The following is a 280,533-nucleotide window of genomic DNA, read 5'->3' as shown; positions in this document are numbered from 1 at the left end:
TGTTACATGGAGAAACCCTGTCTCAAAAAACAAATAAAATGAAAAGATTCACACCCTCCATGGATGACTGAGGGAAACACCAGTGGGGAGAGCCACATCACGGCTCTCATAGGTCGTTTGTGAGACGTAGCTGCTCTGATAAGAGGATGCTCACAGGGCTGCAGAGATGGTCCAGTGATTAAGGGTACTTCTGCTCTTGCAGAGGATCTCAGCTCAAGTCCCAGCACCCATGTGGTGGTCCTAAGCTATTCATGACTCCAGTTCTCTGGGATCTGATGCCCCCTCCTGACCTCCACAGGTACCAGGCAGGCATGTGATGTACAGACACACATGCAGACAAAACATTCACCCCCAAAAATAAGATGAATAAACCTAATTTTTAAAGTTTATATATAATTATGTATATAAAATTATATAGAGTTAAAATATATATTTAAAGTTCATATATATATACATATATATATAGTAGTGGTTAATGTGGACCTGTGTATATATATATTTTTTTAAAGACTTATTTATTTATTACATATACAGTGTTCTGCTTGCATGTATGCTTGCAGGCCAGAAGAGGGCACCAGATCTCATTACAGATGATTGTGAGCCACCATGTGGTTTGCTGGGAATTGAACTCAGAACCTCTGGAAGAGCAGTCAGTGCTCTTAACCTCTGAGCCATCTCTCCAGCCCTATGTGTTCACAGTACAGTAGTCCCCCAGACCCCATGCCCCAGGTCTCAGATGTCTTGAGTCCAGGAAGGACCTGTCACGAGCTATAGGACCACAGCAGCCACATTATAAGTAGTCAGTCCATCAGATCACTACCCCAATATGGAGAGCAGACTGCTGTGACATTTGGGGAACAGCTCCCAGAGGCTAGGGTGCCAGGCTAGTTATGACCCTATGGAAGGAAACTCATGAGAAACCTACCAAGACCTAAAACCTCAGTTTCTCTCTAAGGCCAAGTCCAGAGTATAGGATCCTGTACTGTGAGGCTGAGCTTCTGGTCCTTGAAAGTGCACCTCACCTCATCCTGCCTCTTGGGGGTATGTGCTCTCTCTCTCTAGCAGCCCAAGCTGTTATACCTCCCCTCCAGGCCTGGTGTCTATACCAGGAGCCTCGGCTATCTGGGATACCCTCCACTCCCTACAGAACACTAAGTACCATAAGACCCTCGATCTGCTCACCTGTCCTAACAGCCCCACCACCATCATGGGGGTGGGACTCTCTGCTCTGCTTGAACTTTGGGCCCAGCCATCCTTCCTGCATCCTTCAGGCCCAGAGGTCACCCTGATCTCTCCCAGGAATGACCTGAAGGCAGGGCTTCCTCTGGGGACTGAGGGACTCAAGTCCACAGAGGTGAATTTGCCTGGTGGGAAGTGGACATCTTCTCCCTTCCTCAGAGGTCACCAAACTTGCTTGGGGAGAAGGAAGCCAGCCTAAGGCCACATCAGGAAGATATAGCAACACACAATGATAAAAGATAAGATCCAGGCTGAAACAAGGATACAGTAGTTCCTGAATTCCCTGAGGAAGGAGCCAGCACAATGGAGTGTGCAAGGGGACTTGGGTCTCTTGTTTCCTTCCTTCTCTGGTCTGAGACTTTGCAGAGGATTTGGTCTAGCCACCTTGTGCCAGCCTGAACACACCTCACGTGCCCCAACAAGGTCTGGGACTCCACTTGCCACAGGTACCACATCCCCTAGCAGAGCCTCTGTTTATGCCCCCAGGTATAAAATGGATCTGCCATCTCATGGTGACCAACTTCATCCCTCTTAAGAGGGACGAGGGACCCCAGAAGCTAGGTCCACCTTGCACCTCTGTGAGCCTGTGATAGCTCCCAAGTTAAAGCACAAAGTCCTCCAGAGACCACCGAGAAAAACACAAGATAAAACTGGGTGGAAGGGCTACATCTTGGCTCTCATAAATCACTAGTGAGGGAGGGGGTAGCTGGCAAGTGCTGAGCCCCCCATACAAGGGTCCCCCAGGCTCAGCAACCATTTTAGCCCCACCTATCAGTGTGTCAGAGATCACAGACTCACAGCAAGTGACCAGGCCAAGGACCCACCAAGAGCTGAGTGGTTACCAGCCCCCATTTCCAGGGCCATGGTCCCTGTCTCTGAACCTGAACCATGAAGAGAAAGCCAGTCCCTTCAAGCCCTAAACTAGACAGAATTCAAGGGGTGGGGGTGCCTACAAGTCTTGGGCACCTTGCCCAGTCGCTTGAGTCAGATGTGGGAGCAGAGCGAGGCCCAGGCTTCCACCATTATTCCACAGGAAGATTCCAGAAACCCAGGACAGGGATAGCTCACCCTCTGTCCACCAGTGTATACACCAGACCTGCCAGAAGGCCACACTCGCTTCCACCGCCCACTCTATTCCAGTCTGCTCCACAGCTGGGAGTTCATGTGGAGTCAACCTAATGTCTGTGCCCACGCTATGCCAGGTAGCTAGGTAGCTCTCAGGTAGAGAGCAAGCAGAAAACATGATAGCAACTCCCTGCCCACTATAGGAGAGATGGGGACAAAAGGGACCCCCAGGTAACCCTGTTAATCTGATCCAAGAGTTTGGGGGCACCGAGAGGAGGCCCTGGCAAGACCCCTCCAAGGTCCTACTACAGCCCTGTAAGACCCATGAGAAAGCGCAGTCCTGTTCTCTCTCTCACTCTGGGCCCGGCTGGTCACCCTCAGCTCTGCCTCTGGCATGGAGTATACATCATATCCAGAGAGAGGGCCCCCAGGGGAACACAGAGCTATACCAGAGTACAGGACGTTGGATAACCCACATTCTCACCCAGGCCTGAGGAACAGTGAGAAGGGGCCACAGCTAACATCGCCTGAAATGACCTTTGCCTGCAGAACCCTCTGCACCTCCTTGCTCCATCCCTTCTCTCTATGCAGAGACCACAGACCTCAGGCGGTTGCTGCACAGGAGCTCAAAGACCATCTCAGCCTTTCACACCTGGGGTGAGGGCGTCATGAGCGACCAGGCTAAGTCATGAGCAACCAGGCTAAGTCTGGGTAGGCCCTCAGCCATCTTTCCACTCCCTGGCTCTGTATCTGCTGCCAAGAGGCAATCCACCACTTGTAGGGCTGGGAGGCTGGGGAAAAGGACGTCAAGAGCAGGAGTGTGCCTGAAAGGTGCCTGTGATCCTGCACCTGCCACCACCGGCCATGGAACTCCAGGGATATACACCGACTATCCTTCTGGTCGCTGAGATTGGGTGGGAAGTCTATGACATGGTCCCAGTTAGGTCATCCCCCCAAGACAACAGAAAAAGATGGGCTCTTTGGGACTGGGTCGTCTCCTTCATCCTGCTCCCCAGGATGTCATGTGTATCCTGGGACAGCTCACAAACATTGATACCTTCCCAGGAGTTTCTTCCAGTATCGGTTCCAGGTCCAGATCAGAGGTCCCGTTTCCCCTGGGCTTGTCTGTTTCAGCTGTTCCTGATAGCTACATTGTAAAGCTTTCTCCCTCCCCTAGGGAGTCTGCCTAAATCCCGCCCCTGCTCAGTACCCTGCTGCTACCCATCTCAGCCTGGGGCTGAGACTGAGTTCTAGTTCTAGGAGACTGGGAAAAAAGTGTTTCCCAGGGCAGCATGGTCCACCACTCCCCGTGAACCCTCCTTCCACAGAGCTCCAGGCTCCAGCATGCCTGCTGCGTCTCTCTCTCTCTCTCTCTCTCTCTCTCTCTCTCTCTCTCTCTCTCTCTCTCTCTCTCTCTCTCTCGCACGCGCCACAGAAAGAGAACTGGAATCCTCCATATCTGCCACCACCTGTCCTTATCCAGGGTCAGCCCTGCCTCTGAGGCCTTTGCTGTCCTTGGACAAGCTCTTGGAGGGTTTCCCAAAGTGGTCACTGAACGGTCCCATCACCCTGGAGACACTGGGGCCATCTCGTCTCAATGCCAAGATAGCACTCTCTAGAAACCATCTAGAAACTTAGCCCTGAAGGCAGGTGGATCCTGGGCAGGGCTGGCACTGGGATCTGGGCAGGGGCAGGGCAGAGGATGCTACCACAGAGAGGCAGAGTTCAAGGCCTGTTGCAGCGCTAAGAAGGGCTGACTGCCCTCTGGTGGCAAGACAGGGAGGGCAGAAGTGGGGAGAGCACGTTCAGATGCGTCTGTGCTCTGAAAGTTTACATGTTTATTGAAGGGGGATGAGCCCTGCCCACCCCCACCAACACAGACACAGTGGTCCTCTCCTGCACATCTGATTTGCCCCATTAGGGGAAAAGAGCAGGAGTCTGAGTGGTTGAGTAAGTGTCAAGCAAGAGTGAACTGGCCATCATCTGGGTCCATTGAGGCAAAAATGGATAAAGATGTCCCATGAAGGAAGGACACTCATCTATGCTTGTCTCCAGGCAGCATTGTCTCTAAGAGGCCCAGGAGGAACCGTTATTTCAGAAGGGAAAACATGGCTGGGAGGAGCCAGGTGGGCTTCCCTTGTCCCATCTGCCCCTGTCTGCTACCTGAGTATCTATAGTAAGCCTATAGGACATCCTCTGTGTGTGTGTGTGTGCGCGCGCGCGCACATGAGTGTGCACACATGCATGTGTCTCTGTGTGTGTGCATGTACGTGTGTGTCTATGTGTATGTGTGTGTGTGTGTGTGTGTGTTTTCTTTACCTACTCTAAAAGACTGGCTAAAATTTGGAGATTCTCTCCATCTCTTCACAGAATTCTTTGCAACAGTTTGAGCCCAACCTGGCCCAGACTCTGGTGTTGGGAGTGCCCTCCACCACTGATGGACGCTTATAAGCTCTGGGATTGACCTGGAGGACAGGAATTTCTATAGCCTCTGTGCTCCTGGGCCACGTATGGAAACTTCCACTTCTTCCACAAGCCTCCACCTGCTCCTGCCCGTTACTACCTGGTGTCCTGACTGCCTGGTGACTCCAGGTACAGCACCACACGGTAGGGAACATCCCGCAAGACTACTAAGCCGGTCCTTGAGACAATGTTTCATTTCTCATGAGTCTTAAAATACCCCACCATGACCTGGTCACCATGTTCCACTCCAGTCGATAAACACTGTCTCAAACAGCTTGTGCAGGACTTTTTGGCATCCCAATTTTCCTTGAACTTTAGATAATAACCCTGCAGCATTTTCTACTCAGATAAGGAGTATGGCCTTTCCCCCCACTAGAGAGCCTGGTGTAAACAGTTTTACATTTACAGGACTGTGTGTGGTGACAATGCCTATCTGTTTAAACAGGTGGTTCTACTGATCTTGTGGGGGAACTGGAAGGCACCCGGTGCTGCAATACAAGGTTTCTTTTGAGGGCTATTACTAAACTTGATCTTCACAGCTGGTAGTGCAGGTGCAGGCGGAGCTGGCAACATAGTGTCGGGAGTGGGGGGGAGTGTCTGTGGGGGGGTGAGGGTTGCAGTAGTGAGAGGGAACACTGGAAAGCTCAAAAAAAAATGCTGAGGGGCTGGAGAAATGGCTCAGCGGTTAAGAGCACTGGCTGCTCTTCCAGAAGTCCTGAGCTCAGTTCCAAGTACCCACATGGTGGCTCACAACCATCTGTAATAAGATCTGGCACCCTCTTCTGGCCTGCAGGTATACATGTAGACAGAACACTGTATACATAATAAATAAATAATCTAAAAAAAATAAAAAAAGAAAGATGCTGGGGCAGAAACTATGGAACACAAGTCAAGAGAAGATTGGGGCCGGGCGGTGGTGGCGCACGCCTTTAATCCCAGCACTCGGGAGGCAGAGGCAGGCAGATCTCTGTGAGTTCGAGGCCAGCCTGGTCTACAAGAGCTAGTTCCAGGACAGGAACCAAAAGCTACGGAGAAACCCTGTCTCAAAAAATCAAAAAAAAAAAAAAGAGAGAGAGAGAGAAGATTGGGTCCTCATCAGAGGACCTGGCAGGCCACCCAACAGGGAAGCCTCTTCCTTGTGTTGTAGGTGCACAGAGTCCGGGTCTGAGATTGGAAGGGACAGTGAGAAACTCTTGCATCTGTGGTTGTGGGAGTATGCACGTGTGAGCATGGAACACAGAGGAAGCAGGATGAGGCCTGGGCATTATGGAGACAGCACTGGGCTGCAGTGGCCAGCAGCAAAGGCTAGTGGCTGAGGACAGGCAGTCAGAGGGGAGAGGAACAGGTTCCTGAGGCAGCTCTATGGTCTTACAGCTTTGTCAAGCAGTCCAGGGATCATTATAGCTGCCTGTTTCTCTGACCATCCTTGTCTCAAAATATTCTGGGTGTAACAACTGTCAATCATGGAGTCAGAAGACCACACCTCCAGTGTCTTAGTTTATTTTTTCAATTAGCATTGAAAGGTGTGCTTACAGTAAGGAGTCATCATCAACATTAAGTGTTTCCACGGAGATTCACTTCTGCCCCACGGGGAGATGGAGCTTTCTAATCACACACACACACACACACACATAAGTAGGAGACATCTTAGAGAAAGCACTGGAGGAACCAGAAGTATTAAACATGCAGGCCTAGTTTCTTCAAGGAAATGAAATGTTGCCTTTTCAGCCAGGAGGCTAGAATGGATGTTTTTTATGACCTGGTGATCTTTTCACTAGTCTATAGAGCCAGGCTCCACCTGACTCCCCCCAAATCCTGGGCATTGTTTAGGCCCTCATTCTGAGCTTTGTCTCTCAGTGAACAGAACCCATCCTTATAAAAGCTGTCTCGTGTACTTTATATCCTCCATCAATAGCATCTATCCTTATGCCTGTTACAAATCCTTCCTCCTTAGTCTCATACCCTGAACTCTGTTTGTCAGTCAACAGAACTCAATCTGATTGTAAAGGTCTCAGGTGCTGTGCTATAGAGACGTAGTCATTCTGTCTCAGGTGCTATGCTATAGAGATGTAATCATCCTGTCTCAGGTGCTGTTCTATAGAGATTATAGCCTTCCAACAATGTAATTTAGAAAGCTACAGAATCAACTAGAGGTGGTAGGGTACAATTGTAAGTCTAGCACTTGGAAGGCAGAGGCAGGCAGATAAGTCTGTGGCGAGTCTAGTCTATACAGAGTGAGTTCCAAGATAGCTTGGCTACATGGTGAGATCCTGCCTCGAAACAATAACAACAAAAACAAGACACAAAATTGTGTTTGTCCATTGCAAAGACACCTACGTATAACTCTCTCTAGAGACATCTAACACCTACGTCTTGGTAGGGATGTTGTTCTGTCCTTTCAAGGTTCTTTCTCACCAATGTTCATCCTTAAATATAAATAAACATTTACCGTCTGTTAGGTTTTCCTTAATAGCTTGTCCCAAAGTCTTTCCTAAGATGTAGTTAAGGATCAGCCTTACCCAAGTGGAGGTCACCAGTGGGGACCTCCTCCCGCTGACCGCAGCAGTATCCCTGCTGCCTCACAGTCAGAGGGGATCCCCTTGGGCTGCCCTCAGTAACGCTGGGCTCTCCAGCTCCCTGCTGCCTCTGTCCATCAGGGAGGATCAGAAGAGTTTAGTGGAAGATGTCCGTGGTGCTTTACGCCTATAATCCCAGCACTGGGTAGGTAGAAGCAGAAAGATAAGAAACGCAAGGTCATCCTCAGCTACCCAGTAAGTTTAAGGCCAGCCTGCATTCTCTGAGACTTCTGTCTCATAAAACAAAACAAAAATAAAGAGCAAAGGGAGGAAGAGGAGGCAAGGATAACCTAGCACCGAGTGGAACGTCTGTACGCTGAAGAATGTGCTCCCTAGTAGATGACCTTGTCCCACTGAGCACTTATTCGCCTGGGTGAGACTGAGCTGCCCGGCTCTGCAGGACCTCAGTTACTTTCTAAGCTGTTCCCACCTTCCCTGCCTCTACTCACTCTCTGACAGTTAAGGGCTTCTGGAGAGGGAGCTGGAGAGACCGAGACAAACCTATGCCATGTCCACCCTGGTTTCTGACAGCTGTCCTCAATTCCGTGAGCCGGGAGATGGTTAACAGTGCCCAATGGTTTTGTATTGTTAGGTTTTTGTTTTGTTTTGTTTTCTGTTCTAAGACAAGACTATGGATATTTTACAAAAGTAAAAACAGAAGCACGGTGAAAACGTTTATTAGGGATTTGGATGAAAATTTAAACATAGAAAATGCCTCCGCATTTGTGTGCGGTAATTTTGGAAGCACAGACGTCATGAAAGATGAAAGAAGATTGGTTAGGTCTTGTCAGTTAGCAGGGACGGTTCAGGTGCTGTTGGCAAGCGCTGCCTGCTGACGTTGTTCCCTCGGAGGATGACAGGCGAATTGCTCACTGCTGAGGCAGGCATTCGTTCCGTTGGGACTTCGTCCTGTGGAGGAGGCTCTTCCTGGTGGTGGGGGCCTAGACTCTCTTCTGAATTCAGCTCCCTGTGATCCATCTACTTCGCCACTAGAGGCGGCAAATGCAAGGCTCGGGGCTCCGCTCTGCAAACAGTCCAGGCAGTGCGGTGGGAAGACAGCCGGTCGCGGTGGCCAGAATGTGGTGGCGTCACGCTTCCGGGGGACGCGCGCACTTCCTCAGTTTCATGCAGTTACAGTCATGATGAACACAGTTGGGAACAAGCGAAAGAGATGCTGCAATACTCTCCGAGTAGACAGAATAGCAAAAGTCCCGTGTGGGTTGGACCGCTTAGATCCGGTCTGCAGATCCGGTCTGCAGTCTGTACTGGCACGCTAGGGCGTTTTCTTCCACTTAAGAGTGACCCGAGATTCTCTTTGTGACTTTGCGCTGTGGAAGACCTGTAAGGATTAAAATCATGAGACACCAATCCCCACAGCAGAACTGCCCCGAAAAAGACACGGAGTTAGAATAAAGGAGGCTAAGGGAGGGGAGGGAGAGCGTGGGGGAGGTCTTGACATCCGTGACTAGGAGGAGGAAAATCGGAAATGCAAGTATGGGGTAAAGACAAGCCTTACACACACTACTGTTTACATATCCAGAAAGAAGCCAGAATTTAAGATTTTCATGTAACATATCATTTGTTCTGGGTTCCTGGGTATGGAACTCAGGCCTCCAGTATCCTGGGGATATCTGTGTTCCCTTCCACTGAGCTGTATGCTCCAGCCCCCTCAGACCTAACATTTTAATTGGCCTACCTGAAATAAGGTTCCATTAGACATACACAAAACTGTATTTCTAGTCAAGCTTCAGCTACCCCTCTCTACAACTTGACCTAAACTATTTGGGTGAAAGATGGACCCAAAGTTACTAGGATCAAATGCTATCTTTCGTTTTGTAGTTTGTTTGTATTTGATCGTAGCCCAGGCTGGTTTGGGTTTCCACTATATAGACAGTGGTAACTTTGAAATTGAGATCCTCCTGCCTGTACCTCAGAAGTACCGGGGTAATAGGTCTGTGTCACTATCCCCGCCTTTGCTGAATCTTCTTTAATGTCATCCTCAGTAACTCAGGCTGGCCTTTAACTTGATGTGTATCCAGCTGGTGTTGAATTCCTGATCTGAGCTCAGGCCTTAGCCTCCCATGGGCTGTGGGTGTAGGCATGTGCCACCACGCTCAGCTCCCACGTTAACCTGGCCACCAAAGATGGAAGATGCTGTCGGATGTAAGAAGATGCGGAGCCAGGGGTCACACAGGTTTAGCAAGAATTCACAGGCAGAAGACCATCTTGACGAAACAGGATGCTCCCTGTACCCCAAAGCAGAAGCAAGGGATTTATATGTTTAGTTAGACGACGGTGGGAGGCAGCCCCCTGAATGCACTTGGTCTTTCTCACTATTAACATGTCCCCTTCCATTAAGAAACAACCCAGCATCGGTGGCTGGCACACCACACTTGAACATCTCAAAGATTTCATTTGTCTGAGAGGCTCTGGGATGTGTGCCAGAGTTGCTTGGAGCACAAGACTGCAATTGTGCCCAAGATGGTTATAATCATGCCAAGTGGATCCCTACAGCAATTCTATTTACAATACAGAATTCTAGAAGATTTCATCATACTAACTAGACTTCTGCTATTTTAATCAAAGGCTTGAAATATAGTGCTGTGTGTTTGAAAAGCCTTTTCCCATGTCATAATCCATTACATGGACATGCTCTCTGAGAGGTTGCTCATGGTTGCTGTAAAACACTGTGTCCTCAGGCGACAACCATAGCTAGTGTTTTTTGTTTGTTTGTTTTTGGTCTTTTGAGACAGTGTTTCTCTGTGTAGCTTTGGAGCCTGTCCTGGAACTCGCTCTATGGCCCAGGCTGGCCTGGAATCTACAGAGATCCGCCTGCCTCTGCCTCCCAAGTGCTGGGGTTAAAGTCGTGTGTCACCACCACCTGGCTCATAACTAGGTTTTATGTGGGTGCTGGGGCTCTAAACTGAGGCCCTCAAGATTTTAGTGCAAGTACTTTATGACCAAGCAACTTCTTAAGCCCACCATTACCAGTAGAGAGGTTATGAATTGCACAAGAGATTCTCACAAGATAGGGCCTATGAATGGTCCCTTGAAGGATTGGTCAGCCAGTGTCTCCTATGTCCCCTGCCCTGGATGCATATCATCTGGGTGGCGTAGGCAGGGGGCAGAAGTTACATGCGATAGTTGTGAGACACTGTCTGATAGGCAGCATAGCCATTTTCCTCTGTGCATGTGTGTGTGGCATGTGTATATGTGTGAGTGTGTGTATGGTTGTGTGTATGAGTTTGTGTGTGGTATATGTATGAGTGTGTGTGGTATGTGTATGTGTGTATATGGCTGTGTGTGTATGTTTGCAAGTGTGTGTATGTATATGTGTGTGTGGTTGTGTGTATGTGTGTGGTGTATATATGTGTGCAGTGTGTGTATGGGTGTATGGATGTATCTGTGTGTGTATGTGTGCAGTGTGTGTATGTGGTTGTGTATGGTGTATATGTGCAGTGTGTATGGTTGTGGTTTATGTGCACACACACACGTGTGTGTGTGTGTGGTGTGTGTGTGTATGCAGTGTGTGCGGTTGCTCTGGGGTCATCCACACCCCTGCAACCCTCACCATCCCCGACACACTCTTTGGCTCACTAAGCTAGACTTGAGAAGAGCGCCGTTTATTTCATGTTGTTGGTACCCTGTCTAGGGTAGATGTTTGTACGTATCCTCCAAGGGAAAGTTAGTGATCTTGCTTCCCCTCCTCATCTTTTATTTTTTCATTCAGTCATTCATTCATTCATTCGTTTGTTTGTTTTGAGACAGGATTTCTCTGTGTAGCCCTGCCTGTCCTGGAACTCACTCAGTAGAACAAGCTGGCCTTGAACTCACAGAGATCCACCTGGCTCTGTCTCCTGAGTGTGAACCACAATTGCCCGGCCCTACTCCCCTTCTTTTATGATAGCCATGCTGGTTAGTTTTCTCGGTGAGACAGAAACTCAAGTCACCAGGGAAGAGGGAATCTCTCTTGAGAAATTGCCTCCGTCAGGTTGATCTGTGGGCATGTCTGTCAGGGTGTTTTCTTGGTTAATGATTAACAAGGAAGGCCCAGTTCACTGTGGGCATGGCAGGTGTCCTGAACAGTATGACAAAGCAGGTTGGAGCCAGGCACAGTGGAGCACGCTGCCTTTAATCCCAGCACTCGGGAGGCAGAGGCTGGCTCATCTCTGAGTTCAAGGCCAGCCCCTGCTCTACAGAGGGAGCTCCAGGCCAGCCATGGCTACATAGCAAGACCCTGTCTCAAAAAACAAAGTCCACAGCAACTTTACTCATGAAAGGCCAAAATGGAAGGAGCCAAGTATCAGTAAGGAGAAGGTAATGGTATAAACACATTACGGTGTGCTTGCAACAGTGCTACTCAGTGAGCAAAAGCACAGCCTACTGAGGCTAGAATGATGGTATGCACACCCGGTGGTATGCACACCCAGTGGTATGCACACCTGGTCGTATGCACACTCGGTGGTATGTACACCCGGTGGAATGCACACTCAGTGATATGCACACTGACTACTCTTGCAGAGGACTGGAATTCCATTCCCAGTGCGCACACTATGGCTTACAATGGTCCATATAAGTTCCAGGAGATCCAACTCTTTCTTCTGGGCCTCCTCTGGCACCAGGCACACACTAAGTGCACACCCATACACGCAGGCAAAACATTCATGCAGATAAAATAAAAATAAGTCTTTAAAATAAAAGAACGGATTTTTGATGCATTGAGCTACATGAGCAAGTTACAGACACATTATAGAAGGAAGTCTCTCTCACAAGTGTGTACTGGTGATCTTCTTACGGGAACTACAAGAATCGAACTAGAGGGAGAAACCAGAGTGGCCGATGCTTCCATGGATAGGGTGACTAGAATGGCATGGATGTTCTGGGCTGCTAGAACATTCTATGCATCTGCAAAGGCTCTCGGGAAACAAGGTTGTGTGTGTTTGCAAGAACTCAACAGATGTGTGGTTACTGCCACTTTAATATTAATAGAAAAAAATTACAAGCAAAAATTCTTTGGGAGACAAGGTCTCAGTATGTAGCCCCAACTAAACTGAAACTCACATGTAGATCTAATTGGTCTCAAACTACAGAGATCTGCAGCCTCTGCCTCCAGAGTGCTGGGATTAAATAAAAGTGTGTGTGTGTGTGTGTGTGTGTGTGACCATAGGCGACATACAAGCAAATTGTCTGTAATGGTGTGTATGCTCAAGTGTTCAGGGTGAAGCTGTGGGCGTTTACATTCTAATGTCGAAACCATCTACCCTAGATGCACCACAGACAGCAGGTGGTGCTTTGGAATTCGACGATGTTTGGGCAGACAGAGATCTGACAGATGAGGGTCTCTGTAGGCCCAGCCTTTCCTCTCCTCTTCAGGGGCAGCCTCAGTCTGCAAACCTGCAAAGATTCGGGGTCCTTAGGCCTTCTCAGAAGCGTGCAGCAAGGCCTTCTGCACAGTGCCTCTCCTTTTCTCCAAGAACACCAAGAGGACATGGGTGTCCCAAGGAAACACACTAAGAGGCCTGGAAACTTCCATCCAGTCAAAGCTCCCTGTCACATGAGGCCTGGTTAAGAATGGTGAATGACATCAGCTCTGAGATCAGCAATGACTCCCAGTTCCCAAAAGTCCTCCAGGTTTGTGGGCCTGAATCCTGACTTGGAGGAACAATAGGTGACCCCAGCTGCCAGTAACTGGAGGTTGAACTGTGTGGCCCTGGACAGCCGTCTGAGTGTACTCCAGCCACTAGACTCCAGGGACGCAGGAACTCGCCCCAGAGACAAGCAAGGGGACTTCTGGAAACTTTATAGAAACAGGGATGTGAAGGCAGTTGAGTATGGCCGGAGAGAACACACTGTTTATAGCACATCAGATAGATCTGTTGTATGGCCATGCATGACCACAAAGTACACATGTTTAACATGAGGCGCAGAGCTGTGCAGCTGATCCCCCTGCCAAACTGTGCTTTCATGCCTCAGGAAAAAAAAAAAATATATATATATATATATATATCACATACACACACACACACACACACACACACACACTATTAGCAGCCACTCTGCCCTTCTCCGGCCCAAGGAATCCAATACAGGTTCATCAAAATCACAGAGACAATACTAAGCTTGTATTGCTTATCTGAAGCACAAGCTCATCCAGACATTCCGTGGGATGTTTTTATTTTTATTTATTTATTATGTATACAATATCCTGTCTGCTTGTATGCCTGCAGGCCAGAAGAGGGCACCAGATCTCATTACAGATGGCTGTGAGCCACCGTGTGGTTGCTGGGAATTGAATTCAGGACCTTTGGAAAAGCAGGCAATGCTCTTATCCACTGAGCCATCTCTCCAGCCCCATTCCGTGTTTTTACTTATTAAATCTGGCTACCCGTACGTAGGTCTCCAGGGACCTCATTTGGGGAGGTGACCAGAGCCTGGGACTGTCTGCCCGTGAGATGTCTTCTCTTATAGTCTCACCTCTCACCTCCAAATTTCCAAGAAAACAGCCTCAAGAAAGCAGGCAGCACCCGAGTCTACCCTGGGCCGTATGATTCCTCTGGATGTCCTAGATACAGCTCTCCACAGGAAGTCCAGGCCCAGACACAGGGCTGAACGGGTAGTCAGTGAGTGTGGTTTTCGGGGTTAGTAGGACCTAAAGGTCTTCCATGAATAGATTCTTGCCTGAACTTCTGCTTCTCTACTTCTAGTTGGTGGCACATACTCGGATATCAACACTCGAGAAGGAGAACCAAGAGTTGAAAGTCGTCGTTGGCTACTTAGTGAGCTTAAACCCAGCCTGGGTTACATGAAACTCTATCACAATCTCCCTTCATATCTCTCTCTCTCTCTCTCTCTCTCTCTCTCTCTCTCTCTCTCTCTCTCTCTCTCTCTCTCCCTCCCTCCCTCCCTCCCTCCCTCCCCCCCCTCTCTCTCTCACACACACACACACACACACACTCAGTAGTTTCAGAGCAGGTTCTATTTTACTTTCTTTTGTTCTTTGAGACGGACATGGTGCCACAGAGGACCCACTAGCCTTCTGGTAGCATAGCCACCTTCCTTCTCTCTGCTGACAGACCTACTTCAAACCATCTCCAGGTCTTGTAATATAATCTCGTTACTAAGAACCAGGACTCTGGCTTCCTGTACCTACACCCCACAGAGCCACTCCTTGCCCTCCTCCTCTGACCTTCAGGCAGCTTTCCTGCCATGTTTTAGACGATGGGTTTTCATCATCTCGAGACACTAAATATAAATATTCATTCTTGCTGAAACTGTTAGTGCCAGATGCAATATGGTAACCATGTATTTCTAGCATTCTGAGGCTAAGGCAGGAAGAACATTTGGATGCAAAATTTTGAGACTAGCCTGGGCAACATAAGAGACCCTCACCTCAAAAATACAACACAAAATACAATTATTAGCAAGCTAGAAACAAAAGATGCAAAGTGTGGTACCATTCTGAAACTTAAAGTAATTTTTAAAAAAATTTCTGTATCAACATTAATTTTAGATTAGTGCAGAATTCCCATATAGATGTTTCCCGCTGTTAACATCCTCAGTAGCATGGTACTCTGGGGCTTGTTCTGTTTTATTGGTGTACATTAAGTGTGCAAAGTTGTGGGTTACTTGATGCCATTTTCACAGTGTGATGCATCCATTATTCCTATGAGCCCAGTGCTGGACCGTGAGCGTTGTCCTTCAGGGGCTGGGGCTGCGGTTCTGTTGTTAAAGCATGTTCCTAGCATGTTCAAAACCCTGGGTTCAGTTCCCAGCACTGTAAACCCCAGCGTGGAGGCACCCTGTCATTTTAGTCCATAAGAGGTGGAGGTAAGCCAGGCAGTGGTGGCGCACGCCTGTAATCCCAGCACTTGGGAGGCAGGGACAGGCGGATCTCAGGGAGTTCAAGGCAAGCCTGGTCTAGAGCGAGTTCTAAGACAATCAAGGCTATAATGAGAAACCCTGTCTCGAAAAACTGAAAAAAAAAAAGGAAGAAAAATAAAAATAAAGAGGCCATATACCTCAGTCCCTTCTTATTTTTCTCAAAGTTACTCAAGATCCCTCTTCTGTCCAGGATCCCACACATCATTTGTGGTCTCTCTCCTTAGGCGTCTCCTGGCTGCGAGTATCTCAGACTTTGTAGCCTGCATTGGCTCACAACTGTCCTCCTGCCTCAGCCTCCCAAATGCTGGGAACACAGGACACCATGGCTGACTAGAGACTCCTTTTCTCCCTGATGGTCTTCGGGCTTGTTAGGAGCACTGGACAGGTAGGCTGCAAAGGATTACTCTACTGGGATTTGTAGATTTTTTTTTCCCTCACCATGACAAGACTGGGGCTTGGGATCTGAGGGCAGGAAACTCAGTCAGATGAAGTGCCCACTATAGTTTAAATAGAAGCTACTCCCCCTAATCCTTGGCATTTGGGTACTTGGTCTCCAGTTGGTAGCACTGTTTGAGCAGACTAAGGACTGTGGTCTTGTCCCTGGAGGTGGCCTCTCCCCATTCCCAGTTAGCTCTCTCTGCCCCCTGCTTGTGGTTTAATAAGTGAACCCTCAGCATGCAGTCTGGCACCAACCATGATGGTGATGGACTCTCTTTATGATGTGGGATTTACCACTGTATGCTGTGCTTACCATTAATGAATAAAGAAACTGCTTTGGACCTATAGCAGGGCAGAACTTAGATAGGCAGGGAAGACAAAACTGAATGCTGGGAGAAAGAAGGGTGGAGTCAGAGAGAAACCATGTAGCCCTGCCAGAGACAGACGCTGGAACTTTAGCCAGAGAAAGATGTTGGTAAGCCACAGCCACGTGGCGATACACAGATTAATGGAGATGGGTTAAATTTATATGTAAGAGTTAGCCAATAAGAAGCTAGAGCTAGCCGGGCGATGGTGGCGCACGCCTTTAATCCCAGCACTCGGGAGGCAGAGGCAGGCGGATCTCTGTGAGTTCGAGACCAGCCTGGTCTACAGAGCTAGTTCCAGGACAGGCTCCAAAGCCACAGAGAAACCCTGTCTCGAAAAACCAAAAAAAAAAAAAAAAAAGAAGCTAGAGCTAATGGGCCAAGCAGTGATTTAAATAATACGGTTTCTGTATGATTATTTTGGTTTTGGGCAGCCGGGATGAACAAGCAGCCACCTTACAACATTGCTGTTTTGTTTTTGTTTTCTGTTTTCTGGATAACAGTCTTGGCTGTCCTGGAACTCACTCTGTAGATCAGGCTGGCCTCAAACACACAGAAATCACCTGCGTCTGCCTCCTTAAAGGCGTGATGGTTTGGTGATGGGTGTCGTAAACCCAAATTAACCCTTTCTTCTGTGAGCTGCCTTAGCCACGGCGTTCTACTCTATCGCAGCAGTAGAAGCATAACTAATTCAGGGCCCTTCTTGCCGTGTGTTCTCTCGCTCCTTGTTATCCCCTATCTCACCATCGACTACCACCCAGTTGTTATATTTCCCCTTCTCTCTTCACACTGCACGCCCTGTGGAAAGCAGTCACTGTAGTGTGCCACCCTCCTCTCCATTGCTGGGAGATAGCACTCTGACCAAAAGCAATTTGGGGAGGAAAGAGTTTGTTTTGTATTTCCAGGTAACAGCCAATTATTTAGGAAAGTCGGGGCAGGAACCACAGAGCAACTTTGTTTCCTAGTTCAGTTACTCCCAGGTTCATGCTTAGTTTTCTTTCTCTTTTTTCTTTGTTCTGCGTGCATGTATGCCTGCAGGCCAGAAGAGGGCACCAGATCTCATTATAAATGATTGTGATCCACTATATCTTTGCTGGGAATTGAACTCAGGACCTCTGGAGGAGCAGCCCATGCTCTTAACCTCTGAGGTACTATCTAGCCCCCTTAGCTGGTTCTTGTACACCCAGGACCTAGCCCAGGTCTACCTGCCTCAGGATGGTGCCACCAATGGACTAGGTCCTTCTGCAATAACAGTCAAGATAATCATCCCCAGATATGCCCATAGGCCAGTGTGAGCTAGGTAATTCCTCAGTCGAGATTTCCCTCCCAGATAACTCTAGGCTGTGTCAAGTAGACAAGGCTAACTGTGACAGGGAAGAGAGGCTCTCTCCCCGAATCTACTATATAGAATGTTCTATTGGGACATTTATTTCTTTTCCCCTGTTATGTATTCCGCCATTTTTATTTGGGAACCCATGTGGACTTGTTTATATTTGGCTCACAGCCCAGCATTATGTTACCAGTGTTACTGTTTAGCGTCTGGATCATTCCAGGATTAGCCATTAGAAACACCTTTGTGTCTCCGGTCTAATCCCACCATTGTGGGTCGGTAGTTTTGTCTGATGCTTTCTTCACTTCCTGGGTGTATTAATCTGCTTGTGTTGCCGTAACTAAATACCACAAAGTAGTTTAAAGTTCTGGAGCTAAACATTGGCAGTCAGGATGCCAGCAGGGCTGGTTTCCTCTGAGGCTTCTCTCTTAGGACTTCAGATGTTCCCTTCTGCCCATGTCCTCACCTGACTTTCTCCGTGTGCCCCAGGAGTCTCTTCCTCTTACGTGAGACAAGGACCCCACCAACCTCATGATCTCATTTCACTGTTTGGCCCCAAACACAATCACATAGGGGCTGCAGTATACGATTGGAGGGGAGCACAATTTGATCCATAGCAGTGGCACTCAAAGACACATGGGTGTTTGCTGAAGCTAGTCCATCATCCTCCATTTCACTAAGTGTTGCAGGTCCCTTATCAAAGAATGATGTTAGAAGCCATGCTCTGGGTGATACCTGTGTTCACTGCAGTGGCTTTGCTTCTTGACTAGCCAAAGGTAGAATCATATGTGTGCTATACTCTCCACATACATATGAGTAGTGCATGTATCCGTGACCATCTGTCTTAGGAGGGAGCCCAACTGATGTCTCTAATCCTAATTTAACACCACCTGGATCATTCAAGCCAAGTCTCTGGTTTGTCTGTGGCAGAACCCCCCACTCCACAGTGAGAAACCTAGCCTTGCTGCCTGGCCTCCATCAACCTCATTCCTTGGCTCTAGGACAGAAGCTCAGAATCCGTTGCCAATCAACTTTACCAAATGGAGATTTGTATCTATGTGCAGTTCTTTCTGCCTCTTGTCCTCCACAGTTCACTCAATTCTAAAATCACTGAGGCCAGCACCAAACCTCCGGTAATGCTCCTGTTTGTGGTGCAGTCATATTCCTCCTTACGTCTGAATTCCCATTCGGGGACTCCCCACCTCCTAAGCGACTAAATTTGCATACACGAAGGTCGGTCGGGTTTCAGGTTCTACAATTACAAAGGAGTTCTGCTGTCTTGGAAATCCCCTGTGTTCTATTTTCCATCTTCTCTTCCTCCCCTCCTTCACCACACACCCCCACACCCCAACGCCTTGATCTTCCCAGAGCATCTGCACAGCCTTCTTGAATGACTTCTTCCACTAAGTCAGAGCACTATGACGCATCTGTGTCTCTACACGCCTGAGCAACGTATTCCTTCTGTCTGCGATTGGATGTAGGGAATGGTTTGTTTACTGCTATCATTTGAATATGACTCCTCGTTCACAGGCATCTGTGGGGGCATGAGGTTGCCAGCTGAGGACTTTGGAACCATGACTGGATCCTGAGAGCTCTGACCTCATGGTGAATTAATCTCTTGATGGGGTCATAATACGATGACATTATTGAGAGGTGGTAAAAAAAAAAGTAGAAGATGGGACCTGGTCTAAGGAAGTAAGCCATCCTGAAAGGCAGTTTTGTACCCTGCTTCCTCTCCTCTTTGTTCCTGTTTCAGTCCTCCATGAGGAAAGCTACTTGGTTCCGCTATGACCCACCCTCATGATGGTCCGACAGGCTGCTGAGGGGCCGTGAGCCAAAGGGGATCATCCCTGACTTTTGTTTTCCTCGGATATTTTATCGCAGCGATGAAAAAGCTAACGCAATTATCTACTCACTACTGGAGGAAGTCCATGCTTGTTCTAGTTTGGGACAGTTATGACGACAGATGCTACAAATCTTTCCCCTTGCTCCCACCAAGGTGCTCAGAGGTGGAGGCCTGCGCCTCTATCTGTGAGTTGGCATTCAATCGTGGGGAACCTCTGTATGTCAAGTTGGTGGAGGCTCTTTGAGCCTAGCACCAAGCAACCTAATTAAGTGATACCAATAAGAAACTAAGGGAAATGGGTGAATGAAAAAGATGAACTTTGCACCCTGGCAATGCTGAGGCATGCGTGGCAGCCTGTATATGGCAGTTCTATTGAACTCGTCCATATTGGGTTTCATGGTCTAAGTTGATGAGGACAACTGACAGGTCTCTTCCTCAAGAGGGCACCAGACCTCATTACAGATGGTTGTGAGCCACCATGTGGTTGCTGGGAATTGAACTCAGGACCACTGAGCCATCTCTCCAGGGGATACAGGTAAGCCTCTGTAATTCTGATCATGAGGGGAAGCCACACAAAGGGGTTGATTGCCGTTGTGCAGTGGTTAAGGATTGTGGCAAAGAACCTCAGACCAAGGGTGTCATCACTGAGTACTTCAAATGAAAGAAATAAACAAATAATTTGGCTCATTTTAAAAAAATGATACAAATGTTCATATGAACATTTTTATGGCAAACAAACAAAAGTGAAAGCCACACCTATAACCCCAGTACTCTGGAAAATGAGGAAGGGAAGTTGTAAATTCAGAGCCAACCTGCCTGGACTTCAAAGTGAGTTCAAGCCTTGGGCTTTACAGTGAGGCCTTTTCTCAAGGGCGAAAAAGAAAAATAAAGAAGAAAAGGTTTGTGTTGGGGCTAGTTCTCTTTTTTTATTTTATAATAAGTTTTATAATAAATAAATTTTATAATAAATTTCATTTATTATCATCACGTGTGTGTGATTTATGTGTGTACACTTTCCCATGATGCAGGTGTGAGGCCAGAGAACAACCCTGCGGAGCAGATTCTCTCCAGCCACCTCTACGTAAGTTCCGGGGATGGAACTCAAGTTGCCAGACTTACACAGCAAGCACCTTTTCTAGCTGAGCCCTCTGTCCTGCTGAATCCAAGTTTTCAATTCAGTTAGGCATGAAGGTTGACGACTAGATTGATTTATCTCAAAGGCTGTGTGGAGCAGGGCCCTCCTTGGACCTCTTGGTTGGGCCACGACCTTGACCATTGGCGTTTTTCTATCACACACTCTACTATACTGTGTGTGTGTATACATATATATGTTATTATATATTATATTGCTTGTATTATATATGTATGTATTGATTGCAGTAGACATGGGACCACTCTCTTTTCTATTGCACTGTGAGCTCTTTAATTATAAGCCAAGGAGAGAAAATCTACCCTATCCCATCAAACAATGTCTGTGTCTGTTAATGACAGACATGGTCTCCTTCATCTCCTTAAGGATGGATGGTGTCCACACTGTCTGATAACTAAGCCAGAGAAACCAAGATCATGTGGCCCATTTACCATGTACGATTTGGACACAGTTCCTAATATTTTTTTTTTTTTTTTTTTTTTTTGGTTTTTCGAGACAGGGTTTCTCTGTGGCTTTGGAGCCTGTCCTGGAACTAGCTCTGTAGACCAGGCTGGTCTCGAACTCACAGAGATCCGCCTGCCTCTGCCTCCCGAGTGCTGGGATTAAAGGCGTGCGCCACCATCGCCCGGCCACAGTTCCTAATATTGCATTGTGGTTTTTTAAAGTAATTTCATTTCATTTTTGTGTGTATGTTGGTATTTGGCCTGCATGCACGTTTGTACGAAGGAGTCAGATCCACTGGAACTGGGGTTACAGACACCTGTGAGCTGCCATGTAGGTACTGGGAACTGAACCGGGGGCCTTGGGAAGAGTAGTCAGAGCTCTTAACCACTGAGTCATCTCTCCAGCCCCTGCATTTTATTTTTAAATTTGTATGTGTTACATTTACTTATTTGGGGGGAGTACCTATGCTATAGCGTGTAGGTGGAGGAGAGAGGACACTTTGCAGGAGCAGAGTCTCTTCTGTCACCATGTGGATCCCACGGATTGATCTCAGGTTGTCAGGCCTGGTTTACCCACTGAGCCATCCTGACAGAACCCCTATTATTTACTTATTTGCATTTAAACTCCTAGTGAAGTGGGCTCTCACCCCATCCCTTTTTAAAAACAATTTATTTTTATGTGCATTGGTGTTTTGCCTACATGTATGTCTTTGTGAGGGTGTTGGATCCTGGAGTTACAGACAGTTGTGAGCTGCCCTGTGGGTGCTGTGAATTGAACCCAGGTCCTCTGGAAGAGCAGTCAGTGCTCTTAACTGCTGAGCCATCTCTCCAGCCCCTCACCCCATCCTTTGTTTGTCCTTTCTGGTTTGGTTTCCACACAGTCCTGACTTTGTAAAACGAGCTGCCCTGCCGCCTCCCTCTTTTTCACCTCTGGAACATCTTGTCCAAAGCAAGAATTTGCTGGTCTCTGGAAGCTGCCCACACTAGGCTGTGGAAAGGAAGGCTCCCACGGTTACTTCCTAGTCTCTCTGGAGTTGTTTTTCTCTTTGGTGTGAGTGGTTTTTGTTTGTTTGTTTGGATTTTACAGTTCTCTGGGACATTTTCCTCCTTTATTTAGACGTCCATCTTTATCAGGGTATTGGCGTTCCTAACCCTGTTCTTCTAAACTCCACCCCTGTGTGTTGGTTCACTAAGGCACTTTCTTGGCATAGTTCCCGCGGGAAGCCTGCCTTGCTAGTGTTCTTCCAGGAATCAGCTTTCAGTTTTGTTGATCCTTGTTCTACCCTTTCCTGCTGACTTCTTTCTTCTTCCTGGTTTCTTCAGTTTGCTCTCAATTGATTATTTATAGTTCCAGAACTGAGGCTTAGCTGGGGAAGAGCTGATCTTGTATCCACTCCCTCTGGTACTCACACCTTCCCTAGCAATTTTATTCATTCTCTTGTGCATGTGGGGGGTGGGGGGAGCACGTGTGCTGGTGTGCATGCATATGTATGCACATGCGTGTGGAGGCCAAGAGTCAACCTTGGGTATCGCTCCTCAGACATCATTGACTTTGTTTTTGTTTTTAGCTTTATTTTTATTTTATTATTATTTTTTTTTTTTTTTTTTTTTTTGGTTTTTCGAGACAGGGTTTCTCTGTGGTTTTTTGGAGCCTGTCCTGCAACTAGCTCTGTAGACCAGCCTCTGCCTCCCGAGTGCTGGGATTAAAGGCGTGCGCCACCACCGCCCGGCCGTTTTTAGCTTTATTTATATTTATTGTTATTATTTTGGTTTTTCGAGATGGGGTTTCTCTGTGTATCTCTGGCTGTCCTGGAACTCACTCTGTAGACCAATCTGACCTCGACCTCACAGAGCTCCACCTGCCTCTGCCTCCCTGAATGCTGGGATTAAAGGCGTGTGCCATCACTGCCCAGTTTAGCTTTATTTTTATAAGTGTTTTGCCTGCATGTGCACCGTGTGTGTCTAGCCCCAAGGGAACCTGAAGAGGGCATCAGATCCCCCGGAACTGGAGTTATAGATGATTGTGAGCCACTGTGTGGGTGCTAGGAATGGAACCTGGATCCTTGGTAAGATCAGCAAGTGTTCTCAACGGTGGAGCTGTTTCTCCAGTCCTGACACCTTGTTTTTCGAGAACAGGTCTCTCACTGCCCTGAGCTATGCTGATGTCACTCAATTTCCTTCCTAGGGGGATACATAAGCATTATCTATCCCCTCCCCCAAATGCTGATGACAAACCCAGGCATGATTTTGCCAAAGCTTACTCTGAGGAACCAGCAAGTTTCCTTACAGAGCATTGGTGAGGGCTTACTTATAGGGGTCTGGGTGCTATTCCCCCACAACAAGCCAAACTCAGGAAACTTTTATCCAGAACAGCTGAGGGCTTGCCCACATCTCCATAGATGGAGTCTCCTCTAGTTCCCACTCTCCTATATACTCTAACCCGGTGGTTCCCATCCTGTGGGTCGAAACCCCATCGGGGCTCAAAGGACCCTTCAGCAGGTGTCACCTATGACCGCAGGAAAACACAGAAATCTACATTACAATTCATAACATTACCGACCTGACAGTTATGAAACAGCAATGAAAATAACGTTATGGTTGGCGATCACTACAACAAGGTCATGGCATTAGGAAGGTTGAGAACCACTGTTCTAGGCCCTACCCTAATGTGCAATTAAGGCAGAGTTGCAGGCTTTTAACAGGTGGCAGGGAGCTGCTGCGCACGACCCTCCCTGGCCCTCCGCGAAGGAATTTAAACAGTCAACAATCCCAGTTGGAACAACCCTTTTGCAAGGGGATGCAGATGGATTCAAGATGCCAGTTGCTTAATTCAGAGGGCAGTAACAACAGCTGGCTGATCACCGTCTCTATCTTTTTAGAACCACGGTTGAGTGTAGGCTACCACAGCTATTCTTTTATTTTTGTTGCTGTTTGCTTGCTTGCTTGTTTTTGACGGTATCCCCAAGCAGCACTGGATGTCCCAGAACTCTACATAGACTAGGCCAGCCTGTGCCTGCTGGATGCTAAAGGGACTAAAGGCATGTGCCACTATGCCTGACATGTCTGTCTTTTGTTTTGTTTTAAATTTGGGCCTGGGGATCAAATTCAGGTTCTTATGCTTGTACAGCAAGCATATTACTTACTGTATCTCCCCAAAGATGTTTTTTTCTCTGGGTAGTCCAGGATGACTTTGAATGTCTGACCCTCTTCCCTCCACCTTCTGAGTGCTGGGATTACGGGTTTGTGCCCCCTTGCCTGGCCCAGCAATTATTTCTTTACCAGCACCTGTGTGTGGCCATCTCCCCAATACCATATGTCCATTTTGCCCTCCCAATCAGGGCTTGTGAACCCCCTTTGAGAGTTTACAATCTTACTCTGACCTCACCCAGCACTCCCTCGGCACTAGGGCACCCTTCCTTTGGCCTCCAATGAGCAAGCTCGAGGTTGAGCAGAGCCACACTTGGCTCCCTGGCCTGGAGAGCTCTGCCAGCTGAGCTGGGTGTGATATCGTGCCTGGAGGGTGAGCACTGACATCAGAGGCTGCCGCGCCCACCCCTTCGTGTATTGCTCCGCTGGGACCCAAGCTTGTTGGGGTGGGTAGGTCTCCGGGAGGAGGTGCCAAGGATGTTCTTTCGACTGCCAGCTCACTGGGTGCTCACCTTGAGGCACCAAGAGAAACTAGGCTGTGACTCACTGCCCAGTCAGTGCCCCCACAGGCTCGAGATGCAGATAAGCGGGGATAAGGGGGGCGTCTGAGCTCGCAAGTCAAAGTCTGTGCATCAGCTCTCGCGCTGGCCTGGCTGGTGCCTAGACACAGCGCTGTTCCAGATGGGCCTCTGGGCTGCCTCCACGCCCACGAGAGAGGAGGAAGATCCCGGGCTAGAGGCAACCATGACCCTCCTAGTCTTGCAGGGACTGAGGCATAACCCGAGCGGGGAGGGAACATCTGGAGACTGCTGTGACTTCCTTCAAACCAGGCAGGTGTTCCCTATCACTGCTCTGCCACTGGCAGCCACGAGGTCTATGAAAGAGGTTTCTTGGGGGACAGAACTTGTACGTGGTAGGAAGGCCTAGGAATCAGGATAGGAAGAGATGTGGAGGAAGGGTGGTAGGTTAAGACAGACCCAAACCACACAGCTAGCTCTAGAGCTGTGGGCCCAGAGCGGCTGCGATACCCCACTTCACACCTCATACAAACCCCTGTCTTTGTCTGAGTGATATTCTACAGAGACTGTGTCAGGCCAGGAGTCAAGATTAAGAGGCGCGGCCTGAGTCCTGACTTTCTCAGAGCAGTGTTACCCAGCTCCTAAGTGTGGAACGCAGTGGTACCCACTGCAGAGCTCCGCTGTGAGATTTAGCGTAACGCTTATGTCCAGCCAGGAGTACACTCGGTGTCCAGCTTGTCTCCCAGGCCCCAGGCGGGTGGCCGTCACCAGGTGTCTGAATCACGTACCTAGCAGATTTTTTTTTTTTTTTTTTAATGGTTTTTCGAGACAGGGTTTCTCTGTGGCTTTGGAGCCTGTCCTGGAAATAGTGCTTGTAGACCAGACCAGGCTGGTCTCGAACTCACAGAGATTCACCTGCCTCTGCCTCCCAAGTGCTGGGATTAAAGGCGTGCGCCACCACCGCCCGGCCTAGCAGATGTTTTATTACCTTTACTTAGTCTAACTTAAGTAGCCGCGTGTGTCTGGCGCCTTCCACACGGAACCTCCGGAGCCAACTCTCAATGGTCCTGGCCTCTGCCAGGCCTTGCCGCTGTGGGGCTGAGTGGGTCGGGGATTCCCACCTCTGCCTGATGAGTCGTTAGGGCCGGCACGGAACCTGAAGTGCTCTTACGGGTGCCCGTGTCTCACCTGAGCGCAACAAGCCCGGAACTTCCCGGAATTACCTTCAGCATGCGACATACATACATACACACATACATACATACCCAACATACATACACACCCGTGTGTACATGCACGCTGTTGGCCGCTCATGCAGTAACCCCATGTTCCACGGTGGATCCTCCACAGGGTCTGTTCTCCTTCAGGCCAAGGTCACTCCCCATCTTTCAGACCCAAGAGGCCACCAATGGTCAATGTGATGGCTACTCATGGTTGCCAACTACATCTGGAATGAACTATCTCCTAAGCGGCTGGGTATACCTGTGAGGGACGCTTTTCTTAATTAAATCACTTCAAGTGGGAAGATCCACTTTTTTCTTCTTTATTTGTTCATTTATTTTACAACCAGGCTTCAGCCTCCCCCTGCCCTCTCCCCCTTCTGCCCCTTCCACTGGAAAGACCTACTTTCAATCCATATCTTTTGAGGTTGGGAAGATAAACCTTTAATCTGAGCCACACTTTCTTTTTTTTTAAATATTTATTTATTTATTATGTATACAATATTCTTTCTGTGTGTATTTCTGAAGGGCACCAGACCTCATTGCAGATGGTTGTGAGCCACCATGTGGTTGCTGGGAATTGAACTCAGGACCTTTGGAAGAACAGGCAATGCTCTTAACTGCTGAGCCATCTCTCCAGCCCTGAGCCACACTTTCTGCCGGCAGCCTATATAAAGGAGATGGAAGAAGGAAGCTTTTGCGTTTTTGCCTGCTTGCTCTCATTCTTGCTGGCAAATCATTCCTTCACTGATACTGGAGTCTACTCTTTCTTTCAGGATTACAGCGTTCACCAAAGACCAGTTAAGATATCCAGCCTCGTGAGCTGAACAGCTACTGGAACTTCTGTTGGTAGATAGTCATCATTGGACTAGCTAGACCACAGCCTACAAGCCATTCTAATAAATACCCTGTGTGTGTGTGTGTGTGTGTGCGTGAGCGTGTGTACGCATGCGTGCGTGCATGTGTGTGTGTTCATCCTATCAGTTCTGTTCCTCTAGAGAACATTGACTAACATAGTCATCTACCCTAGACACTGAAGCCAGAGCAAACCCTGTGTTGCCGTATGCTTTCATGAGATCTTACAACTTTTGTTAAGTTGGCAATTTCTGTTCATTTGAGAACTGGTTTATCCATCTTCCCCCACCCCACCAGCAATGACAGGCTTGAACCACCTTGGGCGGAGTGCAGCAACATTCCTGTGGTTCTGCAGGGATAATAGGAGCTGCAAAAGAGGACCCTTGCCGGGTGGTGGTGGCGCACGCCTTTAATCCCAGCACTCGGGAGGCAGAGGCAGGCGGATCTCTGTGAGTTCGAGACCAGCCTGGTCTACAGAGCTAGTTCCAGGACAGGCTCCAAAACCACAGAGAAACCCTGTCTCGAAAAACCCAAAAAAAAAAAAAAGGACCATTGACCTTTGACCTTCGCCGCTCACCAGGGAGCCAGCCAGTGTGAGCTGAACTGGTGGCTTTCTCTTCAAGGACAAAGCCTTATCAGTGACCCCAAGAGCCCCAGGGACTAGCACAAAAGAATCCAGAAGTGGCCACAATTTCTGTGAATGGCCCAGTACCCTCCTACTGTCTCCAAAGTGACAGTTTGGGGTTAGCCAGTCATCTATGACCTATGATCTGATGCAAAAAAAAAAAAAAAAAAAAAAAAAAGAATTGGCTACCTTCCAGGTATCATCTCTTAACAAGCTGAATGGACTGGCTGTTGGGAGACCAGGAAAGCTCATAACAGCGCAGAAACTTCTGGAAGCCACAGCAGTTGGCTGACCGATGAAGAAAAAGAGTCTAGCGGCCAGGAAGTGTTGTGGAATATTAGTTTAAGATGTGTTACATTTTTTTTTATATTTATTTATTTATTATGTATACAATATTCTGTCTGTGTGTATGCCTGAAGGCCAGAAGAGGGCGCCAGACCTCTTTACAGATGGTTGTGAGCCACCATGTGGTTGCTGGGAATTGAACTCAGGACCTTTGGAAGAGCAGGCAATGCTCTTAACCACTGAGCCATCTCTCCAGCCCGTTACATTTTTTTAAGCTGTGGAATATTTGTTTAATGATGCAAGAATGTGCTGCATTCTTTTATACTGCATTTATTTAACTCTGTAAAGCTGTGTTACTTTGCCTGTCTAAAACACCTGATTGGTCTAATAAAGAGCTGAACGGCCAATAGCTAGGCAGGAGAAAGGGGCCCCCCAAAAGAGTCAAAGCAACAACAACATTTTGGTGGTCCAGCATGAGGCTAGAATTTCCATAAGACCTGAGAAACTTTAAAACAAACAAAAAAGAAAAACCAAGGCCGGGCAGTGGTGGCGCACGCCTTTAATCCTAGCACTCGGGAGGCAGAGGCAGGCGGATCTCTGTGAGTTCGAGGCCAGCCTGGTCTACAAAGGGAGTTCCAGGACAGGCTCCAAAGCTACAGAGAAACCCTGTCTCAAAAAACCAAAAAAAAAAAAAAAAAAAAGAAAAACCAAATGATGTAGCTCCTTTAAGAAGTTCTGCTGAACAGAAGAACACTTGAACAGCCTTTCACATTAAATAGAAACAAAAAGCCAAGTAAAAAACATCTTCCACAGTGCAGGCATTGGCATTCTAGATCTGGGGACTTGAACGCAATTCTTGGTCACCTACTTCCTGGGCTGGGAGCTTTAGGATCGGTTTTCAGGACCCAAGAAGCAGGGCAGAACCAGCCATCAAAGCTGCTGCAGCAGAGGCCCTAGACAATGCCACTTAGCAGTTTAAAGGCTCCTGCGGTCAGGAAACAAGAGATAAGCAGTAAAGACAGGTCCAGATTGAGGAGGGGGAGGGATAACTCTAAACAAGTTCCAGTGTTTTAAAATGTTCGTAGGCTTAAGGACGAAAGACAAAGGATATAGACAGCCACAGAAAAGAAGTAGTTTAAAAATAATAAAGTAGCCAAGTGGTGGTGGTGCACAACTTTAATCCCAGCACTTGGGAGGCAGAGGCAGGCAGATCTCTGCAAGTTCGAGGCCAGCCTGGTCTATAGAGCGAGTGACAGGATAGGCTCCAAAGCCATAAGAGAGACCCTTCTCAAAAAACTAAAAATAAAGTCTTTAAAGAGAGAAGTAAAAAACCGTGTGTGTGTGTGTGTGTGTGTGTATGTGTATCTGGATCCTATATGGTGTGTGTGTGTGTGTGTAAGTCTGGATCCTATATGTGTATGTGTGTGTGTAAGTCTGGATCCTATATGGTACTGTGTTGATTTTTAACTTTTTTGATGCTGATGAGCAAATGACAGCCGCCAAGAGACAAGGGGTTGTGAACAGGACCGCTAAATTGAACAAACCTAGATATCTTATGAATGCCCTAACTTTAAAATGGAGCTCAAAAGATGCCTTGCTTTGGAGAACAGGCTTTCCCTTTTATTTCCACAGGAAATGAGAGGCTATGGATTCCTTCAGGGTTGATCAGTGGGGAGAAGACCTGAATGTTAGGACTTGACAATTATCTCCATTTTCTCAGGGACCCCTAAAGATGCCTCTACCCACAGGAAGCAGCCTGGAGAACATGATACCCACATTTCAAAGAGATGGGTGGGTGATTGTTGGTTATTTGGTAGATTGTGGGTGTTTGCTATCATTTAAGGGACTACAGGAAAATAGGATAAAAAGACAACTATTAATCTCAGATATTTTGCATTGACATGGATTTGGTATATTGATACAACTTTAAATTTATTATTGTTATAATGTATATATGCTTCTACTCTTGTTTGGAGTGTTGTGCTTATACAGCTCATTTGAAAATGCAAAGTATAACTAAAAATGAGGTTAGTAGTTAATCTATAATAAACTTGTACTCACATTAGGTATGTTTTCAAGGTTAAACAGGAATATTTTAGACTGATAGGTGATCTTCATACACTTCAAAGACCTACAGAATATGCATTTAAGATGTCTAGTAACCTAAGGTTTTTCATGACAATGAGACACATCTGCTCCTGGCAGCACCAATTTACTTCATAAAAAGATGATGGGAATTGAAGAATCGCCATTTGGAGTTTTCATTCAATGTGGCAAGGATAGTCCTTTGGGCAAGAAACTGTTCTTGCCTTGACTGCTGATAACATGCTGTACCAACTGCACAAGTGTGACACAGGAAAAAAGACTGCTGAACTTGGCCAAGTCAAGTAGGACAGTCCTTCAAGATTCCTGCTTCACAGAAGAGTTCGCCAGACATTCTGCAGGACACAGAGGAAAGCAACCGACAAACTTCGTCAATACAAGGTAGGATAGTCCTTCAAATTTCCTCCTTCACTGAAAAGTCTACCAAATAGTCTAGGCCAGTAGGGTGAAGATGCATTTGCCCCCATGTTGCAGAGGAACTTTGGGTGGCTGTCCAGGCAGTCAGATGTCTCTGTTGTTAGGTAATATTATATCCTTCAGGGCTCTTTGATACAGTTAAAGACTAAATAGAGTTATAGTTTTCTTTAGTTACGATACAAAGTAAATTAGGTATGTAACTTTGGAATCACGAAGATGAGATAGGTAATGGAGTATCTTCTCTGAATTTGTTAAATACACACGGACTGCATTATTTTTAAATGTAATTCTTACTTGATAACTATTTTGTTGTTTATAGTTTTACTATGTTAAAGTTAAAACCTTTCATTTTTATTTAGACCAAAAGGGGGAAATGTGGAATATTAGTTTAAGATGTGTTACATTTGTTTATGCTATGGAATATTTGCAAAGATGTGTTGCATTCCTTTATGTTACATTTATTTAACTCTGTAAAGCATGGAGGTCAGGCTATGCTCAGCAAAGCCATGAATCTACGCTCCAGGTTCTGTTGGGACTGGCAGGAAGTTCTCTAGCTCCCCAACCCCAACAGAGGCCACACAAACCTTCCTGAGAAAATTATGCTTCTGGGGAGGTTTGGGGTTAAAATAGACTTTGCTTGGGGAGGCGTGCCTTGTTCTAGACATACCTAGGAAGTCCAGGTATGAGTTTTGAAGGAGGAGAGGCCCCAGATCAGCACCCTTGTTGGTAAGTGAGGCTAAGAGAGGGGTATCCAGGATCCCACAGAGGTCACCCCAGGTCCTCAAGGCAGTATCTGTACCTTGCTGTCTTGTTTTGGGCTGGCCTGACTTTTCACCCTACACTGGGTTGGACATCCATTCACAGGAGTTATTCACAAAACTGAAGTTTATTGAACGCTTAATTTGGTTTATCTCTTAGAATCACTGTGAGCCAGGAAACTAACAAAGCCGTTTCTGAAAGAACACAGCATGCTTGCTAAGCACCCACGTGGGCCTTTGTGTGGCCATTGTCATTGTATGAGGAGGGTCTGTAGGTCTGATATTTGGCCCCCTCCACAAGGGTGTTCAAATGAAGAGCAGTGAGGGGGTGGTGCGTGGGTCCAGAAAGGACCGGAGCTTCAGAGGTGCGGGTGTGAGCACCAGTCGTGAGCTGAGCCTTTGCAAGCCCTGGATGCTCAGGGCTTTGGCAGCATGGTAAGGTTGCAATCCCTGTGTCAATGTGATGGGAAGCCAAGGACCCAGCACAAGCCACTTGTAAATGACCTTCAAAAGCAAGAGATTGCTCCTGCCTGTAATGATATTTTACTTGTATTTTAATAAATAAAGCTTGCCTGAAGTTCAGAGAGTAAAACAGCCGCACTGGTCAGCCTTACAGATCAGGCAGTGGTGACACACACCTTTAATCTCAGTAGCCACACTAGTTTGTTGTAGAAAACCGGGTGGTGCACACCTTTAATCCCAGCCCTAGAGAGGAATATAAAACAGGAGGAGACAGCTCCCAGACACAGTCTCAATTCTGAGATTCCCGGAGGCAGGATCGCCATTTTGGACTTAACTAGAGATAAGAGCCAATGGCTGGCTGTTTTACTTTTCGGACCTTCAGGTTGAACCCCAATTTCTCTCTTGAGTTTTTATTAATTGTGCTTAACTCTTAACCTGTCTGGGGCCCTTTTCGTATATTGCCTCCTTTTGGCCATCAAAAGCTAAATATAGCAAAAAAATTGGTCACAACCAACATGGTGGTTTCCAACCATCTGGAGCTCCAGTTCTAGTGATCTGATGCCCTCTTCTGAGCTCCCAGGGCACTAAGCTGCACGTGGTACACAGACATACAGTCAAAACACTCACACATAAAATAAATCCAAAAAAATGAATAAAGGACTAGAGAGATGGCTCAAGGGTTAAGAGCACTTGTTGCTCTTCCAGAAGACCTGGGTTCAATTCCCAGCACCTACATGGCAGCTCACCACTGTCTGTAACTCAAGTTCCAAAGGACCTGACGTCCATGGCAAAACACCAATGCACAGAAAAAAAAAAAATGAATAAAAAGTGGCAAAATCTGCAGAGGTTTGGTGGGATACAGGTGAGGATACAGGTGAGCCTCGTGGAAGGTGAGCTCTATTTAAATGAGGCTACACACCTCATACAGGTTGTTCATCAGGAGACATCCTTCATACTGTCAGGAGGAAGAACATAGTCATTCTGTTTGGGGCATAAGCTAGCCAGGTGACCATGAGCTGGGGCGGCAGGAACACAGCCCACAGCTCCTACTACAGTCTTCTGTGTATCTGGAGGCTCACAACTGGGGGTGGAGGAATCTGCAGACACACACAACCTTGGCAGTGAATCCTGTCGCATGGAGATCAGAAAGGAAGAGATACGAGCTCTGTGTGTTCCTGCCGGGCAATTACATGACAGCTTTGCTTGCCCACAGCGCCAGGAGTCACTCTGAGGTGTCATGAAGCTCTCTACACGTTGTATACAGCGTGATATGGGTGCTAGCTGTTCAAATAAAAAGCATTAAGTTGACCCATGGCTCTGTGTTCCTAGCTGGGTGGGGTGTAGGGTATACCTCCTGTGTGGTGGCTTCCCCGAAGGCCCTCCTCAGTGGTTGGAACAGACAGCCAAGCCTTGGAATCTGGCCATCGGCCTGGACTTCCATTTTCCAGGAAGAACCTTCAGATCCAATATAGACCAGAAAAAAAAAAAATGTTGATGTGGTCTCCAGGCAGATGGCACTGGAGAGAGACCAGGGTCTGGGTCATACCCTCTATACCCTCAGTGAATTCAACGTTTACCTTACTGTCCCAGGACCACCTCCTTCCATCTTTGATGAGCAAGAAGGTGCCACAACTGCAGCATTCAAAGCCTACAACTGTTGATTCCTACAAAACAAATTGCCTATCTGTGACCCCCATAGGCGGGCCTGGAGCCTCCTCTCTACCCCGTTCCCCCCATTTGCAAAGAGCAGCTCTTCAGGGCCTCTCCTGGGCTTTGCAGAAAGAACTGCTGCTTGGCTTCTCCAACATGTTATCTTGGTACATGTGGTGTGTTTAGAAGAAGCTTAGGATGGTCTAGAACTCATGATCCTCCTGACTTGTCCTCCCGAGAGCTGGGACTACCCTTTCCCTACAGGCCATTCCCTACCACGCACGGTTTAGCTTTCTCAGATTCCTGTTGGAGACAAATGGAAAGCCCAGAGAGACCAGCCGTAGCCGGCCTGCGGGAGCGCAGTGGCTAAGGGGACAGAGAAACAAGCCCGGTTGCGGCTGCGCAATCCATTAAGTAGCCAAGCCCCGCCCCCGAGCGCCGTGGCCCCGCCCCTCCGGGTTGCTAGGGGAAGTGACGTCACAGCGCGATGGCGGCGGCTCCTTTAGGCAGCTGAAGGAGGATTTAGGCCCGGAAGATCCGAGTCCATCCGCGGCGGGGAGAGCGTGAGCGGGGCCGGCAGGGACCGGAGCAGCGGCGGCGGCGCTCGGACTGTCCCATCCGCCCCGTATTGAGGCGCTGAGAGCGACGGGGCAACCGGAAAGCGATGGTGAAAGCGGGGCCGTGAGGGGGGCGGAGCCGGACCGGACCCGCAGTAGCGGCAGCAGCGGCGCCGCCTCCCGGAGCGCAGACCCAGGAAGCGGCCGGGCGGTCGGGCAGCAGCGAGCCGCACCGCCGCCATGGAGCTGAGGGTCGGGAACAGGTACCGGCTGGGCCGCAAGATCGGCAGCGGCTCCTTCGGAGACATCTATCTCGGTGAGGCCCGGCACCTCGAGCGCCCGGGAGCCGGGCGGGCCGTGCGAGCCGGCGGGCGGGCGGGCGGGCGGGGTTCCCGGCGGGGCCGAGGCCTCCGCCAGGGCCGGAGGGGACGCTCGGCCGCTCTGCATCCCCGCAGTCCGAGGGCCCGGACCACCGGCCGCGGCCGACACCAACGGCCGCCGTGCGAGCGCGGTCGGGGGGCTGGGCGCGGCGGGCTGCGGGGGGCTCCGGAGGGGGGCGGGGAAGGGTCGGGAGAGTGAGTCGAGGGCACCCGGGGCCGTGGGGGTAGAGCGCGGAGAGAGCCTGGGGAGTGGTCGGGGGCCAGGGAGGTGGGGAGCAGGCTCCGGAGGCGGGGGCAGCGGGGCTCGGAGACCGGTTGTGGGGTGGCGGAGGGCGTGGGAAAAGAACGGCGGGTCCCGGCGGGGGGCTGTGCTGGAGCTCGGCCGGGGGCAGCAGGACCGTGGGGCGGGGGAGGGGAGAGCGGGCGTGGGGGGGGCTGGGGGTGGGGCCCCGAAGGAGGCCTGGGCTGCGGGGCCCCGGCGTCAGCAGCCTCCCCCCACCTAAGGTCACCGCAGTAAACAAAGGCCACGCTCTCTGTGCTCCTCCGAGGCTCCGGTCCTGCCCCTCACCCCTGCAGGGTCATCCTGGGTGTTTGGGTGTGTGTGTGGGGGGGGAGACATATCAGAACAATCAGAAGGGTAGCGTGGAGGTGGGGAGTGTCCCGGCCCCAAAATGGGGAGGTGACGGGCCGGTGCCTGCGGATTCGTGTGGTGTCTCCAGTGAACTGACCTACCGGAGGGATCGTCTGTGCTCTCATGGCTGCCACCTTACTCCAGCCCAGGGCTGGGAAGGTCTGAGCTAGAGCAGTTCCTGTCCCTTGGGTTGGTGGGGGTCTGTAGTGTAGGGTGAGCATCTTAAGTTGACTGCTGAACTCCTGGACATCAACAGGAATGAAATTGTGACCGATGCGGGCCCAGTTGGTGTGAAGAGGTTGGCAGAAGAGAGGGGAGGAAGTGACCTGGAAGTTCTCATGACTTGACTCTCAGAATTGTCAAGGCAGACTTGAGAATCCTACCCTGAGGATTAGACTATCCGGGCTTACGTCAGACTTGACAGTGAAAGAATATGCACATACATCCATGTAATTACGTGTTTGCTTAAACCCTCTTGTTGGGCATTTTAAAATGAGTGGGATTGTAGATCATTGCAAAGCCCCTGAACTTGAGGTCCGCCCCCCTTCTGGGTTGTTGCCTGCCAGAGGCAAGTGTGCTCTGTTGAGTAGCCCAGCTTCTGCATTCCTTTGGCTGTTGTACCTGTAATAGAGTCAGGTAGAAGCGGAGCTTTGGGCCTTGCCTCTCAGGCTACCCAAGTCCAAGAACTTCCTACTCTGACTCCTAGGACCTTGACAGCTGGTGGTGTGGGGTGAACAACTGACCCACATAGGATATAGGTAGTTCTTAGCTCTTTTTGTGGTGCCTGGCAACCCTGCTATGTGCCACATCAGTACTGTACATTAGAAGTAGTTAGTGCCTGTACTTCTTACCATCGTGGCCTGATTAGTAAAACATGCTTTAGAGATACTTGGGGTTTGCGTATTTAAATATTTATAACCAAGTAGTCCGCCAGATGCCTTATCGGCAGTGTTTGGGGGTCAGAGTGCTGGGTAAATGGAGATGTTTGGCTTATTTATAGAACAATAGATTTTGGCAGAAGTTTAACCTCAGGATATAGGAGCTACACTGAAGCCAATCCATTAGCCACCCTTTCATGGGCATCAGAAAATAGGTATTCTGAAACTTTTTGTTCCCTGAGATTTTGCCAAGCAGTTTTGTGCTTTCTGAAGATGGTTGCTAACGACCAAATTGTGATGTGGTGTCACATGCCACTCAGAGACGTAAACTCTTCTCTGAGAGTGTTCAGGCTCTGTCTGGGGGTGTGGCTTACCCATCACAGCCCTTCAGCACCCCCCTAGTTCCTGCAGCCTCTTTCCATCCAAAGCAGTGGTGCACAGGGAAAGGAGAAGGTTGAGAGACTGTCTTGAACCAGCACACATACACACATCCTGCCCAGGGTCTTCCACAGGCGTGTGGGTGGTGGGACTTCTCCATCTGACTAGCTTAGACAGAGGACTGGGCCCACAGCATTGGATCACATGAGCTAACCTTTTCCAGGGAGTTCCATTTTGATTATTCCTCTGATGTGTTCTAAAATGGATCACTGGGATTCTAGGGTTAGAGTCCCTGGCTTACCTGTATGTCATAGTTTGTGGGGTTTTTCGTTGCTGTTGTTTGTTTTAAGACAGGGTCTCACCATGTAGTCCTAGCTAGCCTTAAACTCAGAGATTTGCCTGCTTCTGTCTCTTGAGTGCTGTGTGCGGTCCCTTTTCACTTTATATACTGAGGCAAGTTAACCAAACTTGCTCCAGAAACCCAGTCTGCTTCCTGGATAGGGATAACAAGTGGGGTGTCATACCTACCTAGCATTTACATAGGTGCTGGGGATCCAAACTCGGACCCTCATGCTTGCATAGTACGTATTTTATCTATTGAGCCAGACATCAAGGAATTAAAATTACCCATGTTGGAGGAAAGTCAAGGCTGAAGTCCTTGTGCTACCCCCAAAGTTGATGTTCAGAAAGATTCCATATAGTTCTGACAGCTTATGTATATACCTTCCAGGACAGATAGGAACTGAGACAGTAATGGTGGGACCATGCCTTGACCAGGTCTGCTTAAGTATACCTACTTTAGCCCTTTGTTTGAAGTTCCAGGAGGGTCCGACCTGGGCTTGGCATGCATGTTAGTATAGCAGCCCAGCATGTTTAGATGTCGTATGATCAAAAACGAGGACACCTGAGTGACAGCCTGGTGGTTCTTCCTAGTGTGATTATGTTGAATAAATCTCTGTTGTGCTTTGTTACTGTTCGTTCTAACTGACGTATTGGAGGTGGGTGACTGAACCTGGATATTTGAGGGTACTATGATCTAGGCTTAGTCCCTAAAGTTGTGGTAGCACCATTGTAATTATAGAGTCCCCATCCTGCAGTGCCGGTGGGCCATGGCTGGCTTCTGCCTTGGACTAGTGTTATTCCGAGGATAGTGACACTGCATGCTACTCTGCCGACATCGCCCTGTGGGTGACCTTTGCCTTGCTGTTGGGAGGTGCCTCCCCACTTCGCTATTAACAGGATTGTTTCTTGGGTTTTGGTTGTTTTGTTTTTCTCTTTCTCTTTTTCTCAAGAGAGGACTTCACAGGGTTTCCTTGACTGTCCTGGAACTCGGATTGTAGACTAGGCTGCCTCAAACTCACAGAGAGGCCTGCTTCTGCCTCCTGAGTGCTGGGATTAAAGGTGTCCACCACCATTACCACCCACCTGTATGTTTTGTTTTATTTTTGAGATGTATTTTTATATGATGTGTTTTGCCTGCTCTCATGTATGCAGTTCCTAAGGAGACCTGAAGAGAATGTCCAATCCCCTGCACCTAGTGTTGCGGGACAGTTGTTAGCTGTCATGTGGAAACTGGGAAATAAACCCAGGTCCTCCAGAAACCTTGAGGGGACCGGCATCTGGGCTTGTCCCTCAGAGTTCCTTTCCTGTCCCTAGACAGGTTTGTGTGATTCATCAACCTTTGTGGACTGTTCAACCTGAGGGCATAACTTTGTTTTTCTTTCTTTCTTTTTTTTTAAATTATTTTTGTGTCGTGTCCCCTGGAACTGGAGTTACAGATGGCTGTGAGCCATCACCTAACGTTATTGTACATCTACACACAGTCCAGCCTCTGCCTAGCGGGGATCCCTATCTTCAGCCTTCCAGCATTGTTCAACTGCATATAGATATTGATGCTGTTCAGGTAGTACAGACAATAAATGTTTCAGTGTGGTTGATTTTGGCTTTTAATTTTTTTTATTAGATTTGTGTGTGAATGTGGGGCATGTGTATACATGTAGAAGTCAGGAAGGCAGCTTGTGGAGGTTCTCTCGCTTTACCATGTTGATTGTAGGAGCTGAAATCACTTTGTCAATCATGTCAGCAACTGTCTTGCTGGCCCCTGATGACAGTGGCATCTTTTAGGTACTAGTGTCCTTCCTGGTGGCATTTATCAGACTTCTGTATAGTAGAGAACCAATTAGTAAAAATTCCAATCTTTGTAGTAGTATTAAATCACTACCAGAGCTCCTAGGTCCGTCCTTCCTGTGTAAAGTCTGGACTAGATGAACATGCTAGTGGGGCTCAGGAGATGTAGTCTGCTGGGATGGTGGGCCAGAGCTACAGGACTCAAACCAGTGAGTCTGCATTGGCACTCATAAGACAGAAGCTGGAGCTGCTTGGTCCTTCTACCCAGGTGAGGAAGTCCATGGAGGAGGCCTTGTGCTGTCCTCATATGTTTGGGTGTCCTCTGTCCAGCTACTCCTCTCCTGCTAATTAATTACCAGACTCAGTGCAACCCTCTTTATGGTTCTACAGACTCTTGTCTTGACACAGTACATGGCATTGGCTCCTTGAGAAGCTGTAATTCACAGTTGTCAGTGGTCATTTGTTCCCAAGACCGAGAGTATTCCAGGGGTGATTGTGAAGACACGAACTATAGTGGCCACAGAAGAGTAAAGCTAGAGGCACTTTCTACCTTCCTGAAGGTCCTGATTCAGCCCCAGTCTGTCTTGTCCCTGTGAAGGGTGGTATGCTGTCCCCAGAGACTACTGCTTTGAGGTGCAGGGAGTCACTGACGTCACTGGTGGAATGAATCACCATTCCTCCTGGCTGGCAAGTTCAGCTCAAAGTCCAGGTCCTTAAAAGAACTCAGAGGTCATTTTTCATCTGTAGGTACTTTCTAGATGAAGTCACATTTTGTGTAAATGGATAGGCTGCCCTGCTGCAGGCAAGAAGAGTAAGATAAGTTGCTTATTACTAGTGTTCCAAAGAGTTTTTGTGGGATAAATAGTGAAGTTCTTAAGCCCAGAACGAATGGTTACTGGCAGCTATTGGGATCCAGTTACTCTTACAGAACTGCAGCGTTGGAAATTAGCTCTGGGAGCTCCCATCTGAGAGACAAAATGACTTGTCTCTGGTTCTTTGGTGGCACTGGACACAGCTGTTAGCATTGTCCCTGTGCTTTCAGGTCTTGCTCCACCTTCTCTCTGAGTGACTCATTAACCATTTGTTTCCTCAGCTCCCTGTGAAACTCTTGCTGACCCCTCCCATCTCAGTTGACAAGAGAAATTGAGTCACCAAGAAAAGTAGCTAGGCTGTTCAGTCCACAACTTGTCTACCCAGCACAGACCCTGGTCATGTGTGGTTGGTTCTGGCTGGCTCTGTGGAAGGCCATGTTATCTTTTTCAGATAACCAAATTCCTGGAAGTACATTCTATTCAGAAGCAACCTGTCAGACAGGAGGGCGCGTGAGGTGCAGTAGGCTGGATGGTCCATGCTGGAGCAGAGGAAAATCCCCAGCAGCTGGGGGCAGGGAGCCTGGAAGGGAGGGAGGTGGTGGAGTGAGGCACAAGAGGGACACTTACACGGGAAACTGTCTTTGCCTCCAAGCTCCTGGGCTCTAGTCATCACAGTGTCTGTCACAAACTGACAAAAGCTACGTGCCGTTTGTAGTGCAAAGGCAGAGCTGGCCAGTTCTAGTCTCCTAGCCCTAAGAGTGGCACCTGCCTTCAATCGCAGCAGTTGAGAGACACAGATAGGCAGATCTCTGAGTTCAAGGCCAGTCTGGTCTACAAACAAAGTTGGGACACCCGGGAGCGTATCCCTCGGTTTAGTTGAGGCCTTTGCTGGCCTTGGATGGTTTTGTTAGAGATGACTCCTGCAGCCATGAGGGGACTGAGCCCACTTGAGAACTGCTGGTGAGAAACCGTTGGGATGTGTGGGTGGATGCCAAGCCTGTCTGGCCTCTGGCTGCAGGATGAATAGAGTAAAAGCCATCTGCTCTTCTCGGGAGACCGGGCAGCACAGAAGCATCCTGTTACTCTGCTTTGAGGTGCCTGAGTGGGCAAGAAGACTGGGGCCTCCAACTCCGGTGACTGACTTGTGCAGTGGGTACAGGTAGAGATAGATTTCCCTGTGCAGTACAGTGCAGTCTCTGATAGGAAGTGAAGCGCATCTGTCATTTGTCCATCTCTGGGAGCTTAGCTCAGTTAAGAGCAAGGGTGTGGTTCGGTGGCAGGTTTTGGCCTAGCCATGTCCAAGGGTGCTGGATTCCATCCCCAGCACCGTTCCTGCCTCAGAAAGATGTAAAGGGTAGACGTAGCGCTTGTCCTTTCTGTAGTCAGCTCTGGGTTATCTGGTAATGAATGTGATTTTCTCTCTTTACCAAGGTACGGATATTGCTGCAGGAGAAGAAGTTGCCATCAAGCTTGAATGTGTCAAAACCAAACATCCTCAGCTCCACATTGAGAGCAAGATCTACAAAATGATGCAGGGAGGAGGTAAGGTTCATTGTGGTCAGATTCTGCCCACAGCCTGACTTACAGGTACCCTACCAAGAAAAAGAAGCATAGTCGTACTTGTTTTGCTTAAGAACTACTTTTCTTAGCTTCCCATTCGATGATAATGTCTTTGAAATCTGGGTTTTGTGAAAGGTTCGAAGTAAACATTTTCTCTCTGGTGCCCCCAGTGGTGCTGCTTGTCACACCACGGTGCTTCCTGCCAGTTGGCCTCTTCTGGGCCATGCTTTCCTTAGAACTTGACTCTGTGACGCTCACTTTCTCTTGGATAGGAGTTCTGAACATGACTTCTCTGACTTTCCTAGCTCAGCCACTCACTGTTCTCAGTTCTGTAAAACCTCACCCCAACACCTTGGAGTACTGAAGCCAGTGATAGGCCAGTCTCACTTCTAGAATTCTGGGAACTTGGAAATAGTTTGACTGATGGAGCAGGTGTTCTTATTCAAGGCTTTGGAGACACAGCAGCGTTGTGAGCGCTCCTTCCTAGATGATAGAGCTGACTTGCGGGGTCGGGGTCAGGGTTAGGGTTCTGAAGAATAGGAGCCTGCTTGTGGCCATACCTCATGATCTCTTTAGCAGAAGCCTCCATGGTGCCATGGTAGTTAGAGCAGGGAGGAGAGACAGCACCCCTCCACACCCCCAACCAACCCCCATGACGGAACTTTTATGGCCTATTGTCAGCAGGAAAAGGGAAACTGCCTCATAATGCTTTGTCTGGTCGTTAAATTTTTTTCTTTTGTGTTTTCTTTCAGATATTTTGCGTGTGTGTTATGGTTTCTGATGTTAAAACATTTTTATGGGATTTCTGTTTGGTCTCTGTATATGTGTTTGAGGTGCTCTTTCTTTGACTCTTTTCCTTCTGTTTCATCCTATCCATTTTTTTATTTTTATCTTGTTGTCTCAGGTCAGCAGAGACCCAATCCTGCACACCTGCCCTTTGGCGTCATCCTCAGTAAGGCGGCCTTCTTGGGAGCATTAGGGACTGGCTGCATAACTTTGTAACAAGTAGAGAGTAGAACAAAGTGACATGGGGTTGGTCTTTTCTAGGAGTTTTCAGCATTTGAGATTAGTATATTAAGGGTTGTAGTTCTGAGACTGTGCTAGCCTAGAGTGCCTAAGTGGAAAGGCAGCCAGATAGTGATGAGAAACAAGTACAGTGTGCCCCAAACTGCCCTGTGCTGTGGAGCGTCCTAGATGCTGGCTGGGTACCTGCTGGTGAAGAGCATTATTTCTTCCTGTGCTGGGCCCTCGGTCATCATTGCCCACATCCCCAGACAAGATTTAGAAATGGGTATTTTCCTCTCTTGGTGTTTGAAGGCTGTTCCTCAGGCTTTGGTAAGGTTTTACTCTGTTGACTACTGGGTGCCCTACAGGTCTTTGTTTTAGGAAGCGTAATGTGTCCAGGCAAAGACTGCTCAGTTTTGGCAGTGTTTGCTATCTGAGACTAAACGGAGGTTGGCAGGTGCGGATGGGAGATACACTTTGCTCTCCGGAGAAACCTTGTCATGTCATGTTCTCGGTATGTAGATGAACATGGAGTGCTTTGCTACTTTCTGAAAGGAACAAACACCTCTTTCGTTGTCCTGATCTTGTTTATGTTGGTTCTGGCATAGAGTTGAGTGGCTGGCAGCACCGTGACCCATCTGGAAGACTTGCAGGCGCTGGTATTGTCATGGTGCCTGGTTATGAGCTCCGTGCTGAGGGAGAAGCAGCTTTGGGGCTCTGAGCAGTGGATGCAGACTGGAACCCGAGCTCTCAGGCCAGGACGTGCTCTCATCGGGCTTTCTTGGGACACCAGCCCACAAATAACTACACAGAGACTTCTTATTAATTATAAAAGCTTGGCCATTAGCTCTTATAACTCAAATTACCCTGTTTCTATTAATCCACATTCTGCCACAAGGCTCAGTTGTTACTTCTGCTCTGTACCGTATGGCTGACTTCTTTAGAGTCCCCCGGCAGCTCTCTGGCCTAATCTGGACACGCCTAGATTCTTCCTCTTCCTCTCTTTCACCAGAAATCCCGCGTATCTATTCTACCTACTCTTTATTAAACCAATCACAGTGACACATCTTCATACAGTGTAAACAAATATCCCGCAACAGTGTGCCCTGAGCACTTCACCAGCCCAAAATCTGGTCAGCACAATAGGTTAAAGGTGAAATACTAGAAATAAACTAGAATTCAGTGTTAGTAAAAGTCTTGAGTAGTGACTTTCAACAACAGCTGGTGCTGCCAGATAAGACCTCGTAGCTTTTTTAACTGTTTATTGCATTCCTGATACATCCCAAAGTAGATTCAGACCGCACCCTCCTTCAGTAGCTCCTCAGCAGAAAGCATTAGTGCATTTACAGATGCTTCTGGTAAATGTTACCAGGACATTTTGTGGGATGGAAGAATGGCTCTTTGTGATAGGATCTGGGTAGGAAAATACACACCACTGTAAAATTTTTTTCACTTTTTATATTTATTTATTTATTTATTTTAAAGAAAATGGCCCCCAAAGTGTGTAGCCTGTTGGAGGAAGCCTGTCACTGTGAGGACTCTTCCTGCTCACACTTCTCTCGGTGTGACAGTCGACTACCTGTTGCCTACGAGATATCGGATGTAAAGAGTTGCTGTGGTCATTGTGTCTCTTCACAGCAATAAAAAACAAACAAGACAGTCTGTGTTGCCATAACTGAACTGGAACTCACTTTGTAGACCAGGCTGGTGAACTTCCTTCCTCTGCCTCCCAAGTGCTCAGATAAACCAGCTTGTCTGGCAGTATTTGTATCTTCCGTCTTTGGCTTTTTGTCAAGATCTCACATTCACAGTCTTGCAGCTCTCCTCCCGAGTGTTAGAGCTAATGTTGTGGACCACCGTGCCTGGCACGTATTAGCATGAGCTAGAGAGCATGCCGTGTGTAGTGAAGGAGATGCTGGAGTAACAGTGCTGTGAGCCCTCTCTCCCCTATGAAGTCACACGCCTGCCGAGGCTCTCTAGTCTATCTCCACTGGCCTTTGCATCTCCGTTCTGTTTGCCATGATTTGGGGCGTGTTGGGGTTGTTTTGGGGTGCTAGGATGAAGCTGGGACTTTGCTGGGCTAGATAAGCACTGTATCGCTGAACTGCAGCCCAGCCCTGCTGTTTCTCTTTCTTGTCCTCTCATGAGAAATTTGGTTTTCAAAATCTAAATAACATCATTTAGAAATATTTGGCAGGTTTAATTATTCTTAACTGAATTACTGAAAATATAATGAATTCTTCTGTTTGAATTAATTCTGAGTGCCCAGATTTACATTGACATATTTGTCAAATCACAGTGGAAAGCAGTTGTGAAGACTTGTGTATTCTAGTGTCCGGCCCCAGTTACTTATTTTGGCATCTTAGACCAAGTCATGGCACAGACAGCGCTCAGGTTTTTTCTTTAAACCACTAGCATCATTTGTTCCTGGCAATACAAACAAACAAAAGATTAGTAGCACACTTTCCAGGCATTGGCTTCTGGATTTTGCTAGTATGAATGTCTGACTCCAGAGTAACAAAGAGCCTGTAACTGGAAGGTTCTTCATTACACTTTATCAGGAACCTTCTCCTAATTAGTTTATAATCACTTGCTTCCTAGGCTTCACCACTAGTTTCTGGCAGTTTGCTGAGGTAAAGTGTGCCACAAAAGATATTCTTCATCTTTTCCAGCCAGGGATCTGTGAGCTCAGGAATCTTTGCAGTGACTGTATTTTATCCCGTCTCTGATGCTGTGGTTTAACAAATAGCACTATTCCCCATTGAAAAGGAAGATGCTGCCTCCTGTCACTTACCCCGCCCCCCAGCTGTTAAGTACATCAGGAAGCCATGGATACATCCCTCCTAAATAGCAGTTTGCTGTTATGTGTGTAAAGCATTCGTGCTATCTGCATCTCACAGCCTTTTTACTATATATTCCTAGAACTTGTTTGCATATGATAGACTCTCCTAGAATAGACATAGAAGAAATTAAAGAGTTTTGTTAGCTTAAGATCAAAATATCAGCAGTTGAGCTAGGGAGAGGGCTCAGTGGGTTAAAGTGCAAGCAGGATGTAGTAGTGTGTTTCTGTGATCCCAGCACGCCTATATAGTATGGAAAGTCAAACAAGATCAACAATAATTAGTTATAAAATACAATTTTAATACCATTTATGACCAGGCAGTGGTGGCACACAACCTTGAATCCCAGCACTTGGGGGGTAGAGGCAGTTGGATCTCAAAAGTTCAAGGTTAGCCTGGTCTACAGAGTGAATTCCAGGACAGCCAGGGGAGAGAAACCTTGTCTTGAAACACCTCCCTCCCCCAAATGCCATTTATGGTAGCGTACACCTTAAATATTGTCACAGTGTAATTTTTAAAACTTTTTTTTTTTTAATGTTAAATGAAATTCCACTCAACCATCTCCTTTTCTTTTTTGAGGCAGGGTCTGTCTGTGTAGCTCTGGCTGTCTTTGAACTCAGAGATCCACCTGTCTTCTGACAGCTGGGATTAAAAGTGTGTACCACTATTCCCGTCTTTTTTGTTTGTTTGTTTGTTTTTTGATTTTTCGAGACAGGGTTTCTCTGTAGCTTTTGGTTCCTGTCCTGGAACTAGCTCTTATAGACCAGGCTGGTCTCGAACTCACAGAGATCCGCCTGCCTCTGCCTCCCGAGTGCTGGGATTAAAGGCGTGCGCCACCACTGCCCGGCTATTCCCGTCTTTTTTATTCTTAATCTTTACGTATGGATATTTGCCTGTGTGTGTGTGCGCGTGCGCGCTTGCGCGCATGTGCTGTATGCTTGCATGCATCACATTTGTTCCTGCTGCCTGCAGAGGGCGGAAGAGGTTGTGGACCCTGGAGCTGCAGTCATTTTTACGTGGCTGTGAGCTGCTCTGTGACTGTTGGGAATCAAACCTGGATCTCCTACAGGAGCAACCAAGTGCTCTACCTGCTGAGCCATCTCTCCAACTTCCTCTGTACCACTGGCAGCTTTTTCCAATTTTGTTTTCATATATTTTGCTTGTATTGTTTGCCTTTCTTGATCTCCTCCCAGATCTTTCTCACCTCCCTACCAACACAATTTCATATTCTTTTTCTCTGTCTCTCAAAGAACAAAAGCTTAATTTTAAGAGAGAGAGAGAGAGAGACAGACAGACAAAAAGCACACGGGGGAAGAAGTGTGTATTTTGTGTTGACTGGTTAGGTTACATGGCCTGCCCTTGGACAGTGTGGTTGATAGACCTCGTGACACTGCGTAGGAGAAAACTGGTTTTGCCTTTCCCAGCAGGTACTGGATAGGGATGGGAATTTGTGTTAGCTTCCCTTCTCATTGCTGGGACTTCATAGGATTTGAACCTGTTTAGGTCTTGTCCAAAGGCTTAGAGAACAGGATGACTAGAATTGAGAGAGGAGAGGGAATGGCCAAGATTAATGGCAGTGCTCTGAGGAAGAGGGGCAATTGCCTGGGAATGTCACTGCTTGCCCTGGAGCTGTGTTGGAGGACCAAGGAAGTGGATAGAGAGGTACAGGGAGGGGAGGTTGGAGAGGTTTCCAGGGCTTTTTCTGATTTGGAAGTGTGGAGAGGCAGGGTCATCTGCTCTTTCCTCCATTGCTCTTTGGATCCGTCAGGTTTTAAACCCAGTATCTGACTCCCAAGTTTTATTTAGTGATAGGACAATATAAGTAATTGCTTCATCTGGTGCCTGATGTTGAATGCCATATGTAATCAGACTCTTTTGGCTGCCAACCCCAAATAAAAACACAGAGACTTACTAATTATGAAAGTTTAACCTAGCTTAGACTTGTCCCACTAGTTCTTATAACTTAACCTATTTTATTCTACATTCTGCCATGTAGCTGTACTGTATGTCTGACTTCTTAAGTGTCTTACTGGGGTCTCTAGTGCCCCTAGATTCATCCCAAGTTCCCCTCTTCTGCCTGTCTTTTAGCCATTTAGCTCTTTATTAAACCATTCACAGTGACACATCTTCATACAGTGTAAACAAATATTCTGCAACAGTTGAGTCCACTGCTCCTGAATCTAGCCGTGTTTCTCTCCAAAGAATATTGCAACTAAGAAGTGCTGCTGATTGCTTTGTGTAGATATGGATCTCACTTGGTCATATCTTTGTGTAGATAAGGATCTCACTCTTCAGGAAGGAGCTTTTATGCAGGACTACTGGGGATGGAACACCATTTGTGTGGGCAGTTTGTTGTGCACTAATGTAGTTGTCTTCATGATTCTTACACCTGACTTCTTTGAACTGAGTCTGGATTTGTTTTCAGATGTCTGACCGCTTCAGCTGGGCCTGCTGCACGGTCTGTATACTAAGTCTCCGTTTTACTTCCGCTCTTCTTCAGTAGCTTCTACTTCGTGGTTTTTCAATATTAGACATTATAATTTTCAACCTTTAGTATTAGGGTGTGTGTGCATGCATCTTTAGCTTTCTTAACATGAAATTCATTTACATTTATTGCAGTTTTTTTTTAACAGGGACTGCTCGTTCATTTTCTGACTGCCCATACAGAAATCACACAGAAACTTTATTACAACACTGCTTGGCAAATAGCTTAGGCTTCTTTTTAACTAACTCTTACATCTTAACCCATTTCTGTTCATGTATATATCACCACAAGGCTGTGGCCTACCGGCTTTGTCTTTCTCCTATGGCAGCTACATGGCGTCTCCTTAATTCTGACTACACTCGTATATCTCTCCCAACCTGACTATATTCTGCCCTGCCGTAGGCCAAAGCAGCCTTATTCATTAACCAATAAAAGTAACACATACACAGAAGGACATCATTTTTTCTTCTGCATTACTGGGCTTTGATCTCAGAGTCCCTCACGTGCCAAGCAGGCACTCCACTATTGTGCTACATCCCTTAACACTTTTTGTTTTTGTATTGACACAGGATCTCAGTTATGCAGACTGGCCTAGAACTCTTGCTCTGTAGCTCTGGCAAGTCTTGAACTTGTAATTGTCATCTTCTTGTCTCCGTTTCCTAAGCAGCTGGAATTGCAGTCCCTTGGCATACTTTAGTTTTTAATGCCCTTCTCTACCAGTTTTAATTTATGGACCCACATGCCCTGCTACGTCTCATAACTTGAATGCTAGACATTGAGAATCTTATCCCCTGTGTTCAGTGTTTCTGTTGTACACATTCTTCCGCCTCGCCTTTGTTTTGGTTTTTGGGACAAGGTTTCTCTGTGTAGCTGTGGAACTCACTCTGTAGACCAGGCTGGCTTCAAACTCAGAGAGATGCTCCTGCCTCTGCCTCCCAAGAGCTGAGATTAAAGGCGTGGACCACCACCGCCCAGCTTGGTTCTGTCTTTTATGGTGACACTGGGGCATGTGATGGGGGTCTTTCAGGCTTCAGCATTGTCTTCCTGGGGTTCATGCTTTTTATCTTACCCCTCCTTAGTTATTTCAGTACAGAGGTCATTGGGTCTCTTTATCACTGCTAGAAGCAAAAGTGATTTCTGCACATAAGCATTTGTTATTATTAAGACAAGGTCTCAATATGTAGCATTGCACTTTGGCACTTTTACAAGGTGATAATAGGATCTCTTTATGACTCTGGGGTCAGGACTACTTTCATAGACAAAAAAATACTGAGAGCAGGCTGGGCAGGCATGATGCCGTGTCCCTGTAATCCTAGCACTTGAGAGGTAGCAGAAAAACCTGGAACTCAAGCCCAGACTGGGGTACATAGTGAGACCCTATTTCAGAAACAAAACAAAAACCTGAAAGCATTGCTCACTGTAAGAGACTTGTCTCACGTAAAACCGTTAAATCTCTCTCTCTCTCCTTTTGCCACAAAGTATGCTTGAGTGTGTCAGAAAAGAGAAACAGATTTAGTAGTTGTGTTCATAAAAGACACAGTGGTCAGAGAGATTGATTTCACACCCTCGGTACACGTAGGGAATAGACAGTGCTGGGCAGTAGATGATGTCCAGCGTCTCGTGGGTCTGTGAGTATACGTTCAGAGATAAAAGGAATTGCATGTGTTACAGTGGGCATACATAAGAAATAATCCACAGTGCCATTTATAATAGGAAAGGCAAACCTAAACTATCTGTCCTAGGGTTTCTGTTGCTGTGAAGAGACAACAGGTGGCAAATCTTACTAGGGAAAGCGTTTAATTTGACTGGCTTACGGTTGTCGTGATGGGGAGCATGGGGGCACATGGGCAGAGGCAGACAGGGTGCTGAGAGGTCCATCTAGGATTGGCAGGCAGCAGGAAGACGGGGAGACACTGGGCCTGGAATCATCTAAGACCTCAAAGCCCACCACCCCTAGGGGCAGATTTCCTCCAGCAAAGCCTTACCTAATAGTGCCATTCCCTGTGGGCCTGTGAGAGCCATTTTCATTCAAACCACCATCCAGATGACAGGTAGGTAGAGATTGTGGGAACCTGGTGTGAGATGTTACACAGCACATGTGAGAGAGGGCTGAACCGTGATCGCCTGCAGAGCACGGGTGACAAAAGGTGGCAGGGATGCAGGAGCTGCTGCTAGGAATAACTAGGTCTGGTCTGTCTCAGGTCCAAGTCTGTTAGTTTTATATTTAGTTATTTGTTGTATGGGTTTTCAAGTAAGATGTGAAATACTTTGAGATATTGAAGCTTTTTTCCCCCCAAATGGTAGGATCTCCCTGCAAACATTTAAACTCACATTGAAGCTCCACTAAATGGTTCTTCGCATGGAAGCAAAGAGAGGCCTTGAGTTCATGGCAGAGACCAGTGAGTGTGTGCAGCTCCCTAGACCACGTGCTCTGGTAGGCAGAGGGGAGTATGGGCATCTGGTAAAGCTCGCCTCTCTGCAGTGCTTGCTCTTTGACCTGAGCAAAGCAGTCTTCATGAGCAAGAGTCCTCAGCTTTTTCTGAGCATCTTTGTCAGTCATATATGTTTTTAGGTGAGATACTTGGTCTTTGACCCATTTCTCAAAAGTAGAGAGTCTGCTTTAGTGTTAACTTCTGTTTTCAGATCTGGCATCTTGGAGGCATCATTAAGTTCCTTCCCCCTTTGGCATTCTAGATTGTTTAGTTTTGTAGTTGTTGTTTTCTTTAGACAGGGTCTCATTGTGTAGTCCAAGGTGCAAAACTCCTGACCCTATAGCTCCAACACACAAGCACCTCACCCTACTGGTTTTTTTATGTTGAGGTTGTCCTGTTCTTATTCTCTCTTCTGCTGGTTGCTGTGTTTAAAGTCTATGTGAATCTCTAAGACGTTTTCATTGTGTTTGCTTTTCTCTTATCAGTATTATAAAAAATGGAAACTTTTTTTCTTTCTTCTACAACCGGCGGTAGTCTGTTCTCAACGTTAGGTTCTAGTCTCACTGGTGCAGCTGTGACTTCCAGCTGGCTCTCTGGACCTGTCTACCTCACGTGCTTTTTCTTTCCATGGATGCTGACTGGTGTTATGAGATCATCTCATTTGCTTCTACTGCTTGCTTCACTTAGCAGAGTTTGCTCCGTGTCATGTGTTACTACTGTATGTGACTTAAGCACAAGTGAGCATATGTAAAGGAGACATTGCCAGGATCATCTGAACTGGAACACCTACAGACTCAGTCCACTGAACGCCTGTCGTGTTGAAAGAGGTGATCTGATGACCTGATGCAGTACCCAGGCTGAAGGGCTGTGTCTGGTTTCTCTTCCAGTGGGCATCCCCACCATCAGATGGTGTGGGGCTGAGGGGGACTACAATGTCATGGTGATGGAGCTCCTGGGACCGAGCCTAGAAGACCTCTTCAACTTCTGTTCAAGGAAGTTTAGTCTGAAAACTGTCCTGTTGCTTGCTGACCAAATGGTAAGCACCCTTTTCCTGAACTGCACAGGCAGTGTAGGTACTTGGCATGTGCTTGCTGGCTTGACAGAATAAATTAGTGGGTTATGATGGGCATGGTGGTACATGATTTAATCCCAGTACTCGAGTCAGAGACAGGCAGATCTTTGTGAGTTCCAGGCCAGCAGGGGCTACATAGTAAAACCCTGTCTCAAAAAAAATAGCTATTTGGGTGCCAGTTCTCCATTATTACACCTATTTGTGCATAGAAAGGGGAATTTATTTAACCCTGACCTCAAGATTAGAGACCAGTTTTTAGCTTTCCAAGTGTATCCATATTGAATGGACTTCCCAGTTCTCTCAGGAAGCCCACATTTGACTGGTAGCAACTTTTGGGTGGTTTCCATGAAAACTCTTGGTTATAGCTCATGCAGAGTCTAGCTGATGCAGACCGTTGTTAGTGGTGCGTGGTCTCTTCAGCCTGCTCTCTTTTCTACTTCATGGGAACCAAGGAAAAGAGATGTTTGGGCCAGTGTGCCCGAGGGGGTGGGTAGAGAGCTGAGAGCTGAAGATACCTTGAGAGGTGACCGCCCTATTGTGATCTCCAGAAAGCAGAGCCTGTGTGCTTTCCCAGCATATGAACCACTGTGGGGTTCATATCACCTTTTTCTCCGTTTCTAGATAAGTCGTATTGAGTACATTCATTCGAAGAATTTCATTCATCGAGATGTGAAGCCAGATAACTTCCTCATGGGGCTGGGAAAGAAAGGCAACCTGGTCTACATCATTGACTTTGGTCTGGCCAAGAAGTACCGGGATGCCCGCACCCACCAGCATATCCCCTATCGAGAGAACAAGAATCTCACAGGGACGGCACGCTATGCCTCCATCAACACACATCTTGGCATTGGTGAGCCCTGACATAGGGGTGGAACCCTTGACTTAGTGTGCCTTTAACATGCCCGTCCTTAGCTTAGGGAAAGTCCAGTTTGTTCAACAGCCTGGGGTTATGAGCCAGTTTGGTGATGAGAGAAGTCTGGAGTCTGTCAGCCAACTTGTATAGCAGACAAGCAGGTTTGCACAACCGCTGGGAGTCTTTATGTTGCCAGGTGCAGTGGGGTAGGCAGAAGCTGGCTTCTCCAGCACATCTCCAAAGTGATGATATTACATGCCTGAAGTGTTAGGGAGGTTTCTTTAATATCATGTTAGGGACAACTTCTGGTGACATATTTCTGCAAGTATATTTTTACGTTATTCTTGAAGTTGTATTTCCATTTTCTTGTTTGCCGGGTGTTGCTTTTATGCACACACAGATAGATGTGCCATTCTTGACATAGTTCCCTTTTCTTTCCAGAACAATCTCGAAGGGATGACTTGGAGTCTCTGGGGTACGTGCTGATGTACTTCAACCTGGGCTCTCTCCCCTGGCAGGGGCTGAAGGCCGCCACCAAGAGGCAGAAGTATGAGAGGATCAGTGAGAAGAAGATGTCCACCCCCATTGAAGTGCTGTGCAAGGGCTATCCTTGTGAGTCCCCTCCCACCCTTACTGCGCCCCCCACCCCAGTGTTAACAGACTCCTGCGTCGGGCGCTTATGCCACATATGAAGGTGGCAGTTGGACCTGGTTTGTTTTTCCATCCCTGAGCTCTTTTGTCTAAAATGTGTTCTTTGAGACCCAGGAGAGACTGAAATGATGTAAGACTGAGCCCTGAGAGGTGACCTCCATGAATAGGAAAGGAAGAAAGTAGGGGAGACCTAACTACTCCTTAAACTGACCACCCTTTACCCTGTTTGGTGACATTGCTCCTCAAATAAAAATGCCCTCAGTGACGAGTTTTGCTCTCTAGTGTTGACCTCTGGGATGTGTAGAGGGGCCTGATACGGAACCCAAGGCCTCACACTGCTAGCTGTGCGAGCTTTCTACCACTGAACCAAACCACACACCTCCAGTTTCTAGATGGTGATTTTTTTTTTCAAGCAGTCTCCCAAGGCCTGATTTCTTAAATAATATGACTGGTTTTCAAATTTCATCTTTGATGTCTTTGGTATATAGCACTATAGAAGGTGAGCTGGGTGAATGAATATCAGTCTGGGCCACCGTTGGTAGATCCTTGCTAGCTCTGAGTTTTTTGGGTTTTGTTTTTAGCTGAATTTGCCACGTACCTGAATTTCTGCCGTTCCTTACGTTTTGATGACAAACCTGACTACTCCTACTTGAGACAGCTCTTCAGAAATCTGTTCCATCGCCAGGGCTTCTCCTACGACTATGTGTTCGACTGGAACATGCTCAAATTTGTAAGTGGCGTTGCTAGAGCATTGGATGACAGGAGCCTGGTCCTTAGGAGGCTGGGTTGGGCTTCTTTATGTAAAGCTATGCTGTCTGCAAGGCACAGTGGTAAGGCATGGTGGAAATGGTGAAAGCCAAGCCCACCTGGTAGAACTGGGGGCCTAGAGACCACTTTGCCTGTGGGTTCAGAGTACTGAGGGGGGAGATGCTGAGTGAGGCAAAAACCTCTCTAGCATATGGTGCTGGAGAGATTGATTGTACAGTGGTTTAGAGAGCACTTGTTGCTTTTTCTACAGTTTTTAGGGCCATCTAGAACTCCAGTTCCCCTTATGCCCTCTTCTGACTGCTGTGGGTACTGCATGCACATGGTTCATTTACTTACATGCAGACACTAAATAAAAACCTCGGGCATTTATGAATATGTATAATAAACCCAGTAAACTGTGGTGAAGGTCTGCACAGAGTCAGCTTCTTATGGATTGGTAAGTCTTCCTTAGTTGAAAGGCCTGTCTGCTGTCCTTCTTATTTCCCTCCCCTCCCTTCCTTTCTCTTTTTCCTTAAATTTTAGGGAGTAAAGCTACTTCTTGAGAGAATATGTTTTTTAAGGTAGGTGTGGGTGTGTATATGTGTGTACGTACATGCACACCTGTACATGCATCATATGTGTTCCTGGTGCTCAGAAGAGGTGGGCGCATCCCCTGAAATGAGTTAGAAGCTAATGTAAGCTTCTGTGTGGATGGCTGGGAGCCAAACCCAGGTGGTCCTCAAGAGCAGCAAGTGCTCTGAATCCCTGAACTATTGCTCCAACCCTGAAGATTTTATTTTTGAAGTTTGTTGTTGCCTAGGCCAGTCTTGAACCACAGTTAAGCTGTCCTCATGTTTTGTTTGGCTTTCTGAGTGCTGTGTGTACTGCTGCCCCATCCCATTGTAGAACATCATTTTATTATGATTTCTATCACCAGTTCTATGAGCTCTGTGGTTTCAGCTGCCTGTGGTGGCATGGCATGATAGTCTGGACTGCTAGGAAGCCTGGTGGTCTCCTTAAACCCTGCCTCTCCCTGTCATCTAGTCCTCCTCTGTCTCCAATCCAGTATGCATCTCATAGGCCTCAGAAGAGCCTCTGGGGTACAGTGCCTGGTATTCAGTCTGAATTTGATGCAGACATTTGCTGCTACCATTCAAGGCTTTGTGAAACTTTTATGTCTATTTTCATTGAGAGTTTGCTCATACTTTTAAGCATTCAGAAGGCAAAGGCAAGCAGGTCTCTTGTTGAGTTTGAGACCAGCCCAGAATACATAGTTCCAATCCACTCAGGTCTACAAAGTGAGACAGAATAAACAGACAAAAATAAAAAAAATGGGATTTTATTCCTTGAGCCAAGCATGGTTGTTCACCTTTGTCATTAACTCCAGCACTTGGGAGGCTGGTGATGAACTTGAGGCCAGCCTTGGGCTACAAAGCAAGACCCTGTCTCAAACAATCAAGAAATTTTTTGTAATTTGAACTAGAAATTGGAACCTTTATAGGTAATATGTCTAGTGAAGAAGTAGCAAGAACTGCTTCTTTAGGGTGTATACCAAGAGCTTTGCCAGCTGCCCTGTCCCAACTCACAGGGAGTACCTGCCTGGGCCTAGCACTGTTTATATCTCTGTAGACCAGCCAGAGCCAGAAGGAGACTTACCCTATGGGGTGAGCTGGCTCAGGAGAGGCCTGGTCCTGCTGGGGACCGCTAGTTTCATGAAGTTGCCTAAGCTTGCAGACTCCTGCTGACAGTGATTAGAATGACTTGGACTCTGATTTCTGATCCAGCAGAAACCTGACTCCCTTTCTTGCTGTTGGCCTGTGCATAGGACTGGCGTTGCTATGGCACAGAATTGTCACAGAGTCTGGACTCTGCTTAGCCCCTCCCTTCTGACTCAGTGCTTGCTTAGGCCTCTACTTTGTTCTCCTTCCTGTCTCAGGCAGTCTCTCTTTCCTTCCCTAATATGCCAGCACACCAACATTGATAGGTAGAGATTAAGTGACAGGTTGTACTTGTGACTTCCAATATGGTGGGGTGTGAAGAGAGACTGACCTTTGTGGATACTCTGCAGGTGTCATCTTTCTGATTTCGCTTTCGGTGTGGGTGGTTTCAAGGGAGGGGTAGGTTTGTTCCAAGTGCCCTTTGGTGTTTTTTCAAGGGGCAAAACCAGTCAAAAGCCTTGGGAGATTTTGCTTTTTTATTTTTATTTTTTTAAACCAAGGCCACTTCCTTCCATTTATCCTGCTCTTTCCGCCTTAGGGTGCCAGCCGAGCTGCGGACGATGCTGAGCGGGAACGCCGGGACCGAGAGGAGCGATTAAGACACTCCCGGAATCCAGCCACCCGTGGCCTCCCTTCTACAGCTTCCGGCCGTCTGCGGGGAACCCAGGAAGTGGCTCCCCCAACGCCCCTTACCCCTACCTCACACACGGGTGAGCACACCTCTTAGCATGCTCCACCAGGCTGGGGCCTCTGTTTTATGTTCGATGACTTGGCCGGCCACCCCAGTATGTGTCCTCTCAAGGATTTGGGGCCAGTCAGTTGAGGGTTGTGTCCCCATTTCAGTCAGTCCTCATTCTGAAGTATGGATAGGACTGGGGCACAACCTATAATGTCACCTTAGAAATGGCGCGGTGATGGTGACACACGCCTTTAACCCCAGAACTTAGGAAGCAAGAGGCAAGGTGACCTTTTGTTAATTTAAAGCCAGTTTAGTCTACATAGTGAGATCTTCTCTTTAAGAAAAGAAAGAAATCTCCCTCTCACAAGATTGGATCTAAAGATTGAGTTCCCTGAAATTGTTGGCTGTTTCCTGTATAAAGTTTTACTCTCATGGGGCTGGAGAAATGGCTCAGTGGTTAAGAGCCCTGTTTGGTGTTCAGAGGACTTGGGTTCATTTCCCAGCACCCACATAACAGCTTTTACACTGTCTGTAACTAGTTCTAGGGGAACAAGCACCATCTTCCTGTCTCCTTGGGCACTGCGGGCACATGGTACACAGACGTGATTAGGCAACACACACATACGAGTTTTTAAAAACTTCTTGCTGTGCTGGGTATAGCAGTATACACCTTTAATCCTAGACCTTGGGAGGCAGAGGCCAGCGTGGTCTACAAAGCGAGTTCCAGCCCTGTGTCAAAAAAAAAATTTTATTTTGCTTTTATGAGACAGATTGTCTCAAATCCTTAACTACGCAGGTCTGACGTGTATTGCTGAGGTCTTAGAATGCATTCCCACTACCAGCAAGGATCTTGGGGTTGCTGAGCATTTGAGTTGGTTGTGTGTGTAGCCTTGAGCCAGTTAGTTGATGATTTCAGGTTCCGCTCTGAAAACCTCCACCTAGAGCCTTAACTGGGGCCTTTACTTGTTCACTTATTAGATTGTATGTGTGTGAATGCTCTGCATGTGTGTATATGCACTGCATGTGTACCTAGTGCCTGTGAAGGGAGGAGGCGTCAGATCTGGAACTAAAGTCGTGGATGGTTGTGAGCTGCCGCATGGGTGCTGGAACCCAAACTGGTTCCTTTGTAAGAGCGAGTGCTCTTGACCTCCGAGCTGTCTCTCCAACTTCAGCTACTGAGATGTTAAGGAGCCCAGGGTACTCAGTGGTTGTGGCTTCTCTTCCTCTCTTCCAGCCAACACCTCTCCTAGGCCCGTCTCTGGCATGGAACGAGAACGGAAAGTGAGCATGCGGCTGCACCGTGGGGCACCAGTCAACGTTTCCTCGTCTGATCTCACGGGCCGACAAGATACCTCTCGCATGTCCACCTCACAGGTATGCATGTAGAGCTCACTGAGGCCTGGTTGCGCCAGATCCCAGGGTGGGGATGCGTGTCCTTGTCACTGTGTACAGGCACTGGCTCTCTCCCTTACCTTGCCTTAAAGCCCGACTTTACGGTTCACACTCAGGAGTGGGTAGCACTTGTGAAGAGTGTCTTCCTTCCTTCTCCTCTCTTCCTCATTTTTGAGGGTGTTTAACCAGCTAGGCTTCTAGTTATGTTTTGCTTCTTGGTTGGAGCCTGTGACTAGCCGAATTTCTAAAGGGTTTATTTCCTGGTTGGGACTATAATGGGCTGTGAACTATGTGTAAAACTTTTTTACTTCTGCTGCTGGATTTCGAAGGGACATCCCTATTCCTACCCCACTGCCTTCCCCACCAGGGGAGGCACCGTATGCCCGCTTGCCCATTCCTCCTGTTGTGGAGAGGTCTGTTATAGGCACACCCAGCCTTTTTACAACTCCACTGTGTTTGCTAGCAAGGATCTCCTTAGCAAAAAACCAGGTAAGGCAGTGGCTGCATAAGAAGGGTCCCTGGGGGGAATCCTTGGAGGTGCAGACTTGAAGGTGTCCTCTTCTGTCGTCTTGTCTGTCCCTACTGAGGGAGGTGCTCAGGGAAGGCAATGTAGTTTGGACTAGTTTCCAGGCCCTTCCTCATAGCTACTCCGCCATCCGCATCCAGTTCTCCTTCTTAATGTGCTTTTGCTTCTGTTTTTCATTCAAAACTGCTTTATTCAACAGATTAGAATAACTTCAGTCTGCATTAGGCTTCTTTTTCTGACGTGAGTTTTAGAGTTTCCCTCTTAGAGCGGGTAGGGCCAAGGTTGTATTTGAGGAGGCTCTTACCAGCCAGTGCTGCTGTTCACCAAGAGCTCATTTTAACCTCTCTCTGGTTACATACAGTAGGGCCTGGCATGGTGTTTGAATGAGTGAGGACTGAATGTGTGTTGAGTCAGTACAAGGTCCCTGGGGCTTCCTGGGCTGGGGCCACCCTAGGACTGGTCTGGTGGAAATCAAGACTGTTGAAACATGTTCCTGTGTGAAATGACTGCTTTTGTTTGTATGATCATTTTCTCCTGAAGAGACAACAGATGTAGGGAGTTTGACAAGGGATAACTTAAGTTGTGGGCCTTGAGGTTTGACATCATGAGGAGATTGAGTCCCTCAGTTTGTACACTCTGAGCTCAGCTCCCTCATGGAAGATGTTTTGTTGTTTTTTTTTGTTGTTGTTGTTGTTGTTTGTTTTGTTTTGTTTTTTGAGGGGGAGGAGGGAATGCATTCTACATAAAACATTGTGTTGACGCTAGGAAGTGGCCCGTGCCTGTTGCCTCTACAACCCATGATGTCGTGGACCCTGGCTGGTTTGGACATTTTCATGCCAGTAGCTGGGCAGAGACGAAGGAAGGGATGGCAAAGTGGTCTTTTTTGTTTTGTGTTTGATTTAGTTCAATACAAAAACGAAGCATCTGGTAGTTTTGGATCTAGGAGGGAAATGAGAGTCAGGAAGTTCTGTGGCTACCAAGAGGACACGGGGTACAGCCCAGCTGTGGCAGAGAATAGCATTTTTCTCCACATGGTGATTTGGGCCTCAGTCGGTCTCTGGTTGCTTGGTCTCTCGTGTTTCTGCATGGAAAACTATTAACAGGCTTGAACATGGTTCGGAGGCTCCCTTCCTAGAGTTCCTTAGTTTTTCCTTGGGCTACCTTGGAGGTTTCCTAGAGACTGCCTGTGTTCTGGTCGTCTGTCTCCACAGCTGCACCTTTGAGGGAGTTGTGCTCCTTAAGAGCCTCCCTTCACTGTGTAGTAAGTTCCACCAGCACCAGTGCGCTGTCCTTTGTGTGATGGCCTTCCCTTTCCAAGCTTGGCAGGACAATAGTAACTTGTCCCTAGAGAGTTGGGGTCCAGATAGGAGTGGTGGCATCTGCTTAGCATAGTGAGCTAGAGGACACCATGCGTGTGTGTAAGCCCTGGAGCAAGAGCACATAGTCTTTTGCTGAGCTTCCTCATAACTGGTGCATCCTGTGAGGTACGGTGTGATACCCACAAGTCCTTGCACCCAGTTAAAGCCCTTGTTCATATCTTCTGATGATAAGGCATGGTGCAGGTCCCTGAGGCGGCCTGTTTTCTGCAGGACCTCAGCCTTGCTCTGGCTTTGCCCACAAGCAGCTGCTTCTTCCTCAGCGTCTTCCCTTCCCTAAAGGGCACTTGAATTAGGCATGTCTTCTGGGGAGACCATGTTTCTTGGTGTCTGTGCATTTGTTCTCATTAGCCAAAAGAACATAGACTTTGCAGGGCATCTGATCTTTGGATCTCTGTTTGTTTTTCCTTTGTTGAAAAGAAAGGTCTCCTGTCTAGCACAGTTCAAAATGTGTTAAGTTATTGCTTTTGATACTTTACTTACTCCGTGCCTGCATTAAAATAAGATCATTCTGCTGTTCTCATTAGTAGAGAGTTTGTCCCGTTGGTGTATCCTGGGAGGTGCTCTCCCTTCCACCTACTGCATAGTGCTACGGAACCGATTTGTAGGGCTTCCTCAGCCCCGCCGTCCGCTAGATTTCAGTTTCTCCAGAGCATGAAAGTAGAAGGTTTCTGCTGGAACAGCAGTGGCCACTTTTATCAAGGGTCGTGAGAGACTGATGAGTTCGTGCCCTATGTGAAGGGGGACTTGCCATTAGCTAGTGTCTCTTGGTGTCTTGACCTGGTGGAAAGCAAGGGGCACATCAAGACTCAGGCTCAACACAGGCAGCCAGGGGACCAGGATCTCATGTGCTGGTCTGACCAGCACGACACTTACCAACAGCTGTCTTTTCCCCACCTCAGAATAGCATTCCTTTCGAACACCACGGCAAGTAGCTGCTCGTCTCCATCGGAAGGCAGCACTGGGTGAGTGTGCTCATGGTGGGCTCTGCAGGTAGCAGGTGCCAGGCAAGGGGGGAGCCACTCCCCACCCGTCGTCTGGGCTCGCTGGTGGGCTGGGCTTGCATGCCAAGTGCTGGAGGTAGAGTGAGACTTCTTCTGCTTGGTTTTCTTCACGTGTGGGCTATGGAGTAGCTGTGGTGAGCTGCCCAGTCTGGGGGGTTAGTGGCATTCTTAGCATCTCTGGACCAAGTGACCTTAGGGAGCCATCCTGCTGTGCCTTTGTCCTGCCTCCCTGTGACTGCATTTGGTGTGCTGAGCTGCCCTCAGGCCTGTGGCTCTGGGCAGAGTGCTGGCACCTGTGTCTGTTGTACTCGGCTGAGTGGTGCCGCGCTTGGTGTTGGGTTTCCTTGAGCTCATGCAGACTCTGGGTCTGCTGTGCCCGTCCTGGCTTTTTCAGTCATTCCTCTTCCTCTCTCTCATTTATCTCTGTCCTCATTTTATGTTTCTTTCCAAACTTGGTACCTGCCCGGCCATCTTGTCCATGCAGCTGTTGTCTGTATTAATCCAGCCACAGCCACCTGCTACCCTGCCGTCAGTGCATGGCTGGGTGTCCACGCTGAGCTCCTTTCTTGTTGGCCACATGGCACTTGGTGGTTCCTTCCATCAGAGGCTTGAGCTTTGGTGGGGTTGTGCTGCTGGGAGATCTGCTCTGTTTAACACATATGTGCATTCTTGGAAATGTGTTGATAAGAATTGCTTTCCTATCTTCCCTAAGGGATATGCCTGTTTCAGAACTCCGAGTTCTTTCCAGGAAGGGAGGCTGGGAGCAAGTGTCACTGCTCCCCTGGGATCCACAGGAGCACAGCTCTGCAGTTTCCTTGCTTGCATGCCTCCTCTTCCCCATCTTCCTGTCCTGTGTTCTGCTCAGCACCTGCCCTGGCTACCGAGGCCTTTCTGTGCAGCCAGGGGTGAAGGTGTTTAGATTGAAGCCAGGTGGCAGTATGTCCCTTCCCTCCCAGGCTCTACTGTGTTATGTGCACCCAACTGCCTGGCTGGCCTGTTCCTCTGGCCCCATGCTGACCTTGTCCTGTGCTTTGGCTCCGACAGATTCCCGGTCGGGTGGCTTCCAGTGGTCTTCAGTCTGTCGTGCACCGATGAGAACTCTCCTTTTTGCTGTGAAGGGCAGACAATGCATGGCTGATCTACTCTGTTACCAATGGCTTTACTAGTGACACGCCCCCCGGTCTAAACCCGAAATGTTAACGCCGGGAGCTCTCCAGGCCACTCACCCAGCGACGCTCATGGGGAATCAAACACAAACTAAATGGACAGGCTCCAAGAGCTGCCACCGCCAGGGGCTGCCACCACCAGGGGCTGCCACCACGGCCCCATGGGAGCTCAGTTATCATGGGGCTGGAATGAAGAGCAGAGGCTGGGAGACCATTGCAGAGAGAACCCGACTCCCTGTGAAGAGCCTCTCCGCTCCCTCCAGTGGTGGAGGACCCGCACTCCCTGACGATCCCACCGCAGCTACCAGTCTTCTACTTGGTTAAGACAGTTTTGTATCATTTTGCTAAAAATTACTGGCTTAAATCTGTGTAAAGAAATCTGTCTTTTTATTGTTTCTTTCTTGTCTGTTTTTGCGGTCTTAACAACAACAAAAAAGATGTTGACCTTAAAGAATCCTAAGACATGCTGGCTTGGAGCTTCTGTGTAAAATGGAGGCAGGCAAGAGAGGGGCACATGTGAGTGTCAAGGATGTGTGTTTTGTTTGTTTTGTTTTCTCGTGTTGTGCTGTTCACTTTAGGAAGGAATACTCATCAGTTGTGTGTGTGTGTCTTGTGGGCTCCCATCAGCCTCCTTTGGGCATCTTGCTGACCCCTCCCCACTGTAAGCTGATCCACCTGCAGTCATCAGAGCAGGGAGGGTGCAGAGCACAGTGGCTGTGGCGTGACGGTCTTCCCAAAGGAGGCAAGAAGGAAGTCAAACTGAAGAACTCACGTGGAGAGACCTTGATCCGATCCATACAGGCTGCTGGAGAGTTCCAAGATTCAAAGCTGAGCTTGGGTTTCTGGTTTCTGGGAAGAAGATTGCGGTTTTGGTAGTGCTGGTCGCCTCTCTGCCTTTGAACTTGGGAAGTTGTTGAACAGACCGAGTCCTACCATGCAGATGCCCCTTGGGTCTATCGTCGCCTCTGCTGGGAGCCCAGGATTTGCCCAGAAGGACCAGTGGCCAAAGGGAATCAACCCTGAAGTGCCAAGAAGCAGGCAACTGCCTACCTGAATCAAGACTTGGTGGTCTGGACACATCTGAGGGCTGGGCTGCTCTGCCGCTGGCGGTCAGGATGCCAACATGTTTGTCCCCACCATGTGCACCAGATATGAAGAGACAGCAGGCCCTGAGCTCCCCATCTGAGGAATGGGGTGCAGTACGTGTGTCTGGGTGTCAGCCTGTGGAGAGAGTTATGCTGACTACCTGGTTCCCTGTTTAGGTTTGGGCTCTAATGGTGCCACCGTGGCTTCTTCCCAGAGTTCCCTGGTACCGAGCACTGGTCTGAGATCAGGGAACACATGATGTGCGATAGCCTCTCAGAATGTGGCCATTAGTTGTACCAGCCAGGGTGCAGGGACTTGACTGGGTGTGAGACTGTCTGGGCCTGCAGAGGGAGGTTGGGGGGTTGGGCAAGTTTGAGATTTTTGTTGCAAATCCTTTATTAGAGTTGGGCCTCCTCTCTCCAGCGGCAGGCCTGCCTGGCGAGTGTTCTTTGTAGATACCTGTGGTGCCGAATAGGGTATCGGGGTGGCCTTGAGACTGATCCAGGTTCAGCCAAGCCCATTGAAAGTCCTCCAGGGGGTGGCTCTGACGGTTCTTGCCTAATATTTAATCCCATCATCACTCGCAGGAAGCGTAGTTAGAATGTGTGTATCAACCTGTGTCTTGGTGACCAGTCTCTGAGCTGTGCGTTTGTACTACCACTGTATTTGTGTACTTTAACAATTGTGTAAATAATAAATTCATAATGACTTCTACCTTTCTTCCCTTCCCCTTTGTGTGGTTTTTCTTTCAGCAACTTCAGTTTTCAGAATGTGTAAGCCACATGAAAGTTAACTTGGTGTGGGTGACAGCTGAGATTAAGACAGTCTCTTTCTGTAGTCCAGGCTGTCCTGGAACAGTCCTGCCTCAACCTTCTATTGGTGTTAGAGACCCAGGAAAGCTAGCTCGTCCAGCGTGACGTCCTCGTTCTTTCTCAGCCTGTGGGTATTGGAAAACTAGTTGGAGTAGGTATCAAAAAGATGGCTCCCACTTGGATTCTGGTATGCAGTTCAGGGATACCGTGACAGTTCTGTGAGCCCTTCTCCTCTCACCTACCCTACATAGCCCTCTGAGTTGGTGCCCCTTTTGAGGGGCAAGGAAAAGCCATCAGACTACTATAAGTAGGTCTGTTGCTGCTGTGGAGACTTGTCCTCTTGGGAATTCTTATCTGTGTCCTACTTGGAGGCTCAGTTTTAACAATCAAGTGCTACCAGGATTTATGGCCAAAACCCACTTGGTATTTCTCTGTATGTGACAGGTGTTGACTTGCTAGAGAGGGGAACTCCCCCAATCATGCCTGAGTTCTTGCTCCTCTACCCCTCCCCCCCCATATCCTCATCCAAGTTACTCTTCAGCCTTTCTGTCTGTACCCTGAGCATCCCAAATTGGCTTCTGGCCTGCTTGGTGGATTCCAGGACTGTTTGATTCTGTCCCTCATTAGCTAGGGCAGTGGTTCTCAACCTGTGGGTCATGACCCCACTGCCAACCCTCTCTCCAAAAATACATAACAGTAGCAAAATTAGTTATGAAGTAGCTGGGACATAGGAGCTATATTTAAGGGTTGTGGCACTAAGAGCCACTGAAATGGGAGGTGAAGCATTAGTGCCAGCTCTGCCTAGCGCCCCCTCCTGTTGCAGCCTGGCATGGGTCCCTATGAACAATCCACTGTTAGATACTTCCTGCCTCTCCTGGAAAGGTCTTGTGCTAGAAGTGAAGTCTGGGTAGGTAGGCTGCACTGGAGACTGGGGTCCCACAAACTGCCTAACTTCCTCAGATGGCACAGGGTCAGTAGCCACTGGCCACGAGGCTCCTACTCTGATTCACACCCTGACCTCTATTCTCTGCCAGGAGTAGGGTACGGGATTGAGGGGACGCACCCAGTAAGGTTGGCAGTGCTGGCCCATGAGCCTAGCTCATTTGGCTCTGAGTTGGGGGTGATGGGATATCCGTTTCCCTTACTGCAAGCCCAGTCATGGGTGGGCCTGGATGGATCACGGGATGCTAGATACAGCCTTCCCTTGGCTCCCATTCAACCCCGCAGGGCAGTGTGTGTCCTTCGGTGTCTCCAGCTGCATTCAGAGGCCTCACGCATCACCTGCTTGGGCTGGGCACCGCTCTAGGTTCCCCAGCAGCAATGCTTTGAGGACTGTGTTCCCTTTTGTCCAGTTGGAAAATATTTCAGTGCAGAAACGCAGATAGATAAAACTACCTGCTCATTACAGGGCCCAGAAGCTGCCACCTTCTAGTTTCTAGGGGCAGCTGCTAATGGCCACAGTCGGAGCTTAGCCTGTTTGGAAGCCTGAGGTCCTGCCATTCCCACTTGCTCTGGTGGTTGGCAAATCAGAGACTCCAGAATGCATGTGCCCACAGCTGACCTCCTAGAGGGAACAGAAACACCAAATGGGAGAGGCAACCCAGAGTGTTGAGACTGGGTCAGAGCTGCAAGGCCTTGACCTCCATGTGGGGCTTAGCAGGACCAGACCCACCAAGGGGGTATGGGATGCTAGGCCCAGATATGAGCACTCGCCTCCTTTTCCTTGCAGAGGAGCAGGGACGTGGCATCTCTCCGGCTGCATGCAGCCCGCCAAGGTGCCCGCTGCCGTCCCCAGCGCCCACGACGAACCACCTACTGAGGCGGCCCCAGCGGCCTCTGACCGGGCTTCCAGCCACGCAGGCCGCCACTGGCCACAGGGCAGGTGGGTGCGAGGTGCCCAGGGCGAACCCGAGTGCTGAGCATGGGCTGGACAGAGGAGGACGGGGAACAGAGATCAGCAGGCGCTGACCACAGAGAGAGATTTACCAGCCCTCCAGAGGGGTGAATAAATGGGAAGGCAGGAAACTCACCCTGGAAGCCCACACACAGTGAACGCAGCTTGTGCCACATCTCAGCTCAGCCTCCTCAGCCCAGCCTGGGGGTTCCCCATGGCCTCCAAGTGCCACCCAGGCACCCCTCTCTAGCATGGGGCTCTCCCTCCCTCGGTATTCCCCTGGCCGCTTTTCTTCCTGCCATACGAATGCTGTGGCTGCTGAACAAACCCCAGAGGCAGCAGAGGTGACAGCAGGCAGAACTGGGAGAGCTAATGAAGATGTCAGAACCACTTTTTAAGAATCAGCAACTTGTTATTTAACAAAGGTGGGACTTAGGGTGAACAAACCACTGCCCAGAAACAGCTCCTGGAGACAAGCCCTCTGGCGCTCCTCCTGCACACAGGCCTATTTCCACCGTGTCAGACAGGAGCTCTTGGCTAGACAACAGAGGGCTGGAGATGGGGATAGGATCAGGGAGGACCCTGCCGGCAGCACCCACCTGCCGGCACCCACCTGTCCCAGCCCTGCCATCTGATTAAAGTCATGTTGTCTCCTAAGTGTGGGTTTCTAGGTCCTTGGCCACAGTGGGGGCGGGGGAGGCACAGGCCGCTTGGGCTCAGCAGGCTGGGTCCCTCGTCCCTGGCGTAGGCGGCTGGTAACCGTGGGACTCCCTTGGCTTCACCGCAGATCCACTTTGGAATGACACGGTTCCCACCCCGCCACCTCTCCCCGCAAAACACTGACCCGCTGACCAGGCAGCCAGAGCTGAGCCGATGGCCCCGCCTCAGCTGGTCCTGTTTGTGAAATAAATATGAGCGTTGCCAGTCTCTGGACCTCTTCCCTGCTCCCTGCCCGCCTGGCCAGGCCACTCACACACTGGTTTCTGGGGTGTGAACCACCTCCCCATTTTTCTCAGGCTGTTCCTTCAGGAAGTGCTCCACCTCCCTCGAGTCCACCCCCACGTCCACAGGGGGCTTATGGAGCGTGTCCTCTGAGGCCGCCACCTCAGGCTGTGTCACCTCAGGCCTCTTCCTGATGCAGAAGAAATTGCCCAGCAGCAGCACAAGGGAGGAGGTGAGCACCTCAGCCCCGGCCAGGATGAACACATACTTGTAAACTTTGGTTGCATCCAGCAGCTTGCCTGCAAAGAAGACTCAGGTCACCAGAAGCTCCTGGGAGTACCCTGCTTCCACCCCGGGCCAGGGCTCCCTCTCCCGGCATTGAGGAAATGCCTCGCACTCCTCCATCCCCAGCAGCATCTGCTCAGCCCTCTCTAGCCTCCTCTTCCTTTTCCTCCTCCCCATGAAAGGATAGAAGTGGCCTTGAGGTCTATACCCCCCTTCCCAGTCACAGACCCCTTAGGAAGAAACATGCCTTAGCTGCCTAGTGACTGAGGACCCCAAGACCATTCTTGGAGAAAGAAGGAGCCAGAGGCTATAAGAGGATCAGAAAGGGCTGTGGAGTAAAAGACCCAGGTCCAGGATGGCTAGGCTGTCCTCACCAGCCAAAACCATTCTCAATTTCAATGGAGTGTTTTTCGGCTGGCCTTCAGAAAGTAAAAGGACCAAAGTAACAAATCTTGCCCCATTCCCTTGAAAGCTGCCCCCACGTAGTATACAGACGCCTAAAGAAGCTGCCAGACCCTACTGAGTAGGGCTGTCAAGTTTATGCATGTCTTGGCTCAGAGCCAGCAGCTCACTGCTGACCTCTGCTGGCCCTAGATCGTATCCATTTCCAGTCTCCTAAAGCAGGGAGGCCAGCCCTTGCTCGCTCTGTCCTGGTGTCCCCGGCCAGCAGCACTCACCTCCTGATGGGGGTCCGATGAGCACAGCCACAGCCTCTAACAGCAACACGAGACCGATGGCACTGGAGAACTTGTGAGTGCCGACGATGGCCATGAGCACCTCAAACTGTAGAGCCCCTACCATGCCATACGAAATGCCAAAGAAGATGCAGAAGACCACCAGGCCACCGTAGTCGCTGGCCGTGGAGCCTGTGAGGTCCGTGAAGCCGTTGAAAAACATGGCAAAGCTGAAGAGGTAGACAGAGTAGGGCCGCACCTTCTTGAGGCCCGTGATGAAACCGGCCGTGGGCCTGGCGAAGATGTCGATGAAGCCCAGGATGGTGAGGAGGAAGGCGGCCTTCGTGTCGGGCACACCCAGATCCTTGGCGTAGCTCACCACGAACACCGGAGGCACGAAGAGCCCCAGCACCATGATGGAGGCGGCCACAGCATAGATGAGGAAGCCACGGTCTCGGAAGACACTCAAGTCCAGAAGGCGCCTGGATGGCCGCTGGGGTGCTTGGGACTCGGTCCCTCTACTCGCCTTGGGCGCCACCAGCGGCCGCATGAGTGCAGCACACACGCAGCAGTTGAGCAACAGGCCCCCCAGGATGAGGAAGCCACCCCGCCAGCCATAGTGGTCCTGCAGCAGCTGCCCCAGTGGAGACAGCGCACAGAGGAACACCGGGCTGCCTGCTGCGGCCAGCCCGTTGGCTATAGGGCGCCGTTTGTTGAAGTACCGGTTGAGCATGATGAGGGAAGGCTGGAAGTTGAGAGCCAGACCCAGGCCTGTAAGAGAGGGCAGTGTAAGACCTCAAACGCAGGACGTCCAAGGAGGGCGGTGTGGGGCCCTGTGCCTCCCCAGATCTTCATCCATGCCCCCGCTTCCCTGGACACAGACTCCATTGCAAATGGTGGTGAGCATCTAGTGGGCCAGAGTAGAACCTTAGACACTGGCCACTCATCTCAGCAAACTCTTAGGACGGGAGGAAAGGGCCCAGCCAAGACGCCCCACAGTGCTCAGATGAGCAGGTCTTCAGGTCCCCCCCCCCCCCACCGACCCCGACTCACCTGTGATGACCCCTGTGGTGAGGTAGATCTGGATAATGCTTTGGCAGAAGGACGCGGCCACCATTCCCAGGGATGCAAAGAGGCCGCCCACGAGCATGACAGGCCGGCAGCCAAAGCGGTTCACACACACGCTGCAGAGGGGGCCTGTGGAGAGATGGGAGTGCTAAGGGAGCAGCCAGGCCTCCAGCTGGGCTCTGCCCTCTCCCCGCCCTAGGCAGGTCTCCAGGCACCACCCCCTCAAGGATTCGCCCCATCCCTCGGCGCTCCCTCACCTGTGCCGTACAGCATAGCCAGCAGGATGGAGGAGATCCAGGCCGTGTCGCTGTAGCCAATCCCAAACTCATGCATGAGCTCCTTGAAAAACACGCTGACCGCTTTGGGGAAGGCGTAGGAGAAACCCGTGATGATGAAACAGCCGAAGAGGACGGCCCAGCCCCAGCCCCCATCGGGGGCCTTGATGCCAGTGGGACCATCGTCCACCACAGCACCTCCCATAGCCTGGAGGGCTGGTTTCGCCTCGCCCTGAGAGAAAAGAAACAGAGCTGACTCGGGTTGCCAGGGTGATCACCTCGACGGCAGCCCAGCAGAGGAGGGTGGGGACACCTGGAGGGCCCCAGCATTGGTAGCAGGCCATGGACAGCCGGGTATTGCTGACTGGAGCCCTACCCCCCCCCCCCCCCGGGCTACCCTGAGCTGGTCGGTACTTTGGGAAGCTGTCTGTTCCCACACAGGTGGCTATAAAGTACAATGACCTTTTTAGGGTTGGATCAGGATTCACGTTACCTCCTAGGAAGGGCAGACCCAAGAAATCAGCCTGGCTGGTGTTTTCTGAACTTGTGCTGGGCAGAGGCTGTGCCCATCCCTTTGAGGAGGCACACTCTTGAGTCCTCCCTCAGGATATCTGGGGTGGGTGCCCAGCCCTGTTCTCCTACCCGCGAGGAGCTATGCTTCGTCCTTTCCCCACTCTGGAGTCCCCTTTCTGACTGCGGGGGAGGACGTGGGTCTGGAACAGAGGCAGATGGAAACATAGACCATGGTATTGGGGGGTTGGTGGGGGGCTTCCTACTTCCCCTGGGAAGAGCTCAGTCGTTATAACTGCCTAGAACCATCCATAAAGGAGAGGCTGAAGATCCTGATGGGTTCCCCCAGGAAGGCCTGGGGGTTAAGGGAAAACATCAGCCACAGCAGCAGCTCATAACAAACTTACTGGAACAAGGACCAATCTTCTGGCCCCTAGCCATAAGCAAGCAGGGAGTGTCCCAAAACCCACACCTACCACACACACACACACTAACTTCCCTTTTCATGAATTTCAGGGGCTTAGCTGATGAGAGACAGAACAAGTCTAGGACCAGGTTTCTGTTTGGCTGTCGACCCCACAATCACTATTCCCCTAATCCCAGAGGTTGCTCGGCCTCACCACCACCCCCCCCCTCCCCGTCTCACCAAGAATTGAGCTGCAGCAGGGGGCAGCCTCTGACCTGAGTTTTCAGTCCAGTCTCCTCAAATGCTGTGCTGCCAACCAGTACTCTGGGGAGAAAGATAATCCACGGTGTTTAAGGGTAGCTTGCGCTGGAATGTAAACCCCTGACCATGAGAGCTTCCCACCTTGGCTGCTCACCCTGGGTCCCTAGACTCCATCCCTGCCCCTTTGCTGCCTTCTTCCTGTGAGCACAGTCCCGTGATTGGGACACAGACATGTTAAACTAGACTGTCCGAGGAAGTCCAAGCTTGGCGGGACTCTACCGAGGCTTTCCTAAGGCTCAGAGACAAGACACAGCTCTGATAAGAAGGCACACCAACCTTCGAAGACTTCACCCTGCTTCTGACCATCTGGCCATGGCCCAGCCTGAGACCCTCCGCACTCAGACCCAAAGGAGAAGTATCATGGCCACAATCAGGACATGCTCAGTGGGAGCCCCAGGTGCCAGGCATCTCTTATTCATCAGCCCTGAGTTTGAAAGGGAAACTTAGTACCGGGAGTAGGGGAGTACAATTTAGGGCTGTACCATTTAGAGATGAAGCTAAGACAGAAAGCATGAGGAGGATCCCAGGCCCAGTTTGTTACGTGTGTGTGTGTGTGTGTGTGTGTGTGTGAGAGAGAGAGAGAGAGAGAGAGAGAGAGAGAGACTATCTCAATGTATCCCAGGATAGCAAACTCTCCTGCCTCTAACCCCTGAGTGCTGGGGCTACTGGCATGCATCACCATGCCAAGCTTTCTGTTGCTCTTTTAAAAATAAATCCAGGGTGGGCAGGGTGGCTCAGTGGGTAAAGGCACCTGCCGCCGAAGCTGACAGCCTGGGCTCGATCCCCATGACTTACATGACGGGAGGAGAGAACCCGACTCCTACAGGTTGTGCTGACCTCCACAAGCAATGGCCCACACAGGCACACAGACGCCTATGCCCCCACCCCTTGTTCACAAAATGTAAAAAAATAAAGACCAGTTTCCATACAAAGCAAAGAGGAGAACATGCCCAGAACCAACAGTGAACACGAACCTAACTCTGGACACCTGAGCACCTGGGCTATTTCGGGTCTGCCCAGCACTTGTCAAGGTACTAACAAGGATTCCAGCCTTTTGAAGCTTCTCCACCTTTGTTTATTATAAAGGCTGGGCCCTCACTGGAGCTCTCAGAGTCCAAGGAGGAGAGAAATGGGAACATAATTCCCAGCTGTAGACGAGGCGCCCTCTAAACTGGGCAAGCAAGGTCAGAAGGGTCCATGTTCTGGAGCTTTTCGGGTCCATGGCCGCCATGTAAGGCTGATAATACAGGGAGGGCCACCTTCAGTGCCAAGGATGACAGCACCAAGACAAGCTCTCCACCAAGGCCCAGCACCAGCGTCGTCCTTACTCAGTCTGGCACTAACCACCCTAATGGAGCCTCACCAGCGCCCCCCAGCTGGTCACCAGAGACCCGACAGAAAAAGACTTCTCAAGGAGATCAAATGTCCCAACCAGGGGCAGAGTTTAAGCCTGCCCTTTAGACTGCATTTGGTCGCCCAGGCCTCAACACATCCCAGTTGCGTAAAAGGTTGGGATTTCCAGCCTGCTTTGAGGTTGAGATCTGCGGGGGTAACAGCACGGATGGGCCAAAATGCAGGCCAGTGCTCTAACCCTAGGGCTTCCCCACCTCCAACAGGATAGCCTCAGGCACACCCTAGCCATCTGGCCTTTCGGTGACATTTTACCCTCCCAGGGAAGCATTTGAAGCAGCCCAGAAATAACTCAGCCTCCAGGTCACAGAAAACCGATCTGGGGGTGGGGACTGGGTCAGGAAAGCCTCCAGGGTGCTCCCAAAAGTTGGTCCCTAGAGGCCCTTGGAAGGTCTAACACCACTGGCCGCTGCCTACGGCATAGGTACATGGGAGTCCCTTGTAACATCCCTCTGGGTTCAAGGGCCTGGACTATCAGTCCAAAGAAGGCGTACCGGGTACCCATGGTGGTCTAAGCCCCGAGTTCTGGTCTGTGGTCCATTCAGGGCCCCTTAAGTGCATCCAAGGAGGGACCAGCCTTGGCCCTGCCTTTGTGGTCTAAGTAGGTGAAGGAACTAAGGCAACTATCTTCCTTGGTTAACATTCCAGATTTCCTCCCAAAACAAGTAAGCAGCTAGTTAAGGCTAGCACCCAGTATGTGGTGGCAGGGTAGAAGTTGCTGAAAGACCTCCTTCCAAGTTCGTTCCCTCTCTCCCTTACCATCATACAAACAGGGATAGCAGTGTGCTCTCCTTCCTGGGCCCTCAGCCCTGAGCCACCAGCGTGTAAAGAATGCCATGGAAAGAAAGGCTTTTTCTGGAGAGGCGTCTATGGTGCCACAGAGGTTGGGCCACGGGCTTGCCCAGCCCTCTGCCCCATCTCTGCTGGCTTGCCCGGCCCTCTGCCCCATCTCTGCTGGCTTGCCCGGCCCTCCGCCCCATCTCTGCTGGCTTGCCCGGCCCTCCGCCCCATCTCTGCTGGCCTGCCCGGCCCTCTGCCCCATCTCTGCTGGCCTGCCCGGCCCTCTGCCCCATCTCTGCTGGCCTGCCCGGCCCTCCGCCCCATCTCTGCTGGCCTGCCCGGCCCTCCGCCCCATCTCTGCTGGCCTGCCCGGCCCTCTGCCCCATCTCTGCTGGCTTGCCCGGCCCTCCGCCCCATCTCCCTGCCCAGCCTCCAGGTTGTCCCGTCAGCTCACATCAACTCTGCAGGGACCAGTAGTGCAGAAACACTGGTCTTGTTAGCCAATCACCACCCCACCCCACCTCAGGCCCGAGATCCCTGCAGGGCTGTCCTAGGACAGTTGGGCTCAGGTTCCCACATCGTGTGAGGAACCTTCCACGCTTGACTGTCACAAAATGGGGCAGCCCTAGGGACCTGCTCCATCTTGCTGTGGGAGCCCCTTCTCTGCAAGGTTAGGATCAGTGTGTGGGGCTCTCTCTGGGCCACTTTCCAACAAAGTTCCACCTAGGCCTGCTGGGCATTGCAATGGCCACTCCTCCGCAAAGCCATCTATGGAACCCTCGATTCCCCTGCAGGCTTCCTTCCTAAAGCCAGGATTTAAGGCTAACGGGAGGCTCAGAAGTCATAAGTGTCCCCGCAACTCCCATCATTGTCTGGCAAGGAGGTAGGTGGGGGTGGGGCTTGGGTTAGTGGCGGCAACCGACCAGACCCGCCTCACTCCATCTGCCGACTGGAGGTAAAGGTCCAGCAAACCTAGGCGGGGCTCAGTGGGTCGGGCTAGGGTCGGGAAGGGAAGGAAGCTCCGCCCAAGCGGCCTCGGGACGTGGGGGACGTGACAGCGCCAAGGGAGGAGCCGCCACCGTATCGCCTGGAGTAGGCGGTCCTTCTCCACTCCTACCGTACTTTCAGAGTGCGGCGCCACATGCCCTAAGGGGGGGGGGATCCTACGACTCACCCACAGATTCGCTTTCCAGGCGCGCCATTTCCCTCTGCCCTTTGCAAAGCGAGCCGGGACGCGCGGCCGAGCCTCTGGGATGCTGACCGATGAACTGCGGTTCATTAAGGGCATCTGCCCCTCATGGCCCATTCCGCTAATGGAAACTGAGGCCGGAGGCCTACTCTTGCCACTAGGGCGGTCTCCATTCCTGCCCTGCTCCTGTGCCAGTGCCCAGTGCCAGGTGGACCAAGGCCTGGTCCAGAGGGATCTCCATTTGCTAAGCACCACCATCCAGAAGGTCCGATTGGGGTGGGGGGCAAGGTGCCCTCCTGCACGTGGCTCCTCACCAGCCACTTCGCCCCCCGCCCTTTCTGGCCAGTTCACAGCAGAACTGGCCCTAGAGTCAGAAATCCTGGCATACCAGCATACTGTGGAGTCCCACAAACTGACCCCTTCCATATCGGTCCTTGATGGCTCTTAAGTTCAACAATGCTTTCTCCTTGCTACCCCTCCAAATTTAGACTTCCAGGCAGGCCCTGCCCCAAGGTCACTGGTGGTGTGGGCAAGTCCATCTTGGAACCAAACTAATGGTTGTTCAAGACTTTGTCGACACCACAACGTCCCTGCCAAGAAGGCTCCACACATACTTAGGTAGTGCCCCCAGTGCCCCTTGAGGGGCAGTAGACCTATCCTTTGCACCACATCCTAGCTGTGTGTTAGTCCCTGCCCATCCTGAGGGAGCCCCCACATTTTCGGGTCTGTCCCCATTTCTCACAGACAGACCCAACACCCACTGGACACCAGCCAACTCTCAGGACTGTGGAATGAAGCTGAGAGCCCCGGGAGATAATCTCCTGCCCCCTGCAGAATCCACCCCCAGGACTGGACAAGCTATTGTGTTGTATGAGGGAGCCTTGCCATTACGGCTCTGACCATCACAGAAAGCGTTCCTGTCGGCCTGGACATGCAGCCCTGTACGTCGGGTAGAGCAGACTCGATTCTGCTGCCACCCAAACTCCAAGGATCATCAGTCCAGAGTTAGCGGCTTCCCTTGCACTTAAAGCTGGACCAGCATCCAGAAAACCCACTTTTCAGGTAAGAAAACCAAGGCTGTGCACCTGGTTTTCCCACGGAATGAGGATAGGGCAAATTATGCGATTATGAGGGGAAACCACATTTTCATGTGCCTAGTTTGGGCTAGTAGTGGTGGCTGGGTGAGGGTTAGCGACTTTAAGGTGATAGTAAAATGTAAAGAGACGGGAGGAAGAAATCCGAGGGCATTCCTTCTCCCAACCATTCCGAAGCGCACGTGCTCCTCTCTCACTTGGCGGCCTGCTGATGCCCGCTGGAGGTTCAGGGTTCCAAGAAGTCTATATCATTCCCACCAAATATAGCCCAGGCTCTCCAGCCGCCCGGCCACCCTCCAAACCCTCTTGGGCCGAGCTATTTATACTGTGGACCTTTGGTCGTCCAGGGCAGCTGCCTCCTGGATGAAGCCCAGCCCCCGAGGGCTGCCGGATGGATAGGCTTCTGCGAAGGTAGGGAGGCAGGATGCAAAGGCGCAACTGGCTGCTCCGGGCAATTTGGTGGAGCAGCAGTGGTGAGAGGATTCTCCAAGTCAGGAGAAACACAGGGCTGGAGAACCAAGAACGGAGAGGACCAGGAGCCAGGAGCTCCAGGCCCGGATCCGGCACCTGATGAACGAAGGCCCAACCCCTAGGTGACTGGAAGGTTCTTGCCTGGCTCCGCGCGCCAAGCATCCCACCGCGCATCCCGCCGCGCCTACCTGCCACCACCACCACCGCCAGCTACAGCGTCCGCCTCTGCCCGCCTCGGCTGCTCGGCGCCGAGCCGGGGGCGACTTTAAGTGCTCTCATCCCTCGCGCGGCACGTCCCCCGCGCACGTCACCGCTTCCTGGCGCCGCCCCTGCCCTCCCCGTCCGGACCCCACGCTGCTGCCAGAGGGGGCGCCCCAGCCCCTGCGCCCCGACGGCTCGGTCACTGCCATTCTCCACTTACCAGGGAGCCCGGGTCTGATCCCGTTCTATAGGCGCCCAGGGCGCGGACCCCACCCAACACGGACCTTCTTACTGGTCTCTTCCGCGCCCTCAGACCCGGGCTGACCGCCTCACTTCCCCCTCGGCACCTCTTTCTGCCCCTCCATTTATTCCTTTCCAAGGCTGTGGGATCCTTCAATGATTCTGGCAAGAGAGTGGCTACCTCCGAGACCCGGACATTTTTGCCCTCCATACCCAGGCCCGCGGCTTCTACCAGGTCGGCACACGCCCCACCACACCCCATTTACCATAGGCTCCCACCACTTTCCTCAGCTCTCGATCTTTAGGTTTCCTTCGAATCTTCGCTCCATCCAGACCTTCACATCCTGCCGGTGCCTGAGCCTGGGCTATCGCATGGCGGTGGCGGGGCTGTCTCCCCTGCTTGAGAAGCAAGACCCGCGTACCTTGGATTACAGGGGTATCTTGGGCAAGGCTGTCAGCCTCTCTGAACTTCCGCTTTCCCCTGTGGTTGGGGCCTTGCAAAGCCAGGCACTGACACCACAGCCCTGCTTTGTCACCCAGCCCAGCCCAGTGCGGGTGATGAGAACCTTTCCATCCTACGCCACAAATGCTGTTTGCCTGGAAAGAATCAGGGCTGAGAGAAAGCAGAGCCTCTGACCCGGTTCTTCCCAGTCCCCCGAGTGGGGCAGGCACCTTCAGCCCTTTTTTTCTCTTCCATACGATGGAAATAACTGACATTTTGGGTGCTAGGTTTGAGGAGGCACCAGGGAGCATGACCTTTGATGGACAGGGCCAGGACGGTTATTCCCGGGCACCCAGCCTTGGCTAAAGAAGCACTCCATCCACTTCTAATGAGGCTCCTAAACAACCCCAGAGTCCCTGAGGCTAGGAAGTTTAGAGCATACATCCAGAATGGGAAAGGGTGACCCCCAAGTCCAGAAGGTCACAGCTGTCCACTCTTTTGGTCATGGTAACAGGAGGTTACCGTGGCATTAGCTTTGGCCCCATAGTCCACTATACTGAGTCCTTACCTACTGAGATGCCCCCACTGCTCTGATGGGCCCTCTGCGAAAAGATGCTCCAGAGACCATGAGCTTTCACGGTAAGAGTGTCAGGGCCACCAACAAGTGGCATATGAGACCTCGGTCCTAAGGATGAAATGTATAGTTATAGGCGACTAACTTTTGGGAGGCAGAGCCGCCAAATTTCCAACCTCCGTCACTGAATACGTTACAGATACCCAGACACCATCCCACAGATGCAGGGACTCATCACGTACTCTTCTTGGGCTAATAGTTCAGTGTGGCAGGAGCTTGCCACGCCTCACCCTTCCTTCAGCCCAAATAACGAAGGGCTGCCAGCAAGGAAACAGAAACCAAGCCAGTGCATCCAAGGTCTTGCTGCCTTCTCCTGTCTCCCAAAGGCCAGGAACTGCACCCTCCACAGCCAGATTTCTACAGACTCTGAGACCTAGTTGCTCTAGAGGACCCAATACTCCATTTTCTTAGTGAATCTAGGAGCATTCAGGACCTAGAGCGCAAGAGCAAAATTCCCACAGCACAGCCACTACTGTTGTAGCAATGATGTGGGAGCCGTCTCCGTACCAGCGTCCAGTCTGCCCACCGTGGGCTGCACCAGCTCAGGATGCCCTGTTCTGAAGGAAAGGTACCTGGGAAGATGTAGCACTGCCCAGTGATCCAGCCAGATCCGGCCCTGCCTTCCATGTCCCTCCAGGTGCCCTACCCGTCTGTCCCACCTCCTCCCATTCCAGTCTACAGCTTCAGGTCCCATCAGGCCCTGGAATGTGCTCTGAGGAGACTTAGTGGCTGGAACCCTGGAGGACATGGACTTTCCCAAGATCCCTGCCCTTAGGAACCATGGGACGTGAAGGACTTATCGCCAATGTTGAGCAAGCGTCCAGTCTCCCAGACAGGTTGGAAGCCAGGCTTCTCCCCTGTCTCCAAAATGATCTTAGAAACAGGGAAAGAGTTTTGTGAAGGTTCTCCTGGCAGCTGCCCCATGGACGATGGGTGAAAGATCAAATATGTCCAGTGAGGAGTCGGGAATCGTCTAGGTTCTGCAGAGCTGTACAGACGTGGAGATTTTTCATGATCCTTCAGATTATAGCCTAGTCGCCGTGCCTAGCCAAGTCCACATAAACCATCCAGCGCTGGTTGCTACCCCATGATGGACTGAGGCCAGGACGAGATGGGTCAGGTGAAGAAGGTCAAGTTGCTGGAACATTCTGTCCCAACCACAGCTCCCATTCCTGGGGTCCCCAGCTGCCTGGCTCCTGCCCCTGCTCCCTGAGTGTTCCCTGTCCAGGGGATCTAGTGACACACTGCTGAAACCTGTTACTCCACACCTAGGGCCCTCTTCCTCCAGGCCCTGCCGGTGTAGTGGGATGCAGCCTTCCCAGGCCCAGACTGGAAAGGAGGACGGCTGTGTGAGGCTCACAGAAGCAGAGCGCTCACAGGACATAGCCTAGACCCAAGACCATGGGTTTGGGACCAACCCATTCCTTCATTCTACACTTTCCCCAGGGTTTTTTCCTTCCCAAATCCTCTGGAGAAAATAAAAACAAAAAAACAGATTAGCCTGGCGGTTGCCAAACTTTCCCCAGAGAGTGGGCAGTTGGAAGAAATGAAACCTCAGCCCACCCCGCCACACACACACCTGTGCTCTGTTGTTGCTGGGTGTTTGCTCTTGGGTGATGAGTGAGTGTGGTGTGTGGGTGTTGTGTGCGTGTGCATGCGTGTGTGTGTGTGCGCGCGCGTGTGTATGCATGTGTGCGTGAGTGTGTGTGCGTGCATGTGTGTGTGTGCGTGCATGCATGCGTGCATGTGAGGGTGTGTGTTTGGTAAGGAGTTTGGCACTGCACTGTGGATGGGTGTTGATGTTGAATGAGTTTGTGTGTGCTATGTTGTGCATGAGTGTTGGGTGGGTATTGGGGTTGAGTGGTAGAGGTAGGGGCATTAACTGGGCATAGGTGTTGGATATGTTTGTATAGGTGTGGGCATTGAAGTAGGAGTGTTGGCTGGGTATTGGGGGTGTTGGGTAGGTGTTACTCCTGGGCATTGGAGGTGTTGTTGTGTTTGTGTGCTGTGAGTAGGTATTTGCACGGGGCTGTGCCTGCGTGTTGAGTATATGGTGTACGTTTGTTGTATGTGTTTGTATGGAGGTGGCTGTGGGTAAGCATGGGTCTTGGGTGTTTGTCAGTGTCTGTGTAGGTGTATGGGTGTTGGAGGTGTGGGGTGGAGTGTTGGGTGTTGGTGTGTTGATATGTGTGCATGTGATATGTGATGTGTGGTGGGAGAGGATGTTGGGCATTGGATGTTGTGGTGTGTCTGTTTTATGTGTGTAGTTTGGATGGGAGTTAGGTGTGTTTATTTGTATGTGCATTCATGGTCCAGTGTGAATGTTGGGTTGTGGATGTGTGGGACGGTTGGATGTGTGTAGTCTGACAGGAACAACCAACTGCTGCTCAGACCTTCCCGTCAGTAGCAAAAACAACCCACATCTTCTAGAGCCAGAACTGGACAAGAACAGGCACTTCTGGAACTCATTAGGGCCATTAGGACCCCAGGCAGTGATTGCAGGGTCATGGGGACACGGAAGCAGAGAAGACAGAAGAGCAAGGTCCCTCTGCTCCTCGGGCCCCTGGTCTGTGATGTGGACCTGGCAGAACCATCTGAAGCTCCTTAGGGGTTAACTTCCGGGGTCCCTTCACTTGACTGTCCCACAGGACCTCCATGGGCCATCCGGCACCCTGTAGGAAAGTCTCCATTTCCTTCTTAGCCACCCCACTTCACCTTCATCTGACGCTATTCGGACCCAGGTGGGTAACCCTGATCTGGATTTCAAATACAACAATTTTCCCCTCCTCCCACTTCTGCCCATCTGGGACTGACCTCTCCCCAGCCAGCTTCTGATGCTCTCCGGGGCTCTCTGCTAAGTGTCCCTCGGACATCCACGAACAGGCAGCAGCAAGGGTGAGGGAAGGAACAACAGTCGCACAGGCTGTGGCCTCAGGAAGCAGCTGGGTGTGGATCGTTTGGGACAGTCAAGTGTTTGAATACATGAGCAGGATGTGCTCCGCAGCTGAGCAGGCCATCCAGGACAAAGCAAGATGCAGACTTGAGGGCAGAGGGAAGCCTTGTTTTTCTGTTAGGATTGCTCATGTACAGAAGGATGTGGTAGCACTCATAACAGTCTCAGAACCCAGGGGCTGAGGCAAGAGGATTTGGAGTGTGAGGCCAGTCTGGACTACGCGCACACAGACACACACACACACGAGTTCCTGTCTTGAAAGTATAATCAGATCAAGAGAGATGGCTTTGTGGGTAAAATGCTTCCTGCGCAAGCACAAGTGTAAATGAAGTGTGCTGCCTTCGCTATCGAAGGGTTAAATGAGATCATGCAAGTTCCATCTATAAAGAACTTAGCCAAGACATGACCAGGAAAGACGGCTTGGGGACTAAGAGCAGTTGCTCTTGCAGAGGACCCAGGTTAGATTCCCAGCAGCTATATGTTAGCTCACATTCCTGTCCCTGGAGACCAATGACCTCTTCTGACCTCCAAGGGCACCAGGCACGTGCTTGATGCAAATAGCGCATGTAGGCAAAGCATTCACAGACATAAAATAATAAAATATAGTCTGTAAAGGGTTTAATTGGTTTGTTTTTATTTTGTGTGTGTTGGTACTTTGCCTGCAAGCGTGTCTGTGTTAAGGTGTCAGATCCCCTGGAACTGTAGCTACAGACAGTTGTGAGCTGCCATGTAGGTTCATGGGAATTGAACCCAGGTCCTCTGGAAGGGTAGTCAGTGCTCTTAACCACTAAGCTGTCTCTCGAGCCCCTAAAAAGAGATTTGTAAAGACACCATCTGGCAAGTCTCCCTCTCCAACTCAGCATCTTTCTAAGATAAAAATATATGCTCAGGGTTGCAGCTCGCTGCCAAAGGTTACACTTTGCTTATCAGCTGCAGCTGTGCCATTTGAAGTGAGCCCACCCTTTAAAGAATGTGAGGCTGCTTTAAAGAATGTGAGGCTGCCGGGCAGTGGTGGTGCACGCCTTTAATCCCAGCACTCGGGTGGCAGAGGCAGGCGGATCTCTGTGAGTTCGAGGCCAGTCTGGTCTACAAGAGCTAGTTCCAGGACAGGCTCCAAAACTACAGAGAAACCCTGTCTCAAAAAACCAAAAATATTTAAAAAAAAAAAAAAAAAAAGAAGAAGAAGAAGAATGTGGGGCTGAGCTGTGACCACTCAGAGTGAGGTGCATGGCCCCTTTGCATTGGGAATAAAAACCTGGTGGAAACTCCTAAACACACTGCATTGCTGGATTCGCATGACTTTGCATCCTTCTGCACAAGTAAAAATTTTTGCATCGCTGAACTTCTTTGTAACAGCCCTAGCTGTCCTGGAACTAGCTCTGTAGACCAGTTGGCTTCAGACTCATAGAGATCCACCTGCCTCTGCCTCCCGAGTGCTGGGATTAAAGGCGTGCACCGCCACTGCCCAGCTTGGGACCCATTTCTAACATCAGGATTCCCAGGACCAATGTAAAAGCTAGGACTGACAGCTTATGTCTATAACCCCAGCAAGGGAGTGGTGGCAGACAGAGACAGGTAGAGCCCTGGCTACATAGCCTATGCAAACCAGAATGCTCCACATTCAGTGAGAGATCTCATCCCAAAACACAACGGGGAGGCTGGAGAGATGGCTCTGTGGGTAAAGGCGCGATCCACACAAACCTGACCACCTCAGTTTTATCCCCACAACCCACACAAAAAGATGCAAAGGGGAGTACCTGCAATCCCAGCATTCCAGTGGGAGGGTGGGGCCTGACTGAAGAATTACAGAAACCCTCAGGGCAGTTAGCCTGAAGCCTGTGGTACAACAGCAGAAACAAGAGGAGACCTTCCGTCTCAACGAAGTGGACGGTGGCTTCTAGGAGCTGTCCCCTGACCTCTGTGCATTTGTCATGGCACCCTCGAACTCCAAACTCTCTCTCCCACATGCACAATAACTTGCTTTTTAAAAAGGCAGAGTGATTGAGGGAGACATCCTGGTGTTGAACTTAACCCCATACACATCGGAATGGGTGAGTGCATCCAAGTAGAACGTCCACATGCAAAGCCCAAGTGGCCAGAAGGACCCCCGAGTGTGGCTCCTCTCACACGTCTTTCTTCCTTCTTCCCCAGTAGGATATTTTGCTACTCGTATGTGATTCACTCATGTTTAAAATCAAAATGAAATCTGCGTAACGTGCACTTATCACACAGAAATGTGGCATCCAGTGTCCCCCAAGTGTTATGTAACCGCCAGTCTTCTCCGGTTTCAAAATCTTTCCATCGCCATTGCAGCACCCACTGGTAGTCACTCTGCACCCACTGGCAGCTGTTTCTGTATTTTCTGCCTCTTCCTCTGTGGACATTTGATGTTCATGGAAACTGTGTGTGTGTGTGTGTGTGTGTGTGTGTGTGTGTGTGTGTGTGTGTAACGTAGGGCCTTGTACCAGGCAAGTGAACCGCCTTTGGGCTACACTTCCAGCCATTTTTCTTCCTTTTTATTTTAAGACAAGGTCTCACTAAGTTTCCTAGGCAGGCCTTGAACTTGCAATCCTCCTGCCTCAGCCTCCCAAAGCAGCTAGGATTGCAGGCCTGGCTCAGTAAGTGGCCTTATGTGCCTGATTTCTTTCACTGACCGTAAAGTACTTCCGCTCTTTTATACTGAATTCTACCCCATTATTCAGACAGGACATATTCTGTGCATCTGTTCACCTGTTGATGGACATTTGGGCCATTACGATCTCTTGTACGTAAATGTCCATAAGAGTGTTAGTCATGACAGCCGAGTCTTTGTATAGACATATGTCTCCATCTCTCCCAGAGATACACGTGGGAGTGAAATTGCTGGCTCACACAGAACAGGAATTGCGTGTTTAGCTTCAGGAGGAACTATCAAGCAGCTTTCCACACCACCTGCCCCATGTCACACTCCCACCACAGAGCAGAAGACTTCCAACTTCTCCATGCTCTTGCCAACACCCATTTTCTCTGGTTGTAGGTTTTCTGTTTTAACTTTTATTAAAAATCATCCGTATGAGTACGGAGCAGCAGCTCACGTAGTTTTGATTTGCATTTCTCAAGTGACTAGTAATTTGAACATCATGACTTTGCTTTATTTATTTATTTACTTTTATTTGAGTGCTGAGAATCGAACCCAAGACTGCAAGAACAAGTGCTCATAACTCTGAACTATCTCTCCAGTCCCATTTGTTTGCTTTTCTATCATGTAGTGTGTGTGTGTGTGTGTGTGTGTGTGTGTGTGTGTGTGTGTGTAGTATGTGTGGGGAGTGCTTCAGCACATATGTGCATGTGTCTGCGGAGGCCCAACATTGACAGATGTCAGATGTCTCTATTGGCTGCTCTCCACCATATTTACTGAGGCAGAATTTCTCATTGAACCCAGAGCTCACCATTTGGCTAGTCTGCCTACCTAGTTTGCCAGAGAGATTCCCTGTCTCCACTTCTGATGATGTAAGTCACAAAACAATTCCACACCAGTTCAGAATTATGAATAATAAAAGGGTTATTTATTTAAGGAGAAAACTCACAGATCACTGTCCTAGATAACAGTCCTCTGTGCAAACAGGAACAGAGTCTGGCAGCTGGAAGCCGGAAGCGGGAACTGGAAGCAAGGGGGGGGGGGCACGGTTACCGCTGCTTTTACAATATGAAAGACCACACCCAAGTGGGCTGGTATCTTAAAGGCTATTGGCTGAAGGAGCAGAATGTGCTCCCACAGCACCTCCCCCTTTTGTTTAAATAACAGAGTTCCAAACCCAATATAAAACTATATACATTAGGAACAGATATCAAGTATATTTAGAATTACAACCAGTATAAACAATATTAAGCAAGGAACATGTGCTAACTGTTTTAATAAACATTCTATCCTATGGAGTCTAAGTCTTCTTTAGGAAATGGCTTGGCTAGATCATAAGAGTACAGTAACTATGACTGTCTAATCTCCAATCCCATCAAGGGCCTGAGCAGGGAGATAATGTTACTTGAGCAGGCAGGAAGTATGATCAAGTAGCTTCCAAAGTGAGCAATATATGATGAAGACAATTAGCTACCTGAGTAATCACACAAAGTCTCATTTTGCAATGTTGAAGCAACCAATTTTGGCTAAGGCCTAGCATAACTGACAGATCATTTTCAGAGGCAGGAAATTTTTCAAAACCGTCTTACCCTGCCTTGGCAAGATTTGACAGTCCTGCTTACTCATTTCTGGATACCATGTAACTTGTCAGTGGTTGAGGCATTGTCAGTTCCTAGCCCAAAGGCCAGTTTTGCCAAGAAGAAAACAAGCTCCAAGTGGAGTGTCTTCTGTGTTGAACATTCTCTAGAATAGATTGGGAATAGATTGGTGCTGTCAGAAGCAATCGTGTCTCATGTCAACACAACCATAAGTTATTTAAATGCCATGTTCCACAGATCCTTGAAGTGGTTGAAGATTCCCTATATAGGCAGAATACAATCTCTAGGTATCCAAAGAACCTAATCAATCTGACTATATGTATAACAAACATAAACAACTATTGACCTATAATAATTAATACCTGTATAACTTAAAGACTAAAACTTCATGTCAGAATATTAAATAATCTGTAAACAAATGTGCAACAAATGAGGACAATGACCTCAAAATATAAACAATCTATAAGTATCTTGATCAGAGGTAGGAGTAATATATAATGCAATATGAAAATATATCCTAAAAGTTGCATCAATATACAAAATGTCCTAAACAAAGATAAAAAAACATGCATCTATACAATTCGACAGAATAACTTTGCATAGGTATACAAATAATGTAAACAAAAATAACAAATATAATTTGAACTTGTATCAATATACAAAACTATACCAATGTAAATTACCCATGAATAACAGCTCACAAGTGTTCACTCTATTACCCACTATTATTAACCCCTTTTTTTTTGAACAAACATAGTTTCCACCCCAACCCTCTATCTAGTACAAGTAATAATCAACAACCCCTAAACAGTGTTCCCAACCCTAAGGACAAACATTTTTGGGATAGGGAGCATTGTCTTCTAGAATTGCTTCCCGCTGTCATGGGGACGATGTTCTCTTAATGGGATCCTGCAAAAATTAAGTTGTGGTTAAGTTCCACAATTACTGTCTAGTATAATTGCGAACAATTTCCGAGCAGTCAATTGGGTTTTGTTTTGTTTTGTTTGTTTGTTTTTTTTTTTCAACGTTCTTATTTGGAGTTCTGGTCAGAATGTCAGGAGAAGGTGCACCATTTCAGCAGCTGGTACTCCCCCCCCCCAAAAAAAGTCTTATATTAGCGCTATCAGCATCACGATGTCAACTCAAGTAGTTGGGGTTGTTGCTGTGGGGCTCCATCTTCTTCCTGGAAACTTCAAAGATTACTGCAGGAAAAAGATCTGTAGGAAAATCTTCTTGGCTTTCATCATGGAAGAATAAAGAGCTCCAAAAGAAAAGCCAGACACGATAAGGGGACAGGGAACTTAGGGGTAGACAACCTTTATGCTAGATTCATGCATCGGACCAAGGAGGGGGAGAGGCTGTGCATCAGGAACCAGGAACACCTCTCCCTGTGAGTCAGCACTGAGATCTCAAAGGCCAACTACACAGAGAAGCAGAAGACCAAGAGTTTCTGATGGGGAGGCCAGCGACTGAGCTAGCATTTCCCCTTGTACAAGGCCAGTGCGACCAGTCCCTTCCCAGACACATGTCCTTCTTCTTTTTTTTTTAAATATTTATTTATTTATTTATTTATTTATTTATTATACAATATTCTGTCTGTGTGTATGTCTGCAGGCCAGAAGAGGGCGCCAGACATCATTACAGATGGTTGTGAGCCACCATGTGGTTGCCGGGAATTGAACTCAGGACCTTTGGAAGAGCAGGCAATGCTCTTAACCACTGAGCCATCTCTCCAGCCCCACACATGCCCTTCTTTCAGCAAAACCTCATCTTTTACATCCTCAGCCCCTAGCCAGTCCACTTATCCTGGTAGCCTTATTCAATTCTCTGGTTCTTAGGGAACAAGGACCATTTGTACAGGTCCTGCCATACTGTGGGGGTGGGTGATAGACATTCCCCTAATATTGAATATTACCTATGCTTCTGTATCTCTGTCCTTATCTGTGGACTTCAGGTGACAATAGTCATTCCCAGGGTGCTCCAGGCTGAGAGGATGACTCCCTACTTAGGGACCTTGTAGGGAACATGGCCAAATAGCTGTACCCACTGTCACCATGACAGAGGTCCAAGAAACAGGTGACTTCCATCTCCTTCATTTCTCAGCTCATCTCCTGCCCTCTGGCAAATGGGGAAGTTGCCTCAGCAAGCTTGACACAGCCATTTCCTGAACCTAAGGGAAGTGGCTTGCTCAAGGCCATACAGGTCTGTGCCCAGGCAGGGCCCTACATTACTTCCGGTTCCAGATCCCTGTGCAGTTGTGGCCCCCAAAAGGCCTAGAGTCCTAAGGCAGACAGCTCTGTGTGTGCTTGTGTGCGTGTGTGTGTGCATGTGTGTGTGTGTGTGTGCATGTGTGCGTGCATGCGTGCATGTGTGTGTATGTTGGGGGTAGGTGCCATGACAAGGTTGACCTACGCCCGAAAGTCAAAGGAAGGGCTCCCAAGTTGCCAGTGGCCACGACCAAGAGTCCTTGGGCAGCTCTGGTGCTGCTTTTGTCCCAAGGGTATTGTCCTAGGAGGCTGCCAGCTAACGAGTTAGGCTGCTCACTCAGTGATCAGTAAGTGTCCACCAAGTCAGCCTGTGCTCTGGCATCCCAGAGTTCTGGCTCAACTCTAGCCTTTCAGCCTTCCTACCCGTCCCTATTCATCCCACCCTGGACCCCATACATCTGCCACTCAGAGACGGTGCTGACATCTGCGCAGGGCGGTGGCGTCAATGCCAGGTGGTCTGAGAGGACAGCTGGCTTCTGTCCATACCTGGACAGGGGCTCGGGCTGTGCACAGGAGCACGGGCAGCGTGCAATTGCACCGCTCACAATGGCACAAGGCAGTCTCTGCATCTGCGGGAATAGTCACTGGAGCCCAGCACAGGCCCAGTCACAACGGCCTATATTGTGATACATGCTAGCTCCCCAAAAGACAGGCACTGGACACCTGTGCCTCAAAGCAGTTTTGCTTGGAAACAAGATCCCTGAAGATGCAATTGGTTAGGATGAGGTTACACTGTACCGAGTACACCCTGATCCAATGTGACTTCCATCCCAAGCAGAGCAGTCAGTGAAGAGAGTCATAGTGTAGAAAGTCATATGACCACTGCTGAACCTGCAGTCAAGGATGTCAAGGATGGCTGCCACCTGTAGCAGCTAAAAGACCCAAGGAGGATCGTCCCTCTGAGCCTCTGGTGTGGGTGTGTCCCTGACAGCACCCTGGTTTCTCCAGAATAGTGAGAGGAAAGTTTAGTATCATTTGCTGGGCGGTGGTGGCACATGTCTTTAATCCCGGCACTTGGGAGACAGAGGCAGGTGGATCTCTGTGAGTTTGAGGCCAGCCTGGTCTACAAAGTGTGTTCTAGGACAGCTAGAGCTGTTACACAGAGAAATTCTGTCTCGAAAAACAACAACAAAAAGTTTAGAATTGGGCTGGAGAGACGGCTCAGAGGTTAAGAGCACTGGCTGCTCTTCCAGAGGTCCTGAGTTCAATTCCCAGCGACCACATGGTGGCTCACAACCATCTATGAGACCTGGTGCCCTCTTCTGGTGGGCAGGCATACATGCAGACAGAACATAATAAAAAATGTTGAAAATTAAAGATATTGCAAAAAAATTTTTTTTAGTATCTTTTCATACATCTATCGGTCTGTCTTTCACCCATGAGCCCCAGCTGCATTGTCCTCCAAGGGAGTGGGGTAAATGTCATATCCTTAGCCATCTCCTGGATAGTGATACTAAGAAGGGTTTGACAGGGAAAGTGGTATGTGAGGTGCAAGAGGGCTCAGGGGATAGCCTTCCTCAGCCTGGAGGTGCCAAGGGCTCCAGCACATCCTCTGCCTTGAAGAAAATGCCGAAACACTGGGATGTAGCCATCTGGGAGACTGCAGGGTGTGACAATATGAGCCAGGACCATCATGAGGTATTGAAAGGAATCTCAGGGTGCAAGGAGTATCTGGTGGGGCAGAATTGTTGAAAGGGATACAGCCTTAGTCCTAGCCATTGGGGGAGTTATCAGCCAGGGCACCTCAGTTTAGAATGAAGGCTGTGGGTCATTGCCACAACTTCTAGACCTGGATGGCACCCCTGCTTCTGTTCTTAGATACCAGGGCTTGTGGCTGAGCTGCAAGAATGACCGTAGTCACTATAACGTCTGGGTTACCCAGCCACTGTTCCAAGCACATTTCCTGTGATGTGGTGTTTTCGCTCTGGCTGCCAGAGCCATACGCCAAGGATTGGGGCCTCACAGACTCTCCTTTCTCTCATTTCTGGAGAGGAAAGTCTGAGGTCGGAAGCCAGCAGGGCTGGTTTCTTCTGGCCTCTCTTCTCAGCCTGCAGATGGCCACTTCTTCCTATGTCCTCACTTGGCCTTTCACTGTGTTCCTTGTGTCTCTTTCTCTTTTTATAAGGGATGTCTGTCCTATGGGACGGGGGTCCCACCCTGATGACCTCATTTTTTCAGTAATTATCTCCTTAAAGCCCTAACTTCCAAATGCAGTCAGTTTGGGGAATAGGAATTTAAAATATGGATTCCAGGGAATCCACTTCCATCCATAACATGAAGGGCTTTACAGACCCCCACTTCGCAGATAAGGGAACCAAGGCTCGGAGAACTCAAGTGCTACATGTTCTGGCTCCCCTGTGGGTACCCAGCTTAGGCTGGGTCCTCCCAGCCTTCTCTGGACATTTGCATGTATGTGGGGACCCAGTTCCCCCATCACCTTGGGAAGCTCCCAGGAATATGACCGGGTGAGGCAGAGACAAGGGTGTGAGCATATTTGTGGAGACATCTGGCTTGGGGTTGACTCTTGGGCCCCTTGGCTAAGGCAGGGGCTCTGCATTAGATACCAAAGAACTGACAGCTGGGCCTGCGTCACATTCGCATAGAACAAAAGGCCCTTGGGGATCCAGGAGATCCAGATGTGACTGAGAAGACAGCAGCAGGACTAAGGGTAGACAAGCTGTCTGGGTGAGGGGTCAGGTCAAGCACCAAGTGTATGCTGTCAGGAAGTAGGAACAGAAAGTACAAGGCAAAGACTGAGCGGGGTGGAGGGAGACGACAGAATGTAGGACAGGGACGCAGGAATGATGCTAGACCTCTGGGTGCTGCCCTCCTGGAGCAGGGGATTCCCAGACACTCCCCATGCCCTAGGAATTGTGCTGGTTGAGGTGTGTGAGCCAATGCTGGCTTCTGACCCAGGGCCAGACCACAGTTCACCTCTTTAGGAAAAGGAGATCAGAATACCATTCTTTTTGTTATTTATTTATTTCGTGTGTTTGTGATTGTATGAACATGCATACCACAATATGTGGGGGTCGGAGGAAAAACTCATGGGAGTTGGATCTCTCCTTCCACTATGTGGGTCACTCACCCACTGAACCATCTTCCTGGCCCTCAGATAAACTGAAGATTTAAACGACTAGGTAAGAAAGAGACAGAGGTGAGCCTGACGTGGGGCCCATGCAGGCTCTTCCCAGTAACCAGCTTCTCTCCATCCAACTCTTCTTAGTACAACCGGACAAGCTCCATGAAAGCTGGGGTTCCTGGGGAAACGTTCGCCCTTTGATGCCTGAGATATAAAGGGAAACCCTAGGGAGGATTTCTTGTGGCCCCGCCTTACCAGGGCTCTGAAGTAGGACCAACTTAGCCCCCTCTGCCTGGTGACCGGCCCCGGTTGCAATCTCCCTCCGACCTTCCCATGTGCAGTTCAGCGCATCCTTGCTACAGTCCCATGTGCAGTCTATACCAATGCAATGCAGGAAAGATCAGCATCCCTGGAATAACCCTCCATGCCCGACTTCCAGGCTCTCCACCTAAGCTCCTAGTCACTCTGTCACTCTTTGAGGCCACAAGATGGGCACCCTGGGAACCCTCAGGCCACCTGGGGGGGGGGGGTGCACAGGACGCCACGGGTGCGGAACTTGCTCACTGGCTTTTGCACTAGTCAGGGAGTCCCATAGGTCACCAAGCGGAACACATCTCTTTCTTCAGTGCCAGCATGTACAGAGTCGGAACTCTGTGTTGGGGTTCCTGTTTCTGCCCGGAGGGACCGGAGCGCCGCTCAGAGTGCACCCGGACCCAGGTCGCGGACTCCAGTCGCTATGGCAACGGGGCCCGCGCTCTAAGTGTGGCGGGCGAATATTGGCGCTCGGAATCCGGGGGACCCCAGTGCGAGCTGGCCGGATTCTCGGTCGCGCGCCGGGAGGCGAAGCGGGTTTCCCTGGGTCCTGTCGGGTGGCGCACGCGGTAAGTGCCATGGCCTTCGCATCAGGTTCCTGCTCCCAGGTCGCTTCCCCAGGCGACAGTCGTGAGGCAGCGGCTGGCAGCAGCAGTGCGTGCAGGGTTCCCTCAAATCAGCACAGAACCGCAGCCAGGAACAGCGCCTCGGTCCCTCGTTGACTTCATGAGTCCGTTATTTTGTAGATTGCATCGCATCCTGGGCTGGCCCGATATTTAACGTGATTAAGTTACTCACTTTTAGCATTCCGCCCTGTGCCTCCCAGAAGACAGTGATGTCTGCCAAGTGCCTATCATTAAAGTTACTATTTTCTGCTGGGCATGGTGGCCCACGCCTTTAATCCCCGGCAAGGCAGGCAGATTTCTGAGTTCGAGGTCAACCTGGTCTGCACAGTTCCGTTCCTGAATAGCCAAGTCTAAGTAGAGACGCTGTTTCAAAAACACATACAAAAACGAACAAGCAAACCTAAATAAATAAAGTTATGCCAATATTTTCCCATTGTAAATGATAAATACCTTGTGGATGAGTGCTTGACTGTGTAAATGTCTTGCTTCTAACCATATTTTCAGTTATTAATTTTAGGATACATTAGTGAAAACGTCCTGATTTCGTGCTTTATTTTTTTTTTGCTTGTTTTTGGGGGTTTTCTTTTTTTCTTTCTTTCTTTTTTTTTTTTTTTTTGTCTTTTGAGACAGGGTTTCTCTGTGTAATAGTCCTGGCTGTCCTAGAACTCACTTTGTAGACCAGATTACTGGCTTCGAACTCACAGAGATCCTCGTGCCTCTGCCTCCCAAGTGCTGGGATTAAAGGCATGTGCCACCATCACTCGGCTGTTTTTTGGTTTTTCAAGACAGGTTTTGTGTGTGTGTGTGTGTGTGTGTGTGTAGCCCTGGCTGTCCTGGAACTCACTCTGTGGACCGGACTGGCCTCGAACTCAGAGATCTGCCTGCCTCTGCCTCCTGATTGTTGGGTTTAAAGGAGTGTGCCACCACCATCCAGCCACGTTTTATTCTTGCTGTGTTGGGTGGAGAACAGGAATCACAAGTTAGCTGAGTCAAACCATCCAGACCTTTCAGACTAACCTGGGATCCAGTTTCCAAGTCTTTATTTAGAATCTGGACCAGAGTAGGTTTTAAGTACTGCTCTGGCAGCTGCAGCCCTGGGAGAGCTGCAGAAAACAGGCTGCTTCTGGGGACAGGCCAGTCCTCCATGAGGATGACAGGTGAAGGAGACGCAGCAGCTCCTTAAGGGGTTGGGGATGGCCCAGGCCTGGGGCTGTTCATGAAGAGATGAGATTGTTGATGTCCCCACAGGTCAGACCTCAGAGGTCCCTGTCCTTCCACCTGTATCCTAGAATCTGTCACGAAACTCCTCCTTGAGGATCAGGCAGGGATTTACTCCTTGGCTTCTGGAATAGTCCAGCGTAAACCCATTGTCTTAGTCACTGCTCTCTTGCTGTGAAGAGACATATAAAAGAAAGCATGTAACTGGGGGCTTGTTTACAGTTTCAGAGGCTTAAGGTCATTACCATCATGGCAGCAAGCATGATGTTGGAGCAGAAGCTGAGAGTTACTTCCCGATCCACACAGAGAGAGAGAGAGAGAGAGAGAGAGAGAGAGAGAGAGAGAGAGAGAGAGAGGAGAAGAGCGACAAAGCAAGCCAGGCTGGTAGTGACACATTGCTTCCAACAAGGCCACACCTCCTAGTCCTTGTAATCCTTCCAAACATCCCCACTCCCGGTGCCAACTAAGCCTTCAGATGAGTGTGCCTCTGGAGGCCATTCTTATTCAGACCAGTGCACGCATGTGTAGCAGCTTTTGGAAATAGTTTTGCTTTTTTTCTCTGTGATCCTTGGCTTGCAGAGGCTGGTTTGTGCTGTTTTTCTTTCTCACCCTGATATGCTTTACCTTCAAGACTTCCAATTTCTTTCTAGAACAGGCTCCGAAGCTACACAGTGAAACCCTGTCTGGAGGGAGGGGGGAGAATTCTACTTTCTGCAGAAAGCTGCAGATTTCCCAGTCACATCACACATTTTCTAAATAATTTTATTTATTTGTTTGTTTGTTTATTTTACATCCTGGCCACAGTTTCCCCTCCCTCCTCCCCTCCCAACCCCTCCCCCCAACCTCACCCCTATTCCCATTTTACTATCTACTCCCCCTCTATTTCTGTTTAGGAAGTGTCAGGTCTCCCGTGAGTATCAATAAAACACAGCCTATCAAGTTGCAGTAAGACTAAGCACCTCCCTGTGTATTGAGGCTGGGCATGCAACCTAACAGGAAGAGTAGAGTCCCAAAAGCCAATAAAAGAGTTGGAGACAGCCCCTGTTCCCACTGTTAGGAGTCCCACAAGAGGACTAAGCTACACAACTGTAACATGCAGAGGGCCTAGCTCAGTCCCATGCAGACTCCCTGGTTGTCAGTTCAGTCTCTTGGAGCTTCTGTGAGCCCTGGTGAGTTGATTCTGTGGGTTTTCTTGTGGTGTCCTTGACCCCTCTGGCTCCTATAACCCTTTCTCCCTCTCTTTTGTGGGATTTCTCAAGCTCCACCTAATATTCGGCTGTGGGTGAGTCTGCATCTGTTTCTTTTTTTAAAAAAATATTTATTAGCCGGGCGGTGGTGGCGCACGCCTTTAATCCCAGCACTCGGGAGGCAGAGGCAGGCGGATCTCTGGGAGTTCGAGGCCAGCCTGGTCTACAAGAGCTAGTTCCGGGACGGGCACCAAAGCTACACAGAAACCCTGTCTCAAAAAATCAAAAAAAAAAATTATTTATTATGTATACAATATTCTGTCTGTGTGTATGACTGCAGTCCAGAAGAGGGACCAGACCTCATTACAGTTGGTTGTGAGCCGCCATGTGGTTGCTGGGAATTGAACTCAGGACCTTTGGAAGAGCAGGCAATGCTCTTAACCTCTGAGCCATCTCTCCAGCCCCCTCTGCATCTGTTTCTATCAGTTTCAGGATGAAGCTCTCTGATGACCATTGGGCTAGGCACCAATCTAATTAAGTGATCCGGTGGCTTTTCTGGTACCGTGTCTCTTGTCCCTCCTTAGGCACCCTGGTATTTCTAGTTATTTCACTTAAGATTCTTTTTTCTGAAGTCACAAGGAGTTGGCACTTATATTGACCTCCTGTGGAGTCAGAGCACCTGTGTGTTAAGACATGGTGACTTCTGCCCCTGGCAGCCTCAGACCTGAAATAATTATGTGATATTTGCCAAATATTTTTCTCTTTCCATTACTCCTCCATTTCTTAGCTGGGGGCTACATCATTTGTTCTGTTGCTGTCTATGCAGGGAGACCCCATTTTACTGTAGAGCACAGGGCACCACGCTATCTACCTGGTCAGGAGAACAAAGAAGAAATGGCAGGGGTGAATACCACCTGGCTTGGTGGACAGAAGCTTCATAGATGGTGACCTGCTGAGTTTTGAAGACCTAGCAGTAATAAAATGCCCCAGCAAAGAATAGCATGTACACCCAGGGACAAAAGGATCAGCCCTCTGGCCTTCTGGCAGCAGCTAGAAGTCCAGAGTGCTGCAGCAGGCCATCAGAGAGTGCTGCAGCAGGCCGTCAGAGAGTGCTGCAGCAGGCCGTCAGAGAGTGCTGCAGCAGGCCGTCAGAGAGTGCTGCAGCAGGCCGTCAGAGAGTGCTGCAGCAGGCCGTCAGAGAGTGCTGCAGCAGGCCGTCAGAGAGTGCTGCAGCAGGCCGTCAGAGAGTGCTGCAGCAGGCTGTGCCAACTGCTCCCAACCACAGGTGTGTGCAGCCCCAAGAAATGAAACTTATTTTTGAAAATGTCCAGGTACCACAGCAGATGTTAAATAGAATAGTATCACACAACCAGGTTCCCATGTTGGAAGAGTAGCAACCTGAAGTTCTGTAGCCCGTGACCGGAAGAGGCAAACGGCAGCTGGTTGCCTTGGGGCATCCCTGTGCTCTAGTGGAGCAAGCAACCCTACTTAGGCATTTTAAAGTGATTTTTCTGGTGTTCAAAGGGGCATGTTAGTTGCTTTTCTCATTACTCTGGCATAAGCAGTTTAAGGAAAGGGGGGTTGTTTGGCTCACAGTTTGAAGGTGCAGTCTGTTGTGGCAGGGACGGCATGGTGGCCGGACCGTGAGGCAGCTGAGGTGAGGAGTCAGGCCTGTTGGTGAGAGGGCTGCAGGAGCCAGCAGAGCTGTGGAGTGGATAACACTCAGCCAGGCAGAGGGATCTACTGAGCTCTGGAGAAGGATGCTGCGTGGCAGCTCCAAGAGGCCAGGCTGCTGTGATCTGATGGGAAGCTGGGTCTCGTGCACTAGGGTGAGTTAGGCTGCCTGTTTGTCATCGGCTCCAAAAACCCCAGTCCAGACACTTGGAGCTCTGGGACCCACAGTAACAGTCACCTGGGGAGCACTAGGACCAGGGACTTTGCACAGCCAGTGTACAGCTCATGCTTGGACCCCTAAAGAGTTGGGGTTCCCCATGACCAGCCTTGAGAGGCTATGCCATGCTTGTCACCTAGGCGCTGATAGGAGCCTCTGTGTGGAGCAGCAGGATGGGGCTGAAGTTGTAGAGTTGCTGTGTGGCCAAAGCTCCTGGCAGGCCCCGCTCTACGTGTTTGAAACTTACAGGAAGACCTTCCACAAAGCTGCGGCCACCAGCCGACGCAACACCCATTCTCTCCTGTGAAATGCACTCTCGGTTCTTTAGTCCAGATGATTTTGACCATACTTGAAATCTTTATTTAATTTTATTTCTGTGTGTGTTCTTGTGGAACCATGGATAACAAAGGAGCCTGTAGACTCCAGAGGAACACATCAAAGCCCCTGGACCTGGAGTTACAGGAGCTTGTGAGCTGCCGTGTGGGTGCTGGGAAAGCAGTTAAGCCCTCCGCAAGAGCAGCAAATCCTCTTCACCACTGAACATCTCTCCAGCCCAACTGTAACTAGTTTCTGCTATCAGTAACTTGTGAATGAAATTTTCTCCAAGTAGTATTCTTTTTTTTTTTTTTTTTTTTTTGGTTTTTCGAGACAGGGTTTCTCTGTGGCTTTGGAGCCTGTCCTGGAACTAGCTCTTGTAGACCAGGCTGGTCTCGAACTCACAGAGATCCGCCTGCCTCTGCCTCCCGAGTGCTGGGATTAAAGGCGTGCGCCACCACCGCCCGGCTCCAAGTAGTATTCTTGTTTAAATAAAGAGAAGCTGCTGGCTTAGGGGCTCTAGGGAGTTGATGTAAACAGGTAACACAGCACCACACCCTCCACACATACCCCATGCCATCCCCTCCACCCACACACACGGCACAACACAAAAGCAAACCCCTGTGGTCCCCCGTCCCTGTTTTTTGAGTTTTATGTGGTTGCTTGCTTGTTGTTGATTTGAGTAGAGGTGAAGCAACCTACATCTTCTCTTTGGGCACTCTCTCAGTGTGTTGACTGTCATTTTTCACCTTCTGTGTAAATATATAGAAGACAGTGAGTTGAGGTGACCTGGGGCAGCGTGTTTTCTCCTCCTAAAGAAGACCCACTTGCAGAGAGTCAGACAGCTGTCTTCTTTGGGGTGACAGCGATACACAAATATAACTGCTAGACGCCTCCATGCTCCCCGGAAAGCACCACTGGAAGAGGGCGACAGCCGGACATCATTGCCCCCCAAAGGTGACAAGGCCTCTCCTGCCGCTGCTTTCACACCCTTGCACGTGGGGCCGAGGTGATGATGCCCGGTGTTGTTGGCCTTACGTACTTCCCTGTGAGTAGCCTCAGACTGACCGTGTCCAGAGAAGAACCCTCCTCTGCTGCGTGCTGACGGCAGGGCATTAGACCAGGAACAGTCTGCACTGTGCCTCAATAAGAAACAGGCTTTTCCGGTCCCTGCCCTCTGGGGCCAGTCCCCGGTCCTCAGTCCTCAGTCCCCAGCAGGAGGTGTTTAAAGACGTACCAGCTATTTGAAAAAGTAGTTTTATGTTTTTAAAAATTAAGACTTTATCCAGGCATGGTGGCACTCACCCTTGCTGTTCAGGAGGCTAACGCAGAGGATTGAGAGTTCAAAGCCAAGGTGGGCAATCTAGTAAAACTCCATCTCAAAATCCATTGCACTTGTATATTGTGTTTTGTTTTCTAATTTTTATTTTTATAACATCTGATTTCTTTTATTTACAAAAATATCAGTTCATGATAGCTTGGCAGTAAAAGAATGAACTTCTCATGAGGTAACTCTTCCAGGAGGCTGAGTCCTGGCTGCAGAGGTAGAATGGTGCCAGCCTCAGGCCTGGCTTGGCTACTTACCCATTTCATTTTTTTTAAATTTTATTGATTTTTATTGAGCTCTACATTTTTCTCTACTCCCCTCCCTGCCTCTCCCCTTTCCTTCAACCTTCCCACAAGGTCCCCATGCTCCCAATTTACTCAGGACATCATGTCTTTTTCTACTTCCCATGTAGATTATATCTATTTAAGTCTCTCTTGGTGTCCTCATTGTTGTCTAAATTCTCTGGGATTGTGAATTGTTGGATGGTTTTCTTTGCTCTATGTTTATTTTATTTTATTTTTTTGTTTTTTTTCGAGACAGGGTTTCTCTGTGGCTTTGAAGCCTGTCCTGGAACTAGCTCTTGTAGACCAGGCTGGTCTCGAACTCACAGAGATCCGCCTGCCTCTGCCTCCCAAGTGCTGGGATTAAAGGCGTGCGCCACCACCGCCCGGCTTTGCTCTATGTTTAAAAACCACCTATGAGTGAGTACGTGTGATAATTGTCTTTCTGTGTCTGGGTTACCTCACTCAAAATGATGTTTTCTAGCTCCATCCATTTTCCTGCAAAACTCAAGATGTCGTTATTTTTTTTCTGCTGTGTAGTATTCCATTGTGTAAATGTACCACATTTTCCTTATCCATTCTTTGGTCGAGGGGCATTTAGGTTGTTTCCAGGTTCTGGCTATGACAAACAAAGCTGCTATGAACCTAGTTGAGCATATATCCTTGTGGCATGATTGAGCATCCTTTGTATATTTACCCAAAAGTGGTATTACTGGGTCTTGACGAAGGTTGTTTCCTAATTTTCTGAGAAATCGCCACACTGACATCCAAAGGGGTTGTACCAGCTTGCATTCCCACCAGCAATGCAGAAGTGTTCCCTTTTCCCCACAACCTCTACAGCATAAGTTGTCATCAGTGTTTTTGATCTTGGCCATTCTTACAGGTGTAAGATGGAATCTCAGAGTTGTTTTGATTTGCATTTCTCTGATGACTCAGGATGTTGAGCATTTCCTTAAGTGTCTTTCAGCCATTTTAGATTTCTCTGTTGAGAGTTCTCTGTTTAGGTCTGTACCCCATTTTTTTTATTGGATTATTTGTTCTTTTTTTTTTTTTTTTTTTTTTTTTTTTTTTTTTTTGGTTTTTCGAGACAGGGGTTTCTCTGTGGCTTTGGAGCCTGTCCTGGAACTAGCTCTGTAGACCAGGCTGGTCTCGAACTCACAGAGATCCGCCTGCCTTTGCCTCCCGAGTGCTGGGATTAAAGGCGTGAGCCACCATCGCCCGGCTGGATTATTTGTTCTTTTGATGACCAATTTCTTTTCTTTTTTTTTTTTTAAATATTTATTTATTTATCATGTATACAATATTCTGTCTGTGTGTATGCCCACAGGTCAGAAGAGGGTACCAGACCTCATTACAGATGGTTGTGAACCACCATGTGGTTGCTGGAAATTGAACTCAGGACCTTTGGAAGAACAGGCAATGCTCTTAACCTCTGAGCCATCTCTCCAGCCCCCTGATGACCAATTTCTTGAGTTCTTTGTATATTTTGGAGATCAGACCTCTGACTGATATGGGGTTGGTGAAGATCTTTTACTATTCTGTAGGTTTTCGTTTTGTCTTGTTGACCGTGTCCTTTGATTTACAGAAGCTTTTCACTTTCAGGAGGTCCCATTTATTGTTTCTCTGTGTCTGTGGGGTTAAATTTAGGAAATGGTCTCCTGTGCCAATTTTCTCTTCTATGAAATTCAGTTTGGCTGGTTTTATGTTGAGGTCTTTGATCCATTTGGACTTGAGTTTTGTGCATGGTGATAGACATGGATCTATTTTCATTCTTCTACATGTTGATATCCAATTATGCCAGCACCATTTGTTAAATATGCTTTCTTTTTTTCCATTTTATATGTTTTGCTTCTTTGTCAAAAATCAGGTGTTTAGGGGCTAGAGAGATGGCTCAGAGGTTAAGAGCACTGACTGCTCTTCCAGAGGTCCTGAGTTCAATTCCCAGCAACCACATGATGGCTCACAACCATCTGTAATGAGACCTGGTGCCCTCTTCTGGTGTGTGGGCATACATGGAAGAAGAATGTTGTACACATAATAATAAAATTTTTTTAAAAAATCAGGTGTTCATAGGTATCTGTACTAATATTCAGGTCTTCTATTCGGTTCCATTGGTCCTCCTGTCTGTTCTTATACCAATACCAGGCTGTTTTCAGTACTGTAGCTCTGTAGTAGAGTTTGAAGTCAGGGATTGTGATGCCTCCTAAGTTCTTTTATTGTACAGGATTGTTTTGGCTATCCTGGGTTTTTTGCTTTTCCACATGAAGTTGAGTACTGTTCTTTCAAGGTCTGTGAGAAATTTTGCTGGGATTTTGATGGGCATTGCATTGAATCTGTAGATTGCTTTTGGTAAGATTGCCGTTTTTACTATGTTATTTCTACCTACCCAAGAGCATGGGAGATCTTTCCATTTCCTGGTGCCTTTTTCAATTTCTTTCTTCAAAGATTTAAAGTTCTGGTCACACAGGTTAGAATTACTCCGAGATGTTTTGTGCTATTTGTGTGTAGTAGCAGGCCGCTTGTTCGTCCCAGCTGCCCAGAACCAAAATAACCACACAGAAACTGCATTAATTAAATCACTGCTTGGCCCATTAGCTCTAACTTCTTATTGGCTAACTCTTACATCTTAGTATAACCCATCTCCATTAATCTGTGTATCGACACATGGCAGTGGCTTACCGGCAAAGTTTCAGCGTGTCTCGGCTCCATGGTGTCTCTCTGACTCTGTCCTTCTTCCTCCCAGCATTTAGCTTAGTCCTCCCTCCCGCCTCACTAGTTCTGTTCTTCCCTGCCATAGGCTCAAAGCAGTTCTTTATTCATTAACCAATAAAAGTAACACATAGAGGACCTCCCACACCATTTGCTGCTATTGTGAAGGGTGCTATTTCTCTGATTTCTTTCTCATTCCATTTATCATCTGTGTACAGGAGGGCTCTTGATTTTTTTTTTTTTTGAGTTAATCTTGTATCCTGCTACATTACTGAAAGTGTTTATGAGTTGTATAAGTTCCTTGGTAGAATTTTTGGAATCGCTTATGTAAACTATCATAGCATCAGCAAATAGTGAGTGTTTGACTTCTTCTTTCCCGATTTGTATTCCCTTGATCTCCCTTTGGTGTCTTATTGTTCTAGCTAGGACCTCAAGAACTATATTGAATAGATATGGAGATAGTGGACAACCTTGTCTTATTCCTGAGTTCAGTGGGGTCGCTGGGAGTTTCTCTCCATTTAGTTTGATATTGGCTGTTGGCTTGCTGTATATTGCCTTTATTATGTTAGGTTTGTTCCTTGTATCCCTGCTCTCTCCAAGACCTTTTTGTTTATATGGCCACCTCAATGTCTAATGTGCAGATGGAGTAAGAGCTACACAAAGCTGCTTGACAGAACATAGCTCCTGGAGGTGTTCAAGTCATGGTTCCCCTTTTTCCTTCTTCTGCCTTCCCTGGTTCTCCTGCTGTAGAGTGAGCTTCAGGAAGGAGCAGTCCATAATGAGGGACATGTGAACCCTGGAGGCCTCGGGCTTGGTGCTGCCTCATGGTTCTGAACCTCCCTGACATTAGAGCCAGGGGGTGGCCATGCCCTACATGGTAGAGAACCTGAGGTGGCACCGGGGAAGGAAGTTTCAGCCCCTGATGGTGGCTCCTTGTTGCTGTCTTCTGCTGCAGCCACCACCATGCTGCCACCGTGTTCGGAGCGGGAACTGAGTGAGCTGCTGGCTCGCAAGGAGGAGGAGTGGCGAGCTCTACAGGCCCATCGCGCCCAGCTGCAGGAGACAGCTCTACAGACGACGAAGAAACATCTGGAGGAGACACGAGGGCAGCTGCAGCGCCTGCAGGAGGATTTCGTGTACAACCTTCAAGTGCTGGAGGAGCGGGACCGTGAGCTGGAGCGCTACGACGTTGAATTCACCCAGGCCCGCAGGCGGGAGGAGGCCCAGCAAGCAGAGACCAGTGAGCTAAAGATAGAGGTGGCCAAGCTGAAGCAGGCACTCTCCAGGGAGGCCAGGCACGTGGAGGAGTTGCAGCATCAGCATGAGCGGACGTTGCAGGAACATCACTTGGAGCTGGAGCGTGTCCGCAGGTGAGCATCACATGTCAGGGTACTGGAGTCTTCTCCTGCCAGGCTGGCAGCCACCCACTCCCACTGTGCCCTCACCCTGGGCCTGTTCAGTAAAACGAAAGAAATGTCCCTGTGGTCCATGAAGCAGTTTTCCAGGATTATGTGTGGGACAAATAAGATACTTTGAATATAATTTTTGAGCTACTATTGGGGAGTTTTGCTATTGTTATTTTTTTAAAAAGAAAACAAACTATCTTTTTCATTTTATACACCAATCTCAGTTCCCACTCCCTCCCCTCCTCCAATCCCCTCTACCTTCGCCCCCCATCCCCACCCACATCCACTCCTCAGAGAGGGTAAGGCATTCTGCTTTGAGGAAGGTCCAAGGCCCTCCCTACTATATCTAGGCTGAACAAGGTGTGTTGCATGGCTGTGGCAGACTGCAGGGCCAGTGGCAGTGGCACCAGGATTTACCCCTACTGCTTGTATGGAGGAGGTTTTTACAACTAGTTTACCCCTACGATGATTTTTCTGGTGCCCAGTGAGTGATGCATGTTCCACTCGACACTTGGTGATATTATGATTTTTTTTCCTTAGATCTCAGTCCAAGATTTCTTTGTATTTTAGACAAGATCTCACTGGCTGTCCTGGAACTCACTCAGTAGACCAAGGTGGCTACAAACTCACAACGATCCACCTTCCTCTGCCTCCTGAGTGTCCAGCATGTCAGATGCTGTCTGTGACATTCTTAGCTTTAGAGTTGGTGGAGGCTACTGGTCTGCTAAATTTCAGCAATACATTCCTCAAGTTCCACCTGCTAGTGGCAGAGATGTTGTGTCAGCCGTGGAGGCCGGCAGCACCTGCCATCCGCAGTCAGGAAGGGCTCCTGAGGATGTCACCGACCTCCGCCCACAGTCTAAAGCTACTTTGTGTCTTTTTGTGACTCTTTGTCTTTTCCCTTCTTCTACAAACCTGAGACTTTTGTGTGCAGATACTTTGTCAGGCCCCTGCCCTTTCCTCCTGTCCTGAAACCCGGGGGCTCAACAAGTATCAGTTGTTACTACTCCACACACAAATCCTTGGGGCTCCCTTAGGTGTTGCTTTTAGTTTGTTTTCTCTGTGTTCAGTTGTGTAGTGTCTAATGTCTGTGTCAAATTATTGTGATATCATGCCCAAATTTGAGCCTTTTGTTTAGGTTATTCTTAAATCTTTTTTGTTATTTTGAAATCAGGCCTCACTAGGTAGACCAGGCTGGCCTTGAAATCACAAAGGTCTCCTTCTTTCTATGCCTTCCAAATGCTGGGATCCTGATTAAAGGCTCCAGGGGCGGTGACCTGGGAGTCATTGTACTTTTTAGTTATCAAGTTTCTATTTGATTCTTTGTTGCATCTTTCTTTGCTGAGATTTTCTGTTTCTATTTGATTTTCTAAATGTGGTGCAGTTTGACGCTGAACTCTCGCCCTCCCCTCACTACTTAGCTCTGGCTGTCCTGGAATTCACCAGGGTTGGCCTTGAACTCACAGAGCTCTTCCTGAACTTCCTCCTAAGGGTTAGGATTAAAGGTGTGTATCACCACGCCTGGCCCTTTTTCTGGTTCTTGTTAGTCCATCAGTTTGGGGTTCTCTGCTGTGTTTTCTGCTGCACAATTGGACACTCCATTTAGGGGCGGCAGCAGATTCAGGTCAGGAGAAGCTCTACTTCTTGGAGGCCTGTTACAAGCCCCTGCTGCAGCTCCGTGTGTAGCACACCCGGCAGGGTATACTTTCAGAGTATAAGCGTGCTTGCGTATGAACACCCAGTATGGCTCTCTGAATACCATGTCTGATCGCCACAGTGGCAGGAGGAGTGAAATGGACCAGCAGCAGGAGCAGTATGAGAATCTGAAGTGGAAGCTGGAGAGAAAACTGAGGGAACTCGACGGTGAACTTGCTCTTCAAAGACAGGTAGAACATTGTTGGGGGGGTGGTTCTTTTTTAGGGGCATGCCTTGCCAGCTAGTGTGAAATCTGGGTGCTGAGGTGTTCATTGAGTGTATTATCCTAGGAGACGTAGAAGCATAGGGTCTGCTGGATGCTGTGAGCCATGTCTGAATTCCCTGGAAGTCACTGATGTGTACTCTTCTCTCACGCACCGGTCAGAAGTCTCCAGGGAAATGGAGATACATAAACATTTATTATGTGACTTGACCTTGGAGGTCTTGGAGGCCACCCCACAATTTACCACGTAGGCTAGAGAACCTGGAACTTGGTTATGTCTGAACCCAAAGGCCTAAGAAACTGGGAACACACCCTGTAAGGGCAAGAGAAGATGAAGTTAGGACTCAAGCAGAAAGAAAGAGCATTCCTGTTTTTTGGGTTTTCATCGGATTGGCTCACACCACCTGCACTGGGGAGACTGAGTCTTCTTTAGTTGGTCCGGTGATTCAGATGCCCTGCTTTTTTGGAAATTGCTCACAGACATACTAAGGAACGATGTTTACAACTAGCTGGAAAGCCTTTAGGCCAGTAAAGCCGACCGGTAAAGCCGGCCGTCACAAGCCACCCTCGTCAGTGTCCTCCATTACTCTAAAGCACCAAAGATGTCAGGAGGGTTGTCCTGGCGCTGAGCGTGAGACAGCCGTACTCAGTGTAACAGCAGCTGTGCCCCTCTTCCCAAGTACGGAAGGAAACAAATATTGATCTGTTTTCAAGACAAGGGGCCAGCCTGGTCTACAGAGTGAGTTCTAGGCTGTTACACAGAGAAACCCTGTCTGAAGAAAACCAAAAACCAAACGAGAAGACAAGGCCTCGTTCTGCAGCCCACTCTTACCTCAAATTCGCAATTGCGATTCTGCCTCAGCCTTCCCAGTGCCTGCACCACCTCGCCCAGGTGACATTTTAATTGGTGCTCATTCTTCTGATGTCCATAACTTTAGCACTTTAATCTGGATTTGGTGATACATAGCCAATGTTATGTTACCTGACAAAAGAGTAGAAGACAAAATAAGGAGCCTTTTCTTTTTGTTTGTTTGTTTTGGGGTTTTGGTTTTTCGCTCAGGGTTTCTCTGTAGCTTTGGAGTCCTGGAACTTACTCTTGTAGACCAGGCTGTCCTGGAACTTGCTCTTGTAGACCAGGCTGGCCTCAAACTCACAGAGATTCATCTACCTCTGCATCCCGAGTGCTGGGATTAAAGGCATGCGCCGTCGCCACCTGGCTTCTTTTTCTTTTTAAAAAATCTTATGTGTATAAGTGTTTTGGACTACTTGTGTGCCCTCAGAGGCCAGAAGAGGGCATCGGGCCTTCAACCGCCATTGCAGATGTTTGTGAACCACCGCGTGGTTGCAGGGAATCAAACCCCAGTCCCCTGGAAGAGCAGCCAGTGCTCGCAACTACTGAGCCATCTCTGAAGCTCAAGGTGCCTTATTTCAACACTTCTGTTTATGTAGAAAACAAAGGACAAATGGAAAAAACTCTGATTTCTTTTTCAGTTAAACTGTTAGAAAACTTAAAGATAGCTTACTTTTTAAAAATGACAGCGGTTTTGTATAGACCCCTAAAAGTTGGTGCCACTGCAGAGATTTCCATCTCATCCTCCAGGTGAGAAAGGCCCTGCTAGAGGCAGTGGCAGGTGGAGTCCAGGAAGAGGAGGGGAGGTAAAGTGGTGGCTTTGGAGAGAGAAGAGGAAGTGGTGACTTTAGAAACAACAATGACGGACTTCAGCTTCACTGAGACAGCTCTCCCACGGTTTGAAATCTGTGTCCTGAGCGACCTTGAAGATGTCATTGTCAGTTTCCCGCGAAAACAAGTGGGGCCTGGGGCAACCCCAGCACTCAGGAGGCAGAGGCAGGAGGATTCTGTGAGTTAGAGGCCAGCCTAGTCTACAGAATGAGTTCCAGGACAGCCAGGGCTACACAATGAGACTTTGTCTCAGAAAATCACAACCAAAACAACCAAAATCCAAAACAAGTGGAGAACAGCAGTAGATTCTGCTCTAGAAGAGCATAAACAACTTTTCGAGACAGTTTTTCAGTTTAGTTCTAGCTGTCTGAGAACTTGCTTTGTAGACCAGGCTGGCCTCAAATTTATAGAGATCTGCCTGCTTCTGCCTCCTGAGTGCTGGGATTAAAGGTGTGTACCACCACCTCCTGGCTAAACTTTTGGCATTTTATACAGAGTCTAACAATCTGTAAGTGCTCAGTAAAGGGACATGTGTTTTCACTAAAAATATATTTGAATTTAAAAATAAAATGTCATTTTGTATTTTTTAAAAAAGGAAATTAATACTTAATATTCTACCATATCTGGCTCCACTGACTGTAATCAGAGAATGTTACTAGAGATGTCCCTAGATCTTCCTAACCTCCATTGTGGTTAGAGATGCCCTGGATCTTCCTAACCTCCACTGTGGTTAGAGATGCCCTGTATCTTCCTAACCTCCACTGTGGTTAGAGATGCCCTGTATCTTCCTAACCTCCACTGTGGTTAGAAATGCCCCCGGATCTTCCTAACCTCCACTGTGGTTAGAGATGCCCTGGATCTTCCTAACCTCCACTGTGGTTAGAGATGCCCTGTATCTTCCTAACCTCCACTGTGGTTAGAGATGCCCTGGATCTTCCTAACCTCCACTGTGGTTAGAGATGCCCTGTATCTTCCTAACCTCCACTGTGGTTAGAAATGCCCCCGGATCTTCCTAACCTCCACTGTGGTTAGAGATGCCCTGGATCTTCCTAACCTCCACTGTGGTTAGAGATGCCCTGTATCTTCCTAACCTCCACTGTGGTTAGAGATGCCCTGATCTTCCTAACCTCCACTGTGGTTAGAGATGCCCTGATCTTCCTAACCTCTACTGTGGTTAGAGATGCCCCGGATCTTCCTAACCTCCACTGTGGCGTGATCATCCATAGTCCTCCTTAGTAGTGTAGGGTGCTCACCTCAGTCAACACCATAGCTCCTTCCTTCACCTGTTGACCTGCAGGCTTGAGGGCCCCAAATGTTAGACAGTGTCTGAGCTGCCCAGTGGGGCCACTGTAGTGTTCCTGATGGAAGAGTTCCCCTCCCCCAGTGGGGCCACTGTAGTGTTCCGATGGAAGAGTTCCCCTCCCCGAAATCAAGGCTTCTAGGACAGCAGAGCATCCTGGAAACTAGAAGTGATAGTAATGCAACTCTTAATTCCACCCCTCAATTCCTGGGCCCATGACTGGTCTCCATGGTTTTTGAATTCCAATTCAGAGTAGACTCAACTTTCTAGACAACCTTGTTTCAGCCCAGAAACAATGCTACCCAACTGGTACTGTGATTTAATCTCAAAAGACCATTTCACTGCTTAGTCAAGCCACCTGCTCATGATGATGAGACCATGGTAAGACCCATTAATCTAAGAGTCATAAGCCCACTGAGTGAGTCCTTGCTCAAAAGCCATGCTCTGTGGAATACCCTTCCTGTAGATGAGGCATGCTCTGGTCCATACAGCGCAGTACTGATGGGCGCATTCCATGCTCTGGTTCATACAGCGCAGTACTGATGGACGCATTCCATCCTGTGGTCTATACAGCGCAGTACTGATGGACGCATTCCATGCTCTGGTTCATACAGCGCAGTACTGATGGACGCATTCCATGCTCTGGTCCATACAGCACAGTACTGATGGACGCATTCCATCCTGTGGTCCATACAGCGCAGTACTGATGGACGCATTCCATCCTGTGGTCTATACAGCGCAGTACTGATGGACGCATTCCATCCTGTGGTCCATACAGCGCAGTACTGATAGATGCAGTCCATGCTGTGGTCCATACAGCGCAGTACTGGTAGACGCAATGCATGCTGGGAAAGCCACACTCAGAACAAGTGTCTGTTCTCATAAGGATGTGATGATGCAGCGATTTGGTGTCACCAACCTGCCCCCAGGCCTCAGGCTGGTCATCCAGGGACTGCTGCCATATTGTAGCTCAGTCTTGGTTTTGTTGCTGGCAGATGGCCACAGCCAGATCAGCCTTGCTAAGTGAGAAGCCTGTGTTCCTGAAGCCTTGCATAACCTCCATCCCTGCCACCATGGCCACATTGTTCATGAGTCCATTGGGCAATTACAGGGGTAACTGAGGAAGAAAGAGATTGGGGTTGTTTACTGTCTACAGAGCAGATCACTGAACTCCTCTGCTGATGTCATGAGAGAGCCGTCCACACACTTCCTCAGTTGTCTTTCTCACCAGTATTCAAGTCCTTCCAAGGAGACAAGCCATTGGCTACAGCACAGGAATCAGTATATAATTGCATATTTGCCCATTTTTGTTTCTTCCAAACAAAATGTACCATTGGGTTCATCGCCCGAAGTTCTGCCTGCTAAGGAGAGCAATTGACCTTCAGGAATGTTCTGGGGCGGGTCTTTGTGTTACAGCCTTGCACCCTCAGGTGGTACCTGTCTTATCTTCCTCTGTGAACTGTTTGTTCAGGGCCCTGAGGCCATGGAGGCTGCGAGGAGAAGGCCCAGCTGCAGGAGTGAGAGCGGGAGCCTTTGTGACGCTGTGATCTTGGGTCTGCTTATGGTCCAGTCCTGCAGATAACAGTTTTCCTTACAGTGTATTGCAGCAAATACCAAAGGATAGCTTAGTGGATCAGATGATGAACCAGCTGGAGTCACATGGTAAATTGAGGGCTTATGGCCAAGTGTTCAGTTTATTCCAAGACCCAGTGGCTGACCAAAAGTTTTCTCACAAAAAGGATCTAGAAGCCAGGCTTAGTGGTGCACAACTTTAATGTCAGCAGAGGTACATGAATCTCTGTGATTCCAGGCCAGCCTGTACCACCCAGAGCCTCAACGAGCTGGGATGCAGGGAGAACATAGCCTGAGGATTTACACACAGAGTCCACGTTCAGTGACGCTGCTGCTACTGTGTCCATGATGGTGGACAGGGTCTCCTTCACTTCTGTTAGAAGCTGGGCCCTTCACGTAATAGCATCGTCCACAGTGTGCAGAACACAGACTCGTGTGCTCCCCTAGAATTGTGTTTAAGACACTGGAGAAGCCGAAGCCAGAAATCGGCCTTGCTGCCTCCACATCTGCCCTTTCCAAGAGTGTGGGACTGTGAAAGCCGTTTTGATCTGTTTGCTTCTGGCCTTCGTTACATTTCTGTTGTGAAAAGACACTGACCAAGGCAATTTACAAAAGAAAGCATTTCGTTGGGGCCCTGCTTACATTTTCAGAGGGTGAGACCATGATCATCATGGTGGGAAGCACAGTGAGAAGCAGGCAGGCATGGTGCTGGAGCAGTGGCTGAGAGCTCACATTTAATCCACAAGCACTAGGCAGAGAAAGAAAGACTGGGATCAAAACCCACTCCCAGTGACACCTCCTCCAACAATGCCACACCTCCCAACCCTTCCCAAACAGTTGCATCAACTAGGTAAGAACTAAACACTCAAATATAAGAGCCTATGGGGGCCATTTTCATTCAAACCACCACATTTCTTAACCCCTGGCTAAGGGTGCCTTTGGCAAGATATGTAGAGGTATATGGGCACCTGCAGAGAACCAGCTGTGTCCTGGGCACTGAGAAGAGCAATTCTCAAGACCTTCAGCCTGGAAGTAGAGTCCACTGTCACTCTTCACTGCCTCTGGGGATGAATGCTCAGGATGCTGCCACAACTCAGGACTTCCTTGTGATCTACTAGGAATGCCCTCAGTGCACTTCTTTTAGGGACCAAGAACTTTGTCCATTGTGGGAGGGTTTGACTTCCGAAACAGCCAGGAGTCTTACACATTAAGTCAGAGCCAGAAATATGTGGCCAAGAAAAGACTAATTGGCTGGGCGGTGGTGATGCATCCCTGTAATCCCTGTACTCAGGAGGCAGAGGCAGGAGGATCTCTGTGAGCTCAAAGCCAGCCTAGTCTACAGAGTGAGTTCTAGGACAGCCAGGGATACACAGAGAAACTGTCTGAAAAAAACAACAAGAAAAAAAAGAAAAGACTAATTGTACCAGATGTGATGTTTCAAGCTGGCAGTCTTAATTCTTGGGAGACAGGCAGAAGGGTCACCATGAGTTCCTGGACCAACTTGGGCTACAGAATGAGACTCTGACTCAGAAAGTCAACAACCACCAAAAATAGCTGAACAGCTATGATGTGCAAAAAATGACCCGTTTTTTGATGGTACCAGAGCCACAAAAGCAGTATGAGAGGGGCTTTAGTCAAGAAGGGCTTCAGCAGGAAAGTCTGGTAAGTAGTTGGTTTGCGTAGACTCAGCAGAATGCACGCGGGGTCCTTTTGACATCAGGGAGCATGGGTTCTGTTGTCTCCAGTGGCATCCCTATCTCAGGAAGAAGAAACCGGCATATCTCCTGCAGGAGGGTTGGGAAGGTCTGCCCGGTGTGGGCTGGAATAGTCGGCCCAGCCTGGTGTGGCCCGGAGCAGTCTTGGCACTGGGGGTAGCTGTGAGGAGAGGTCAGGCCACAGTCTCACGTGTTGGGGAGCCTTGTCAGTAGAACTGATTCAGTAAAACAGTGGTTTTTCTCTGCTGGCTGGCATAACTGGATATCAACATGTAGAAGAATGAAAATAGACCCATATCTATCACCATGCACAAAACTCAAGTCCAAATGGATCAAAGACCTCAACATAAAGCCAGTCACACTGAACCTTATAGAAGATAAAGTGGGAAGTACACTTGAACACATTGGCACAGGGAACCACTTCCTAATATAACCCCAGCAGCATAGACACTGAGAGAAACAATTAAAAAATGGGACCTCCTGAAACTGAAAAGCTTCTGTAAATCAAAGGACACAGTCAACAAGACAAAACAATAGCCTACAGAATGGGAAAAGATCTTCACTAACCCCACATCAGACAGAGGTCTGATCTCCAAAATATACAAAGAACTCAAGAAATTGGACACCAAAAGAACAAATAATCCAGTTTTTTTAAAAAAAGTGGAGTACAGACCTAAACAGAGAACTCTCAACAGAGAAATCTAAAATGGCTGAAAGACACTTAAGGAAATGCTCAACATCCTTAGTCATCAGAGAAATGCAAATCAAAACAACTCTGAGATTCCATCTTACACCTGTAAGAATGGCCATGATCAAAAACACTGATGACAACTTATGCTGGAGAGGTTGTGGGGGAAAGGGAACACTCCTGCATTGCTGGTGGGAATGCAAGCTGGTACAACCCCTTTGGATGTCAGTGTGGTGATTTCTCAGAAAATTAGGAAATAGCTTTCCTCAAGACCCAGTAATACTACTTTTGGGTATATATTCAAAGGATAATCGTGCCACAAGGACATGTGCTCAGCTATGTTCATAGCAGCTTTGTTTGTCATAGCCAGAACCTAGAAACAACCTAAATGCCCCTCGACCAAAGAATGGATAAGGAAAATGTGGTACATTTACACAATGACTACACAGCAGAAAGAAATAATGACATCTTGAATTTTGCAGGAAAATGGATGGAGCTAGAAAACATTTTGAGTGAGGTAACCCAGACACAGAAAGACAGTTATCTCATGTACTCACTCATAGGTGGTTTTTAAACATAAAGCAAAGAAAGGCAGCCTACAAACCACAATCCCAGAGAACTTGAACAACAATGCGGACACTAAGAGAGACTTACATAGATCTACATGGGAGGTAGAAAAAGACAAGATCTCCTGAGTAAATTGGGAGCATGGGAACCTTGGGGGAGGATTAGAGTGGGGAGGGGAAAGGTAGAGAGGGGAGCAGAGAAAAATATAGAGCTCAATAAATATCAATTAAAAATGGTTTTTCTCTGGGCTGGAGAGATGGCTCAGTGGTTAAGAGCACTGTCTGCTCTTCCAGAGGTCCTGAGTTCAATTCCCAGCAACCACATGGTGGCTCACAACCATCTGTAATGAGATCTGGTGTCCTCCTCTGGCGTGTTGGCATACATGGAGCCAGAATGTTGTATACATAATAAATAAATAAATAAATCTTTTTTTTTTTTTTTTTTTTTTTTTGGTTTTTCGAGACAGGGTTTCTCTGTGGTTTTGGAGCCTGTCCTGGAACTAGCTCTTGTAGACCAGGCTGGACTTGAACTCACAGAGATTCGCCTGCCTCTGCCTCCCGAGTGCTGGGATTAAAGGCGTGCGCCACCAACGCCCAGCAATAAATAAATCTTTAAAAAAAATGGTTTTTCTCTTATAAAGTGAAACAAACTGATGGCTGGGAACTGGCCTGCTCACATACCATGTGCAAAGAAAATCTTCCTTCTTGTGGGTTAGTCACAGGATCACAGGACATTGAAGGAAATGTTTCTTTTTTTTTTTTTTTTTGGTATTTCGAGACAGGGTTTCTCTGTGGTTTTGGAGCCTGTCCTGGAACTAGCTTTTGTAGACCAGGCTGGTCTCGAACTCACAGAGATCCACCTGCCTCTGCCTCCCAAGTGCTGGGATTAAAGGTGTGCACCACCACCGCCCGGCTGAAGGAAATGTTTCTGAATGCATGCTACATGCTGGTAGCTCTCTAGACTCTGGGTTGGGCATGAATACCTGACATACCTAGATTGCCTGCCCTCACAGAGCAAAGAACATCCTTGAAGCAGTTAACCTGAGCAAGATCCTAGCCTTCAGCCGGGCGGTGGTGGCGCACGCCTTTAATCCCAGCACTCGGGAGGCAGAGGCAGGTGGATCTCTGTGAGTTCGAGACCATCCTGGTCTACAAGAGCTAGTTCCAGGACAGGCTCCAAAACCACAGAGAAACCCTGTCTCGAAAAACCAAAAAAAAAAAAAAGATCCTAGCCTTCCTAGCATGGACATGGTGAAACAGGAGGGTCAGGTGTGGGGTGTGGTTGGATTCGCTTTCAGGTAGAGTGAGCGGTCAAGAAGGGCCATTAGGCATTGGGGGCAGGGTGGGGGAGTCAGCAGGGGGAGGACAAGCACCTGCCTTTGTGCACAGGGATACCTAGAAACTAGAGTTCATGTTCATGTGAGGAATGAATGTTGGCCTGCAGGGCCTTACAGGAACCAGAGCAGCATGGGGAGCCCTGGGCTTTTGTGCAGAGCACTGACAAGATTGAGGATCTCTGGTCCAGAAGTGGGAGAAGTCGTCAGAAGGCTGATAGGACATGCCTGGGCAGTAGGCCCGAGCGGATGAGAACAGGCCAGCTTTCGATATGCTTAGAGGGGAGCCTGTGGGATTTCTGACACGCTGATGAAGAGGCGGTTGACACGGACACCTCAGTTTGGTCTGAGCACACAGGGTGACCGCTAGTTGTTGAGAGAAGGGCACAAGGAGGACAGTGAGAGGCCGGACAAGTCTGCTTGTCATGTTGACTGACCAGCAGGACCAGAAGGTGGCGGCACTGACTCGATGTTGTAGTATGGATCCCTGTTCTCTGGTAGCCACAGCCTGCAGAACTTCCCTTGTGGGTTTTGTTCAGAAAAAAACAATGTTTCATGATTTGTGGGTTTGCTGCCATTGATTAGTTGGCTGGTTTTGGTGTGGATCATTTGAGAGAGGTTCCTACCATGTAGCCGAGGCTGACTAGAACTTGTCTGTCTTTGCCTCCCAAGTTCCGTGGTTACGGGTATATTCCACCAACTCACCTCCCACCTTTCCCTCCCTCTCTCCCTCTGCCCCCTCTCTCACCCCCTTTCTCTCCCTTCCTTCCTTCCTTCCTTCCTTCCTTCCTTCCTTCCTTCCTTTTTTTGTTTGTCTCTATGCTTGGAACAGAATCCAGGGCATCACACATAACAGGCAAGCATCCTACCACTAAGCTATTACCCCATGATTCTGTAATTTATAATAATGATTGTAGTATTCTGATTCCAGTAAGGTCACTCAGGTGACTGTTCATATTTCACATTTACCTTTCAAGGGACTGAAAACCTGAAATGTGATTTTTCAGTCATGCTTTCTACAGCTTCCTAAGCAGGTACGTGAGCAGCAGGGGCAGAATTCATGGTGCACACATTTGTATGGGGCCTGTCTGCCCAGGCTGGACGGTGTGCTCCACAGGCAAGGGATGGGGGCAGCTCCCTCACAGCTGCATCTGTGCCCCCTCAGCCCTGCTTTCAGGGCCAGAGTCTGGTGGTGGGCAGGGCAGGGCCCAGATCAACAGGGGCTCACACGCTCCTGAGCGCTCAGTCCTCCCAGGGGCTCCCAGAATGAGGTGAAGGACAACTGACACGAGGTAGTAGGGAAATTAGGGCGGTGTGGGTCACTGGAGCATGGAACACTCTACTAGGTAGCAGAGAAATTAGGCCGCTGTGGATTACTGGTAGCTGGAGCATCCGAACACTCTCATCAGCCAAGGACCCCATGGCTGACCTCACCATGTCAGAGAAACGAGGAGATGTGCGTAATGTGTGTGCTGCCCTGATGGCGGTGACTGTGCAGCCCGCATGCTGACCCAACTGAGGGAGCCACACCAGCCCTTTTGAGGGCAGCACCCATGAGCCGCTGCTCCCTTAGAGAGAGGTTCCTTTTTGTTTTGTTTTGTTTTGTTTTTTGAGATGGGTTTAGAGCCTGTCCTGGAACTAGCTTTTGTAGACCAGGCTGGCCTCAAACTCACAGAGATCCACCTGCTTCTGCCTCCTGAGTACTGGGATTAAAGGTGTGCCCCACCACCTTCTGGCTGAGAGAGGCTTCTTAAAATGGTTTTGTTTATTGCCCCATTTTACCTGAGAATTTTTATTTGTTTGTTTTTTGAGACAGAGTTTCTCTCTGTAGCCCTGGCTGTCCTGGAACTCACTCTGTAGACCAGGCTGGCCTCAAAATCATAGAGATCTGTCTGTCTCTGCCTCTCAAGTGTTGGGATTAAAGGCGTGCATCACCACTGCCCCACTTACCTGAGAAATTTTTATGTAGCTTGATATATATTAGTATATAAAACAGAAACGTAAATCACACAGTTACTGGTAATAAATCATAGATAAAGTTAATTTAAAATCTTTCTTGGCTGGCAAGATGGTTCATTGAGTAAAAGCACTTGCTGCCAAGCCTGCCAACCTGATTTCTGTCCCTAGAACTCACGTGGTAGAAGCAGAGAGCTGACTCCAGCAAGTTGTCCTCTGACCTCTCCACAGTGTGCACATGTGCAGACATACACACCTGCAAGTGGATAAATGTGAAGAAATAAAACAGTCTTTGGGTGCCAGGCTTGGTGGTGCACACCTTTAGCCCTAGCACCTGAGAGCACAGGAAGGTGGATCTCTAAATCCAAGGCCAGCCTGGTCTAAACAGCAAGTTATTGGGGCTGGAGAGATGGCTCAGTGATGAAGAGCTCTGGCTGCTCTTCCAGAGGAGCTGGGTCCAATTCTCAGCACCCACTTGGGGGCTAAAAACTGTAACTCCAGTTCCATTGGATCTGATGCAAGCAAGCCCTAGACACTCATGCAGTGCGCAGACATACATGCAGGCAAAACACTGGTACATATTTTAAAAAATTTACATAGTACATAGTAAGTTCCAGGCCAGGCAGTGCTACATAGTAAGACCCTATCAAAAACAAAAACAAAGAAAACTTTAGTTTACATTTAATTTGACCATTTATTAACAAAGAAAGCAAATTTGCCTACTAATGAATTGGATGTGCTTGTTTATTTTTCACAAATGATGAAATCTTGGCTGACTACTTGATACTTAGAACATCAAGCATCTTCAAGCTTTTTTCAGAGCTGGTTGATATTTTGATATCAATGATGAGAAGATTGCTTTACATAAAAATAGTACAAAGTGATAGAAGTTTGTCCGTGGTCTGGAGAGATGTTTCGGTGGTTTAAAGCAGAAGTCCCAGGTTCAATTCCCAGCATCCATGTGGCAGCTCATAACCAACTGTAACTCCAGTTCTAGGGAATCTGATGCCGTCTTCTGGCCTCCAAGGGCACCAGGCACACTTGTAGTGCAGACATACATGCAGGCAAATGACAACGTATATGTGAAACAGCTCTGACTATCCCGGCCTCAAACTCACAGAGATCCGCCTGCCGCTGCCTTCCAAGTACTAGGACTAAAGACGTGCACCACTACTACCCGGACAGACAGAAAACTTTTAAAATTTAGCATTCTTCCGTAATAAAAACCAAAGGTCTATAAAGATACATATTGAAGAATGGTGGTAGGAAAACACGAAGCCTTTGTTTTCTGTAGGTAACTATCATGCGTGCAGAACAAACTTTGTATGTGCTATAAAGACATTGCGGTTCACAACAGACCGTGGTCTCAAGCCTGACCCGAGGTTTCTGAGGTCGCTGCCCTCCTTCACCCCCCACTCGCTTGTTCCAGGAGCTGCTGCTGGAGTTTGAATCTGAGATGCAGAGACGGGAGCACGAGTTCCAGCTGAGGGCAGATGACATGAGCAATGTGGTCTTGGCCCATGAGCTCAAGGTAACCGTCCCTGCTGGGGCTTTCGCGGGCTTTCTAGCTCTCCAGTTCACTGTTGCCAGCTTTGATCTGCGCTGCGAGCACCTCAGCACCTCCCACAGCTGCTCCCCCGGACTTTCCTAGGTGAAGCTACTGAACAAAGAGCTGCAGGCTCTGAGAGAAGCTGGGACACAGGCCACAGAGAGTCTGCAGAAGGCAGAGGCAGAGCATATCGAGTTGGAGAGGAGGCTACAGGGCCATGCCCTGGAGTTCCAGAATCTGGAGGCCATGAAGGATGCTCGGTGTGTGGGTTCTCCTCCCGGGCACTGTGGCCATCAGGGCTAGATCCTGGTGGCCCTGCCTTCCTAGCTATGCCAGCTCTTGGCTTCGGCCTCTTCTGTAACTGCTCCTACTGATACAATTTTTGTTCAGGATAAAGGACTTGGAGGAGAAGCTTCACTCTGTACAGCTGGCAAGTAAGAGAGCCGAGGACACTGTCAGGAGGAAGTGAGTATTTGTGCCTGGATGGGGGCTCTGGGAGAGAGTCTGGGTTGTAGTCGCTGGCAACAAGGGCCCTGTGACGGGTAGCCTGTGCTCACGTGATGCTTTGGCTCCAGGCTCTACTTCCTCAGAGAGGATTAGACTTTCAACATCTCAAAACTTAAAATGCTTTAAGGGCCAGGACTCCCGGTCATTGGTAAAGCACAAGCTTAGCATGCCTGAAATTCTGGATCTAATCTTCAGTGCCCAAACAGGCTTTTAAATAGTATAGCCTTAGTTAAAAGTTAACTTTTACGGGTGAGTGAGCTTGCTCTGTACATAAAATCTTTGCCACCATAGCAAGCGAGGGCCAGAGTTCCCTCTCTGGAATCCATGCGGTTAAAGAAGAGAACTGACTTCACACACGTGACTTCACACAATGCCCACCACTAAATAAATATTTAAAAAGTTGAAAGTTAACATTTAAAACTTGAATTTTTTTTTTTTTTTTTTTTTGATTTCCGAGACAGGGTTTCTCTGTAGCTCTTTGGTTCCTGTCCTGGAACTAGCTCTTCTAGACCAGGCTGGCCTCAAACTTACAGAGATCCGCCTGCCTCTGCCTCCCGAGTGCTGGGACTAAAGGCGTGCGCCACCACCGCCTGGCATTGAATGTTTTATTAACTATAAATTTTAGACTGTAGCCCCACACTTTACCATGTTGATGCAGCCACCTCTTATTCTCATGGCTGTAGATTCTCTGAGCTCCCTTTTTCCTGCTGACATAGCCTGTGACCAGAGTAGCCTGGGACCCAGCCAACCGCAGCAGCTGCTTCTTGTTGCCAAGGTGTCTGGGACACCCAGGAAGTAGGTGGTGTGTTGGCTCAAGGTGGGGACTTCAGCAGGGCCATTGAAGCATTGCCCCTCCCCCAGGCTATCGTGGGGTTCAGGAGGTGCTGGAACAGCACAGTCAACAAGGAGTGGGTTGGGGATGGGGTGAGAGGCCCCATGAGTGAGCTCGGCTAGAAGCTCCAGCTCTAGGGTTTTAGCCCCCAGGGCAAGAATCATTTACTTTCTCTTCCAAAGGAAACACAGTAACTGTAGCGATAACACACCATCCTAATGGTGAGCTAAGAGTGCTCCTGTGCCCTCCATGGGCTGGTCACGGTCTCGGTGGTGAGCTAAGAGTGCTTTGTGAACTGTTTTGGTGTCTGTCTTGTCAGCTTTGGGGGCCATCCAGGACCCTGGCATCTAAGAATAGCTGCTTACATAGGAAGAGCAAGCTCACCCCCAAGTCACTCCTGTAAAGCCGGCATCCTGTCAGGGGATCCTGTAGTGTGAGAATAGATGGCAGACACTTTGGAGACTCCAGGGCACTGAGTGAACCCCGGTGGGGCCCTTCCCTTTGTTCCAGACACGAAGAGCTTGACCGTGAAGCCAGGGAGAAAGATGCAGTGCTGGCAGCAGTGAAGAGAGCTCATGCAGAGCAGCTGCGAGCGCTGGAGGCCAGGGTGCTGCAGCTGCAAGCCCACTGTGAAACCCTGGAGGGGCAACTGCGCAGGGCCGAGTGGACGCGAGCTGATGATGCCAAAGAAAAGAATGCCCTTATTGACAAGTGAGCCACTCCCTCTGGCCTGCCTGGCCCAACAGCCCTGTGTGCCTGTGCCCTGGCCAGGCATGGGCCATTTTAGACCAACGGAAATTGTATACAGTAGGTGGGAGGGACTTTGGGACTTTCTGGCCATTTTTTTCTAACCATTTCTCTTAATGTTTTCTTTTTAATTATGTAGTTTTTATATTTATGATTATTTGTGGTAAAGTATACATAACAAAGTTTGTCTTTAGTTTTTGCTTTTTCTAAGACAAGGTCTCATTTGACCAAAGTTAGTCCAGAACTTGCCCTATAACCTTAGTTGACCTTGAATTTATAATCCTTGTGTGTCCACCTCCCAAGTGCTGGGACTGCAAGTGTGTGCCACCATGTCGGATGCCAGCCATTGGCCAGACTGTTCCCATGCAGCGCTGGCTTCCCCCCTTCCCTAGCCTCCCAGCGGCTTTCTCTGTGAATCTGCTACCCTAGGAACAGCACATGTTGTAATTGTATGGCACTGGCTCTTCTGTGACTGGCCTGTCACAGAGACTCGAGTCCCCAAGGTGCGTTCACCCATGTTTGTAGATTGCCACTCTCTTTTAAATCACTGTGATTGTGAAACCATCCATTATCTCCAGAAGCCGTGGGGGACTCGTGGTCCAGCTAGCCTCATAATATTGAGCCACAGGTCCCATTGAGAGACCTCCTGGGGGGGCGTCACCCAGGGTCGACCTCTGGCCTGTTGAGCGTGGACAGCGCTGCTGTCTGCACGGGCAGGCTGACCTTCCTTATAGACTTTGCTTTCAACTCTTGTGGATATGAACAGAATTGGAATTTGAGGACCACACAGCTCTGGGTTTTACATTTGTTTTGTCTATATTGTGTGGGAGACCTCTGCTCTCCTCCCTCGGGCTTCCCAGTGCTCCAGTATCCAATCCAGGCCAGAGTGTTTGGGCAATCTGCTCCACCTGTGCCTCGTCAGCCGGGAGACTGTCGTAACAGCGCTGGGCGTGCAGCCCTGCGCCCCCATCCTGGGTGGTGAGGAAATGGCTGTGGGGACACTGTGTTCAGTAGAAACACTGACGCCATGCTCTCAGACTTGCAGCTGGGTGTGTCTTTGGGATGGGGGTATTTCAATCTTTTTTTTTCTAACAGAAAATAACTGCCGAATTACATTTCTGTTAGGGGAAGAAGTAGATCTTAGAACTATGATGTTTCAGGAAATTAAAGTTTATTCCACATGGGCTAGCGAGATGGCTCAGTGGTTAAGAGTGCTAACCACTCCTCCAGGGGATCCGAGTTCAACCCTCAGCACTCACATGCAGACAAAATACCCATACACATAACAGAAAAATAAGAAATTATAAATTGGCCAGATGATAGTGGCACACACCTGTAATCCTAACACGCAGGGAGCAGAGGCAGGTGGATCTCTGTGAGTTCAAGGTCAGCCTAGTCCACAGAGTTCCAGGATGCCCAGGGCTACATAGAGAAGCCCTATCTCAAAAACAAAACGAAAACAAAAACAAAAAACAAATTTATATTGTACTTTAAAACGCTCGTTCCACGTTACTTGGTTAAGTCCAGCATGCTCTTGATCGATCAGTGAGGTAAGAGCCAAGGCAGCCACCTTGATGAGCCAGCGATGCCCCAGCGCGCTGTGGGTGTGGGATGCTGGGTCATTGCTGTTGCCTTTCCCCCTATCAGTGTAGCTGCAATGCTGGGACCTCATGGAGCCTGGCTGCTTCCTGCCTCCTCTTGAAGCCTAAAACTACATGTGATTGTCTTTGTTTGGAGAGAGGGTCTCACTATATATATAGTACTGGATAGCCTGGAATTCACAATCCTCCTGCCTTAGCCTCCCAAGTGCTGGAATTATATGCCACACCCAGTTTTAACTATCTTTTAGTTTCTATCTCTAAGTATTTTTTGCTTATTAAGAGTTATTACTAGCTGGGCGGTGGTGGCGCACGCCTTTAATCCCAGCACTCGGGAGGCAGAGGCAGGCGGATCTCTCTGAGTTCGAGGCCAGCCTGGTCTACAAGAGCTAGTTCCAGGACAGGAACCAAAAGCTACAGAGAAACCCTGTCTCTAAAGATCAAAATAAAATAAAATAAAAGAGTTATTACTACGCTGACAGGGCACTGTTCTTACTTCTGGGAGTTCAGATACCATTCTTGTCTCTGTCCGGAGCACGCACTGGCGTTCAGTGACAACCTCAGTGCTTAGCAGATTTCCCGCTCAGTGGGTTTGTTTGAGGACCCCTGGGTAAACACGTAGGATTAGGATAAAAACGGGTTTAGTGGTGACCCGCCTGCTTCACTTGGAATGGTCAGTGTCTACTGGTCTCCATGTAAGGGTGCGGCAGTCATAGCCTGGCACCCAATCTGGGCCGAATGCTTGGGGAGTGAGGTAGAGTGTGAAGAGGAGGCTACAGTGGACACAGGTCACTGGCCAGCTGTTTCTGTGCTGGTGCTGGGGATGTTGGCGAGATGTGACGAGGTATGCGTTTCTAGGTCTGTCTGCTCGGTACCAGATAACCAGCACAGACGGCCAGACTCCCAAAACGTGTAGAGATGTTGGCACAGACCAGGTTTGAAGCACCGATGCTGGGTTCCGTGATCGAGGGCAGCCTCACTTGAGTAGCTGCATGACAAGCAGCTGCTACTCACAGTCTGCTTGGCTCAAGAGGTCTGTGCTCAGGGATGTGATCCCTGGTGAATCCTGTGACAGGAACAGAGTTGTCCCTCTGAGGAGGGATGGTCTTGCTTAGATCAGCACAATGCCTTCCCTAAAGAGGGCCTGTGTTCCTGGGGAAAATGTCCCAGCAGCACTTACTGCCAAGCTAATTAGCAGACTCTGGAATCCTCTTGTACTTGTCACTGAAATGTGTTAGGGGCTGTGCTGGGACTTCCTCATAGGCTGTGGGTGCCGATCAGCTCTCCACTCTGCGTAATTTAACCCTTTATAGTCAATGTGTTAACGTTCGCATGGTTGACTGTTAGATGTTTCTTACTGAGTAGAACCATGCTGTGGCTTTTCTGCGCGGACCGGGCAGTTATGTGTGCATTCCTCCAAGTCTATATAGAAGCTGAGGGAGTGTAAGGGAACCTAGCTGGATTCACACACTTCTTCCCGTGCAGACTTCATGAAGACGCGGCAGCTTTGAAAGCTGCCTGGGATGCCCAGATCACTCAGATGTCCAAGGAGGCTGTCTCCAAAGACCTTCAGGTCCAGATGCTACAGGAAGAAGAGGGGAAGCTCAAGGCACAGGTGGCCAGGTTCCAGAAGGACATAGACAGGTACTGTCCCAAGGCAGGTCCTTGGGATTGGAACTGCAGGGAAGGAGACTTGGGAGGATCAGTAAGAGAGACATAAGCAGATGGTGGTGGTCAAGAGAGCAGACGTCCTAGCAAGAGGGCATGCCCAGACACCTTTGAGATGAAGAATCTCAGGCTTCAAGGAAAGCAGCCAAAGGGCTGGTGGGTGTTGAGGAGTGGCCACTTCCTCTGCCTTCAACACGCTTGTGTTTTAGCTTTAACCCTAGCACTCTGGAAGCAGAGGCAGGGGCAGACTTTCATGAGTTCAATGACAGCACAGCATTCTGGGACATCCAAGGCTACATAGAGAGACCCTGCCTCAAAAAAAAAAAAAAAAAGAAAGAGAGAGAGAGAGAAAGAAAATAAATTTAAATTTAAAAATGTGTTCCCTGTTCATTGTAAGGACTCGGGCATATGTAAAGCCCTGTCCACAAGACAAATCTGGGTAACCACAGACACGTGCACCCTACCCTCTAACCCAGACCCCGGCAAGTCTGCAGCCCCCACTGCCGCCACTCCCATCTGCTGGCTGCCCGGACTGGGCGTCTGAGTGTGACTTTTGACTCTGGTGTCTTCATCACTGAGGTTAGGATGCTGCGGATTCTTTTTGATACTCAGTAGTCTTGTGATGCTTGAGTTCGTAGTTGCCTTTTATTTTCTGGAAGGGGGACAGGTTTCAAGGCAGGGTTTCTCTATGTGACAGCAGTTCCAGATGTCAGAAACTCGCTCTCGAGACCAGGCTAGCCTCGAACTCACAGAGATCTGCCTGCATCTGCCTCCTGAGTACTGGGATTAAAGGCGTGTGCCACCACCCAACTAGCCGCCTTTTTTCTTTCTTTTCTTTCCTTCTTTCTTTTCTTTCTTTCCTTTTTTTTTTAAAAGATTTTTTTCCTCTCTGATATTTTTCCATTCATTTGGTTCTTTGTGTCTGTCCACTTTGTCCACTTCATCTCACTGTTGCACATCCCTGGCTCCTGTTACCTCGCTGCGTGTGCCCCTCTTGCTCACACACTGGGCATTTTAGGGCCTCCCCTTTACTCCCGACCAGCCTCACTACGGGCTTATCGGGTCTATCGATCTTCAAATCTTTGTGAAGAACCAGCTTTTCTATTTGATTTTTTTTCAACTGTTTTTGTTGTTGTTGTTGTTGTTTTCAGTTTTACTACTGCTTTCTTCTATTTCCTTTGGATTTGGTTATTTGTTCTGATTGATCCTGACAGTGGAGCCAAGATGATTTACTCTGAGACATCCATTCTTCCATCAGATACGATTTGTGGTATAAGGTTTTTTTCAAACACAGCTTAGCCACACCCAATAAATCCTGGTCTGCTCAGCTGAAATAGAGTCTCCTTGTATGTTCTTCTCTGGCCAGGAGATGATCTAGTCCCAGGTTCCATTTGTCCACGATTCTGACCTAACCCGGCCGTGCATGTGGAATGCATCTTGTACAACTTATTTCTTCTGTGATCTGTTTTGTGGCTTTGGAATGTGCTCTGCCCTGATGGCTGGCTAAGTAGCCCTAAAGGATAAAGCATGCTCTTGTTGCAGTCTGGGCTCTGAAAATGTCACCTGTACCACTCTGGTGGCTAACAATGTTCTTGTCTCCCATGTCCTTGTGATCTGCCCACTGGTTCTGTCAGTTAGAGAACAGAATAACCGTGCTTAGGTGTGGCTCCCTCTCGGCTCTGTCTGTAGCCCTAATGTCGAGTACGTCTGCATTTAGAGTTGTGCCGGCTGCTTACTGGTCATGCTGGGTTCTGTACCAGTATAGACTGGCTGCTCGCTGGTCGTGCTGGGTTCTGTACCAGTATAGCCAGGCCCTTTTGCCCCCTTTGTCCTCACTGCTGTCTGACATGGACCCTCGGCTCCTCCTGCTCTTCCAGCTTTCGTGTTCCAGTGGCACATGCTCCAATTTTCTCTCTGTTCAGGGGATTTTTACAGTACAGCCCTGGTTTAGCTGTGACACCTTCAATTCCCTGTTCGCACACTGGTTCTCTCTACTGACTGTGGCCATCTCCCTCCAGCACCGTTTTCTCCAGCATTTGGAGAATTTTGATATCTGTCCGTTATGTTCACCTGTCCCCAGGTGCTAGTGTTCCTCAAGGTCTCCCGTAGGGGAGCTTCTCCCCGTACCTCAGCACAAGCTACGCTTGAGATGGGAAGGACACGGAAGAGCATCATGTCAGCCCCTCATCCTGCTCTTCATGTTGAAGGGACCTCAGGAAAGAAAGTTAACATGGTGTAGTTTGATTTTTTTTTTTTTTTTTTTTTTTTTTTTTTTTTGGTTTTTTGAGACAGGGTTTATCTGTAGCTTTGGTGCCCGTTCCGGAACTAGCTCTTGTAGACCAGGCTGGCCTCGAACTCCCAGAGATCCGCCTGCCTCTGCCTCCCGAGTGCTGGGATTAAAGGTGTGCGCCACCACCGCCCGGCTGTAGTTTGATTTTTTTGCTCTTTGTTTTTTGCTCTTTGAGGGACCTGCCTCCCAGCTCCCAGATAAATACACATAGAAGTTTATTCTTTTTTATGAATGCCCAGCCTTAACTTATTTCTAACCAGCTTTCCGTAACTTAAATTATCCCATCTACCTTTTGCCTCTGGACTTTCACCTTTCTCTAATTCTGCATCTTTCTTTCTTTTTTAAAAATATTTTATTTATTTATTATGTATACAATATTCTGTCTGTGTGTCTGCCTCCAGGCCAGAAGAGGGCATCAGATCTCATTTCAGATGGTTGTGAGCCACCATGTGGTTGCTGGGAATTGAACTCAGGACCTTTGGAAGAGCAGGCAATGCTCTTAACCACTGAGCCATCTCTTTCTTCACTTCTTACTTCATGGCTTGCTGGTAGCGGGGTGGCCAGCCCCAGGAGTCCTCCTCCTTTTCTTGATCCTCCATCTCCTTTTCCCAGATTTTTCCTCCTCTTTATCTTCTCTGCCTGTCAGCCCCACCTATCCTTTCTCCTGCCTAGCTACTGACCATTCAGCTTTTTATTAGACCAATCAGGTGTTTTAGACAGGCAGAGTAACACAGATTCACAGAGTTAAACAAATGCAACATAAAATAATGCAACACATCTTTGCATCATTAAAACAAATGTTCCACAGCATAAACAAATGTAACACATCTTAAAATATTTCACAACGTGGGACATTGAACTGTGTCTATAGGTACAAGCAGCAACTGTCCCTGGCAGTGGAAAGGGAACAGAGCCTAGAGCGCGACCAGGTGCAGCTGGGCCTAGACTGGCAGCGCCGTTGCGATGATGTTGAGCGAGACCAGATCCAGAAATCAGAGACTTTGATCCAAGGGCTGACCAAGGCCAGAGACCAGGTGCGTTGGCTAGTTCTGGGTGTGGCGTCCATGCAGTACTGCAGAAGATGGTGTGGCGTCTATGCAGTACTGTAGAAGATGGGTGTGGCCCTTGCCATATTATTTTTTAACTCAGAAAACACAAAGCCTTAAATACCAATTAATTTATAGCAGTGAGTCACAGCCACACTGGTGCAGTGATAGGGCCCTGTAATCCCAGCTGCTGGGGAGGGGGGAGGAAAAGGGAGGATCCCAAGTTCAAGGCCAATCTGAATACAAATAAGTCTCTGCCCTATCCCCAAATGTATTCACTGTTTCCCTTAGCTGTGGCATGGTTTTGAGAGTGCTGAGCCGGCCCCTCCCTGACCAGGGCAAACTCGGTACCATAGCTGAACAGAAAGTCCTGCCCCACCACTAGGTGACCCTGGCGCTCTGAGTGCTGCTTGTAAATCTTGTCTTGTGGCTGTGCGTTTGCTCCTGCTGTCCACTCTCTAGCAGGAGGGTGCTGGTCTCCGCCCACTGATAGACGTTTCCCCAGGTTGCTGCTAAGCTCCAGGAGACAGAGAAGGTGCTGTGTCAGCAGGAGACATTGCTAAAGGCTGTGTCACTGGAACGAGACCAGGCTGTGGAGACTCTGCGGACACACGGGCTAGTCCCCGGACAGGAGGCACAGGTGAGCCCCCTGCTGGCTTGAAGAGCCGTCCTTCCCTCCGTCCACAGCTGCGGAAGAGACTTCCGTGTCCACTAGGTCGTCTTGGACTTTCTCGGTCCAGTCCCTCTCAACAGCAGTTGCCCCAACGAGGGCAAGTCCAGAGCTTTACAGCCTTAGAGTGGGCGTTCCAGTGCGAGGAGTTCTCTGCTCTTTAGCCCTACAGTCTACAGCCAAAGGCGCCACTCGACACTAGGGGGCAGTGTCAAGTCACTGTTGAGTCTTCCAAACCGCTCATCGTTAAATGCTGAGACTTTACCTCCTGAGACCATTAATTTGCTAACTCCGTCTCTTAACTTTATCTTTATTTATTATTGTTGTTGGAGAAGCCACGACAAGCATCCGAAGGTCAGAGGGCAACTTGTGGAGTTGTTTCTTGCCTTCCACTTTTTTTTTTTTTTTTTTTTGGTTTTTTCGAGACAGGGTTTCTCTGTAGCTTTGGAACCTGTCCTGGAACTCCCTTTGTAGACCAGGCTGGTCTCGAACTCACAGAGATCCACCTGCCTCTGCCTCCCGAGTGCTGGGACTAAAGGCGTGCGCCACCAACGCCCGGCCTTGCCTTCCACTTTTATGTGGGTTTTGAGGACCTCAGACTTCTGGGCTTGCAGCAAGCGTCTTTACCTATAAAGCCATTGCACTGGCCCCAAGTCTCTTCCTCATAGAGGTGGATACTACCGCAATGGAGACCAATCTGCCTAAGCTGTTGCAGTTGTTAGCAGGACTAAATTCCTAGGCAGGGGGCTGGGAGGGCTCAGGGCGGGGGCTCAGGGGGACGGGGGGGGGGGGGGGCTAGAGGCAGCCTTAGATGGAGAGAGGCAGGAAATAGCATTATCCCAGACCTGCAAATGATTTTGTTTCCCTTGCTGGTTTTTTTTTTTTTTTGAGGTGTACTCTCCCCTCAGTGTGGTGAAGTGAAGGTCCTAGCACTCTGAGCAGTGAGATTGATGAGAGACTGTACCATGTCCATTTCCGACAAGCATTTTCCACCCTATAAAGTCCCTACACACTTCCCTTGGTTCTACCTCCCTACCCAATCAGTCCTCATTGATTCATTTCTCTGCCTATTGCGTCTGTTGCCATGGAGGACCAGGTGGGCAGGATTCCCTCTGTCGCATGCAATGGGGCTTGGTCATAGTTACAGATATTTCAAGGGCCGGCATGGTAAAGAATTAAAGTTCCTCCCTTTAATCCCAGAAGAACTGTGAGTTTGGGACCAGCCTGGTCTACAAAGTGAGTTCCAGGACAACCAGAGTTATATATTGAGACCCTGCCTCAAACCCCATCCACCCCCAACATAAGGATATTTGAAGGGATAGGGTTACGGTTCGACTGACAAAGTGCTTGCCGTGTGACCACAGGAACCTAAATCTACAGAGTCATCCAGTGCTGCTCCTGGACTCCACACGATGACACATGGGCACAGCTGTACACACCAGCATGTAATACACATGAGCACACTTGTACACACCAGCATGTAATACACATGAGCACACCTGTACACACCAGCATGTAATACACATGGGCACAGCTGTACACACCAGCATGTAATACACATGGGCACAGCTGTACACACCAGCATGTAATACACATGGACACACCTGTACACACAAGCATGTAATACACATGGACACATGGACACACCTGTATACACCAGCATGCAATACACATGGACACACCTGTATACACCAACATGTAATGCACATGGACACACCTGTACACACCAGCATGTAATACACGTGGGCACACCTGTACACACCAACATGTAATACACATGAACACACCTGTATACACCAACATGTAATACACATGGACACACCTGTACACACCAGCATGTAATACACATGGACACACTTGTACACTCCAGCATGTAATACACATGGACACACCTGTACACACCAGCATGTAATACACATGGACACACACAGTATTTAAAATTTAGGCAGGTGTGTGGCACGTGCTGTGATTTCAGCACTCAGGCAGCTGAGGGAAGAAAATCGTGAGTTCAAGGCCAGCATGGACTACATAGGCTCTCTATCGAAAACAAATGAAAATGTTACTAGCCAAGGACACAGAGAGCACTTTCCTCGCATGATCCAGGTCCCAGATTTGATTCCCAGTGCCACAAATAATGGTAATCCGTCCCTGCACACACTCATCCCCACAGAAGGACTGCTACTGTGGTCGTATGCCCTCGTGTGACCACAGTTGTCGTCCCATGGTTCTGACATCTCCAAACTCCTGGAACCTTCTGCTGCACCTGGGCTGCAGTCTTTGTGGCGTGACCCCTTTAGTCTTGGGCCATTGACTGATGCTGGGGCCTCACCTTCAGCCTCGCCTCAGCTGCTCTCCGTCCCTCCATGCCTGCCAGCCAGTCCCACCTCGGTGACACACATGACCACATCAGGCCGCCAGCAGGAGGTACAACCTTGGCTGACTCTGGAACACAGCTTCTCTGTGCCCTCAGGAAACCCTTCCCAGGTTTCACCTCAGCGATGCTGGTCTCTTCTTAACCACTCAATTCTCAGCGTCAGGTGACCAGCATCAATTTTCCCATCAATTGTGAAGCAAAGGTGCTGGTCTCCTCTTAATGATCCCTAATTCTTCAACCCCAGCTGACCAGAAACACGGCCTCTTAATTAGAATAACAAATGGCCCAGCAGAGTCTTTAAACTCCCCTCTGGAACCTCACAGGCCAGGCCCCCATCTTCTGCACTGCTCTCGACATTCTCGTCTTCCCAGCTCCTACAGAACAGCCACTGAGCTCTCAACACTCAATGACTTTTCTAGCCCAAAGTTCCAAAGTCCTTCCACAACCCTCCCCAAAACACAATGTCAGGTCTGTCACAGTGATACCTCATTATCCTGGTACCGGTTTCTGTCCTAGGTAAGGTTACTATTGCTGTGATCAAACACCATGGCCAGACCCAAGTTGGGGGAAAAAGGGTTTGTTTGGCTTATGCTTCTATATCGTAGTCCATCACTGGCTTATGCTTCTATATCGTAGTCCATCACTGAAGGAAGTCAGGGCAGGAACTCAAACAGGGCAGGACCTGGAGGCAGGAGCTGATGCAGAGGCCATGGAGGGTTGCAACTGAACTGGCTTACTCCCTCTAGCTTGCTCAGTCTGCTTTCTTATAGAACCCAGGACCACCAGCCCAGACGTGTCCCCACCCATAATGGGCTAAGCCCTCCCCTCTCAATCGCTAATTAAGAGAATGCCATTCAAAGCGGTGCCGAGGTGGCACACGCCTTTAATCCCAGCACTTGGGAGGCAGAGGCAGGTGGATCTCTGTGAGTTTGGGGCTAGCCTGGTCTACAAAGCAAGTTCCAGGACAGCTAGAGCTGTTACGCAGAGAAACCCTGTCTTGGAAAAAGGAGGAGGAAGGAGACAGTGTGAAATCATATATGAAGTGCTCCCCAAGATGAACACAGGAAAGCTCTAGACAAATGACAAGAAAGGGTGCTCATTTTCATCAATGGTCCCTTACTGGAAACTTTCTTGTACTTTTCCCCTAGGCTGGCAATCAAAAAAAGACATTTGTCTCCAAGTACCAGCTAAGCAGGTCAGCAAGGGCTATCAGTTGGCTGGTTTCTTTGTTAAGTAAACAATAAACTTTAGAAGTGTGCTCTGTAGTCAGGAACAATCCACACCCACCCACCCCTTAAGTGCACCCTTGATCTTGGACAAAGTATCTGGCTGAGGTCCCAATAGCCAAAGTGACCACAACAGTTTCCAGAATCTGAATGCATACACAAACCCAGGCACAACTTTGGAGTGGAGTGATGGACTAGAACTCAGCATGGAGAAGTACTCATCAGCTCCTGATTGGTAGCATTACATAAGTTTGGACTGAATGAAGGCTTTCCAGCCTGCCTTGACTGGCGAGCTGCACACGTCAGGACTGGAGATGCTGCTGAGCGTTACAGAGCAGGCCCTCTGCAGGCCCCGCTGGGAGCACCTGAGATGTAGGGCTTTCCGCATCGTCTCCAGCAGGTCAAAGGGTGGCCCTCGTGCTCCAGAGTTGTCACCTTGGGGACCCCAAGAGGGAGCGATGCAGCCAGCCTGAAGCCAGAACAGCTTCTTAGCCAACTCGGTGTCGCAGATGTGAGGTAACACGGAGGTGACCAGGCTCCCGTAGTGTCTCTCTGCTTCCCAGAGGTTCTCTCCTGGTTTCCTGGCCTGAAAAGGGGTCTCCACAGTCAATAAAGGAGAGGCTGGGTGCTGCTGAGAGCTGAGCTGGCCTAAGAGGAGGTGGGGCTGGAAGGCTGTGAGCCACAGGCCACACATCGAGTCAGCCTGACTGAAGAAAAGCATTGGTGAGCCAGGGCCAGGGTTAAAAGTTCTGTTCTAGGAGTCAGACAGCTGACAGCAACTTCAAAGGCTGCAGTTGGGCCGGTGAGATGGTTCCCTGGGTAAGGGTGCTTGCTGGTCAGCGTGGAGGCCTGAGTTTGATCCCCAAGACCCACTGTGGGAGGAGAGGATCACCTTTCTCAGGTTTTGACTTCCATATGCAGGCTGTGGCGTGTGTATAAATAAGCACAAACACACACAGAGAATGTAATTTTTAATTGGGGGTGGCTGTGGTTAGCAGCACAACCCTTGAGGTCACACAGGGTTAGAGCACACCCATCTCAGTCTCTCAGCCTCGGGAAGTCTGCGCTTGTCCCTGGAGAGCGGTACTTTTGCCGGAAATCCACGCGCTTGAGGAGTAGGCAGACAGACGGGATGGAGTGGGCTGAACATGGGGTGGGGGACCTGTAGCTGGAGAGGGCAGAGCTGAGCATTTTACTAGGAAGTTCATCTTTTCCTTAAATTCTACCACAAATATTTCTGCTGCATAGAGATTTCTCAGGAACACAATCTAAATGGAGACATGACATACCTTAGTTTCTTGAATCATTTTCTTTTTTTAATTTCTTTTTTATTATTTATTAATTTTTTTCCAGCCTGATCAGTTTCCTCTCCCTCCCTCCTCCCTTCTTTTCTCTCCTCCTACCCTTTCTTCCTCCAAGTCTTACTGCAACTCAACTCGATATGCCGCAGCTGACTGACATACATGGGAGGCCTGCCCATTTTGGGATCATTTCCTACCAGGGTGTTAGATTGTTCACAAGCACAGTTAAAATGCTGCGGTTGGGTGGGGTTGAGGGAGACTGGAGAGATGGCTCAGCAGTCAAGAGCTCTTTTTGCTCTTGCTGCTCTTGCAGAGGACCCAGGTTCAGTTCCCAGCACCATATGGCAGCTCACAACTGTCTGTAACTTCAGTTCCAGGTATCCAGCACCCTCTTCTGGCACGGAAGTAGTGTATCTGTGATATATGTGTTTGTGTGTGTGTATAAATGTATATATATACATATATATATATTTGCAGTCAAAATAGTCATGCATATAACATGAAAACAAATATATTTTTTAAAGATGTGCTGTTAGACACATTCATGTCTCTTCCTCAAATGACCAGCTAGGACCACCTGTGCCAGGTCTTGCCTGGCTTATGACCAGAGAAGCTGCTAACAGGTCACTCTTGAGTCTCAGTTTGCACTGAGGGGAACTTTGAAATACCTCTGGCCAAATTCATCTCTTTCCCTTCTTGTTCTGGGTGTCGGTTTGCTGCACCTCGTGTTTCCCCAGCCCCAGGATCTCTAATATCTGATCCTTTTTGGATGCTTTCTGCTGCGTGCATAGTTCGCATGCTCCGCCTCAGATGTGCTCTGTGCTGTATGAAAGCTGCATAAACCCCTTAAAGCCTTTAGCGCACTGAACACGGGCATAAGACTGGACCATCATCCACCTCCAGAGTTTCCTCAACCCCTCCCTCCTTCCTAGCCCCTGTGACCTTGTCTGTCTTAGTGACTCCAGCTACTGAAAAACCCTATCATGGAGTGTATCATGAACCGATGCCTCTCGAGGCGCGTGCCTATGGGTTAGGAGGATCATTGTGTTGTGGGAACCAAGCATCTACCCCCACTGTATAGGCTTGATGACAAATTAAAGTACAGTTCTATTGACCCAACCTGGGAAACCAAAGAGTTTGCAGGGCTTACACACAGATCATGAATGAGCTACTTCCATGAACACAGGGAAAGCCATGGCCTTCTTAGTACCAGTTTTGCCCCAGTGTGGCCACTGACTTCCCATAGCTGTACAGATGGACCCCTTCCCTTCAGTTAACCTTCACGGTCCATATATACCCTGACACACTTCTAGACCATGAGCAGTGAGGGCCAGATCGCATAGTGGTGGGTGGGGAATGCAGGCGTGGGGGCCAGAATGTCGGGGAAGCCCAGTAAGCCACCATTCCCACCTGTGGGGTGTCAGCAGTCCGGCAAGCCTGATCTTGGCGGGGGGCTCTTGCAAATAATAACAGCTTCTCTGGTAAAGATGGTGGCCATTACACTCAGAGGATAGTGTCTGGAGGACAGGTGTGGAGTAGCATGGCTCCAAGCTGGGTTTAAGCAGAGAACCTCCTCTTTTGTGTCCGTAACTATTCTTCTTGGGTGTGTGTGGCAGGTACCTCCACAGCAGCACGAAGGAGAAATGAGGAAAGAGTCTCCATCTAGTGAGATTCAGAGGCTGCAGGAGCAGAATGCAGGTCTGCGGAACGCTGTTGCACAGATGAGGCGAGAGATGGAAATGCTGAGCGGCCATCTTCCTTCTGCTCAACTGGAAGAGTGCTCGGAGCCAAGCCCTGATCCCCAGGCAGGAGGAGATCCGGCCCCTCCGGGTGAGCGAGCGGGTGTAGCTGTAAGGAGGGGCAGGTGGTGTGGTGAGAGTGGGGGCCCCAGACAAGCTTCTCACCCCGGTCTCTCACAGTCGCCACCCTCTCGTAAACCACTGCAAAACTCGGCACTTGCTTGTCCTCCAAGAGAGAAACAATGTTTCTTTGGTGACGTGGAGGAGAAAGTGCAGGGTGCATATCTGATGGACCTGGGAAGCCATCAGACCGGGCAGAATGAGGCACTGGCGGCAAGGCTGCGGGCCAGACCTTCCGCAAGAGGAGCATCCTGTGGTGGATCTGAGCTGGCAGCCCCACCTTTACCTAGTTCCTAGCAGGCACCATGGCTGCTTCCAAGGGTCTGATCCCTGGTGTGGGAGTTGTGCCCTCTATGGCCAAAGCCAATGGGAGACAAGCAAGTTCTCCCTCCTGGCCCCAGAACCTTCCTGGAGGATACAGGGGCTAGGCTGAGAGTTGGGGCAAGAGAGGGCAGGGTCGGGGGCAGCCTTCAAGCCCTGCAGCCGACGGCCCTGCCAGTGACGAGAGTATGCCGGTGAGAGTGTGCGTGTTCCCTGGTGTCTCGGCAGATTATGTTCTGGTGCTTGAAGCAGAAATGCAGAACCTAAAGCACAAGCTGAAAGCCCTGGAAGAGCAGCAGCGAGGTGTCGGAGAGCCAGTGACGGCCGCCTTGCCCACTGCCGACCCACAGCCTGGTGCCCACAGCTCCGCAGAAGCAGCTGGTGAGAGCCCCTGGCTACCCAAACCCTGTGCTCACTGTGTGAAATTAAGGTGAATCCCTGAGGCAGATCTTACAAATGCATGCCTAGCTCCACAGTGTTCATCACCTTCAGACACCCCGTCTCCAGAACCAGGGGTCCCCTGAAGTCCCCGTGTTAGGTGAGAGCTCTGTTTCCTCGTGTAAGTGGAATGAAATGTGCATGCGCGTTTGGCCTATGTTGTGTGTCGGTGGACAATGCCGGACTTCAGTGCTTCTGCCATTCGCCCTCCGTGCAGTTTGCAGGGCAGCCCCTCCCTGTCTGGCCATCCTAGAGGCTGTCGGGCACATTCTGTCCCTAGTGCATTGGAGCATGGACATCTTTTTTCCTGGGCCTTTGGAATCCTCAGGGTCTGCCCTGTCCATTGCTTTTCTGCTGCCGTGACAGGACCCCAAGAACTGGGCCTTATAGCAGAAAGCGTTTGTTCTGGCTGCAGTTGCAGAGGGTTAGAGACTGTACAGACGAGGCTGAGGCCGTAGACGGGTGCGGCAACCGAGAAAGGGCGTCTCCGGTGACGTGCCTCCTCCAATAAGACCATGTATCCTAAACCTGCATGGAAACGGTGCCCTTGACTGGGGACCAGGTATTCAAACATCTTAGCCTATGAGGGACATTAGCATCAAACTTCTACGGTGAAATACTCCAGACTGGCCGTAAACAGATGGTGATGGCCAGTTACAGCCTTGGAGAGACCCTGGAGTTCTGAACAGCGCTCACATTGCCAAGTGCTAGCTGTCTGATGTCCCTGGGCCCCTCGGGGCTCTCCACAGACTTCTGTCCACAGGCCCTTCCCAGGAGTGTTCTGTCCTTGGTGTGGAGTGCTGCGGCAGTGGGGCAAGAGGACAGGCATCTTTCCCGGAACAGGCTTGCCTTGGGCCTTCTCTCCATTCTTTAGTAAGAAGGAGGGGTCGTGGGTACAGGGTGCATTCCCCTGGTACCTGAGGGAAGGACGGATGGAAGCTTCTGTGGGTCAGCCCAGGCCCCACCGCTCTCTGCTTCACCTCCCAGAGTCATCTGTGTGCCAGGCGGTGATAGAGAGCAGACAGTGTGGGTGCCCCCTCTGTCCTGTCACACCACCCTTTCCCAGGAAGGAACCCAGAAACTGGTGCAGCTTCCTGATGGCTGCTGCACCTGGCTTGCCAGTGTTTCATGGAGAACTGCCAGATTTGGGGTCAGAAGTAAGACAGGCTTGTCATTTCATTTCCTTGTTTGCAATGCTTGGGTCATAGTTTAGAACCAGGACTGCTCTGACCCTAGAGATATGAGTGACCAGATAAGTCTTTCTTAAACTATTTGTAGAATTCAACTTTGAAATCACCAGACCCCAGAGTTTTTCTTACGGGAAGATTTGAAACTTGATTTGTTTATTCGTAGTTAAGGGACTGTTCATATACATTGTTTTGTTTTGTTTGATTTTTGAGGCAGGACTTCTCTGTGTAGCCCTATCCGACCTGGAACTCACTCTGTAGACCAGGCTGACCTGGGATTAAAGACCTGCACCACCACTGCATGGCCATATTTTCTTTCTATATATATTTGTTACATTATACTAAGAAATTATCCCATTTCCTCAAGTTTTCAAACTTCTTTTCTTTTTTTTTTTTTTTTTTTTTTTTTTTTTGCTTTTTTTCAAGACAGGGTTTTTCTCTGTGGTTTTGGAGCCTGTCCTGGAACTAGCTCTTGTAGACCAGGCTGGTCTCGAACTCACAGAGATCCGCCTGCCTCTGCCTCCCAAGTGCTGGGATTAAAGGCGTGCGCCACCACCGCCTGGCAAGTTTTCAAACTTCTGCGATGAAATTTCTTATCCTATCTGTTTTTTTTAATATTTATTTATTATGTATACAATATACTGTCTACATGTATGCTTGCAGGCCAGAAGAGGGCACCAGACCCCATTACAGGTGGTTGTGAGCCACCATGTGGTTGCTGGGAATTGAACTCAGGACCTTTGGAAGAGCAGGCAATGCTCTTAACCGCTGAGCCATCTCTCCAGCCCCTCCTGTCTGTTTTGTTTATTTTCTTCTTTGAGACTGTGATCCTCCTGCCTCAGCTTTCTGCGTAGCTGAGACCATATAACTGCACAGTCTCTCCTGAGTCTTCAGTGTCCATAGAGTTTTCACCGTGCACCATACTGAACATTTCTGTTCTCTTGGTGTCCTACTAGAGAGAGTGTAGTTACTTATTTCTTCACTTATTACCTTTACAAAAGCTGATCATTGGTTTTGTTGATATTAGAGGACACGTTATTTCTATTTCCTCAGTATTTAATGTTAATTTTATTCTGTCTTTCTTCTAGATTCATGTGTTGGTCTTTTATTTCTAAGATATGCACCTAATGCTATAAATGTGCTTTTTCATTTCTTATGCAGTGCTAGAAATGGAACCTAGAGCCTGGCACACACTGGCCAGCTCTCTGCCCCTGAGCCCTAGCCATGGCCAGTTTGATTTTCGGAGGGGCTTTTTTTTTTTCACATGTATGGGTATTTTGCCTTCATGTGTATATCTGTACCACAATGTGCCTGGTGACTGCAGGAGCCAGGAAAGGGTGTCAGAGTCTCTGGAACTGAAGTCACAGATGATTGTGAACTGCCATATGGATGCTGGGAACCAAACCTTGGTCCTCTGGAAGAGCAGCCACTGCTCATAATCCCTGAGCCATCTCTCTAGCACCACCACCCCACAGGCAGGCTTTTATTTTTGAAACATTCTCACTAAGTAGCTTAGGCTGGCCTTGAACTCACTCTGCAGATTGACTCCTGAGTCACCAGGCCAAGGAGCTGTGAGCTGCCTTGAAAAGACAGATTTACATAAATTCCTTAAAGCTGCTTTACCATTCTGCTCGAAACAGCTTGGAATATAAGTTTTACTTCTTCGCCCCTGCCCCCATTCCAAATGAATGGTCCTGGATTTTAGGGAAAATTGTTGTGACCTGGTCAGGCTGGATTTCACCCTCTAGTCCTCCTCTCGCTCTAAGGATGTACTACATACTCCCTGCATCTCTGGTCTTTGTGGGGACCCAGCCCTTTGATTCAGGGATGGGCGTATTTACCTTGAAGTCAGTTAGAAGCTTCAGTAGGCCTCTGTGGGAAAGGAGGCTCAGCTCCCCAGGGAGACTGCTTTTTGTTTCTGAGATCTGAGCTGACAGCAAGTGTTCTCATCTGCAGGAGCGGCTTTGACAGGCCAGGCATCTGTTGCCTTAGCACTCAGAAAACTCGGAGACAGAGTGCATCTCTTGAACCTGCTGGTGACACAGCTCAAAAAGAAGGTGAGACTAGCTCTTTTTTTTTTTTTTTTTTTTTTTGGTTTTTCGAGACAGGGTTTCTCTGTGGTTTTGGAACCTGTCCTGGAACTAGCTCTTGTAGACCAGGCTGGCCTCGAACTCACAGAGATCCACCTGCCTCTGCCTCCCAAGTGCTGGGATTAAAGGCGTGCGCCACCACCGCCCGGCTGAGACTAGCTCTTAACACTCAGGTTGTGCAAGCATTCCTACTGAAGAACAGTCCAGATTTGGACACAGGTGCAGCTTCTGAGAGGTGCCAGAAGTGACCTCATTGACCTTAGGTGTTTTGGGTGTCTTCCCAACTTCTCTTTCCTTCAGAACAAAGGACTGTGCTGTGCAGTCGCTGATTTATCTCATGGGTGGCTATGGATTGTTCGCAGGTAAGCCTGATATGGTGCTAAGTGTCTGTAGTCCCAACACTCATAACATAGAGGCAGGAGGAACAAAAATTCTAGGCCATCCATGGCTACAGAGAGTTAGAGGCCTGCCTGGGATACATGAGACCCTATCTCAAAACAGCAGCAACAATAACAACCACAAATGCACACACATGTAAACCCACTTACACACACACACACACACACATACACACACACACACACCTTTCAATGCTGTAGACAAGAAATAAGAATTTAATTTAGGGTCTGGAGAGATTGAGTAGCTGTTAAGAGCACTGGCTACTCTTCTAGAGGACCCAGGTTCAATTTCTAGCACTCACATGGCAGCTCACAACCATCTGTAACTATTGTTCCAGAGGATCTGATACCTTCACACCAATGCACTGTTAAGTAAAAATAATAAGAAAAGGGCAACTCTGCTGGCACAAGAAATCCAATTAGGTCAAATCAAACCAAATCAAAATGCCCATCGTTTTATTAAGTAAGACGCTCTCGGGTGGCCGAGTGCATGGCAGGGAGACAGAAAAGCAGGGAGTCCGTGCAGACCCGAAAACCACGTGTTTCTCCTCTGGGAGCTGCCTTAAATACTCTGTGGGAGTGGTCCTGACCCCAACCTGGGGGAGGGTCAGAACCTGGCATGCTGGGATTTGGAGTCCAAACCAATGCAACTCCCAGGCCAGGACTAGGGCTCTGCTCCCAATTTAACAGCACATAAATAAAGTTTTTGTTTTTTGGTTTTTTTTTTTTTTTTTTTTTTTTCCGAGACAGGGTTTCTCTGTAGCTTTGGAGCCTGTCCTGGAACTCCCTTTGTAGACCAGGCTGGCCTCGAACTCACAGAGATCTGCCTGCCTCTGCCTCCCAAGTGCTGGGATTAAAGGCGTGCACCACCACCACCAGGCAAAATAAAGTTAAATAAACTATTAAAAAATAATTTAATTTAAAGCATTTTAATTTCACTTTGATAACTAGAGACAGTTGGAATAAGCTGGGTAAAATATTTACCTCCAGTCAAGTATGATGGCACACGCCTCTAATCCTAGCTCTCAAGAGGCAGTGACAGGTGGATCTCTGTGAGTTTAAGGCCAGCCTGATTTACACAGTGAGTTCCAGGACAGGCAGGGCTGCAGAGTGAGACGCTGTCTAAATAAAACAGGTTTACCTTCAAGTGTTTTGCATTTTTATTTAACAGTGTCTGTTTACCTAATGGTCACCTCTTCTGTGTGTATGTGACTGTCCAAACAAGATAGTCACACAGAGTCAACTTTAGGCATCCCTGGATCAGAAGCATTATTTTAATTCCCTTCACCTAGCCTGGGAAGCCGGAATACAAAGAAGTGTGTTTTCCCATCTGCCTGGATCTCCTCCTACCTGGCCCAGGCCACATTAGGGTCTTGCAGGTACTGGTTTTGTGGTGCTAAAGGTTCAGGATGGGTCCTCACAGTCATCTTGCTGCTGCTAATGTACCCGTGGATGGCAACCACTCCTCCTGTACCCACGTCCACCTCTGTGGTACCTGTGGACGGCAGCCGCTTCTCCTGTACCCACATCCACCACTATCGTACCCGTGGACGGCAGCCACTCCTCCTGTACCCACGTCTACCTCTGTGGTACCCGTGGATGGCAGCCGCTCCTGTACCACGTCCACCTCTGTGGTACCTGTGGACGGCAGCTGCTCCTCCTGAACCCCCCCTTCCACCACAGCCACTTCTCTCACTGTCTTTTATTTGTTTATTTTTTTTTTTAAAGATAGGTTCTCTTGTAACCCAAACTGGCCTCACACTTACTGAGAATGACCTGGGATTTCTGGTCTTTCTGCCTCTACTTCCCAAGTACCAGAACTACAGACATGTACTGCTACACCCTGCTTATGTGGTGTTGGCAATTGAGCCCAGGGCTTCATGCATGCTAGGCAAGCAGCTGAACAGCGTTCCTAGCCCGGCACTGCCTTTCGTAGCTTCCCATCATGCTCACTTCCCTCTTATCTCCTCTTGGTCTTTTGAGATGGTCTCACTACAGAACCCTGGCTGTCCTGAAACTTACTATGTAGGCCAGGCTGCATAGGGATCCGCCTGCCTCTGCCTCCCAAGTGCTAGGATTAAAAGTGTGTACCGCCTCACCCTGCTGCCATCTGCCCTTGTGGTGGGAACTAGGACTAGGGCTCGGGAGAGGATGGTAACCCGCTTTCTCTCACACGCTTGCCAGTGAGCTTTGGTGTCTAGCATCGACTGCACAGAAGTGCAGCACACAGGGCAGGTTTGCAGATCATCACGTCCAGCCAGAGCAGAAACCGGCCACTGACCCTGCTCCACCCCTGCACCTTCCTAGGACAGGCTCCCCCCGCTTCCTAACATTGCCTTCTGAACTGATTGCCTAGCTGTGGCAGAAACCCCTGGAGTCGGTCACTGTCCTGCACGAGCTCCCCAGTGAAGTGGACCAGGTGCACCTGGAGGTTTTGGAGCTGCAGAAGCAGGTGGCTGAGCTACGGAAGCATCTCAAGATGCCCCAGCCCCAAGGAGAGCCTTCTTTCAGGGAGCAGCTACAGAGAGAGGTGGGTGCTGGACATGGATGAGTGCCCCCATTTCCTTCCATCCTGGCTGTCACATGCTTGCTGGCACAGGCAGGATTCCTGATCTGTGAGGCCAGAGGGTGGTGTTGAGAGGTGACTAAGCAGACGCCTCCTCTTCTCCCGCTGTTTTCCTCTGTGAGCATACTCACACCTCTGCTCATTTCTCTGACTTGACATACTACTGCTGGATTGGAGCCCATGCTGTCTTTGGCTCCCTGCAGAGAATGCATTTCTCTCCATAAACAGGTCTGGGCTGATGGCTAAGAAGGCACTGTGCACAGACCTGGCCTGCCTGCCTGTGAGAGGAGGGGCCCCGGGGCACTCGGCTTCTGGTCGATACTGTGACCAGCACAGAGACCCCCTGGAATCCTCTGACAGAGCCCACCCTTCCCATTGAAGGCCCAAGTGGAACCATGGGTAGGAAGGTGACATCCCTACTTTCCCGGCTGTGCCCATGAGACTCCGTCAGTCCTGCAGTAACTGGGGTGATGTGTACTGACTTATGGTGACCTTTTGCCCCTGCCCTGACCTGCTGTAATCTGCAGTGAATGACCTGTGATATGACTCTCTGCCAACTGACCTGCAGTGACAATGATGACTTACGGTCACCTTTGACTACCTGTGCTGACCTATAGTGGCCCATGGCCACTGTGGTTGTCAGTGGTGACTTTAATCACCAGAGGTCTTAAGGCATTCAGCTGAGAAGCTGAAGACAGTATATGCCCTTATGACACCACATTACAAGAACAGGAACACAGCCGATAGCCTCTGGGAACAGAGAAAGCAACAGAACAGGGTTGGGAGCTGAGGGAGCCTGAGGCTCCAGCAAAGGACTGACTGGCTAACACTGAAGTACTAAGCAGTGCTAGTCCCTAAGGGCTTCTGCTCCTAGGCCTCCCCAAGCCCCCAGACTTCTCCGCAATCCATCAGTCCAGGGAGAACAGGTAGGTCAGCACTGAGTAATACACACCGAATGTAAATAGCGGCAGACTGGGTTAAGGCAGCAGTCCAGGGCCCAGCGTGTAAAGCAGTTACTGGACTTCCCTGTTCCTGTTGGGTCTTCATACCTATGGTTTTGGCACACTGTGAGGTCGTGAAGCTCAGGAAGCAAGGAAGCTTGGGCCCCCCTGCTGGACAAGACCCCAAGGTGACAGCCACTGCCCACAGCCTGTCCCCGACCTGGACCAGATGTTAGGTGCACAGGAGAGGCCAGGAAGTCAGTGCTTCCAAAGGAAGCTGGAACCTGGTCAACGATGTCCTCAAGTATCCTTGCCGATGTATAGATAAATGGAGGAGATCCCTGTCCTGAGGTTGAATCGCCTGCTCCAGTCCCGGGATCAGGGGAACAACGCCAGTTCCAAATAGATATATTAGGGCAATACAGGTGCTAGCTGTGAAGGGCTCCGACTGACCATCTCAGCCAGGAAAGACTACAGTCCACCAGTTCATAGGAAATCCTCAAGTCATCTTGGCCAAGTGGGCAGGTACATGAAGAAATGGAGGCCAGAAAGGATCTCATCAGTAGAGGCCCTTGCTGCCAAGCCTGAGGACCCGAGCTCAGTCTCTGGAGCCGCATGGTAGGAGAGAACCAACTTCCACAGCTGTCCTCTGCGGTGTGCACGCCGTGCCGTACACGCACAGCACCCCAGACAGACAGACAGGTACAACAAGACAATCTTTATAAAGAAAACGTGAAGTAGCCCCTCTACCAGAACATCAGTGCGTAGACACAGCAGACAAGGCTGTGGAGTGCAGATGTGGAACTCGAGGCAGCGGCTTGCTGAGAACCACAGCACCCCAGTCTCCAGCCACAGTGGTGTCTCTTCCATGTCCAGCTGACCTTGATCACAAGGTGAAAAACTCACTGGAGAAACCTAAGGACCCATCTTGACCAACATCAGCACCAGGACACTAGCATTTGCGCCTAAGTGGAACACCCAAGATGCACTTTTGGGGTTTAGCTCCTCTGGACACCTAGATGTCAGTGCCATCGAATACAAATGATGACCAGGGGACCTTCCAGCTGTGGGCAAATCCTTGCACATTCATACTCCGGGGGTCCCAGGCTCTGGACAGGAGTCCACCTTGGAGGGACATGCTCAGAAGGCCAGGGGAGATCACCAGGATCATCCGTGTGCCCCGATCTTTCCTGCGACGTGCAGAACCGCAGTGTGTGGCACACGGCAGGAGAGCACACTGGGATGTGCAGAACCGCAGTGTGTGACACACTGTCTTCCCCCACCCTCCATTCTTCAGGAAGAGCTTATGTGCAGAGAGCTGGGTGGGTAGTGAGCAGGGCAGTGGCGGTTCCCAAGGCAGGAGCCTGAGACAACTGTCCTTTCTGCTTCTATCAAAGGCTAGTCTTAAGCTGGCAGTGGTGGCACACATCTTTAACTCCAGCACTCAGGAGGCAGAGGCAGGCAGATCTCTGTGAGGCCAGCCTGGTCTACAGAGAGAGTTCCAGGACAGCCAGAGCTACAAAGTGAAACCATGTCTCAAAAACAAACAGGAAAGGGTAGTCTTCTTTCCCTTGCCCAACCAAAGAGCCTGCGAAGCTGGCCACTCTTTATGACACTATGTACATGGGTACCTGTGAAGAATGCCATGGTCCTCCGTGCCTGACCTTGGCCGGGCCCGCTGTTTAGTCAGGGCTTAGGCCCAGGTTATCTCCTGCTCCCAGAGCCTGACCTCGACCGGGCCCGCTGTTTAGTCAGGGCTTAGGCCCAGGTTATCTCCTGCTCCCAGGTCTGCCACCTTCATCAACTCATTTCTAGTCCCATGTCTTCCTCTCCTGTGCTGGAGGGAGTGGAAGGGATCATCTCTGGGGCAGTGTTAGCTGCTGGAAGCTTTGGCCTTGGCCTGGGAAGGAGCCTCTGTGACCCATGGAGTCCACTGGCGTTGACCACAGCCTCCTGAAGGGCTTCAGTCTAGGCCTTGGCGAATCTCATCAAGACATTTCTGCAGATTTCCCTACTGTCCAGATTGTCACCATACCAAGATGGTGTCATAGGTGGCAGGGTGGGTTCTGCAGCCCTGGGACAGGTGCCAGGGAGTGGGTTGCCATAGTGTTTACTTGAGTGCTGTGGGTCAAAGACATCTCTGAACGTGTCTCCTGTTGTAAAATACTTATTTTGTGGATTGGTTTTTCGAGACAAGGTTTCTCCGTGTAACCCTGGCTGTCCTGAAATTTTCTATGTGGACTAGGCTGGCCTTGAACTCATAGTGATCCACTTGCCTCTGCCTCCTGAGTTCTGGGATTAAAGACATGTGCCACCATACCTGGCCCAAATAAAAATTATTAACAGCTGAGCCCAGGGAAATCATTCCATGTCCTCCAGGCAAGTGTGCTCTCAGGAACAAGGCCACACTGAGCCTCCTGTATGGTCACACACAAGGGCTCTAGACCCAGGGAACATCAGGGGCTGCGCCTTACCAGGGGCTGTCACTTTCTGACAAGCTTTGTATTTTATAGAGCACACGACCTTCGAAGTGACAGGAACCTCCTACCAGACTAGCCCCTGCAAGGTAGAGCCCCAGCCTCCCCCTCTCCAGACCTGAAATCCTCTATATTCTGAAGGCCACTTGAGGTGTGGGATGCCTGGGCCTACAACAGCACACTCTGGGAGCACCGTGTACTGCTTACCTATCGTGGTCCTGAAGGTCCACAGAACCTTCTCTGGCCCCTCTGCTGGGTCTTTCTGCGAGCCCCTCAGTCCCCTGTGGCCTGCAGCATCTGCCAGAAGCACCTGAATGCAGTCACCTACAGCTGCAATCACCCACACACTCCAGGCTACCTGAGGAACAGTAGCACCCAGAGGGCACAAACACATGCCAGCCCTGGCAAGGACCGGGAAACCAGAGCAGGGCGTGCAGGATGTTCCGGGACATGGAGCTCTAGCACCCAGAATAGCAGCTGACCGTCATGACATCTCATAACTGTCAAGACTAGGTGGCCATGTCAGAACCTGGTTCTCCCATGCCTGTATCCCCTTAATGTTGTGACTGTGTTTCTGCGGTGTGTGTGTTGGCCCCAAGTCCAGGCTGGGCTGAGTGAAGGACACATGGTTCCAAAGGACTCATGCCTGCTTGACCTCCTCTCCAGCAGCCTTTGCTTCCTCCCGTACCTTCTCCGGGAAGGGAGACCACAGCTGACCCACAGGGTGGTAAGGGGACTCTATAACAGGCAGGTGGAGAAGGGGTGAGCCAGAGGAGAAGGAAGGGCATGCCAGCCCTTGGGCAACAGGGGAGGAGGACATTGGGAAGGTCCAGTCAGCACAGGTCAGAGAGCAGACGCAGATGGAGCCCATAGCAGTGAGAAGTGGCTTGGCCACAGGTCCCTGTGTCCACACAGGGTTCAGGCTTCCCAGGTCTGGGTGTTGCTGGAGGCTGACAGGGCCTTCTTTCCTCCAGAGCAGGGCCCTGTGCTGGTTGAGTGTAAGTTCTCATTGTCTCCACTTGAAAGACACAAAGCTCAGCAGGAGCTGATGGGGAAAAGAATGCTGTGGGCTTGCGGGGGGGCGGGGGGGGGGCTGAGAGCTATGCAACCCTCCCCAGTTCTAGGAGAGAAGTAGCTCACTGAAACCTGGGCGCTGTTCCCAACTCCCAACTCAGTTAAAGCATGGCAGTCGTCACTCTTCTGACTTTCCTTTGTACGGTGTGACCAGTGAGCCCCCAGCCGTGGGGATCCCGAGAGGGCTACCTCACCATTTCCCAGCCTGCGTGATGTCCAGCAGGCTCTCCTCAGGGCTGTCTCTTGGTTGGGTTCTGTGTACAGGGCCTGACTAACTGGAGACCCATGGTCACAAAGGACCAGACGGAGTTCCCTAGTCTCCCCCAGGAAGGGGCTCAGCCTCCACAGACCGTATCCGTGCGACATCTGCAAAGGAAGCTGAAGGTCGCAGCTAAGAAGATACTCAGCCTCAGCCTAGAGAAGGAGCAGCTCCTGGAAATGGGGAACAGACTCCGAGCAGAGCAGGGCCTCCCTAAAGGTAGGTACCTGGGCAAGGCTGGTGGGCCAGGCCACACTGGGGTCATGCCAATGGAGAGGGGAAGCTGGTGCCATGGTTCTGCCATGGGAGGCCAAAAGAAAAAGCTTCCTGGCTTGCTTGCCACAAGCCTGGGGCCAGAGGGAGGGCTGCAGGCAGGCTTCACAGAGGCCACTGGTGGTGGACCGGAGCCAACCAGACGCCTCAGGCACAGGGCAGGGCTTCATCTCAGCACTGGGTGTCCCTTGACCCACTGCTCTGGCCACATCTGGAAGGAACAGCCACGGAGCAGCTGAGGTCCTGTGAGGCAAGCACCAAGGCGGCCCCAGGCCAGCCCTCTGCCGGTGTCCCCAGGTCAGGCAGCGTTATCTACAGACACTCCAAGGCGGTCCCAGGCCAGCCCTCTGTGGGTGTCCCTAGGTCTACAGACACTCGGTTGATTTCCTACAAAAACCAAGCGATACTTGAGTCCCGGGATTTTTCGCTTGTTTGTTTTCATTTTGTTTGTTTTAATTTTGTTTGTTTTAAATGTAAAACAGCCGGGTAGAGTGGCTCATGCCTGTAATCTCAGCACTCCAAAGACTGAAGCAGAAGGATCACAAGTTCAAGGCAGCCTGGGCTGTGGTGTGAGACCCTATCTTAAAACCAAACACGGTCTAGAGAGGTGACTTAGTAGCTAGCAGAGTTTGAAGTGCAGATCCCAGTGCCCGCTGCAGGGTCCAGGCCAAGACCAGCCAAGGAGCACAGCCCTGGGAATACAGATATATAAATGTTTATAAATATAGGCCTGTCACTACAGGCCAGGCAAAGCAGGTACACGGGGCTCCTTTCCCTCCTACACTCTCCCCTGTGTCTGCCCAGCAGTGTTCCTCGCCTCTAGAAATGTCTGTGACATCTGCCTTTGTTCGCTTGTTTGTTTGTTTGAAGATATAGTTTTTATGTGCATTGGTGTTTTGCCTGCATGTATGTCTGTGTGAGAATGTCAGATCCCCTAGACCTGGAATTACAGACAGTTGTGAGCTGCCATGTGAGTACTTGGAATTGAAGTTGGGTCCTCTGGAACAGCAGCCAGTGCTCTTTTTTTTTTTTTTTTTTTTTTTGGTTTTTTCGAGACAGGGTTTCTCTGTAGCTTTGGAGCCTTTCCTGGAACTAGCTCTATAGACCAGGCTGGTCCCGAACTCACAGAGATCCGCCTGCCTCTGCCTCCCAAGTGCTGGGATTAAAGGCGTGCGCCACCACCGCCCGGCTGCAGCCAGTGCTCTTAACTGCTGAGCCATCTCTAAAGCCCCTTGGGTTTTTGTTTGTTTGGTTTTTTTTGTTTTGTTTGTTTTTTTTTTTTTTTTTTTTGGTTTTTCGAGACAGGGTTTCTCTGTGGTTTTGGAGCCTGTCCTGGAACTAGCTCTTGTAGACCAGGCTGGTCTCGAACTCACAGAGATCCGCCTGCCTCTGCCTCCCGAGTGCTGGGATTAAAGGCGTGCGCCACCACCGCCCGGCTGTTTTGTTTTTTTGAGACAAGGTCTCATATAGCTCAGGTTGGCCTCAAAAGAACTCTCTATGTAGTCAAGAATGACTTGAACCTCTCAACCTCCTGCCTCCACCTCCCAGGTACTGACTTGGGTTACCAGCTTGCACTAACACACTCAAGTTTCTAAGAGGATCAAACCCAGGGCTTCACACATGCTGGGCAATCACTGCACTAACTAAGATACATTCCTCGACCTGGTAGCTAGCGTTTTAATCCAGCACAAAGCGGACTAATTCAGGAACATGGTAAGTAAGACCAGACTGTGCTACAGAGTGAGACTCTTACATAAAAACCTGAGTCAAGGGATTAGAGCCATGACTCGGCATTTAGAGTACTTGTTGTTCTTGCAGAGAACCTGGGTTTGCTTCTAGCCCCTACCTGATGGCTCACAACCATCTATAACTTTAGTCTAATACCCTCTTCTGATACCTTTGCACCAGGCATGTGTGTGCATACATGCAGCAAACCACTCATACACATAAATAAAATAAATACATAAATCTAAATTTAAAAAAAAAAACACAAAACAAAAATTACAAAAAACCCTAAATGAGCTAGTCCACATCTTGGTGAAGATGCCAGCCCCTCTTTGTCTGTTATGTGTTGTATGTTTGCCCTTCCAGTCCATGTGCACACCACGTCCATTTACGCTCAGCTCACATCCTCATCCTGAGACTTAACAGGCACACGATGTACACACAGCCTGCTTTTCCTCCCAGCAGGGCATGCTGTGCCAGTGGAGTCCTTAGCAAGCCGATTCCTAGAAGAGATGGAACAATGGTATCATTTATTTCTTCCTTCTTCCGGTGGCCTGTTGGTGGCGTCTGGGTTTCTCCTCGTCTGGCAGTAGCTTAGCGTCTGTCTGCCGCAGCCTGCTCGCTCCACTCCTCTGGAGAGAATTAGAATCCCCCTTTGACCACAGCCCCATAAAAAGTAAATATTCACTAGGAAATCAGGATAAGTAAAGCATCTCATTGTTTTACGTGTGTATCTTCAATTTTTGTGGGGTTTTCCCCATTCTATTTTGTTATATTTTTATTATACTTCTGATTTATCTACTAGGTATCAAACCCAGGCCTTGTGCATGCCAGTCAAGCAATCTGCCTCTGAGCTACATCCCAGCCCTGCTGATGAAAATGTGATTCATCATGAATGATCTGGGGAAAGCCTTCCATGCTGGCGGCAGTGATGCCTATGATCCCAGCACTCAGAAGGCCCAGGCAGGAAGGTCAGGAGTTCAAGACCAGCCACAGTCAAAAAGTTTAGTGAAGGTAATGGGGCCTCAGCTAGCTTTTCCCTGTGGTTACATTGGTGTGGTTCTGCTCCCTAACACACGCCTGCATACGCTGTCAGATCTACGTGTTTAGTGATTACAATGGCATATGCATTCGGAAGCCTACTGCAAAAATACACTAATTATGAAGAAATAGCTTTAGCACAGAATCTTACCACATGGACCACTTGAATGAACTGTTACAAACCCTGTGTCCTGCTGCTGTGTATCTTCTGGGCCCTGGGGCAGCCTTCTTCACTTGGCCTCCGCAGACTCCACTAAAGCAGCTGCCTCCTTTGGAGGAAACCAGATTTGCATTTCATTCTCTGAGGCTTTTCTTTTAGCTTTTGCTTTAGCAAAACCTTGTGGGCAGAGCCTTCCTCAGTGTCCATGTCTGAAAGGGATCCTGGCTCAGCTGCTGTCCAGAACCACGGCTGAGCTGGAGCTAGAGCTTCCGGTGTTTAGTTTTGCTTTTGAGGCAGGGTCTCACTGTGTAGCCCAAGCTAAAATCCTTCTGCCTCAGCCTCTCTCGTGCTGGAATCACAGATAAATAAGCCAAACCTGGTTCCTGCAACGTTTTTTTAGAGAAGTTTCTCACATCTCCTAAACAGTCAACCACAGTCTGGTCCTCCTTGGAGAAGGGTCCGCCGCACACCCACTGGCCACTGCTGTCTGTTGTCTTCCCCTTCTATGTTGCTCTGTGCAGCTGGGGCTCAGTTTGGTTTGTCTTGATAAAAGTCATGTGTTTTGATCTTGGGATACATTGATTTGTTTGTTTTCCATCCTCTTGGAAACCTAGCCACAGGAACTAGGAACGGCTCAGTGGTTACGTACTTGGTGAGCAAGCACGAGGACTGGAACTCGAATCCCCAGTTCCCGTGGATGTGGTAGCCAGAGACAGGGGATCCCCAGAACGAGCTAGCTAGGGAGCTTGGCTGTGTCAGTGAGCTCTGGGTTTGGTTGAGAGACTCTGCCTCAAGGAATAAGGTCGACGGGCCATCAAGAATAATTTCTGAGGTCATCCTTAGACCTCAGAGTCCACAAGCACACAGATGTATGCATTTCCACACACACATAGATAATCTTTACACACATAAAATAAAATCATGTGTACACACATGAAAGATGAAAAAACACAAACTCCAACCCTTGTTCCTTTAAATGCTGTTTCCCTTTCTTTCTCGTCCCTGTGTACCTCGCCGTGGTAGGGTGTGTGTTTCTGTCACTTTCCAGGGCCTTCTAGAGTGGCTATGAGTTCCTGGGGGGCCATCAGCTGCCACCTCATCTTCATTCCTTTCCTTTATTTCTTCTTCTGCGAGTTTAAGGCCAGCCTGGTCTACACAGAGGAAGTTCCAGGTGTCTCTGGTAACCATTGTCCTTATGTGAGACTAGGTGTCACGGCACATGGGAGGCTACAAGAGACGGATAACTCTGGGTCACCCTGGCCTACAGAGCAAGACCTGCTTAAAAAAACAAAAAGACCTCCAAGTTGTTTAGGTTAACCTAAAACAAATCAAGTTAAATGAATAAATCAAATTATTCTTTCGCTTTTAAGATCATTCCTCCGTGAAAGAGCACAGAATCGTCTATAACAGCCCTAACTTTTAAGTTAGTGCACATTCATTTTTCCCTCTTTTTTAGGTTTTTAATTTTATTTTATATGTATGAGTGTTCAGGCTGCATTTATGTCTCTGTACCATATATGTTCCTGGTGCCAGAGGAGGCCAAAAGAGGGTGTTGGATTCACCAGAATTAGAGTTATACATGGTTGTGAGCCACTGTGTGGGTGCTGGGACCTGAACACAGGGCCTCCTTAAGAGCAACAAGTGCTCCAGACAGCTGAGCTCTCTCTCTAGCCCCATCCACCCCCATTTTTTTTAAAAAAGGGGATTTGCTGTGTTGTCCAGGCTGGCCTCCTCCTCAGCATCCAGAGCATCAGGGACTGTTCGTGGGGGGTGGGGGATGGGGAGATGTGTGTGGTGTGGGGGGAGGAGTGTGTGTGTGGTATGTATGTGTGTGGTGTTGGGAGGTGTGGTGTGTGTATGTGTGGTGTATATGTGTGTGGTGTGTGTGTATATGCGGTGTGTGTGTGGTATGTGTGTGTGAGTGTGTGGTGTGGGGGAAGGAGTGTGTGTGTGGTGTGTATGTGTGTGGTGTTGGGGGGTGTGGTGTGTGTATGTGTGGTGTATATGTGTGTGGTGTGTGTGTATATGTGGTGTGTGTGTGGTATGTATGTGTGTGTGTGGTGTGTATGTGTGTGTGTGAGTGTGTGGTGTGGGGGGAGGAGTGTGTGTGGTGTGTATGTGTGTGGTGTTGGGGGGTGTGGTGTGTGTATGTGTGGTGTATATGTGTGTGGTGTGTGTGTATGTGGTGTGTGTGGTGTATATGTGTGTATGTGTGTGTGGTGTGTATGTGTGGTGTGTGTGTGTGAGTGTGTGGTGTGGGGGGAGGAGTATGTATGTGGTATGTATGTGTGTGGTGTTGGGGGTGTGGTGTGTGTATGTGTGGTGTATATGTGTGGTGTGTGTGTGTGTGGTATGTGTGAGTGTGTGGTATGGGGGAAGGAGTGTGTATGTGGTATGTATGTGTGTATGTGTGTGTGGTGTTGAGGGGTGTGGTGTGTGTATGTGTGTGTGGTATGTATGTGTGTGGTGTTGAGGGGTGTGGTGTGTGTATGTGTGTGTGGTATGTATGTGTGTGTGGTGTGTAAATGTGTGTGTGATGTGTATGTGTGTGGTATGTAAGTGTGTGTGGTGTGTGTGTGCGTGTGTGTCCTATATAGGCAGATACGTACTTTGATGCACTGCCCCGAGGCCAGTTTTAGTGACTGTTGGTAAAAATGCATCCCTCTTGCTGTCTGTGCAGCTGTCTGCAGGTTAGTGTTGCAGGTTAGGATTAGGCTGGGAAACTGCGTGTGTCGCTGGGCTCTGCTGGGGTGGTGTGGCACCTCTCACACTTCACCTGTACTCCCCAGTTCTCGAGAGTAGAAATTGCTTTGGTTTTGAAAAGTCGTTTGCTGTTCTTGTGCTCAAGAAATCCTGTATGAGCCATGCGGTGGTGGCGCACGCCTTTAATCCCAGCACTCGGGAGGCAGAGGCAGGCGGATCTCTGTGAGTTCGAGACCAGCCTGGTCTACAAGAGCTAGTTCCAGGACAGGATACAAAGCCACAGAGAAACCCTGTCTCGAAAAACCAAAAAAAAAAAAAAAAGAAAGAAAGAAATCCTGTATGATGTACATGGGGAACAACCCTTTCCTGATCCTGTTTCCAGGGAAACTGACTCCTTGCCCACTTCCTCCCACCTCTGAGTCCCAGGACCCCCGTGAGGTGCCTTTGGACCGTGGCCTACCTTTGGGACAGCTGCAGCCCCACTCAACAACTCAGGTAACTTCTTCACCTAAGAAATCTGCATTAACATTTCCCTAAGTGCGAAATATAGGTTCTCGTTAGACAAACTGCAGAAGACACAGGGAGAGCCTCGTCTCCAGCGCCCACCGTGGTGCTGGTAACGTCACGCTCACACTCTTCCAGCTCCTTTGCTTTTTATTTGTTTTGGTTTTTGGAGACAGAGTCTCACTGTGTAGCCCAGGCTATCTTGAACCCCAGGGTCTCCTGCTCAGCCTCCTAAGAACAGGAATTACACAAGTGCCCGACCGTTCCTGGCTCCTGGATTTGTTTATGGCTTTAAGCAATTAATCATACATATGATGTACTATAGCTTTACCCATATGGGTATTATATTTTTACTTTGTTTGTTAGTTTGTTTCTTTGTTTTTCAAGACAGGGTTTCTCTTTGTAGCAGCCTTGGCTGTCCTGAAACTTGTTCTCTAGACCAGGATGGCCATTGCCTCCTGAGTGCTGGGATTAAAGGTGTGCACCACACTGTCCGGCTGTTACTATATTTTTAATCTTTACCAATATAATTTTATTTAGTTTATTTCGATACATGGTTTCTCTGTGTAACAGTTCTGACTGTCCTGGAACTAGCTCTTGTAGACCAGGCTGACCTCAAACTGCACCACTGCCTGACTCAATATAAATTTTCATTTATTTATTTTTTGGTTTTTCGAGACAGGGTTTCTCTGTGGCTTTGGAGCCTGTCCTGGAACTAGCTCTTATAGACCAGGCTGGTCTCGAACTCACAGAGATCCGCCTGCCTCTGCCTCCCGAGTGCTGGGATTAAAGGCGTGTGCCACCACCGCCCGGCTTCAATATAAATTTTTAAATTTGATTTTTAATAAAAAATGTCTTGGGACTAGAGAGATTGTAGTAGGGAGCTGCGGGCCTGCTTTTCGTCCTGTCTGGCTCCTGCACGGCTAGCTTTATGCCCGAAATAATTACACGGAAACTGTATTCTTTTAAAGACTGCTTGGCCCATTAGCTCTAGCCCTTGCTGGCTAATTCTCATATACCGATCAACCCATCTCTAATAATCTATGTAGCACCAGTCTTACCAGGAAAGATTCAGCATGTCTGACCTGGTGGCTTGCTTCATTGCATCTGGCTCTGAGAGGAGCTGCCCTGCATCTGCCCGGGAGAGGGGAGCATGGTGTCTGAGCTCACTTCCTCTTCCTCCCAGCATTCTGTTCTGTTTACTCCACCCACCTAAAGGCTGGCCTATCAAATGGGCCAAAGCAGTTTCTTTATTAGCCAATGACCTTCCTCCATCAAGAGATTACTTGGGAGTTATGTTGCCTTCCAGACAATCTCAGTTTGTCTCCCCATGCTTCTGTCAGGCAGCTTATAGCCTCAGTAACCACAGCTCCAGGGGATCTATCTTAGCTTGCTTTCTATTGAAACCAAAGCAACTTGGGGAGAAAAGCGTTCAATTGGTTTACCCAGTTACATCCATCATGAGGGAAGTCAAGGCAAAAACCTAAAGATACCAGACACGGTAGTGACACACGCCTTTAATCCCAGCACTCGGGAGGCAGAGGTAGGTGGGACAGCCTGGTCTACAGAGTGAGGACAGCCAAGGCTACACATAGAAACCCTGTCTCGGGGCTGGAGAGATGGCTCAGCAGTTAAGAGCATTGCCTGTTCTTCCAAAGGTCCTGAGTTCAATTCCCAGCAACCACATGGTGGCTCACAACCATCTGTAATGAGGTCTGGTGCCCTCTTCTGGCCTTCAGGCATACAAGCAGAAAGAATATTGTTTATATAATAATTTTAAAAAAATTCTTTCAAAAAAAAAAAGAAAAGAAAGAAACCCTGTCTCACAAAAACAAAAACAAGGCTTGGCGGTGGTGGCAGAGGCAGGCGGATCTCTGTGAGCTCGAGCTCGAGGCCAGCTTGGGCTACAGAGCTAGTTCCAGAACAGGAACCAAAAGCTACAGAGAAACCCTGTCTCCAAAACAAACAAACAAAAACCAAGTCTCAGTGTTTAAAATATAAATGCTTTAGCTAGGCTTTGTGGAGAACGTCTTTAATCCCATCACTCAGGAGGCAGAGGCAGGTGGCTTTCTGTAGTAGGAGACCACTTGTTTGTCTCCCAGCTGCCCAGCCCCGAAATAACCACACAGAAACTGTATTAATAAAATCAATGCTTGTACCATTAGCTCTAACTTCTTATTGGCTAACTCCTACATCTTAATTTAACCAATTTCCATTATTTTATATTTTACCATGAGGGGGGCAAGGTTCCAACATGTCTGCCTCTGGCAGCGGCTCCATGGCTTAACTCCACCTTCTTTCTCCCAGCATTCAGTTTAGTTTTCCCCACCTAGCTCTGCTCTACCCTATCACAGGCCCAGATCAGCTTCTTTATTAATCAATAGTGTTCATGGCATACAGAGGGGAATCCCGTGTCAGCTCTCTGAATTAAAGGCCAGCTGATCTACACAGTGAGCTCCAGGACAACCACAGCTGTTACATAGAGAAACCCTATCTTGAAAAAAAAATTTTAAACACTAAAAGTTCAAATTTGTCTTTTAAAAATTCAAAGTCTGTCAACTATGGGATCCTGTAAAATAAAAAAAAAAGTTAAATACTTTATTTTGATCCAAAAAGACAAATATCATGTGTACTCACTTATAAGTGGCTTTTAGATATAAAGCAAAAAAAAAAAAAAAAGTCTACAATTCACAATCCCAGAAAATCTAGACAACAATGAGCAACAAGCACCCTAAGAGAGCACACAATGGATTTAATTTACATGGGAAGTAGAAAAAGACAAGATCTCCTGAGTAAATTGGGAGCATGGGGACCATGGGAGAGGGGAGGTGAGGAGGATGGAGAAAGGGAGGGGAGCAAAGAAAAATATATAGCTCAATAAAAACAATTAAAAAGAAAATACTCTTTTACTCCAAGAGTGAAGAACCTGGGTTCAGAGTCAGAGCAAAGCAAAACTGAATTTCAGCAGTGTCAGTAACTGAGTCCAATGTCTGGGGTCCACTAACAACCTGACGGGCTTCAAAAGGCTTGGGAAGTCCCAGTTCCCCGGCTCTGCCCTCTCTGTCACACTAGCTGGTCCCATAGGCTCAGGCCAGCTCCAGTCCACGCCCGCTGCTGTTCTTGGTGGTCAGGTTACACCCAGTCCATTGTGAGCCACGAGAGGGGAGAGAGAAACACTGATGGGTTCCGAAGATTCTAATAAATCACCACGTAAGCGGGGTCACTGATCAATTGGGGGAGCCTTGTTTTTCCTGGCAGCCCCACACAGGGGCAGAAGAGGGGTTCATAAGCACAAAAATCACAGATACTTGTTGCCAAGTTACCGTTATATTTTTCACCAATTGGGAGTCAGAAATTAGGAGCTTTCTCTATGCCTTCCACTATTGTCAACCGCCACACAATGCAAGCCTTTCAGTCTAGCCTACCAGACTGATTTGTTCCTTCTGTTGTTAGGAACAACCATGATGTTTCTAGAGAACTAAAGGTTCATAACAACGATTTCTATGTTTAAGGAGGAGGCGGTCGGCCACCAGAGAGTTCCCAGCTCTCCTAGAGCTTTGGATCCTGAACTTTATTTCGCCCTACATGTAAATTGGAGTCTGAAGTTGGAATGGCCGCGCTTAGCTGCCTGCTCCCTGCGGCCATCCCACAGCCCCGGCATCTCTGATAGTGACCTTTTCTGGCCTCTCTTTACAGACTCTGAGCCTGTTTCAGGTCGTCAGGCCTCAGCGGCTCCTCTGACAGCTCCAGCCCTAAAGCTTTCATTGCGATTGAGGCAGCAATTCACCAATGGCTTCCCCGCCTTGTTAATACTCCATGACCCCTTTAATCCTGCAGCTCTCGTGCTGCCCAAACCAGTCCTATGTAGGAGATTTTTACACATTACCAACTTAAGATGCAGCTTTGGCCGCGGAGCCTGAGCCATCGCGTCTGTGTGCTAGCCCTAAGGAAACAACTTCCCAAAAGATCAGGGTTTCTCCGTGTGGCCCTGGCTGGCCTAGAACCACTCTGTAGACCAGGCTGGCCTTGAACTCAGAGATCTGCCTGCCTCTGCCACCTGAGTGCAGGGACGGGACCACTGCCTGGTACTGGTCTCTTCATCACAGCTGATTTTTCTGCCCTAGCTAACCAGCATTGGTTTTCCAAATAAAGCAAAGGTTTTACCTCAGAGACACTGAGCTCTTCTTAATCACAGCTGATCCTAAGCCCCAACTAAAGAGAAAACAGAGATTCTTAATTCAAAGAATCGCAATGTCCCTGGTAGTCTTTGAAGGACTCTCAGATTTCCAAACCTCTGTCTTTGCTCTGAGCATGCCTACCTCCCAAGTTCCCACAACAGCTCCTTAAGCTCTGAGAACTCAAAGGCTTTTCCAGCCCAAAGTTCCAAACCCCTTCCACAGTTATCTCAAGGCAACATGGCGAGGTCTGTTACAGTAATAGCACTGTCCTGGTACTAAGTTCTGCCTGTTTGCTTTCTGTTGCTGTGATAAACCATGACGGAAAGTGAGATGGAGAGGAAAAGGTTTATTTGACTTTCATGTCTCAATCTCAGTCTTTCATGAAAGAAGGGAATCGGGGCGGGAACCTGGAGCTAGAAACTGCAGGAGGGAGCCGGGCAGTGGTGGCACACACCTTTAAACCCAGCACTCGGGAGGCAGAGGCAGGTGAATCTCTGTGAGTCTGAGGCCTGCAGAGCAAGTTCCAGGACTGCCTGTCTGCACACAGGAACCCTGTCTCTGAAAACAAAAGATAAAAATAAAAAACAAGAAAGGAAGGAAGGAAGGAAGGAAGGAAGGAAGGAAGGAAGGAAGGAAGGAAGGAAAGAAAGAAAGAAAGAAAGAAAGAAAGAAAGAAAGAAAGAAAGAAAGAAAGAAAGAAAAAGAAACTAAAGCAGAGGCTGTGGACTAACGCTGATTGTTTAGTTTGTTCCCAGACCTTACTCAGTGTTCTTTCACGTTCTGCTGTCAGAGGTGGCGCTCTCCACAGTGGGCTGGGTTCCCCGTATCAACCATTAATTAAAGAAAAGAAACCCTCAGCCATTTCTTCAGAACAGTCTAATGGAGGTGTTTTCTACAGGCCAGTCTAATGGAGGCATTTTTCTCAGCCGCGCTCCCTCTTCCCAGATGGCTCTAGTTTGTGTAACAGTGGCAGAAAACTGCGCAGCACAGGGTCCAGTGCCCATGCACACAGGGCATATTCACCCATAAGTACAGACACACAAATAAAAATAAATCTTTAAAACCTTCTTGTAGGGCTGGAGAGATGGCTCAGTGGTTAAGAGCATTACCTGCTCTTCCAAAGGTCCTGAGTTCAATTCCCAGCAACCACATGGTGGCTCACAACCATCTGTAATGAGGTCTGGTGCCCTCTTCTGGCCTGCAGGCATACACACAGACAGAATATTGTATACGTAATAAATTAAAAAATAAAATAATAAAAAATTAAAACATTCTTGTAATTTTTTTTTTGAGACAAAGTTTCTCTGTAGCCGAGAAGAGCCCGGAACAATTTAGACCGGGTTGGCTTCACAAAGCTCTGTCTGTCTTTACCTCCCAAGTGCTGGGATTAAAGGCCTGCTCTGCCACACCCAACTTTTAAAATTTCTTACAGCCAGACGTAGTGGTTATGGTCAAGGATTGGGGTGTAGCTCAGTTGTAGAGCACACGTGTAGCGTGTGCTTGAGGCCCTGGGTTCCTTCCCTAACATTAAAAAGTCAACTCCAGCCATTTTAATCCTTTGCCCTGATGGAGATTTTCCGTCACTCAAAGAAGTACCTTCTTCTGGTGTGGTGGCACGCACCTTTACACCCAGCATTTAGGAAGCAGAAACAGTCAGATGGCTGTGAGTCTGAGGCCAGCCTGTGCGTTCCAGGCCATTCAAGGCTGCATAGTAAGACCCTGTCTCAAACAAACAAAAAAGAAGTTCTGTCTTCAGGTTTTACCCAGAACAGCGTCATGACCTGCAAGCTATCCATCCTTGGGCCTTCCAGTGTCCAGCACCGCTCACTCCCACCTTTAGCTGAGGTTGGAGGCAAGAGGTCTTCTAAGAGCCGAGTTCTTGTGTCTCTGCCACAGGAATGTTCATTCCACCTCGTCCTTCCCACAAGCTAATCCATTCCCACTGACGGATGAGACACAGCAAACCTGTGCCTTGGAGCTGTGTGTGCACAGTGGAGACAGAGTCTTGCAATCCTCCTGCCTGGGCTCCTAAAGTGCTAGGATCACAGGCCACCAGTGAGGACCAGCCGGGTTTCCTTTGTGATCTCAGCACTGATTCATATTTGTTGAATAACTGCAAATGTGTCCTCCCAGAAGGAATCTGCAATTTGTCTTTTCAGTTCACTTAAAATAAGTTAAAAGAATAGTGATGTTTTTGCCCTGGGGTGATGTGGATTCTAAGTTTATTCCCAGCTCTGGGCCAGGGAGCGACATGCTGACCACCACTGGGGAGGCTGCTGAGGCTGTGTGGCATGGTAGGGGCAAGGGCAGAGCTAAAAGGTAAAAAAAAGAATATCGATATCGGGACATCAAAAAAAAAAAAATCATCAAGGCTTAGGCCTGAGCAGCTGGGTGGGGAAGCAGGGCCGGGGGACAAGCTGGAGGTGGTCCTTCTCGTTCACACCTGCGGCCAGCCCGAGGCCACACACACAGAGTACAGAGCAAGGCCACCCAGGAAAGAGGCCTGGGGAGAAGAGCCGAGCCGCGGAGGTCAGTTGTTTGGTCAGAGAAGAAACTGAGCGGGACTGGCCGAAGAAAGTAGGGCAGGCCCAGGTGTTTCCCCAGTAGACCACGCTCCCTGTGGAGGACACTATAAAGGAAGCATTGAGAAGGGTGACTGAGCCCAGAAAGGAGGCCTGGATCAGAGCGGAAGTGCGCTGCTCCCAGGCTGCTGGAAACTGGGGCATCCTGAGGTACCTGTCCCACCACCTCCTCCAGACCCTTCATGGGCCCACACAGGCACGCCCATGCTCCCAAGTGTGCTCCTGCTCCTGACCTACAAAAGGCCATCTGCAATCACCAGGAGTTTTCACCCTAACCGGGTGGGAATTCTCAGTCACTTGCGCTGTCAGTCAGTGCTCAAACTGCAAACAGGTATTGTCAGACCCCGTAAACAAGACTGCCGTCCATGGCAATAAGACACGCCTGTTATCTGACGACTTCTTATGTGAAACTATGTTTGCTTATTACACATACTGAAATAATTTAAAACTCTAGACAAGAAGCCGGGCACAGTGGTTCTTACCAACACTGGAGGCTGAGGCAAGAGGGTGGAGATTTAAAGCCAGCTTGGGCCGTATACTGAAGCCCTGCCTTAAAATGAAGAAGAAAGCAAAAGACAGCTGGAGAGATGACTCAGTGTTAGGAGCTCTGACCGCTCTTCTCGGTCTCTTAGGTTTGATTCCCAGCACCCACATGGCTGCTCACAGCCATCTGTAACTCCAGTCACAGGGAATCCCATGCCCTCTTCTGGCCTCTGTGCACACCAGGCATGAGCACACATGCAGACGAAACACCTATGCCCATTATAGGAAGCAGAACTCAGTGACGGAGCTCAGAACCACTGCCAGCCAGAGCTCTAAGTTAGGCTCCAGAGTGTGTGTGCTGGGTGCGGTCTGCTCGCTCCCACCCACTGCTCTGAGCTCTGCAAAGTCCCAGCCGCTTTTTCCTTCCTGTTTTCTTCCACAATTTCTTTCACGCCACGTATGCGGTTCTTGATGCCCCCCCCCCCCCGCCTCCTTTTCTGTTGACTTGTCTGCAGAGCATGGATGGAACCAAGCACTCAGACTGAGAAATTGTGGAAGCTCCTATGCAAAGATATCAGTTCCTGAATTTTTCTTGACTTTTCATGGCAGGACCCCAGGCATACCAAGAGAAAATGTGTTTCTGGATACGCAGGGAAAGATCAACCACACTCCGCCCAAGTGGTCAGCAAAAGCAGCACCGCACGAGGCTCCCAGGCGGGCATGTCATCTACCCACGCAGTCAGCAAAAGCAGCACCGCACGAGGCTCCCAGGCGGGCGTGGCATCTACCCACGCGGTCAGCAAAAGCAGCACCGCACGAGGCTCCCAGGCGGGCGTGGCATCAAGGCCTGTTCAGGTACAGCCACACTCTGGGGTGCAGTGGTTTCTGGGGGTTTTTATGGGAGCTGGAGTATAATCATAGGTTTCTGTGGGTAATGGGATATGACCGGGCTTGGTGTCCACACACACTCGAGTGTGGAAATTGTGGGAACTTGAACATTCTGGGCACCTTAGGAAAGGTCTCACCCCTGTGATGTCTGCCATGGATTTCCTACTGGGTGCTTCATTGCAGAGTGGCGGGGCGGGGGAGGGACAGACACCAGGACAGCTGGTGTACATTTACCCCGCCCTTCACACTCTGGTACCTTGAACTACCGCCTTCAAGGTTCTGTCCCCACACCTCTATCCTGGACTCACTTGGGCTTCAGACACTCAGCTTCCAGGGACCGATCCCCATCTTGAGGAGGGTTCTGGTCTCCTTTATAAACTTCCCAGGGCTGGAGAGAGGGTAGCTATCAAAGAAGCTGTCCTCCTAACTTTCACAGAGACAGCACAGAGTCCTCACAGAGACCTGGAAGTCAGCGTATCAGAAAGAAAACAGGTCCCCAAAGCTGCCAGCACAGGCTCACGATGTCCCCGAGGAAAGTGACCACCACAGGTCATCTTCGCTGGCCAGCAGTTCCCTGCAGGACACCTGGAAGCTGTTGGACCTGGGATCCAGCCTTTCGGGAGTCCCCTCTCAGGACGACTCAGCTGCAGCAGGTAGGAGAGCTGCTTCCTAACAGAGTGGGGTACCAAAGGGAGCGGGAACAGCAGGCCGCCATGTTCTCAAGTGACTTCTCTCCGCCCTTTCGATCTCCTAGGCCCACATACCTTAGCTCTTGTGGGGAGCCAGAGTGTCCCACGCCGTGATCATAGAGCCCTGCAGGTCAGGAATCATGTAGCACACCGTGTCCCCAGGGCTCCTTAGGAGAGAGTGCTCTGCTTCTCTAGAAGAGCCAGCGATGGTCGCAGTGAAATTATTAGGAAAACTTCTCTAAAGGCTCTCTTTGGGGGAACTATTTGAGATGACACCAAGCAAAAAGGGTGGAGGGAGAAAAAGTGATTTCAAAATCTAAGCCAGACAAAATGAACAAAAAGCCTGGCATGGTTATGCACACCTTCATTCCCAGTTCTCAGGAAGCAAAAGCAGAAGCAGACAGAGCTCAGTGAGTTTGAGGCCAGTCTGCTCTACAGAGTGAGTTCCAGGACAGCCAGGGCTACATAGAGAGACCCTGACTCAAAATGGAAAAAAAAAGTCATAGTCAGTGACATCATGTTGGGGTATAAGAGTTCCACAATCGCCCAAAATGGAGTATAACAAAGGTGTATTTATCTGGGGATAAACTCACAGAAAGGGGGCAATCGCAGTTCTCTCCATGCCCTGGGAACTGGAATCGAATCCAGCTTCCAAGAGGCCCATGCGTGCTTTTCATTTGCATTGATAATACATGAGACCATGTCCAGACTGGATCAGTATCTTTTTTTTTTTTTAACTATAAAGTGATTAGCCCATTAGCTCAGGCTTCTTATTAACTCTTATAACTTATATTAGTCCATTATTCTCGTCTATGTTTGCCACGTGGCTTGGTACCTTTTTCAGCAAGGCAGTTACATCTTGCTTGCTCTGTGGCACACCAAGATTTCCTCTTCCCAGAATTCTCCTGTTTTCATTAACCCACCTCTACTTCCTGTCTGGTTGTCCCACCTATACTTCCTGCCTGGCTGCTGGCCAATCAGTGTTTTATTAAAATACAATTGACAGGCTACCAACCACTGTTCCACAGCACTCTCCCCCCCCCTTTTTTTAAGGAACAAGAACTCTGAATCTAATATTCTTTGTTTAGCTTTTCTCCTGACCATTATCCATAAAAACTTGTAACCAACATTCTAAACAAAGGAAAATATCCATAGTCCATTTTGGGAGAATGTGGGTGTAGTTTTCCAGGCTACTTCCTGCTGATTGGGGGTGATGATAATCTTATGGGGACCTAAAGGAAAATTTATAATTATCATCAAGTCCTGACTGTAGTATCTTGTGAGGCTTGATCATCTCAGGCAGCAGTCTTGAGTCTGTTCTGGATGTAGAACTCTGACATCTGGGCCATCTGTTCCTACTGGAGATTTCTCAGGGGGTCTTTCTTGAAGTGGATCAGTATCTTAAAGGCTGTTGGCTGAAGGTCCCACAGCAGTGACAGAACGAGGTGCGTGAGTCTGGTGTCCATCTGGTGTGAGCCCTGGTCACAGTCTGCTCCACTGGGTAGCTATGTCCTGGTGTGTTCTCACAATTGTTTTTCGGTCATTTCCAGTCCTTTGCCAGGACAAATAAGATGATGTAAATAAATGTCCCAACACTCAGACTTAGGAGGCAGAAACTGAAAGATCTCTGAGAGCTCAAGGCCAGCCTAACCTACAAAGGAAGTTCCAGAACAGCCAAGGCTACACAGTGAGACTCCATTCAAGAAACAAAACAAGAAAATAGATCCAAGAAAGAAGGACCAAGGAAGAGAGGGCTCTCAGGAAGCCTAGCAAATCACACACAGAATAATGAAACCCACACCCAGAAAGTTATAATGCTACCAGCACCAAAGGAGGTGGGTATGGGTATGGGTGAGTGCAGGTACCCAGGAGGCCAGAGGCATTGGATCCCCTTGGAGCTGGAGCTACAAGGAGGTTATAAGATGCCCAAAGTGGGTGCTGGGAACTGAACCCAGGTCCTCTTGAAAAGCACTTACCTGCTGAGCCATCTCTCCAGCACCAGTGTGTCTTTTTGTATGAGGTAGCAGTGGACAGAGTAACCTGACTTCTCACCACAGGGAGCTGAGAGGCAGCACAGACAGGCCTGCTGCACTGGGGAAGAGTGGGGATGCTCACAGTGACAGAGCCTGAGCAACGTCACCTCCAGCTGCCTCTCACCTGAAATAAGCTCATAGTTACCCAAATACAAATGTGTGTGGTTTGGCAACCACACATCTGTCCCTCCTCAGCTGTGCATCTCAACACAAAGGCTGAAGAGCCACGCAGAGTCCTGACAGGCAGCAGACATGGCTGGTGTGTGCAAAACTTACAAAAGCAAGTGGCAGTAACCCTGTGCCTTAAACTGGATTACTTAAATTAACTTATTTTTATTGTTCTTTCAACTATGTATATTACGTGCGCTTAATGTTTTTGTTGTTTGTTTTATTTTGTTTTGTGTTTTTTGAGACTGTGTCTCACCGGTGTTTCTGTCTGGCCTTGAATTTCCAGTGATATCCCAGGTGCTAGGATTACAAGAATTACGGGAACCACACCCTGGTTGCTTTAAAGAGTGAGGAAGTGGTCAGCCCCACAGATTCATCAAGGATTACATAGAGAAGTGAGAAGTGACCCTTTTTTTTTTTTGAGCCATGGTCTTACTCTGTGCCCTGGTTAGCCTGAAACTTGCCTTAGTCTTCCTGCCTCTGCCCCTCGGTGCTGGGATTATAGACACGAGCCATTATGCCCACAACCCCTGAGTTTTGCCTGGTGTAGATCACTGCTGGCTTGAAGAGGGGTCTCAGTGGGATGAGGTCATCACGTCAGTCTTCTTGGCCGAGTGGCTTCAGCAGAGAGTGGGATGGACAACTCGGAAGCAGCAGTCAGGAGGCCGCAGCTCAGGGAGGGGTGAAGCAGAAGCCTGTGCAGTTGGGTGAGGTGGGCAGAGATGATGGGAGACAAACTCAGAGAGCAGCTCTGGAGGACTGGAGGGGAGGATGCGCCTTTGCAGTCCTGACCTTGGACAGGACAGAGTGACTGCAGTGGAGGGTGGACCTGCTGCCCACACTGACAGACAGGCAAGCTTTCCCCATGCTTACAGACTTTCCAGGTAGCCAGTGGGAAAACGGTCACGGTACAGCTGACCTGATGAAACATCTCTGGCTTTTGAACAGTTAGCTGGTGGCCACATGCAGCCTGGGAGCACTCTGGGAGCACTCACTCTGGGAGCACTCACTCTGGGAGCACTCACTCTGGGAGCACTCTTAAGTGACAGCAGAAGTAGCACTTGGTAACCAGAAAGTTCCAAGTGGAGGGCGGCCTGAGGGGGTGTGAAGGTGGCGCAGATCAGGCAAGATACTTGGAGCTGACAGCTCCTAGCTCCTTTCTGTAATAAAAGTAAAATTAAAAACAAAACAAAACCCTACATTCCAGCAGAGATTCTGGCTTTGTGGTTCATCCTACAGAGGATTTTGCTGAGAGGAAAGACGGACGTTATCCTAGTGGTTTGGTCAGCCCTGGGTTCCTGGTGCAGCCCTGGCATCTGGAAGGCTTGAGTGAGATCTGTCACTGTGTACAATACTACAGTGACTTGAGGGCCTTATGGGTGGACACCCTGATACCTTGGGGGACGAGGTCTCTGATGAAGATGTGGTGGGTGGGATAGGAACAGTCCCCAGTCAGCCTGGAAGTCTTGCTCCAAAAAGTAGGGTGGGATTCCCAGGTTTTACACTCTCAGTGCCTCGTGAGCAGTAGACCGACCATTACACGGTTCTAGACAGCTAACAGAGCTGATGAAACGGCATGGAAGGGCCAACATGTGACTGTGTCCATGTTTAATAACAGGAAAGCCCACTGAGGTGCTGGGGCCCAGCATCCAGGAGGTCAAGGTGGGAGAGGCATAAGGCACCCTGGACGCCATGCTGGCTCCCTGTCTGGAGGGTGGGATTTCTTGCCTCACATCTCTGAATTCTGAAGTGGGAACCAGCATTGCCCATACCAACCCCAAGTCCTCACTGGCTTCTGTGGTTTCCCATCTCGGTCCTGCCAGGATGAGGGGAAAGGCCTCAGCCCCACACCCAGCACTAGACAAAGTCATCCACACACTAAGCCCATGAGATAGCACCTCTACCCGCACACCCTGACGTCTGTCCCCCCCCCCCCCACACACACCCTGATGTCCATCCTACACACACACCCTGACTTCTTCTATCCCCCCACACACACACCCGGACTTCTATCCCCCTAAACATACCCAGACGTCTATCCCACACACACACCCTGACTTCTATCCCACACACACACCCTGACTTCTATCCCCCACACACACACCCGGACTTCTATCCCCCCACACACACCCTGACTTCTATCCCCCCCCCACACACCCGGACTTCTATCCCCCTAAACATACCCAGACGTCTATCCCACACACACACCCTGACTTCTATCCCCCCCACACACACCCTGACTTCTATCCCCCCTACACACACCCTGACGTCTATCCCACACACACACCTACCCACCCGCAAGCCAGGTTTCCTCTCTCACCTTCACCCTTGCCGAAGCCTCAAGGCTGAGCAGTGCTGGCCCAATGCCTGGGTTCCGTTCTCCTGCTCCCTGTGCTACTGCTTAGCCCAGAAGCCCAGCGCCCACAGCAGACACAAGTCGGCGTTCCCGCTGCTGGAGTCCCTCACGCCCACCCTTCTATCTCTTCAGGAATGTCCCCAAGGGTGGGGACACCTGAGGCTTTGCACTGGATGCTGGACTCCTAATACCAAGCAGCCAGTATGCAGGATAAAGAGTTGACGGGGGAGGGGGCTGCAGCCTGATGCGGGTGGGAGGGTAGAGAGAGTTTCAGGAAGGAAGACTGATGGCTGATGCAGGAAGTTCTCCACGCATCCCCAGCACACCTCCCGCCAGCGAAGGCTTGCCCCTCTTCGTGGTGCTGCCTATAACTCCAGTAGCCTGGAGCAGGAGAAAAAAAGGTTTCAAGACAGACTGAGTGCATAGCAAGACCCTGTTCAAGGAAGGAAAACGAAAAAGAAAAGTAAGGCTTTAAAAGTACATGTACTTCCTAGATGAAAGTATTAAATATGATCAGGGCAGCGGTGTTCCCCATAGTGAAGAAACCTTTAGTGTAATCCTAAGTGAAGTATGGATAGACTTTCTCTCGAAGCCAAACAAGTGGATTTTCAAGTTCCACTGCAATGAAATGCCTGGGGAAGGAGTCAGCCTGCTGCAGCCTTCCACACATTAAGCATTAAGACAGATGATGCAAGGTTATGGCATAGCAGTGACAGAGGCTCCCCTCCCCTGTGCAAGGCCCTAGGTTCATCCTCACACACACACACATACACACATACACACGCACGCACGCACGCACGCACGCACGCACGCACGCACTGGGGGCAGGAGACACTAACACAACGAAGAAAATCCAGAACAGAACTTGTTCACAGTTCTGAGATGGGGATATCTACTTCAGCCCGGGCAACACTGTGGGACACTTTCAGAGCAGACTAGCCCATTGGCAGAGACTTGCCTGGTATTTCCAAGGCCTGGGTTATTGGCAGCACCAAACATAAGCATAAAGATCAAACTGGAAGGGTTCCTTATGCATCCCAACAAAGGCCAAAGCAGCTACTCCATCTGTTCACCTGGCCAGATACCTCTGAAGATCACAGGTCCCGGCCAGAGCCTTCAGAAAACCTCCCCCATCCAGAGGACCTGGTCCCAAAGCTCAGATTTGAGGCAGTCTGCCTTACTGAAGAGCAGCTAGTGGTGCCCCCAAATGTTTTCCCCAGGAATTAGTACAGTCCAGCCTCCCTGGTGTCTGACCCAGGTATGCAAGTGGCAGACACGTCAAAGGACAGACAGCGTCCCCGGAGGAGAGGGGCTCCAGTGACAACTGTGTTGTGCCTTCCACCTCCCTGAGTCGAAAAACAGCCTGTGCAGGCTCAGCTGGTGCACCAGCCTCCTCTGCCTGGCTCCAATCGCCCACTACCTAGTTCCCTTCCACCTACCCAGCTGCCAGGGCCAGGTGCACCATCCTTAAACACACGCCTTTGCCCTTTTCCTTCCTACAGCATGTAGCCCTAGGCAGCCTGCTTCTTTATTGTCTCTGAAGGTCTTTTCACAGTACACGGGCTAGCAGATCTTTTGGGTGGTCCACAGCACTGTAAAGCTCCTTTGTCTCAAGGTCCCCCTGCATTGTCTTCCGTACTAGATGCGGTGGTGCGGTGAGTGTCCTTGTGCTCGTGGGAGCCCATGGTTGGACAATTATCTAGACGGGAAATAGCTGGGTCAAAGGTGTGAGTGGTTTGAAATGTTACCAAATTGTTCTGAAAAAACCTGGCCCTGTGCCTGTAGCTGCCTGCAGGGTGGAAAGCCACTCTCTCTCCACTCCAGCGTCCTGGACTTTGTCCCATGTCTTTTTCTCAGTCATAAATGAAAATTAATACTTCATTTTTGGTTTTAGTCTACAGTTTTTGGGGGTGGGGTTTGAGACAGAGTTTCTCTGTAGCTTTGGAGCCTATCTTGGAACTCACTCCATAGTCTGGGCTGTCCTCAAACTCACAGAAATCTGCCTGCCTCTGCCTCTGCCTCTGCCTCCCAAGTGCTGGGATCACAGCGTGCGTCACCACCGCCTGGCAGTTTGTTTTGTTTTTAAAACAGAGTTTCCTGTAGTTCAGGCTTGCTTCAGACTCTGTAGCGTAAAATGACTTTGAACTTCTGGTCCTCCTGCTTCCAACTCCTTAATTAGCAATCACTTGTTTTGTTGTTGTTCAGTTTATTGCTGGTTTAGTTTTTTGTTTGCTTGCTTTTAAGATAGGGTATGACTTCATAGCACTGACTGACCCAGAACCGCGCACAAGGTAGTCCAGGCTGGCCTTGAATTTACTAAAAAATCAACCTACCTCTGCCTCCAGAGTGTTGAGATTAAAGGTGGGCACCGCCCCTCCCAGCAGTGATGAAGCTTCATGGTTGGGTTTAATGTGGATTTGTGCCACAGAGGGCAATTGGGGAGGTAGACAGGTGCTCTAGACAGGAACCCTCTAATAGGAAAGGGACAGGCGATGGAAGGCTAGAGGCAGGGCCGAAGGTCCGTGCCTGCAGGAACCAGGGATTGAGGGGGGTCCCAGGAGGGAGTGGCCTGACCCTTAGTACCAGGCAAGTTCTTGGTTTGAGGTGTGCAGGGTGTGCAGGTACCATGTCCCCATTTTCAAGTAAAAACTGAGGCCAGATCACAGTCACCAGATAGCTACCCAGTGCTTCTGACCGCATGCAGATCTCCCAAGCTCCAGAAAACACAGACCCAATCAGAACTGGGCGGGAAGGGTGGTGTAGCAGGAGGGCTAAGGTTGTCCCACGGCCAGAGGGTCATGGGCGTGGAAGCGCCGAGGAATGTGGGTACTAGTTGGGCCTAGCCCAGCCCCTCTCCGGTCAGCACCCAGCTCCTGCAGTTGGTCAGTTTTTCCAATCAAGCTAACGGCTAGACATCATGCAGCGCAATGGGAGGCTTGGTTTATTTCTTTGAAATGTTGTGATTTTTTTTTTTTTAGCTCATTCTCATGGAACAGGCCTATAATTCTCATCCTTGGTAGGCTGAGGGAAGAGGATCATCATGAATTCAAGGCCAGCCTGGGCTACGTAGTGAATTCAAAACTAGCCTGGGCTACATTCTTGAGTCTAAAAGCAAAAGAAAAAAAATGATTTGTCATTTGAATTATTAAGATAAAATACCCTGTAGTTCAAAGTCATTTCTTAAATCCTACTTATACAGCTCAGCGTCTGTGCAGATGCTAACAGTAACAGTGGCCACACTCTATCACCAAGCTTCTCTTAGAGATCCAGGAGGAAAAAACAAAAAGAACTCAACAACTGCTCCTTGTCTGGCCTGTTGTGGAGCTGCCCTGTCCCAGACCCTCCACCTCAGGCCTCACCAGGAGAGTACTCCAGGCCTGAGTGTTTCCAGCAGGGAAGGAGAGTGGGGGAGAGGGGAGCAGGCAGGAAGAGGGTACTGGGCTGGGCCTGGGCACACCCACAGTGGCTCCTCCCTGGCTCTGTGGACCCAATAAGCTTCTGTTTCCAGAGAAACTAGACATTTCTTTAAAATGTTCACCTTGAGAACAAAAACAAAACAGTTCTTTTTTTTGGGGGGGGGCGGGTGTTTTCGAGACAGGGTTTCTCTGTGGCTTTGGATCCTGTCCTGGAACTAGCTCTTGTAGACCAGGCTGGTCTCAAACTCACAGAGATCCGCCTGCCTCTGCCTCTCGAGTGCTGGGATTAAAGGCGTGCGCCACCACCGCCCGGCAACAAAACAGTTCTTTTGTTTGTTTTTCTTCTCTGTGTAAGTCCTGGCCACTCACTCCGCTCAGCAGACCATGTTGGCCTTGAACTCAAAGATCTATCTGCCTGCCTCTGGAATGCTGGGATTAGAGGTGTGTGCCAGTTGTAAAACAGTTCTTTCTGGGACCTGAGGAGATACCTTTGTGGGTGAACGTGCTTGCAGATCAAGGATCACGTGAGGACCTGAGTCCAGTCTAGCTGAAACAGGATGCTCCAGACTCAGTGAGAGACCTCGTCTCAAACATTAGGAACCCTTAGTGATGGCACACACCTTCAGTCCCAGCACTTGAGAGGCTGAGGGGGGCAGCTAAGCTCTCTGTAGTTTGGGGCCAGTGAGGTTTACATATGGAGTTCCAGAACAGCCAGAGCTACACAACAGAGAGGTCCTGTCTCAAAAGAAAATTAAGATATTGAGGCTGGAAAGATGACTCAGCCGTTAAGAGCACTGACTGTTCTTCCAGGGGACCCAAGTTCAATTCCCATCACCCACATGTCAGCTCACCACTGTAACCCCAGAATCCAGCACCCTCACACAGACAAACAGGCAAAACATCAATAAAATACAATAAAAATTAAGATACTGTAATTCAGCACTCAGGAGGCAGAGGCAGGTGGATCTCTGAGTCTGAAACCAGCCTGGTCTGCAGAGCAAGTTTTAGGGCAGCCAGAGCTACACAGAGAAACCCTGTCTCAGAAAACAAAACAAAACCCTAACTAAATAAAATAATGTAACACATTGACAAGATGACTTAGTGGATGAAGGTGCTTGCTGCCAAACCTAACAAGTAGAATCTGGTCCCTGGGACTTGGTAAGAAAAGAACTACCACAAACTGACCTCCAACCTTCATATGCTTGCTAAGACAATTGTGCAGCCACCACAAAGAAAAGAACTACCACAAACTGACCTCCAACCTTCATATGCTTGCTAAGACAATTGTTCAGCCACCACAAAGCCAAAGAAGTGGGCATGGGGGGTGGGGGGTAGGGCTGGAGAGATAACTTAGAAAAAAACAAACAAACAAAAACCCAACCCTGTTTCTTTTGCCAAGGACCTGGATTTGATTCCCAACCCAACACTCACGCCACTGCTTACAACCGTCTCTAACTTCAGTTCCAGGGCATCCAACACCCTTTTCTGACCGGACGTACATCCAGTGCACACATTTAACATGCAGGGAAGAAGCCGGGCGGTGGTGGCGCACGCCTTTAATCCCAGCACTCGGGAGGCAGAGGCAGGCGGATCTCTGTGAGTTTGAGGCCAGCCTGGTCTACAAAGGGAGTTCCAGGCAGGCTCCAAAGCTATAGAGAAACCCTGTCTCGAAAAACAAAAAAAAAACAAACAAACAAAAAAAAAACACCATGCAGGGAAGAATATCTATACAAATAAATATTTTTTAAAACTTAAAAACTTAATTAAATTAAAATGTTCACGTTTGAACATTAGCACTTCATGAGTTAAACCATTTACAGGCTAATCCCAGAAGTTTTTGGGAAGCAGCACACTCCTGGAGCCAGGCTGGCCTCGTAGGCCCGAACAGCAGCCTCACTGTCAATGCCAATGGGAACTGGCCTGCCTGGAGCTCTAGCGAGATGACTCAGCGGTTAAGAGTAGTGGTTATAGCCAGGCACAGTGGCCCACGCCTTTGATCCCAGCACTTCGGGAGGCAGAGGCAGGCGGATCTCTGAGTTTGAGAACCAACCTGGTTTGCAGAGTGAGTTCCAGGACAGCCAGGGACCCTGAAAAACTGTCTTGAAAAACCAATAATAAGTACTAATAATAAATAAAGAAAAGCCTGGACTTCTCTTCCAGAAGACCTATGTTCAGTTCCCAGTACCCACATGGCTCACAGCCTCCTGTGACTCCAGTCCTGGGGAACCTGACACACGCCCTGACCTTTGCGGACAGTACCCAAACATGTGCACAGACATACATCTAAGCAAAGCACTAAAACATACAAAATAAAAATAAATAAAATTGACTGGGCAGTGGTGGTGCACTCCTTTAATAAGTCAAAAGTTTGAGGCCAACATAAACCCTGTTTAAAACCAAGTTCGGGGAGCGCTAGAGAAATGGGTTGGTGGTTAAAGGCACTTGTTGCTTTGCAGAGGACTTGAGGTCAATTCCAGCTCCCAAATGATGGCTCACAACCATCCATAACTCCAGTTCCAGAAACTCCAGCACTCTGACACCTTCTTCTGACCTCCATGGGCACCAGGCATGCACATGGTACATATGTTATACAGGTAGGCAACACACACACACACACAGATGAAAGATAAAATTTGTTGAAGTAAGGGAAGGAGGGGAGACAGGAGAGAAAAGAAAGAGGAAGCAGAGCAAGCAGGGAGGAAAGAAATGAAAAGGCCTAAAGAAAAGCAAAGACGTGGCAGTCTCTGCTCTAACCCTATCAGGCAAACAGGTTAGCCTCAGGATGCTGATGTGGCTGTCAGGGTGATGCTTTCCTGATCTGTTAGTCTTAACCCCAACCTGCCCTCCTCTGACGCTTCTTAACCTGGAGTCCCTGTTACCAGACCTGCCACTGTCTGGCCTCCACAGGCGCTTGGTGTCTCTTGTGAAACACAGGAGAACTCAGGAGAGAAGCCAAGACGTGTCCTCGTGGGAGACGGTACTAAACTGGTGTGATGCATATTTGTGATAAGGAAACCCAAGTGAAGAGCTGGGGACGGCCTCCAAGAACAGCGCGTGACTGATGTAAGCCAATCCAGAACACTGTGTTTCTTTCCCGCCTGCTTCTCACACTGGAGAATGGACCCAGAATCCCCTAGGTCTCAGTAACCCAGGGAAGGTGGACATAAGGCCTGGTAGCCAGGGTGAGCTATACAGACCAAGAAGAGCCTGGGAACAGCTCTGGGAGAGCAGAGAGCCCTGTGCAGACCTGGTTCACATCCCCCGGCCCACCATCAGAGCAGCCTTGCTCCACAGCCAAAGAGACCAAGGCTCCTCCCTGTTTCTCGGCATCTCTGCCTGTGGCCTGGTCCCTGCTGCTGGATGAGAGCCTTCTGCCCGCGACACTTCTCTGAGGCCTGTGCACAACCCGCCGCATCTCGATCTGCCTCTGCGGAACCAGTGCAAGCGCTGGAGAGAGGTGGCTCCGTAGTTACGAAAGTCCAGACACCCGCATAGCGGCTTACAATTGTCGGGACTCCAGTTGCAGGGGTTCCAACACAATCTCACATACAATAAAAATAAATATTTTTTAAAAAGGAAAAAAAGTGCTTTAGAAAAAACAAATCAAGCTCTTTTCCATCTTCCTCTCGGAGAGGCAGCTTCACTTTTTGCCTCTCTCCCCACTTCTCTGCCTTCCCGCCTTCTCGACTTTTTCTCCTTTTCTCTTTCTCCTTCTCTCTTCTCTCCCCCCCTTCTCCCTTTCCCCTTCATAACCCCCTGAATAAATATTCAACCTCAAAAAAAAAAAAAAAAGAAAAGAAAAAGAAAAAACAAATCAAGTAAACTGTGCAGATCCTGAAGCTAATGAGCAGCCTAATTTGCTGCCTGCACTGAATTCCTTCAGGGCGGAGAGACGCCTCCACAATGCCTGAGGTTCAGTGCCTCAGAGATCTGTTGGTTTTTTTGAAATGGTTACGAGGAAATGATTAGCCACTCAGGAAAGCAACATGTTGAAGTCACTTCTGAAACCAAAGCAAATACATTTAGAAATAATCACATCGGCTTGCTTTTAGTGGTATTTATTCTAGGCAGGCCATAGATGCCCTGCACTCACTCCTGCTTAGCAAGCTGTGGTGATAAGAACCAGATTCGCCGAGATACCAAGCAGCTGTGTGCAGATAGGAGGATGGGCATCACTGCCAGCACCCTGGGTAGAGGGGCAGAGGCCAATTCTAGGTCACCAGGTCATCTGAATGGAGGCCACTTCTGGACTGCAAGGAACAGCCGTGAGCAGGCGGTACAGCGCTGAGGAGATGGAGAACGGAACTTGGAGAGGCAGGGAAGGATGGCGGTTGAGGCCAAGTCTAAAGAAAGAGAGGAACTATGCAGACAAGAGCCCTCAATACCCTACAACACGTCCACACATGAGGCTGGGGGCTGAAGGCCCCTGGTGGTGGAGCCCTGTCCGGCCTGCCCAGGGCTGTTTGTCTACCAGAGTGCAAGAGGACGGCCAAAGGATCGAGGTCAGCCAGGACCACACATGGGACTCTGTCCCAACAACCCCTCCCCCCCAAAAAAAACATTTTAAGGTCAGCGTAGGGTACATAGCTGAGACCTCAAGAAGCAGGGAGAGAGAACTAAAGAAGAGTTAAGGGGAGGAAGGGGAAAAAATGCTAATAAAAAGAAGTCTCCAGAACTCTGCTCAGGGTGGGGTGCTCAGGCTCCAGACAAGGCAGGGACATTCCCAGGGAATGTGCCACAGCAGGAGCCGCTGCAGGAGGTCTTCAGGTGCCTAGATGGCAGCCCAGGCTTCTCTGAGAAACAGAAGGGAAGTTCAGTGATGCAAAAAAAAAAAAAAAAAAATGCCCAGATAGGTGTGGCGGTGCAGTCCTTTAACCCCACAGGCAGAGGCAGGCGGACCTCTGTGAGTTCAAGGTCAGCCTAGTCTGCACAGCAAGTTCCAGGACAGAAAGGCACTGTCTCAAAAAGAAAAAAAAGAAAAGAATGTGTTCCACGACAGCTAGAGCCTCTGAAGGAAAAAAAATCAAATTATATAGATATAGATAGATAAATAGATAGACAGACAAAAGCCACTATGGCCTGAATGTAGCTCAGTGTTAGAACACTAGGGGGCTGAGGATATTCACTTGATAGGAGTGCTTACCTAGAGTCTGTGGTTCCATCCACCCTAGTGTTAGAACATTAGGGGGCTGAGGACATTCACTTGATAGGAGTGCTTACCTAGAGTCCGTGGTTCCATCCATGCCAACACTGCATAAGTAAGCACGGTGACACACGTGTGTCATCCTAGTATATGGGAAGCCAAGGTAAGAGTTCCAGAACAGCTAAGGCTACACAGAAAAAAAAGAAAGAAAGAAAAGAAAAACAAACAAAAAAAGTCTTGCCTGGCATGTGTAAGACAGAATAATCTCCAACCTCACACAGTAAAGTATATCTAATGTCATGATCAAAACACTCTGTTAACTAACTGGGCGTAAAGAGCCCAGATTCAGCTATGTCCAGTTCTCAGGAGTCTACACAGCATGGCGGTGACACACACCTGTGTAGTCACGGCTACTCCAGAGACACCTGTGTAGTCACAGCTACTCCAGAGACACCTGTGTTGTCACAGCTACTCCAGACACCTGTGTAGTCACAGCTACTCCAGAGACACCTGTGTTGTCACAGCTACTCCAGACACCTGTGTAGTCACAGCTACTCCAGAGACACCTGCTTAGTCACAGCTACTCCAGAGACACCTGTGTTGTCACAGCTACTCCAGAGACACCTGTGTAGTCACAGCTACTCCAGACACCTGTGTAGTCACAGCTACTCCAGAGACACCTGCTTAGTCACAGCTACTCCAGAGACACCTGTGTTGTCACAGCTACTCCAGAGACACCTGTGTAGTCACGACTACTCCAGAGACACCTGTGTTGTCACAGCTACTCCAGAGACACCTGTGTAGTCACGACTACTCCAGAGACACCTGTGTAGTCACAGCTACTCCAGAGACACCTGTGTAGTCACGACTACTCCAGAGACACCTGTGTAGTCACAGCTACTCCAGAGACACCTGTGTTGTCACAGCTACTCCAGAGACACCTGTGTAGTCACAGCTACTCCAGAGACACCTGTGTTGTCACAGCTACTCCAGAGACACCTGTGTAGTCACAGCTACTCCAAGAGACACCTGCATAGTCACAGTTACTCCAGAGACACCTGTGTAGTCAGTCACAGCTACTCCTGAGAACAAGGCAGGTGGGTCAAATGAACCAAGAAGTCGCTGACCAGCACAGGAAGCACATATATTTTGTACATGGATGTTCTGCCTACATGTATGTGAGGCCAGAAGAGAGCATATACACTCTGGACTAGAATCAGAGACAGTTGTGAGCTGTCGTGTGGGTGCTGAGGACAGAGCTTGAATCTTCCGGAAGAGAATCCAGTGTTCTCAATCACTGAGTCATCTCTCCAGCCCCATCGAGCCTGTTCTGGAACTCGCTTGCTTTGTAGACCAGGCTGGCCTTGAACTAACAGAGATCCACCTGCCTCTATATCCCAAGTGCTCTAGGGCTAAAGGTGTGCGCCACCACACCCAGTTTTCTTTTCTAAGACGGTCTAATACAGCCCAGGGTGACCTTGAACTCACCCTCCTGTCTCGCATCCTAGGTGCTGAGATTACAGGAGTAGGTCACCACATCACTGAGACCCCCCAACACACCTCTCTTAAAAAAATCTAAAGACAGATTAAGAAAGCCAAGAATGAGGTTGGGTGGTGGTGGCATGTGTAATACAAATTCATCTTTAAAAAACAATTTTTGCTTTATGGTGGTGGTGTACACCTATAATCACAGCACTTGGGAGGCAGAAGCAGGCAGATCTCAGCGAGTTCAAGGCCTGCCTGGTCTACAAAGCCAAAACTGTTACATAGAGAAACCCTGTCTCCAAAAACAAACAAGAAAACCAAGAATCCTGCAATAGAAAAATAACTGACCGGCTAACACAGCTGCTTTAGGTTAATTTTTCGGTGAAAGGATTAGTGTTCCAGATGAAATTGTCTGTGTGGCAGGCAGGACATAGCAGTCTTAGGTGTGCTTCCAAAAATGGAGCACAAAAAAAAATGGAGCACAGCACAAACGGTGTGTCTACATATGTGCAGACAAAACACACATAAAAATAAAATCTCTGGGGGGGAAGGAGCCCAGAAGCGTTAGCCCAAGACAGAGGAAACGGCTCCCAGCCCAGCTGGTGGTGGTTCGGGACCCAGTGGCAAAGCAGGTGTGCAGAAATAACAGGACACTTCTGGGGTTCAGCACTGGGCCCTGCAGACCAAGCTAAATGTCAACATGGAATTGCTGAGGCCACTGTCCCTGTTCAACGTAAAGCCAAGATGTTTACCTCGCCTCCGAGACCTATTTCCCAAATAATTCCCAAACAGGCCACTTTCAGCCCTAATCCTTCCTCCAAACAGCCTTCCTGAAGCGAACCAGTGCTACGTAATCAGCTACTTTCCCATCGCTCTAGCTGCCAGGGCCACCCTTACAAAGAAAGTCATTTTATCTAGTCAGTTAATTCTGCAGTGCTGAGCGGATTGAGCCCAGGATCATGTACACTATAGGCAGGTATGACCACTGAGCTACATCCCCAGCAAGGAAAGTAACTGAAATAACCTTTATAGCTAAGGCCCGTAATTCCAACTTAGGCGGTAGTCTTCCTGTCTTGGCCTCCAAAATGCTGAAGCAAAAACAGGTGTGAGCCACCATGCTGAGCTACAATTTCCTGGCTTTATCTCCGGGGACCGTACAGCACACCTTAATACTTTCTTTCTCTCTTTTTTCTTTATTTTTTTTGTTTTTTAGAGACAGGATTTCTCCATGCTGCCCTGGCTGTCCTGGAACTCTCTCTGTAGCCCCGGCTGGCCTGGAATTCACAGGGATCCTCCTGCCTCTGCCTCTCAAGTGCTGTGATTAAAGGCGTGCCCCACCACCATAAAGCAAAAGTTGCTTTTTAAAGCTGAATTTTATTAAACATGTACCTACCTTTTTCTATCATCTCCAGTAATACAGTACAGCAGGTATTTATTGGGAGAATATTATATTGTATGAGAAATTATGGAGCCGATGGTGGTGGCGCACACCTTTAATCCCAGGAGGCAGAGGGAGGCAGATCTCTGAGTCTGAGGTCAGCCTGGTCTAGAGAGCGAATTCCAGGACAGTCAGGGTTACATAGAGAAACCCTGTCTCAGAAAAAAGAAAGAGATTATATGAACTCAAGAGAGCTGATTTAGAGTCAGTGGACAAGACTTCCAGGCAGCCGGGCGGTGGTGGCGCACGCCTTTAATCCCAGCACTTGGGAGGCAGAGGCAAGTGGATCTCTGTGAGTTTGAGACCAGCCTGGTCTACAAGAGCTAGTTCCAGGACAGGCTCCAAAACCACAGAGAAACCCTGTCTCGAAAAACCAAAAAAAAAAAAGACTTCCAGGCAAACACATGGACATTCTGTATGGGGACCAGGGGAGGAGTGTGGGGGAGGGAGTTGGCCTAGAGCTGAGCCCCTGTGGATACTAAGGCATGACTCCATTACGATGTTAGCAATTATGCACCAGGAAATAGGGACAAAGACCAAAGCACTCACTATGCCATGATGCCACAAGACATATTTCTGAGTTTGGGTGCCGCAGCCATGCTGACCCCAGTGTTTGGCACCGGAGCCTACATGCATTTTGCTTGTAAAGCTGACCAAGAGGCCAAAGGCAGAATTTTCTCAATCGAATCGACTGTATTAATGAATATACGGAAACAAGGCTTTTGTAAAACGCATGAAGAATCTATAAAGAGAACCCAGGTCTCAGCTACCTTCCTCATGGAGGTGATATTCAGACACCAGCATCAAAGAAAATATGTAAGGTCCATGAACCTGCATGGGCTCTCCTCCCAGGCCCACAGGCAGGGGAGTACTTGAGGTGGAAGCCATAGGGGGCCGAACAGGAGTTGTAATGTCACCCACAGCCGGATGTGTGGAGGTTTGAATTACAGTGACCCTGTGCCCAGTACTGAGGGAGTCAGATGGAAGGTGAGGATCTTTACAACTCAAACGCTCACCCCTGCCCAACCACATTGCCTCTCTCTTTTAATTTGATTTTGATTTGTAATCCGCCTGCATCTCTGCCTCTCAGGTGCTGAAATTATAGTGTAAGCCACCAAACCCAGCCTCCCTCCCTCCCTCCCTCCCTCCCTCCCTCCCTCCCTCCCTCCCTCCCTTCCTTTCTGTTTTGAGATGTGGTTTGCCCTGGCCGTTCTGATTCTGAAACTCACTGTGTGGACTCAGCTTGCCTGAAACTCACAGAGATCCCCCTGCCTCTGACTCTGGTGCTGGCATTAAGGGTGTGAAATCACCACACTAGCCTTATCGTAAACATTTTCCTGAAGGCTTAGATGTAAAAAAAAAAAAAAAAAAAAAAAAAAAAACACAAATGTTCATGATTTTTTTAAATGTGCAGTCAGTTGTAATGAATCCTTTCCAGCACTCGGGAGGTAGAGACGGGTGACTCTTTGAATTTGAGGCCAGCCTGGTCTATAGAGCGAGTTCCAGGACAGCCAGGGCTACACAGAGAAACCCTGTTTTGAACCACCACCCAAAAAGGAAAAAAATCCAGCATTCAGGAGGCAGAGGCAGGTGGATCTCTGTGAGTTTGAGGCCAGTCTGGTCTACAGAGTGAGTTCCAGGACAGGCAGAGTTCATGGTGAGATTTTTGTCTGAAACAAACAAAACAAATCAATGGGGCATTGTGGCACATGTTGTAACCCCAGCACTTAGGGGTTACACAGTGAGCCACAGTCTGAAAACAGCAGCCGTTCAAGACTTCAAGCTGGGGCAGCAAGTAAAACAGGTGCCTGCTCCACTAGCCTGATAGCCCAGCCTGCGACGGTAAGAAGAACGTCTCAGGAGTGGTGGTAAGGCTTTGATTCCAACACTCTGGAGGCAGAGGCAGTTCAAGACCAGCCAGTCCTCACAGAAATCCTGTCTCAAAAACCAAAACAGAGGCCAGCCTGGGCTACACATTTGAGGCAGAGGCAGGCGGATCTCTGTGAGTTCGAGACCAGCCTGGTCTACAAGAGCTAGTTCCAGGACAGGATCCAAAACCACAGAGAAACCCTGTCTCGAAAAACCAAAAAAAAAAAAACGGAGAGAGAGAGATAACCGAGTCCTGAAAGTTGTCCCTAACCTCCACATGTGTGCACTTGGAGTCACACACATGTGTACAAATGCCCGCACAACAGTAGTTATAATAATGATGGTGATAATCTGATCACTGAAACACAGCTGGCTGGAGAGACAGCTCGGTGGTTAAGAGCACTGACTGTTCTTACACAGGCCTGAGATTGGGTTCCCAGCCCCCACATGACAGCTCACAGCTGCCTGTAATTCCACTCTAGTGCCAGGATGCAGCACCCTCTGGCCTCCGCGTACGTGTGATGCACATAAACTCATGAAAATACACATGAAGATTTTTTTAAATGTTTAAATTTTAATTAATTAAAAAACAATAATAAATTCAATCAGGGTCTGATTTCTCAGCCCTGTAATTTTGGCATCGAGGAGGCTGAGACAGTGGGAAAGACTTTAGTCCTAGGCCAGCCGGGGCAACAGACACTCTCTCAAAACCAGACAATTCAGCAAGTTGAGAAGGCCCCTAGGAAGAACCTGTAAGTGCCACCTTTTGGTGGTAGCCTGATCCCCATATACCTCTGCCTACCTACCCTGGCAAACCTACCACATAACAAGCAAGAGAGGGGACGAGAGGGGACTTGTGCCCACCTCTACTTCCCCAGAGTCACCATGCCGGGCGGGAAGCACTGCTATTCCAGCATCACATGGTCCACCCCCAGGAACACACCAAGAACAAAGGAGAAGGCCAGACATGGTAGCACACACCTCTAACTCCATCACCTGGGAAGCAAGACAGGGAGATCTATTAGTCTGAGGCCAGCTTGTGTGCATAGGGAGTTCTAGACCAGCCAGAGCTACTACTAGGGAGACCTGGTCTCTAAAACAAAAACAAACTAAAAAGGCCGGGGTGGGGGGGAGGAAGGCTCAGGGACAGCACACTCATCTGCTGTCGAAGGTCCCAGTTAATTTTTTTTTTTTTTTTTTTGGTTTTTTGAGACGGTTTCTCTGTGGTTTTGGAGCGTGTCCTGGAACTAGCTCTTGTAGACCAGGCTGGTCTCGAACTCACAGAGATCCGCCTGCCTCTGCCTCCCAAGTGCTGGGATTAAAGGCGTGCGCCACCACCGCCCAGCACCCCAGTTAATTTTTTTATTTTTAGATTTATTTATATGTGAGAGTGTTTTACCTGCATGTGTATGCATCATATGTGTGCCTGGTGCCTTCGGGAGACAGAAGAAGGCATTGGATTCCCCTGAACTGGAGTTAGGGTTTTGAATTACTAAATGGGTGCTTGGAAGTGAATCCAACCTTCTGCAAGAGCAATAAGTACTTTTAGCCATTGAACCATTACGTCTGCCCTGGAAGGCCCCAGTTTTACCCCCAACACTGCAAAACAAAGTCACCAGGCCTGGCAGCGTACATTGTACTCCCAGCACTTAAGAGGCTGAGGCCGAAGGAGCACAAATTGGAAGCCAGCTTTGGCTCCTCAGTGAGAGCCTGTCTCAAAACAGGTAAACAAACAAAAACATTTTAGACTCATATCTGGAACATCTGAGTTGATAAAAGGGGTTTGGGTAAATAGCTCAGTCGGTAGAGTGCTTGCCCTTGCATACACAAAGCCCTGGATTCAACCCCAGTTCTACATAAAGGGAGAATGATGGCGCACACCTGTAATCCCAGCACTCAGAGGGAGAGGCAGGAGGATCAGAAATTCAGAATCACAAGTTTGAGGCCACCCTGGGACACATGAAACTCTGGCTCAAGAAAAAGGAAAACAAAACTTACTGAAGTGTTTGAGTGCATACTTTACAAAATAGATAAATTGCCAGGAAGTTCTAGAAAGATGCCCACTATTGTATGTTAATTACTCCTTAATAAAAATGATTTAAGGGGCCTGAGAGATGGCTCATCACCGCAGACAAAATCCAGACAAGTCTGTTCAGGAAGTGCCTTATCCTGCTGAGTGCGTTGTTTGGTGGCCACTGCAGATCCTAACAGGATGCTTATAATTCTCATCAAGCCACTAGAGATTTCTTAATTGTTTTCCTTTGTGGCACTTAGGGACACCAAGGGAGGTCATTATTGCAGACAAGCAAGCTAGGAGCCCCAGTGTCGTGGGAGTTCAGTAGAGCCCTGAGGGCAGAGCCAGTGGAGGAGCCCAAGCCCCCTCCCCCCAGAACAGCTCAAGTGAAAAACTGGTCTGGAGATTCAGCTTGAAAAAAATGGGAACTTGAACTTTAAAAACCAGGGTATAAAGCAAGCATCAGAATTAGCTTCCTAGATTGGTGAGCAGGTACCCGGCCCTGAGGTGTGTTCCCATCCAGGCCCGGACGCTACACCTGGGGCTGCGCCAGGAAAATTTTATTGCAAGGTGGTGGCAGGCCTGTTCGGCCCTACAACTGCTGCAGAGAGGTTCTGGAGTGTGGGTGCAGCCGCCTGCCCAGCCCCTGAATAGTCCTTTACAATCTGGCTTTGAGTCTTTCCCCTGAGTGGAGATGATGTCTTCCTTCCAATCCATACACTCCTTTTCCTTTTCTTAAAGAGCTGGCTGGGCCTCCGAGCACCATGGCAACAGGAGCGGCCACAGTAGTCGTGTTGTATCCTAACTGAAGGGGATTAGGCTGAAGGTTCTAAATGTGATGATGGCTGTGTGCTTCTCAATGGGACCTTTATCAAGCTGAGCGTTTCCCCTAGCTGGGCCGGAGTGTGTGCTCAGCATGCACAAAGCCTCGAGTTCTGCCCCCAGCACTATAAAATGGTACTTTATAGCCCTGGTTTATAGAGATATGTCATCACAGACAGGTCTTAAACCTTGCCCAGCACTTTACACTCAAGTGTCGAAGCCGCTGCAGACCTGGTGTGAGGCCCCTATGAACTTGACTCTGCTGTGATGTGCTCTTAGTATTGATTTGGTTTTTTGTTTGTTTTTGCCTGTATATGTTTTATGATTTTGAGGCAGGGTCTCATACCCCCAAAGATGGTCTTGAGCTTGCTGTATAGCCATGACCTTGAACTCGCAACTTCCTACCTCCATCTCCACAGGGCTGTGATTATAGGCAGGCACCTCCATGCCTGTTTTTCTGTTGTTTGGTTTGCTTTTTTACCTACATACAGTTGTACTGGTTCATGTATTTATTATTGTGGTGGTGGTGGTGGTATGTGTGTTTCTGGGGGCACAGAGTTTGCATACCCCTCACCCACGTGGACAACTTAGTGGAGTTAGCTCCCTCCTTGTACCTTCTTCACATGGGCTCTGGGGATTGGATTCGGGTTGCAGACTTGTACAACGAGCACTTTTACCCATTGAGCCATTTCTCAGTCCTCCAATTTTGAATTTTTGATTTTCTGAGACAGGGTTTCTCAATAGCTATGGAGTTTAGTCCTGGAACCCACTCTGTAGACCAGACTAGCCTTGAACTCACAGAGATCCACCTGCCTCTGCTTCCTAAGTGCTGGTATTTAAGGGGTGCACCCCCACTTCCCAGCTATTTTTGGATTTTTGAGTTAAGACTTCACTATCTAACCCAGGCTGGGCTTGAACTCATACCCTACTACTTCTGCCTCCCAAGTTCTCGAGTTTACAGGTGTGTGTCATCAGGCCAGCTCTCAGTCCTTTTCTAATCTTACAGATAATTTGGAGAAGGTAGGACTTGACTATTTTCTGACATTTCTTTTTCTGGGATCTCTCTGCCAGGTGGTTGTGGCCACAACTTTACTCACAGCAGTTGGGAGGCGGCAGCAAGCAGATCTCTGACTTCCAGGACAGCCAGGGCTATACAGAGAAACCCTGTCTCAAAAAACAAAAAGACAGGGTCTCACCATGTAACTCTGGCAAGCCAGGAACTCAGAGATCCTCCTGTCTCTGCCTGTCCAGTGCTGGGTTCAAACGTGTGCGCCATCACAACTGACCGCTCCCTGCTCTAGAAGTGCCTCTGAGACAGTTCCAGTGTGAGCCCTTAAACAGAACCAGAATTCGCTGGACTTGGTGGAGCTCATCTTTAATCTCAGCACTCAAGGCAGGCGGATCTCAGTGAGCTCAAGAGCCGTGGATTTCAGGACAACCAGGACAAAAAACCGTGAATGAGAATTCTCTCTCCACATTTTGTTTTGTTTTTTGGGTTTTTTTTTTTTTTTTTTTTTTAAAAACAAGACAGGGTTTCTTGGTAGGCATGGAGCTGTCCTGGAACTAGCTCTTTTTTTTTTTTTTTTTTTTTTTTTTTTTTTTTTGGTTTTTCGAGACAGGGTTTCTCTGTGGTTTTGGAGCCTGTCCTGGAACTAGCTCTTGTAGACCAGGTTGGTCTCGAACTCACAGAGATCCGCCTGCCTCTGCCTCCCAAGTGCTGGGATTAAAGGCGTGCGCCACCACCGCCCGGCTGGAACTAGCTCTTGTAGACCAGGCTAGCCTCAAACTCACAGAGATCCGCCTGCCTCTGCCTCCCGAGTGCTGGGATTAAGGGCATGCACCACTACCGCCCGGCCTCCCTCCACCTATAAGAACCTATATACCTGTAGTACCTGAAAAGTTCTGTTTACAATTCAAAACGAAGATGCAGGAGAGTTTGGGTTGAGTCTGACCCCAGGTAAACAGTGCTGCCCTTCATCCTTACCCTTGAAAACTGCGCCCTGAAGTCAGCAATGGAGGAGCGAAGAGTGCACATCTCCCTCCCATTGTCTCCCTACACACACACACACACACACACACACCACACACATATACCACAAACACACACACCACACACACACACCAGGCACACACACATACACACACCAGGCACACACCACACACACACACCAGGCATGCACGCACACACACACGTGCACACACACACACACAAAACCAGGCACCTACCTGCTTCCTGACTTCCTCACAGCCAAGGCAACAGGAGCTAGCTCTCGGGTAACTAGCTGGGTACCCTGGCAGCAGATTTCCGATAAAACATTTTCCTCATGCTCGGGATTAGGAAATGTGCCCTTCCTAATTAAATTTGAACTAATCAGTCTAGAAGGGCCAAAGGCCACGTTCCCTGTCAGGCTTGACACTGAGAACTGCAAGTGAGAGTTTGTTTGGGTTCTGGAGAAATTAGGGGTTGGTGTTTTCTTGGTGTGTTTCTTGTGGCTTGAAGACAGACACCTTGTACACTGTGGCGCCGTTGACTTTTGTCTAAAATGGAACACCAGTAACAGGCTGACAGCAGACTTCATTCTATCACTTAAGCTATAAATAATCTGCAAAATTCATGTCACTCACTGTGTAGCAGAGCTGAATATGGGGGACCCTGCTGCCACCTATAGTGGGGTGGAGACAGATGGGGGTCAGACATTTGGAACCCAGCAGATGCCACCTCCCAGCAGTGTCCTAGTGACCAGAGGCCCGAGTGGCCTGTGCTTCCCAAGAGCCACAGTCAAGGAATCTGACCCAGCCCTGAGGACAGTGGCCTCTGGCCTCCAGCATGGAGAGCATGAGCCAGTTTCGTGGCGCACGCCTCCAATCCCAGCACTCAGGAGGCAGAGGTAGATGAATCTCTGTGAGTCTGAGGCCAGCCTGGTCATCCAGGATGGCCATGGCTACACAGAGAAACCCTGTCTGGAAAAAACAAAACACACGGGGCGCTGGTAGCGCATGCCTTTAATCCCAGCACTTGGGGGGCAGAGGCAGGCGGATCTCTGTAAATTCGAGGCCAGCCTGGTCTACAGAGCAAGTTCCAGGACAGCCAGGACTGTTATATAAAGAAACATAGAAAATTTGTCTCAGAAAACACACACAAACAAAACAAAACAAACAAACAAAAACCCAAACACATGGAAGCATCAAGTGCCCCTGAACCAGTATGCGCAGGACTCAAGAAGGGAGGGAGGGAGGGAGGGAGGGAGGGAGGGAGGGAGGGAGGGAGGGAGGGAGGGAGGGAGGGAGGGAGGGAGGGAGAGGCCACACTGCCTGGGAACACCTATGCATCTTCTGATGTGAATTCCTATCTTTGAGACTGACACAGGGGCCCAGCCTGTGGATCCAGAAATCTCCCCTCTCCTCACAGTGACTCAGGCCCTGTAGCTATCCTGCCTGTCCTAGAAACATCACGAGCACTCAGTGGTGTGGCAGGAGCCTCAGTGCTCCCAGGAGGAGCCTCACCTCAGCAAGCACTCAATGGTGCTCAGGAGAACCCTCACCTCAGCGAGCACTCAGTGCTCCCAGGAGGACCCTCACCTCAGTGTAGACACTGGCTCACTAATCTGTAGTACTGATCCTGCATCCCTAAACCAGAGAAGCATAACACTGAACAATGGCTACCTTCATACAATCCCTGAGCACCCCTCCTCCAGCTCGGCAAAGCCCGTTTGTCCTGGAAACTGCAAAGCAATCCTGTCCACTGGTCCTGTGGACCCAGGACGTTTTGCATTAGGCGGGATAAGGCTGGCCTCTTCCTGAGGTGCCCCCCACATTCCGTCCAGGAAGTAGGTCTCCCGTCTGTCCTTCACAGAGTGGCATGCCGAAGCTGGGAGCTAAAAGGGTGGCAGAGGCATTCCCAGGTCCCAGAGCACAGCTTGTGCCTTTGGCCCTGGCCCTGAGGCCTGCTGCCTGGGTGACTGTACCCTCCCTGCATGTGCTGCAGGCATGTCATCCTTCTGCCTCTCCTTCCTGGGGGGACAGAAATCAGCTCATGGGGTCCAAAGGGTCATTGGCCAGAACTGCAGAGAATGATTTCAGAGGAGGCCTTTGACCTGGCCAGACGCCCATAATGTCTTGAGCAAGCTGGGCAGCCTGTGTCAACGTGGCCAGCACAGCCTCTCCCCATAAGGCCACACTGGTAGATGAGGGGAAGATTGCCACATTCAGCTGTCCTGGGCCAGGAAAGCAGAGAAAAGCTAAGACATAGCAGCCCGGAGATGGCACAACCCTAAGGTGCCACAGTGAGGTGAGATGCAGGTACCGAGGGGCTTGCTCGCTGCCCACAGTGTAGCCATCACCGAGGGCCTCACAGTCCCTCACCAGCCTTGACCTGTTCTGACGTAGCCTAAGAGGCTCAGGAGTCTCAAGTTGATAGACCCTGCAAAAGTTCCTGTCATTTCATCAAGTCGGCCATCCGCAGAGAAATCTGAGCTACACAGCACCTGAACACACATGGAATTCCACACGTGAGGGTCCTGTAGCAGGTTCACAGATGCCCAGACACCTCCCCACCTCTCTCTCACTTTCTGCCCACACTATTGTGTCTTCCCAAGCCAGTTCTCAGGTCACCTCACAGTACAGCTCCTCCTGCAGCTGTCACCACTGTCCTCAGCCCTGTCCCCCACCCCCTGCAGAGGCAGAATTAGAATCAGAACAGGTTGTTATATAGGCAAGTACTTGGTAGGCACAGCCGCTCTCTGTAGGTGTTCCCTATACGACGGCTTGCTGTAGGCAGGACAGCAAGAAAGAGACAGGCCCAGTGTCCACGCCTGGCGAAGTAACCTTCAGGAAGGATGGTGGGACCACACCACCCAGGTTCCCTCTCCTGAACTCCATGGCAGTGGCTTTAGCTGAGGTCCTTGCTCTTCTGCTGTACAGAGCTCAGGGGACAAGGTGGTCAGCAGTCCTGTGAACGGAGCCCAAGTGCTGGCCATGAAGCATTGGGTTCCCCACGGTGAGGCATGAGGCAGGGGTCTGGGATGGGAACGCCGGCTGTATTCACCCGTGCAGGCCAAATGGTGGTAGGGAGCCTCCGAGTGTTTGAAGGGCCAGAGGGTGTAATGCGACCTCATCGATAAGCAGGATGGAAAGAGGAGCTCGTGTTGAAAAAAGAGATCTGGGGTGCACACAGGTCCCATGGGAACAGGGGAGGTTGCAGTGAGGGCTGGTTAACCCTCGAAGAGCAGCCAAGCCCATGGGGACAGGAGAGGTATCAGTGAGGGCTGGTTAACCCCCAAAGTCGGGACTGGCTGGAGCAGCCAAGTCCATGGGGACAGGAGAGCTCTCAGTGAGGGCTGGTTAACCCCCAAAGTCAGGACTGGCTGGAGCAGCCAAGCCCATGGGGACAGGAGAGGTCTCAGTGAGGGCTGGTTAACCCCTGAAGTCAGGCTGGCTGGAGCAGCCAAGCTCAGGATGACCTGGAAATGTCAGCTGGGCCCAGGACCACAACTTGGACTGAGTCCTGGGCTGCAGTCAGGGCCCAGGGCAAGCCCTCCTCAGCCCCAAGACAGGTTCTGGAGACCTCACCGAGTCCTGTCCTTTGGAAAGCCACATCAGGGCAGCCATAAAGCTGGGAGGTCACATGACATCCTGGAGCCAAGCAGATGGGATAGTAGCTTTGAAGATGGCTGCTGGGGCCAGAGCTGAGGCTCAGAAAGTATTGCCCCTTGGTAGTCAGACATCTCAGTGCCCCAGTGCAGATAGAGCAAAGCCCATCTCCAGTCCAAACACGGTCAGCGGTCCCCCTCAGACCCCAGAATCCAATGTTCACTGGTGACCCCACACACGGATCCGTAAGGCTCCGACTCCACTCCCTCAATTAAGAGCCACAAACTAGAACTTTCCGCAAGCAAGTGCCAGGCAGAGACAGATATAACAGGAGGCTGATGAGCAGTCTCCATCCAGATTTCTCCCTGGTGTCTACTCAGCCGCCCAGGTGAAGTAGAATCCCAGAGAGGCAGAGTGGGTTTTACAGGCAAGTTACTGGTCAGCACAGGTGGAACCAATCTCTGGTCACAGGGACTAGGGCCTCAGACAGGCTGGACACACTACCTACTGTCATGCCTCCCCTACAGAGTAGCAGGCTGGGACCCCCAGCCCTGGAAGCCTGGGAGTTGGGCCAGGTACCTCCTCCCCTCCCACAGGGAGGACTCTGAAAAGCAGAGTGTTCTGTTCTTCTTCTAAGCAGACCTGTACAGAACAGTCAACCCTCCCAGCTCTGGGTCTGCTCAGCTCTCAGTGCCGGTTAGAAGCTATTTCGTCTGACACCGGCATGAGCCGTGCACAGCTCCACCATGACCCCTAGCTGGGCTGGGCTGCTTCCTTCCTTGGCCCTTGCCCCTGCAAAGGTAGAGGCAGCGAGAGGCTCTAGCATGAAGCCCTGTCTGTGATTCCTGTCCCTCCATGATGTCTTCTGGGAGACTCACCAGGTGACTGGGAGACAGATGGGGTGGGAGCATCTGTGTGTCTGGGTTTGGAGAACCAGACACAGCAGCAGCAGTGCTCAGGCTCCCAGACAGCCCGAGTCAGGTAGCAGAGCCTGGTTCAGCAGGAGCTAGAACAGAAATGGCCCTAATGAGGTTGCTGGTTCTAGGTGTTCCAAAGTTTCCTCAAGCTGGGTGGTGGTACACACCTTTAATCCCAGCACTCAGGAGGCAGAGGCAGGCGTGCAGATCTCTGTGAGTTTGAGACCAGCCTGGTCTACAGAGTGAGTTCCAGGACAGCCAGGGCTACACAGAAAAACCTGGTCTTGAAAAACAAAACAAAAAAGTTTCCTCAGAAAATTGGACATAGAGCCGGGCGGTGGTGGCGCACGCCTTTAATCCCAGCACTTGGGAGGCAGAGGCAGGCGGATCTCTGTGAGTTCGAGACCAGCCTGGTCTACAAGAGCTAGTTCCAGGACAGGCTCCAAAACCCCAGAGAAACCCTGTCTCAAAAAACCAAAAAAAAAAAAAGAAAAAAAGAAAAAAAAATTGGACATAGTATGACCTACCTGTAACCCCAGCCCTCACAAAGCTCAAGCAGGAGGATTGTTGAGTTTAAAGCCAGCCTGGATTACAAAGCAAGACCCTAATTTTAAGAGACAGACACAAGAAAAAGAAACACCCCGCCCCCCCCCACACACACACAGCAAAGCAGAAAGGAATGCAGGATGGGAAGCAGGGTGGAGGGCAGCTCATCTGCCTGTCACTTCCCTGGAGCCCCTGTCCACTGCACAGTGGATTCAGCTGGGCACTGTGTGGCTGAACTGACTCTTACCCTACTCAATACCCATTCAGTATGTGCCAGGTCCACGGGGGTCAGAGAGGTGAACTCATCAATGCTGAGCAAACCGTGCCTATCACCTCCCAGCCTGCAAGGCTGGCAAGCAGTGGGGTTAGGTCCCCAAACCACTAGACTGTAATAAAATGCCAAGCGCATGGTGCTGCCTGCTTTTAATCTCTGCATTTGGGAGGCAGAAGCAGGTGGATTCCAATTTTTTGTTTGTTTTGTTTTTTAAGACAGGGTTTTTCTGTAGCTTTGGGGCCTGTCCTGGAACTCACTCTGTAGACCAGGCCAGCCTTGAACTCACAGATATCTGCCTGTCTCTGCCTCCTGATTACTGGGATTAAAGGCGTGCACCACCACCACCTGGCTGGATACCCAGTTTCTAGGCCAGGCAGTTTACATAGTGAGTTCCAGGTAAACTAGAGCTACACAGTAAGAACCTGCCTAAAAAGAAAAAAGTATAAAAATGCAAAAGTCCCAGCTTGCAGTGGTGGTGCATGCCTTTAATCCCAGCACTCAGGAGGCAGAGACAGGAGGATCTCTGTGAGTTCGAGGCCAGCCTGGTCTATGAGAGCGAGTTCCAGGACAGGCTCCCAAACTACAGAGAAACCCTGTCTTCCCTGCTCCCCCAAATGCAAAAGCCCCAGCTCCAAATGAACCAGAAGTTTCCTGTCTGCTGGGCCAGGCTGCCAGAGAGAGCGGACAGGTCTTTAGGGAAGTGAAATAATGTCTTACAAAAGAAACGCTGGGGGGGGGGGGGAGTTCATGAGTTTTTGAGACAAGGGTTTCTCTGTAGTTTTGGAGCCTATCCTGGAACTTGTAGACCAGGATGGCCTTGAACTCACAGAAATCTGCGCGCCTCTGCCTCCCAAGTGCTGGGATTAAAGGTGTGTGCCATCACCACCTGGCAAGAAATGCACTTTTGGCCGGCGGTGGTGGCGCACGCCTTTAATCCCAGCACTCGGGAGGCAGAGGCAGGCGGATCTCTGTGAGTTCGAGACCAGCCTGGTCTACAAGAGCTAGTTCCAGGACAGGCTTCAAAACCACAGAGAAACCCTGTCTCGAAAAAACCAAAAAAAAAAAAAAAAAAAAGAAATGCACTTTTGGTGTCAGACTCTAAAGACAGAAAAGGTCAAATACAGATGGTCACCTAAAAGGGCTAGATGTGGCTTGCCCGTTAAGTCTGGGTGCTGGCAGCAACAGGAAAATGCTTGCTATACCATGGTGTAAGTGGACACTGGCAGGGATGCTGTGTTTACCTGCACAGTGCAGGTCCCAGGTCCCTGGCCTGTCTCTGTCACGAATGTTGGAAGTGTTCATGAACACCCCCTATCTACTCAGGCCCTGACACAGGTCAACTGACTGGACTCTCCATGGGGTGATCTGTCATGAATGGGAGGTGGGGCCACCTGCCCCATCCCCTTAGGAAATGGTCACAGCAGGTCAGGATGGTTTTGTTGTTTTGTTTCTGTGTGCTAGGGGAGAGGCAGGCCCAGGATCTGCCAAGAATATATGGAGCCCATGCCCACAAAGACCTCTTTTTGTTTGTTTGTTTGTTTGTTTGTTTTTTTGGGTTTCTCTGTGGTTTTGGAGCCTGTCCTGGAACTAGCTCTTGTAGACCAGGCTGGCCTTGAACTCACAGAGATCCGCCTGCCTCTGCCTCCCAAGTGCTGGGATTAAAGGCGTGCGCCACCACTGCCCGGCTCTTTTTTTTTTTAACAAATATTTTTTTAATATTTATTTATTTTATTATGTATATAGTATTCTGTGTGTATGCGTGCAGACCAGAAGAGGGCACCAGACCTCATTACAAATGGTTGTGAGCCACCATGTGGTTGCTGGGAGTTGAACTCAGGACCTTTGGAAGAGCAGGCAATGCTCTTAATCACTGAGCCATCTCTCCAGCCCTTACAAAGACCTCTTAAACTGCACCCCAGTCAGGATCCAACACGATTGCTGCCACTAGCTAGGGCTAGGTCATTATGGGGGGGAGGGGTCTACTGGCCTCTATGGGCTCCTGCAAAGGAAAACAGAATGAGTGCTCACAGGGGGTTGATGTGGTATGACCAGCTCTGGGTACACACACACGCACACGCACGCACACATGCGTACACACGCACACACACACGCCCCCGCTTCCTAGGCTCCTAACCTGCACTTTTTCTGCCTCTTCCCTACAGAGTGCCCAGCATCTCCAGGAGCCAGCTGTCTCCAAAAGGTTGACCAGAGCCCTGTCACCATGCAAAGCACCTTTGCTGTCAAAGGGCTAAAGATGGAAGCACAACCAAAAGCCACACATCCCAGACCCAGCAAGTCTCGTCCAGCTAAACCTACAAACTGCCAGCAGCCGCGGCATCCCAGGATCCGCAACTATAACCTCAAGGACTAAGTCTCAGTCTCCTGCAGGGGACCCAAGAGTGCCTCCGCCTCGGTGCTTGGAGCCTGTGTTGGGACAGGTGTACACATGGCACACAGGCAGCTGTGAGCACAGGTTGCCTTCCAGTGATGGCCTTCCTGATGCCACCAAGCCATTAAAACCCTCCTCCATCTGTCTGGCCTGCAGAGTTGTCTATCTTGTTCCACTGCCACCTGTCTACATGGCCACTGACAGCCACTGCGCACTGACCGTGTCATTCTCTGGAACCTGGCGGGGGAGAGTAGAGTAACCACCTACGAAGTGTGTCCTCAAAGGACATCGTGTGAGAGGTCCTCCCAGTACGAGCCTGGTGGGGGCCCCATCACCCTACGTACCGCAGGAACATATCCATATGCCCTTCTGAAAACCTCATCATGAGACCTGCGTGATGGCTTGACTTGACTTGAACTGTCTTAGGGCCAATTCCTGCCCCCAGTAGAACTTAAGGATGGCTTTGGCCTTGGCCTTGCTGGGTATCCTCCAAGATAGACATGTGGAGGGCTTTCGGAGTGCAGGTCTCTCCCAGGTCTAGGTTTCTTTGTGACAATGACTAGTCTTGAGAATCTACATTTTACATGTGTAAAATACTGAGAGATGGCTCAGTGGTTAAGAGCACTGACTGCTCTTCCAGAAGTCCTGAGTTCAATTCCCAGCACCCACATGCAGCTCACAAATGCTTGTAACTCCAGTTCCAGGGGATCTGAAACCCTCACATAAAGTATAGACCAGCAAAACACCAGTGTAATTAAATAAGTAAATAAATCTTAAAAAAAAAAATACTAACACTGATTACTCTCTGGCTGGGCCAGTGGTCTTGGGTGTCACGTGAGAACCTCAGGCCTAGGTAGCAGAGATCTGTACATCATTCTTGTGTGTTTGTAGTAGGCTTCTCTGCAGGTGCATACACCAAGAGCCATGGGATGTCTTCACAACAGCCCACTTGGGCACACTGTGCTTCCAGGATCAGCAGGGGCAATGGAAGGCCATCCTGATGTGGCTCCTTCACAGGCCAGCTGCGCGTTGCTGGTTAGGCCACACGTATGTGAGATGTAGCCCTGCAACATGCATGGAGGGATAGAGGGGGAGGGGCAGATGTCTGCTCTGACCTCAGCACCCTACAGTGGACAGGCCCAGACCCTGCATTCAGCCTCTCCTCGTTACAACCCCTCCACCTGAGTCCCTGAGAGCTGCAGACCTCTGCTGACCACTTCTGCTGACCAGCAGCAGGGTCAGTAAGAAGGCACCAGGAGGTGGGGTTGGGCAGCTCTGGCTGGCACAGGCACAAGCCTTTTGAACTGGCCGGAAAACCGAGACACCCAAACGAACACCAAAGTGAAGACGCTTGAATGGGGGCAGTGCAGGTACGGAACCTGGGTCCCTCGCCCTCCACCTCTATAGAATACACACGACAGCGGAAGATGCCAACAGCGAGGCATAAAATGGGCCTTAAAGACATGGGGGCTGTGGCTGGAGAACTTGGGGGCAAGCCAGCATGCGGGCAGAACACACCTGCCAGTCCTGTAGGCTGACCTTCCGCAGACAGCCTGGGTGGACAATCAAGTTGGGGAAGCTAGAAACCAGGGTTGACAAACAAGGCTGAAGCTCTGGCACCCGTTCGCACCTAGGCTTTCTCAGACACCAAGCTATAGAGAGGTAGTCAAGAACCACTCCCCCCTCCCCGCCCGCCGCCAAAACCAAAAAATAAAAAAAAAAAAAAAAAAAAAAAGCACTGCCCCATAAGGAGGTGTCTCTTTGGTGACCAGGGCCTAAAGGGGAAGGACAGCAGGGAACGGAGCCACGTCTCTGGGCGCTCCGGCTGCCCCCTGAGCAGTTCGTCTCTTTTTGGTCGGTGGGTTTTGTCATCTTCCGCCCCAAACTCGCTGACCCTTTCAAAAGAGGAATTTAAGGGAGGGAGGGAGAGGGTCCCGGAAACGAGGATCTCAGGGAGGCGCTCAGCAGCTCCTTTGTTCTTGTTCCCACCGTGCGGGGGAGGGGTGGTATCCCGCTCGCCAGATGGCCGCGCCTGGACCGTGCGCGGACTCCGGAGACCGCGGCATGCAGCCTGTCAGTATTCCTGATCCTGCTCACTCTACCCGTCCCTGCCCGCATCCTGGTCTCCAAGGTGGCCACCGAGAGGGTGTCCGAGAAAGCTGAGCCACGTTGACCGGTAGTAACCTCGCCGGAGGCGCCCTCCGCCAGGGTCAACGACCGCGCTTGCGCGGGGGCCCGCGAAGCGCCTCGCCGCCGCTGCCGGCCCATCACCCTATTGCCTAGCAACGCCCACCCGCGCGCCGCCATTGGGCCGTCGCGAACGGCCTCGGCACCCCATTGGTCTTGATGTGGAGCAGGCCACGCCCCTCAGCTCCGCGCGCGCTACGATCGCGGCGTGAAGTCGGCGGCGACACGGACCCGTGGCCCCGCGTGGCCCCGGTGTCTTCCGCGCAGTCCCCAGTGTGACCAAGCACGCCCGTCCCACGCCGCGCGCGCGCCCGCGCACCGCGCACACCTGGCCCGGCCCCGGGGGTGGGGAGGGCGGGAGAGATGAGGGCGTCGGGCCCGGGCCCGCGTGGCCTGCGCGAGGCCGGGGGCGGGGGACGGAAGCGGGCGGGGGCCGCGCGCTCCTTCGGCGGCGGCGCGCGCCCGCGCAGGGTCCCGGCTGGGGGCGGCGCGCGCGGGCATCACCCCACCGGCGGCGGCGCGCCGGGTCCCGGGGCGCAGCCCCGACGCTCATTGGCCTGGGCGGCGCAGCCAAGCTGTCAGCCCATGTGGCGTGGCCGCGCGGGGATGGCCGCGGTTTAAATAGCGCCGGCGCGGCCTAGAGGGAGCCAGAGAGACGGCAGCGGCGTCCCCATCTAGTTCGCCTGTCGCGCTCCGCGCTCGTCGTCTGCCTCCAGAGCCCAGTCAGGTACGCGGCTCCGTTCCGGGGTCCGGGACGGCCGGCCGGCCGGCGTCGGCGTGAGAGCCGTGGCTCCGGCTGGAGGACAGGCGGGCGCCGATCCCCGGTATTCTTGCGCTCACAAAAGCGCCGCCGCTCCCCTCCGACGGTCAGCCACCCGGATGCTCGGTGCGGTGCGGCCGAGAGGGGCGCGGGAGGGGTGTGCGGAGGGCCAGCGCGGCGGGCCGCTGTCACGTGGGCGCCGCGCCAGCCCCGGTGCAGGAGGCTGGGCGCCTCGTGGATGGGGCCGGGGCCTTCGCTCGCGGCGGTGGGACGCGGGCGCCAGCTCGGAGAGGCTAGATGCGGGGTCTGGGTGCGCACGAGGCCTCAGGGGCCTCAGCGGAAGTCACCGGACTATCCAGGCCTCGCCGGCAGGGTGGCGCGGAAGCCTCCACGTTAGACCTATGGCTGCAAGGCCTGGACTGTCCTGGGCAAGTGCCCTGGGGGGACCCGAGGATCTCATGCAGCCCCTGCTGCTGCTTCCTCCAGGTTATTGTAAGGTGTTCGGCCAGGTGGCGAGAGGCTTGGACTGTCCCTGCTCCGCACCTAGCCGGGAGTAGTTAGTACTCCAGGTCGGATCTTCCTGGAGGGGTCCATGGGCAGGGGCTGTGTTTGCCTGTGCACCGCCAGACCTGGGCACTCCATAGTAGTCGGGCCTGTTCCTTCTGAATCCTCAGCAAGCTTGGCGTCCTTGCTGGCCCTGAGCAGAACCCAGTCTCTATCCCCACCTGGAGAGGGAAGCGCTGGCTTCCCCGTGGCTTGAAGTGAGAGCATGGCTGCCAGAGTTCCAGACCCATCTCTCTTTGCAAGTTCCTGATTTGACCAGTATCCAGTAGGCACTGCCTGGAGGTCATATGGTCCCATGTAACTCCAGCGAGGCATGGTAGGGTCAGGCCATGTTATGTCGGTGCGAAAGGAAGGGATCAAAACCTTAGAAGTAGCTCTCTCGGTGCTCAGAGCCCTGAGCACTCGGCTCATCCAGGCTGGGTACTGCCAGGGGCTTTCTGAACCGTGACTCTCAGAAAGTCAGTGCAGGACACTCAGGTGCTACCTGTGGATCAGGGTCCATCTTAACCAATTGAGCAACAGCCGGGAGTGACTGTGTGGGGCCCACCATGCTACCTTCCCCACAGAGAAGAGCTATGGAGGAGGTGGTGATAGCCGGCATGTCGGGCAAGTTGCCTGAGTCAGAGAACCTGCAGGAGTTCTGGGCCAACCTCATTGGCGGTGTGGACATGGTCACAGATGATGACAGGCGATGGAAGGCCGGTGAGTGTCCCCTGGGATCAGACAGCAGAACAGATCGGGAGTCAATTGCAAGGCATTTCCTGGAGACAGTGCTTGCCCGTTGAGATTCCTATATAGTTGTGAGGTTGAGAACCAGTCAAAAAAAAAGGACAGATGACTTGCTTGGGTCCTACATGGAGGATACCAAAGCTGGGCAGGAGAACGGGACTGGGTCCTTCTGAAAGTCCATCAGCAGCCTGTACTCTGAGCGGGCTGCCCGTGTCTTAAGATGCTGATTTGACTCTCACACCCAACGGGATCTAACGTAGAGCCCAAGAGTGGCTCTACCTGATGGACAGGTGTGAGTCAGCATTATGAGGCTGGCCTGGCCAACCATATCAGCAGCGGGTCTCCCATCAGGATGGAGGTGACGGGGTGGTCGCCAACCTCAGCTCTGGCAGGTGTTTTGGGACCCCTCGTTCACAGTGAGGTTGGTTCGCTTCTTTATTGGAGCCTTCCCCAAGAAGGAGCTCCTTGTTCCCTGGCTTCAGGGGCTGTGATGTTCCACAGGGCTCTATGGTCTGCCCAGGCGGTCTGGAAAACTGAAGGACTTGTCCAAGTTCGACGCCTCCTTCTTTGGGGTCCACCCCAAGCAGGCTCACACAATGGATCCCCAGCTCCGTCTGCTGTTGGAAGTCAGCTATGAGGCTATTGTGGACGCAGGTGGGTCATTGGGGTAGCTCGATGGTAGAGCACTTGTCCAGTGTTCACAGGAACCCGGGTCTCATCCCCAGCTCTGTGGAAAGGAAAAGGAAATGCAGTAATAGTATCTTCTTGGCTTTGAGATATCAGGAAAGCCTGGCCTAGGCCTCTGGCTGTGTCCCCAGCCCTGATCTAGGGCCAGTGGCTCAGGAGGCGGGGGCCTTGGGTAGGTCACAGTTTCACAACTGTACACCAGTGGTGTCCCAGGCGCGCCCTGTTACCCCAGTTTCCTCACTCCCTGATCTCTGGCTGCTCTGGAGCTGAGGGCGGGGCTTACAGCAGGTAGTTCTGCAGGGGCTCGGCCTCTAGCTTTGGCAACAGTCCTGTCCAACAGGCTGTCTCTTGTGGAGACAGAGATCTGGATCCTGCTGCTTGGGACATGGACGTGTTCCTTCCTAGGCCTAGAAGACCCCACAGTGGGCAGCCATTGTGGGTTGGTGTCGTGGTGGGAAGAGTGAACTTCAGGTTGGTAGGAGCTAACTAGCCCTCCACGTGATATTCAGCCACCCTGGTGTACAGTATAAGATCAAGGGGTGCAGGACCCTGGCAGCCTCCATGGTGAACATGGAGGTTCCTAACTGGGCCTGTCTGGCTACCCATGCCCTATCAAAGGCTGGGCACAGCTCCCTGGGGGTTTACCCACTGTCCTCTGCTTTCCCAACTTGGACACTTGGCCTTTGTCTGCCTTTATCTCCTTATCTCAGCCTGTCCTGGGGCAGGCTGCCCTTGGCCCTAGAGAACTCATTGGCTAGCAGGCCCTTGGGACCCACCAGTGACACCAGAGGCCAAAGGAGTTGCCTTTGGGACAATGGTGTCCTCTGTCCCTCCTGTGGTTGCAGACTGACCCAGACCTTAGAGGCCCACTGTTTCCCCTGATAGTACCCCTCTTACCCAAACCTGTGTGGCCAAACCTGAGCCTTACTGCTGCCCCCGGCAGGCATCAACCCAGCCTCGCTCCGAGGAACAAACACTGGTGTCTGGGTGGGTGTGAGTGGTTCCGAGGCATCGGAGGCCCTGAGCAGAGATCCTGAGACACTCCTGGGCTACAGCATGGTGGGCTGCCAGCGAGCCATGATGGCCAATCGGCTCTCCTTTTTCTTCGACTTCAAAGGTTGGTTTTCTCCCAGCCCTGGTGGGTGGACAGACCAGCCCTGGCATAGGCCTCACCTGCATGTGTCCATCCATTTGGGCAACCCTTTGGGGTTCAGGCTTCCTTGTTCTTGGGGAAAGCTGAGTGGGGTGCTCGAGATCTGGGTAGGCCAGTGTCCGCCTTGGGGTACCCACACCTGCTTTATGCCCTTGCTCGCAGGGCCCAGCATTGCCCTGGACACAGCCTGCTCCTCCAGTCTGCTGGCACTACAGAATGGCTATCATGCCATCCGCAATGGGGAATGCCCTGCTGCCCTTGTGGGTGGCATCAACTTGCTGCTGAAACCCAACACCTCTGTGCAGTTCATGAAGCTGGGCATGCTCAGCCCAGAGGGTACCTGCAAGTCCTTTGATGACTCAGGTGAGGTTGGCATGGGGGCAGTCTTTAGGCTTCCTATGCAGGATTCCAGTCTGTACACAGAGTATGGCATCTTGACTCCTGCTGAGGCATATGGGGTGTGAGTGTACACACACACACCATCGTCCCAGAGTACCTGCCTGGCTTAGGTGTTGATCTGCCCTAGGGAATGGATATTGTCGCTCTGAGGCTGTGGTGGCGGTTCTGCTGACTAAGAAGTCCCTGGCCCGCCGGGTCTATGCCACTGTACTGAATGCTGGCACCAACACAGATGGCTGCAAGGAGCAAGGTGGGCACAGAGGGCAAAGAGAGCATGGGTCTCAAGAATGCAGAGGTGGAGTGTGCAAGGCTTCATACCTCCATTACCCTGTCTGCCCCAGGTGTGACATTCCCCTCTGGAGAAGCCCAGGAACAGCTCATCCAATCGTTGTATCGGCCAGCCGGCCTGGCCCCCGAGTCCCTTGAGTACATTGAAGCCCATGGCACGGGCACCAAGGTGACAGCCCTTTCTAGCCAAGACCTGACCCCTGCACCTTTACTAGAGAGATTCCTGGCTGCAACCTTAACCTCCTTGTGTCCCCTGCAGGTGGGTGACCCCCAGGAGCTGAATAGCATTGTGCGAGCCCTGTGTTCCTCCCGCCAGGGCCCTCTGTTAATCGGATCCACCAAATCCAACATGGGGCACCCTGAGCCTGCCTCAGGACTTGCAGCCCTGGCTAAGGTGAGCAGGCTGGGCTCTGTGAGTCAGAAGTCTTCGGTATGTGCATAGCTATGTACTGTGACCACCACTTACCTACCTGTGGGCTCCTGCCTGCACCGTGGCCAAGAAGGCAGGCAGGACAGGGCTACCCTGTAGTCTTCTGGACAGAGGAAACCCTTGCCTGCGAAAAGGATGGGCAGTTCTGAGGACACATCTGGGCAGCCAGGTTCAGCAGAACGCCTCATTCTGTGATGGCAAGGGAGGAGTGAGCCAGCAAATGCTCTGGCGTGCCCTTTCCTGATGGGAGACAAGTACAGTGTCTGCAAGACCCACCTCTGAACTTTCATGCCTTCTGGGGCTGCTCCTGACTGGGGACGGGGTGTGTTCTAGGGAGGTGGGTAGGCACACTTGGATGGGGTCTGCTGCCCCCTAACTAACGTGTGTTCTGGCTGCAGGTGTTGCTATCCCTGGAACATGGGGTTTGGGCCCCCAACCTGCATTTCCACAACCCCAACCCTGAAATCCCAGCCCTTCTTGATGGGCGGCTGCAGGTGGTGGATAGGCCCCTGCCTGTTCGTGGTGGCAATGTGGGCATCAACTCTTTTGGCTTTGGAGGTTCCAACGTTCACATCATCCTCCAGCCCAACACACGGCAGGCCCCTGTTCCTGCCCCACATGCTGCCCTTCCCCGTTTGCTGCACGCTAGTGGACGAACTGTAGAGGCGGTGCAAGGCCTGCTGGAACAAGGCCGTCAGCACAGCCAGGACTTGGCCTTTGTGAGCATGCTCAATGACATTGCAGCCACCCCTACAGCAGCCATGCCCTTCAGGGGTTATACTGTGCTGGGTGTTGAGGGAGATGTCCAGGAAGTGCAGCAAGTGCCCGCCAGCAGACGCCCACTCTGGTTCATCTGCTCAGGTGAGCCCTTTGCTCCCAGGCTAACCCTCGGAGGGGGGGTGGCTCCCTTTCCCTGAGGGCAAGGCTGGTAGGGTTCCATGCTTTGACCCTGATAAGCTTTCTGGGACAGGGATGGGCACGCAGTGGCGTGGGATGGGGCTGAGCCTCATGCGCCTGGACAGCTTCCGCGAGTCTATTCTGCGTTCTGATGAGGCTGTGAAACCATTGGGAGTAAAAGTGTCAGACCTGCTGCTGAGCACAGATGAGAGCACCTTCGATGACATCGTGCATGCCTTTGTGAGCCTCACTGCCATCCAGGTAGGTCACCAGCATAATGGTGGGGTCCTGGGACACTCAGGAGTATATACTTCCCGGGATCACACGGTCCAGGATGTGGGCACCAACATGTATGCTTCCCTGGGCAGAGCAAGCCTGGGGAAGAGTAGGGCTTCCCAGGAGTCCTGACATCAGAGAGAGGCCGGGCTTTACTGTCAGTGGTTGTCAGTCTAGTGGTCCTAGGGCTGTGTGAGTGACGTGACCTGTGTCTCCAACCCCCAGATTGCTCTCATAGACCTGCTGACCTCTGTGGGGCTGAAACCTGATGGCATTATTGGGCACTCACTGGGAGAAGTTGCCTGTGGCTATGCCGATGGCTGTCTCTCCCAGAGGGAGGCTGTGCTTGCCGCCTACTGGAGAGGCCAGTGCATCAAGGACGCCCACCTCCCAGCTGGGTCCATGGCAGCTGTTGGTAGGTATCTTTTCAGGGCCCCACCTCAGACACCGGGATCTTCTTGAAAGGGCAAAGTTCTGGGTTCTTCAAAACAATCAGCTGCCACCTTGGAGGAAGAAGTGCGGTTACAAGGGGACAGGCCACTCTGCTCAGGTTGTATTCACAGGAGGCTTCAGTTCTTCTGAGCCCACAGACCTGAGCAAGACGGGAGATGAGGGGCAGAGAACTACTTACTTGACCCTAGGTGGTCATTGCCCAGCTCCTCCATTACTTACCCCTGACACCCCCTAAGGGTCATTTCTGAGGTGAGACCTGGCCCCTTTCCCATGCTAACTCCATAATGACACCTCCTCTTGAGAGCAGACGCAGCGGAGGTGAAAGTGCCCTGGGAAGGCCAGTTCTGAGGCTGTCATTATGTCATCTCATTCCACAACACCCTTGGCCCCAGGTGGTGCTTGTGGCAGAATCCTGGTTCAGGGTGTGGGTGGGGACCCGCTCTGAGGCCAGCCACTCTTGATTGCAGGTTTGTCCTGGGAGGAATGTAAACAGCGCTGCCCCTCTGGTGTGGTGCCTGCCTGTCACAACTCTGAGGACACTGTGACCATCTCTGGACCTCAGGTGGGCCCTGCAACCATAGCAGGACTTCTCCCCCCTGCTTTTTGCCCTGGCCTTACACGGGAGGCTAAAGGGCCCAGTGGTGAGCTGTACCTGTCCCCGTCCCTACTGTTCCTGACAAGGGAGAGCCTGCTCAGACCCCTCTGACCGCTGGCTCTGCTGCCTGCAGGCTGCAGTGAGTGAGTTTGTGGAGCAGCTGAAGCAAGAGGGTGTGTTTGCCAAGGAGGTGCGGACAGGTGGCCTTGCCTTCCACTCCTACTTCATGGAAGGCATTGCCCCCATGCTGCTGCAGGCTCTTAAGAAGGTGAGTGCCTGGCCACATATGTGGAATTAAGGGTGTGGTAACTTGACTCCGCTTGCTTAACCAAGCTCCTGTGTTCGTTCAGGTGATCCGGGAACCACGGCCACGCTCAGCTCGCTGGCTCAGCACTTCCATTCCTGAGGCCCAGTGGCAGAGCAGCCTGGCCCGCACATCTTCTGCCGAGTACAACGTCAACAACTTGGTGAGCCCCGTGCTCTTCCAGGAAGCACTGTGGCATGTCCCCGAGAATGCTGTGCTGCTGGAGATTGCTCCCCATGCACTGCTGCAGGTGAGCACCGGGTCTGCCCGGGGAAGGGGCGCAGCAGCCTGCCAGTCACCAGAGAGGATGAGTGTGGCGTGCAGGAGGTCAGAGCCCAGCCCTCCTTTGCCATGCACAGGCTGTCCTGAAGCGGGGCGTGAAGCCTAGCTGCACCATCATCCCCTTGATGAAGAGGGACCATAAAGATAACCTGGAGTTCTTCCTCACCAACCTTGGCAAGGTGCACCTCACAGGGTAGGTTCCCCTGCTCCCTGCTGCTCCTGGGGGCCCATTCCACCCTCCATGAGAGGGGTTACTGTCGGCCTCGCTCAGTTCTGGCCCTGTTTGGCCATCTTGGGATCTTGAAACAAATGGAGCCACAAGTGTCTCAGACCTGGGGCAGGTGTGTCACTCGGCTCTCTCCACCAGCATCGATGTCAACCCTAATGCCCTGTTCCCGCCTGTGGAGTTTCCGGCACCCCGAGGGACTCCTCTGATCTCCCCTCACATAAAGTGGGACCACGGTCAGACCTGGGATGTCCCAGCTGTTGAAGACTTCCCCAATGGCTCCAGTTCCTCCTCTGCCACAGTCTACAACATTGGTGAGCGGGCTTCATAGTGGAGAGGTTCCTTCCCAGGCACATGGGCCAGTGCTGAGGTCTCTGTCCCTTACAGATGCCGGTCCTGAGTCTCCCGACCACTACCTGGTCGACCACTGCATCGATAGCCGGGTCATCTTCCCTGCCACTGGCTACCTGTGCCTGGTGTGGAAGACACTGGCCCGCAGCCTGGGCCTGTCCCTAGAAGAGACTCCCGTGGTGTTTGAGGATGTCACCCTCCATCAGGCCACCATATTGCCCAAGACAGGTAAGAGACACCCTCAGCAGGGGCCGCTGGGATGGTGAGGACTCTGCTCTGACCTCCCTTCTCTGCAGGGACTGTGTCTCTGGAGGTGCGGCTGCTGGAAGCCTCCCATGCCTTTGAAGTGTCTGACAGTAGCAACCTGATAGTGAGTGGTAAGTGGGACCTGGCTGGACCTGTGGGACCTGGGACCCCGATCCCAGCCGGCCCTGCGCTCAGGTCTTCCTGCTGTTGTCTCCTACAGGAAAAGTGTACCAGTGGGAAGACCCTGACTCCAAGCTCTTCGACCACCCTGCAGACCTGAACGCCCCTGAGTCTGTCCCTGCCTCCCGCTTGACCCAGACAGAAGTGTACAAGGAGTTGAGGCTGCGTGGATATGATTATGGCCCTCACTTCCAGGGCATCTTTGAGGCCAGCCTTAAAGGTGGGCAGGAGCATCCCCAAGTCTGAGCACGATTGCCAGGGGCCATCTCCTCCCACTGGGGGGAAGTAAAGGCCCCTGGAGCAGGTGCCATCCGGAGTCCTGACCCGGCCCCTCTGCTGCAGGCGAACAGGGCAAGCTGCTCTGGAAAGACAACTGGGTGACCTTCCTGGACACCATGTTACAGATCTCCATTCTGGGTGACAGTCAGCAGAGTCTGCGGCTACCTACCCGAGTGACGTCCATCCACATTGACCCCTCAACCCACCTGCAGAAGGTGTACACGCTGGAGGGGGAGAATCAAGGTAGCTCTGACCCTCACTCTGTGCACTTGTGTCCTTGCTGGGCACTACCGATGCTGACCAATGTGTCTCCATAGTGGCCGATGTGACGACGAGCCTCTGTCTGGGCAGCACGGTGTCTGGTGGGGTCCACATGTCAAGGATACACACAACAGCAGCCCCACGGCGGCAGCAGGAACAGCTGGTTCCCACCTTGGAGAAGTTCATTTTCACACCCCACGTGGAGGCTGGGTGCCTGTCTGAGAGCCCTGCCCTACAGAGGGAGCTGCAGCGGTGCAAGGGTAAGGCCGCTCTCCGTGTCTAGGCACAGCATTCTGCTGCATCCCTTCATCCTCTGGCCAAAGGACAAGCTGGGGAATGGGTCCTGAAGTTGGCTGGAGGCCTTGGAAAACAGACCTTTCTCCCTCTCAGGTCTAGCCCAGGCTCTGCAGACCAAGGCCACCCAGCAAGGACTGAAGATGGCAGCACCTGGGCTGGAGGACCCGTCACAGCATGGACTGTCTCGGCTGTTGGCAGCTGCCTGCCAGCTGCAGCTCAACGGGAATCTGCAGCTGGAGCTGGGCGAGGCGCTGACTCAGGAAAGGTTCCTGCTGCCAGAAGACCCTCTGATCAGTGGTCTCCTTAACTCCCAGGCACTCAAGGCCTGCATCGACACAGCCCTGGAGAACTTGCCTAGCCTCAAGATGAAGGTGGTAGAGGTGGGTGCTGGAAGGGTAGACAGGCCGTATATATGCATGGATCCAGGGTGATCTCAGACCTGAAAGCAGGCAGTCATGGTGCAGCTGCTTTCTGTGGTCTTCGACCTTGAAAGATTTTGGGGAAATCACCCCTACCAGCCCAGGAACGTGATACCAGAAGAAAAGCTTCTAGGAAAGAATTCCTAGATGACTGGGGCTCCAAGATGGGACCTCGTTGACAGGCTTGGGGGTTAGGAAGAGCCTCCTAGCTGGCGTTGCCACAGGCCCACGGATGCCTACCCAGCCCCCAGGTTTTTGCTGTTTCCTAGAGGCAGCAGATCTAAGATGTTCCCCCACCCCAGGTGCTGGCAGGAGAAGGTCACTTGTATTCCTACATCCCGGCACTGCTCAACACCCAGCCCATGCTACAGCTGGAGTATACAGCCACCGACCAGCACCCCCAGGCCCTACAGGATATTCAGGCCAAGCTGCAGCAGCATGACGTTGCTCAGGGCCAGTGGAACCCTGAGGATCCTGCCCCCAGCAGCCTGGGTGCATTTGACCTTCTGGTTTGCAACTGTGCAGTGGCCAGGCTGGGCAACCCGGCCTCGGCCCTGAGCAACATGGTGGATGCCCTCAAGGAAGGTGGTTTCCTGCTAATGCACACGGTGCTCAGAGGTCATTCCCTTGGGGAGATCTTGGCCAGCCTCCCCTCTGCGGTGCAGCCTGGCCCCAGCCTCCTAAGCCAGGTACTGCTGCTGGGTGTGCAGGGCAGGTGAGGGCTGAGTACAGCCCGACCAGCTCGGCACTTACGTCAGACCTCATGCCATCACACAGGAAGAGTGGGAGAGCCTGTTCTCAGAGAAGGGGCTGCACCTAGTGGCCCTTAAGAAGTCATTCTATGGTACTGTGCTCTTCCTATACCGCCGAGCCACGCCACAGGACAACCCCCTCTTCCTGCCTGTGGAAGATACCAGCTTCCAGTGGGTGGACTCTCTGAAGGTCAGGTTCTGGGGCTGGGTACCTTTCCTTGCCCTCCCTGTCATGGGACCCTCATCTGGAGGCTAACCCTTCTTTGTCCTGCAGAGCATTCTGGCCACATCATCCTCCCAGCCTGTGTGGCTCACAGCCATGAATTGCCCCACCTCAGGTGTTGTAGGCTTGGTGAACTGTCTCCGCAAAGAGCCTGGCGGACACCGGATTCGGTAGGAGAGACCCTGAGAGGTGCCCACCCACTCTCACGCCCTCACGCCCTCCCACCCACCCTTGATGTCCTTGCTTTCGTCCCACAGGTGCATCCTGCTGTCCAGTCTCAGCAGCACGTCTCATACCCCCAAGCTGGACCCTGGCTCTCCAGAGCTGCGCAAGGTGCTAGAGACTGACCTGGTGATGAACGTGTACCGTGATGGGGCCTGGGGTGCCTTCCGCCACTTCCTGTTAGAGCAGGGTGAGCCCATCGGCCAAGGAAGAGGTGGGGGACAAAGAGCCCGGCCAGGTAGGCCCTGTGACATTCTTGCTTCCTTTTGTCTTCAGATAAGCCCGAGGAGCAGACATCACATGCCTTCATAAACGTCCTTACCCGAGGAGACCTTGCCTCTATCCGCTGGGTCTGCTCTCCCCTGAAACACGCCCAGCCCGCCAGCCCAGGAGCACAGCTCTGCACTGTCTACTATGCCTCACTCAACTTCCGTGACATCATGCTCGCCACGGGCAAGCTGTCCCCAGATGCCATCCCAGGTGCGGCTGAGTGGCTAGGGGTAGTACAACCCAGGTAGAAGTCCTGGGGAGGAAAGGGCTCCCCACACCAGGGCCTCCTACACTTGCACCCCCGTACCCTGGCCAACCCAAAGAGGGGACCCTTAGCACTGCATGCGCCTCCCCTCTGTCTCCCTGCAGGTAAATGGGCCAACCGGGACTGTATGCTGGGCATGGAATTCTCAGGCCGTGATAGGGGTGGCCGACGTGTGATGGGGCTGGTACCCGCAGAGGGCCTGGCCACCTCCGTCCTGCTGTCACCGGACTTCCTCTGGGAAGTGCCCTCCAGCTGGTAAGTGGGCCGGCTGCAGCTGGGGGTGACGTGATCTTAGAGTTGGTGGCCAGCCTGAGGTGATCCTGTGCTGTGTCCTCAGGACCCTGGAGGAGGCCGCCTCTGTGCCTGTTGTCTACACCACTGCCTACTACTCCCTGGTGGTGCGAGGGCGCATGCAGCGCGGGGAAACTGTGCTCATCCACTCGGGCTCCGGCGGGGTGGGCCAGGCCGCCATCTCCATCGCCCTCAGTCTGGGCTGCCGAGTCTTCACCACTGTGGGTAAGGGCCCTGCCCCCTAGAACCCCAGACCTTGAGCTCTGTGACCCAGGCTCACCAGGGCCTCTCTCGTCACAGGCTCAGCTGAGAAGCGAGCCTACCTCCAGGCCAGGTTCCCTCAGCTCGATGACACCAGCTTTGCTAATTCACGAGACACGTCATTCGAGCAGCATGTGTTACTGCACACTGGTGGCAAAGGTAGGTGCCCACCTGGGCCGTTGCCAGGGAGTGGTTCATGCATTCAGTCTAGCCCTCTGGACTGATTGAGCCCGCATGACCCAGAGTTTCTGTGTTTGTCACCCCAGGGGTCGACCTGGTACTCAACTCCCTGGCAGAAGAGAAGCTCCAGGCCAGTGTCCGGTGCCTTGCTCAGCATGGTCGCTTCCTAGAGATAGGCAAATTTGATCTTTCCAACAACCACCCCCTGGGTTAGTAGTCCTGGGGGCAGGGGTAGGGGGTAGTGTGGGGGCTTGAGGTCTCCACCGGTGACCGTGACTCTCCCGTTCAGGCATGGCTATCTTCTTGAAGAATGTCACTTTCCACGGGATCCTGCTGGACGCACTTTTTGAGGAGAACAATGAGACCTGGCGGGAGGTGGCAGCCCTGCTGCAGGCTGGCATCCGGGATGGGGTGGTGAAACCCCTCAAGTGCACAGTGTTCCCCAAGACCCAGGTGGAGGATGCCTTCCGCTACATGGCTCAGGGGAGACACATTGGCAAAGTCGTTGTCCAGGTGAGGCAGCCCTGGGTACCCGTGCTGGCTTTGTCTGGCAGAGTTTAGTTTTTCTGATTCCACTCTCTTCTGTGTGATATTTGCCACGGCACATGTGTAGAGACGAAGGACAGCTAAGAGCAGCCAGTGCTCCTAACCACTGAGCCGTCTCTCCAGTCCCATTAACTAACTCTTACATCTTAAATTAACCCGTTTCTGATCATCTGTGTACCACCATGAGGCTGTTTGCCTACTGCTAAGGTTCCAGCAACTTCCTTCTCATGGCGTCTCTTTAGCTCCACCTACTCTATCTCTTCCAGCCTGGTTATATTCTGCCCTCCCATAGGCCAAAGCAGCTCTATTTCCTTAGCGAATACGAGCACCACGTATGCAGAAGGACTCCCACACCATTGCTCCTCATCTCACTGGTCCTTGGGTTGATTCTGAGCCACTACTCTTTATCTGCAGGTGCGGGAGGAGGAACCAGAGGCTGTGCTCCCAGGGGCTCAGCCCACCCTGATTTCTGCTATCGCCAAGACCTTCTGCCCAGCCCACAAGAGTTACATCATCACTGGTGGCTTAGGTGGCTTTGGCCTGGAGCTGGCCCGGTGGCTTGTGCTCAGGGGGGCCCAGAGGCTTGTGCTAACTTCCCGGTCTGGAATCCGCACAGGTAAGCAAGTAGGGGCACCTGGGGCAGCTGGTGATGTAGGCCTCCCTTTGGTGGAAGGTGTTCTGGGAGGGGCTGTAGGCCACTCCCTCTCCTCCGGTGCAGCCCCACAGCCCTGTGTCCCACAGGCTACCAAGCCAAGCAGGTTCGAGAGTGGAGGCGCCAGGGCATACACGTGCTAGTGTCAACAAGCAATGCCAGCTCACTGGAGGGGGCCCGTGCTCTCATCACTGAAGCCACAAAGCTTGGGCCTGTTGGAGGTGTCTTCAACCTGGCCATGGTGAGAAAGGCATCCTGGGCTCTAGATACCTCCAAAGCCTGAGACCCAGGGTAGCTGCTAAGTGGGGTAGAACCCCAGAGCTGCAGCAAGCACTAAAACCTTTTCTCACAGGTCCTGAGAGACGCTATGCTAGAGAACCAGACGCCAGAGCTCTTCCAGGATGTCAACAAGCCCAAATACAATGGTACCCTGAACCTTGACAGGTAGGCAGTACCTCCATTTGGTCCCACCTGTATTGGTCCCCGCCAGGCCTGGGGGTCTGGGAGAGCCAAATCCGTGCCACCTGTGGTCTTCTCTGGACTGCCTTGGAGAGGTTATGGGCATGATAAAGTGATACGAACACCCACCCACAGGGCAACCCGGGAAGCCTGCCCTGAGCTGGACTACTTTGTGGCCTTCTCCTCCGTAAGCTGTGGACGTGGTAATGCTGGACAAACCAACTATGGCTTCGCCAACTCTGCCATGGAGCGGATATGCGAGCAGCGCCAGCACGATGGCCTCCCAGGTGGGCCTCTGCCCAGCCCACCCATGCTGGGACTTCACACGTTCCACAAAGCCTCTCACCCACTGCCTCCTTTGCTCGCAGGCCTTGCCGTGCAGTGGGGTGCCATCGGTGATGTGGGCATCGTCCTGGAAGCGATGGGTACCAATGACACCGTCATTGGTGGCACACTGCCACAGCGTATCGCCTCTTGCATGGAGGTGCTAGACCTCTTCCTGAACCAGCCGTATGCGGTCCTGAGTAGTTTTGTGTTGGCTGAGAAGAAAGCTGTGGCCCACGGTGATGGCGAAGCCCAGCAGGATCTGGTGAAGGCCATAGCACACATCCTAGGTGAGCCAGCTTCAGGAACCCGCCTAACTCTCCGAGCCTTAGCTTCCCCATCTATAGAAGCAGAGGACAGGGTTACGTGGCCTGGGGAGCTATGACCACAGTGATGTTTGTTTATAGAGGAAAACAGATTTGTTCTAGGCCAGCACTCCCAGCCTGTGCCTGGTTCCCATGTCCAGGTTGTCCTCACCCCCCCCCCCCTTCTAAACAAAAGTCTCCTTTGGCAGGCATCCGAGACCTGGCAGGTATTAACCTGGACAGCTCGCTGGCAGATCTTGGCCTGGATTCACTCATGGGTGTAGAAGTACGCCAGATCCTGGAACGTGAACATGACCTGGTGCTGCCCATGCGTGAAGTGCGGCAACTCACGCTTCGGAAGCTGCAGGAACTGTCCTCCAAGACTGGCTCAGCGAGTGGTGCGTACCCGACAGCAGGTGGTGAGAGGGTCTTGGTGTGTCCCATCCAAGCTTCCAGCACCGGGGCGACAGTACAGTCCTTTCTCCAAAGAGCACTTGGAGCTGGGCGGTGGTGGCACTGGGGAGGCAGAGGCAGTTGGATCTCTGTGAGTTCAAGGCCAACCTGGTCTGCAGAGCGACAGCCAGCCTGAGGACAGGCAGGCTCCAAAGCTACAGAGAAACCCTATCTTGAAAAAACAAACAAACAAAAGACCAAAGAGTGTTTGGGACCAGTGCTTAGTACAGGTGTAGTGTACCAGAACCCACATACCAAGGCTAGGCTATATCATACTCTGTCCTTACAGAGGTGACAGCCCCCAAGTCCAAGAACGACTCGGCCCTGAAGCAGACCCAGCTGAACCTGAGCACCCTGCTTGTGAACCCCGAGGCCCCAACCCTCACTCGGCTCAATTCGGTGCAGAGCTCCGAGCGGCCTCTGTTCCTGGTGCACCCCATTGAAGGCTCCACCACTGTGTTCCACAACCTGGCTGCCAAACTCAGCGTGCCCACCTACGGCCTGCAGTGCACCCAAGGTACCGCGCACGTGCTGGGGCGGCGCTCGTGCCTGGGGGCTCCGTTCCCCACTAAGTGCTGAGCCCTGTGCTGTCTTGCAGCGGCTCCTCTGGACAGCATCCCGAACCTGGCTGCCTACTACATCGACTGCATCAAGCAGGTGCAGCCCGAGGGGCCCTACCGAGTGGCTGGGTACTCCTTCGGGGCCTGTGTAGCCTTTGAGATGTGCTCTCAGCTGCAGGCCCAGCAGGGCCCAGCCCCCACCCACAACAGCCTCTTCCTGTTTGACGGCTCACACACCTTTGTGCTGGCCTATACCCAGGTAAGAGCTGGGCCAACTGGTCCTAAGTGCTGCCACCTGTGTCTTGGGTGTGAACGCATTTCTTCCGGGAGGGTCCTGGTCACTTTGACACTTGGTGCAGCAGTGTCTCCTGCCGTGACAGAGCTATCGGGCAAAGATGACCCCAGGCTGTGAGGCTGAGGCCGAGGCTGAGGCCTTATGTTTCTTCGCAAAGCAGTTCATTGATGCAGAGCACAACAAGGTAGGCCAGGAGACACCCTGGAGTGGGCAGGAAAGGCAGGCTGGAGCTGAGAATGACATGGACCAGAGAGATGGGGTGCTTCTTTAGATCCCTGTCTCCCCAGTGGAAGGCGGGGCACACTGGTCCCACCCCAATCCTCAGAACTGTTCCCTCCAGATGCTAGAGGCCCTGCTACCACTGAAAAGCCTGGAGGACCGGGTGGCTGCTGCTGTTGACCTCATCACCAAAAGCCACCACAGCCTGGACCGCCGTGAGCTAAGCTTTGCTGCCCTGTCCTTCTACCACAAGCTGCGGGCAGCCGAGCAGTATAAACCCAAGGCCAAGTACCATGGCAATGTGACGCTGTTGCGTGCCAAGACAGGCGGTACTTACGGTGAGGACCTGGGTGCTGACTACAACCTCTCTCAGGTGAGTGGGGCGGGCGAGGCAGACGCATCTGCAGAGGAGCACTGGCTGGTGACGTCACAGTGAGATGTCCACATTCGCAGGTGTGCGATGGGAAGGTCTCTGTGCACATCATCGAGGGAGACCACCGCACGCTGCTGGAGGGCAGCGGCCTGGAGTCCATCATCAATATCATCCACAGCTCCCTGGCTGAGCCTCGAGTGAGTGTGCGGGAGGGCTAGGCCTACGTGAAGCCATGCTCCACACCCGCCATCAGAGATGCTCCAATCCCCACCACACCCTAAATGCAGGGACTGGGAGGGTCCTGCTGGTGGGACCCCCTGCTCCCAGTGGCCCAGCACCACCCCCTCCCTTGGTGGCTGCTAGAAACAGGACCATCACGTGTCCCAGCTACCTAGTGGGGTTCCCAGAGCCACTGACTTGGAGACACCCTGGTCTGTGAAGAGTCAGTGGAGACGTGCAGAAGCCAAACTGAGCCTTTTCTGCCGTGTGGCCTCTGCCACGCTGGCTGTTTCTCCATAAATTCTCATATTTATTGCATTGCTGGGAAAGACCCCCATTGCTCATTCTAGAACCCCTTAAAATGGCAGAAGCCATGGGGGGCAAATTTCTGGTGAAGTTTCCAGACCCACTACACACAGGCTGCTGGCTGGAGCCCCTTTTTATCCTGGCCCTGCCCAGTGTTGGGCAGGGTATGGAGAGGGCTGGTTCCTGGAGGATGAGGACCCCAGCAGACACTAGCCCATGGCCCCTGGCCCCCATGGTGCACCCCGGCTGCACCCATGATGCAGGGCCACGCTGACCCTGCGGACCGCACCGGACACTGACTTTGTTTTCCAAGAAAAGATTCAAATTGCTACTTGGGTTTTGAATTTACTGCGACTGTCAGTGTAAAGAACCACGTCTGGACTGATTTTTACACCATTGGTAAATGTGCTGCTCTTGATGCTGTGCCCTTTCCACATTAAACCGCATGTGAGCACTGGCTCTGCTCCGTCTCTGTCCAGTCCCTGACCTGGGCTTCAGGTTCCAGCACCACACCCTAGAGGGAACAGCCATGGGGCCGCTGGAGACTGCAAGCTGTGGTGTGAGCAGAATATCTCCACCTTCATGTCGCTCTGGGCGTCAGCTCAGTTGGTGCCAAACCAGACACCAGAGCAAAATTTGAGCAGCACTTGGCTGGTGTGAGAAGCAGGTGACATGGCCAGAACAGAGGACAACACAGAGAAGTCGAGGTCTCTAAGGTCCCTGAGGAATGTAGGCACAGCCTCAGGAGCCCACAGGGCTGCCAGCTTGTATGTATGGGCTTGGGGATAAGTCATGATGGGTCTTGTAAAGCAGCCCTTTGGGGGTCAAGGCCCCTAAGCCTGTGTCCAGCAGAGACTCAGCAGTGGTATCTTCAGCGTCTGTCCACAGGTGGCCGCAGACAGCTGCACCCTGGCCAGCCTGGAGAACCTCTGAGTGGGGGTGCAAATAGGGTGCTCAGAAGGGGTCTCGTCCCAGTCGGTGGTTAGCCCAAGACTGATAAGCATCTGGTTAGCTCTCCTTCAACCTAGAACGTTCTTTAAAAGCTCTGTGTTGTCTCTAGTGTGTCTGGTTAGACAAAGGAATGGATTTATAAACCACCCCAGAAAGGCCTGCCTCCCTCACCCTGCCGTGGGATCTTTAGGGACTCACATGGTGTTGTATAAGTCCATTTTATGACCGCAATAAAATCTTGAGACTCCTTGCTCTTTCTATCTCCCAAGTGATTTCAGCAGTTGCTGGGTCTGGTGGTGCCCCTCAGTGGGTAGCCATCGGTCAGAAACACTCGTCTGCAACCCCTGCTCTAGTGGTGTAAGTTTACCTTGTGCACTTGAGCAGTAAAGATGGCTTCAAGGGGCAAGAACTCTGGCTGCTTTTGCAGAGGAACCAGATCAGGTTCCCAGCAACCTTGGCCAGTTTACAGCCATTGGTGACTGAGGTCCCAAGGGATCTGACCCTCTGGAGGGTGTCACACACACAGTCCATAGACACACATGCAAACAAGACGTTCACATACATAAAACTAAATCTAAAGGAATGAACAAAAGCCCCAAAACCATAAAGCTCAAAATTTCTTTTTGGTTTTTGAAGATGGTTTCTCTTAACAGCTCTGGCAGTTCTGGGATTCACTTTATAGACCAAGCTGGCATCAAACTCACAGAGACCCGCCTGTTTCTGCCTCCTGAGTTCTGGAATTAAAGGCATTCACGCCACCTCTTGGCCTAAGGGTCAAAGCTTCTAACTAAACTGCTCCCTACAAATCTCAACAAGACTCTGGAGCATTGGGTACCTGTGCCCCCATTCCCCCTGCAGGCCGAGGCCAGACTAGGCTATAGATAAGAAGCAGGGGGATGTCTGGCAATGGTGGCACACCTTTAATCGCAGAGGCAGGCAAACTTCTGAGTTCAAAACTAGCCTGGACAGCCGGGGCTACACACAAACCTACCTGGGACAGGGCGGGATGGGGGGTGGACAGGGAGACAAGGTCACAAGATCAACCTATCAAGACACCCAGAATAGACACTAACTTTAGGGTACCAGCCAACAAAAGTAAGTTGGTAACTTCAGGTGCTCAGAATAGTAAAGTATGTAAGCAAAAGAAAGGACTCTGAGAACCCGGGGAAAGAAAGAAATCTTTATTATTGTTATTAAATAATGAGCAGAGCTCAAGAAGAGATAGGACCTCGTGGGTAATTTGGAGTCCCAGAGTAAAAGGGCAGGGGTGCAGCTTGAGAGGAAAAAGTGGTCTTTGTCTAATGTGCACAAGGCCCTGCTTTCAACCCTTAGAGCTGGAAAAGCGGGGTGGGGGTTTACTTTCAAACTTGCAGGTTCAGGAAGCAAACTTCAAGCTCAGGAAACAGGTCGTATGCTACAGTCTATCAGTCAAACTGCTCAAAATCCAACAAGAAGCAAAAACCCAGAGCTGAGAGTTTACACATAGTACATGGTATCTGTTGAGAATGGGCGTGGAAATAAAACCAAATACTAAGTCCTAAATACAAGAGCCACTGTTGAATATGTGTTTCCTTCAACGTCCAGGGAATGAGATGGGAGGAGCTTGGAGAGTAAGGGCACAGACCAGATGCCCCAATCCCATAAAGTTCTCCAGGGCATGTAGTGTACAACTGTGACCTGAACACTTGAGGCAAGAATATTGCTGCTGGGGCTGGAGAAATGGCTCAGTGGTTTAGAGCACTGCCTGCTCTTCCAAAGGTCTTGAGTTCAATTCCCGGCAACCACATGGTGGCTCACAACCATCTGTAATGAGGTCTGGTGTCCTCTTCTGGCCTGCAGACATACACACAGACAGAATATTGTATACATAATAAATAAATAAATATCGAGACCAGCCTGGTCTGCAAGAGCTAGTTCCAGGACAGGCTCCAAAAACCACAGAGAAACCCTGTCTCAAAAAAACAAAAAAATAAATAAATAAATAAATATTAAAAAAAAAAAGAAGAATATTGCTGCTACCAGCTCAAGGATAACCTCAGCTACATGTGTGTTCAACGGATTTGGGAGTGTGGGTCAATTGGTAGAGGGCTTGCCCAGAATTTCTGAGGCCCTGAGTTCCAACCTCAGAAAAAGAGAGCAGGAAGGTAGGCAATCTGGGCCTCTGGCCAGGAGAGCTAGCATAGCAAACCAGAACCGTAGGGAGCCCCACCACCTTCCCTCTAGTGGTGTCAGAAAGGCTGGGGGGAGGGGGTGCCAGAGACATTCACTGCAACCCCTCCAAGCCCTGATCTGAAGAAAGGAAGATCCCTTTCCACCTCAGAGGCAACAGCAGCCAGGTTTTACTGTTCTGTCCTGGTAGGAGACGGGCCAACCAAACTGAGGGGTTGAATATGACTCTCACAGCCGAGCAACACTGAACAGCAAGGTTTAATCAACACACGAGAACCAGAAAGTTGTTGACGTGAGTGGGAAAAGCAAAACCCCGAGGGGATACAGACACCACAGTGGCAGGACTGCCCTTAGCGGAGCTGAAAGCAGCCAGGGGGCTCAGACGTGGAGTTCAGAGCAGAGGGCTCATCTATGGTTCAAGAGGCCCCAGGTATCAGCTCCATTCTTAGAAAGTCAGGGAGGGGAGGAGGGAAAAAGGAGGAAGGAAGGCTTAAGCTGGGTAGAATGCACCTGTGACCCCAGCGATGAGAATTAAGCGGCTGGCACCACATGCTGCAGTAAACAGTGAAGAACATAGCTGTTTTTCATTAAGGGAGTAAAAATAGTCTCTGCAAAGAAAGAGGGCACTGAATGAATTTTAGACACGAGAAACCCACTACTGAAGAAGGGGAAAAAAAACTTAGCAGAGGGTGCAATAACAGTAGTGCCAACACTGCCCAAGCTGTGCCTGGCAGCTCACACCTGTAACCCCAACCAGCATTGAGTGTCGTCATCAGGAGGACCAAAGGTTCAGTCATTCTCAGCTATGAGACTTTGCCTCAAAAACTAAGCTGGTTGTGGCAGTGCATGTCTCTGATACCAGCACTTGGGGGGAGGAAGAGAAGTGGTTCTCCGAGCTCAGTACAGCCTGGCCCGAAGCTCCAGGACAGCCAGAGTGTATAATACAGAGACCCTGTCTCAAAAACCCAATAGTAGTAATAGTAATAATAATAATAAATGAATAAATAAATAAAACAATAGAAATTACCTCAATCTGAACCTGCTAGGGGCTGCAGCAATGACTCAGTGGTTAAAAGCGCTTATGGCTCTTCCAGAGGATATGGGTTCAGTTCCCAGCACCTACATGGTGGTTCACAACCATCCTTAACTCCAATTCCAGAGGATCCTGTGGCCTCTTTCGAACTCTGTAAATCTTGTCACAATATGGTACACACACATACATGCAGGAAAAACAGTCATATACATAAAATAAAGCTAAATTTAAAAAAGAAGAAATGGTCTGGGAAGATGGATCAGTGGTTAGAGCACTAACTCCTCTTCCAGAGGTCCTGAGTTCAATTCCCAGCACCCACATGGCAGCTCACAACCGTCTGTAACTCCAGTTCCGGGGGATTTGGCATCCTCACATAGACATACATGCAGGCAAAACACCAATGCACATAAATTAAAGACGTGGTGATGGTGCACGCCTTTAATCCTAGCACCCAGGAGGCAGAGGCAGGCAGATCTCTATGAGTTCCAGGCCAACCTGGTGTACAGAGCGAGTTCCAGGACAGCCAGGACTACACAGTGAAACCCTGTCTCAAAAAAACCTAAATAACCGGGCGATGGTGGCGCACGCCTTTAATCCCAGCACTCGGGAGGCCGAGGCAGGCGGATCTCTGTGAGTTCGAGACCAGCCTGGTCTACGGAGCTAGTTCCAGGACAGGCTCCAAAGCCACAGAGAAACCCTGTCTCGAAAAAAAACAAAAAACAAAAAAACAAAAAAAAAAACCCTAAATAAATAAATAAATAAATAAATAAATAAATAAATAAAAGGAAATTATGTGCAGGCATCACTGGGATGGGTGAAGTGACTCAGGGGCTAGGTGCTTTTAATTTGTATGCAAAGTCCACAGCAGCCACCAAAGAAGGCACAGACAGATGTGTGGCCATGGCTCAGGGCTGCACCCTGGCAGCAGTGTTCCTCCATGGCCTCTGCTTCAGTTCCTGACTCCCGGTTTCGGTTTGAGTTCCTGCCCTGAGTTCCTTTGGCTCATGGTGGATGTGACCGAGCCAAATAAACCCTTTCCTTCGCACACAGGAATCCAGGTGTGGTGGCGCATACCCGTAACCCTCTACTCATTGGGTGGAAGAGGCCGGGGATCAGAGGTCCAAGGTTGTCCTTGGCTGCAGAGGGAATCTGAGGCCACTTTCAAAAAGCCAAGTTAAATGTGCATCTAACATAGGATCTGCTGTCCTGCTCCCAAGCACATGAATCACCCTACGTCCGTATGAAGATTTGACAAGAACATCCATAGCAACAGATTGAATCAGAAACCACTGCAGACTCATAAGCAGGGGAATGGAGAGACACATTTCAGGACATCCCATAATATGAATACTTCAGAATATCCATGACTGAGCCCTGGAAAGAATGAGCAAAGACTTGAGACACTTCTGTGCGTATAAAGCCTTGGAAAGCACAAATGTCAGTAGCGACGGGAGTGTCATGGGTAAAGAGGGTTGGGGGGTCACAGGGAAACTGGGGGTGTCGATACACACTTTCATGATCTCACTGTAACAGTTTCGGCTGTGTATACGGGTATCTATAGATGTGTAATTGTCACTTTACCCATACTTCCAAAGCACTAATTATCCCTCCATGAAGCCGTTTAAGGGGGGATTTATAAACAAAATAATAGTTGGTTAGACCTCTAAACATAGTAAAAGATGCTCAGCCTCTCATTATAAGGGAAATAAAGATTGATAGTCACAACAAGGATGGCTGGTACAACTACAGACATGGTCTCCTTGCCGTGCTGTGGGGGCTGCAGGGGAACTGGCACCAAAGCAGCACTGGTGGGAAACACACACAGAACAAAGGGTTTCGGGGAGAGGTGGCCGCACACAGAAAAACAACCTCTGTGTTCAAGTTTCTTGGAAAGTGTCCTGACTACGCCTACACACACACACACACACACACACACACACACACACTGTAACACTATGTAAAATCGCAAAATAGTGGACATGACCTAACCATCTCCCCTGGATGGCTGACAGAACAAATGTCTGTGTGTGCAAAGGAGGGCCGTGAGCAAGGGAACCTGACGTGAGCTTCAAGACAACAACTGGGAGAGACAGGCAATCAATCCCAGGATGGTGGAGCACACCTGTAATCCTAGCATGCAGCTGAAGCAGGAAGACCATGAGTCGATATGGTTATAACAATATATGTGGGTCTAACGGCAATGCCGCTTCGTGTGTTAGGAAGGATGGTGGGAAGAGGGAAAAAGCGGTGGAGGGGTATTCTTCAGAATATGCTGTTTAGTTCAGCTGTTTTTAAAGATTTCTTTTCCAGGCATGACGGCACATGCTACCCATGCCCTTTTATTCCAGCACTTGGGAGGCAGAGGCAACTGAATTCTGTGAGTCCGAGGCCAGCCTGGTTTACACATAAAATTTCAGACCAGCTAAGGAGACCCTGTCCAAGAAAGAAATGAAAGAAAGAAAGAAAGAAAGAAAGGAAGGAAGGAAGGAAGGAAGGAAGGAAGGAAGGAAGAAAGGAAGAAAGGAAGAAAGGAAGAAAGGAAGAAAGAAAGAAAGAAGAAAGAGAATAAAACGGAACAAAGCGGGAACACATTGGCAGAACCTGAGCATCGTGTGAGTCACACTGAACTAAAAGGGTCCCGTGCTCCGGTGGCCGGAAGGGTTCAGAGGACTGCTCCCAGAAAAGCGGCCTTTTCTGGTGAAAAGTCTCCAGAAAGTCATTGAAAGTCCTGGAAGTTGTTCTGAATACTCTCGGCCAAAGGGAAAACAGAATTCAGGAAAATCTACCAAATTCTGGCAGCAGCAGTGAGTTTGGGGCACTTGCCTTGGCCCCGTCCCCCTCTGCCCACATGATGGGTGCAGCTAAGGACAGGCTCCTCCCCCAGGACCAGCCTAGGGCTACCACAAAGGCTACCGAAGGCTCTCCACCCCAGCTCCGTGCGCTGCGTTGCAGACTGCTTCGCCGGGGTCCTTCCTCACCAAATCCCCTTTGGAGGTCGGAAGTCCAGCTCCAGAGCGGCAGGAAGAGGAGTCTAGTCTCAGTGTCTTTGCCCAGACTTACGGTAAGGTAGTGGGTCCCTGCCAAGAGAGGTGAGTGGAGGTCACGGTCACAGGCTGTCCCTTCCCAGATGCCAGATCTTTAAGTTGCAGGGCTGGCCCGCGCTGCCTCCGCTGACCAACAGTGCTGGAAGGCTCCACTAGGGGGCAGGCCAGCCTAAGGGCAGGGAACGCCCTAGCTCAGATAAAGGGACCCCGGGAAACAAAGCAGAAAGAAATTCCAACCCAAGTCGTCAACAAACTCTAGAAACATGGGCCGTCGCATAAAGAACAAGGGAGGAGTAGAAAGGGGCTGTGGAAATGGCTCAGCTGATAGAGTGCTTGCCAGCACACGCGAAGCCTGGGGTTTGACTCCCAGCACAGGATAAACTAAGTCTAGTGGAGGGGGAGATAGGGGGAGCAGGAATTCAAGGTCATCCTCAGGTCCTTAGCTAGAAACCTGGTTCAAGGCCAATCTGCAGTAGAGACCCTGTTAAGAAAAAGAAAGCAGAGCTGGGCAGTGGTGGTGCTCACCTTTAATCCCAGCGCGGGGAGGCAGAGGCCGTGCGGGAGCCGGGTCTACAGAGCTAGTTCCAGGACAGGCACCAAAGAAAGCTACACATAGCCTGGCAGTGGTGGCGCTCACCTTTAATCCCAGCACTTGGGAGGCAGAGGCAGGCGGATCTCTGTGAGTTCGAGACCAGCCTGGTCTACAAGAGCTAGTTCCAGGACAGGCTCCAAAACCACAGAGAAACCCTGTCTCGAAAAACCAAAAAAAATAAAATAATTAAAAAAAAAAATCACAGAGAAATCCTGTGAAAAAAAGAAAGAAAGAAAGCTACTGCTTTCTTTAACCTTGTTTTCTTTGCCTTCTTTATTTTTTCCTTTTTTGGTGAGATGATAGAGTTTCAGAGATTTACAAATAAACAAAAGTGAGAGCATTGCAGATGCTCAGATCCGACTGATAAGGACTAACAGATGACTTTAGCCCAAGGAGCAATTAAAACAGGTAGAAGCTTAGATCTGTAGGAAGGATGAGGAGCGCTGGATAAATGTCAGGGATGTGCATCTTGTTTTTCATTTTTGGTTTTGTTTGGTTTGTTTGTTTGTTTGTTTGTTTCTCTGAGTAGCCCTGGCTGTCCTGGAACTCACTCTGTAGACCAGGCTGTTCTCAAACTCAGAGACCCCTAGCTTTTGCCTTTTGAATGCTGGGATTAAAGGTGTGTAACGCCACTGCCCAGCTCTATTTTTTTTTAAAAAAAAATTGTTTATTCATTGTACGTATATAGCGTTTTATCTGTATGTATATGTCTTCACACCTGAAGAAGTCACTGGAGCCCATGGGACTACTCTTTATAGACATTTGTAAACTGCCTTGTGTGTGTTGGGAACTGAAATCAGGACCTCTGGAAGAGCAGTGTGGCAGAAATGCCACCCCAAAGGGAGTGGCACCATTAGGAGGTGTGGCCTTGTTGGAGTAGGTGTGGTCTTGTTATGGAAGAATGGAGGTGGGCTCTGAGGTCTCATCTATGCTCAAGTCACACCCAGTGAGACAGCCCACTTCCTGTTGTCTGCAAGATATAGGTCTCTCAGTTTCTTTTCCAGCACCATGTCTGCCTGCACACAACTATGTCCTACCATGATGATCACGGACTGTTATGTCCAGATTGCAGAGCCCCCCAAAAAACCAACAAGGAGACTGAATCCTGTATGTAAAAGCAAAGAGCCTTCTTTCTTTCTTTCTTTCTTTCTTTCTTTCTTTCTTTCTTTCTTTCTTTCTTTCTTTCTTTCTTTCTTTCTTTCTTTCTTTCTTTCTTTCTTTCTTTCTTTCTTTCTGAGACAGAGTTTCTCTGGGTAACCGCTGTCCTGCAACTTGCTTTGTAGCCCAGGCTGTCCTGCAACTTGCTTTGTAGCCCAGGCTGGCCTTGAACTCAGAGACCCTCCTGCTTCTGCCTCCCGAGTGCTGGGATTAAAGGCTTGCGCCACCACTGCCGAGCCTTTATTCTTATTCAAGTTCGAACTTGGACCCTCCAAGTGTCCAATGCATTGGCACAGTCAGAGCACTTTGAGCTCAGTTGGGGTGGGGTTTTTATAATAGCAGAGGTGGGGGTCAGGGATGTCTAAGATTCAGGACTTCTGATTGGCTGACATTTGTCTAGGGGTGTCTTGGTGAAAGGGGATGGGTGTGCTGGACTAAGGGACATCAGGTTTCCTGTGTACAACAGTTGGAACATTAGGAATTTCTTTTGGATGAGCAGAATTTGATGGTTTCAGCCACGTGGTTCTGGCTTGAGCGTCAAGGATAGAAGAAAGGGGTTATGGAGTTATCTCTGTGCCTATGGAAAGCCGCTGAGGTAAGGCATGTGTCAGGGGTGTCCCTGAATGGAGGCCCAGAGAGGCCATTGCATGAAGCTGTGAAGTTGAAGCTGATTGCCTTGGAGACCCCAGGATGTTGGAGATGCCAGAGCCATGGGATCCCTGCTGAGGAGAGCTGCTGACAGGGAGTGGAGCCAGCCCGAGAGAAGGAAGTGTGCTACTTTCAACAAGGCTGATCTGAAGAGCATTTTGACATCAGACATGGAGATGCAGAGTCTGGAGTTTGCCCAACTGGTTTTCACTCTTGCTTGGGTCCAGTATTTCCTCACTATGATCCCTTCCCTATGTTTGGAATCATAATATATATCCTATGCCATTGTGTGTTGGAAGTTTGTGATCTGCTTTTTGCTTTTGATTTTATAGGGAGATTGCAGTTAATAGATTGCATGAATCTCAGAAGAGACTTTGAACTTCATGAGACAGATCACTTCTTGTTGTCTGCAAGATGTAGGGCTCTCAGTCACTGCTCCAGTACCATGTCTGCCTGCACACTGCCGTGTCCTATAACGGACCAGAACTCTGAAACTGTAAGCTGCCCCAATGAAATGTTTTCCTCTATTAGTATTGCTGTGCTCATGGTCTTTTCACAGCAATAGAACACTAAGACAAGCAGCAAACACCCTTAACTGCTGAGCCAGCTCTCCAGAGGGCAGAAAATGCAGGTATCGTAAGTGGCCTCTGTAATTCATCTCGTTATAAAATACGTATCAACAATAGCACCAGTGCTGGAGAGCAGGACCCAACGATACAATATTTCTATAAGGTCTGTGCAGTTGAAGTGTGAAGCAGAGGTGGAAAGTGGGAGCAGGTGACTGTACAACAGAAACTGCTGACTCTGAGACTCTGACTCGAGGGGCATGTGAGCAGCCTTAGAACAATTAAGGAGCAATAAAACTAGCCAGACGTGGTGGTCCATGCCTTTGGTGTCTCTACTTGACCGGCAGAGTGGGCTGGATCTCTGTGAGTTCCAGGCCAGCTGAAGATACATAACGAAACTCTGTCTCAATAAATAAATAAATAAATAAATAAATAAATAAATAAATAAATAAATAAATAAAAATCAGGGGGCTGGAGAAATGGCTCAGAGGTTAAGAGCACTGGCTGTTCTTCCAGAGGTCCTGAGTTCAATTCCCAGCAACCACATGGTGGCTTACAACCATCTGTAATGAGATCTGGTGCCCCCTTCTGGTGTGCAGACCGAATATTGTATACACAATAAATAAATCTTTTAAAAAAATCAGAGGAAGTAGTAGTAAGAATCCAATAGAGGCCGGGTGATGGTGGCGCACGCCTTTAATCCCAGCACTCGGGAGGCAGAGGCAGGCGGATCTCTGTGAGTTCAAGGCCAGCCTGGTCTACAAGAGCTATTTCAGGACAGGAACCAAAAGCTACGGAGAAACCCTGTCTCAAAAATCAAAAAAAAAAAAAAAAAAAAAAAAAAAAAAGATGTAAGAGTTAGCCAGTAAGAATCTAGAACTAATGGGCCAAGCAGGCTTTTAAACAATACAGTTTCTGTGTGGTTATTTTGGTTCTGGGTGGCCGCGATGAACAAGTGGTCTTCCTCCAACACGTGTGTGCCGGTGTTCAGCTTGCTTCCTCCACTCTTATATAGCCTGGGATCCTGTGCCAATTTACCCACAGGAGGTAGGGCTTCCTACCAATCAAGATAATCCCCCACAGGCTTGCTCACAGGCCAACCCAATCTAGACAACCTTTTTAAAAAAAAACTTTAATTTTAAAAAGTTTATAAGTGCTTCGACTGCATGATTTGCAACATAGGCGTGCCTGATGCCCTCAGAGGCCAGATTGGGCTTTGGATCCCTGGAACGGGAGTTCAGGGTAGTTGGTTATGCGCCACCACTATGGTGGCAGAGGGAATGGAAACTCGGTCCTCTACAAGAGCAGCCAGGGCTCTTAACCACTGAGCCATCTTGCTAGCCCTTGGACAATCCTTTATTGAGACTCCCTCCACGGGTCATTCTAGGTGTGCCAATCTTTGTTATTAAGAAAAAGTCTGTTTAATCCCAGCATTCGGGAGGCAGAGGCAGGTGGATCTCTGTGAGTTCGAGGCCAGCCTGGTCTACAAAAGCTAGTTCCAGGACAGGAACCAAAAAAGGTACAGAGAAACCCTGTCTCGAAAATTAAAAAAAGAAAGAAAGAAAGAAAAAGTCTGGTAAATGTAGGTTGCTGTAAGACCTTAGAACAGTAAATGATTATATGGACATTCTGCAGGGGATCCAGATCCAACCTCCTCTCGTGAGTTGACACCTCAAGCAAGGCAATGTATTACTTTAATTGAAGAAAAGCTTGCCTCTGCTCATATTCATTATATTGATTATAGTCAGCCACTGCTGTTGATAATTTTCCCCTCCCAGCATAGTCCTACTCGAGTTTTTTGGCAGCAAGGACCCATCCTGTGGGTACATGAACATGTGTCACCTGTAAAAATTGTTATCTCGTATCCATCAGCTGTGTTACGTGTTATTCAGAAAGGGTATAAACTTAGTTTACAAACTTTTGAAATGTTACCTGATAAGGTTATTACACCATGTACCCAGGCAGGTGGGAAATTACCGTACCAACAATGCAGTCAATGCCCTACAGCTAATCACCAGGCGGGACAGAAAGAGCACAAAAACAAACAGGATGCTTTGTCAGCTGACCAGAAACTGTCCTCGAGATGCACCCCAGGAACAAGGGCATACCCGGGCCCTACAGGTCCCCCTTTTATATAAATTACATGACTAGGCCTGTCTTGGGTGGCATTGGACGTCAGGCAATACCCCTTACCCGTCATGGGAAAGCATCCAGGTCAAAACACACTTTTTCTTTTCTTTTTTTTTTTTTTTTTTTTTTTTGGTTTTTCGAGACAGGGTTTCTCTGTGGCTTTGGAGCCTGTCCCAAAGCCACCTGCACACCTTTAATCCCAGCACTTGGGAGGCAGAAGTAGGTGGATCTCTGTGAGTTCGAGGTCAGCCTGGTCTACAAGAACTAGTTCCAGGACAGGCTTCAAGGCTACAAAGAAACCCTGTCTCAAACAACAACAACAAAAAAGCTGCGTCTGCTCTATTTTCCTCCTCCAGTCTGTTGCAGGAACTCCACGCAGAGGAGACATATTGAAAACAAGCAGAAAGACTCAGTTCTGTCACTGCGGAGTTAAATACAAACTGACCAAACATTCTGATTAAAAGGAAGCTATTGCACCAGGCAGTGGTGATTATGTCTTTAATCCTAGCACAGGTAGAGGCAGGTGGACAATAGACCAGCCTGGTCTACAGAGTGAGTTCCAAGACACCAAAGCTACTCAGAGAAACCCTGTCTGGAAAAGCAAAAAAATAAAAAAATAAAAATAGTAGGTTGATGAGGAGACTCAATAGCTCCCCCAGCCACTAAGCCTGACCACCTCAGTTCGTTTTCTGGGATCCACAAGCAGAAGGAGAGAGAACTGACCCTTGAGAGTTAAGGTGCACACACAGATAGCGAGTCCCAGACCAGCCGAGGTTGTACAGTGACACCTTGTCTCAAGATGATGATGATGATGAGAAATAAATAAATAAAAAATAAACAGACCAACATCAGCCTGAGAACTGAGTGACCAGACCACTGAGTGTTTGCTCCTTTGCTCTAGGAAGTTTCTGGTTACCTAAGGGAAGCCCAGCCCCTGGGCTGTAGAGTCCAGGGTAGGGGTCGAGTACACCAGCCCTATCCTGGAAGAGGAAGTGACTTAGGGACGCTATGAGAACCCGAGGCCAGGTCCGTTTTGATAGGTATCTTAGCCCTTTGTCCCGGTTTGGAATTTGACAGTCTGTTTTTTTGTTTGTTTTTGTTTTTTGTTGTTGTTGTTTTGTTTTTGTTTGTTTGTTTGTTTTTTGATAGCCATTCCTATCCAGGATCTGAACTATTGTGTATTATACTGAATTTACATCTTCTGTCTGAAGAACTAAGCTGCTCTGGGAAGGCGTGGTGGAGAGGGAGTAGAGGTGGGAGGAACGGCTTCCCAGGGATAATTGGAAAGCACAACGTGGCCTCGGGCGTGCGCAGTCTGTACTTGCTCGGCTCCAGTTTCTACAAGGCCGGTCCCCTCGGCGCCGAGCCACGGTTTCCGAGGATTTTGTTCGCCGCCGCACCGCAGACCGCGCGGAGGACCTGACGGTGCGCTTCCGGCCCCGGCATTTCCGGTAGCGGGGCGCTGAGTCTGAGCTAAGGTGCTGGGCGGCTCTCGCCGCGTTCCTGCGGGTCCTCGTGACGGCGCCGCGGGTAAGGCGGAGGCTCCGGGACCCTGTGTCCCTTTCTTTGGAGCGTGCCCGCAGCCACAGGCCTTCTGGAGCCGCGGCCAGCCCCAACAGTGCGGGAAATCGTCCTAATCCGAGCCCCTTCGCGGTCATTCGGTGGCAGCCTCGGCCCCCTGCCCAGCCCAAGGAACCGGGTCAGAGCAGGAGGCTCTAGGCCAGACGAGGAAGGGGGCCCGGTGGGCTGATGTGCTCGCTGCTCTCCCTGCCCGAGATCCGGGGTCTCGTCTGGCCAGGTCCCACCCGCAGGGGCGCAGATCCGTTGTTCCGGCACTGACCTGTTTATCCTCCACACCCGTTCCACCAGGCTGGCATTTAATCCAGCTGCAAATGAGGGGGTAAGGTCCGGACAGGGTCAAGGCTGGGGTGGGGGCGGCTCGACCCTGTGCCTGCTGACGCCTCTCCTGTCACCATCGTGTGGTATCTGTACCGTGTGTGTGTGTGGTCAGCTCCTTTCAGATGAACCTTGTACCCTCCCTGGTATGGTGGCATACATACTATGGCTAAAATGAGCCTGGTCCCCTTCTACCCTTAGTGTGGAGAGGATGCCCAAACTTCAGGGTTTTGAATTTTGGAGCCGCACCCTGGGAGGTGCCCGACATGTGGTGGCACCCATGGTGGACCAGAGTGAGCTGGCTTGGAGACTGCTGAGCCGCCGCCACGGAGCCCAGCTATGCTACACCCCTATGCTGCATGCCCAGGTCTTTGTCAGAGATGCTAACTACCGGAAGGAGAACTTGTACTGTGAAGTGTGCCCCGAGGACAGGCCTCTCATTGTGCAGGTGGGCAGAGGGACCATTCTACCAGGTAGCAGCCGAGTTCTAGACCCTGTGTATGAGGACAGCGCCTCCAAGCTTTCATATCCAGGCTGAGGGTTGCGGGGCAGGGGGAGGCTGCATTCCTGCATCGACACTCAGCTGCTGAGTGAACTTTCCGAACTGGGCTCTTCCCCGGGAGCCAGCCTGCGCCCTGGTGTAGGGACGGCTTGGATGATGTGAGGGACTTGAAGCCCTGGTGTCACCGTGATACTTCCTCTCGGTCTCGGTGCCCTTCTGTCTCCGAGCTATCAGTTCTGTGGAACTCTGTGCCCTTGGCTGCTGCTACACATCCGTATAACTCATGTTCCTAGTGGAACGAGATGCTCCCCGCTTTATCGTATTGTAAATGTTGGTGGGAAGACCACAGCTTATCGGGTCGCCGTGGGGCTCCTCACAGGGCAGGGAGGCCTAGGCAGGGAGTCTTAGCCTGGTGTGACCGTGGATGACTTTCATGTCTTCTTCAGTTCTGTGCCAATGACCCAGAGGTGTTTGTCCAGGCGGGTCTCCTGGCACAAGATTACTGTGATGCCATCGACCTGAATTTGGGCTGCCCACAGATGATAGCCAAGAGAGGTGAGGTCACTCCACAGTCCTGTGTTGACACCTGTCCGGGCAGGTGGAAGCTCTGTGTGGGTTCGTGACAGTGGTCTGAGAGTGACACCGGGCCACCCTTCTCCTCCGCAGGTCACTATGGCGCCTTTCTGCAGGAGGAGTGGGATCTGCTTCAGAGAATGGGTGAGTTGGCTGCGCACCACTGTGTCAGCTGGAGCAGCCCCGAAAGGTTCTGACAGGGCTCATAAGCACACACATCTTGGCTGGGGCTCAGGCCAGGACGACGGTCATCCCTCTAGGGCTTCCTTTAGCTCCCACAGCCCCATGGGGACAGCTAGGTCTGTTGGGTGCTACTTCTCACTGGAAACCAGCACAGGCCGACATCACATGTGAAGACAGGAAAAGGCCAAGAATATGCCCCTAGACCTGCTTTTTGGAAAAGCTAGTATGGTTCTGTGGGCCTGGCATATAGGGACTTGTCCACCTTGGAGTAGAACCATGGTTCCCTCAGACCATCTTTCTTTCTCAGTTCTGTTGGCTCATGAGAGACTCTCTGTTCCTGTCACGTGCAAAATCCGTGTCTTCCCTGAGATTGACAGGACGGTGAGGTATGCCCAGATGCTGGAGAAGGCTGGCTGTCAGGTGAGGGCCGTGGCTCCCAGGGGTGGTTGCTGTGATCCAGCAGGCAGTCTGGGCTCACATCCACACTGTCTCTCCCTGACAACCTTCCAAGACCAGAGGTGGCTCTTGATCCTTCTGTAGCTTTGGGTGGGGGGTGCGTCCAAGTCATTTTCTGTGGGCTTAGCAGTGGGTCCCTCCTGACCCCATTTTTTTAAGACCTGCTACCTTGGTCTCAGAGCCTCTAAAACTGCCATCCCAGCTCCAGGGTGTTGACTATGGGGAGTAACATTGGGTTTACCACTGTGTCTCAGGCCCTCCAGACATCAGTCATGGCCTTCTTAGGTGAGCTCAGTATCCATCCTCTCTGGAAGACTAGGCGTAAGCCACAGGGCATTAGACTTGGTACTCTTCCCAGTCCTCCATGTTGAGCCTGGCCAAGTGTGCTCTGAGACATGTAGCTTCTGGAAGAGCAGGAGCCACCCCTCAGCAGCCTGGGGCTCCTTCATGGGGCGGGGCTCTCAAGACCCTGTGGTCTAGGGATAGATCTGGCCCAGCTAGCCCTTTTTCTTTCCTGCATGGAAAGCTGAGGAACTTAAGCAGGTCCTTTGTGATTGGTTTGGGACCTTGGCCTAGAGAATGCTGAACCATGTGTTGATCTGTCCTAGCTCCTGACTGTACATGGGCGCACCAAGGAGCAGAAGGGGCCCATGGCAGGGACAGCCTCCTGGGAGCACATCAAGGCGGTCAGGCAAGTAGATACAGTAGGTTGGGTGCAGTCATTGTCCTAGCTCCACACCTTGGTGTGTTCAGCTTTACCTGGTCTCCTATGTCTAGGAGGGAAGGCAGCAATACCATAGCAACTTGGTGGCTGGTCTCTGTCCCTCCTGCTAAGCACTGCCCTGGTGTGGTATAGGGTCAGGCTTCTCTCCCTGCCCCCCACAGGAAGGCCGTGGGAATCCCTGTGTTTGCAAATGGGAATATCCGGTGCCTGCAGGATGTGGAGCAGTGTATTCAGGACACGGGTGTGCAAGGGGTCATGACTGCAGGTGAGCAATGGATGGCCGTTTAGTGAACAGTGTTCACTGTCCTGCCTACTCCCCTATAGCTAGCCTGTGACCTGACCAGGCCTTACTCCCTCCCCACTTCCCAGAGGGCAACCTGCACAACCCTGCCCTCTTTGAGGGCCGGAGCCCTGCCGTGTGGGAGCTGGCTGAGGAGTACCTGGACATTGTACAGCAGCACCCTTGCCCGCTATCCTACGTCCGGGCCCATCTCTTCAAGCTGTGGCACCACACGTGAGTTGCTCCTTGGATAGGAGTTGAGAGTCGGTCTCTCTAAGCAGTGTCAGCCCTCTGGAGTGCTCTGTGCTCTCCCCAAGACAGCACAGAGCTGAGGCTGCTGGCTTGGCAGTGAGGGAAGCCAGAACCTGGGTGGGAAGAAGTTGGCCGTGGCTCAGGTGGTGACTGAATGACGGGCATCTTCCTCAGGCTGCAGGTCCATCAGCAGCTTCGAGAGGAGCTGGCCAAAGTGAAGACTCTGGAGGGCGTGGCTGCTGTGAGCCAGGCGCTAAAGCTTCGGTGTCAGGCAGGTGCAGGGCTGTGGGAGCCCAGCAAGCTCTGTTGTGGACCAGCAGCTTAGGTCTTTGACACGTCTTGGGCCTTTGCAGGAGGACATGTCCAGGCAGCAAGAAGGAGTGAGGCCACCTGGCAACTTGCCTGCCTTCCACTGGATCTGCCAGCCCTACATCAGGCCTGGGTAAGCTATGCCAGCCTGCAGTGTGAATACACGCACGGGGGTGGGTGAGCTACGCCAGCCTGCAGTGTGAATACATATACAGGGGGTGAGCTACACCAGCCTGCAGTGTGAATACACACACGGGGTGAGCTACACCAGCCTGTAGTGTGAATACACACACGGGGGTGAGCTACGCCAGCCTGTAGTGTGAATACACACACGGGGGTGGGTGAGCTACGCCAGCCTGCAGTGTGAATACACACAGGTTGAGCTACGCCAGCCTGCCGTGTGAATACACACACAGGGTGAACTACACCAGCCTGCAGTGTGAATACACACACAGGGGGTGAGCTACGCCAGCCTGCAGTATGAATACACACACAGGTGCCCATTGTCACTAAGGCAAGTCCCTGTTCTGAGTGGAGGGAGAGGAGAGGCTTTGTGTGGAGATTGGGTACTTACCCAAGATCCTTTGGTCCTCTGTGACTTTGTCCTTAGGGTTACTGGGTGGACCCTGGGGCTGGAATCTCCAAAGTTGGGCAGGCTGATCTGTGATCACAGCCTGCCTGGCTCAGTGGCACGAACTTTGGGCCCCTGAACTTTAGATTTACCCCCTCTATAGTGTGGGCTGCACGTGTGTCCTGTGTCCTATACAGACCCCTTTGCCCGGGACGACACCTGAGATTGGCTCCACTTGGCAGCAGTGAACTGACCGTATCTTCTTGGTGTGCCCTCTCCTTTCAGGCCCAGGGAAGGGAGCAAGGAGAATAGTGGTGGCCGCAGTAAGCGGGCTCTGGAGGAGGAAGAGGGCAGCCTGGATGGCTTGTCCAAGAACAAGCTGAAGAAGCAGCTGAGGAACCCTCACAAGACCTTCGACCCTTCCCTGAAACGTGAGTGCGGCTCTGTTCAGGCCAGGTTAACTGGTTGACTGTCAGTCCCCTTGTCTTTGTCTTAACTGGAGGTAGGAGCCCGGGTTCTGCCACGTCTAAGGCCTGGGTTCAGAAACAGATGCCTAGGGACGTTTGTCCTGTGCCCAGACCAGACTTGGGGTTTGACACTAAGAACCTAAGAACGTGTGAAAGCTTTTAAATCTCATCTGTGTGTGATGTATCAGACAAGGCAAACAAACTCCTTACCTGGGTGCTGTTCGGGTGACCACAGAGGAGTTTACCTGTGTCAGGGCTCTGGGTCACTAGGGCTATCCTTGGCTTGCTCAATCTTGATCCAAATAGATGGAGCTGAAGGTGGCTAGCCTCTCTATGGTTCCTAGGTGTGCAGCTTTGAGGTCTCAGTCCAGTGCACTGTCCTCTGTGCCCTGGCCATTTCGGCAACTCGGGCTCTCACACTCAGCTGCTTCTTAGGGGTTCAGCAGTCTGGTGGCAGCTGGTAGCTTTGCAAGCCTGGGGAATTTGCAGGAGGGACCTTGGGATAGGTCTCAGGCTGTAACCCAGGCTGCCCTGGATCTCACGGTGTAGTCCACACTGACTCATCCTCAGCAGCAGTCCACGTGCTAGGATTACAGGCGTGAGCCACCGTACCTGGCTGTACTTTCTCTCACTGGGTGACATGCTAACAGACCTTAGGGCTTTGGAACACTTGGGACTGAATGGGCAGCCCATCTGCTTCCTGTTTGTTCCTAGTTGAGGCCATGCTCACTCTCCTGTGTCCACCATCTCCTGTCATAACTAGCCACATCCTCCATCCTTACCAGTCGGTTACCCTGGCTTGCCTCATATTCATCTCATTCAACCAGCTCCCCTTATTTTCAGCTAAATATGCAAAGTGTGACCAGTGTGGAAATCCAAAGGTGAGCTGGCTCTTCTGTTGCTGTGCAGGTGGGCAGGGCAGTCCCCATGGATGTTGCTGGGGTCTGGGCATGGGTGTTGGCCTCAGTTCACCAGCTTTCTCGTACACAGGGCAACAGATGTGTGTTTAACCTGTGCCGTGGCTGCTGTAAGAAGCGAGCATTCAGAGAGACAGCAGATTGCCCAGGTGAGCAGACGCCTGCTGCACCAGCCCAACCACCCCCGCAGCAGTAGGAACCTTGGCTTCCTGACAACCATTCCCCTCTTGCTCTCCCTGTCAGGCCATGGACTGCTTTTTAAGACCAAATTAGAGAAGTCTCTGGCCTGGAAAGAGACCCAGCCTGGGCTGCAGGAACCTCAGCAGGGGAGGCCCGGAACACCAGGTGGTTTCTCCGAAGTCATGGGTAGTGCCCTAGCCTGAGAGCCAGCAAGGGCCCTCTCTACCCCAGGACAGCCACTGAAGCCTAGACACTCTTAAGGAAATGCCTTTACTCAGGGAATCTCCTACTTGACACAGAAGGACAGTTGGTGTCTTCAGGCACCTTGGCTGAACTTGCCCTGTTCCCACTTGTTTCCAGGACTGAACAATAAACCATTTCAGAGATTCGTTTGCAGAGATCTCATAGTGGCCAATGACTGCTGCTTCCAGCCCACACCCAAGGAGACCTTGGGAGCCAGGAAAGCTCAGGGGACCTTGGGAGCCAGGAAAGCAGTGTGAAATGAGTGGGTACGCCCTGCCTTTCCTGAGTGGTCAGAACATCAGGGGATTGCCCTGGGTGAGATCTTCCAAAGCAGAGAGGAGCAGAGCCTGGGGCAGTGATCAATCTATACTTTAATGTCTACACTGCTGTAGTCAGAACTACACAGACAGGAGGGTTTCAGGGTCCCTACCTGGGCATTGCACACAGTCTGTTTCATTGGACAGAAACCTAGGGTCAGGCCTGAGTGACCATAGCGGGCAGCTTGCCTACCACAGCAGAGAGAACCTCAGAGTGGAAGGCCAGTGAACTGGCATCCAAGCGGCCAGGCTGCTCTAATGAACCACACATAGTCTGGAGCCTCCTCTGAGGAAAGCAGGCAAGAGGCCCAGGTGCTGCTTCCGTGGGCTGGGCAGGAGTGCGGACCGGTCTCTGCAGGTCGGGGAGGCCTCTCACATGTTGGTGCTCATCCGTGTCTGGCTGTTGGCTGGAGTCAGCTCCCCTTGGCTCCCTTCTCTAGGCGGAGACTGCAGTGGACAGAGGGGTCAGTGGAGGCTGCGTAAGTGCTGCCCGTTCCTCACCCCAGGCTGCTCACCTTGACATGGATCTGGTTGCGTAGCACAGCTGCCCTCAGAATCATGGCCTTGGCACGTCGCTGGAATTCCTTGCCCATCAGCAAGGACTTCTCAAAGGTGGTGCTGCGTTGATCCACATCTCGAGCATACAATATCTGTACAAGTAGGAGAGGAAGTTCAGAATGGCCCAGCAGGCCACGCCCCCAGCAATCCCAGCCCTAACTACGCACCTTGCTGTGTGAATCGATGCGGGCATTAATGAGCCCTTCCAGGATGAGCTGTGTTAGCTCATCCTCCAGAGCCGCAACTGTTGTGTTGAAGGCTGCAGCCATCTTGTGCATATCAGCTGACACGTAGGGGCTGAAATACTACAGGACGGAGGCCACAAGCTGTCCACTGTCCCCAGTGTCTGCACCCCACCCCACGCAGCCTAACTGCCACTCCCCCACTTACTTGGATGAGAGCCCGGTTGCGAATCTGGGTATACAGCGTCCGCACATGGGGGGCCAGGTACATGTCCAAGAGCAGGTTGTCCTGCAGAGGAGAACTGGTCAGTGACGCAAGGCACAGGCTAGCCCAGTCTCAGTGCAACTGTTCCTGTCTCCTACCTTCATCTCGTCCAACATCTTCAGGCATGAGGCGTACTTGGACTCATAGAATTTGAAGATGATGTCTCTGACCTGTGGCTCCAGCTCCAGGAACAGCTTGAAGGAGCTGAGGATACCAGAGTGCTCAGCTAAGAAGGGACTAAGGGCCTGACCCTGGGCAGGAACAGGAGGTAGGAGCCACCACCCAACTTACCTGCTGGAGATGACATTGCGTTGCAGCTCCTGACGGTCAAAAGTGGCTAAGGCACACAGGCCACCATAGACAGCCACATTGCTGGGGGACAGCAGCTGAAGGCAGAAGGGGAGGTGGGGCCAGAAACCTAGGGTCCTCGGTCACAGGTGCACACACCACGGAGGAAGCCCAGAGCTGGGGCCTGGCTTTCCCACTACCCACTCAGACATGCTTAGACCTCATTCAGGAGAGGTTAATACCTCAATCCATGAGCCCTCACTTCCTCTTATGGACTTGGACAAGCTCAAGAGTCCCACGTGCTCCTCCTCACCTCTGGGAAGTCGCAGTGATCAAAAGAAGCGAGAAGGAAGCACTTTGCAGCTTGCTTATACTTTCGTGCAGCCAGCTCAGCCAGGCCTAGAGGGACCAGGCAGGAGACAGTGAAGACAGGCTATTAGAGGAGGCTGCTGGAGCCCTAGGAGACTGGTCATCAGTGGACAGCCCACTGGCCTCCTGCCCCAGTATTCCTCAGTTTGTTAGTAACAGCATCTAACTGGAGACATTCCTGTAAGTATGTCTGCAGGGAAGCCTCAAATGCCATAACATACAGCCAGGCTTGGAAACCAGCTCATCTACTTTCCCACACCCCACCGGCTTCTCTGCCTGAACACAGACACGGAAGCCCTGGAGCCTGCCAGTACTGTACCTCTAGCTATTTCCCCAAGGTTATAAGGGCTTGAGGTGGCTGGAAGCCTCACCTGCAGCACACTTGAGCTTGGTGAGGATGGCCTGGGTCTGGCTGTCCCGCTCTCCACGCTGCTACAGGGGAAGGCAGCAAATATGAGAGGCCCTACCCTGCCCTCCTCGTTCAAGGGGCTTTACTCCCTGTCCCCCAGCCTACCCAGGGAAGGGTCAAGAGCAAACTCAAACAGAGGTTGAGGCTAGGAATGGGTATGGGGGCTAACAAGGGGCCGCCAGGGAGGTGGATCTTACCTCAGCAATCTCTGGAGTAGACTCAGCCTTGCTGACATAGCTTAACACATGAGACCAATTTTGCAAGTAGACACTGACCTGGCAGATGAGTAGGCAAGGCCGAGCTAAGTCTGGTGGCCTCTCCGGGCCCTCCATGCCTACCCACTGTTCCCTAGGTCACCTTGATGACGTTGAGGCACATGTTGATGACATGTTTAGCACTGGTACAGTAATCCCGGGCTCGTGAGTAACATTTGAGGGCATTGCTGAGGTCCCCGCAGTCCAGGTAGTGATCACCCAGGTCGTCATGGCCGCGCCTGTAGGCCCGGGAGTGAGTGGATACTGGTCAGCAGCCAGCCAGGCCCAGCTGCCCGCCTCCCCTGCCCAGAGCTGGCCACACCTGATGCTCTCTTTGATGGAGTTGCCCTTGTAATTCTTCAAGTCTGTGTCCAGCTTCTCCAGTTTCAACAGGGCCTTCTTCCGAGTGGCCTCCACCCAGGCTGTATCCAGGGGTGGGGGCTCTACTCCACCCTCAGGAACGGCATCAGGTGCGTTCTGCAGCTCCCTGAAGGATAACCTAGCCATCAGGACAGCGACAACCACAGAACCAGGGAGGAAGGGGAGAGGATATAACAAGCCACAGGCTGGTCTTCAAGAGGCCTTTGCTTTGCTCCACCCAAAGAAGCCCACCCATACCAGGGGCCCTTTATACAGACATTTCCTGACCTAGGAGCCCACAGTCGGAAAGGGAAGTTTTAATGGAGGATAAAGGGTTTTGACCCCCCCCTTTTTTTTCGGGGGTAGGGGAAGGACAGCTACACCAGGTTCTGAAGAATTAGGATCCCAGCTGTGTGCACACAGGCAAAGGAAGCCAGGAGAGAGAGAACAGGGCCTGCTACCACCTCCCTGCCACAGGACATAACGTACAGGGTGCTGCTACACCACAGGACTTAACGTGTACAGTAACTGCTACATCACAGGTAGGATGCTGGGCATGACGGGCACAGAACGTGGTGGTCACTTGCCCCCTCCAGGGCCTTACCTGGTAGCCTCAGAGAGCTTCCGGTGGATCTCTTCATACATATCCACATTGAAGGTCCTCTGTACGAAGGACAGGGCCATTTTCAAGGCCTCGACCCGCAGTGGAGGACACCGGTCAGCAATGAACTGCAGCCGCTCAATGCGCATCAGACCGCTGTAGCTGGCTGCATACTGCTCCAGGTCCTGGGGGCGGGGGGGAAGATGGGGGAGTAGGTAAGCAAGGACCTGACAGCCTGAGCACAGACACCAAACCTTCCCTTAGGCCTGCAGAACTGACTGCTGTCCCAGGTTATGGGAAGAGGCCACTGGTGTGTATTAAGGACCTTCGGGTCCAGCTCTGCACTGGAAAGCAGGAACACAGGCACACCCGCCAAGTGATGAAAGTTGGGGTGAGAACAGATAAAAAAGCGTGTTGGCTGGAAACAGACTTTAACTGCCTGAGAAGCCAACACAGGCGGGCACATGAAAACCCAGTTTCGTGGCTCCGAAAGATGTCACTAAAGTGGTTGCTAGGCATCGCCAGTTCCCAAAACTATCCACTACAGTGGGGAGTATGATTGGACCCCTCAACAGACCCAAGTGAAGGTAGTCCTCCCCACACAAAGATCCGTACCAAGGTGGGGTTCTCCACCACGTAGTTGACATCAGGTGCGTTCTGGGGGTCTTCCTGGGGATCGACATCAATCTGCATCGGTTCCACAGCCCCCTGCAATACAGAAAAAGCTCCTTGACACACAGCACCGGGGAGAGCAGGGACCACAGGCATTGGTGGCCAAGCGCCCCCCTCTGCTCTCCCACACAGGTGTGGGTCACAGTTCTCTGACGGATTAATGAAGCCTCCTCCAGGCCACAGATAATAAACCAGATTGACACCATTTCTGCAGAGGTCAGGAGAGCCGCAGCAGGCCGGCCACGGTGCGGAAGAGACGCCTCCCGCAGGCAGGGCGCCGGGTACCTCGGAGAGCAGCGTGCAGGCCGAGAGGCTGGCGCTCAGGCTGTAGTCGCCCGACGTCCCAGGCCGCAAGTCCGACCTGCTGTGCGCAGGGCTGCGGCTCAGGTCGGACGCCGACGACGACGCGGAGCTGGGCGCCGGGCTGCCCCGCATCCTGACCGCTCCCGGGCCGCCAGCACCCGCACGGAAAAGCGTTGGCGCGCGAGGCGGGGGCGGGGCGGGGGCCGGAGCCCAGGGCGGCCCGCGAGGCTGGCGGGGCTCGCGCGCCCAGGCCTGCGCCGCGAGCCCCGCCCCGCCCGCCGCGAGCCCCGCCCACCGAGCCCGACCCGGGCCGCACAGCCGCGCGGCGAGCGCAGTCGCCAACCCCTACCTGCAGGTTAAACACCTGAACCGGCAGCGGCATCTTCCACCCCCGGCGCCGCAGAGCGACGTTCACTTCCGGGGCGGCGCGGCCATCAGTTCCGGGTCGCGACTCGGGGCGGGGCGCTGGTCGCTCTTAAAGGGGCCGCCTCACTCTCAGGCGGGCGCCCAGCGCCCGGGCCGGGGCGAGCGTATGAACCGTGTGCGGGGTCTGCTGTGCCGGGCCTGCCTCGCGCTGGCCGCGGTCCTGGCTGTCTTGCTGCTGCTGCCGCTGCCGCTGCCCCTGCCCCGCGCGCCCGCACCAGACCCCGGCCGGATCCCGACTCCCGGTCTGTCTCTCGAGATCTCCCGCCTGCAGCCCGACGATGTCTTCATCGCAGTCAAGACCACTCGGAAGAACCACAGCCCGCGTCTGCGGCTGCTTCTGCGCACCTGGATCTCACGAGCCCCGCGGCAGGTGCGTACCGAGACCCCGCCGCGCGGGTCCGGGATCCCGGGCTGAACCCCCTGCCCGCACCTCTGGTTCCGGTCTGAACCTCCCTGCCCGCCCCTCTGGTCCCGGGCTGGACCCCTGCCCGCTCCTCTGGTCCCGGGCTGGACCTCCCTCCCCGCACCTCTGGTCCCGGGCTGGACCCCCTGCCCGCACCTCTGGTCCCGGGCTGGACCCCTGCCCGCACCTCTGGTCCAGGGCTGGACCCCCTGCCTGCCCTTCTGGTCCCGGGCTGGACCCCCTGCCCACACCTGTGGTGTGTGTGGGGGGCGCGCCTCTGGTGCCTCACGGTGTTTCCTCCCTCAGACGTTCATCTTCACCGACGGAGAGGACCCTGAGCTCCAGCTGCTGGCAGGTGAGACCCCCCCCCCCCGACCGAGTTGTAGCTACCAGGACAATTCTGTTCCTGTGTCAGGCACCTGGCTGGGTTCTCAGAGCTCGTGGAGGGCAGGGCCGGGATGGGATGCTCACCCATGGCCAATGCGCCTTCCAGTGCCCATCCTTCCGGCCATCAGCTCCTCACCCGCCCCACCCCGTCCCTGGCACCCACCTTCCTTGAGGAAGCCCCGTCGGCAGTTACCTGTTCCCACCTGGGCTGTTTGAGGATTGTGGTTGGGCTGCAGCCTAAAACCAGGAGGCAAGCTGGAAGTCAACCCTGAAATTTCCCATTTCCCACCGTGCAGGCGGCCGCCTGATCAACACCAATTGTTCAGCTGTGCGCACGCGCCAAGCGCTGTGCTGTAAAATGTCGGTGGAATACGATAAGTTCATAGAATCCGGACGGAAGTAAGTACCTCATCTGTCAGGGTGAGCCTCCAGGGCTGAGTGTGCTGGAGGCTCCCACCTAAACGGGGGTCCTCGGTGCATAGGCCTCTCTCTCCGCCTGCAGATGGTTCTGCCACGTGGATGACGACAACTACGTGAACCCCGAAAGCCTGCTGCACCTGCTTTCCACTTTCTCTTCCAACCAGGACATCTATCTGGGGAGACCTAGTCTGGACCACCCCATCGAGGCCACCGAGAGAGTCCAGGGTGGTGGCGCCGTGAGTGCTGGGGCCAGCATCCTCCCCGAGGTTGACTGTAGCAAATGCTGTAGGAGCTGAGACTGGGCTAAGACAGGCATGGGCCGGGTGGCCTGGTTCCAGGCCCTTGGAGCTAGCAAACCAAGCATAGTGATAAACAAGGGTCCAGAGGCCACGGTGACTTGTCCGGAACACCTGTGCCCTCTGCAGACTCTCCTGTATGGTGGCCCAGGATGACACGATTCGGCCAGAGGGTTGACGGTGAGGAGCCCTCTCCTGGGCAGCCTTGACCGAGCTTTCCCTTTTTCCAGTCAAACACAGTGAAGTTCTGGTTTGCTACTGGTGGGGCTGGGTTCTGCCTGAGCAGAGGCCTTGCTCTCAAAATGAGTCCATGGGCCAGGTAAGTGGGAGGCTGGGAGCCCAGCGGCCTGGCTTGGGGAGGGTAAGGGATATGTAGGTGTTGACTAACCTAACCCTCCAGCCTAGGCAGCTTCATGAGCACAGCAGAGCGGGTACGGCTCCCTGATGACTGCACAGTAGGCTACATTGTGGAAGGGCTTCTGGGTGCCCGCCTGCGCCACAGCCCCCTCTTCCACTCTCACCTGGAGAACCTGCAGAGACTGCCGTCCGATGCCGTTCTGCAGCAGGTGAACCTGGGCCTTAGTCCACTCCTACAGGGACCCAGCCTCTCTCCCAGGGGGTCTCCCAGTTGTGCAGAGCTCAGGAGAGGGCTAGTCACAGGGTGTCCTTTTCCCTGGGGAGTGAGCCCTGGGACAGGCCCTCAGGAGCAGAAGCTCATGGCAAGTCTCAGAGGGGCTTCTTTTTTTTTTTTAATATTTATTTATTATGTATACAATATTTTGTCTGCATGTGTGCCTGCAGACCCCATTACAGATGGTTGTGAGCCACCATGTGGTTGCTGGGAATTGAACTCAGGACCTTTGGAAGAGCAGGCAATGCTGTTAACCTCTGAGCCATCTCTCCAGCCCATCAGAGGGGCTTCTTTATGAAGGGTCACTGTCTTGCTTCTCCAAGCCTCTACTTTAGCAGGTAAAGTACCCAAGAGGAAGAACTGACCCCCACTCTCTCCGATCCCCCTCCCAGGTCACCCTGAGCTATGGGGGTCCTGAGAACCCACGTAATGTGGTGAACGTAGCCGGAGGTTTCAGTATACAGCAGGACCCTACACGGTGAGTGGGCACTGGCTCTTTCAGCCCCGGAGGGCTCTGGTGTCAGCCCCTTGCCCAGCAGAGCTGACCTCACTTCTTCCCCTGGCAGGTTCCAGTCTGTGCACTGCCTTCTCTACCCAGACACCCACTGGTGCCCTATGAAGAACAGGGGTGAGGTAGCTTTTCAGTAACTGATGACCCCTGGTGGCTCCCTCGGGCCTTGGATTCGGCAGGCAGCAGAAGACGAAAGGCTCGAAGGCTCCCACAATCCTTCTTCCAGTTGGGACACAAGGTACCTCGGGATCGTGAGGACAGCTGGACTGTGCGTGCGGAGATCGTCCAAGAGCAGCAAGGAATGTAATGCCGCCGAGCTGTGTACGGACGCTGCTGGCCCAGCCCGAAGGCCCAGGAAGGGACGGGTCCCCGACCTCCCACAACTGCAGCTTAAGGTGGTGCAGGGTGGGCTAGTCGTGAAAGGGTGGGCTCCAGGCCTGGCCACAGACTCTTCCTGGGTTGCTCACAGAGCCGCTGTCCAAACCCAGAATGTGCAGACTACCTGGCTGCTGGATGTGTAAGGTCAGCCCAAGGCTCTGCCTCCCAGCCACGCTGCTGTTCATCGTTACCTCAATCCCTGGCCTCCCAGAATCGCTCCCAGGAGACATTCTTCCTCTACTGGAGGTTTAGGGGTCTCTTCCCCGAGCTTCCCAGAAATCAACAGCCAGAACCTTTCCTCTGGCCCCTCAGGAGCAAGATGCAGCCCCAGCACCTTTTACGGGGGTGTCCCGTGGGAAGCGACTGCAGTATTGAGTAAAGGCTTCTGTGACGTTCCTAGTTTGGCTCCTCTTGTAACAAGCGAGCAGGACACCTGGCAGCTCGGCTCTGCAGATGTCCACACAACCGCTCGTTCCTCCAGGAAGGCCTGCTCCTACAGCACCAGCCACCTCCTTAACCCTCCATACTGTGAGGCCAAACAGGACTAGAGAGGGGTCTTTCTCAACACATGGGATGGAACCGCCAGTACACATACGTGAGCATGGCAGTTATGTGCATAACTGTGCCTATAAGGGCACAGATGTTTTGTGCGTGGGTACGCTGGTGATATGGGAGAGCGTAGGCATAGCTGCTGTGTGCGTGGTTGTGCCTGGGTACACAGCACATGTATAGTGTTTGTGTGAACATGCTGAGAAAGGGTCTGGACCCTGGCCCATGTGCGCTTGTGTGTGCTGGTGTGCAGAGATGTGATCAGTGGTCCCCCATGTGCACTTGTGTGTGCACATGGTGTATATGATTTCAACTTGAGATGGGCTTACGGCTTCCCAGTGTCACTGGAGGGGCTTGTGTGTGTGAAGGGCAGGAAGCAATAAGTCGTGACTGGGCTGTGCTCACCAGAAGTGAAACACACCTTGGAGCCCCGCATGGCGGTGCTAGCCAGTAATCTCAGCTTGGGAAGATGGAGAATTCAAGACCAGCCTGTGCTATGCAGACCTGGTTTCAACATAAAGACACCGGGATCTAGCAGATGGCTCGGTCACTTCAGGGCTTACCCTGAAAACCTGAGGATATGAATTTGGGCCACAAAACCCACATTAAGAGAAAACAAGCTGGGCAGTGGTGGCGCACGCCTTTAGACCCAGCACTCGGGAGGCAGAGGCAGCCAGATCTCTGTGAATTCGAGGCCAACTTGATCTACAGAGCTGGTTCCAGGACAGCCAGGGCTACACAAGGAAACCCTGTCTCAAACAACCAAAGAGAGAGAGACTAAAACAAGATGTGTTGTACTTGAGGGCTGGCACCTGAGGGTAGGCTGCACGTGAACAGTCATACACATACACAAGGAAGAGGAAACTCCATCTTGGGTCAAACCCTATAGGTTTGGGGTCCTTAGCCTGCTAGGTTCCAGGGAAAAGCTCTGGTTCTGTACAGCCAGGTTCCGGGTAGAAGGTCAAGGACTGAGGCTGGGAAACAGTCGAACGGGATGAGCTCGGAGCAAGAAGGATGGAGCGTGGAAGCTGCTACAGAGTCCTCAGCAGCATAGAGATACAAGGGAGGGAAGGTGTCCCTTGTATCCGCCAACACAGCTATGACCTAGTCACCTGGGACCCTAATGTGGGCACGTGGCAAGTCACCACCCCACCCAGCACCTGGAGTTCAGAAGCCTCCTCTAATTTCCTTCTTAGCCTGCACTGTATTCGCTCAGGCAGGGGCTCCACCAGTAAACACGGTGTCTGGATTGCAGGGACCAAGGATAAGAGCAAGTCCACGCCAACAGGAGGGGTGTTTGCAGACTGCAGGGGTGGTAACCACCCAGAGCTGACCAGATCGTCACTGCAAGGGCCTTTCCAGAGTTAATGCAGCTTACTTCAGGATAAAGACTACGTGGTTGTGTCCCCAGTACCTCCACCTGCCAAGGCTGGTCCCGTGACCTAAGCATCACATAGCCCACTAATATCTGTGGAAGAGCAGCTCCCACCCCATCTCACAGGGATCTCTGGCTCGTGAGAAGAAAGCAGATTAATAAATGCCCTCTCAACTGGATGGTGGGGGTACACACTTATAATCCCTAGCACTCAGGAGGCAGAGGCAGGCAAATCTCTTAAGTTTGAGGCCAGCCTGGTCTATAGAGTGAGTTTCAAGACACCTAGGGCTGATACACAGAAAAATTTGGTCTCAAAAGAGAAGAAAAATCAGTCTGGGTGTGGTGGTGAGTACCTATAATCTCAGCACTCAGTATGTGGAGGAAGAGAGATTAGGAGTCAAACTTCTTAGTGAGTTTGAGACCATCCAAGTACTCAACTGGTATTTCCCAAACGCATGACCTTCTGGATATAGCTATGTCATGTTTTCCTGTCCACAGTTCCCACAGTTCACAGTTTCCGGTTTGTTGGTGTGTGTGTGTGTGCGCGCGCGCGCGCGCGTGCAAGACAGACCTCTCTGTCTCTGTGAGTGTGTTCACCTCTGCATATTTGTGTTCATCTAGAGGCCTGAGGTAGTTGATGGTCATCTTCAATTGATCTCTACACTATTTTGAGACAGGGTCTCTCAGTGAAAATGAAACTTACCGTTTCAGCTAGACTGGATGTCAGAGAGTCAACACCCTCCCTCTTCCCTCCTCCCTCCTCCCATGATCCTCTTGCTCCTTCCCCAGGCCTCCTTGCTCAACTTTTTACCTGGAAGCTAGGGATCCAAGCTGAGGCCATATTTGCACAAGGACACGACTCACGGAGCCATCTCCCCAGCCCCACTTTAGGATGTATGGTGAGAGGTGTTCTTTTTCACGTTAGTTCCTAAGTTGTGACAGCGCTGGTTGCGTCCCGCTGGCTCACATAGCCTCCAGCCGCTCTCAAAAGCTTGCCTTTCTCTCCTTTTTGGGGAATGTCTTTGGAAAGTCCTTAGGTTCCATCGACACAGCTGGCTAGTCTCTGATATTTGTGTGATTGACACTGGGTCCAGGAAGCCTTCTAAGCCTCCTTGGATTTTTTTTTTTAAGATTTATTTATTATGCGTATAGAGTTCTGCCTGCATGTATACCTGGACACCAGGAGAGGGCACCAGATCTCATTACAGATGGTTATGAACCACCATGTGGTTGCCAGGATTGAACTCAGGACCTCTGGAAGAGCAGCCAGTGCTCTTAAACTCGGAGCCCTCTCTCCAGCCCTAGATGTTTGGTTTTTACTCAAAGAGCAAGATACCCAGAGATACCATGAGCTCCACATCTCCACAGCGCTCAGGGAGGGTGCTGCAACAGGCCGAGTTAATCCTGACAGAAACTTATAAAACAGACAGAAAGAGGGTGAGATCCCTCTCCTCTGTAGAAGCTGAGCTCTGAGCTTGGTTGTCAAGGATGTGTGACCGTCAATTCTCTCGCTCTTGGTCAAGTTGAAGGCTATGCACAACATTTTTGTGTTTCTCTTGGGTGACTAGCCATGCACTAATGTCCAGTTTTTGGCTATGGCTGCAGATTTTAGTCATTTTCTACTCTGATCTGGTTATTCCTGCAGCTCAGATGTTCTGGAAAGAGACTTGAGTCTCAGACTTGAGCCCCTGATGGTCTGTAAGCAACAGCGGAACATCGTGCAAGGAAGACTAAAGGGGCACATACACCTCAGGAGCAGGGGTAGAGTGTGAAGATGCGCAGCAAGGGGCACCTAGGGACGAGCTAGAAGATTGGTTGCTGAAGCACCGGGAACCTCACAGGCTCAGGCTCAGCTTCCGGAACGACAGGCACACGGACAGCAGGGGGCGCTGCAGTACAGACAGAGCCGCTGACTGGGGGCAGAAGAGAACGGTTGCTGTCCCAAATCCTTCCAGCACCTAGGACTGGGTCCACCTCTGGAAAGTCAGTGAAGTGTAAAATGGACATAGCTCTTATAGTTTTCAAAAGATTGGTGTCTGTGTGTTTGTGTGGGGGACAGATATATGCACACGTGTGGAGGTCAGAAGTCAACCTTGGGTGCTTTCCTCAGGAACTGTTCACGATTTTTTTTTTTTTGAGAAAGAGTTCTTTTGCTATAATCTATGGCTCACCTAATCAGCTAGGAGAGTTAGCTAGCAAACCTTATGGATCCCCCTGTTCGTGATGCCAGTCTGCCAGAGCTGGCATCACAAGCATGTACTACCACACTTGGTTCTTTTGTTTGTTTGGGTTTTCCAAGACAGGTTTCTCTGTTTAACAGCTCTGGCTGTCCTGGAACTCGCTCTGTAGCCCAGGCTGGCCTCAAACCCACAGAGATCCACCTGCCACTGTCTCCTGAGTGCTGGGATTAAAGGCGTGCGCCACTACTGTCCGGCTTAATAGAATCTCTTGAACAATGTCTTCTACGCTGCTTTTTCTAAATCTCTTGGACCCCACACAGTGATGAAAAGCATGACATCTTTGCAGACGTTTTTGTCTTTCTCCTTTAGACATCTTCATATTGATTTTGAGAGTTTCAATGCCAGACCCCCAAAGGCTCCTAGACCTGCATTCACCTTGGATTCCAGGAGCAACAGGACAGAAAGACCTGCAGTTTTCTGGGAGGCAAGGCTAGACGACCTTGGAGAACCAGACTCACCCAGGCCAGACTGCTTGTTAGACTCCTGGCTACACCTTTCTCTCTGTGTTCAACCCAACGGCTCGCCTCAGTACCCAGACAGTGGGCTCGGAGCTCACTAAACCCTTTCTTTCCCCTGTGTGGCCACATTGATTAAATCCCCTTCTCTTCGTGATTTCTCTTCTCTGTAGTGCACTGGGGACACACAAGCCAAGCCTGTTGGGATTTCCAGGGCCAGGCATTTGCCTGGAAACTCCAGTAGCAAACCTTTACGACCCAGGGCAGGAGAAAGCATGCCTTTGAAGGCCACCCCAGCCAAATCTCCAGGCAGAGACTAGCACCTGCCCTCCTAGGCCTGAGAGAAAGATCTCCACCAGCCCCTTCCCAACAGAGCATGTTGGACCTTGCTTTTATTGTTTCTTTGGGGTCTTCTGGGATAATCTACAATTAGACTATTTGGTTTTTGCAGGTAAATGAGTTTTATTTTTGTGTAAGGGTAAGTTTACTCTGTACATCATATTCATGCAGTGCCTACAGAGGCCAGAAGAGGGCATCGGATCCCCTGGAACTGGAGTTGCAGATGGTTGTGAATCACCATGTGGGTGCTGGGGATTGAACTCAGATCTCAGTGCTCTTAACCTCTGAGTCCTCTCTCCCGCCCCTGGCAGGGAATCTTAAAATTTTGTAGGGATGCCGGGCGATGGTGGCCCACACCTTTAATCCCAGCACTCGGGAGGCAGAGGCAGGCGGATCTCTGTGAGTTCGAGACCAGCCTGGTCTACAGAGCTAGTTCCAGGACAGGCTCCAAAGCTATAGAGAAACCCTGTCTCGAAAAAACAAAAACCAAAACCAAAACCAAAAAAATTTGTAGGGATCATGGCTTTTTTTTTTTTTTTTTTTTTTTTTTTTTTTTTTTTGCTGTATGGGCTTTTCACACTATTTTAAGCCTAGGTCATTTGTTTTTAGATAGGAAACTTGAAATCCAGAAAGTAAGATGGCTCAAGGTACCTTAAGGGGCTGGGTGTTGTTAGATCTCCGTATTAATCTAAGAGCCCTGGGAAATGTTGAATGTGCTATCATGGTGCCCCGAAGAGAAAACTCCAGCCAATTGGTCCTCTTATTACGAGCCTGTGACTCAAAGGACTGTAGGGATGAGTGAAGTCCTTAGTGAATGTGTTGTCGACGTGGACGTATCAAGGACCACCACTGCCCCAGTCCTGTGGGAGTGGCAAAGCCTCGCCCTTGGTCTGAGGGCAGGCAGAGCCTTCCTCTGCTGTCTCTGGTCTGACTGGAAGGTGACGTTCAGTGCAGTTTTCTGCACCCGCACCGGACGACCTTAAGTCTGCTCTCCTGTGGAGGTCCGCTAACCCTGGCTCCTTGTTTAGCGGTATACAGTAAGTCCATCTCCCTTGTTCAACCATGTGTCATAAACACACTGAGATGGGGGGGCACTGTGGCCCTCTAGCACCGAGTGCAGACCACCTAGTCCCTGGTTTTCTGTGTCCATGTCTTTGTCATTTCTATTTCTCCCTCCCTGCCCCAGTGAGGGCTCCAAAGCCTAAGCTGGTTCTCTGGATTGGTGTTATCCTTTCCACGTATCAGGGTGTAACTGCCTGCCTGTCTATAGCATATGGGCTTGATGGGAGCTGGCAATCCGGTGGCAGCTGTCTCATTGAGAGATCTAGCCGCACGCTCTTCCAGCCCATTCCGGTGACTCTGGGTGACTAGGGTATTAGGGGAGGCATTAGGGACGCCAGGGGCTTCATGACAAGCAGTAATCTTGTAGGGAACCACGTAAGAAAAAGACACCTGGTCCTGGCTTGGCAGGAACTCCAGCAACTTGCTCAGAAGGTGCAATGTGTGGGCATGCTTAGTTGACCTGGGGACAGCATGTGGGCATGTTTAGTTGACCCGGGGGACAGCGTGTGGGCATGTTTAGTTGACTCAGGGCATGTTGGGTGGCATCTTTCAGGCTGGTTTAACCTGCTTTACTCTGACCAGGTGTTATGAACACAGTATGTCAGAAATAGGATACACTTGCGTCTTTCCACAATGTCAGAATGTATTTACTATGTAAAGGAAAACTCACAAGCTACTTTGGTTTGCTACTATTTACAAGTAATTTCAACTTCCTTTGATGGCCTGGCTGTAGGCAAGCAAGGTTTATCTTATTACTTTAGTCTTAGGTAACAACTCTGAGTTGCAGGTTACATTTCACTGTGTGTGTTAGAGGCAGATAAGTAGGTTACCAAATGGCTACAAAATATTTAAAGAGGCTTGCTATGAAGACCTCGGTGGCCTTGAACTCACAGAGATCCACTTGCCTCTGCTTTCCTGAATGCTGTGGTTAAAGGTGAGTGCTATCACATGTGTTTGCTTATTTTTTTAATATTCATTTATTTTATTATGTATACAATATTCTGTCTGTATGTATGCCTGTAGTCCAGAAGAGGGCACCAGACTTCATTACAGATGGTTGTGAGCCACCATGTGGTTGCTGGGAATTGAACTCAGGACCTTTGGAAAAGCGGGCAATGCTCTTAACTGCTGAGCCATCTCTCCAGCCCTTGCTTATTTCTTTTAATGATTTATTTTCTGTTTCATGTGCAGTGGTGTTTTGCCTGTATGTATGTCTGAGGTTCACTTTTTTTTTTTTTTTTTTTTCCGAGACAGGGTTTCTCTGTAGCTCTGGAGCCTGTCCTGGAACTCCCTTTGTAGACCAGGCTGGCCTCGAACTCACAGAGATCCACCTGCCTCTGCCTCCCAAGTGCTGGGATTAAAGGCGTGCGCCACCACCGCCCAGCTCTGTATGTACGTCTGTATAAAAGTGTCAGATCCTCTGGAACTTGTGATACAGATGGTTGTGAGCTGCCATGTGGGTGCTGGGAATGGAACTCAGGTCCTCTGGAAGAGTAGCCAGTACTCTTAACCATTGAAGCATCTCTCTAGCCCCCGTGTTTGCTTATTTTTGACACAGGCTCTTAGACAGCCTAGTATGACTTTGAACTTGCTGTGTAGTTGAACTCCTGATCATTTTGCCTCCACTTCAAGCGCAGGGATCACAGGATTTCATCACAAGACTCCTTTTATACAAACCTGGGGATTTGACAAACGCGTTCTACCTATGGAGTAGCATCTCTAGCCCTCTCTTTGTGTTTTTAATTTTGTGTGTGTGCATGTGCAGCATGTGTGCAGATGCATAACTGTGGGCATGAGTTTGGAAGTCAGAGAGCCCTGGGTCGGCCATCTTCAGTGATACCATCAACTTCACTTGAGAGCAGGGCTCCTATTGGCTTGGAAATCACCAATTAGGCTAGAGGCTAGCCACTGAGCCCCCAGGGATCTGCCTGTCCCCACTGCCCTAGCACAGGGATTGAAAGAGCACACTTTTGCCAGGGCGGTGGTGGCGCATGCCTTTAATCCCAGCACCTGGGAGGCAGAGGCAGGGGGATCTGTGTGAGTTCGAGGCCAGCCTGGTCTACAGAGTGAATTCCAGGACAGCCAGGGCTGTTACACAGAGAAACCCTGTCTTGAAACAAAAAGGAAGGAAGGAAAGAAAAAAGAAACACCGCAAAGCAACTTGGGGAGGAAAGGGTTTGTTTGCCTTACACTTTCACATCACTGTCCATAATCAAAGGAAGTCAGGACAAGAATTCAAGCAGGACAGGAACTTGGAGGCAGGAACTGATTCAGAGGCCAGGGATGACTGATTACTGGTTTGTTGACCCATGGCCTACACAGCCTGGTTTTTGTCGTCGTCGTTGTTGTTGTTGTGAGACAGGGTTTCTCTGTGTAACTGAAATCCCAGAGATACACCTGCCTCTGTGAGAGCCAAAGTTACATATAAAATTTTAATTACTATGCCTAAGAGATCCATGAAGCAAAAATGCCTCTGATCTTCAGTCCCTTGCCCAAGGACAGACAGTTCCTGAGATACTGGAGGCTACTGTTTATGGAGATAACAAGCCACGTGTTTTCACTCCCTAAACAAGTTTGTTTGACCATCTACACTGGATGTGCTAGATCACACACAGGCGGGAGTTTCACAGGCAGGCCACACATCAGGCTGTATGCTTGTCCCTGATTGGATGTAGGCTGGAAGTACATCAGGCTAAATGCTTGCCCCTGATTGGACGTAGGCTGGAGGAACTTCAGGCTGTATGCTTGCCCCTCATTGAACCTGATGGGAAAAGCAATGAATTATGGGTTTTCTTTCTTAAGTCTCTGCAAACCATTATTGTAGGCCACTTCCCAGGAACTTGGGTATGGACCTGGCCAGAGCCCATTCACCAGGCCAGAATTAATTAAAGCTTGCTTCAAATTTGACTTTAAACTCCATTGGCGGGATTAACACCTCTACCTCCCAAGTGCTGAGATTAAAGACATGTGCCACCACCATCTGGCTCAGCCTGCTTTCTTACAGAATACAGGACCACCAGCCCTGGATGGCACCATCCATAATGGCTTGGGCCTTCCACATTGCCCGTCAATTTGGAAAATGCCTTACAGCTGGTTCTTATGGAGGCATTTCTCAGTTGAGGCTCCCTCCTCTCTGATGACTCTAGCTTGTGTCACAAAGGTTAAATAAGTAGGTATGGGCTGGAGAGATGGCTCAGAGGTTAAGTGCATTGCCTGCTCTTCCAAAGGTCCTGAGTTCAATTCCCAGCAACGGCATGGTGGCTCACAACCATCTGTAATGAGAGCTGGTGCCCTCTTCTGGCCTGCAGGCATACATGCAGACAGAATACTGAGAATACTGTATACATAATAAATAAATAAATCTTCAAAAAAAAAAGTAGATTCAGCTAACTCTCCATAGCTGGATCAGTCCAGTGCACTCTGAGAAACTGCACCCTGGTGCTAGGGGCCGCTTCTGTCACGCCCACTTCCATTCAGCCAATAACCATGACAGAAGGCGTTCTTGTTTGACCATACCCTCTTTTTTAAAAAGCCAACTGTCCTCGATCCCAATCCCAGGTCACACAGGGCCACCACAGACCATGAGGTGAGGGGCAGACACAGGCAGCAGCTGGATCCAACGGGGAATAGGGACATCTGGCCCAAGACACTGCCCTGTGACAATCCACAAATTGGCCTTGCAAGGCGACCACTCCTGTGTCTCAGGTGTGAGCTTTCACAGTTTGGGATACAATGGTCATTTATTGAGGCAAATTAGCTCAGCCCAGCTGGTATGGAAGAGAGGAATCCTGGAGTCTAAAATTAGGGACGGACATGTGGCGGGTTGAAGGCGGTGTCCTGGTGTGAGGGTGGGGCTGGAAAGGCCTCCAGGGATCCACTGCACCTGGGCAGTCTAGGAGGCCAGGTACCCAGCGTCCACCAGGATGCCAGAGCCACTGGTCGAGGCGCTGTTGTCGCTGAGCAGGAAGAGGATGCTGTTGACCACGTCCTCCACCTCTGCAGGAGAACAGAGCAGTCAAGGCTTCTGCTTGCTCACCTGCCTGCTGGGAGCCAACGCTAATTCCCTCACCCACGCCCTCAGCTGACCTGCGAACCTCCTCAGCGGGTGGCGCTCCTTGAGCTTCTTGGAAAAGTCAGGGTCTGCAGAGACTTTCTTGCCCATATCAGTCAGCACCACGGTGGGGTTTACGGAGTTTACCCGGATCTGGGGCCAGAAGCCACAGTTGGTGGCACAGCCAATGAGCTAGCCCTCCCCACGCTCTCAGGACTTGCCCCAGCACAAGCCTGATGAGATTGCTTCACTCTGCGCAGCTGAGCACTGACCCTGCTGCTCAGAGCGGTGTGCAGTCTGCGAGCCCCACCCCATCCTCACCCCCAACCCCCAGCCCTGCCCCAGATGCCCGTCATCTGACTACACCCAGGCTCCTGTGCCTACCTTGTGTGGCCCCAGCTCCATGGCCATGGCTTTGGTCAGCATGGTTATTGCTCCCTTGGTGGAACCTGTCAATGTGTGGGCGCTGAGGACCCCTTAATTATTCAGCCCTCCTCCTGGGAGACCCACCCAGAATCTCCTCCTACCACAACGAATAGTACACTCACTGTAGGTGGCCAGGCCAGGGAAGGTGACATAGGCCACCATGCTGGAGACATTGACGATGGACCCTGGCACTCCACGGCTAATCATGCCCTTGGCTACAATCTGGAAGCCGAGAGATAGGGGTAGCTCACTGTGCCCTATGCCACCCCACCCTCCCCAGGTGCTTATCTCCGGGCCACAGAACTCCTACCATCTCACCTGGGATACCTGCAACACGGAGCGCACGTTCACCTTGAAGGACCTGGCAGGAGAGGAACAATGGCTTCCCGCACCACCCGACTTCTGCAACCCTCCCCAGCCTGCCCACGCCCCCCAAGTGCCCACCTGTCAAAGACCTCCTTGGTAGACTCAATGAAAGGCTGTACCAGAGCCACAGCTGCATTGTTCACCAGCAGGTCCACGGGGCCAATACCACCCAGCGCCTTCTCCGTGGCCTCCCAGTCACCCAGGTCCACACACACGGGCTCTATGCCCGGACACTGTGGGAGACACAGTTTGGTGACCTGAGGCATTGTCCCAGTCAGCTTCTGATGTATCCCTGAGGGTGGGGAGCGGGCCCAGGCCAGGCAGGGCTGTATGCTCACCTCTTTGGCGAGGCTGACCAGGTCTGCATTGGTGCGTGTCACGGCCACCACTTTGGCTCCCGAGGCGTGCAGGGCCTTCACGGTGTCACGCCCAATCCCTGTAAGGATGGAGAGTGGTGGCTTTAAAGCCCTGTAGGCCTGGTCACACCCGGGGTCTGTTGCCCCCATGTCCCTGCAGCCAGCTGCGAGAGGGTGCTGGCCAAAAGGTTATAAGCCAGGATTGGACAGGACTATCCCTGAGCAGAGGTCAGACTGACTAGTACCATGCTGAAGGGGGCACCAGGGCAGTACCCTCCTGATGACGTCCCAGAGAAGGGTATTTCTGGTGCCCATCTGCCCAGCCTGGATCTAGGGGGCTGCCTTGGAGCCGAGTGGCATTCTATTCTATCCCCGTGGGCAGTGGGTCTCCAGCCAGGCGACAGAAGCCGTCCTGGGTGAAGTGAGAGTCAGGGGCGGTAGGACTGGGCTGTGACAAGGTCACCTTCAGCCCCTTTCCTCTCCCACTTCCACTCACCTTTCCCTGCCCCTGTCACCAGGGCCCTCAGGCCTTTGAAATTCAGCTTCATGCTGCTGACACCCGGGGTGTCCTCCTGCAAGGGGAGGGGCTGAAGTTGTTAAGATTGAACTGGAAGGTGGGACAGGATCGGGGTTAGGGGCAGATGACCTGTTCCCTGTGGGGCTTGAGGAAGCAACGAAAAAGAGTTGCAGAAGGCCTGATAACATCGTGGGAAAAAGTCCACACAGACACCATGCATGCACACACACACCACACACGCACGCACACACACGCACACACACACACCATGCATGCACGCGCGCACACACACGCCACACATGCACACACACATGCGCACACACCACACCCGCACACACACCACACCCGCACACACATGCACACCCACACATGCACACCCACACGCACACACATCACACATGCATGCTCACACACACGCACACACACCACACACACCACACATGCACACACATGCACGCACACACACATGCACACATATCACACATGCATGCTCACACACACACACACACACACCACATGCTCGTACGTGCCTGTGAGAGGACCTGACACAGCAGTGTAGTGGGAGAGAAGGTGGCAGCCTGGGGACAGAATTTGTGTTTAATTAATTAATTTGTGTTTTCAGCATTCCAGCACTTAATCTTGAACCCAGGGCTCTGGAGCACAAATGGTCAAGACGCCTGCTGAGCCACACTCAGCCTAGGGAAGTGAAAATTCTGTGTTTGGGATTCGCCTGGTCTGGACAGAAGCATCAACTTGTAATGTTTCGTCTTATTAGAAATGAGGGTAGTGGCCTGATCTAGTTGCAGCAAGTGACTTAGATGCCTGCTTGGAGCAAGACCCTGGGCACTGAACCCAAAAGCCCAGCAGCCCAAGGACCCCACTGTGCCTGTAGTCTGTCCTGTTAGGACAGTGGGGTCCTTCTTACCTCTCCTTCCCCTACCAGCCTGGGACTCTGCCCTTGGTGACCACACAGAGGCACCTTCTGTCCCCTGAGGGGTGACTCTTGAGAATCTAAGCATGGATTCTGAGGTTTCCTGCCCCAGTAGTGACCCCTGAGTCCCTCTGTGGGTCTCTACTTCTCAGAGTAGACAGGTGGCTCTTTCGGGGTAGTTTGAAGAAACAATCAGAGGGTTTACTGTTCACCTCAATTCCACCGGAGGCTCTCCTATCTTGTGTACCAGGGATCAAGGAACAAGTAGGTCAGTCGAGGAAGTCATGGTCACACGGCATCTGCACCAGGCAGGGGGCTCACGCGCACAGACCATCCCAGGGACAGCCCCAGGGAGCAGGTGAGCTCAGACTCCTGCCTGCTGCCTCTCCCTTCCTCAGCCAGGTTCAGCCCCGAAACCGTGTGACTCTAAAGACGTCACCTGTATTTCAGGTGCTCTACAAGCCCTGAGACCTGGGGGGTCCCTGGCATGATTTGGGTGTGACTCCCTCAGAGAAGGCTGAGGAAGCCTCACTAGCGCAGGGATAGCAATAGTACCCTCCCACCAAGTATCCCTCCACACTGGTGTTCTGTGCTCGTCCTGGGGCTCCAGGGGACAACAGTCACTGTGGGAGACTGGGAGCCAGCGCCATGCCAGAGTCTGTTCCAGGGCACACACAGGTTGACACCAGATTTGCTGCTGCTTGGTAGAGTTTCCTCACCGCCTCCAGGGACAGATCATACCTGCTCACTGACTGTGTCCTTGATCCGAGCTGGAGCAAGTCACCTGAGTCCTACAGCCAACCTTCAGTGGTGTTGAATGCAGGGGTCTGGCCTGATCTACCTTCCACCTTCTATGATGAAAGCAGCTGATTGTGACCAACCTTCCACGTGGTTACTCCTGGATCCCCTGGGAAAAGGGTGGCCTTTCAGGGTTTGTCGCTAATCTCTACTGCCGGCCAGCTGGGCATCGGACAGTGGTTTATCAAGAAGGACCCAGTAGGTGTGAGTCCCTGCCTCTGAGCCTATCTCCACAGCCCCGAGCTGCAGAGAGAATGGCTGATGCCCACAGAAAGGGGGCGTCCTCTCCTGGGTTTTGCGGCTGTAGTCCTTCGCTAGCCTAGCCCTTTGGGGGGCATTTCTTCAGGGTGAAACTATCTCCACTCTCCATAGCTCTCGTTTTACCTTCTGCCACCTGTGTGGTCTGAAGATTTCCAGAGTCACATGCTGAGCCCTAACTCCTGCGTTATGTGAGCAAGTGTTTGTCAGACGTTTTTGTCTTTCTCCTTTAGACATCTTCATATTGATTTTGAGAGTTTCAATGCCAGACCCCCAAAGGCTCCTAGACCTGCATTCACCTTGGATTCCAGGAGCAACAGGACAGAAAGACCTGCAGTTTTCTGGGAGGCAAGGCTAGACGACCTTGGAGAACCAGACTCACCCAGGCCAGACTGCTTGTTAGACTCCTGGCTACACCTTTCTCTCTGTGTTCAACCCAACGGCTCGCCTCAGTACCCAGACAGTGGGCTCGGAGCTCACTAAACCCTTTCTTTCCCCTGTGTGGCCACATTGATTAAATCCCCTTCTCTTCGTGATTTCTCTTCTCTGTAGTGCACTGGGGACACACAAGCCAAGCCTGTTGGGATTTCCAGGGCCAGGCATTTGCCTGGAAACTCCAGTAGCAAACCTTTACGACCCAGGGCAGGAGAAAGCATGCCTTTGAAGGCCACCCCAGCCAAATCTCCAGGCAGAGACTAGCACCTGCCCTCCTAGGCCTGAGAGAAAGATCTCCACCAGCCCCTTCCCAACAGAGCATGTTGGACCTTGCTTTTATTGTTTCTTTGGGGTCTTCTGGGATAATCTACAATTAGACTATTTGGTTTTTGCAGGTAAATGAGTTTTATTTTTGTGTAAGGGTAAGTTTACTCTGTACATCATATTCATGCAGTGCCTACAGAGGCCAGAAGAGGGCATCGGATCCCCTGGAACTGGAGTTGCAGATGGTTGTGAATCACCATGTGGGTGCTGGGGATTGAACTCAGATCTCAGTGCTCTTAACCTCTGAGTCCTCTCTCCCGCCCCTGGCAGGGAATCTTAAAATTTTGTAGGGATGCCGGGCGATGGTGGCCCACACCTTTAATCCCAGCACTCGGGAGGCAGAGGCAGGCGGATCTCTGTGAGTTCGAGACCAGCCTGGTCTACAGAGCTAGTTCCAGGACAGGCTCCAAAGCTATAGAGAAACCCTGTCTCGAAAAAACAAAAACCAAAACCAAAACCAAAAAAATTTGTAGGGATCATGGCTTTTTTTTTTTTTTTTTTTTTTTTTTTTTTTTTGCTGTATGGGCTTTTCACACTATTTTAAGCCTAGGTCATTTGTTTTTAGATAGGAAACTTGAAATCCAGAAAGTAAGATGGCTCAAGGTACCTTAAGGGGCTGGGTGTTGTTAGATCTCCGTATTAATCTAAGAGCCCTGGGAAATGTTGAATGTGCTATCATGGTGCCCCGAAGAGAAAACTCCAGCCAATTGGTCCTCTTATTACGAGCCTGTGACTCAAAGGACTGTAGGGATGAGTGAAGTCCTTAGTGAATGTGTTGTCGACGTGGACGTATCAAGGACCACCACTGCCCCAGTCCTGTGGGAGTGGCAAAGCCTCGCCCTTGGTCTGAGGGCAGGCAGAGCCTTCCTCTGCTGTCTCTGGTCTGACTGGAAGGTGACGTTCAGTGCAGTTTTCTGCACCCGCACCGGACGACCTTAAGTCTGCTCTCCTGTGGAGGTCCGCTAACCCTGGCTCCTTGTTTAGCGGTATACAGTAAGTCCATCTCCCTTGTTCAACCATGTGTCATAAACACACTGAGATGGGGGGGCACTGTGGCCCTCTAGCACCGAGTGCAGACCACCTAGTCCCTGGTTTTCTGTGTCCATGTCTTTGTCATTTCTATTTCTCCCTCCCTGCCCCAGTGAGGGCTCCAAAGCCTAAGCTGGTTCTCTGGATTGGTGTTATCCTTTCCACGTATCAGGGTGTAACTGCCTGCCTGTCTATAGCATATGGGCTTGATGGGAGCTGGCAATCCGGTGGCAGCTGTCTCATTGAGAGATCTAGCCGCACGCTCTTCCAGCCCATTCCGGTGACTCTGGGTGACTAGGGTATTAGGGGAGGCATTAGGGACGCCAGGGGCTTCATGACAAGCAGTAATCTTGTAGGGAACCACGTAAGAAAAAGACACCTGGTCCTGGCTTGGCAGGAACTCCAGCAACTTGCTCAGAAGGTGCAATGTGTGGGCATGCTTAGTTGACCTGGGGACAGCATGTGGGCATGTTTAGTTGACCCGGGGGACAGCGTGTGGGCATGTTTAGTTGACTCAGGGCATGTTGGGTGGCATCTTTCAGGCTGGTTTAACCTGCTTTACTCTGACCAGGTGTTATGAACACAGTATGTCAGAAATAGGATACACTTGCGTCTTTCCACAATGTCAGAATGTATTTACTATGTAAAGGAAAACTCACAAGCTACTTTGGTTTGCTACTATTTACAAGTAATTTCAACTTCCTTTGATGGCCTGGCTGTAGGCAAGCAAGGTTTATCTTATTACTTTAGTCTTAGGTAACAACTCTGAGTTGCAGGTTACATTTCACTGTGTGTGTTAGAGGCAGATAAGTAGGTTACCAAATGGCTACAAAATATTTAAAGAGGCTTGCTATGAAGACCTCGGTGGCCTTGAACTCACAGAGATCCACTTGCCTCTGCTTTCCTGAATGCTGTGGTTAAAGGTGAGTGCTATCACATGTGTTTGCTTATTTTTTTAATATTCATTTATTTTATTATGTATACAATATTCTGTCTGTATGTATGCCTGTAGTCCAGAAGAGGGCACCAGACTTCATTACAGATGGTTGTGAGCCACCATGTGGTTGCTGGGAATTGAACTCAGGACCTTTGGAAAAGCGGGCAATGCTCTTAACTGCTGAGCCATCTCTCCAGCCCTTGCTTATTTCTTTTAATGATTTATTTTCTGTTTCATGTGCAGTGGTGTTTTGCCTGTATGTATGTCTGAGGTTCACTTTTTTTTTTTTTTTTTTTTCCGAGACAGGGTTTCTCTGTAGCTCTGGAGCCTGTCCTGGAACTCCCTTTGTAGACCAGGCTGGCCTCGAACTCACAGAGATCCACCTGCCTCTGCCTCCCAAGTGCTGGGATTAAAGGCGTGCGCCACCACCGCCCAGCTCTGTATGTACGTCTGTATAAAAGTGTCAGATCCTCTGGAACTTGTGATACAGATGGTTGTGAGCTGCCATGTGGGTGCTGGGAATGGAACTCAGGTCCTCTGGAAGAGTAGCCAGTACTCTTAACCATTGAAGCATCTCTCTAGCCCCCGTGTTTGCTTATTTTTGACACAGGCTCTTAGACAGCCTAGTATGACTTTGAACTTGCTGTGTAGTTGAACTCCTGATCATTTTGCCTCCACTTCAAGCGCAGGGATCACAGGATTTCATCACAAGACTCCTTTTATACAAACCTGGGGATTTGACAAACGCGTTCTACCTATGGAGTAGCATCTCTAGCCCTCTCTTTGTGTTTTTAATTTTGTGTGTGTGCATGTGCAGCATGTGTGCAGATGCATAACTGTGGGCATGAGTTTGGAAGTCAGAGAGCCCTGGGTCGGCCATCTTCAGTGATACCATCAACTTCACTTGAGAGCAGGGCTCCTATTGGCTTGGAAATCACCAATTAGGCTAGAGGCTAGCCACTGAGCCCCCAGGGATCTGCCTGTCCCCACTGCCCTAGCACAGGGATTGAAAGAGCACACTTTTGCCAGGGCGGTGGTGGCGCATGCCTTTAATCCCAGCACCTGGGAGGCAGAGGCAGGGGGATCTGTGTGAGTTCGAGGCCAGCCTGGTCTACAGAGTGAATTCCAGGACAGCCAGGGCTGTTACACAGAGAAACCCTGTCTTGAAACAAAAAGGAAGGAAGGAAAGAAAAAAGAAACACCGCAAAGCAACTTGGGGAGGAAAGGGTTTGTTTGCCTTACACTTTCACATCACTGTCCATAATCAAAGGAAGTCAGGACAAGAATTCAAGCAGGACAGGAACTTGGAGGCAGGAACTGATTCAGAGGCCAGGGATGACTGATTACTGGTTTGTTGACCCATGGCCTACACAGCCTGGTTTTTGTCGTCGTCGTTGTTGTTGTTTTGAGACAGGGTTTCTCTGTGTAACTGAAATCCCAGAGATACACCTGCCTCTGTGAGAGCCAAAGTTACATATAAAATTTTAATTACTATGCCTAAGAGATCCATGAAGCAAAAATGCCTCTGATCTTCAGTCCCTTGCCCAAGGACAGACAGTTCCTGAGATACTGGAGGCTACTGTTTATGGAGATAACAAGCCACGTGTTTTCACTCCCTAAACAAGTTTGTTTGACCATCTACACTGGATGTGCTAGATCACACACAGGCGGGAGTTTCACAGGCAGGCCACACATCAGGCTGTATGCTTGTCCCTGATTGGATGTAGGCTGGAAGTACATCAGGCTAAATGCTTGCCCCTGATTGGACGTAGGCTGGAGGAACTTCAGGCTGTATGCTTGCCCCTCATTGAACCTGATGGGAAAAGCAATGAATTATGGGTTTTCTTTCTTAAGTCTCTGCAAACCATTATTGTAGGCCACTTCCCAGGAACTTGGGTATGGACCTGGCCAGAGCCCATTCACCAGGCCAGAATTAATTAAAGCTTGCTTCAAATTTGACTTTAAACTCCATTGGCGGGATTAACACCTCTACCTCCCAAGTGCTGAGATTAAAGACATGTGCCACCACCATCTGGCTCAGCCTGCTTTCTTACAGAATACAGGACCACCAGCCCTGGATGGCACCATCCATAATGGCTTGGGCCTTCCACATTGCCCGTCAATTTGGAAAATGCCTTACAGCTGGTTCTTATGGAGGCATTTCTCAGTTGAGGCTCCCTCCTCTCTGATGACTCTAGCTTGTGTCACAAAGGTTAAATAAGTAGGTATGGGCTGGAGAGATGGCTCAGAGGTTAAGTGCATTGCCTGCTCTTCCAAAGGTCCTGAGTTCAATTCCCAGCAACGGCATGGTGGCTCACAACCATCTGTAATGAGAGCTGGTGCCCTCTTCTGGCCTGCAGGCATACATGCAGACAGAATACTGAGAATACTGTATACATAATAAATAAATAAATCTTCAAAAAAAAAAGTAGATTCAGCTAACTCTCCATAGCTGGATCAGTCCAGTGCACTCTGAGAAACTGCACCCTGGTGCTAGGGGCCGCTTCTGTCACGCCCACTTCCATTCAGCCAATAACCATGACAGAAGGCGTTCTTGTTTGACCATACCCTCTTTTTTAAAAAGCCAACTGTCCTCGATCCCAATCCCAGGTCACACAGGGCCACCACAGACCATGAGGTGAGGGGCAGACACAGGCAGCAGCTGGATCCAACGGGGAATAGGGACATCTGGCCCAAGACACTGCCCTGTGACAATCCACAAATTGGCCTTGCAAGGCGACCACTTCTGTGTCTCAGGTGTGAGCTTTCACAGTTTGGGATACAATGGTCATTTATTGAGGCAAATTAGCTCAGCCCAGCTGGTATGGAAGAGAGGAATCCTGGAGTCTAAAATTAGGGACGGACATGTGGCGGGTTGAAGGCGGTGTCCTGGTGTGAGGGTGGGGCTGGAAAGGCCTCCAGGGATCCACTGCACCTGGGCAGTCTAGGAGGCCAGGTACCCAGCGTCCACCAGGATGCCAGAGCCACTGGTCGAGGCGCTGTTGTCGCTGAGCAGGAAGAGGATGCTGTTGACCACGTCCTCCACCTCTGCAGGAGAACAGAGCAGTCAAGGCTTCTGCTTGCTCACCTGCCTGCTGGGAGCCAACGCTAATTCCCTCACCCACGCCCTCAGCTGACCTGCGAACCTCCTCAGCGGGTGGCGCTCCTTGAGCTTCTTGGAAAAGTCAGGGTCTGCAGAGACTTTCTTGCCCATATCAGTCAGCACCACGGTGGGGTTTACGGAGTTTACCCGGATCTGGGGCCAGAAGCCACAGTTGGTGGCACAGCCAATGAGCTAGCCCTCCCCACGCTCTCAGGACTTGCCCCAGCACAAGCCTGATGAGATTGCTTCACTCTGCGCAGCTGAGCACTGACCCTGCTGCTCAGAGCGGTGTGCAGTCTGCGAGCCCCACCCCATCCTCACCCCCAACCCCCAGCCCTGCCCCAGATGCCCGTCATCTGACTACACCCAGGCTCCTGTGCCTACCTTGTGTGGCCCCAGCTCCATGGCCATGGCTTTGGTCAGCATGGTTATTGCTCCCTTGGTGGAACCTGTCAATGTGTGGGCGCTGAGGACCCCTTAATTATTCAGCCCTCCTCCTGGGAGACCCACCCAGAATCTCCTCCTACCACAACGAATAGTACACTCACTGTAGGTGGCCAGGCCAGGGAAGGTGACATAGGCCACCATGCTGGAGACATTGACGATGGACCCTGGCACTCCACGGCTAATCATGCCCTTGGCTACAATCTGGAAGCCGAGAGATAGGGGTAGCTCACTGTGCCCTATGCCACCCCACCCTCCCCAGGTGCTTATCTCCGGGCCACAGAACTCCTACCATCTCACCTGGGATACCTGCAACACGGAGCGCACGTTCACCTTGAAGGACCTGGCAGGAGAGGAACAATGGCTTCCCGCACCACCCGACTTCTGCAACCCTCCCCAGCCTGCCCACGCCCCCCAAGTGCCCACCTGTCAAAGACCTCCTTGGTAGACTCAATGAAAGGCTGTACCAGAGCCACAGCTGCATTGTTCACCAGCAGGTCCACGGGGCCAATACCACCCAGCGCCTTCTCCGTGGCCTCCCAGTCACCCAGGTCCACACACACGGGCTCTATGCCCGGACACTGTGGGAGACACAGTTTGGTGACCTGAGGCATTGTCCCAGTCAGCTTCTGATGTATCCCTGAGGGTGGGGAGCGGGCCCAGGCCAGGCAGGGCTGTATGCTCACCTCTTTGGCGAGGCTGACCAGGTCTGCATTGGTGCGTGTCACGGCCACCACTTTGGCTCCCGAGGCGTGCAGGGCCTTCACGGTGTCACGCCCAATCCCTGTAAGGATGGAGAGTGGTGGCTTTAAAGCCCTGTAGGCCTGGTCACACCCGGGGTCTGTTGCCCCCATGTCCCTGCAGCCAGCTGCGAGAGGGTGCTGGCCAAAAGGTTATAAGCCAGGATTGGACAGGACTATCCCTGAGCAGAGGTCAGACTGACTAGTACCATGCTGAAGGGGGCACCAGGGCAGTACCCTCCTGATGACGTCCCAGAGAAGGGTATTTCTGGTGCCCATCTGCCCAGCCTGGATCTAGGGGGCTGCCTTGGAGCCGAGTGGCATTCTATTCTATCCCCGTGGGCAGTGGGTCTCCAGCCAGGCGACAGAAGCCGTCCTGGGTGAAGTGAGAGTCAGGGGCGGTAGGACTGGGCTGTGACAAGGTCACCTTCAGCCCCTTTCCTCTCCCACTTCCACTCACCTTTCCCTGCCCCTGTCACCAGGGCCCTCAGGCCTTTGAAATTCAGCTTCATGCTGCTGACACCCGGGGTGTCCTCCTGCAAGGGGAGGGGCTGAAGTTGTTAAGATTGAACTGGAAGGTGGGACAGGATCGGGGTTAGGGGCAGATGACCTGTTCCCTGTGGGGCTTGAGGAAGCAACGAAAAAGAGTTGCAGAAGGCCTGATAACATCGTGGGAAAAAGTCCACACAGACACCATGCATGCACACACACACCACACACGCACGCACACACACGCACACACACACACCATGCATGCACGCGCGCACACACACCACACACACCACACATGCACACACACACATGCACACACACCACACACGCGCACACACACCACACACACACCACACACACCACACATGCACGCGCACGCACACACCATGCATGCACGCGCGCACACACACGCCACACATGCACACACACATGCGCACACACCACACCCGCACACACACCACACCCGCACACACATGCACACCCACACATGCACACCCACACGCACACACATCACACATGCATGCTCACACACACGCACACACACCACACACACCACACATGCACACACATGCACACATATCACACATGCATGCTCACACACACACACACACACCACATGCTCGTACGTGCCTGTGAGAGGACCTGACACAGCAGTGTAGTGGGAGAGAAGGTGGCAGCCTGGGGACAGAATTTGTGTTTAATTAATTAATTTGTGTTTTCAGCATTCCAGCACTTAATCTTGAACCCAGGACCCTGGAGCACAAATGGTCAAGATGCCTGCTGAGCCACACTCAGCCTAGGGAAGTGAAAATTCTGCGTTTGGGATTCGCCTGGTCTGGACAGAAGCATCAACTTGTAATGTTTCGTCTTATTAGAAATGAGGGTAGTGGCCTGATCTAGTTGCAGCAAGTGACTTAGATGCCTGCTTGGAGCAAGACCCTGGGCACTGAACCCAAAAGCCCAGCAGCCCAAGGACCCCACTGTGCCTGTAGTCTGTCCTGTTAGGACAGTGGGGTCCTTCTTACCTCTCCTTCCCCTACCAGCCTGGGACTCTGCCCTTGGTGACCACACAGAGGCACCTTCTGTCCCCTGAGGGGTGACTCTTGAGAATCTAAGCATGGATTCTGAGGTTTCCTGCCCCAGTAGTGACCCCTGAGTCCCTCTGTGGGTCTCTACTTCTCAGAGTAGACAGGTGGCTCTTTCGGGGTAGTTTGAAGAAACAATCAGAGGGTTTACTGTTCACCTCAATTCCACCGGAGGCTCTCCTATCTTGTGTACCAGGGATCAAGGAACAAGTAGGTCAGTCGAGGAAGTCATGGTCACACGGCATCTGCACCAGGCAGGGGGCTCACGCGCACAGACCATCCCAGGGACAGCCCCAGGGAGCAGGTGAGCTCAGACTCCTGCCTGCTGCCTCTCCCTTCCTCAGCCAGGTTCAGCCCCGAAACCGTGTGACTCTAAAGACGTCACCTGTATTTCAGGTGCTCTACAAGCCCTGAGACCTGGGGGGTCCCTGGCATGATTTGGGTGTGACTCCCTCAGAGAAGGCTGAGGAAGCCTCACTAGCGCAGGGATAGCAATAGTACCCTCCCACCAAGTATCCCTCCACACTGGTGTTCTGTGCTCGTCCTGGGGCTCCAGGGGACAACAGTCACTGTGGGAGACTGGGAGCCAGCGCCATGCCAGAGTCTGTTCCAGGGCACACACAGGTTGACACCAGATTTGCTGCTGCTTGGTAGAGTTTCCTCACCGCCTCCAGGGACAGATCATACCTGCTCACTGACTGTGTCCTTGATCCGAGCTGGAGCAAGTCACCTGAGTCCTACAGCCAACCTTCAGTGGTGTTGAATGCAGGGGTCTGGCCTGATCTACCTTCCACCTTCTATGATGAAAGCAGCTGATTGTGACCAACCTTCCACGTGGTTACTCCTGGATCCCCTGGGAAAAGGGTGGCCTTTCAGGGTTTGTTGCTAATCTCTACTGCCGGCCAGCTGGGCATCGGACAGTGGTTTATCAAGAAGGACCCAGTAGGTGTGAGTCCCTGCCTCTGAGCCTATCTCCACAGCCCCGAGCTGCAGAGAGAATGGCTGATGCCCACAGAAAGGGGGCGTCCTCTCCTGGGTTTTGCGGCTGTAGTCCTTCGCTAGCCTAGCCCTTTGGGGGGCATTTCTTCAGGGTGAAACTATCTCCACTCTCCATAGCTCTCGCTTTACCTCCTGCCACCTGTGTGGTCTGAAGATTTCTAGAGTCACATGCTGAGCCCTAACTCCTGCGTTATGTGAGCAAGTGTTATAAAATAGTTTCCTTCAATACTAACACTCCACCCGTGCTGCTGGTGGCGGTGCACACTTTTAATCCCAACCCTCGGGAGGTAGAGGCAGGCTGGTCTACAGAGCGAGTTCCAGGACAGGCTCCGAATCTACACAGAGAAACCCTGTCTGGAAAACCCAACCAACCAACCAAATGAACAAAACATAAAAAGCATCCTGCAGGGAAACTCCTTAAGCAGGAAGGTAAACAACTCAAAATAGCTTCAAGAAGTCCCTGAAAATAACCAGATTCACTAGGTTCCTCCTGCCAGAGTAACCAAAAAAACTGGGTCACTCTCAGCCACGCCAAGGTTTTGAAGCCAGACCAACTGTTCGGTTGTCTGAAAGAGGCTTAGACCAACTGAGTCGCTTAGGCGGACAGTCTCCAGCCTGTGAAGTTGCCTGCCGGCTGCACAGTGTGCTCCAGGTTCCCAGTCTTTGAGTCACTGCTGCTCCTGCTAGTAACCCCTCAGCTATGTGTCTGTAAGTAACCCCAATAAAACACAGGGCTCACAGACTCGGACTATGGAAGTATCTGTACGTCGGTCTGTTGCGGGCTTCCTATCCGGAGCGAGTGGAAGAAGTGTGTAAGCTACAGGCCTCTGGATAGAGAGGAGACAAACGTGGCCCATGGCAAATGGCGGTTTATAAAATTAAAGGGAAACACTCTGGAGGCAGAGGCAGAAGGATCTCTGTGAGTTCAAGGCCAGCCTGGTCTACAAAGCGAGTTCCAGGACAACCATAACTGTTACACAGAGAAACCCTGTCTCAAAAAACAAACTTCATAGCAGCTTTGTTTGTCATAGCCAGAACCTGGAAACAACCTAAATGCCCCTCAGCTGAAGAATGGATAAATGAAAATGTGTTACATTTACACAATGGAGTACTACACAGCAGAAAAAAATAACGACATCTTGAATTTTGCAGGAAAATGGATGGAGCTAGAAAACATTATTTTGAGTGAGGTAACCCAGACACAGAAAGACAATTATCACATGTACTCACTCATAGTTGGTTTTTAAACATAAAGCAAAGAAAGCCAGCCTACAAACCACAATCCCAGAGAGCTTAGATAACAACGAGGACACTAAGAGAGACTTACATAGATCTAATCTACATGGGAAGTAGAAAGTAGAAAAAGACAAGATTTCCTGAGTAAATTGGGAGCATGGGGACCTTGGGGGAGGGTTGAGGGGGGGAAGGAAAAAGGCAGGGAGGGGAGCAGAGAAAAATGTAAAGTTCAATAAATATCACGGAAAAAAAAAAGAAAAGAAAAAAAAGAAAAAACCAACCAACCAAACAAACAAAAAAGTAAAGGAGGAAACCCTGTGTTAGGATGTTGATTTCAGTTGGGCATGTTAATTGGGTGAGCCAAAGGGGACTTTTGATTTCTGGACTTTGGTAGTCATCCTCAGGACGAGGAAGTGACCAGGGGGAGACATTGGTGGCTAGATTTAGGAAGGTAATTGTTGGGTCCAGAGGGGTCGCACAAAGACTGGGACAGACCACCAAAGTCTAATAAACCAGACTTTATTCCAGAAACTAGATTCCAGGAAAAAATTAAAACAAAAAAGTAAAATAAAAAATCTCCATGGGGCACAAAAAGCTTATCAGTTAGCTGATACCTCAGCCAGAGATGGGTTCTGTAAGGCTGTTTTTTGGTTTAATCTTAATAAGAGCGGCTTCTCTGGCACAAAGAACTCCAATAAAACCAGATTAGACTGAATTAAAATGCCCATGTTGGGGCTGGAGAGATGCCTGCAGGCTAGAAAAGAGCATCAGATCTCATTACAGATGGTTGTGAGCCATCATGCGGTTGCTGGGAACTGAACTCAGGACCTTTGGAAGAACAGGCAATGCTCTTAACCACTGAGCCATCTCTCCAGCCCCTAATCTAATGGTTTTTCGCAGGGCAGAGGGGAAGGATGAGAAGGGCAAGGGCTGCCAGAGCCACATGCTTGAGTGGGCAATGTCCCTTCAACACCCACACAGGCACAGACTTTAAAAGTCCAGTGGACCAGAGTGTGGTGGTTCCTACCCATGACTGTAGCTCCTAGGAGACAGAACTGTGGGAGAATCTTTTCGTACACAATGAAGATGGTCATTGTGATTGGTTTAATAAAAATCTAAATGGCTACCGGGCAGTGGTGGTATATGACTTTAATCCCAGCACTCAGGAGGCAGTGGCAGAGGCAGACAGAGCTCAATGACTTCAAGGTGTGCTTTGCAAACTCTGCCCTGGATTCTAACACCTTGAGGTTTCTTTTGTGGGCACAGGTAATTGTTTTTGTTTTTGGAGACAGGGTTTCTCTGTGTAGCTTTGGAGCTTGTCCTAGAACTCGCTCTGTAGACCAGGCTGGCCTCAAACTCACAGAGATCTTCCTGGCTCTGTCTCTTGTGTCCTGGAGTTAAAGGTGTGTGCCACCACTGCCCAGTATGGGCAGAGGTAAGACAGCAGCATAGGGCCTCAGGGGGTATGGAACTGGGTAGGGTAGGGAGCATTCCTATGTTTAGCCTTGATCTCCCCTCCAGTAACAACAGGTGTAACAACGTCCAGGCTCCATTTCAAGTAGCTAGTCCATGAACAGGCCATGAGAAGATCTTGACAGCCTAGTCTGTGAGGTGGGAACTGTGTCCAGTGATGAGGGACAGTCTCTGAGTAAGACCTGCTCCCTCTGCTGCCATTCCCAAGTTGAACGCTTGTGGCTACCGGTGGTGGTGGGGAGCCTGGTGCAAGATCTATTAAAATGGCCAGGTGCCGCAGAGCATCCTGGTTCCTTGGGCTTATTTATTTATTATATTGTTATTATTGTTTGTTTGTTTATTTTTTTTAAGACAGGATTTCTCAGCTTTGGAGCCTGTCCTGGAACTCACTCTGTAGACCAGGCTGGCCTCGAACTGAGATTCACCTGCCTCTGCCTCCTGAGTGCTGGGATTAAAGGTATGCACCACCCTGAGATTTAGTTTATGTGTGGAGTGTTTTGTCCGCATGTATGTCTGTGCACGGGAGGGTTGTTAGCTGCCGTATAGGTTCTGGGAATCAAATCCAGATCTTCTGGAAGAACAGCCAGTGTGCCCTTAACTACTGAGATGAGGGGCTCCCTGCAGGAAAGCAAACCCCTCGAAGAAGGAAAACTCGGTGCAAATGGACTTGGTCAACCTAGGTCAGACTTCAGGAAGTATAATTTGGTGGGGTGTTCGTTGTCAGCGTATTTAAAGCACAGGACAATTTGGGGAAAGGTTTCTGGGCAACAATTGGTCCAATCAGTCCAGTTGTAGGTACACAATGAAGCTTAAGGTGTGACTACGTAGAGAGGTGTGACTACGTAGAGAGGTGTGACTACACAGAGAGGTGTGACTACACAGAGACTCTCACAAAGAGTGGGCTCTGTAGCTAAAGGTCGAAAATCTAGTGTGGTCTCTGACTGACAGCATAGAGAGATGTGAGGCCTCCTCTAAGGACAGTCTAGGGAGGGAAGAGGGGGAATTAGGGTGAGGTCTGCCTCCACAGATCGATAACAAATACACTCCCAGCCTTCTGGGAGGGAATCCACGTATTTTATCTCCTCCAATGAGAGATAGATATCTGTGTGTTTAAGATTCCTGGTTTCCATAGTGATCTGTGGGTACGGACCTCTGTGCCCCCAGCACTGAGATCTTTGCATCCTCCCCACCCTACCTTTGTTTGTTTGCTTTTTCTTTTCTTTTCTTTTCTTTTCTTTTCTTTTCTTTTCTTTTCTTTTCTTTTCTTTTCTTTCTTTCTTTCTTTCTTTCTTTCTTTCTTTCTTTCTTTCTTTTTCTTTTTGAGACAGAGTTTCTCTGTAGCTTTGAAGCCTGTCCTGGAACTCGCTCTGTAGACCAGGCTGGTCTTGAACTCACAGAGATCCACCTGCCTCTGCCTCCCGAGTGCTGGAGTTAAAGGCGTGCGCCACCACTGCCACTCGGCATCTCCACCTTATAAGATTTATTTTTATTTATGTGTGTGTGCAGTTTCCCACAAAAGCCAGAAGAGGGTGGTAAGTCCCTTGGAGCTAGAGATACAGGCTTTTGGGAACTGCCCTGTGTGGGATCTGAACTCTGGTCCTCTGATAGAGCAGTAAGTCCTCTTCACAGTGAGTCCTCTCTCCAGCCCCTCTGTGTTGGTTTGAAGGAGAGTGGCTCCCCCATTGGCTCATCTGTTTGAATGCTTGGTCCCCAATTAATGGAACAGTTTGGACAGGGTTAGGAGGTGTGGCCTTTTTGGAGGAGGTGTGTCACTTGAGGTGGGCTTTGAGGTTTCAAAAGCCCTTGATAGGCCTAGCGTCTCTCTCTGCCTGCTGCTTGTGGATGAAGGATGTAAAGTTCTCAGTTACGGCTCCGGCACCATGCCTACCTGCGTCCAGACATGGCAGTCATGGATTCTCCTTCCTCTCTGAAACCATAAGCCACAAATTAATTGTCTCCCCTATGAGTTACCTTGTTCATGGTGTTTTTTCACAGCAATAGAATACTAAGACACCCTCCATGCTGTTTTTTGGGATAGGTTCTCCCAGTGAACCTGGAGCTTGCCATTTCTCTGTGTGTGTGTGTGTGTGTGTGAGTGTGTGAGTGTGTGTATGTGTGTGAGAGTGTGTGTGAGTGTGCTCAGTGAGCCCCCGGTTCTTCCTGTCTTTGTCCCCAGAGTTCAGGTCAGAGATGTGTACCGTCTCCTGACACGGATGCCAGAGTCCATGCTGAAGTCATGTTTGCACAGCAAGCTTCCTACCCACCAAGCTACCTCCTCAGACCCACTCTTGGATTCTTTAGGATGCACAGTGAGATAACCTTGTTCCTTTCTGTCGGTGCTGGCTGAGTCCCCTGGCTTACTGAGCTTCCAGCCGCTCTTGCAAACTTGGCTGGAAAAGAAGGAAAATTGCTACTAGGAGATCCTAAAGCTACACCTACATAGCTGGCCCTTCTCTGTGTGTGTGAGTGTGTGTGTGAGTGTGTGTAAAGTGTGTATGTGTGTGAGAGTGTGTGTGAGTGTGTGAGTATGTGTGTGAGTGTGTGAGCATGTGTGTGAGTGTGTATGTGTGTGAGTGTGTGTGAGTATGTGAGAGTGTGTGAGAGTGTGTGAGTGTGTGAGAGTGTGTGAGTGTGTGAGAGTGTGTGAGTGTGTGTATGTGTATGTGAGTCAAGTATGTGTGAGTCAAGTATGTGTGAGTGTGTGTGTGAGTATGTGAGAGTGTGTGAGTGTGAGTGTGTGTATGTGTATGTGAGTCAAGTGTGTGTGAGTTGAGTGTGTGTATGAGTGTGAGTGTGTGTATGAGTTGAGTGTGTATGTGAGTGTGTGTATGAGTGTGTGTGTGTGAGAGAGAGAGAGAGAGAGAGAGAGACAACAGAGACAGAGACTACAAGACTACAAAGTCTTCCAGGGCTCCTTGAATATTTTGTTTCTGATTCAGAGAGGAAGCTGTAAAACCTTGGTGTTTCTTCGTGAACTCTTGTCTGGTTTTCGGTTAGGATTACAGGCTTTTCTAACCAGTCATTTTCTGCTTTGATCCAGTCACTCACGGAGCTCAGATATTCTGGGAAGAGACTGTAATCATCTCAGACTGGAGTCACCGACATCTGCTAGCTGCAGTGGAGCACAGGAGAAGGAAGACTAAAGGCTGGTCTCTCCACTTCAGGAGCAGGGTAGCACCCAGAGACGGACAACCGGGACTCCGGCTGGCATAGCGAGAGTAGCCAGGGAATCTTGTAAGTAGGTGCTAGCAGACCCCAAGGCGGCAAGAGAGCCACAAGCATTGGTCCTGAGTAGGGGGTGTCCTGGAAGCTTCCAAGGATACATCTGTGATCTTTGGTGACTTCTTCTCACTTCCTAACTAGTCTTTGAGCATTCCAGAAACCCTATGCCTGCCTCTTCAAGTCCTGCCTCTCCAAGTCCTGCCTCTCCACTATAGGGGTAGGAGGGGCAGTCCCCAAGAGGAAGGATTTTTCACCAGGCTAATGACAGAAATGAAATTGAAATTTATGCCCTGGCAATGCTAAAGCATGCATGGGTAGCCCATATATGGCGGTTTTGTTGAACTTGTCCATATTGGGTTTCATGGTCTAAGTTTGATGAGGGTAACTGACCGGGTAGGTCTCTTCCTCAAGAGAGCACCAGATCTCATTACAGATGGTTGTGAGCCACCATGTGGTTGCTGGAAATTGACCTCAGGACCTTTGGAAGGGCTGAGTCATCTCTCCGGCCCCAGCCTAATGACAGAGTAGCTATGACTGAATGGGAGCTGAGACCCTCCACGCGGGTTGGGCATGACCTCTATCACGATTGATGGAGGAAGGTCATTGGTTAAATAATAAAGAAACTGCCTAGGTCCATTGGATAGGCCAACCCTTAGGTGGGTGGAGTAAACAGAACAGAATGTTGGGAGAAAGAAGCCGAGTCAGGAGTCGCCATGATTCTCCCTCTCCAGACAGACGCAGGTTAAGATCTTCCCTGGTAAGCCAGCTCATGGGCTACACAGACTATTAGAAATGGGTTAGATCAATATGTAAGAGCTAGCCAATAAGAGGTTGGAACTAATGGGCCAGGCAGTGATTAAAAGAATACAGTTTCCGTGTAATTATTTTGAGGCATAAGCCATGCGGGTGGCCGGGTGACGGGGACGCAGCCCCGCCACACATATTACAACACACGATGGCTGTGCAGGGTTGTGCACACTGCCAGGATGGCTGGTTAGCTGGCATTGCTAAAATCCCTTCCCTGGGGAGTCCTCTATAACACCTGCTAACTCCTAAGGTCCTAGCTGACAGACAGAGTGAGATTTCACCCAGCTCGCCTAAGGGAGCCAATGGGATTATTAGACTTACAGTGCAATGCTTGAGGGTCTCCCACCAGAAGCACAGGGGGCTTGGCCTTAAAGTAACCACACTGGAAGACCTGTGCCCAGCAGGAATAATGGCTTCCCCGGGAAGCTTAGATGGAGCCCCCCTCCCTGGTCATCTAGCTCCTCTCCCAAGGTTACCCCAAGTCCCTTCTCATCGGGGCAGAACTGCATACAACTGGTCGGGGGAGGGCTGGACGCTCTGAGGGTCCCATGGCCGTCCTGTGAGAGAAGGTAGGCAGACAACAGACCCACGTGTGATTATCTTTCGAGGCATGCTGGCAGCTGGGCTTGTAGGAGAGTCCAAGCATTGGAGGGGAGACTGGGAAGAAGTCACTGCTGTTCTTCTGCAATTGCCTCTGAGAAGCAAGAAGTCGGTAAAATGGTTTTTCTCTTCGTCTTATTTTACAAATTACCGATAATAGATACGATGGTTAGTTGATATGTAATCACACATTTTGAGATATTATACATGAAAGTTAAATTTTGAATGTGCTGGGAGTTTAGCTGTCACATACAAGTCACCAAAAACAAACAAACAAACAAACAAATAAAAACAACAGCAACAACAACAACAAAACAACAACAAGGTAATTGCGTATACTTGGGTTGGCATCTCCCATCTATTTGATTTTTTTTTTTTTTTTTTTGAGACAGGGTTTCTCTGTATAGCTTTAGAGCCTGTCCTGGAACTAGCTCTTGTAGACCAGGCTGGCCTCAAACTCACAGAGATCCGCCTGCCTTTGCCTTCCCAGTGCTGGGATTAAAGGCGTGCACCACCACCACCTGGCTCACACCATGTTTTTGAAGAATATTTCCCAGACTTCTGCACCTGCCTGGTCACCTGGCAGGCTCTCAGATCAGAGGAGTGGGACAGACATGTCGGGCTGGGGATGGGAGGCCAGTGGTGCTGAGCGAGGAGGTCCTAATTGGCTCTTTCCCGCTATTCGCGGACGATTTGAAAACTCGCTTCCCTCAGCGGTAGTGCCGATGTGCAGAGTGGAGAAAAATTGGCGCAGCGGCTAATGGCACCAGGAACCTCACAGACTCACGCTCAGCTCCCGGAAAGCCAGGCACCCAGACAGCAGGGGGCGCTGCAGTACAGGCAAAGCCGCTGTCTGGGGGCAGAAGAGAATGGTTGCTGTCCCAAGTCCTTCCAGGACCTGGGGCTGGGTCCACCTCTGGAAAGTCAGTGAAGCGGTGATCTTCTCCTTTGTAAAGAATAGAGTCCTTGGATGAGAGCCTGCTGAGGTATGTGTGTCTGTGTGTGTCCCCTAGCAACGATGTTGAATGGTAAGTCAATATTCCTTCTGGTGGTCACGGGGGTGCCCCCCATTCTCCTGAGACTTGAAATCACAAGGAAAGAAGAGTTAGCCCCAGGTGTGTGTAGCACAGATTTTATAGGACATAGAGCGTGAGCTCATCCATCAGATGAGTCCTACATCTCCTAGGCAACGGGAAGGGAAGTCTTCTGAGACACTTGGCGGATCCTGAGCATAGGAAACCTCAAATCCCACCCCCACAGTGACCCACTTCCTCCAACAAGGCCACACCTCCTAACAGTGCCCCTCCCTATGAGCTTATGGGGGCCAATTGCATTCAAACTACTACATTCCACTCCCTGACTCCCATAAGCGTGTGACAATATCACAATGCAAAATGCATCTAGTCCAGCTGGGCAGTGGTGGTGCACGCCTTTAATCCCAGCACTCGGGAGGCAGAGGCAGGTAGATCTTTGTGAGTCTGAGGACAGCTTGGTCTACAAGAGCTAGTTCCAGAACAGGTACCAAAGCTACAGAGAAACCCTGTCTCAGAAAAACAAACAAAAATGCATTTAGTCCAACTTCAAAAGTCTCTATAGTCTGTCACAGTCTCAACAGTGTTTTAAAGTCCAAAGTCTCTTCTGAGAGTCAAGCAATCTCTTAACTCTAATCCCCTATAAAATCAAAATTAAAAAACAGGTCACATACTTCCAACATACAATGGCACAGGATATACATTACTATTCCAAAACATAGGGACGGGATCATAGCAAGGAAATACTGGACCAAAGCGAGACTGAAAACCAGCTGGGCAAACTTCAAACTCTGCATCTCCGTGTCTGATGTCAAAATGCTCTCCAGCGCTCCAGCTTCTTCCAGCTTTGTAGACTGCAACACACTTCTGACACCGTGAAGATGTGTTGCTCTCGTTGTTAATAAAAAGCTGACTGACCAATAGTTAGGCAGCATTTTTGGCGCCAAGAGAATGCTGGGAAGAAGGAGCGCGAAATCAGAGGAGTCTTGAGCCAGACTGTAAGCATCAACACGGGAAGTTCATAGATAAGGTAACCTGGTACATGGATTGTTTGGGTGGAGGCTCCACCAAAGCTCCCTCCCCTAGAGCTGCCTCAGTCCAGATTCCGCCCCCGAGAAAGCCCACCAAATGATGACCCCTTCCCAGAGATGCTCAAGACCATCCACACAGAGTATTTAAACTGCCCCTCAAAGACCAAACGTGGTTTCCCAGTCTTCCTTTCCTGTCTCCACTCTGGGGGCTGGAAAGTCATCTGGGAGCATTTGTATCCATTAAGCCTGGGCTTTTCTAATTTGGTCTGATTTGGTCTGATTTGGATTACTGTATTGGTGGAGAGGTTCATCAGGGTGCAGAAACCTTTCATTAATAAAAATGGGTTAATTTAGCCAGGCGGTGGTGGCACACGCCTTTAAGCTCAGCATTCGGGAGGCAGAGGCAGGCAGATCTCTGTGAGTTCGAGGCCAGCCTGGTCTACAAGAGCTAGTTCCAGGACAGTGAAAGACCCCTGGAGTGGGGAGACTCTCACTCAAGTCTTGGGATAACACGACCCCCCAGGAACTCATGAGAGACCGTCCTTGCTGCAATCACAGGAGGTTTATTGACAGGACAGGAACCAGTGCACTGGGGCTGAAACTCATTTCCCACGCAGGGGTAGAGAGTTCGACCCCAAGTAGCTGGGAGAAGGGGTATTTAAGGGAAGAAACCACAACCCAGTAATCCAGAGGGGGATAGGGAGGGCGTCACTGGAAAATTCCGAAAATACCAGTGATAATGACAAGGGGTTATCTCCCTATTTCTCAAGATTATTCTCAAGACTGTAATCTAACTTTATGGTCGGCTAGTTCCTGGAACAGAGTCACTGAACTGGCTAACCTAGATTTTTGGTTCTTCTCTCCCTGCTAGATTTTTTTTTTTTTTTTTTTTTTTTGGCTCTACTCTTTCTGCTAGAGGGGTCTGAATTTATCCAGGTCTTTCAACAGGCTCTAAAAAACTACAGTGAAACCCTGACTCAAAAAAGAAAAAAAAAGGTTAATTTAAGTTGTAAGAGCTGTCTGGAGCCGGGCAGTGGTGGTGCACACCTTTAATCCCAGCACTCACGTGGCAGAGGCAGGTGGATCTCTGTAAGTTTGAGGTCAGCCTGGTCTACAGAGTGAGTTCCAGGACAGGCTCCAAAGCTACTCAGAGAAACCCTGTCTCAAAAGAAAGAGGAGGATGAGGATGAGGAGGAGGTTGGAGACAAGTCTAAGCTATTGCCCAAGCATTTATAGTTGATGACAAGTCTCTGTGATTATTTGAGGAGTGTCTGGTGGGGACAGAACTCATCAGCAATCTAGACAAAAAAAACCCACCTCCACACTTCTTTCTCTTGGGCTGGTTCCACTCCTGTCAGACACTCTCTGCAGCAGGTGTCCATAATTCTGGCATCTCTAACATTGTGAGTTCTCCAAGGAAATCCTGGCTTTAACTTCAGAGCTTCCGGAAATGGCCTTGCTACACGGCCTCCATTCGGAGACATCCCTAATACGTACCTGGTCTCAGCCACTGGCTTTCTTTAGGCATGGAGACAAATTCCTTAGCCTGTTTCTTCTGCCCTTAACTCTAAAGCCAGAACCGTGTGGCTGAAGTTGCCGAGTTCAGCTGCTTACTGAGACTGGAATGTGGCCCCCGTGTTCAGTTAACATCTCCAGATTTCTGTCCTTCGCTGACTAATCTTGGCTGTCCTGAAACTTGCTCTGTAGACCAAGCTGGCCTCAAACTCACATCTGCCAACCTCTGCCTTCCCAGTGCTGGAATTAAAGGTGTGCCCCACCACACCCAGCTCTAAACTTTTCTTTAGTTCCTTTTCAAAGGTTGAATCTTGCCTGAGGTCACCGCTCTCTTTATTTCATTTCTTAATATCTTAATCTATTTATCTCCTTAAACACAAAATTTAGCTCCATTCCAGTTTCTTGTGCTCTTTTTTTCCCCAAATATTTTCCTTGCTCAGTTTGCTCCTTTTCATTTATATTTCTTTATCTTCATTAGAGTTAACACCAGTAACCACACAGCAGAATCTAGACTAGGCTGTTTTGAGATTTCCTCTGCCAAGAGAATTAATCCAAAACTCTTCACTTTAGCCTCAGGCAGACTCTTTGTGCAAGGGCAAAAGACAGCCACTTTCTTCAGCAAAATATCACAAGAATGACTTCTAGGCAACATGCTAAAATTCTTCTCCTCTGAAGCCTCTTAAACAGCCCCCACTACTCAACCACTCTTAGCACCTGACTTCAGCGATTCTACTGCTATGACTTAAAGCATTCCACTGCTTTGCTAACTCAAAGTCCCAAAGTCCACATTCCTCCAAACACAAACATGGCCAGGCATTTCACAACAATGCCCCAGTCCCTGGTACCAACTTCTGTCTTAGTTAGGGTTTCTATTGTAGTGAAGAGACACCATGACTATGGCAACTTTTTTTTAAAGGTTTATTTATTTAATATATATATACATACATATATATATAGTGTTCTGCCAGCGTATGTCCCTGCAGAATAGAAGAGGACACCAGATCTCAATCCAGATGGTTGTGAGCCACATGTGGTTGCTTGGAATTGAATTCAGGTCCTCTGGTAGACGAAGCAGTCAGAATTCTTTTTTTTTTTTTTTTTATATTTATTTATTTATTTATTATGTATACAATATTCTTTCTGCGTGTATGCCTGAAGTCCAGAAGAGGGCACCAGACCTCATTACAGATGGTTGTGAGCCACCATGTGGTTGCTGGGAATTGAACTCAGGACCTTTGGAAGAGCAGGCAATGCTCTTAACCGCTGAGCCATCTCTCCAGCCCGCAGTCAGAATTCTTAACCTCTGAGCCATCTCTCCAGACCCAGGCCACAGCAACTCTTATAAGAAAAGCATTTAATTGTAGAGGCTCACTTACAGTTCAGAAGTCTGTCCGTTACTGTCACAGCGGGGAGCGTGAGGATGTGCAGGAAGCTAAGCCGCTGTCATAGAAGCTGAGTCCTCTTTTGCAGGCATCAGGAAGTTGACTGGGTGCTGGGCAGTGTCCCGAGCATAGAAACTTCAAACCCCATCCCCACAGTGACACGCTTCCTCTGACAAGGCCATACCCGCTCCAAAAAAAATCCACACCTTCTAATAGTGCTATCCCTATGAGATTATTAGAGCCAATTACATCCAAACCACCACACCAGAGACTTTGTCTGCTTCCCCATAACTGGGGCTACAAGATGGTGCATTACATTGTTTTTATACACGAAACTCAGAAAGGCCAACACTTTACATAGAAATACATGTACCGTGACATTTTATTTATGTTTTAATAAATAAGGCTTGCCTGAAGATCAGAGGGTAAAACTAAGCCACTAGAGGCCAGGCAGTGATTTCACACACCTTTAACCCCAGGATTTGGGAGACAGACACAGATAGATCTCTGTGGGTTCAAGACCACCCCGGGGTACACAAGATCAATGCAGAAACAGATCCAGGTGGTGGTGGCTCACACCTTTAATCCCAGCACTAAAGGGGAATATAAGACAGGAGGAGGCAGAGGCTCAGGGCTCAGTCTGCAGTGGCCCACACTTGGTGAACGTAAGACTTCTCTAGTGGCTTGGCTGTTTTGCTTTTCTGATCATCTGCTTGAACCCCAGTATCTATCTCTGGGTTTCTGTTTTCTGTGCCACACAAATATTGTGGAATAATCTTTTTGTACACTGTGACATGTGCCATTCTGATTGGTTTAATAAAAAGCTAAACGGCCAATAGCTAGGCAGGATTTTCAGACACACAGGATGCTGGGAAGAAGAAAAGGGAAGTCACCAGCCAGATGCAGAGGAGGCGTCAATGGGCATTACAAAGTAAAGGCAACCGACCCACGTAAAATACCATAGACAAAAAGATATGGGCTAATTTAAGTTATAAGAGCTAGTTAGAAACAAGCCTAAGCTATTGGCTGAGAGCTTTTATAATTAATAATTAAGGTCTCTGTGTAGTGATTTGGGAGCTGGTCACAGAAAAATCCACCTACAAATATTCACATAAGACCCAAGAAAGCTTTAAAAAAGGGTCTAAAGGCCAGGCAGTGGTGGTGCATGCCTTTAATTCCAGCGTTCAAGTCCAGCCTGGTCTACAGAGCAAGTTCCAGGACAGTTAGAACTGTTATATAAAGAAACTTTGTCTTGGAGAACCAAAAAAGTTCTAAAAACAGAGCCAAACATGGCCTCCTAGTCTTGTGTCTGTCTTGCTCACTGTGGTACAGAGACACATCTCCCCAGAGCTCCCTGCCTGCTTGGGTGGCCAGTGTGCCATGAACTAAGTCATATGGCTGGCTTAAGGTTTTGCTCAAGCAGACAGGAACGGTTACAAAGACACAGTAAAACAAGTTAGGTAACTGTGTTTCAAATGTGTGTAGGCTTCAAAAATGGGTATAGACAGAGACCTGGTCAGTCTTCCTCATCAACTTAGACCATGAAACCCAATATGGACAAGTTCAACAGAACCGCCATGTAAGGGCTGCCCATGCATTTAAAAAATCACAGTTATAGAAAAATATAAATAGTTTAAAAATAATAAAGTCTTAAAAGAGAGAGTAAGGTACCAGGTAGTGGTGGCGCACGCCTTTAATACCAGCACTCGGGAGGCAGAGGCAGGCGGATCTCTGAGTTCGAGGCCAGCGTGGTCTACAGAGCGAGTTCCAGGACTGGCTCCAAAGCAACACAGAGAAAACCTCTCTCGAAAAACCAGAAAAACAAAACAAAAGTGAGAGAGTAAGGGAATAAAAAAATAAGCCACATAAAGATGGAAAATACACAGGGAGTGTAGACCAGGCTGGCCTTGAACTCACAGAGATCCACCTGCCTCTGCCTCCCGAGTGCTGGGGTGGCAACTTTGAGTTTTTTAAATGCTAATATACAAAAAAACACTAACTACCGAGAGACACCGGATTATGAAAACTGCTAAATAAAGCCAACCAACCTATAAATGTCTTAACCTCAAAATGGAAGTCAGACTGAAGGAGCAGAGCAAACTCCATTTTGAAAAAGAACTCCATTTTAGACAGGACCTAACTAGGGGCGGGGGTTAACGCAGCCCAGTAAAGTCATAAGCATTCCCAAGAAACTGTGCCTGCCCTGGTCACAGTGACCCACCAGGGTTTGCAAAGAACATCTGCTTGCTTCAAATGTCCCTTGTGCCTGATTAACTGCTGTTTTGACTGTTTGTAAATTCCCCTGCACTCCAATATTTTTATCCAGTTCTAAAATGCCAAGGCTTGTGCCACCTGTTTTCGGTTTTCCCTTTAAAAGCCCCTTACCCTGAAGCCTTGGGGCTGTTCTCCCCCAGTCGCCGTGGCAGGGTGTTGGATTGCAGTCCGGTCCGAGTTAGCTAAGTCGTAATCAATAAACCCTAGTGTGTTTGCGTTGGATACCGGCTCTGTGGTGGTCTTGTTTGGGGTCCCGTGACACGGGCCTAACACTGGGGGCTCGTCCTGGATACCCTAAGACCCCCAGAGCTTGACCTAAGGGGCTTCAAACCAGCCAGTCAGTCTCTTTGTCTTTGTCTCCGCCTCTGTCTTTGTGTTTGTGTTGGCACTTTCTCTTCTGAAGCACACTGAGTGTGTGATGTGATCCAGGGGTGAGCGGTTAAGGTCAGAGGCAAAGTGGGTTAGAGTCCCACGCTGGTTAGAGTCCCACGCGGGTTGCTGAAACCATCAGCAGATGAGCTGAGAGGGCAGAGGACCCTGTGGAGGGAGATTGTGGATTTGAGTCCCACCTCCCTGTGGAGGGAGATCGTGGGTTCAATTCCCACCTTCCTGTAGAGGTTTCCTTCCAGATTAATAGAGATCAGATTTGAGCAGGGGAGACCTCCTGAGTATTTTGGCTATAGGCACGAGGAGGAAACCAAAAAGCAAAAGCAAAAACAAACAAACAAACAAACAAAAAACTCTACAAGACAGGCAACATAGTGACATATTTTATCTGCTCAACCATAAAACTAGAAATCATCTTTGGCTGGCTTGTGTACAACACATAGTCCATACTTGTGTTAATGCAGATATGTATGTTACCTTGAAAGTTTATGTGACGTCAGAGCAGGGGGACCAGACACCAATGAAAACAGGTGGCCCAGGTGACCCAGCCTCTCAGAATACCTCTGTATAGATTCCTTAGAGTTCTACACCGGGAACAGAGTCAAGGCTGCTGGCTGAGCTGGTCCAGCCTCACAGACAACTACAGCCAGGACTTCAGGGAAGCTCTGTGCTTTCCCATTTCACTGGACAACAAATAATAGACACTCACATTCCCAAGAGGTGGGGCCGTGGCTTTTGGTCACTCGATGGGTTATAGATGTTTGTCATTGTTTAGGGGGTTGGTTACAAATTGTTACTGGTCATGGTCGGGAGAACACTAACCAAGGGTCTCTTTCTGAAGGGAAAGGGGGATTGAGTGCAGAAATGATGGGATAAAAGGGTGGATTGTCGAGTCCACTCCTAAACAACCACCAGCCTCAGATATTTAACATTGGTATAAATTTTTGTATACTGATACACATTTAAGGTCATTTTTGTTTCACTACTGTATTTATGTTTCTACCCTTGTCTAAAGTATTGTAGCTATGCAGCTCATTTTAAAAGGTTATGCAGTGTTTTAGTCTCTGAAAGCTATTTAGCATAATAAATACAGGTCAATAATTAGTTATCAGGGGCTCGAGAGATGGCTTAGAGGTTAAGAGCACTCGCTGGTCTTCCAGAGGTCCTGAGTTCAATTCCCAGCAACTGCAAGGTTGTTCACAATCATCTATAATGAGATCTGGTGCCCTCTTCTGACCTGTAGGAGAGGTGCAGGCAGAACGCTGTACTTAAATAAATCTAAAGAAACAAAACCAAAAATAGTCATCTATAACTATCAAACTTGTAGTCAAGTTAGGTATGCTTTCTTTCTATTTATTTATTTATTTATTTATTTATTTATTTATTTATTTATTTTGTTTTTTGAGACAGGGTTTCTCTGTAGCTTTGGAGCCAGTCCCGGAACCAGTTCTTGCAGACCAGATTGGCCTCAAATTCACAGAGATCTGCCTGCCTCTGCCTCCCGAGTGCTGGAATTAAAGATGTGCACCACTACCGCCCAGCAGGTATGCTTTCAAAGTCTTACAGAAATATATTTTAGACAAAAAGAGAAAAAAAAGAAAAAAGAAAAAAAGAAACATATTTTAGCTAGATAGGTCATTTTCAAATACTTCAAAGACCTACAGCATATGACATTTAAAATGTTCTAATAATACAAGGCTTTTCATGACAATGATACACATCTGCTCCTGGTATCACCAATTTACTTTTTTAAAAAAAAAAGGATAATGGACATCAAAGAATGGACATGGCGTTTGCTTTCTTTATGACAAAGCTAGCCATTTGGGCAGGAAATTGCCCTTACCTCAACTGCTGAGAGTCTGCTGTCCAAATGAAACCAGCAGGACTCAAAGAAAAGTGACTGCTGGACTTTCCAAAGACAGGGTAGGCCGGGCGGTGGGGCGCACGCCTTTAATCTCAGCACTCGGGAGGCAGAGGCAGGCGGATCTCTATGAGTTCGAGACCAGCCTGGTCTACAAGAACTAGTTCCAGGACAGGCTCCAAAACCACAGAGAAACCCTGTCTCAAAAAAACAAAACAAAACAAAACAAAACAACAACAACAACAAACAAAGACAGGGTAGGACAGTCCTTCAAAGATTCCTGCTTCACAGAAAAGTCTGTCAGATATTCTAGGCCTGTAGGCCAAAGACGGATGCCCCAAATGTTGCAGAGGAATCTTGGGTGACTGTCCATGAAGTCATCTGTTTCTGTTGTTTTAGTTTTGGAAGTTGTTTGCTCTGTACTTCCTGTTTATTCAGGTGATATTCTATCCTTCCGGGGTCTTTGATGGAGTTGAAGACTAGATAGTCATAGTTTTTCTTAGTTATGATAGAAATAAATTAGGTACAGAACTTTGAACTCACCAAGATAAGTTTAAGTATTTTCTCCAAAACTGCCAAATACAGATGGACAACGCATTGTGAATGTTATTCTTACCTGATAACTGTTCTTATTATACATAGCTTTACTGTGTTAGAATTGAATCCATTCTTTTTTATTTACACGAGAAGGGGGATGTTGTGGAATAATCTTGTACACTGTGAAGATGTGTTATTCTGATTGGTTTAATAAAAAGCTGAATGACCAATAGCTAGGCAGGATTTTCAGACACACAGGATGCTGGGTAAAAGAAAGGGGAAGTCACCAGCCAGATGCAGAGAAAGCAGCAATGGGCATTACAAAGTAAAGTCATGTAAAAGAATGTAGATGAGCTGGGCGGTGGTGCACGCCTTTAATTCCAGCACTCAGGAGGCAGAGGTAGGTGGATCTCTGTGAGTTCGAGGCCAGCCTGGTCTACAAGAGCTAGTTCCAGGACAGGCTCCAAAGCCACAGAGAAACCCTGTCTCAAAACAAACAAACAAACAAACAAACAAACAAACAAACAGAATGTAGATGAAAAGATAAGGGCTATTTTAAGTTATAAGAGCTAGTTAGAAACAGACCTAAGCTATCGTCAGCTTTTATAATTAATTATAAGTCTCCATGTTGTGTTTTGGGAACTGGTTGGTGGGATAGAAAAATCTGCCTAAAACACATCTCTCCAGGTAAGTCCTCCTCAGCCCGCCTTCTCTCTTCCTGTCCCTCTCTCTCGGACTTCCTCCCACAACTCTATGGCTAACCCGGTCAGCTAATCACTAACTACACCCTTGATTCAAGGTGTCTTTATTGGCACCATGGAGTGGCCGGCAACAGGACTGATAAGCATCTATAACGGGGGACAGAAATACCCCTAAATGTTGATAAGCTGACAGACTATCCCAAGTGAGGGCAGTCATCCGAGGGTGATCTTACACCCCAGAGTCTGAAGTTTTATTCAATGAGAGTTAACGCTTACAATTGCCTCATAGGACCAGAATTGATGTATGATCAGCCAGACCACAGCTTGGTCAGGTCCCAGAAAGTGCGGGTCCCTGCATACATGTGATACAGCAGTCTGTTTTGGGGAGCTCCAGGTGGTGCCTTTTAACTTGTACAGATAAGTCAACGCTTACCATTCTGAGCCTTGTGGCTGGTGCTCGACAGGTAAGAGCACCTACAAAGTCATCTTTGCATCTACATTTCAACTCAAAATGGAGCCACCCAGGGCAAGGCACAGTCTGAAGTTGTGGTCACAGTACATAGTAACTGAGACCACAGTTCAGCCATTCTTAGGAGGAAGCCCAGAGGAGGAGCCAGATGTCTTGAAGGTGGGGTCTGAGAGGGGAGAATCCATTCCTGGTAGAGCTGTTTCTAGAAATCCCCAAGACTGCCTGGTTGGTGGGAAGGGCTGCTCTTCTGAGTTGTGTAGGTCCGTATTTCTATACGATGTGGCCTCCAGGCTCTAAAGCCATAGGCCACACCTGAGGTGGTTACATAGCCTTCCAGATAGGCTGTCGCTGACCTAACAAAGGGTCAGGATGTTGTTTTGCTCCTTTCTTTGTAGTTTGGAGGATGCCTGATAGAGATATTAATTCAAACCTACGTGCCAGCTAGCATACAGAGTACACAGGTAGTTGTGGACGTGACTAAAATACATCCACCTGGTTACCTAGGAGACAGAACGCTAATGTATTTCCTCCCTCAGTTTATGTTTTGATATATAAGGCTGTTTGGAGTATAAAGCAGGAGGAATTATTCAGGATGTGAACTCAGGACTTCATGAGGGACCACTGAGAATTTCCCTCCCGATGCTGCTGTGTGAACCGTGTCTCAATTATTCCCGCACCTCCACGCCAGTCCAGAGAGGGAAAAGTAGTTTGTGTTGGGACGTCGGACCCCGACAGAGTTGTAGGAACTGTGTTAGGAAGCAAGCAGTGAGCTAACAACACAGTGACCGAGTCTACAGAGGAGAGTAACCCTCATGGACGCGGGGCCCAGCAGCAGGACCTCAGATCTGCTTCACAGGGGCCCACAAACTGGGATTCTCTCTCCATCTCACCCTGAAGACGGAGTCAGGAGTGGGGACTTCTCTGGGGCAGGAAATTTGATATCTTTCCTTCTTCTTTGTCCTGGAACTTACCGGTCTCCTTGTTTGTAAATTTTATTTATTTATTTATTTTTTAAAGATTTATTTATTATGTATACAATGTTCCTCCTGCATGTACTCCTCTATGCCAGAAGAGGGCACCAGAACCTCATTACACATGGTTATGAGCCATCATGTGGTTGCTGGGAATTGAACTCAGGACCTCTGGAAGAACAGCCAGTGTTCTTAACCTCTGAGCCATCTCTCCAGCCCCCAATTTTATTTATTCTTCTTCTCATACAATGCAGTCTGACTGCAGCTTTGCCTGTCCATTTCATAATCTGGAGAATGTCCGCGCAGGGTTTTCCCAGCCGTATCTCCTTACATAAGCCTCTCCACCAGATCCTGCTCTGCCAAACTCAAACGAGCTTAGATTTTTGGGAAGGTTCAAGTTTAGAGAGTTCTTTGTTGTTTGTGAGTCCTTTCATAATCTAATCATGTAATAAGAGGGGAGGGAACAGGAGCCAGCAGGACCAGTTAGCTGTCCTAAGAAGACCATTAATGTCCAAGCAAAATAAGGTTCAACCTTGGGTGACCCTTGGTTGACAGGAACCCTGCAGGTGTCATATATACGAAGAGATGAGAGGAAAAACCCAGTGAAGATTGATTTTGTCAACCTGGGTCCAACTTCCAGAGGTCCAGTAATGGGCGGTTTAATCCCAATGTATCTAAGCCCAACATAGTTTGTAAAAGTTTACGGGTGTAATATGATCCCATTGCACAAGGAAGTGTAATTACTTTGGAACTCTACTAAGGTCCATGTCATTTTTTCCAAGAAGGTGGGTTCTGGAGATAGGCTACCTGTGTTAGCTCAAGGGTCTAGGGAAAGATCTGGGCTGGTCTTGTCACACAGAGAGCGTAGAGATCATTTGAGCTATTAGCCACCTCTGGTCCTGGTTGGGGGAGCTTGGGGGAGCCTCTGGCTATCTGGGTCATTTGAATTACCAGCCACTTCTGGTCCTGGCTGTGGGACCTTGCTATGGCCTGGCCCAACAAATGACACAGACCACCAGACAGCTCATCACTTCTGAGTCTCAGCTCTCTGGATGGAAGAACAGGTTTTTCATCTTTCGTACTGGAAAGAAAATCCTGTGTGCTTACCATTCCTGGCTTCTCTGGAGATCTGTAGGCACAAGAACCTCTGTGCTATGCTCCCAATGCTTGATGTCCATCCCAGGGCAAGGGCCTTTGCCCTGCTTCTGCCTGCTGCCACTCCCAAAGGCTCCAGGGTTGGCTCAGCTCCTGGCCTGGGTGCCCATCTGTCTGGGCTAAGAACAGGGGACCACCCACAGACCAGGACCACCCACAGACCAGGGAACCTTGGGAGATGAGGGGACCACAGGTGACCAGGAAGCAGAAGCTGACTGAAGGCCCATCTTTGGATTTGTATTTTCTTTTTTTTTGTTGTTGTTTTTAAGCGGTTGTTGCTGCTTTGAGACAAGGCTCTCTATGCAGCCCCAGATGGCCTGGAACTCACTTTGAAGTTTGGGCTTCAAACTCAGAGATTTGCCTACCTCTGACTTCTGAGTACCATACTCAGCTCTGATTTTGTATTTCCAACGTGCACACACACACACCACACGATTCAGCTTGGTGAGTAACGGGAACCCAGGATTCTGCTCCCTGTGTGGGTTGGCCCTCCTGCAGTATGTCATACCCAGGACAAGCCTGGATACTGACTGGAACCTCTATCCTACCCCACATTGTCCTTTTCCAGACCCTAAGCTTAGCAGTGGGAACTTTAGCTTGTCCACACAGGTGCCTGAAGGCTCCATCCCTTTCCCTCTCAAAACCACTCCTATTCAGCTTGTTCTAAACCTGGCTGATGTATTTCCTTGTGAACCAGGATTCTAGTTTCAAGGTGTTTTGTCAAGGGCTCTCTCTTATGTCTTGAGAGCAGGGAAAACTTGCCCCTACAGAGCCCCAAAGAATGATTTTTTTTTTTTGATCCAAAGAAGGAATTTGAGGGTGAGGCTCAGAAGCTTCTAGAAGGATTTTGCCCTTTGTCCAGATATAGCTCATTCATGTGTTCAGGAGGGATCACACCTCTACGTACACACCATGCCCAGAAGTTCCACTGACCCCGGGGGGTCTGCTTGTTTGCCTGCTGGCTGGACTATCAGCAGCACACCCACCCGTTACCCCACTTCTCTGCCCCTTCTGATAACCCTTCCCACTCTTTACAGGTGCACACACAGGGATGCACGGTGTCCTCTCTCCATGGCGGCCCCAGGCTGGCCCCAGGCTTGTCACGGTACATCCTACCCTCCACGGAAGCCTCATCCATGGAAGCCAGGGTAGGACATTATGCCTGGTTAGCTCAGTGCTGAATGGACTTGTAGGAGCTACACAACCTACCCACAGCCTGAGCCAACTCTGCAGGGGCCAGCAAGGGACCTCCCAGGCTGTCCCCTGCAGGGGGCACACCCAGTTCCCCAATGGCTGGCACTCTGGGTAGAAGGACAAGGGGGCGGGGAGACAGCAGGGTGCAAGGCCACAAAGTCAGTGAGGAGCACACACAGGAAACTGCGTGGTGCCCCGTGAAGATCCATAACCTGGCCCTGGTAGACAGGCTCTAGTTGAGGGTTTTGCAGGTGAAGCTGAGAAAAGAGCAGATTTCTAAACCCAGGTCAGTTCTCCAGGGTCCTTTGACACAGCCAGGCTCCAGCAGGGCATCCCCCTCCCGGCTTCCCTCAAAGATGCCTACAGCTTATCTGTCAGGGCGACAGCTCCTGGAAGCCCCTTGTGGGTCGGCCTCCTGCAGTACGTCATACCTAGGACAAGCTGGATACTGGCTGGGACCTCTGTGAGCTCCACTGTGGTCCTATGAGAACAGGTGGGTCAGTGGATTTCCAACACACCCTTTTCTTTTTCCCCCCGAGACAGGGTTTCTCTGTAGCTTTGGAGCCTGTCCTGGAACTAGCTCTTATAGACCAGACTGGCCTCGAACTCACAGAGATCCACCTGCCTCTGCCTCCCAAGTGCAGGTTCACAGCAATGGTCAGTGCTTTAAACAATCCCCTCCCAGACAACATACACGTACACACACAGGAGAAGCCCAAGTCTGTTTCCTGACCCCTCAAATGCTGGCCGTGGGACGGCAAAGGCCAACTGGAAGAGGCTGGGCGTGGCTCTGCTCTTCCTCTGCTGAAGCAGCAGCAGCTTAGGTTAGTGCCACCGTTGGGGAAGATGTGCATCCCAGATCAGCTGGGGCTCTACAGCAAGATGCTGTCTTAACCCCCAACCCAAAGCAAGAGGGCTGTGCTGTGCTGTGCTGTGCAGCCCATAAAGACCTTCACATGCTTCTGACCGTCTGTCTGCCACCAACATGCCCAGATTAGTGCCTCCAGCTCAGCCACATGACTTCCCCCCTTTAGATATTTAGAAGACAGGGAGATGGATTTTTGCAAATGATGGAATTATCAAAAATAACGACAGAAGTCTCGACAGTACAACCCACCTGCTGTTCAGCTGCCGCCCTGCTTGGAAGCTCTTCCCTCTGAGCCTGGTAGGAAGAAGGATTATCTTTATTGTTCCTAATGACATCAGCGGCCTGCACTTACTTCCTTGGCTGCTGTGTTGAGTCCCCAGTTCTGTGCCACAGTTTAGGAACCTGAAAGCCCATTGTTCTACAGGATAGCATGCAGGGTTGATGCCACGCTGAGGTCAAGCTCCCTGGACTTGCAGGTGGAATGTAACAGCTCTCTGTACTTCCCTATTCAGACACACATGCCCTCCACCACCCAAAGTCAGGTGGCGGTGGCGCACGCCTTTAATACCAGCACTCGGGAGGCAGAGGCAGGTGATCTCTGTGAGTTTGAGGGCAGCCTGGTCTACAAGAGCTAGTTCCAGGACAGGCTCCAGAGCTATAGAGAAACCCTGTCTTGGAAAAACAAAACAAAACAAAACCAACAACAGAAAAGACGCATTTTCCAAGGTCGATGAG

At 50.3% G+C, this 280,533-nt stretch overlaps 9 protein-coding genes across 22 annotated transcripts; 5 read left to right on the top strand and 4 right to left on the bottom strand.

The window, feature by feature from the left end:
* Positions 1 to 33,323: 33,323 nt before the first annotated feature.
* Csnk1d (casein kinase 1 delta) lies at positions 33,324 to 61,910 on the top strand. 2 transcript variants are annotated; one of them, XM_057774018.1, is made up of 10 exons: positions 33,324 to 33,709; positions 40,031 to 40,141; positions 49,809 to 49,957; positions 50,615 to 50,843; positions 51,288 to 51,458; positions 52,079 to 52,227; positions 54,501 to 54,672; positions 55,876 to 56,015; positions 58,838 to 58,900; positions 59,984 to 61,910. In XM_057774018.1, the coding sequence occupies exons 1-9, from the start codon at positions 33,634 to 33,636 to the stop codon at positions 58,868 to 58,870; spliced, it is 1,230 nt and encodes a 409-aa protein (XP_057630001.1). In that variant the 5' UTR covers positions 33,324 to 33,633; the 3' UTR covers positions 58,871 to 58,900; positions 59,984 to 61,910. The 2 variants fall into 2 exon arrangements, with proteins under 2 accessions (XP_057630001.1, XP_057629999.1); XM_057774016.1 differs by lacking the exon at positions 58,838 to 58,900.
* A 2,358-nt stretch (positions 61,911 to 64,268) lies between these two features.
* Positions 64,269 to 74,102, bottom strand: Slc16a3 (solute carrier family 16 member 3). Of its 4 annotated transcripts, none has more exons than XM_057774750.1 (6): positions 74,030 to 74,102; positions 68,298 to 68,381; positions 67,124 to 67,373; positions 66,852 to 66,995; positions 65,802 to 66,569; positions 64,269 to 65,138 (listed from the first exon to the last, which is right to left on the bottom strand). In XM_057774750.1, exons 3-6 carry the CDS (start codon positions 67,344 to 67,346, stop codon positions 64,867 to 64,869), a joined length of 1,407 nt encoding a protein of 468 aa, XP_057630733.1. In that variant the 5' UTR covers positions 67,347 to 67,373; positions 68,298 to 68,381; positions 74,030 to 74,102; the 3' UTR covers positions 64,269 to 64,866. The 4 variants fall into 4 exon arrangements, with proteins under 4 accessions (XP_057630733.1, XP_057630735.1, XP_057630732.1 ...); XM_057774752.1 differs by having other exon boundaries at positions 68,333 to 68,381; XM_057774749.1 differs by lacking the exon at positions 74,030 to 74,102 and adding an exon at positions 73,511 to 73,583.
* Positions 74,103 to 88,100: 13,998 nt separating this feature from the next.
* Ccdc57 (coiled-coil domain containing 57) lies at positions 88,101 to 187,193 on the top strand. Its single transcript, XM_057776310.1, has 19 exons — positions 88,101 to 88,237; positions 98,178 to 98,592; positions 100,406 to 100,514; positions 112,788 to 112,889; positions 113,010 to 113,167; positions 113,298 to 113,372; positions 114,757 to 114,957; positions 118,077 to 118,235; positions 121,421 to 121,583; positions 122,101 to 122,235; positions 128,783 to 128,996; positions 129,575 to 129,727; positions 132,928 to 133,028; positions 135,816 to 135,989; positions 140,782 to 140,995; positions 147,061 to 147,173; positions 155,035 to 155,280; positions 155,750 to 155,966; positions 186,235 to 187,193. Exons 2-19 carry the CDS (start codon positions 98,186 to 98,188, stop codon positions 186,441 to 186,443), a joined length of 3,150 nt encoding a protein of 1,049 aa, XP_057632293.1. The 5' UTR covers positions 88,101 to 88,237; positions 98,178 to 98,185; the 3' UTR covers positions 186,444 to 187,193.
* A 1,998-nt stretch (positions 187,194 to 189,191) lies between these two features.
* Positions 189,192 to 206,356, top strand: Fasn (fatty acid synthase). Its single transcript, XM_057773525.1, has 43 exons — positions 189,192 to 189,375; positions 190,539 to 190,674; positions 191,203 to 191,355; positions 192,332 to 192,505; positions 192,704 to 192,904; positions 193,068 to 193,190; positions 193,282 to 193,397; positions 193,488 to 193,622; positions 194,057 to 194,519; positions 194,629 to 194,816; positions 195,057 to 195,246; positions 195,752 to 195,846; positions 196,013 to 196,147; positions 196,230 to 196,433; positions 196,543 to 196,658; positions 196,833 to 197,005; positions 197,079 to 197,270; positions 197,339 to 197,419; positions 197,509 to 197,688; positions 197,811 to 197,990; positions 198,065 to 198,268; positions 198,399 to 198,685; positions 199,027 to 199,413; positions 199,502 to 199,666; positions 199,751 to 199,869; positions 199,957 to 200,111; positions 200,198 to 200,401; positions 200,561 to 200,711; positions 200,794 to 200,972; positions 201,048 to 201,167; positions 201,275 to 201,397; positions 201,478 to 201,701; positions 202,149 to 202,350; positions 202,476 to 202,627; positions 202,739 to 202,830; positions 202,981 to 203,132; positions 203,214 to 203,459; positions 203,684 to 203,872; positions 204,217 to 204,444; positions 204,526 to 204,746; positions 204,868 to 204,966; positions 205,123 to 205,374; positions 205,455 to 206,356. Exons 2-43 carry the CDS (start codon positions 190,548 to 190,550, stop codon positions 205,590 to 205,592), a joined length of 7,515 nt encoding a protein of 2,504 aa, XP_057629508.1. The 5' UTR covers positions 189,192 to 189,375; positions 190,539 to 190,547; the 3' UTR covers positions 205,593 to 206,356.
* Positions 206,357 to 219,481: 13,125 nt separating this feature from the next.
* Dus1l (dihydrouridine synthase 1 like) lies at positions 219,482 to 225,956 on the top strand. Of its 2 annotated transcripts, none has more exons than XR_009057359.1 (14): positions 219,482 to 220,090; positions 220,288 to 220,534; positions 221,035 to 221,143; positions 221,255 to 221,305; positions 221,652 to 221,764; positions 222,409 to 222,491; positions 222,686 to 222,789; positions 222,894 to 223,038; positions 223,231 to 223,327; positions 223,410 to 223,498; positions 224,222 to 224,367; positions 225,247 to 225,312; positions 225,394 to 225,469; positions 225,564 to 225,701. XR_009057359.1 is itself a non-coding variant. In XM_057773499.1 (14 exons), the coding sequence occupies exons 1-14, from the start codon at positions 220,083 to 220,085 to the stop codon at positions 225,701 to 225,703; spliced, it is 1,446 nt and encodes a 481-aa protein (XP_057629482.1). In that variant the 5' UTR covers positions 219,484 to 220,082; the 3' UTR covers positions 225,704 to 225,956. The 2 variants fall into 2 exon arrangements, 1 of the variants encoding a protein (XP_057629482.1); XM_057773499.1 differs by having other exon boundaries at positions 219,484 to 220,090; positions 225,247 to 225,284; positions 225,564 to 225,956.
* Positions 225,957 to 226,096: 140 nt separating this feature from the next.
* Positions 226,097 to 230,796, bottom strand: Gps1 (G protein pathway suppressor 1). Of its 9 annotated transcripts, none has more exons than XM_057773490.1 (14): positions 230,671 to 230,796; positions 229,962 to 230,054; positions 229,350 to 229,531; positions 228,708 to 228,884; positions 228,489 to 228,624; positions 228,329 to 228,406; positions 228,094 to 228,154; positions 227,667 to 227,752; positions 227,357 to 227,451; positions 227,164 to 227,269; positions 227,009 to 227,089; positions 226,786 to 226,923; positions 226,576 to 226,710; positions 226,097 to 226,507 (listed from the first exon to the last, which is right to left on the bottom strand). In XM_057773490.1, exons 1-14 carry the CDS (start codon positions 230,701 to 230,703, stop codon positions 226,433 to 226,435), a joined length of 1,476 nt encoding a protein of 491 aa, XP_057629473.1. In that variant the 5' UTR covers positions 230,704 to 230,796; the 3' UTR covers positions 226,097 to 226,432. The 9 variants fall into 9 exon arrangements, with proteins under 9 accessions (XP_057629473.1, XP_057629474.1, XP_057629476.1 ...); XM_057773491.1 differs by having other exon boundaries at positions 228,094 to 228,151; XM_057773493.1 differs by having other exon boundaries at positions 228,708 to 228,872.
* Rfng (RFNG O-fucosylpeptide 3-beta-N-acetylglucosaminyltransferase) lies at positions 230,688 to 234,174 on the top strand. The gene is made up of 8 exons (XM_057773500.1): positions 230,688 to 231,117; positions 231,457 to 231,505; positions 231,834 to 231,936; positions 232,040 to 232,193; positions 232,484 to 232,572; positions 232,654 to 232,819; positions 233,277 to 233,362; positions 233,451 to 234,174. Exons 1-8 carry the CDS (start codon positions 230,854 to 230,856, stop codon positions 233,530 to 233,532), a joined length of 993 nt encoding a protein of 330 aa, XP_057629483.1. The 5' UTR covers positions 230,688 to 230,853; the 3' UTR covers positions 233,533 to 234,174.
* Positions 234,175 to 243,685: 9,511 nt separating this feature from the next.
* LOC130878061 (carbonyl reductase [NADPH] 2-like) lies at positions 243,686 to 247,275 on the bottom strand. Its single transcript, XM_057775826.1, has 9 exons — positions 247,182 to 247,275; positions 245,489 to 245,564; positions 244,975 to 245,072; positions 244,715 to 244,869; positions 244,589 to 244,631; positions 244,393 to 244,492; positions 244,229 to 244,293; positions 243,880 to 243,997; positions 243,686 to 243,789 (listed from the first exon to the last, which is right to left on the bottom strand). Exons 2-9 carry the CDS (start codon positions 245,538 to 245,540, stop codon positions 243,686 to 243,688), a joined length of 735 nt encoding a protein of 244 aa, XP_057631809.1. The 5' UTR covers positions 245,541 to 245,564; positions 247,182 to 247,275.
* Positions 247,276 to 253,165: 5,890 nt separating this feature from the next.
* On the bottom strand, positions 253,166 to 256,866 carry LOC130878062 (carbonyl reductase [NADPH] 2-like). Its single transcript, XM_057775827.1, has 9 exons — positions 256,773 to 256,866; positions 254,969 to 255,044; positions 254,455 to 254,552; positions 254,195 to 254,349; positions 254,069 to 254,111; positions 253,873 to 253,972; positions 253,709 to 253,773; positions 253,360 to 253,477; positions 253,166 to 253,269 (listed from the first exon to the last, which is right to left on the bottom strand). The coding sequence occupies exons 2-9, from the start codon at positions 255,018 to 255,020 to the stop codon at positions 253,166 to 253,168; spliced, it is 735 nt and encodes a 244-aa protein (XP_057631810.1). The 5' UTR covers positions 255,021 to 255,044; positions 256,773 to 256,866.
* Positions 256,867 to 280,533: the final 23,667 nt, after the last annotated feature.

The sequence above is a fragment of the Chionomys nivalis genome, chromosome 7 (assembly GCF_950005125.1).
Source record: "Chionomys nivalis chromosome 7, mChiNiv1.1, whole genome shotgun sequence".
NCBI classification, from domain to species: Eukaryota; Metazoa; Chordata; class Mammalia; order Rodentia; family Cricetidae; genus Chionomys; species Chionomys nivalis.
The sequence above is the reverse complement of the archived record's forward strand: the minus strand, read 5'-3'. Positions and strand labels throughout refer to the sequence as shown.

Excerpts from the sequence above, each read along its gene's own strand:
- Csnk1d (XM_057774016.1), top strand. The coding sequence starts at position 33,634 with ATGGAGCTGAGGGTCGGGAACAGGTACCGGCTGGGCCGCAAGATCGGC. Across the intron at positions 40,142-49,808 it reads CAAAATGATGCAGGGAGGAG|TGGGCATCCCCACCATCAGA; the intron begins GTAAGGTTCATT and ends TTTCTCTTCCAG. Across the intron at positions 51,459-52,078 it reads GCTGTGCAAGGGCTATCCTT|CTGAATTTGCCACGTACCTG; the intron begins GTGAGTCCCCTC and ends TTTTGTTTTTAG.
- Slc16a3 (XM_057774750.1), bottom strand. The coding sequence starts at position 67,346 with ATGGGAGGTGCTGTGGTGGACGATGGTCCCACTGGCATCAAGGCCCCC. Across the intron at positions 66,570-66,851 it reads CACCACAGGGGTCATCACAG|GCCTGGGTCTGGCTCTCAAC; the intron begins GTGAGTCGGGGT and ends CCTCTCTTACAG. Across the intron at positions 65,139-65,801 it reads CATCGGACCCCCATCAGGAG|GCAAGCTGCTGGATGCAACC; the intron begins GTGAGTGCTGCT and ends TCTTCTTTGCAG.
- Ccdc57 (XM_057776310.1), top strand. The coding sequence starts at position 98,186 with ATGCTGCCACCGTGTTCGGAGCGGGAACTGAGTGAGCTGCTGGCTCGC. Across the intron at positions 114,958-118,076 it reads AAGAATGCCCTTATTGACAA|ACTTCATGAAGACGCGGCAG; the intron begins GTGAGCCACTCC and ends CTTCCCGTGCAG. Across the intron at positions 129,728-132,927 it reads CAGCTCCGCAGAAGCAGCTG|GAGCGGCTTTGACAGGCCAG; the intron begins GTGAGAGCCCCT and ends TCTCATCTGCAG.
- Fasn (XM_057773525.1), top strand. The coding sequence starts at position 190,548 with ATGGAGGAGGTGGTGATAGCCGGCATGTCGGGCAAGTTGCCTGAGTCA. Across the intron at positions 196,434-196,542 it reads CTCCCCATGCACTGCTGCAG|GCTGTCCTGAAGCGGGGCGT; the intron begins GTGAGCACCGGG and ends TGCCATGCACAG. Across the intron at positions 204,967-205,122 it reads TTGATGCAGAGCACAACAAG|ATGCTAGAGGCCCTGCTACC; the intron begins GTAGGCCAGGAG and ends TGTTCCCTCCAG.
- Dus1l (XM_057773499.1), top strand. Across the intron at positions 221,144-221,254 it reads ACAGATGATAGCCAAGAGAG|GTCACTATGGCGCCTTTCTG; the intron begins GTGAGGTCACTC and ends TCTCCTCCGCAG. Across the intron at positions 222,790-222,893 it reads GCAAGGGGTCATGACTGCAG|AGGGCAACCTGCACAACCCT; the intron begins GTGAGCAATGGA and ends CCCACTTCCCAG.
- Gps1 (XM_057773495.1), bottom strand. The coding sequence starts at position 230,453 with ATGCGGGGCAGCCCGGCGCCCAGCTCCGCGTCGTCGTCGGCGTCCGAC. Across the intron at positions 228,155-228,328 it reads CTACTCCAGAGATTGCTGAG|CAGCGTGGAGAGCGGGACAG; the intron begins GTAAGATCCACC and ends CTTCCCCTGTAG. Across the intron at positions 227,270-227,356 it reads CGCAATGTCATCTCCAGCAG|CTCCTTCAAGCTGTTCCTGG; the intron begins GTAAGTTGGGTG and ends TGGTATCCTCAG.
- Rfng (XM_057773500.1), top strand. The coding sequence starts at position 230,854 with ATGAACCGTGTGCGGGGTCTGCTGTGCCGGGCCTGCCTCGCGCTGGCC. Across the intron at positions 231,506-231,833 it reads TGAGCTCCAGCTGCTGGCAG|GCGGCCGCCTGATCAACACC; the intron begins GTGAGACCCCCC and ends CCCACCGTGCAG. Across the intron at positions 232,820-233,276 it reads CCGATGCCGTTCTGCAGCAG|GTCACCCTGAGCTATGGGGG; the intron begins GTGAACCTGGGC and ends TCCCCCTCCCAG.
- LOC130878061 (XM_057775826.1), bottom strand. The coding sequence starts at position 245,540 with ATGAAGCTGAATTTCAAAGGCCTGAGGGCCCTGGTGACAGGGGCAGGG. Across the intron at positions 244,632-244,714 it reads ACCAAGGAGGTCTTTGACAG|GTCCTTCAAGGTGAACGTGC; the intron begins GTGGGCACTTGG and ends CTCTCCTGCCAG. Across the intron at positions 244,294-244,392 it reads CCCTGGCCTGGCCACCTACA|GTTCCACCAAGGGAGCAATA; the intron begins GTGAGTGTACTA and ends ACACATTGACAG.
- LOC130878062 (XM_057775827.1), bottom strand. The coding sequence starts at position 255,020 with ATGAAGCTGAATTTCAAAGGCCTGAGGGCCCTGGTGACAGGGGCAGGG. Across the intron at positions 254,350-254,454 it reads TGGTCAGCCTCGCCAAAGAG|TGTCCGGGCATAGAGCCCGT; the intron begins GTGAGCATACAG and ends TGTCTCCCACAG. Across the intron at positions 253,270-253,359 it reads CCCGCTGAGGAGGTTCGCAG|AGGTGGAGGACGTGGTCAAC; the intron begins GTCAGCTGAGGG and ends GTTCTCCTGCAG.